Source organism: Chiloscyllium plagiosum, unplaced genomic scaffold (genome assembly GCF_037043375.1).
Source record: "Chiloscyllium plagiosum isolate Xiang-an unplaced genomic scaffold, Cpla_swu_hap1 HiC_scaffold_12, whole genome shotgun sequence".
In the NCBI taxonomy this organism is placed as follows: Eukaryota; Metazoa; Chordata; class Chondrichthyes; order Orectolobiformes; family Hemiscylliidae; genus Chiloscyllium; species Chiloscyllium plagiosum.
Genome location: NW_028270150.1, coordinates 88115678 through 88404035, shown reverse-complemented (window position 1 = coordinate 88404035; position 288358 = coordinate 88115678). Strand labels below are relative to the sequence as shown.

The 288358-nt window shown below is 40.6% G+C and overlaps 5 protein-coding genes and 1 long non-coding RNA gene across 8 annotated transcripts in view; 4 read left to right on the top strand and 2 right to left on the bottom strand.

Annotated features, from left to right (window-relative positions):
* Positions 1-45316: 45316 nt before the first annotated feature.
* On the bottom strand, positions 45317-134578 carry LOC122554937 (succinate--CoA ligase [ADP-forming] subunit beta, mitochondrial-like). 2 transcript variants are annotated; one of them, XM_043700376.2, is made up of 11 exons: positions 134456-134578; positions 131181-131364; positions 98493-98592; positions 91649-91811; positions 81204-81332; positions 78719-78857; positions 76208-76369; positions 64384-64526; positions 50789-50909; positions 46815-46903; positions 45317-46308 (listed from the first exon to the last, which is right to left on the bottom strand). In XM_043700376.2, the coding sequence occupies exons 1-11, from the start codon at positions 134558-134560 to the stop codon at positions 46234-46236; spliced, it is 1410 nt and encodes a 469-aa protein (XP_043556311.2). In that variant the 5' UTR covers positions 134561-134578; the 3' UTR covers positions 45317-46233. The 2 variants fall into 2 exon arrangements, with proteins under 2 accessions (XP_043556311.2, XP_043556312.1); XM_043700377.2 differs by lacking the exon at positions 134456-134578 and adding an exon at positions 127981-128087 and having other exon boundaries at positions 131181-131317.
* LOC148148563 (uncharacterized) lies at positions 134437-135082 on the top strand. The gene is made up of 2 exons (XR_015758937.1): positions 134437-134781; positions 134933-135082. It is a non-coding gene; the product is annotated as an uncharacterized LOC148148563 (long non-coding RNA).
* A 6031-nt stretch (positions 135083-141113) lies between these two features.
* On the top strand, positions 141114-145200 carry nudt15 (nudix (nucleoside diphosphate linked moiety X)-type motif 15). The gene is made up of 3 exons (XM_043700382.2): positions 141114-141317; positions 142496-142692; positions 144777-145200. The coding sequence occupies exons 1-3, from the start codon at positions 141160-141162 to the stop codon at positions 144902-144904; spliced, it is 483 nt and encodes a 160-aa protein (XP_043556317.1). The 5' UTR covers positions 141114-141159; the 3' UTR covers positions 144905-145200.
* A 3969-nt stretch (positions 145201-149169) lies between these two features.
* med4 (mediator complex subunit 4) lies at positions 149170-171236 on the bottom strand. Of its 2 annotated transcripts, none has more exons than XM_043700381.2 (7): positions 171096-171236; positions 167008-167074; positions 162705-162875; positions 160286-160343; positions 158697-158783; positions 157641-157772; positions 149170-151912 (listed from the first exon to the last, which is right to left on the bottom strand). In XM_043700381.2, exons 1-7 carry the CDS (start codon positions 171164-171166, stop codon positions 151740-151742), a joined length of 759 nt encoding a protein of 252 aa, XP_043556316.1. In that variant the 5' UTR covers positions 171167-171236; the 3' UTR covers positions 149170-151739. The 2 variants fall into 2 exon arrangements, with proteins under 2 accessions (XP_043556316.1, XP_043556315.1); XM_043700380.2 differs by lacking the exon at positions 171096-171236 and adding an exon at positions 170897-171042.
* A 6551-nt stretch (positions 171237-177787) lies between these two features.
* On the top strand, positions 177788-202913 carry LOC122554938 (integral membrane protein 2B). Its single transcript, XM_043700379.2, has 6 exons — positions 177788-177961; positions 184819-184956; positions 194853-195062; positions 195368-195478; positions 201419-201569; positions 202345-202913. The coding sequence occupies exons 1-6, from the start codon at positions 177875-177877 to the stop codon at positions 202431-202433; spliced, it is 786 nt and encodes a 261-aa protein (XP_043556314.1). The 5' UTR covers positions 177788-177874; the 3' UTR covers positions 202434-202913.
* Positions 202914-215202: 12289 nt separating this feature from the next.
* The window catches only part of rb1 (retinoblastoma 1), a 197664-nt gene continuing 124508 nt past the window's right edge, over positions 215203-288358 (top strand). The window contains exons 1-16 of the mRNA XM_043700386.2: positions 215203-215345; positions 218412-218538; positions 232308-232411; positions 234654-234788; positions 243203-243241; positions 243321-243385; positions 256016-256126; positions 260965-261113; positions 267967-268044; positions 269789-269898; positions 271150-271227; positions 275610-275697; positions 277652-277768; positions 277873-277929; positions 282165-282196; positions 282295-282377. Of these exons, the coding sequence (XP_043556321.2) occupies positions 215281-215345; positions 218412-218538; positions 232308-232411; positions 234654-234788; positions 243203-243241; positions 243321-243385; positions 256016-256126; positions 260965-261113; positions 267967-268044; positions 269789-269898; positions 271150-271227; positions 275610-275697; positions 277652-277768; positions 277873-277929; positions 282165-282196; positions 282295-282377 (1438 nt within the window). The 5' untranslated portion in view covers positions 215203-215280. The remainder of the gene's footprint in view (positions 215346-218411; positions 218539-232307; positions 232412-234653; positions 234789-243202; positions 243242-243320; positions 243386-256015; positions 256127-260964; positions 261114-267966; positions 268045-269788; positions 269899-271149; positions 271228-275609; positions 275698-277651; positions 277769-277872; positions 277930-282164; positions 282197-282294; positions 282378-288358) is intronic.

Sequence of the window (288358 nt, the reverse complement as noted above, 5' to 3'; positions counted from 1 at the left end):
TGAGAGGTACTGTACAGACAGCAGCTTTCTGTGAGGGGTACTGTACAGACAGCAGCTTTCTGTGAGGGGTACTGTACAGACAGCAGCTTTCTATGAGGGGTACTGTACAAACAGCAGCTTTCTGTGAGGGGTACTGTACACACAGCAGCTTTCTATGAGAGGTACTGTACAGACAGCAGCTTTCTATGAGGGGTACTGTACAGGCAGCAGCTTTCTGTGAGAGGTACTGTACAGACAGCAGCTTTCTGTGAGAGGTACTGTACAGACAGCAGCTTTCTGTGAGGGGTAGTGTACAGACAGCAGCTTTCTGTGAGGGGGTACTGTAAAGGCAGCAGCTTTCTATGAGAGGTACTGTACAGACAGCAGCTTTCTGTGAGGGGTACTGTACAGACAGCAGCTTTCTGTGAGGGGTACTGTACAGACAGCAGCTTTCTGTGAGAGGTACTGTACAGACAGCAGCTTTCTGTGAGGGGTAGTGTACAGACAGCAGCTTTCTGTGAGGGGGTACTGTAAAGGCAGCAGCTTTCTATGAGAGGTACTGTACAGACAGCAGCTTTCTGTGAGGGGTACTGTACAGACAGCAGCTTTCTGTGAGGGGTACTGTACAGACAGCACCTTTCTGTGCGGGGTACGGTACACACAGCAGCTTTCTGTGAGGGGTACTGTACAGACAGCAGCTTTCTTACATTTTTTTTAAATGTGCTGTGTTAAATTTATTTTTGTTTCTCTTATAAATATGATTTCAACCTTCATTCAGACTGTGGTATGCTTTGTGTTAGACTTTTGGGTGATTTCTGTGCGATCATGAATGATATTTATTACTGATCTGTCCGTAACCCCACTTTTCCCATAGGCCCTGTTATTTCTATTCAGCGATTTTCTATTAAGCGAGGCTTCAATGGAATGCACCAACGGTGTTAAAGGTGAACTACCTGTACATTCAGTATCTGACCAGTGATCCTGCATGGTGACAAGTGGTTGATGATATGCAGTATCGACATGTCAGCCATTGCTTCACAGGACTTGACTGTCATTCATTACAACGCCGTATGAGTCGCAGGGCGGTAGGATAGTGAAGGCGGCGTTTGGTATGCTTTCCTTTATTGGTCAGAGTATTGAGTACAGGAGTTGCGAGGTCATGTTGCGGCTGTACAGGACCATTGGTTAGGCCACTGTTGGAATATTGCATGCAGTTCTGGTCTCCTTCCTATCGGAAAGATGTTGTGAAACTTGAAAGGGTTCAGAAAAGATTTACAAGGATGTTGCCAGGGTTGGAAGATCTGAGCTACAGGGAGAGGCTGAACAGGCTGGGGCTGTTTTCCCTGGAGCGTCGGAGGCTGAGGGGTGACCTTATAGAGGTTTACAAAATTATGAGGGGCATGGATAGGGTAAATAGGCAAAGTCTTTTCCCTGGGGTCAGGGAGCCCAGAACTAGAGGGCATAGGTTTAGGTGAGAGAGGAAAGATATAAAAGAGACCTACGGGGCAACGTTTTCACACAGAAGGTGCTGCATGTATGGAATGAGTTGCTAGAGGAAGTGGTGGAGGCTGGTACAATTACAACATTTAAGAGGCATTTGGATGGGTATATGAATAGGAAAGATTTGGAGGGATATGGGCCGGGTGCTGGCAAGTGGGACTAGAGTGGGTTGGGATATCTGGTCGGCATGGACGGGTTGGACTGAATGGTGTGTTTCCATGCTGTACATCTCTATGATTCTATGACTGTCTGACCTAGGCTGGACCCAATATTATTATATCTTTCTATGAAACCATACGACAATTTTACACTTTGTCGTGGCTCATGTTGAGATAATTGTCTGTCTGCTCGCCGATCGTGCTCTTATACTGTTTTCACCCTGTTTCCTAAAAGTTTACTTTGCAGACGTGGTTAGTTAATGAGAGTTAGTACAGAACAATCAAGTGGACCCATCTTCCAAACATGAGAGCTGCTAGTGAGGGTAGGCCATTGTCTTGAGGAGAGAACACAGAGCTGAAAGGTTCATTTCCAGACGTATCATTACCTTACTAGGTAACATCTTCAGTGGACTTTATGCAAAGCAATGCTGAAACTTCCTGCTTGCTATTTATATATTTGGGTTTCTTTGGGTTGGTGATGTTATTTCCTGTGGTGAAGTCACTTCCTGTTCCTTTTCTTGGGGGTGGCAGATGGGGTCTAACTCGATGAGTTTGTTGATAGAGTTCTGGTTGTAATGCCATGCTTCTAGGAATTCTCGTGCATGTCTCTGTTTAGCTTGTCCTAGGATGGATGTGTTGTCCCAGTCGAAGTGGTGTCCTTCCTCATCTGTGTGTAAGGATACTAGTGAGAGTAGGTCATGTCTTTTTGTGGCTAGTTGGTGTTCATGTATCCTGGTGGCTAGTTTTCTGCCTGTTTGTCCAGTATATTTTTTGTTACAGTCCTTGCAAGGTATTTTGTAAATGACATTAGTTTTGCTTGTTGTCTGTATAGGGTCTTTCAAGTTCATTAGCTGCTGTTTTAGTGTGTTGGTAGGTTTGTGGGCTACCATGATGCCAAGGGGTCTGAGTAGTCTGGCAGTCATTTCCGAGATATCTTTGATGTAGGGGAGAGTGGCTAGGGTTTCTGGACGTGTTTTGTCTGCTTGTTTGGGTTTGTTGCTGAGAACTCGGCAGACTGTATTCATTGGGTACCCATTCCTTTTGAACACAGTATAGGTGATTTTCCTCTGCTCTGCGTAGCTCCTCTGTGCTGCAGTGTGTGTTGGCTCGTTAAAATAATTTTCTGATGCAGCTCCATTTGAGAGTGTTGGGACGATTGCTTCTGTCATTCAATATTTGTTCCATATGTGTTGTTTTTCTGTAGACACTGGTTTGAAGCTCCCCATTGGCTGTTCACTCTACGGTGACATCTAGGAATGGCAGTCTGTTGTTGTTTTTCTCCTCTTTTGTGAATGTTATGCCAGTAAGGGTATTATTGATGGTCTTGAAGGTTTCCTCTAACTGGTTTCGTTTAGTAGCGGACCCAGAGTTTGGGTTGGATGGTTGGCAGCTGTTTGCTCCATTGCTAAAGAAAACATAACTGAATTGTGGTCACTATTACCAAAGTGCTCACCTACTTCCAAATCTAACACCTGGCCGGGTTCATTACCCAATACCAAATCCAATGTGGCCTCACCCCCTTGTTGGCCTGTTTACATACTGTGTCAGGAAACCATCCTGCACACATTGGGCAAAAACTGACCCAGCTAACATATACGAGCTATTGTATTCCCAGTCAATGTTTGGAAAGTGAAAATCCCCCATAACAACTACCCTGATACCCTCGCTCTTATCCAGAATATAGCAAGAAAACCAGTTGCAATCTTGCACTATGGCTCAGAAGGAATTGTGTGTGGAATCCAAGGTTCCCTCACTTGTGGAGGATGATGAAGTTGACATGATCTTGATCAGCTGTTCGATACCTTTGTTGATGCTGAGCCAATAGATGGGCTCACACGTGACTTTTACATAGAAACCCGACAGTGAGGGGACAGACCCAACAAGTCCACACCGATCCTCTGAAGAGGATTCCACCCAGACTTATTCCCTATTATTATACAGTTACCCCTGACTAATGCACCTAACCTACACATCCCTGGACACTATGGGCAATTTAGCTTGGCCAGTTCACCTAACCTGCACACCTTTGTGACTGTGGGAGGAAACTGGAGCACCCGGAGGAAACCCTCACAAATATGGGAGGAATGCGCAAACTCCACACAGACAGTCACCCGAGGCTGGAATTGAACCTGGGTCCCTGGCGCTGTGAGGTAGCAGTGCTAACCACTGAGCCACTGTGCTGCCCAATTTGCTTCGTTCTCTGTGCTGAAGTAACTTGTATATGTGGTCTGGCATGTCTTGAGATAGAGCTCATGGAGTTATCACTTGTTTACCTTTAAAACATGACATTTCATGAGACTTCTACTTTGTTTGTGAATGAACATACTTGCTTGGATCCACTCAGGCCACCTGCTTATGATGGGTTTTTTTTTTAAACTGTTGCTGTTGATTGTCATCTGAGGTAGTTTGTTAAATCTGCTCTCCTTGACTGTGACCACCTTGCATGAGATCAATGTTGAGACTATCTTCGAGATCAGCTTCTATTATACCCTCTTCCAGGTCCAAAGAAGTAACTTTACTTTTCGCAGTTTTGAAAGGTGGTGGAGAGTATCAGAAATGGTTATTTGCGAAGTTGGTTTGCAAATCCTTCTGATTTGTACCCTGCATCGTCATGGGTAGTCCTTGAAGTCATGGCGGTGTGCATGAATGGCTTTCAACAGATTATTTTTAATGGTGTGCAGTTACTACGAACAATGAAATACTTGTCAAATAGGTATGAACGAAAGCATAAAACTGGTGCGAGAATCTCTTTCAATATTGGTATAGCTAGCCTGAGCTGTCATTTGGGATCCTAGAACCAAATGCAATAGGCTTGACATAGCCATTCTGTGAGGCCTTTCTGATGTGCATCTACTTCCACTGTGGTTGGTTTGGAGGGTTCATAACATTGAGGTATGCTCTTGCTGGAATGTGAAGTGTTTTTGAGAGACTGAAAAGTATCCTGGTGATCTTATAGTGCTTTTGCAGACAAGATCTCAAAGTGGAGAGATTTGCTTGTAAAATTCAGAATCTATGGGGACAAACAGTTGAAGGAGCTGAAACTTATATCTGAGTCATTTTTTTGTCTTGCAGTGTAGGTACCTTCTGTTTGTCTTCTTTTATTTATTCTCTCATGAGAAATGGGCATTGCTGATGGGCCAGCAATTACTGCCCATCCCCAGTTGGCCTTCAGAAGGAAGCTGCTTTCTTGAACCGCTGCAGTCCATGTACTGGAGTTGCTTTCGATTTGGGTCAATTGTCAGATGTGGCACTGCATTGCCTTTGAAGTGGCCGACAGCATCAAACCCGTCTGGGTGAAAATTAGTCAGGGCCTCATGAGGCTCAATGTTGAGGCCTTGATGTAGCAGGTTTTGTTACCTCAAGGATTATAGCAACCTGTGGATGCTGGCAGACCAGTAATGGCTGGCCCAGCTACTTCAGTGATGTAAAGGGTTTCTGCTATCCTTTCTGAAGAGCCATGTTGACATTTAAAGGGGATAATGCTGATGCATGCGATCAGATCCGTCATACGCACTTAGGTTATTTTGTGTGGACTGCACCACATTGTTCCAGTTTCCTGAGTAAATACTCATGCATGCTAACCAGGCCTGATGTGTTGGGTAGGGAGCTGGAACATGGAGGGGTTCAGGCCCTAACATTATTAAACTCAATATTGAGTCCGAAGGCTGCAGGGCCCCCGGGGGAAATGAGATGTTGTTCTTCCAGCTTACGCTGAACATTGCTAGAGCACTGCAGCAAGCCTGAGGCAGACATGTTCCCTTCTCACGTGGTTGAAGATGCCCTCCAACGCATCTCACCCACATCCCGCACCTCCACCCTTGAAGTCCACCCCTCCAACCGTAACAAGGACAGAACGCCCCTGGTGCTCACCTTCCACCCTACCAACCTTCGCATAAACCAAATCATCCACCGACATTTCCGTCACCTCCAAACAGACACCACCACCAGGAATATATTTCTCTCCCCACCCCTTTCTGCCTTCCGCAAAGACCGTTCCCTGTGTGACTACCTGGTCAGGACCACCCCCTCCAACAACCCACCCTCCCATCCTGGCACCCTCCCCTGCCACCACAGGAATTGCAAAACCTGTGCCCACACCTCCTTCCTCACCTCCATCCAAGGCCCTAAAGGAGTCTTCCACATCCATCAAAGTTTCACCTCCACATCCACCAATATCATTTATTGTATCCATTGCTCCCGATGCGGTCTCCTCTACATTGGGGAGACTGGACGCCTCCTTGCAGAGCATTTCAGGGAACATTTCCGGACACCCGCACCAATCAACCACACCGTCCCGTGGCCCAACATTTCAACTCCCCCTCCCACTCTGTCGAGGACATGCAGGTCCTGGGCCTTCTCCATCGCCACTCCCTCACCACCCGACGCTTGGAGGAAGAACACCTCATCTTCCGCCTCGGAACACTTCAACCCCAGGGCATCAATGTGGACTTCACCAGTTTCCTCATTTCCCCTCCCCTCACCTTACCTCAGTTCCAACCTTCCAGCTCAGCACCGTCCTCATGACCTGTCCCAACTGCCAATCTCCTTTCCCACCTATCGGCTCCACCCTCCTCTCTGACCTATCACCTTCATCCCCACCCGCATTCACCTATTGTACTCTTTGCTACCTTCTGCCCAGCTTCTTCTACTGGCTAACCATGCCCTGTGTGCCGTCTCCAGTGCAGAACATGAATTTACACCATCCCACTCACCAGTCAACCTTTCCCTGACCTAATCTGGATCTATTCCCCACCCCCTTTCCTTGCTATAGTCTCCCTCACCCATGCCCAGAACACACTGCATCCAAGCCTTTCCCAGTTATATGGGCCTGATGACCCCGTATTTCCCTCCTCCAGGGCTGATCCTTCTCTGCGGCCCCCGGATTCCTGCCAGAACTTAGGGCAGCACGGTGGCTCAGTGGTTGGCACTGCTGCCTCATAGCGCCAGGGACCTGGGCAACTGTCTGTGTGGAGTTTGCTCATTCTCCCCGTGTCTGTGCCGGTTTCCTCCGGGTGCTCTGGTTTCCTCCCACAATCACAAAGATGTGCAAGTTGATAAATTACCCATAGTGTTAGGTGAAGGGGTAAATGTAGGGTTGCTCTTTGGAGGGTCAGTGTGGACTTGTTGGGCCGAAGGGCCTGTTTCCACACTGTAAGTAATCTAATCTAATTAATAACTTCCTTCCCACAGGATCTGTTCGGCCTCCCCTCGAACCCAAACCCCACCTCCATTCCTTCTCTGCAGGACCTGATCCCACCTTTCCATCTGGGATCTGACCACCTCTCTCCTCTCCGCCCCCCCCCCCGACTAGACTCAGTATCTCTCACCCACCCGACCTATCCTAAACACTGCTTCACTTATCTGCCCCATTGCCAATTTGCACCGGGCCCACCTGACCTCCTACCCCATACCCACCTGGCACCCCACTCATTTGACACCCTACTGTCTAGGGTTCTGACCCTTTACACTTCAGAATACAGCAGTTGACTGCAGTGCAAAGGGAGTGTGATTGATTGTGGTAATGCTTTACAGGTTTTTAAAGTGATCCAAGTCAAACATTAAATCCAAGGAAGTGACTGTGATTTGGAGGATAGAGTTGATAAAATGTGGCACTGGTAAAAGCCCAGCAAGTCAGGCAGCATCCGAGGAGCAGGAGAGTCAATACTTCTCCCCCACTGACACCTCAGTCACCTGCCCTGCCTTATTTCCCAAGAGCATGTCAGGTTTTGCACCTTCTCTAGTAGGTACATCCACATACTGAATCAGAAACGTTTCTTGTACACACAGAACAAATCCCTCTCCATCTAAACCCTTAATACTACGGCAGTCCCATTCTATGTTTGGGAAGTTAAAATCCCCTACCATAACCATCCTATTATTCTTCCAGATAACTGAGATTTCCTTACAAATTTGTTTCTCAATTTCCCACTGACTATTGGGGGTGCGTGTAGTAAAATTCCAACGAAGTGATCATCCCTTTCCTATTTCTCAGTTCCACCCAAATCACTTCCCTGGGTTTATTCCCAGGAATATTCTCCCTAAGTACAGCTGTAATGTTATCCCTTATCAAAAGCCCCACTTCCCCATCTCTCTTACCCCCCTTTCTATCCTTCCTGTAGCAGTTGGATCCTGGAACATTAAGAACAGCCCTGCCCAAAAATTCAACTCTCCTGCTCCTCAGATGCTGTCTGACCTGCTGTGCTTTTCCAGCGCCACACTTTATCAACCCTGACTCCCTAGCATCTGCAGTCCTCACTTACTCCTACATGGAGAATAGAACATACTCAACTTGAGTATGTTCTGGCTTTTCCAGACAATCTAAGGCAGTGATGAGCTAGCCTCTGTGAGGGCACAGACAATGAACAAGAAAAAGGGCATTCATACCAGCTAACAGGAACGGGTTGAGCTGGGAGGGACAGAGACATGCTGTCATCCTCGATGTTCACAGCAGTGCAGGGTGCCAGGGATCCCATCACAGGAGTGTGCATGACCCTGAGCACAATCTCCTTTACTGTGGGACTCAGAAGATGCAGGTGTCTAGGCACCATCGCCAACAACACCCATACGGCCCACCTCCCCGTCAGTTCAATTCCACTTTCTTCCAAGACCTGTATGTCAGTGATTGGTGTTGCAATGTGTTCGGGTCGGATGATATGTGGAGCCAGTGGGAGCTGGGTATGAGGTTGGAAGGTGAGAGAGTGTGTGAGCTGGAGCACCTGGACGTGTGCTTCCAAGTCCTGAGTGCCCAGGGCTGCTGTTGGGTGACTGATGTGGGAACGACGCATTGAGCAGAGTGACGGCTTCGTGATGTGAGGGATACGAAATCCTATGAAGATGTATTCTCCGACCTTGACATTTGAGGCTCTTAAACTTTTCGTGACACTGCTGTACTTCCAGATCCTTAGTTGCTGAATGCCAGAATTCCCTTCATCACGGAATCATCAAATACCCACTGTGTGGAAACAGGCTATTCGTCCCAACAGGTCCACACTCACTTGCATTCTGTGAAATGCATTCCACCCAGACACATTCCCCCATGCTATCCCCTTAAGCCTGCATTTCCCAAGGGCTAATCCACCTAGCCTGCACATCCCTGGACACTCTGGGCCGGTCTCCCTGACCTTCACATCTTTGGGCTGTGGGCTCCCCACAGACACGGGGAGAACGTGCAAGCTCCACACAGAGAGTCGCCCGAGGCTGGAATTGAACCCAATGGTCCCTGGCGCTGTGAGGCAGCTGTGCTAACCACAGAGTCTTACCCGAAGTTCTGCTCCCATTCTCTCTGGAAGGTGTTCCTAGACGGTGTCCTGATCACAAGCAAAAATGTGGCATCCCTCCTCCTGTCTACCACCATGACCACACCGTCCAGCATCTCATCCGTGTACCTCGAATCTCAGTGCTCCATTTGTGTAGCACCTACATGCAGCCAGTGCCAGCAGTTGTTACTATTATTGGGTGAATCGCCAGCCAATCAGCTTCTGCCACATAACCTGGTCAGCCTCATTGAGCAGGATCAGGCCCCATGGAAATCTGGGCCTGCATGGCAGCATCACGTACGCTGATTGGTGGAACGATCTCCACATCATGTGAGCAAAGCACAAGATTGGTTCATTCATCTGTCTGATCCCAGACCCTGAAACAACTACCCTACTGAGGCCTACTTGCAGCATGACACTCCCAGCAAGAAAACAGAAACACTTTAGAAATCCCGTCAATAAGTTAGATATCAGTGCCAACACCTGAGAGTTCCTGACTTGTGACCAATCAAAGTGGAGGAGGTATTTATTTGGGAAAGCACCAAACACATAGGGAAATGTCATTCAGAAACTTGCGGATGTGAAGCAGAGGCACAGATAGATCACACAAACATCAAACAATCCATCAATCAGACCAATCCCATGTCTACCTACCCCATGTCTGCCACAGTTGACAAATCGCTGATTGAATTTTCAGCCATTTCAGAGCCCACGCAACTGGCGTGGAAGCAAGTCATGTTTAATAGGTTGATAGCCAAGTGGTGAATTAGGCAGCAGAAGACTTGCAAAGAAATTTTGCAAGGGTTTTATTGTAAATCTGTGGTGTAGTTAAGCACAAACGCCAGCTTCCACCGTTCCCTTCTGGATTCTTCCCTTGTCAAGAAACAGATTTCTCACTGGGGAAGAGCCCAGCTCTTTCGAATTAAAATAACCCACCACCATTTAATCAAATCACCCAGTATCAAATTGGAAACACTGACCATAACAAAAAATTCCAAAAAGGGGTGAAAACAAGATGGGCAAGAGGATTGGATCCAAATGAAAATAGTATTGGGCAGGGAGATGACGCGTCCCAGCGTCTACAGCACCCAACTACTTCCAAAAGCTGGATGGGGACCAGTGGACACTGTGCATTCCCTCTCCAAGGACACCCAGGCACAGGCTCCACAAAACAACCAAATGAGATGACCTAGGAGCCCGTCAGTCACCTTGACCTATAATTGTACAGGACTGCAACATCCTGATGTATAGGCTAGACCAGGTAAGGACGATAGATTTGCCTCCCTAAAGAACACGAGGGAATCGGTGGGTATTTAAGATCTCATAGCCGTGACTAATGTGACTGATTTCAGGTTTATTAATTGAATTCAAATTCCACCAGCCTGATGGAAATCTTTGGTTATGTCCTACTCGGAGGACTGTGAGCAGATCTAGGCACCACACCTTAGGAAGGATATATTTGTCTTGGAGGGAGTACAACATAGTTTTACAAGAATGATACCTGGACTTGAGATTATGTTATGAGGAGAGATTATACAAATTAGGCCTGTTTCTCTAGAATATAGAAGGTTCAGGGGTGATCTGATCAATAACTTCAGAATGTCAACAGGAAAAGACAATGTAGATAAATTATTTCCACTGGTTGGAAATAGCTCAGGGGCATATTCTTAGAATTAGAAATACACCAATCAGGAGAGATGTTAGGGAGCACTTCAACACACATCATAATCATAATGGTTTTGGTGGAAGAAAAGAACTTAACTTTTAAATACAAGGTCCAATTAGTATTGCCTGCTCTCAGACAACTTTGAAGCCATTCTGTTTGACCCTTAAAGGGGTCTGTATCTTTAATATTGACATCATTGATCCTGAGTAACTGCTTAAGACCAGAAGAGGGTGGTATGTTCTGCTTTTTCAGAAAACATCTTTTGAAATAACTAATATTCAAATGGAAAATGCCTTCCTTTGCCAGCCAGGGGATGGTCTCTGCCTACCTGTGGGATAAAAGATCAGGTTGTTTACTCTGCTGATCATTTAAGGGTAAGTGATGTGTTGTCACAGTACTTGGCAGTTTCTGACTATGTGAAGCCCAGAGGAGATGTAAAGTGACAAGTTTCGAGTAGTATAGTGTTCGAGAAGCTCCACTCTGTCAAGTTTGATAGATAGCTCCGTATCTGGAGGCCTGTTAGGTTTGTGATGCAATAGTTAAGCAGATGTTTAATCTACTTGTTTGAACCGTGTGTCTCAGTCACTGTGATAAGATGAAAGTCCTTGAGGATTCAAGCAGCAGCCTTATGGATTTCTAAGGCATCATGGCATTGGAAAGAAATTCCAAAATGCTTGCTCACAGAAAACTCACAGCACAGAAGGAGATGCTACTCAATCCATCAGTGTTGTTGTAGGAAGATTTGAAAGGGTTGATGCTGAGGACTGTATTGAACACCGCTTAATAAGGTGCCATGTTGGGCTTGAGCAGAAAAGCATTGGATATCAAAGTAGTTAGAAATTACATCAAGTTCTCCCTCATGGTCTCAGTAACAATGTCTATCATACCCATATAATTTGTACCTACTTGCTGTCATGCAATAAACTACATCTCGTTTGAGATATTACGACAAGGTAAGAAGCAACAGATCAGCTCCTCCCTTTTTAAACCTGTCATGGTTAGTTGCAACAAACATGAGACATGTTTTTAGGTCTGCAGCTGTATCACACTTTGATTAAAATGCAGTACTAGGCAAATTGGAAGAGTCGATTACAAAATTGAAAGAAAATAATTCTGCTGTATACTAACCCTGACAAAACTAATACAACATTCATCAGACACACACACACACACAGGAGTTTGAAATGTTTTTAGAACCATTGAGTGTTAAAGAGTCACAGAGATGTCAGCACAGAAACACACCTTTACGTCCAACTCATCCACCCTGACCAGACATCCGAAATTAATATGGTCCCATTTGCCGTATTTGGCCCATATCCCTCTGAACCTTTCCTATTCATGTACGCATCCGGGTGCCTTTTAAATGTTGCAATTGTACCAGCCTCCACCACTTCCTCTGGCGGCTCATTCCATACACATACCAACATCTGCGTGAAAACGTTGCCCCTTAGATCTCTTTTAAATGTTACTCTTCTTACCTTAAACCTATGCCCTCTAGGTTTGGACTGCCCTACCGTTTAGAAAAAGACCTTGTTTATTTACCCTATCCATGCCCCTCATGATTTTATAAACCTCTATAAGGTCACCTCTCAGCCTCCGAAGCTCCAGGGAAAATAAAGCCAGCCAATCAGCCTCTCCCTCTAGCTCAAACTCTCCAACCCCAGCAACATCTTTGTGAACCCTTCCAGTTAATATCCTTCCTATAACAGGGAGATCAGAATTGAAAGTAATATTCCTAAAGTGGCCAAATCAATGTCCTGTACAGCCACAACATGACAATGACTCCTATAAAGTATGATTAGATTACCTACCCTACAGTGTGGAAACAGGCCATTCAGCCCAAGTCCACACCAGCCCTCCGAAGAATAAACCTCCCAGACCCATTCCCCTACATTTATCCCTAACTAATGCACTGAACACTATGGGCAATTTAGCACAGCCAATTCACTTGACCTGCACGTCTTTGGATTGTAGGAGGAAACCAGAGCACCCACACAGACACAGGGAGAATGTACAAACTCCACACAGACAGTGCTCCAAGGCTGGAATTGAATCTGGGTCCCTGGCGCTGTGAGGCAACAGTGCTAACCACTGAGCCACCGTGCCACCCCCAACAATAAGTCATAAAGCTGTACAGCACGGAAACAGATCCTTCAGCCCAACCCATCCATGTTGACTGGATATCCTAACCTGATCAAATCCCATTTGCCAGCATTTGGCCCATATCCCTCTAAACCCTTCCTATTCATAAACCCATCCAGATGCCTTTTAAATGTTGCCATTGTACCAGCCTCCACCACTTCCTCTGGCAGCTCATTCCATACACGTACTACCTTCTGCGTGAAAATGTTGCCCCTTAGGTCCCTTTTATATCTTTCCCCTCTCACCCTGAACTTACACCCTCTAGTTCTGGACTCCCCCACTCCAGTGAAAAGACCTTGTCTATTTATCCTATCTATGCCCTTCATGATTTTATAAATCGCTATAAGTCACCCCTTAGCCTCCGACACTCCAGGGAGTGATAACTTTTTGAACAGTAAAGGAATTAAGGGATACGGTGAATGGGCGGGTGAGTGGAGCTGAGGCCAGGAAAAGGTCAGCCATGATCTTATTGAATGGTGGAGCAGGCTCGAAGGGCCAGACGGCCTAGTCCTGCTCCTAGTTCTTATGTTCTTATTAAGTGTATAAATCCTGCCCTCATTTGCCTTACCAAAATGCAACACCTTACATTTATCTAACTTAAACTCCATCTCCATTCCTCGGCCCATCAGTCCATCTGATTAAGGTTCTGTTCTACTCTGAGATAACCTTCTTCGCTGTCCATTACACCACCAATTTTGGTGTCTTAGCGTCATAGAGTCCGAAAGCACAGAGACAGGCCCTTTGGCCCAACTGGTCCATGCTGAGCAAAATGTCCATCCACGTTAACCCCATTTCCCTGCACTTGGCCCATATCTTTCCAACCCTTTCCTATCCATGTATTTGTCCAAATGTCTTTTAAATGTTGTTAATGTACCTGCCTCAACTTCCACTGGCAGCTCATGCCATTTGCGTACCACCCTCTGTGTAAAAAAGTTGTCCGTCAGGTTCCCTTTTAGTCATTCTTCTCTAACCTTAAACTGATGCCCTCTGGTCCTTGATTCCCCAAATCTGGGAAAAAGAGAGTGCATTCACCCTACCCATGCCTCTCATGATCTTATACATGATCATGATCTTCGAGACCATCCCCACCCCCCCAGTCCCCTACGCTCTAAAGAAAAAAGTCTTAACTATAACCCAGTCCTGGCAACATTCTTGTAAATTTCTTCTGCACATTTTCCAATTTAATAACATCTTTCCTGTAGCAAGGTGACCAAAACTGAACCCAATACTCCAAGTGCAGCCTCACCAATGTCCTGTACAACCACAATATAATGTCCCAACTTTGATACTCAGCGCCCTGACTGAGAAAGGCCAGTGTGCCAAAAGCCTTCTTCACTGCCCTGTTTACCTGTAACTCTACCTTCTGAGCACCATGCACCTGAACACCAAGGTCCCTCTGTTCCACTACACTCCTTAAGGCCCTACCATTCACCATGAAACTCCTGCCTTGATTTGACTTTTCAAAATGCAAGACCTCACACTTATCTATATTAAACTCCATTTGCCATTTCTCGGCCCACTTCCCCAGCTAATCAAGGTCCTGCTGCAATTTCTGATAACCTTCCTCACTCTCCACGATACCGCCTATTTTAGTGTCATCAGCAAACTTACTAATCAGGCCTTGTACATTCTCATCCAAATCGTTGATATAGATAACAAACAACACCAACCCCTGAGGCACTCCACTAGTCACAGGCCTCCAGTCTGACAAGCATCTTTCCACTATTACCCTCTACTTCCTACAACCAAGCCAATTGTGTATCCAATTGGCCAGCTCTCCCGGGATTCCAGAGCAGCCTACCGTGTGGAACCTTATCAAAGGCCTTACAGAAATCCATGCTGCATACTTACTAATCATTCCTCTTATATTCACATCCAAATCATTTGTATGAATGACAAAAAGCGATCTGAGAAACAACCATCCCCCACTACACTCTGTCTCCTATCTTCAAGCCAATTTTGTATCCAAATGGCCACCTCTCCCTGGATTTCATGCAATCTAAACTTGCTGACAAGTCTACCATGAGGAACCTTGTCGAAAGCCTTGTTAAAGTCTATTTAAACAACATCCATTGTTCTCCCTCCATCAATCGTCTTCAAGAAAACTCAACCAAGTTAGTAATCAAGCTTTGGTTAAAACTAAAACCATAGCTATTTAATGAATGTCTTGAGTCCTCAGCAGGAGAAAATTTGGAGAGTGTTTGAGTTCTCGTTGAATGGATATTACTCCTTTTTGATTTATTGTCAGTACTAGCTTCCAAGATAAAGAAGAAACAGGGAGGGAGAAGATATTTTATTCCTCCTCTCATACTTTCACATCTTGTGTCACATCACTCAATGCACAGTTCACTCTGTACAGCTCCAGCACCAGGTTTCACAGGTAATTAATGCTGAAAGTCTCCAGATTTACACAGGGCAGCCTCGGTGCCCTTTATGGCTTCCAGAAATGTCAACTGTAAGTTCAAGTGATAGCATTCTTGCCTCAGAGGTAGAGGGTTGTGGGTTTAAATCCACTCCAGAGACTCAAGTGAGAAATACAAGGCTTCTCGCGTTTTTGTCCAACATCATGTAAAGGCCAGATGGCTTCCTTCGTTCTAACATTTCTTTGTCCACTATATTATGGCACCAGGGATATAAGCAACCATTAATTGGTCAGGAGAACTGATTGAACCCTAACCCACCAACCTAATATAAGGAACAGCTGAAGGATGGGTCAGGACATAGTATAATGAGATATGAATGTGCTAATGATATAAATACCAATCTTTTAATAACAGATTAGAGCGCAGCATGACAGCTGTCCACAGAGAAACATGGAATGGAGCAGGAGTGAAACACTGTACTAAAGAGCTGTAATCCATAACATATCTAAGTGTAAATAAAGCAGATTACAGAGCTGAAGAGCACAAGAGAACCTTACTCTGGGAAAAGGGGAAACTAAGAATGCTCGGACTCAGAATTGTAACACCCTAGTAAATTGGAGCAGGCTCTAAGAAGATGCATAGACTGCTGTTATGCCAGAGGCAAAAGTGAGGAGCGCAGATGCTGGAGATTAGAGTCGAGAGGGTGGTGCTGGAAAAGCACAGAGGTCAGGCAGCATCCGAGGAGCAGGAGAATCGAAGTTTCAGGCAAAAGCCCTTCATCAGGAATGAGGCTGTGAGCCGAGGGAGTGGAGAGATAAGTGGGAGGGGGTGGGGCTGGGAGGAAGGTAGCTAAGAGTACAATAGGTAGATGGAGGTGGGGGTAATGGTGCTAGGTCAGAGAGGAGGGTGGAGTGGATAGGTGGGAAGGAAGATGGACATGGAGGACAGGTCATGAGGGTGGTGCTGAGCTGGAAGGTTGGATCTGGGATAAGATGGGGGGGGGGGGAGTGAGGGAACTGGTGGATCCACATTGATCCTGTGTGGTTGGAGGGTCCCAAGGCGGAAGTTGAGGCGGCCTTCCTCCAGGTGTTGGGTGGTTAGGGACTGGAGATGGAGGAGGCCCAGGACCTGCATGTCCTTGATAGAGTGGGGTGGGGGGATGGAAGTAAAGTGCTGATGTGCCAGAGATGTAAGAGAGAACAGAATTCGTGAAGGGTCAAAGAGCCCAGCATATGGTAACCACATGTTAAACAGGTAACAACATTCTCCTAAAGCAGGGAAAGATGTCGATTAACTGCCGATGTTATTTTAGGTACATGCCCCCTTTCTGCCTCCAAACACACTGGTGAAGGGGCAGGTGGCAGAACTCTCCCTATGAAGATGAACTGGTGAATTATAAATAGGAACAATAAATGTAGTTTACTATTTTGTAAATGGCCATACATGAATACTTATGGCACAGCAAGAGGCAGCAGCTTTCAGAATTTAAGATTGGTACTGCAGGCAGAAATGTCACTGGGCTAGTAATCCAGAACTGTAGGCTAATGTATTGGGAACCCGAGTTCAAATCCTATTATGTATCTATGATATGGAGGAGCTGGTGTTCGACTGGGGTAGGAAAGTTAAAAATCACACAACGCCAGGTTATAGTCCAACTGGTTTATTTGGAAGTACAAGCTCTTGGGGCACTGCTCCTTCATCAGGTAGCTAGATGTGTGACGTATCTAGTCAATGATGTCCACATCCCTTGAATGATTTTAAAAATACTATGTATCATCATTGAATGTTATAGCAGGTTGGCTTTCAAAGACTTGGCCTTAGCACCTTTAGGATTACATGTTAACTTCTGAAACAGGGTGAGACCTGGAAGCTCCCTCCAAACTAATGCCTATTTCACTCTCAAAGTCAGCCACCAAGCTTGGACATCACTTGTTTCTGAATTTGAATGTGAAAATGAGAAACGGATCTAATATGCTGTTTCAAGTACTAAAGAAAGGAAATGTTATTTTAAATTTAAGAGGAGTATTACAGGTTCTTTAAATGTGATACCGGCAATTGTTATGCATCTAGGAAGGAAGTTGCTGATGGGATCGGGGTATTATTGAACATTGACAAAATGTGTCCATGCTTTGGGATTATTTTCAACTGATAAAATTGACTAGTCCGCGATATAAATTGAGTTATTTTGGTCAATGAAAATTCCTCCAAAGTAGTCAATAAACAAACAAATAAAATGTGTTAATAGCTGTGATCAAGTAGGAAAATTTCATTTGTGATTTTTTTTTTAAAGTTCAGCATTGTATTAGACAGTAATGTTTCTCCAGGGCTCCTGAATAAGGCAGAGAAGTAATAAATGGCAGTTAGTGTAAAGTCGAATGAGGGGAAGTGTTTGCGGATGTAAGATTGAAATTAGAAAATTACATATTCCTTAAGCATATTAGAATCATAGAATCCCTACAGTGTGGAAACAGACCCTTCAGCCCAACAAATCCACACCGACCCTCCGAAGAGTAACCCACCCAGACCCATTCCCCTACATTTTCCTCTGACTAATGCACCTAGCCTACACATCACTGCACTATGAGCAATTTAGCATGGCCAACTCACATAAACTGCACATCTTTGGATTGTGGGAGGAAACCCACACAGACAATGTGCAAATTCCACGCAGACAGTCGCCCGAGGCTGGAATCAAACCCGGGTCCTGGACGCTGTGAGGCAGCAGTGCTAACCACTGAACCACCGTGCCGCCCAAATGGCATCTTGCTGAAAATAATTTTCTTTGATGAACTGGAATGAGACACTTGATGGCAATTCACTAAAAGCTGTCAATGTAGTTCAAATATATATTCTGGTGAAAGTTAGGAAAGTGAAACTGTGAATACCAAGTTAACGGGATTATCTTGACGTTACTTGCACCCTTCCCATTTTTTCTAAACAAAATATTTGATACTCTAGTCTAAGGCATCAGGACCAACCAAGGGGAGATAAGATTTCAGGGGACTCCCTGATCTTTTGGTAGTGTGTATCAGTATGTATTTTGAAGATTGAGATTCAGACATTTTCCATTACTTGATGATAACATGATATGAAATCTATAATGTCGTTCAGGAGAGTGAGACACCCAGATAAATCTTTAAAGCATTGACACAAATGCCATAGATTAAAACTAGTAAACAATCAAGATAGAGTTGAACACATTGATATCACAGAATCACAGAAGTCTAATGTCACAAGATGCTATTCAGCCCCTGCGCCTGTACCAGCGCTTCAAATGAGCATAATTATCTAGTGTCTAGATTAGAGTGGTGCTGGAAAAGCACAGAAGGTCAGACAGCATCTGAGGAGCAGGAAAATCGACGTTTCAGGCAAAAGCCTTTCATCAGGAATGGAGGCAGAGTACCTGCAGGGTGGAGAGATAAATGAGAAGTGGGTGGGGGGTGGGGAGAAAGTAGCAAAGAGTACAATAGGTGAATGGGGGAGGGGATGGAGGTGATAGGTCAGAGAGGAGGGTGGAGTGGATAGGTGGAAAGGAAGATAGACGGGTAGGACAAGTCATGGGGACAGTGCTGAGCTAGAGATTTGGAACTAGAGTGAGATGGGGGAATGGGAAATGAGGAAACTGGTGAAGTCCATATTGATGCCCTGGGTTTGAAGTGTTCCGAGGCGAAAGATGAGGCGTTCTTCCTCCAGGTGTCTGGTGGTGAGGGAGCGGCGGCATGTCCTCGGCAGAGTGGGAGGGGGAGTTGAAATGTTGGGCCACAGGGCGGTGTGGTTGATTGGTGCGGGTGTCCCGGAGATGTTCCCTAAAGCGCTCTGCTAGAAGGCGTCCAGTTTCCCAAATTTAGAGGAGACCGCATCGGGAGCAATGGATACAATAAATGATATTGGTGGATGTGCAGGTAAAACTTTGAAGGATGTAGAAGGCTCCTTTGGGGCCTTGAATGGAGGTGAGGGGGGAGGTGTAGGCGCAGGTTTTGCAATTCCTGCGGTGGCAGAGGAGGGTGCCAGGACGGGAGGGTGGGTTGTTGGGGGGGCATGGACCTGACCAGGTAGTCATGGAGGGAACGGTCTTTGCGGAAAGTGGAGAGGGGTGGGGAGGGAAATATATCCCTGGTGGTGGGGTCCGTTTGGGGGCGGCGGAAATGTCGGCGGATGATTTGGTTTATGCGAAGGTTGGTAGGGTGGAAGGTGAGCACCAGGGGCGTTCTGTCCTTGTTACGGTTGGAGGGGTGGGTTCTGAGGGCGGAGGTGCGGGATGTGGACGAGATGCATTGGAGGGCATCTTTAGCCACGTGGGAGGGGAAATTGTGGTCTGTAAAGAAGGAGACCATCTGGTGTACTTAATTATCTCGTGCCAGTCACTTTCTTTTCCTCCACACACTTGCACACTATTTGTTTCCAATATTGCTCCAATGCTGTCTTGACTGTCTCAATAAAAATTTGCCACGTCCACACTTCCAGGCAGTGCATTCTATACAATAATTACTTGCTAACAGAAAATAAGTTCTTGAATCTCTTTTTTTTTTGCAAATCGCTATAAATCTGTTATTCTTGTTCCTTTTACACACGGGAACAGATCCTCCCTATCTACTCTCTCCAGCACACTCACAATTTTGAAAACCAGTGCCAAATTTCCTTTTAGCTACCTTCTGTTCAAGGAGAACAGACCCAACTTCTTCAACCTATCATCATAATTGCAGTTTCTCATCCCTGGAACCGTTCCCGTAAATCACTTTTGCATGCTTTCCAATGCTTTCACACTCTTTCTATAATGTAGAGGAGCCAGTGTTGGACTGAGGTGGACAAAGTTAAAACTCACACAATACCAGTTTATAGTCCAACTAGCTTTTGAAGCACTTCAAAAGCTATGCTTCCAAATAAACATATTGGACTATTACCTGATGTTGTGTGATTTTTAACTTTTTCTATAATGTAGCAGCCATATCTGGACATAATATTCCAGCTGAGGTCTAACAATATTCCTGTACAAGCTCAACATTACAACTCCATGCCCCTATTATTAAATCCCCAAGAACACTGTATGCTTCACCTACTGTCCTCTCCATCTGTCCTGCTTCAATCAACTGTGCACATACACATCCAAGTCACTTTGCTTCTGTATTTCCTTCAAAATTGTACCTCTTATTTTATATTGTCTTTCAATTTTCTTCCGACTGAAATGCATTACCTCATGCTTCTCTGAATTGAAATTCATCTGCCCAGTACACTAACATGTTTTGAGTTCTGCACTATCCTCCTCAGTTACCAACGCTTGCAAGTTTGAGTCACCTGTAAACTTTGAAATTGTCTCTTCACACCAAGATCTGGATCATTAATATATAACAGTGGGCGGCATGGTGGCACAGTGGTTAGCACTGCTGCCTCACAGCGTCAGAGACCCGGGTTCAATTCCCGCCTCAGGCGACTGACTGTGTGGAGTTTGCACGTTCTCCCCGTGTCTGCGTGGGTTTACTCCGGGTGCTCTGGTTTCCTCCCACAGTCCAAAGATGTGCAGGTCAGGTGAATTGGCCATGCTAAATTGCCCGTAGGTAAGGGGTAAATGTAGGGGTATGGGTGGGTTGCGCTTCGGCGGGTCGGTGTAGACTTGTTGGGCCGAAGGGCCTGTTTCCACACTGTAATGTAATGTAATGTAATCTAATCTAATCTAAACAGCAAAACAAAGGTTTTGATAATGATCCCTGAGAAACTCCACTATCTCCCTCAAGCCTGAAAGATATTCATTGACCTCCACTCTGTTCCAATGTTGCTATTGACTCTTTTACTCCAGGACTGATAACATTCCTCACAAGTCTGTTGTATGGCACTGTATAAAATACCTTCCCAGAAGTTCATATACACCACATCAACACCCTTAATGAGCCTTTCGTTACTTCTTGAAAAAACTCCAGCAAGTCAGTTATAAATAATTTCCCTTTAGGAATCCATGCTGATTCTTCCTAATCAACCCACCTTTTTGTCCATGTGACTATTAACTCTATCTCAATGAATGGTTTCGAGAATAATCCCCCCCACCCCCGCCACCCACCCACCCCCCACCCCCCCCAACATTGAAACTAAACTGGTTAGAGGAATTAAAATGAATCAGTTATATTCAACTTGTCCTGGGAAGTTGAGGGCGAGAGGAAATTCCACTTAACAAAGAAACAGTCAAAAGATGCATCTGGGTAAAGGGTGAGCTAAGGAAGTGGAGTGTGGGGGATTGGCATCAGTGTATGGTTGCACCTGATTCCATGAGACTTCTTGGGGTCTGGAGTCAATGTTGAGGACTCTGTCAGTCAACCCTGCAAAGTCCTCCTGACTAACTGAACAGCTGGGAGAGGACATGTTGGTTGATGTTGATGGAGGAATCTAGGCCTTTAGCCTGGACTTGTAGTCAATGACGGGACTCTGGGCACCATCCCACCAACACAGCTATGCGGGCAGCTAATCCTGGCCACTCATGCCAACATTTTCCTTTTGGAAACCCATGGATGACCCTGGTGCATGCAGAAAGGGGAAGGGAAGAAACGACTGGTGGTGGTATCATACCTGAGGTGGCAAAAATGGTGGAGTACAATTTGCTCAAAGTGATGGCTGTTGGTATGGAAGATAAAGAGAAAATAAATTTTATTGGAGTTCGAGGAGAGGGATCAGGGATGACAGTCCAAATACGGGAAATGAAAAAGCCACCTACCTGCTCCGCACTATTTAAGTAAACATTAATGTGTAACAATATGCACAGCGATTAACAGAGTGATCATTAACTGTTGCCGATGCTCAAAGTTGCTCCTGGGAATAAACATAAGTAGAACATATAAATTGGGTTAATTTGTTTGATGTCTTAAGTGCTTTCTAAGTGGGAATTAATTGGTCTTGTGCTGAATTACCCAGACATGGCTCTAATTGCACACTGTGTTAACTGCACCACAATAAAAGCTTCTATTCAAGGAGCTGAGCTCCAGCTGGGAGCAGAACAGGAGGGGTTTCAGGCATCCACTTGTTACAGATTGGGAGCTGTCTTCCAGAAATAAAATTCCGACTGCCAGCTCAAGTAACTAAATATAAACATGTACCTATACAGGTAATAAAGCTGCTGTGCCTCTGATAGTCTGAGAATGGACTATGTTGTGATTGCCTTGTGAGGTCAGAGTTACAACTAATTGTGCTTTGTTGCAGAGCAACTAGAACTGAATTGGGCAACCACTTCTTCCAAGGCTTTGGGATTATTGTGTTTAACTAATTAACTTGATTGGTATTCAAATTGCTAATTGCCACTCTACAGGTTTCCTTATACATTTCATTTATTGGAAATAACAATTTTTCAAAGATGTCACAGGCCAGTTTGTGTTCTGTTTCGGACATTGGGACCAATTCTGGGGAAGATGGGATTTGTATAAACCGAATGGGTTACACACCAGCTGGATCAGGACCAGAATCCCTGCAGAAGTGTTCAGCAGTACTGTGGGGACAGTTTAAACTGGAGTGATAGTGAGACAAGAGTCTGACTGGGGATAGGGTCTAGATTAGTGTGGTACTGGAAAAGCACAGCAGGTCAGGCAGCATCCGAGGAGCAGGAAAATCAACGTTTCAGGCAAAAGCCCTTCTGAATGGGGATAGATGAGTGCGGGAAACAAAAATGAAATTAAAGACAGGAAGTAAGCAAAGGTGGAAGGCAGACAAAAGGGTATCAGTAAATAGGGCTGAATTACAAAAGGAATGTGTAAAAATATCAAAATGCAAGCTTAAAGGTACGATATCTGAACACACATAACATTCACGATGAAGTGGATGAATTAACAGCATAAATAGATGTAAATGGTTATGATATGGTTTTTGGTCAACATTAATATGTAGCAATATGATTTGACGGGTGCAAGTTACCTTCTCACCTAGCTTTGAGCCATCAGCAACTTAGTTATCATACACTTGGTCCTTTCAAGTCATAAATAGCTGAGGCCCCAGTGCAGCTTTCGGTGACACTGCACTACTGCTTACCAACTCAGAGACCCATTTATGCCTAATGTATCTTGTTAGCTAACCAAACCATCTCTCCATGCTAATCTGTTACCTCCTGACTAATGCACTGTTACTGCAATACAATCAGCTTTCCCCCCCATGGATTCCCAGAGCATTCTCATGCAGTCTTAGCTGGCTAACATCGTGACTATAGATACCAGTATTCAAGCGATTCCCATTCCCTTTCCTGGGTTAACAGATGAGATCTATTCTCTGTGTGGGAGGTTAGAAATGTAGTTTCTGCAGGTGGAGGGGGGTTGGGGTGTTGCAGGGGTGGGACATTATACAAATGGTCATGGAATTCTTGTAGCATGTAGCATACTTAACGCTAAGACTTTAATGAATATAAAGGGTCTTTTAAAGAAAATAGTTTTAAGCGAGGAAATACCGTTAAAGTGTTGAAGTTGACCACAAAAGGAAGCAGCAGGGGTATTTCACAATAAAGCTTATAGTATGATAAGAGAAACTGGATAAAAGAACAAGCTGTAACAAACAAGGAACAAAGAATGCAGACATACAAGGACAGCAGGATGGCCAGATAAGAAAATAACTTCGAGAGAAAAACACAAGTGAGGTAATCGGCTTATGATAGGATGGGAAAAGGGAGGCGTGATTCCGCAACTTGTAAATGAATAAGATTGCTTACATGCTCTGTTTTCGTGTTCATCTCTGCTTGATTGCAGAAGCGTCCGGTACTTGCAAGGCTGTAATAAATTGTTCTTGTTTCCAAGGCTTTGTCTCAGGCTGATTTATGAGTGAGTTCTGTTTCTCACATCTACAATTAATTTAAGAGCAAAGAAAGAATGGGACTCTATTTCATGGAACAAACGAGAGGGCTACAAGTTAATTGACCTTTGAGGAAGCTTGCTGAGGTCACAGATGAGGCAACCATTAGATCATCAGCCAATGGTGACTATTTCTGACAGATGAAGCACATATAGAAATGCTTGCTGAGCACAGCTGTCATTGAGGAAATAGGCGATTTGCACAATAATTTTCTTTCTTTATCACCATTCTCTTTCATTACAAGAGGAATGCAAAGGTGAAAGAGAAGAATGAGTGGGGATTTAGCTCCTTTTCTTCAATTGAGTCTTCCCAATATATTTGCAAACACCACCCACCCCCCCTTACTGATCTTAAAGACCTAAAAATATGCATTATGTTCTAAAACGTTGCCCAGTTGCATTGACCCATTGGAAGATTTAGCATTTGGCAATATGCAGAAATCATTGAGCAGAAACTTGAGAAAATAACTTCTGATAATCAACACAACCTTGAGGGCAATCTGCATCTAGAGTACCAGTTGTGCCTAAAGTGAAGATTGTACCAGAGTTGCTTTGATGAGGAATATGTAGAAGTGTGCTTCTTTCTATCCATACCATTTTCAGGAGTAAATTCAACTTGTTAATCATAAATAATTAAACTACGTGTTAAAAGTTCCCTGCACAATCACAACTGCAGATTAATCAGAACAGCTCCTGTTTCATCTATCTTTTTCCAACAGCAAAAATCAAAGCCAGACTCACTTTAAAGGCAAGTCACTAAAATCTGCCAGCAAGGTGGAATAAAACTGAAGGGAAAACGCTGCACCCGGCAGCCAATTGATTATATTCAATGTGCAATCGTTGCTATTAAGGAGCAACTTTATTTTTAGGAAAGATATATCTAATGACTGAAACATGTTTCCACAGCCAAAAATTATTTTACTTGATTTTAAGATTGCAGAGGAGGCAGGTGAAAGGAATTATTTTTGGCTGTTTTTGCGAACAAAGAGCTAACCATCACTCTACCTTCTCCACCAGCAGCCCATTCCCTCCCCTCTGGACCCATCAATGTCTGGTTTCAAGGTCACGTCTGTTCTGTGCATGTGTACACACTGCGGACATTTGCAGATGATGCAATGTTGTACAGGATCTGGAACTGTGTGCATGTGCGTTGCTATGTGAGCACATACGGTTAGTCACCCCCAACGTTCAGGTGTCCCCGAAAGCTGCCATTAGTTTATATCGTTGTGGGGTTTAAACTTTGTACCCTCCAGTCCAACACTGGCACCTCCAAATCATTGTCTTTTTTAATATATTATACATTCAAGTACTTGAACTCAATGATACAGATTAATGACTTCCTACTGTCAAGAGCAAGCATAAACTTCCGAGTGTCTGTCAGATTGGCTACTTGGGAGTGATAGGCTGTGGTCAAAATGGTTTCCTTAAAGACTTAGGAAGGGTTGTGACCCAGCTACTTAGAATGCTGGGATCCACTGATCACCTGAATCTAAAATATCAAATGGGTCTTTTAGATCATGTTTAATATTTAAGTCAAGTTCTTATTAATGTTTATTCAACTTAAGTTGCTGAGATCCTGACATATTTATACAGTACAGGATTTCTCCACCACTGAAGCAACACTAATACAACCAGCCCTTTCCAAACCTGCAGTCACCCAATTTAAACAAGAAAATGCATTTGGAATGATGTGAACAGTTTTAGGCCAGTATCTAAGGAATGATGGGCTGGCATTGGAGGGTGTCCAGAGGAATTGGTAACAATGATCCTGGGGATGAAGGGCTTGTCATATGAGGAGTGGTTGAGGACTCTGAGCCTGTACTTGGAGTTTAGAGGGATGATGGGTTTATGAATAGGAAGGGTTTGGAGGGATATGGGCCGGGTGCTGGCAGGTGGGACTAGATTGGGTTGGGATATCTGGTCGGCATGGACGGGTTGGACCGAAGGGTCTGTTTCCATGCTGTACATCTCTATAACTCTATGACTCTATGAGGTGATATATAAATAAGTGTAACAAATGAGACCAGGTGGCCTGGGCTTGGTTTTTAAACCAAAGATCTGGAGGTTTTTTTAATTCCCTGATATAATACCTTTACCTTTGGACTTCCCCACCTGACAAAAAAGACTCTTGTTGCTCCTTTAATATCATTGATAATAGAACATTTGGCTAATAGAACATTTCTCCTGCCTTCCTGAGACTTACTTTGAGCATCAGAAGCTGAGGGGCCACCTATGGAGGTTTGTAAAATCATGAGGGGCATGGATAGGAAAAATAGACAAGGACCCGATACCCAGCATGAGCAAAACTAATGTAGTGTACAAAATCCCATGCAAGGACTGCACAAAACACTACATAGGACAAACAGGAAGACAGCTAACGATCCGCATCCACGAACATCAACTAGCCACGAAACGACACGACCAGCTATCCTTAGTAGCCACACACGCAGACGACAAGCAACATGAATTCGACTGGGACAACACTACCATTATAGGGCAAGCCAAACAAAGAACAGCCAGGGAATTCCTAGAAGCATGGCACTCATCCACAAACTCCATCAACAAACACATCGACCTGGACTCAATATACCGGCCACTACAGCGGACAGCTGAAACTGACAACCGGAAGCAGCAGGGACAGGCCACTATAAATGCCGGAGGAAACACCACAGAAGCGCTTCACAGGAGGCTCCCAAGCACTGAGGATGTCACCTAGACAGGGGACGAAACGTTTGCAATAAAAACTTCCAGCTCGGCGAACAGAACCACAGCAACGAGCACCCGAGCTACAAATCTTCTCACAAACTTTCCCACATAGGAGGTTAGTGAGCAAAATTAGGGTGCATGGTATTGGGGACAAAGTACTAACTTGGATTGAAAGTTGGTTGGCTGACAGGAAACAAACAGTAGTGATAAATGGCTCAATTTCGGAATGGCAGGCAGTGACCAGTGGAGTACCGCAGGGATCAGTGCTGGGACTGCAGCTTTTACAATATATGTTAATGATGTAGAAGATGGCATTAGTAATAACATTAGCAAATTTGCTGATGATACAAAGCTGGGTGGCAGGGTGAAATGTGAGGAGGATGTTAGGAGATTACAGGGTGACTTGGACAGGTTAGGTGAGTGGTCAGATGCATGGCAGATGCAGTTTAATGTGGATAAATGTATGGTTATCCACTTTGGTGGCAAGAACAGGAAGGCAGATTACTACCTAAATGGAATCAATTTAGGTAAAGGGGCAGTACAAAGAGATCTGGGTGTTCTTGTACACCAGTCGATGAAGGTAAGCATGCAGGTACAGCAGATAGTGAAGAAGGCTAATAGTATGCTGGCCTTCATAACAAGAGGGATTGAGTATAGAAGCAAAGAGGTTCTTCTGCAGCTGTGAGACCACACCTGGAGTACTGTGTGCAGTTCTGGTCTCCAAATTTGAGGAAAGACATTCTGGCTATTGAGGGAGTGCAGTGTAGGTTCATGAGGTCAATTCCTGGAATGGTGGGACTACCTTATGCTGAAAGACTGGAGCGACTGGGCTTGTATACCCTTGAGTTTAGGGGACTGAGAGGGGATCTGATTGAGACATATAAGATTATTAAAAGATTGGACACTCTGGAGGCAGGAAACATGTTTCCGCTGATGGGTGAGTGCCGAACCAGAGGACACAGCTTAAAAATACGGGGTAGACCATTTAGGACAGAAATGAGGAGAAATTTCTTCACCCAGAGAGTGGTGGCTGTGTGGAATGCTCTGCCCCAGAGGGCAGTGGAGGCCCATTCTCTGGATTCATTTAAGAAAGAGTTGGATAGAGCTCTCAAGGATAATGGAATCAAGGGTTATGGAGATAAGGCAGGAACAGGATTCTGATTAAGGATGATCAGCCATGATCATATTGAATGGTGGTGCAGGCTCGAAGGGCAGAATGGCCTACTCCTGCCCTATTGTCTATTGTCTATTGTCACATTTGTTTGTAGGTGATTGAATGTTTGTGCTTTGTTCTCTGGAGCTGGAGATCCAGGACTGTTTTGACTCTGATTTCTATTATGGAAATTTAACATGATTTCTTTGAAGGTTAAGAATTTTGCAGTGATCATTAAATAAAATATTAACTCCTGTTCTTTTTACAGGTCATGACTGCCTTACTATCAGTTTCTAACTAATCTCCTTTATCCTTACATAAAAGCCAACCTTATTCAATTTCAAATCAGCTTAATATGGAGGAAAAGTGAGGACTGCAGATGCTGGAGATCAGAGCTGAAAAATGTGTTGCTGGAAAAGCGCAGCAGGTCAGGCAGCATCCAAGGAGCAGGAGAATCGATGTTTTGGGCATAAGCCCTTCTTCAGGTGTGAGGAGGGTGTGCCAAGCAGGCTAAGATAACAGGTAGGGAGGAGAGACTTGGGGGAGGGATGTCGGGAATGCGATAGGTGGAAGGAGGTTAAGGTAAGGGTGATAGGCCGGAGAGGGGGTGGGGGCAGAGAGGTCGGGAAGAAGATTGCAGGTCAAGAAGGCGGTGCTGAGTCTGAGGGTTGGACTGCGATAAGGTGGGGGGAGGGGAAATGAGGAAACTGGAGAAATCTGCATTCATCCCTTGTGGTTGGAGGGTTCCTAGGCGGAAGATGAGGTGCTCTTCCTCCAGGCATCGTGTTGCCATGGTCTGGCGATGGAGGAGGCCAAGGACCTGCATGTCCTTGGTGGAGTGGGAGGGGGAGTTGAAGTGTTTCCTCCTTAATACGGAGGAAAACAACATCATAACCTTTTTTTGTGTGTTATAGACTCACTTGTTTCCACTTAATTTTAAGATTGATGTGTTTCATTGGTGATTATGATGTGCCAGCCGTAGCTTTATTCAGAAAGTCTCCTCCGTCAATGACAGTTGAAGTTTCAGTTAAAAAAAATCCTATGGTGACCTTGGATTCGGCCATTATTCATGCATTAGAAGTTTTTTTTAACTTGAATAGACAAATCCTTTTAAGGCAGCTCCGGTTATTTCACGACCTATAGCATTGTAATTGAGCAATGACTGGTCAGGACTACTTAAGAAAACTAACTTTGGATTTAAATTAAAGGACTAAAACCAGGTAATTATAGTGAATTTCAAAGTTGGGAACTGTATGCATTTTGCATTTTAAGTATTAAATACTGAATAAATGAATTTATAATATATAAATATGTTTACAAGTAAGATTCCAGGAACAGGCTTTAAAGTTAGACAAGCATAAATTGGTTAAATGAGGTTAAAATGAAAATAAAGCCACGGAGATCAACTCCTGAAGAGAAGAGAATGATGCAATGATGCAATAAGAAGCATAAAGCAGAAGAGTACAGTTTTTAAAATGTTTTCGTCACTTGTTGCGTTTCCATCCTGAATTACAGATAATGATTATTTTATTTATATAATATATAATTAATAATTAATATTTATAATAAATCAATTGTATTAGCCTGAATCAATATTAATTGGCAGCATTCCTTCACACATTCTCAGTGACCTGTCATATTGATTCATAGCTAATTTAAAACATAGCAGCGTTAATTCATTGTTAATGGAAAGCCACATTACTGGCCAGAGTGTGTGCAGGCAGGGGCAGCCTTATTGGTGGAGGAAAGTCGGAAACTTACTTTGGGGGGAGCCTTAATAGTCAGCACCCCTCATCAGGTACGGACCACACTAAATCAGAAAGCAGGGCGGTGGCTCAGACTCTAGGATTTTGAAATATGAGGCAATTTTAATAGAGAAAGATGACCTCGCGTTAGTCACAGATAGTTGCTTAAACCCGGCACATTCCTGTGGCGGGGAGAGGGGGAGGCCTCTGGTAACCCAGAACACGACTGCCTTGATATTATTGAATATCAGACAAAAGTGCGGATGGACCTAAGGGACGTTCTGTTGCATGTGAGAGCTCGGTTGTTTATCCCAGATGATTGAGGGTAAAAGGCACAGTGGATATGCTGTAGGAGATGGGATAGAGGGAAACGTTATTGAGGCTGAAAGACTGCCTAACGGCTGGTCAGCCCAAACTTGTGAACTCTATGCCTAAGAAAGAGCTCTCAGAGCCTTAGAAGACAAGGAAGGAATGGTGTACACAGACTCCAAATATGCATTTGGAATGGTGCACACCTTTGGAAAATTTGGCAAGAAAGTGGACTAATAAATAGTTGAGGGAAAGAAGTGGCACATGAGGAATAGATAGAACAAGTACTAGAATCTCTGTTATTCCCGAGGGAAATAGCGATAGTTCATATAAATGGACACCAAAAGGGGAATGATCCGGAAGTAAGAGGAAATAGACTGGCCAATGAGGCAGCTAAAGAAGTGGCCCTGAATCCACAAGGAGCTATGATATACTCCCTAATACCTGTAATTCTGGATCCTCAGGGTACCCTGTTGTTTACTGCAAAGGAAGAGGAGGAACTAAAAGATTTAGGGGCCGCTAAGACAGTGGTTGGGCGTTGGATGTTACCTGACGGGAGGGCGATGTTGAATAAAATGATGATGCGAGAGATTATGGCAGTCCTACATCAGGGGAGTCACTGGGGAGTGCAAGCAATGTGTGATTTAGTCTTAAGGAAATATGGATGTAAAGGGATGTATACGATAACCAAACAGATATGTGATGGATGTATAACATACAGGAAGGTAAACAAGAAGGTGCTAAGGAAACAAGTCCCAGGAGGGAGAGAACCTGGGCTAAAACCATTCCAGAGCATCCAGGTAGATTATACCGAATTACCCAGAGTGCGAAGACTGAGATATATGTTGGTAATAGTTGATCATTTATCAGGATGGGTGGAGGCAGATATGTTCCCAGATATGGGATAGTGGAGTGTATCGATTCAAATCAGGGAACTCACTTTAATTCCAAGGTACTCCAGGGAACGATGAAGGGGTTAGGAATCTCCTGGGAGTTCCACACCCCTTGGTACCCACCCTCATCAGGAAAGGTTGAGAGAATGAACCAGACACTCAAGAGGCAGTTATCTAAATTAATAATAGAAACCAGACTCCCTTGGACTAAGTGTTTACCTATAACCCTCTTGCAAGTGCGGACGGCCCCAAGGAAAGATTTGGGGTTGTCCTCAGTGTTGCGTCAGCAAAAGTAATAAGACCCAGCTATCAAGGGGGATGGGTTGCACACCAACAACAGGCCACAGACAGATATGGTAAGCCAATTAGATTAGCAGCTGCACAGAGCAATACAACTATCAGATATGAAGTAAAAGGGGAGTACCAAGAGACTCAACCGAACTGTATAAATTGTAATTAAACCTCCTGATCGATGTGCCTACTTTATGGTCACCCGGCTTGCAAGATCGTATGAATAAAGACTGTTTCAGAATTTGACTCGGACTGACATTATTGAACAGCAAGCTTCGTTTCTCACAATAGCTTGCTTGATTTGAGGTGCTTATCCTTCAGTTTCAAGGTTGTCTCTGCCAGGTTGACGATGACCAAGGCATCTTGAGTTAATACTTGGAATTGAATCTGAAAGATTTCATACTCTGTCTGAGAATCCTCAATGTTTTCATAATGAGTGCTGCTGTCAACAGGGTTGGGGGATTTGAGCTATAGGGAGAGGCTGAATAAGCTAGGGCTGTTTTCCCTGGAGCGTTGGAGGCTGAGGGGTGACCTTATAGAGGTTTATAAAATCAGGAGGGTCATGGATACTTAAATAGACATGGTCTTTTCCCCATGGTAGGGGAGTCCAAAACTAGAGGGCATGGGTTTAAAGTGAGACAGGTAAGGTTTAAAAGGGACCCAAGGGGCAACGTTTTCATGCAGAGGTTGGTGCATGTATGGAATGAGCTGCCAGAGGGAATGGTGGAGGTGGGTACAATTAGAACATTTAAAAGGCATCTGGATGGGTACATGGAAATGAAGGGCTTAGAGGGACATGGACCAAATGCTGGCAAATGGAACCACATTTATGTAGGATATCTGGTCAGCATGGACAAGTTGGATTGAAGGGTCTTTGTCTGTGCTATGCATCTTTATAACTCCAAGTGCATCAGGGTAACTGAACTGAGTGCAGAATACAATTTTGAGATGGTACACATTGCTGCTACTGAGCGTTAGTATGGATGTGGTGACAATCAAGCCACCTACTTTGTCCTGGATTGTGTCAAGCTTCTTGAGTGTTGTTGGAGCTGCACTCATTCAGCCAAAAAAAGTGGGGAGTATTCCTTCACACTCCTGACTTGGAGATGACGAACAGGGGATTCAGGAGGTGAGTTATCCAGTGCAGGATTCCGAATCTTTGACCTGATCTTGTGGCTGCAATATTTATGACTTGTCACTAAAAGGATATAAATAATATCCTATACATAATTCTCAGTCAAGAATTTGAAGGGAGGAACTGGAAAAAAAATTGCAACTGACAGAGAATGGTAATCACCAAACAAGCTATTAGAACTACTGTTTGCCAAGTTCCTGAAACCTGATGGTTTTCCTCCTATGGTCTTAAAAGAAGAGGCTAGTGAGATAGATTTATTTTTTTTAAATTCTCTAGATTCAGGAAAGGTTCAATTAGATTGGAAAGTAACTAATGTCACTGCTTTAGTTGAAAAGGAAGGGAGACAGAAAGCAGGAACCTATAGGCTAGTCTGCTTAACATCTGCCATAGGGGAAATATTAAAAGCTGTTATTAAAAATGTTACTGCATTGACACTTAGAAAAATTCTGAGTAATCATGCAATATCAACATGGATATGAGAGAGGGAAATTACTTTGAAGTGATTGGTTGAAGATATTTGAAGAAGCAACATGTGGATAAACGGGAAGAAATGGGTGCACCATTCTGAGGTTCTCTAGAAGGCATTTGATAAAGTGCCACATTAAAGGTTATTCTGGAAAATAATAGCTCATGGTGTAGGAGTTAACATATTAAGATGGATAGAACATTAGCTAACAGAAAACTGGAGAACGTGCATAAGTGGATTATGTTTCTGGTTGTGTCACAGGGATTAATCCTGGGCCCTCAGCTCTGTACAATTTATTTCAATTGTTTGGATGAAGTGATCAGAGGTGATTACACTAAGTTAGGTAGAAACGAAGACACAAGGAGGCTACAACTCAGGTGGGCAAACACCTAGCAAATAGAGTATGGTGTGAGCAAATACGAAACTGTCCATTTCAGCGGGAAGAATAAAAATGAAACATGCTATCTAAATTGTGAGACATTGCATAGTTCTGAGATGAAGAGGCATCTGGCATTCCAAATGCATAAATAACAAAAGGTTAGTATGCAGGCGCAGCAAGTAATCAGGAAAACTGATAGAATTCTGTTGCTTATTGCAAGAGGAACTCATACAAAATTAATGAGGTTATGATTCAGTTAAACAAAGCATTGATAAGACCACATCTAGAATTATGCATATTATATTGGCTTCCCTATTTAGTGAAGGATGTAACTGCACTGAAGGCAGTTCAGGGAGACATTACTGGACTAATACCTAGAGTGGGTGAGACCAGAAGGAAGGATGGACAGGGTAGCTTGTACCCACTAGAGTTTAGAAGATTAAGAGATGACTTGAATGAAACATACACGATCCTGAAGGGACCTAACAGAAGAGATGTGGAAAAGATGTTTCTTCTGATGGGAGAATCTATAATTAGAGGCCACTGTTTAAACATAAGGAATAGCCCATTTAAAGTAGAAGTAGGAGAAATGATTTTCACTCGGAAGGATCTGGAATGCTCATCCTCAAGAAGCAGTCAAGGCAGATTATTTGCATATATTAAGGTCCTTAATATACAAAGGAGTGAAAAGGTATCAAGGGTGGGCAGGAATGTGCAGTTGAGGTTACAATCAGGTCAGTTATAATCTTATTGAATGAGAGAGCAGGTTGGAAGGATGAAGTGACCTACACCTGCTCAGAGTTTGAATGTAAGCAATTGGAGAAAAATGCATTGAAGTGACTTGCGGTTGGACTCCATTTTCTCTTCCAAAATACTCACAAGCAAAGACAACAGCACACACTTCTTCTCAATCTGAAAACAGCTTCATTTAGTTTGCAACAATGAATCGGATACAAGTGCGACTGGTTGTTTTTGCTGCACTAGGGCTGCTCCAACTCTGGTCTTGCTGACATCAAACTGCAATATGATTTCATCATTGACATTATAGAAACTCCATTGACTTGCAGATCAACAACATCAGCTTCCACTCTGGCATCATTACTGTCTCATGCTGTCTGCACTGATAGTCCCCCAGAATTGAGGAAATGCCAAATGGCATATGCAACCATTTGTACCTCCCAAATAGTCCAGAATGTAGTTAGAAGATTGATATTACATCTTGTTTCACTTGCCCAGATTTACCAGCTCAAGTCTGGGCATCCATGAGATGTGGTGCTGGAAAAGCACAACAGGTCAGGCAACATCCGAGGAGCAGGAAAATCGACGTTTCGGGCAAAAGCCCTTCATGAGGAATCCGAAGAGCTTATGGCCCAAAACATTGATTCTCCTGCTCCTCGGATGCTGTCTGATCCATGAGGTGTTGTCAGCAGCAACTGAATTGTACAAAAATGCAGTCTGAAATCTCACGGCCCAGCATTCCCACATTCGACCATCATTATCAATACTGGCTCAATTAACAGTGCAGGAAGGCAAGCCAGTAGCAGCAGCACCAGGCATACCCAGACATGAGGTATCGGTGGGGGGGGGGGGGGCAGCACATTAGTGCAAAAGGCAAAGCTGAACCATTCACAAGAATTTTCAGCCAGAAGTGTTGAGCAGATGATCCATCTTGACCTCCTCGCGAGGTAACCCGCATCACACATGCCAGTCTTCAGCCAATTCAGTATCTTCCAAGTGATATCAAGAAATGGCTGAAGGCACTGGACACTGTGAAGGCCATGGACTCTGACAACATTCTGGCAATTGTACTGAAGAGTTGTCTTCCAGACTTGCCACATTTCCAGCCACACTTTGATTCGACTCAAACACTGACAATTACCTGGCAATGTGGGAAGTTGCCCAGGTATGTCCTGTAAACATATCTACATTCAAAGGAGGTAGGCAAAGCAACTGATCACCAACCAACAAAGGTAAAAATCACAATCTGGTGGACACAAGTGCTATTTTTCTCTAATTATTAAAATATGTAAAACAGTGGCAAAAACAACTGATTTACTAGCTTTATAACTGTGATGTTTCTTCCCAAAGTGTGCAATCTGTCATGTTGCACTTTTATTTAAGTGATTTGAGAGAAAAGAGAAACAACATTTTACAAACCCATCCAATAACTTTTACATGCTAATGGCTGCCTATCCACAGAGGTGCAAATTCATCCTTTACTCCATTCCTTAAATTTATTTCATTTTGCTAAGCTGTCAATCTTGATTTTTCTAGTCCTCCTTGCTCAGACCCTGGTTGTCAGTAGCTCTATGCTGTAAGAAGATTAAAGATTTGTCTGTCCTGGACAGTCATAAAAAAAAAATCACAATGAACTAATGGGCCAAAGGCTGATAATCCCCTGGACCTGACTGGTTGCTTCCTTGATTTTTTAAAATGAGTAGCTTAGAGATTGTGGATGCACTGTGAGTAATTTTCTAAGAATCCTTAGATTTGGAAAAAGTCTTCGGGGATTGGAAAACTATCAATGTAACATTTTTATTCAACAAGGTAAGGAGACATAAAAAAGGTGACTATACGCCAGTAAGCTTAACATGTGTCATTGGGAAATGTTAAAGTCTGTTATAAAGGATGCAATGGCAGAGCATTTAGAAACGCATGATTAAATCAAGTCAGCATTGGCTTTGTTAAGGGGAAACATACCTACCAAATTTAATATAATTTTTTGAGACAGTAACAAGAAGGATAAAAAAGGGGAACTTGCGAATAAAATTGGATTTCCAAAAGGCATTCGATGAAGTATCACACATAAGACTACTTGACAAGAGCCCATGGGGTTGGGGTAGTATATTAGCATAGACGGAGCATTGGCTAAATAAGTGAAGACAGGGTTGGGATAACAAAGGGATTTTGCAAGATGTCAATTTCTAACAATTGGAGTGCCACAGGTACGAGTGCTGGGATCATAATGATTTACAACATGCATAAATAATGTGGATGAGGGAAGTGAATATATTGTCAGCAAGTTTGTAGATGACACTAAAATAGGTGGGAAATCAAGTTGAATGACACAGAGTGTACAGAGGGATATATACAGGTTAAGTGAGTTGGCAAAAACTTGGCAGACAGAATATAATGTGATAAAATGTGAGCTTATGCACTGGCAGGAGGAATATAGGAGCTGAATTTTATTTAAATATAGGAGGAATACAGAATGCTACAAAAGAGAGGGATTTGGGGGTACTTGTGAATTGAATCACAGAGAGCTAGCATCCAAGTTCAGCAGGTAATTGGGAAGGCAAATGGAATGTTGACCCTTATTTTAAAGAGAATGGAGTCAGAAAATAGGGAGGTCTTGCTAAATCTGTACAAGGCATGAGTCAGACAATGCCCTGGATTACTGTGAACGGTTTTGGGTCCATACCTAAGGAAAGATACACAGGCATTGGAGGCAGTCTGGAGATGATTAATAAGGCTGATGCCAGGTTGGGAGGGCTTTTCTAATGAGGAGAGGTTGAATAGTCATAGAGTCATAGAAATGCACAGAATGGAAACAGACCCTTTGGTTCAACTCATCCGTGCCAACCAGATCCTAACCTAATCTAATCCCATTTCCCAGCACTTGGCCCATATCCCTCTAAATTTTCCCTATTCATGTACCCATCTACATGTCATTTAAATATTGTAATTGTACCAGCCTCCACCACTTCCTCTGGCAGCTCATTCCACACATGCACCACCATTTGCATGAAAAGGTTGCCCCATAGGTCCCTTTTAACTTTTTCCGCTCTCACCATAAATCTATGCCCTCTAGTTTTGGACTCCCTCACCCCAGGGAACAGACCTTGTCTATTTACCCAATCCATGTCCCACATGATTTATAAACCTCTATAACCTCACCCCTCAGCCTCTGACGCTCCAAGGGAAACAGCCCCAGCTTATTCAGCCTCTCCCTGTAGTTCAAATCCTCCAACCCTGGCAACATCCTTGAAAATCTTTTCTGAACCCTTTAAAGTTTTACAACATCCTTTCGCCAAGAGGGAGACCAGAATTGCACGCAATATTCCAAAAGTAGCCTAACCAATGTCCTGCACAAACGCAACATGACCTCCCAACTCCTTTTCTCGAAGCCCTGACCAATAAAGGAAAATATACCAAACATCATCTTCACTAGCTCTGACTCCACTTTCAAGGAACTATGAACCAGTGCTCCAAGGTCTCTTTATTCAGCAACACTCCCCTCTCCTAAACACCTCAAAGAGCCACCAGGTGAAATTTTCAGGCCAACATGTAAAGGGGCTAATAACATAACGATCTGTTTCAAGGGAGAGTTTGCAATCCAGGGTTATACGACTCTAATGGCAACTTGAAGTGGGTAAGAGCAGGGCTGATTACCACTCCATAGAAGGGTCCCAGTTCTTTTTTTGTTGCTTTCCTGGACCCTGGGAGAGTTTTTTAACTACTGCAATCATCACCAGCTCCTATTCACCAGCACTTTAACGACTGCACTCCCACCTCCGCCTCTCACAAATCAGTAAACTGCTGCCATGCCGATGATGGGAATCTATAACGAGAATAGAAAATGTTGACACAACTCAGCAGGGTCACTGGGTTCAAACATTAGCCCTGTTTCCCTCTGTACAGATGCTACCAGACCTGCTGAGTTTCTCCAGCACTTTGTTTCTGAACTGCTGCTAGGCGCCTGTTTTGTTTATTAGCTGCATTCAAGTGAGGCCTGAACTTCCTTTGTTACTCATTTTGACACCATACAAGTTAACTCCAATCTCCAACGCAGTAAAGTTTTGATCAGGTGTTTCCCTGCTCCAAACGCTCTCGGTTCTTCTGAGGATCCAAAAGAAGAGTAGGACAATATTTGTCTTTAGATTCTTGGAACAAGGTTTGCAGATTGAGCAGGCAAGTGATTGAGTTCAAGATTATGACAAGATTTTAGTTTGATTTATTATTGTCACGTACCTAGGTACAGTGAAGAGTTTTGTTTTTTGTGCAGTACAGACAGATCATACCATACAAAGTACAAAGTTTGATAGATTATTTGGAAAGCAGAAATGCCAGAAAGCCTTTTACCACTCATTACCCCCAACCACCAATCAGAGAGCTGACATTCATATAGACCTTCAAGACTCAGAATTGTCTTAATGGCTTCACAGCCAAATAGAACCTTTCCCTTTGATGTTCTGTTTCTTGCAGGAGGATGTGTGTTTTTAACAATAGAAAACAGCATACATGATTATACAATGGTCTTGAATTGGGCAGAATAAATTTGCTCACATTTACTTATAATGCTGTTTGTATGTTCATATGCATGTTGTACCATACCCTCAGTGTTTGTTTTGTGTACCCATTTTCATATTGATATTATCTTACATAAGAATTAAGCTCATTAAAACAGTGTGCCCAATAGCCTTATGTTTTGGAAGATACAGAAAAGAGACAAATGTTGAAGCAAGAGGAAGATTCAGATGCAAAGAAAAAATGTTGTGTTGTTCTTAGAGACGTTATCAAACAAAGAACAGAACAGCATAGAAGCCGGCCCTTTGACCCACCACGACTGCGCCAAGACATGATGCCTTTCTGAACTAAAAACCTTTTGCTTCTACACTGTCCATATCCCCCTATTGCCTGCCTATTCATATCAGTCAAGATTACTTTTGCTATCGTACTTGCCTCCACCATTCCTCTTGGAGTGCACCCAGGCACCAAGCACCCTTTGTGAAAAAAAATCTTGCCTCTCCCATCTCCTTTAAACTTGCCACCCCCATCTTTTACTTCAAACCTATGTCCCCTAGTAATTGACATTTCTACATGACTATCCTTTCACTATCCTTTCTATCGATGCCTCTCATAATTTTGTAAACTTCTATCAGGTTGCTTCTCCTTCTCTGATGTTCAAGCGAAAACAAATCAAATTCGTCTGATCTCTCCTCATTGCTAGTACCTCCAAACCAGGCAACATCCTGGTAAACCATTTCTGTATCCTCTCCACTTCCTTCTTCTGGTGTGATGACCAGAACTGTATACATTATTTCAAATGTAGTCAAACTAAAATTCTGTACAGCTACAACATGACTTGCCAATTTTTATACGCTATACCCTGAACAATGAAGGCAAGCATGCTATATGTTTTCTTGACCATCTTGTCCACTTGTGTTGCCACTTTGAGGGAACTATGGGCCTGTTTGTCTGGATCCCTCTATGTTAATGCTACTAAGGGTTCTGCCATTGATTGTATACTTCCCATCTGTATTAGATCTTCCAAAATGCATCACCTCGTATTTGTCCATTTCAAACTCCATATCTTACTTCTCTGTTCAAGTCTCCAGCTATTCAGTGTCCTGCTATATCCTCTGGCAATCCTCACCATGTGCAGCCTGCCCAATCGTTGCGTCATTCACAAACTTACTAATCAGGCCACCTCCATTCCCTTCCAAATTCGTTATAGATATATCTATCTATTACAAACAACAGAGATCCCAGCATTCATCCCTAAGGAACACCATTAGCCACAGATCTCCAATATGAAAAACACCCTTCTATTGCTACACCAGTTAGTTCTGTATCCATCATACCAGCTCATCACGGATCCCACGTGACTTCACGTTTTGTTTCAGCTTGCTGTGACAGACCATATCATACATCTTGCTAAAGTCCACATAGACAATAGCTACTGCCCTACCCGCTATCATCTTCATCACTTCCTCAATCAAGATTCTCAATCATGACCTTCCCTGCATAAAGCCACGTTGCTTATCACTAATAATTCCATATCTGTTCCAAATGTGAGTAAATCCTTTCCCTAAGAATCATCTTCAATAATTTCCCTACCACTGAAGTAAGTTTCACAAGCCTATAATTTCCCAGATTATCCCTGTCGGTCATTTTAAACAAAGGAACAGTGTTGGCTGTTGCCCAGTCCTCTGACACCTTTCCTGCGACTAAAGAGGATACAAAAAAACCATACAACATCCCAGAAATTTCCTTTTCTGCCTCCCTTAGCATTCTGGGATAGATCCCATCAGGTCCTGGGGACTTGCTTTTTAAAAACAACCAATACCTCCACTTTTTCATGCTGAATGCCCCAGAATATCAGCATAACCCTCTCAAAACTCACCATCCACCATGTCCTTCTCCTTTGTAAATACTAATGCAAAGTACTCATTAAGAACCTCACCCAATTCCTCTGGTTCCACATACAAGTTCCCGCCTTTATTCGTACATGGACTACCCTTTCTCTCGCTACCCCATGTGGAAAATAATGCCTTGGGATTTTCTTCAATCCTGTTTACCGAAGACATTTTATGGCCCCGTTTAGCCTTCCTAATTTTCTTGTTTGAGCTCTTTCCTGCGATCGTTGTATTCTTTGAGGGCTCTCTGTCTACAGTTTCCTTTTTGTCTAAGCTTTCAATTTCTTGTCAACCAAGGTTCCCAAATCTTACCATCCTTACCCTTCATTTTCACAGGAACATACTAATCCTCAACTCTGACCAATATTGTGATAGTTAGCCTTTCTCTAGTTTAGTACTTCCATCCATGGACTACTCTTATCCTTATCCATAAGTAACTTAAAACTTAGAATTATGGTCACTGTTTCCAAATGCTCCCCCCACTAAAACTTCAATCAGCAGGTTGGGCTCGTTCCCCAGTACCAGATCTAGCACGGCCCCTTCCCTAGTTGGCCTATTTACATATTGTTTCAAAAATACATCCTGGGCAAATCAAACATTCGCCCTCATCCAAACCTCTGGCACTAAGCAAATCCCAGTTAATATTGGGGAAATTAAAATCACCCACCACAACAACCCTTTTTTTTAAAACACGTTTCCATAATCTGTCTACATATCTGTTCCTCTATCACCAGCTGGCTGCTGGGAGGCCTGTAGTACAATCCCAAAGTGATTCCACCCTTCTTATTTCTGACCTCTACCTTATGGCCTTGCTGAATGAGCCTTCTTTGGTGTCCTCCCTCAGTACAGCTGTAATATTCTCCCTTATCAGCAACACAATCCACTCTATCCCACCTGAAATCCTAGAATGTTGAGCTGCCAGTCTTGTCCTTCTCTCTATAATAGCTACTATATCATAGTCATATGTATTAATCCAAATTCTAAGTTTATCTGTCTTACCTCTCATACTCCTCACATTAAAACAAATACACTTCAGACTGCCAGGACCACTGTGCTCAGTATCCTCCCCCGTCTGTTCTTTCTCTTAGCCTTTCTGGCAGTAATCTAAGACTCTTCCTTGGTCATTGTACTTGCTGACACACTGGTTCCTGTCCCCTGCCACACTAATTTAAACCATTCTCAGTAGCACTAGCAAACACCCTTCCCATAATATTAGTGCCCTTCCACTTCACATGAAACCTGTCATTTTTGTACAGGTCCCACCTGCTCTGGAAGACATCCCATATACCATCCTCCCTCAACAGCTCTTTAGCCACTTATTTAACTGTACTGTTTTCTTATTCCTAGCCGTACCAGCATGTAGCACTTAAAGTAATCTCAACATTACAACTCTAGATGTCCTGCTTTTCAACTTCCGCCCGGAACTCTCTTTGCAGGACTCGTCTCTGTCTATTTCGCTAGTACCAATACTTGCATTTATCCTCCCCTTTTAGAATATCCTGTGACTACTCAAAGACACCCTTGAATCTGGCAGGAGAGAGGCAACACACCAACCTGGAGTCCTGCTTGTGGCCACAGAAACACCAATTGTGCTCCTGACTATACAGTTCCCTGTCACTACTGCTCACCTACAGTTCAAGCCTCTCTGTTTTACAGTAGTGTCAGTCGTGGTGTCAGTGATCTGGCTACTGCTGCTTTCCACTGAGGCCAAACCACCAATAATATCCAAAACAATGTCCCTATTTGAGGGAAATGGATAAGGGGCCTCCTATGCTGCCTAGCCTTGCTTAATGCTCTTCTTGGTGGTACCTAACTCTTCCGAGTTGCCCTTACTGGTGGAGTGATCAGCTTGCTAAATGTGGTAACTGTGACATTCTCAGCCATATGGATGCTCCATGTTGAGTTCATCCACAACTCCAGGCATTCCATGTGGCAAATCAGGAGCTGCAGCTGAACATACTTCCTGCATATGTAGTCCTCATGGACACTAGAAGTTTCCTGATTTCCCAAATATTGCAGGAGCAGCATTCCATGGGGCTGTGTCCTCTTGCCACTGTGAACCTTTGGAGAAATCTGGTTAATTTACTCTGTTTCCTCATTTCTCCTCTCCCCACCTTGTCTCAGTCAAATCCCTCGAACTCAGCACCGCCTTCCTAACCTACAATCTTCTTCCTGACCTCTCCGCCCCCACCCCACTCCGGCCTATCACCCTCACCTTGACCTCCTTCCACCTATCGCATTTCCAAAACCCCTCCCCCAAGTCCCTCCTCCCTACCTTTTATCTTAGCCTGATGGACACACTTTCCTCATTCCTGAAGGGCTCATGCCCGAAACGTCGATTCTCCTGCTCCTTGGATTCTGCCTGACCTGCTGCGCTTTTCCAGCAACACATTTTCAGCTCTGATCTCCAGCATCGGCAGTCCTCACTTTCTCCTAGTAAATTAACCTCATCAACTACAGATAATAATCCATGAACTGATTACTGAACCTAATCCACTAGTCACCAAACTCAGGTCTCTCAATGTGGCTCTATTCCTAGCAGACTGCATTACAAAAAGTGAGTATTTTATCTCACTCCAGACAAGACTCACTCAGTCTGCAAACCAGGTTCCTGAGCAGCCAAACCTTTGTCACTTTTTAAGTTGTGACGTCACCTCCAGAGCTCTGCCTCTAGATTCAGCTCCACATTCATTCCGACTGACCCTGCTCCTCAGGTATTTATACTGCTGTTCACCCGGAGGTTCACTCTCCTTTGTTGTTACTGCTGTTGCTACTCAGATTGACCTTTGTTCCAGGCCCTGCTCCTCAGGTATTCACCCTGTTGCTATTCACCCCCAATTTCACTCTCCTTTGCTCTTTTGCTGTTGCTGTCTCTGTTGAGATTGACTAAGTCAAGTACCAATGGGAACAATGAGAAACAAGACTGAAAGCCACAGAAGAAGTCACATAAGTAAGGAGAAAGCAGATCAGTTTCCTTTCATTTTTTTGGTACATCATTCTGAAATTTAAAAAACTTGAATCCTTTCTCTCACCTTGAATAAACATGAAAGATCTAACAGCATTGTTTAACAATTTGCATTGGTATGACATGTATAATGTGATAAAAATCCCCAAACTAAAATTGCTCTCATACAGAATAACATTTTAGAAATTTTATATTAATCAAAGTTTGAAACTGTCAACAGAAAGATGTATTGAGATGGGAAAGGGCAACGCCATGGAAATATTGAAAGTCAAGGATGAAACTTTTACATTTGAGGGATTGGGTGAGTGAGAACAAGTACAAATCATTGGAGAAGGCAGTGATAAATGACCACAGCTTGATATAGGATGGGATACACACAGTAGAGCTTCAGATGAAACGTAGGAGGTAGGGATGGTTACAGACACACACACGAGGAGTAGGCCACACAAAACTGCTCCTCATTCAATAAAATCTGACTATTCCACATTATCGAACATTGATATTCTTTCATCCCGTGCTCTTCAGAAGATCAATGCAGACTCAATGGGCCAAATAGCCCTCTCTGTACTGTAGGGATTCTATGAACTTTCTCACATCCACCCTGTTAAGACCCCTCAGGATCTTATGCTCTAATAAAGTCACCTCTTACCCATCTAAGTTTCAGAAAGTATAACTTAGCCCTCAAAAGACAAGCCAGGTGTTACTCCAATAAATCGTCTCTCAACAACTCCAATGTGACATCCTCCCTTAAATGAACAGGCCAATACGATACACAGTACTCCAGAACTAATGCACTGTACAATTGAAGCATAACCTCCATATTTTTGTACTAATTTCTCTCACTGTAAACATTAGCATTCAATTAGCTTTCCTAATAACATGCTGTACTGACCTAATGTTCATAACTGGATGTGGCAGAATTGCAGGGTTAGATCCATTAGTTGTGAACTTACCCTTATGTAGAATCACAGAACCACTAGTGTGGAAGCAGGCCATTTGGCCCATCAAATCCATACTGAACGACTAAAGAGCATCCCACCCAAATCTGTGCCCCTCCCACCCTATAAATGCAACCCTGCATTTCCCATGACTATCGATGGACACAATGGGCAATTTAGCATGGCCAATCCACCTAACTTGCACATCTTTGGTCTGCAGGAGGAAATCAGAGCACCCAGAAGAAACCCATGCAAACACAAAGAGAATGTGGTCAACACTTGCTGCCAATGCATGTTGTGCTTCATGAAGTAGGACAATCAGTACATCTCAGAACTTTGGATTCTCTCACTATTCAGATAATGAGCTTCTTTTTATCCTTCCTTTCAAAACGGACAATTTCACATTTTCCCACATTATTCTCAGTTATCATTTCTATATCCCTTGATAGGTTCCTTATGTCCTCTTCAAAGCTTTTCCGCCTGCCTTTGTCTCATCAGGAAAGTTAAAAACTAACCTTCAGTCCTTTCATGCAAATCATTTTATACAATGTATAAAACGTTGAGATACCAGCATTAATCAAGGTGACACACCTTATGTTGCTAATTGGAAAAGTGACATGTTTTTGTCTACTCTCTAGTTTCCTGTTAGGCAATCAATCTTCTATCCATACCAATATGTTAGTCTCTATACCATTTTATTTTCCACAATAACTCTTGATATGGCACCTTATCAGATGCCTTCTGGAAATGCAAGTACGATCACTGGTTTCCCTTTATCTAGTTTATGCTACTTCCTCAAAGAACTCCAATAAATTGGTTGTGTGTGATTTTTTTCTTTCACAAAACCATGTTTACTCTACCTGATTACCTTAATTAAAAGGTGTTAGGGCACAGCAGTTTAAGTTTCTGTCTGTTGCAGGGAAAATGATATTCAGCTAACTGGCCTATAGATTCCTGCTTTCCATCTCCTTCTGTTTAGGATTAAAGGAGTTACATTCCAATGGAACCTTTCCCTATTCTAAGGCATTTTGGAAAATTAGAACCAATGCTATTAGAACTATCTCACTAGAAACATCTTTTAAGTCCATCAGGAGGCCTTCAGTCTTGTTTCTCGTTGGAGACAAAATAGCCGGCAGCTCCAACAGTTTGTCAGTACCACTTCCCTAGTGACTGTAATTTTCTTGCGTTCCTCCCTCCCTTCAATTTCTTAATTTATGTATTATTCTGAAATATAATGTCTGAGATAAAGTATACATTGAATTTTTTGTACATTTCCAGTCTGAATAAGTTAGTAATAATGCAAATGAAAAAGTCCACTTGCCAAGCAAGTTCTCACTTGAAGTATACTTTATTACTGACTACAACAAGATTTTCAATATACATATTTAAATGTTTCAACTACAGCCTATGAGGCTTAAACATATTACAGAATCACCTTGCAACATACGCAAGGGTAGAATTTAATGTGCGTGTTTCTTTTAATTGAACTAATTTTTGATTTGTGGTTTACCATGTCAAATAAAATATAGCAGCAAACACCTCTGAACAAAAAACTTTGTTGTAGAAAGGACTCGGATCCCTACTATCAGTATGATTAACTTGTTTATTATTTCACAAGTTTGCATTAATTGCTTTATGGAAATGGAGTGTCTTGGTTATGCTTTTACGAATTGCTATTGAAACAAGTGTTACAGCAGAGGAATGTGCAAAGGTTAGAGGATTGACCATTCCAATAAAGTAATTAATGAGTTAGCAACTGGTCTGTAAAATGCATTCCCATAAAACATCCAGTGCATTTCAAATGAAAGCATAGACATACTTAGTGGTGTAACAAACTGAAAAATACAAAGTTCTTTGTTGAAAGCCAGGTTACAATAATTATCAGACAAATTGAAATTAATCACTCGTCATACAATATGCTAAAGGATCTACTAACTGAACACATCAGTGCTCAAGAGGATTTGAACAGCCACTCAACATACATTCAAACATTAAATAATTGATAGGTAATAATTTAAAAAAAGCTGGATTACATCCAAACCCTGTCTTTTCCTCGATATTTGAAGAACCAACATTTAACAATATATCTATGAACGCCATGCTAACAGGTCAACATTACATTTTGTGCAGTATTGTAACATGAGTAACAGTGTCTCTTCAAAAAAAAAAGAAAACGGGCAAAAAACCATTTTAAGAGTATATCACAACTGTGAATATCAAACAAAATCATTTCTTCAAAGCATGTCTTAAATCGGCAGCTGGAAATTGACATCCACCTGAGCCTCCTTTGCCAATGACACAATTTCTGAAAGTTTTACAACCTGGAAGCACATAAAGAGTATGAGCATCTAATGAGTAAGGCAAAAGCACAGTGGCAAAATTACTTGAATCGAAAAGAACAATTCTCACATGGAAATCGGTGAGAGTTTGCCTCCAGCAGGTAGTTTTACCAGATACAGCAATGTTTATCTACTATAACAATAAGCTAGACATGGATATCATGTTATTGAAGAATCCAACGCACATTGATTAGAAATATCTATTACTGGGAAGCTTTACATTGCTTAGGTACAGTCGGTTCTGCTATAACTCATGTTTCTTCAATGCGAATTAGGTTTAACATGATTGAAGAATTTACACTTATTTGTAGAATCCGAACTTTCATTTCCTGTATTGGCTCGAAGGTGATTCCAGCCCCATTAGTTTAAATGGCACAGCTACTGCATGATTTTCTTCATTGCACAAGAACGAAACTATCGCCAAAATGGATACATTTCACTAATTTCTGAGCGTAGCATGCAAGCTTTCCAAGCAACCTCTTGCTTACCATTTTCGCAGCTTCATCCAAGTCATCACAACCCAGGATCTTGAGACTACTGGCAGCAATCAGTGCTTTAGCATCATCAACTTTTGAACCTGTGGGTGTAAAACAACAGACACTGAGAATTCAGCAAACTCATCTGAGCTTCCTCCAAGAAAAAAAACAACACATGCAATTATATTATGCTTTTCACTGGATCCCAAAGTACTTAATAGCCAAAGTATTTTGAGCTATGATCACTGTTGTAATGGAGAGAACACAGCAGCCAATTTGTACACCGCAAGCTGCTAAGGACCAGACAATCTGATTTTAATTAAGTTTGCTAATGAGTCAATAACAATCAAGGTACCTCATGGAGTTTGTGTTCTTTCTTGAAATGCTGCCATGTGATTTTTTTTATATCCATGGGAAAGCAGCCTGGCATTGGTTTGACATTACATGTGAAGCACTCACTGCATTAAAGCACCATCCTAAACTTTGTGCTCATGAGCTTCCAAAGTGGGACAAAGCCATAGCTTGCTGATACAAGAGGTGACATCTAAAGGCAGTGGCTGCAGTCATAAGTAGGAAGACATTGATCCAGTTATCAGGCAGACCAGCAACGTGGGAAGATCGGGTGATTCAGAGCTCTAGATACTGATCATTGTAATGTATGCTGGAAATGCCCATACATAGACATGAATGGCTTGATTTTCATGTCTGCAAACTTTTAAAAATGGTAGAGATCTGGTCATGGAAGTCATACCATTTCTGACAGATCCTGTTTTTCTGCAGTAGGGGTAAAGGGTCTAATTCACACAGGAGGGAAACCAGAACTCAGCAGGACCACTAAGTACTGCGTTAAAACAGACTATATTTTGGATGCAGCATGGGAATAGATGTAAATGCTTTAGAAGGGTGGATAAGATCTGTTTAATTGTCCATGATCTGAGGTTTTTAAAATACCCTAGCTACACTTCAAGTTATAAAAACATCATCTGGTACACTGCCTTAACTAACATGTCAAGTGGTGTAGCATCTGGTTGAGCAATTTCAATAGTTACCTGTTGACATTTCCTCATGGGTGTTTTGTAAATTGTTGGCTGACTCATCGGGAGTTCTTAGTTTGCAATGATACAGCTTTCAATAGATTATAGAGGTCTATTGAAGGATTAGCCATCTTTGATTGGGTTATGTGGGGAATTGCTTGCTTTTCCAAGAAACTAAACACTCCATCATACAGTCGTAGAGTCATGCAGCACGGAAAAAGACCCTTCAGTCCAACTCATCCATGCCAAGTTTCCCAAACTAAATGAGTCCCATTTGCTTGCATTTGGCCCATATCCTTTTAAACCTTTCCTATTTATGTACTTGTGCAGACGTCATTTAAATGTTGTATTTGTACCTGCGGCTATCACATCCTCTGCCAATTCATTCCACATACGAGTCAGCCTCTATGGGAAATTAAAAGCTACGAATGGGCTCATATAGGATGTTGTTAAAATCAAGTCTGTGTAGTGCAACCTGTATTAAATAGTTCAAACTTTGTTTTGTTTTATCTCTTCATAAGCTCTAGGTCTATCATTCATGAAGATTAAGTTAGTTAGCATTGTGGGGAGGTGGAAATTAGAAAGTTTGGGGATATTTGGAAGGTATGAATTTACATATGGGCAATAGGGGATCATGGGATGGGGAGGGAGGGAGTGCATAGATAAATGGCATAATGGTTGCTTTGGGGTATAGGGTCCATGCGGAGATACACAGAGGCATCCAGAGGTGGTGAGCAATTAGGGCCACTGGAATCATGTGGGGAGGCATAAGCTGATGAACTGGCCTGGTGCATATAGGAGGTGAGAGCTTGAGGTCTTAAAACTGTACAACATACTTCCAGTAAAATAAAATACAGCTGCTAGAGATCTAAAAATAAATAACAGTCATATTGGATTCAAAATGTTAACCAGCCGACCTCAACACTGTGTCCCCTGTGTGGTTGTCAATGTTGTATTTTGGATTCAAAATACCCAACTTCATCCCACCTCCCCACAAGGTGGAACAAAGGGGATGGTAATCGAGGCCTTTTTCTAAGGCAGGTGAGCAATTTGGGAAATTTTCTTGTAAAACCCAGCGCTAAGTAAAAAGTGATTTTTTGAGAGAGCTATTAGTCAACTAGTTGCTGACTTTGTTGACATGTTGCAACCTCATACATGAAAAACTGAATTGTCATTTGGACATGTTGTTGTTGGGCAGCAGTCAAAAACTGCAGCTTAAGATGAGACAGTAAATCTTTTGCAGGAGAAAGTGGGTGAGTTGGGCAAATGTAGATCTATTAGAAAATGAATTTTTTCGATTTGTGAGGGGAGGAGGAGGAATAAGTTCAAACCTACAGAAGGCAGTAAAACTATAATTTGAAATTATGCAGAAATAACAATAGAACTAAGGGACAAAAATAAAGAATGAGTAAAGGGGGAAAAGCAGTAAACTTCCAAGATTCAAAATTTTTGATTGAAAAGGATTCTTGGAAAGCAGAAAATGTCTCATAGAAATTAAAAATATAACACACAAACTCTGTGGTTCTGCTCAGGTGAAATATTTTACGTTCACCTCTGTGCTTTTGGAGAAATTAACACAGTAACCGAAGACAAAACAGCCTGTTTGACTGACACCCATCAACCACTTTAAATGTTCAATGCCTTCACCACTGGTGCACAGCACGGAGTGCGCCACCATGTTTAATTAGATTGCGATTTTTTGATGATATCATTGATAAGGGTTGATGGGCACAATACAGCTGATATGGTTGTGCATGGATTTCCCAAAGATATTTGGCAAAGTGCCACATACCAGGCTTTTTAGTCAATTTAAAACCACTGCAATAAAAGTGACATTGGCAGCAGAGATATAAAATGGACTGGATATAGGAGAAAGGGAGTGGTGGTGAACAGGTGGTTCTTGGAGAGCAAAGTGGTATATAGAGGTGATCCCCAGTATTAGACCACTGTTTTTCTTGATTGATCTTAAATAACTTGACTTTTGTATGCACAATTTCAAAATACGCAAATGACAAAACGTGGGAATCAATTGTGTGGTGACTTCAAAAGGCTGGTGGAAATGATGCAAAATGTGGCAATCTCACAGCTTCAGAGTGTGCAGAAGCCAAGTTCAATGGTTTTTAAAAGGGGAAAAAAAAATAGGGAAGTGGTAATAGCCAAGTTGCTCTTGCAAAGAAAAGACAAGCCGAAGGACTGCACCTGTGATGTGATCATAGAATGTTTCTACCTACAAGATGAATTGCAGCAGCTCGCCCAGGCTCCTGCAATAACATCTTTCAAAAAAGCAATGTCTACCACTGTGAAGAGCAAGAGTGGTAGAGGCTATCATCTTTAAGTCCCCCTCTAAGTCACATACTATTCTGACATGAAACTGAGAATCACCAGCCCTTCTCTGTGAATGAGTCAAAATTCTAAAACTTCCTGCCTAACAGCACTGTGGGTGTACCTATATAGGCTGCAAAGTAGCTTGCCCCTGCTTCCTCAGGAGCAGTTAGTGATGGGTAATAAACGTCATTGATGCTTATGTTGAGAATGAATTTCAAAAGTTTACTTCTTTGAAAAAGCTTTTAGCCATCTGCCATGTTATCTGTACCTGTCTCATCCAGTAATTTTGCTTTATATTGCTCTGGTAAAGCACTTTGAAATGGATGCTTCATTATCTTATAGGCACTACATAAACACAAATAGTTGCTGTTGATAATAGCACTCCACTAAACAGCAATTACAAACTGCAAAGGAACTACCACCTGCAACATCCAGCAATGATTAAGGCTGAGGGACACACTGTGGGGAAAAATGATTAAAGTTAAATATACTGGGAGTGCATTTACTATATGAACATCTAATGGTAGTCAATCATTGATGCATCAGTGCAGTGCAGCTCTCCTAGTTAGAGAGAGGTTAAGTGGAAAGCCTTTCCATAGTTCAACTGATGGAAGCCATCATGCTCACCTTGCAATCTCACAACTATTGGAATCTTCAAATCCAAGCTCTCCACAGCCAGAATAATACCTTTAGCAATTACATCACAGCGCATGATGCCACCAAATATATTTACTAGAACAGCAAGTACCTAGAAAAAAAAAGGGTCCTTTTTAAAGTAACAATATAGCTGCCTTCAGAAAACAGCAAAACACGATTATTCAATCAAAACTACGTTTTTATCTACTTTTCTTAGTAAGATCAATTACACAGCATGAATTGGCAACACCTTCCAGCACCAAGGCTTGTCTTCTTGTATATAGCATATTAGAAGTAAGGACACTTAGTCCCCAAGAGGGCAAAATCTCTTACTGGGAGCACAAAATTGTACAACTACCTCTATAAAAACAGTTGAAAATAGAAGTGAGGATGACCTGTTTGAGACTATTATTCAATTCTAATTTACTAAGTTTCAAGCTGTAATTGCTGTATTCATCTTGTCCACATTGTGTAAATAAATCATGTCATTTTCTGTGATATTTAAGTTCCGCTGCTTGACCAGAGAGTTTGCAGTATATTTTATTTTAAATTCAGATTTATAGAACTTACTCATTGTAGGGACTAATTTTCATTTCAAGTAAGATAAACATAAATAAATACAGAAGTTTCTAGAACGAGCAGGGCAAACCATGATGCCAAATGTAAATTCAGAGCAAAATCAAAAATTTGGCTCATTGTGTTATCGTCAAACCTGCCACTGGTCATTCAAAACAGAACAAAATTTTAATGTTTTGGAGCAAACAGTCAACATTTACCCTTCACAGCCTAGAACTGAATTTCACAATTTTACACTGAATGCATTACACAGAAACTAGCCATCCTGCCCAAATGCTGGAGTTTACACATCATGTAGCACTGTCTCATTCACTTTCATCTAACTGTAATAATTTCTTTCCATTTCCTTTGCTCCCAGTGTTTACCTAGCAGTCCCCCAAACTCATCTGTGCTACTCGTGTCAATGACTCCTTGTGGTAACAAATTTCATACTTTAACCACTCTTTGGATAAACATGTTTCTCCCAAATTCCTTAATGAATTTGTTACTGACCACCTTTATTTATGGATCCTAATTTTGCTTGCAAAAAATGGAAACATCATCTCTATGTCCAGTCAATCAAATCCCTTCATCATTTTAAAGATATCCAGCAATCGGTTTGTTTGCAAACACAAACTGCTTCAAGTTCAGGGAAACATAATTTACATTTTAAACACTGTGAAAGGAAAAAAAACATGTGATACTAATGTTCACATGAGGCACAAATCATCAAATCTAACTAATAGTGTGAGAAGACCACCCTGAATGAGTGGCTGAATATTTTCACTAAGTTGGGATCAAAAATACGTCCAACTTGACTCAGTCCATTGATGAAGTGTAAATGTGTTTTCTCAAAATGTTTATTCCACAGTACCATTTGTATTAGTATTAAGCGCAAAATATAAAATATTGAGATGTTACATCTGTTGAACTCTTAAAACAGTGCACAAGGGAAACCTGATCATCTCCCTTACTGCTGAGAATTTCCATCTGCTTCAAATATTTGACTATTGAAGCTGCAGAAAAGGTGACAGATCCATTACTTACAATCAATTAAAGATAGGAAGCTTTTATTGAAACCGCACATAGCAGACTTCACCCAGGAAAAAAAGCACGAAACAATAGGAATTACGAATAATGCCTCAAATAGTGAGTATTGTCTGGGGAAAGCCACTAAAAGAACCTATAAAGCTACAAAGATCAGGACTCATTTGTAAATCTGTTAAGAAAATACGAATCATTTAATGAAGTTGCAGGCAGCAGGATTCACACAGTAAAGCAATAAGGAACCAGCACGTGTTTATTAAGGCTGTCATTAGAGGGATTCATCTGGAGAAGCCACAAAAAAAGTGAAAAGCATCCATTTTACTTGAAAGTAGGAATCATCCACTTTACTTGCACAGGAATCCATTTTGATTGCAAAAGCATGAGTAAAGCTTCAGTACAGAAGTACACTCTTAACAGCATTGATACATGGCAGAATTAACAGCTTTCAAAGCAAGAATAAATAAATATTTGGAAGACATAGCAGCAGAAATAATAATACCAAGATGATTTAGTTTTAGAAATAGGCCAAATAGAACATAGAATGGAGCATTCTGGAGAAAACAATTCTCAAGAAATAGAATTGCTTCCAAACTTTATATTAAGTTAGAGTCACAAGTAAAAACAGTTAATTTTGATGAAGCTCTGTAAGCCTTTGCAAAATATCTTAGAACATAGAACAGTACAGCACAGAACAGGCCCTTCAGCCCACGATGTTGTGCCGACCACTGATCCTCATGTACGCACCCTCAAATTTCTGTGACCATATGCATGTCCAGGAGCCTCTTAAATGTCCCCAATGACCCTGCCTCCACAACTGCTGCTGGCAACGCATTCCATGCTCTCACAACTCTGTGTAAAGATACCGCCTCTGACATCCCTCTATACTTTCCTCCAACCAGCTTAAAACTATGACCCCTCGTGTTAGTCATTTCTGCCCTGGGAAATAGTTTCTGGCTATCGACTCTATCTATGACTCTCATTATCTTGTATACCTCAATTAGGTCCCCTCTTCTCCTCCTTTTCTCCAATGAAAAAAGTCCGAGCTCAGTCAACCTCTCCTCATAAGATAAGCCCTCCAGTCCAGGCAGCATCCTGGTAAACCTCTGAACCCTCTCCAAAGCACCCACATCTTTCTTATAATAGGGCGACCAGAACTTGACGCAGTATTCCAAGTGCAGTCTAACCAAAGTTTTATAGAGCTTCAACAAGATCTCACGACTCTTAAACTCAGTCCCCCTGTTAATGAAAGCCAAAACACCATATGCTTTCTTAACTCTGTCCACTTGAGTGGCCATTTTAAGGGATCTATGTACCTGCACACCAAGAACCCTCTGTTCCTCCACACTCCCAAGAATCCTATCCTTAATTCTGTACTCAGTTTTCAAATTCGACCTTCCAAAATGCATCACCTCGCATTTATCCAGGTTGAACTCCATTTGCCACCTCTCAGCCCATCTCTGCATCCTGTCAATGTCCTGCTGCAGCCTACAACAGCCCTCTATACTGTCAACGACACCTCCAACCTTTGTGTCATCTGCAAACTTGCTGACCCATCCTTCAATTCCCTCATTCAAGTCATTAATAAAAATTACAAACAATAGAGGCCCATGGACAGAGCCCTGTGGAACACCACTCACCACTGACTTCCAGGCAGAACATTTTCCTTCTACTACCACTCACTGTCTTCTGTTGGCCAGCCAATTCTGTATCCAGACAGCTATGTTCCCCTGAATCCCATTCCTCCTGACCTTCTGAATAAGTCTACCATGGGGAACCTTATCAAATGCCTTGCTGAAGTCCACATACACCCCATCCACAGCTCGACCCTCATCAACTTTTCTAGTCACATCCTCAAAGAACTCGATAAGGTTTGTGAGGCATGACCTTCCCCTCATAAAGCCATGTTGACTGCATTTAATCAAGCCATGCTCTTCCAGATGGTCATAAATCCTATCCCTCAGAATCCTTTCTAACACCTTGCAGACAACAGACACGAGACTTACAGGTCTGTAATTGCCAGGGATTTCCCTGTTTCCTTTCTTGAAGAGAGGAATTACATTTGCCTCTCTCCAGTCCTCAGGTACAACTCCAGTGGAGAGCGAGGATGAAAAGATCTTCGCAAGTGGCGAAGCAATTGCATTTCTCGTTTCCCAAAGCAGCCGAGGACAAATCTGGTCCGGGCATGGCAACTTGTCAATCTTAATGTTTGACAAAATTTTCAGCACATCAGCTTCCTCTATCTCTATCCATTTCAGCATGCACACCTGCTTTTCAAAGGTTTCATTCACTACAAAGTTTGTTTCTTTCGTAAAGACAGAAGCAAAAAACTCATTTAGGGCTTCCCCTACTTCCTCAGACTCCACACACCTTAATGTAAGAATAAATAAAATTCTTGAAAAAGTAAGATTTAATAGAAGTATTTAGTATTTAATAGAAGTATTACCCTGGATAGAAGTATCCAGGGTAATCCAAGGTTGATTTCATTTACAATCTCTAAGATTAGTGGAAAAATATGAGTTTGGAGATTTAAAGTCAGAATTCTTAAAAGATAAATTGTTACTGGAATTGTTCATGAGATTTGTCAAATTTATTTGTCAAAAGGAGAACTGACTCTACAGAAACCCTTCAGATAGTGAGTGAAGCAGAAAACTGAAAGCAACACAGATTGATCCTAAAAGATCATCTTCTTGCAGGAGATCAGCAGAATCTATTTAGCTCCTAAAGTACAAAACCACCAAAGACATGCATGAGAAGCCACTTCAGAGATTAGAACAGACAGCAGATAGTCAAAGATGTTGCCAGCATTATGGAAAAAGGAAACCTCACAGCATCAGCAATGACCACTTATTAAAAAATGCTTTACCTGCAAGAACAGATTTCTTTCTGAAAATGTAGCATAATATGATACAGTCACAGCAGCAAGGTGACAAAAAGCTCTCATAATTACATTATTAATATAGAGCAGTTTACAATAGTAGCCAAAGGTAATCATAAGGAAAACTGTCATTCATACAGCGCAGAAGAGGTCCTTCAACCAAACAAGTTTACACCAGTATAACTACTACTAAATATGAGCGAATCCCAATTTCTTGCACTTGCCCCATATCCTTGAATGTTATGATACTTGATATTTGAAGTATTCATCCAAACACTTTTTTTAAAAAAAAAAGGTTATAAAGGTTTGTAGCCTCCACTATCTTCCCAGGCAGTGCATTCCAGATTCCCACCACCTGCTGAGTGAAAAAGTTGTTTTCCCAAATCTCCTCTGAATTTCCTGCCCCCAACCCTAAAATTACACCTCTCCTAATTAATCCCTCAAGCAAGGGGAACAGCTGCTTTCTATTCACCCTGTCCATACCCCTCAATCTTATACATCTCAATCATGTCCACCCTCAGACTCCTCTGCTCTAAAGAAAACAATTCAAGCCTATGTAATCTCTCCTGATAACTCAATTTCTCCATCACAGGCAACATCCTGGTGAACCTCTTCTGTATGCCCTCTACTCCTATCACATCCTTTCTGTAATGAGGTGACCAGAACTACAACAATACTCCAATTATGGTCTGACCAACACTCTGTACGTTGTCTCCTTGCTCTTATATTTTATGCTACAACTGATGAAAGCAATTGTCCTATTTGCAGCCTTAAGTATTCTATTCATATGCTCTAATGACTTCAGGGATCTGTGAATAATAACCCTGAGATGCCTCTGTTCCTCTAAACTATCCAGTGTCCTGCCATTCATTAAATACTCATTCATCTTATTTCTTCTTCCAAAGTACATCACCTCGCACTTATCAGAGTTAAATAACACCTGCCAGACCATCGATATCTGGTCTGCCCATCGGACCAAACCATCGATATCTTCCTGCAACCTACAAGCATCGTCTTCATGATTTACCATTCTATCAATCTTAGAGTTACCTGCAAATTTACTTAACATTCCCGCTACATTTTCATTTATATCACATATGTATACAAGTAGTAAGGGTTCCACTACTAATCCTCATGGTGCGTCACAAGGTATCAGCCTCCAGTTACTAAAACAGCCTTCACCACTACCCTGTGTCCTATTACTAAGCCAATTTCTGACCCATCTTGCCAAACTTCCCTAAATTCCACGTGCTTTCACCTTCTCGGTCAGTCTCTCATGTGGGACTTTGTCAAAAGCTTTGCTAAAATCCATAAACTGCATCAACTGAACTGCCCTCACCCACACACCTGATCACATTTTCAAAAAATTCTAACAAATATGTTAGGTATGACCTCCCTCTGATAAAGCCATGCTCACTATCCTTAATTAGCCCATGCCTTTCCAAGTGGGTATTAATTCACTGTTTCACACTTTCTTCAATAGCTGCCCCACCACTAATGAGAGACTCAACGATCTATAATTTCCTATTCATTTCTCTCACCCTTCTTAAAAAGTGAAATCATGTTGGCCATCCTGCAGGCCTCTGGCACTTTCTGTGACCCGTGAGGAATTAAAAATTCGTGTCAGAGTCCCTGCAATTTCTTGCCTTGCCACCAGAGATTTAATTCATTCAAGCCAGGGCATTTGCTTTTAAGCCCAAGAGAGCATTCAATACCTTCCCATACTGTGCAAATTCCTCAAAGTCCCGCTTCTGAATTCTGCACTTGTGTTCTCCTCTTCCAGAGTGAAGAGGAAAGAGAAGTATTCATTCAACACTCTTCCAATATCCTGCGGCATCACACAATGGTTTTCCCCTTCCTCCTCAATGGGCCCTATTATTTTCTTGATTAACCTCTTCCCTTTAATGCATTTACAAAATGTCTTCGGATTCTCCCTAATTCTGTTCACAAGTCCTTTTTCATGGTTTCATATTGTTTCCTTAAGTTCCCTCCTGCATTTCCTGTATTCCTCTAGGGACACAGCTGAATTGCTTCCTTTGGTCTTGCAAAAAGTCCTAACTTTCCTCTTTATCCAGTCCTGAATTGTCCTAGACATCCAGTATATTCTGAACATATTGGTCCTACATTTCCCTCTAAAAGATACATGTTGGAGCTGTATTCTCCCCATCTCCTTTCTGAAATGTCCCCCATTCCTTCCCTGTCGTCTTATCCACAAGGAACTGTTCCCACTCTACCATGACCAATTCCTTCAATAAAATCTTCCTTCCCCAAATCCAATTTTGCAGGCCATCTTTTTCTTTGTCCAGAACAAATTTGAACTGTAATGTGTTGTGGTCCTATTGCCTAAATGTAATCCCATTGCCACATCAAACATTTGTCCAGCTTCTATTCCCAGAATCAGATCCAGCACTGCGCCATCCCTTGTTGGTCCTTCTGCATATTGATACAAAAAACTGCCCTGGATACATTTCAAGGAATCCACCCCCTCTAAACCCTTAACCAATATGACAATCCCAATTTACGTTGGGAAAGTTGAAATTCCCTAATACAATTTACTCTTACACCTTTCTGTGAACTGTCTACATATCTTCTCTTCTATTTCCCGCTGACCCTTTGGGAGCTTATAAAGTAGGTGCCCCCTTAACATTCCTAAGTTCTACTCTTAAAGCCTCATTTGAGAACCTTTCCAAGATATCTATCCTTACTGCAGTAATTGATTCCTTCATAACGAGTGTTACATCACCACCCTTTTTACTCTTTGGTCTTGCCTAAAAATTCTCTACCCAAGAATGTTGAATTACCAGTCCAGCTCTTCCCTCAAACACATATCTGTGATGGCAACATTATAATGTGTCAATCCATGCCATTAACTCATCTGTCTTACCTATTACACTCCTTGCATTAAAGTAAACACCATCCAGCCTTGCCATAATCTTTTGACACTCAACATAGCTAAACTCACTGTGACTTGCTTGCTTTGCTGTTGCATGATGCATCCCTGTTTCATAGATATGGTGTGTCCCTGTCCCCATCCTCCTGCCAGATTCTGACCTGGATTTCTGACAAGATATTTCTGACAAGAGTGTGGGCATCTTACTAATTTTAACCTTGATATAGTATTGAATATCATGATATTGTCAAAATATACAGCCTGTGTTTCAAAAAGTATGTTTATGAGTAAAAAAAAGTTACATAAATAGATGTCTGCCTTTTAATTCTGCCCATATCTTGCTAATATATTATCAGGACATGGAGTGGAAATCATTACAGTTGTTTAATAGATTATTCCATTTATGATTAATTCCTTTTAAAAAGAAAATCTGGTTTGTTTGCCTGATACTCCTTTTCCATTTTTGAAAATCCAGTTCCATCTGTTCCCTCAGTCCTAATGTATTGTACAAATATTGAATTATTGTATTTGATGGCTCAGCAAAGCAGACTTATCCTAGTACATTATTCAAATATATTTAGGACATTGCTTTTTATGTAAACAAATAAAGAATATAAAGATTCAAACATTTGAATTGAAAATCTGCAGATAATGGAAAGATTAAAGGATTAGAATCAGATTCAGTGCTATGAAAATGTGCTTCAACTAAAATTTTGCAATAGATTTAACCTATCTACAATTAACTGATAACCCAGATAAAATAGATTCCTAAAAGCAAAATCCATCAAAAATATCTCAAGATAAACAATAACCATGAAATACTGCATTACAATAGTACAGTTAATAGACTTTTCTGTTTTCACTTTTTTTGAGGAGGATGTAGAATGATTTCCTTTAAAAAAAAACAGGATAAAGAACTTCAATGAATGAGCATTCACACCGAGAACCTCATGTCCAGTATATGATCAGTAAGCGAAGTGAAATAGTGTCTTACAATGAAACAGCATTACACACTGATTTTGTTTTGGAGTCTGCTGCTAAGTTAGAGCTATGCTAATACGGCCTGTCTTTTTGCAGGGCACAAAATCCAACAGTAAACACGGTCGAGAAACAGTCAGTTCAATGGCTGTTTGGTGAGGAAAAATTAATGCTCGTCTTCTCTACTGTACTTCCAAATGCCTGAAGATCAACAGCTGCTAAGACTTTTAGGAGGGTTGCAGTTTAAAACAGTCCTGCTGCTGGTGTGTCTGCATTGAATGTAATCTACAACTAAAGAAAATACAAGTATATTACATGTGTACCTCAAATGATACAAGCTAATGTCAATGTACTTCATGACAAGGTGCTTCGGTTTTGCTTTCCACAAAACATAAGAATTAGGAGCAGGAGGCAGCAATTCAGTCCCTTCAGCCTGCACAGCTATTCAATAAAATCATGTCTGATCTCATCTCACCTCAACTCCACTTTACTGTCTCTCTCCATAAACCTTCAAATTATTATTGGTTAAAGATCTATCTATGTCCTCCTTAAATTTACTCAGTTTCCCCACATCCACTCTGGTGTAGTGAAGTTCATAGATTCAGGACCTTTTGAGATTTATAAATCCTCATCTCTGATTTAAATCTGCTACGCCTTATCCTTAAGTTATAACCTTTAAGATTTACCCTCAAGTAGCTATTCCCAGTCTACTTTGGCCAGATCCTGCCTTATTTTAACAAAGTCTGCCTAACCGCTCAATCCAAAACCTCTTTTGGCAGCCATCATTTTCCTTTTTCATAACAAACAAAAAGTATGGTGCTGTGGGCACTATCACTAAAATGCTCTCCCACTAACACCTCGAACAACCGTCCAGCTAAGCTCCCCAGAATTAGGTTCTTGTAGGGGCATCCACATGTGTTCAATGAGGAACTGCAGCGAGTACAGGTCCAACATGTCCTCTTGAAATAGAGGAGCAACAAGACCAGAGAGCCCTAGGTGTCTAGGAACATTCAGAACCGTATAAAAAGGAAAATATGTGAGCAAATCAATGGAGGCTATGATGCAGTAGAATGTCCAGGTTTGGGGAGGTGGGAGGTGCTTCAGAAAGCAATGAGGAGAGCAAAGAGGGGCATGAAAAAGCACTAGCAGGCAAAATTAGGGATCATTGGAAAATATTCTACACATATATCAAGGAGAAGGAAATAATCAGAAAAAGAGTCAGGCTCCATTAGGACCAACGGGGAAATCTGGGTGTAGAGCCAAGGGACACTGGTAAAGTGTCAAACAAGTATTTGACATCTGTCTTTACTCGGGAGGAGGAGGATTAAGATAAAGATAGAGGAATCAGGAAGATGGACTGTGAGGTTCTTGAGAAGACTAATATCAAAGAGTGAGGAGGTATTGAGATTTTTGTTTAATTGTGGACAAATCTCCAGATCCACATCAGCTGTAAGCCAGGCTGCTGTGGGAGGCGACAGATGTTATCACCAGGGCTCTGATCCATATTTTTAATTCCTCTCTGGCCACAGAAGAGATGGCAGAGGACTGCAGGACAGCTAACGTGGTTCAACCTTTCAAGAAAGATAGCAGGGATAAACCAGACAATTACAGACAGCGAGTGTTAAATCAGCGCTAGGGAAACTATTGGAGAAAATCCTGAATGAGTGAAGTAATCTCCATTTAGTGAGGCAAGGTTTGATCACAGTTAATCAGCTTGGCTTTGACGGAGGCCATGCCTAACAAATCTGATTGAATTTTTTGAGATGACCACACATGTCAACAAGGGTAGTGCAGTTATGGCCATTTATATGGATTTCAGCGAAGCCTCTGACAAGGTCACATATGATAAAATCACTTGGAATCCAGGATAACCTGGCAAATTGCATCCAAAATTGGTTCAGTGGCTGCAGCCAGAGGGTGGTGGTAAAAGGCAGTTTGAGAAGCTGGAGGTCAGTATACAGTATACTGCAGGGATCAGTGCTGGTCCCATACTGTTTGCGATAAATATAAACAATGTAGTTGAAAAGGTAGGAGAGCATGATAAGTAAGTTTGTAGATGGTGCAGAGATTGGCTGGGAGGTTGACAGGGAGGAAAAGATATTAGGCTACAGGAAGCTATAAACAGTTTGGTCAGATGGAATTTAACCCTGATGAATCTGAAGTGATTCACTTTGGAAGAAGTGACAAGACAAGGGAGAACTCAATCAATGATAGGACACTAAAAAGCTCAGAAGAACAGAGGGTTCTTGGGGTACTTGCCCACAAATCCCTGAAAGTGGCAGAGAGGTTAGTAGAGTAGTTAAAGCAACGTGTGGGACATTTGCCTTCGTCATGGATTATTCAAGCAGGAAGCTTAAATTGCAGACGTACAGAACTTTGATTAAGCCACAGCTGGAGTACTGTATGTTGCCCAGGTCACCACACTAGAGGAAGGATGTGTTCGCACTGGAGGTGGTACAAAGGAAGTTGCCTCAGGTAGAGTAGTTTAGCTATAAAGATATGCTGGATAAGCACAGGTTCTTTTCTTTGGAGCAGAGAAGGGAATTGACAAAAGATGTGTCGGATTATGAAGGGCGTGGACTGGGTGGATAAGAGGTTACCTTTAGTTGAAGGATCAATAACAAAGGGGCACACTTTTAAGTTGGATCGCAGGAGTTTAGGGGGTATTTGAGGATCTTCTTGCACACAAAGGATGGTGGGATCTAGAATGCACTTAAGTGGGGTTATATCCGAAACACTGACTTCTCCACCTCCTGATGCTGCATGGTTTGCTGGGTTCTTCTAGCCTCCTGCTTGTCTACCTTTGATCCCAACATCTGCAGTTATTTTATACCTAAGAGCAGGAAACCTCACAACCTTTAACATGTACTTGGATGAGCACTTGAAATATCATAACTATGGGCCAAGTGCTGGAAAGTGGGGCTAGTGTAGATTTCAACTAAATTTTGTAATGTATAATTCCGTGTCCTGAAGCTTAGAACAAGAAATGATTGCATTCAAGCATAAAAAACATCTTTCAGGGATCAAAAGGGTGGATGTTGGAAGGATATCTGCCTTACTGGGAAACAGGAGACAGTCTCAATGTAAAGGGTACACCTAAATGCAGTTTTCTTAAATAACTGCAGGTTAGAGATATAACTGAGAAAATCTGAACAAAGCCTAGTGAAGCACTTTTTGAATTTTGGTCACTGCTGCACTATGTAGAAACCCGGCAACTAATTTGGCAAAGCAAGATTCCACAAACATCAACAAGATAATTCCTTAAAATAAAACAAAGTACTGTGGATGAGGGAGATCTGAAACAAACAAAACATTAATTGCTGGAGAAACTCAGCTGATCTGGCAGTATCTGTGGGAAGGAAGCAAAGTTAACATTTCGAGTTCAGTGAGACTTCATCAGAAGATAATACCCTGTTTTTGATGATGTTGGTTGAACTTTCACTATTAGTATATGCAAGGCTCAAAGAGGAAAATTTAGTGTCACTACCCCAAGATATATGAAAAGATAAAACTATAAGTATTCCATTAGCTTGCAGTTAAAGATGGGGAAAAAAATTCAACTGGCTTCCATGTATATATTTGTTGGGATACGTAAATTTTTGCAAAGCAATGCTTTCAGCAACAAAGTAAAAAATCACATAACACCAGATTATAGTCCAACAGGTTTATTTCAAAGTACAAGCTTTCAGAGCTCCTTCATCAGGTAGTTAGTAGGGCAGCATCATAGAACACAGAATTTATAGTAACCGGTCAAACTGTCATACAACTGATGCAATGTATTGAACACACCTGTTAAGTCTTCAATTACTTAGAATAGGAATGTAGGTTTTGATTAATTGCTATGTAAATCCCAGAATTTCTTTCAAGTCATAGCTCAGAGATGACTTAAGGTTTTATTGGTATAAAAAAAACTCCCCAATGAAGGAGCTGTGCTCCAAACGCTTGTACTTCCGAATAAACCTGTTGGACCATAACCTGTTATTGTGTGACTTTTAACTTTGTCCACCCCAGTCCAACACCAGCACCGCCACATCATTCAGCAACAACAAATATTGCAACACGGAGAACAGATGCAACTGTGTTGACCTTGGGGCAGAGGCTTTTTAAAAAAATATTTATTGAGGAATTTTACTCTGCTGCATTTGTTGCTATTGGTGTAATTCTTAGTCACTGAAGTATATCTACTCCAGTGGTGATATCACCGGAAGAATCAACCTGACAGAATAGTGGGCAAAATAAAGCCTATTCGATTGATGCATATCCATTTAATCTCTTGTCAGCTACAGCTACTGCATGCTGGATGTCTGACGTTATCTACAAAATCAAACTTGAGTATCTGCCTAAAATGAGGGAATGGGTTGCAGACGGTTATGTGAAATCCAACTCAGGCTGATTCTGCATTCCTCTTAACACAGATTGAAAACGGAACTTGACACCTTCCTGCTCTCAGGTACTAAATGCTTATTATGTAATGGATAAAACTGATAAGAATGTCTTCATCCTCTCACTCCTTTTCATACAATCCAGAGAACTGCAACATTGGTGCTCTCTCCTCCTTTCTTTATATAAAAAGAGTGCTGCACTTAACATGCAATTCAATAAAATCTGAAATTTCTGATCAGAAAGATTAGGCTGTATTTAAAACTAATTGCTCAGAGCACCCGGCTTTTACTTAATAAAGTTGAAAGCGGAGTTGACTTTAAAAATGAACCAATTTATGGTATAAAAAGCACACAGCGTAATCTGGCCTAACACCAACATTTTGACACTGAAGTTGCAGATTTCACAACGTACCCCATAGATGTTCCTGTCTGCTGCACTTTACTTGAACAAACCTGCAACTGGTTATAAAGCAGCTTGAACTTCGTAATATTCCAGATTCCAGCAGGGAGTGGAATAAATGTATAAAATAAGTCTCATGCATCCATAACTACGAGTACTGACAGTGTAAAGTCACTGAGCAAAGTGCATGGAAAAAAAAAGAACTGCTTAGATGACTAAAGTTAAAGATCACAGAACACCAGGTTACACACCAACAGGTGTATGTGGAACCACTAGCTTGCAAACCACCTGAAGAACCAACGCTTTGAAAGCTCGTGCTTCTAAATAAACCTGTTGGACTATAACCTGGTATTATGTGATTTTTAACTTTGTACACCCCAGTCCAACACTGGCCCCTCCAAACCATAGATGACTAAAGGAATGGAAGAGCAATTAAAATCATAATTCAACACCACTCACTTTTTTGTTTGAGGTTATAAGTTTAAAGGCTTCATTTACTTGCTGAGCTGTTGCTCCACCACCTACATCGAGAAAGTTGGCAGGATTTCCTCCATGAAGCTTTATGATATCCATTGTAGCCATAGCTAGCCCTGCACCATTAACTGAAAAATAAAATACTCATTGCTAATATAACTAAGACTTTTAATAAATCAAAATAAGCTTGTGAAATAGCAAGAAACATGAAATAGATTGTAAAAGCTTCTACAGATTTTTGCAAAAAAATTATTCATGAAATGTGGGCTTCACTGGTTGGGCCTGCACCTTTTACCCATTCCTTGTTGCTCTTGAAGATGGGACTGAACTGCTCTTGAACTGATGTAGCTTTTCTGGTGTAGCTCCACCCACAATGCTATTACTGAAGGAACAGAGATACATTTCCAAATCAGGATGATGAATATCTTAGAAGGGAACTTGCAAGTGATTGTGTTTCCATGTTTCTTTCTGCCCTTGGTCCTTCCAGGGGGTAGTGGTTGTGGGTTTGAAAACTGCTATCTGAGGAGCCTGGTGTTGTTACAATGCAACTTGTATATGGTACATTGCTGCCACAATGTGATTAGAAATGGATAAGAGGTGCTGGCCCAGCCAGAAAAGCCCACGTCCAATGAATGAATAAAAAAATTAACAAAGACAAATATTGGTCTATTATGGGCAAAGACAGGATACTTTATAATAAGAAACAGAAATGGCTGACAAGCTAAATAATTTGTACTGCCTTCACAGAGGAAAACATAAGAAGCCGCCATGTAATAATTCGGATCAAAGGATCGAGAGTGTGAGAGAAACTGAAATAAATTAGTGAAAAAAAAGACAGGAGAAATTATTGGGACCAAATGATTTTCATACTAGAGCATCGAAAGGGACAGCGGATGGATTAGTGATTATCTTTCAAACTTGTACTAATTCTGCATCAATGCATTGTTTAAGAACAGAAAAGAAGAAAAAGGGGAAACAACAGACTTGTTAGACTGAAGCTGTTATAAAGAATGTGATTCCAGGATATTTAGAAAGAGTTTTGAGCTAGACAAAGCCAATATGGGTTTATGAAGGGGAAATAATATTGAACAAACCAACATGAGTTATTTCAATGTTACTGACAGAGTTGTTGAAGCGGGAACTAGTGGACATCATGTATTTGGATTTTTGGTAGACTTTTGATTAACCTCGGTATGTGAGTTTGTGAAAAAGATGGAAGTGCATGGGATTAGTGGTAACATACTAATATGATTTTAAGGTTAGTTAGCAAGGCTAACTCAATGTATGCAATGCAGGTTTGCTAGACAGATTCTTGGGACTGTGGGTCCTATGAGGAGGCTTGGCCTGGATTTTTCAGGTTTAGAAGAATGAGAGATGTCAAAGTTACAAAGAATGTTTAAAGGGTGTTCAAACTAAATACAGAAAGGAGCTTTCCCCTGGTTTAAACCAGAGTGCAGTTTCAGGAAAAAGGCAAACATTGCAGGTAGATAGGATAGGGAAGAAGGCATTTGGTATACTTTCCTTTATTGGTCAGAGTATTGAGTACAGGAGTTAGGAGGTCATGTGGCTGTACAGGACATTGGTTAGGCCACTGTTGGAATATTGCATGCAGTTCTGGTCTCTTTCCTACTGGAAAGGTGTTGTGAAATTTGAAAGGGTTCAGAAAAGATTTACAAGGATGTTGCCAGGGTTGGAGGATTTGAGCTATGTGGAGAGGCTGAACAGGCTGGGGCTGTTCTCCCTGGAGCGTCAGAGGCTGAGGGGTGACCTTATAGAGGTTTACAAAATGATGAGGGGCATGGATAGGATAAATAGACAAAGTCTTTTCCCTGGGGTCGGGGAGTCCAGAACTAGAGGTTTAGGGTGAGGGGGGAAAGATATGAGAGAGACTTTAGGGGCAACATTTTCACAGAGGGTGGTACGTGTATGGAATGAGTTGCCAGAGGAAGTGATGGAGGCTGGTACAATCACAACATTTAAGAGACATTTGAATGGGTATATGAATAGGAAGGGTTTGGAGGGATATGGGCCGGGTGCTGGCAGGTGGGACGAGATTGGGTTGGGATATCTGGTCGGTGTGGACGGGTTGAACTGAAGGGTCTGTTCATCTGTATGACTGAGATGAGGTGGAACTACTTCACTCACAATTTCATACCTCAGAAGGCTGTGGAAGCTCAGTCAATAACTAAGTTCAAAATAGAAATCAAAAGATTTCTAGTTACTTATGACATCAAGAGATGTGGGGATAATGCCGATAATAGAGGTTGATAATCAGCCATGATCTACAGTTATGGGTTAGGCTCTCAGAGAGTTCAATGGTCTACTCCAGCTCTTACAGTTTCTAGTGGTACTAATGTTCAGCAGTTAGGTTATTTTTAACTGTTTTTTAATTTTCCATCTGGAATACAATAAATCCTGCAGTACTTAATAGCTATCTGGAAGATTGGCATGTGCTGCTTCAGAAAAGAGCACAGAAACTGGAGTGTGAACTCTTTTTGGATTTAATTTCATTGATGTTTTATTTGCCATCAAGACTTCCTCAAAGGTATGATGTTACATCATTGCACGCAGTTTCAATATGTCATAACTAGTATCAGGTCTAGTCTGAATGCACAACTAGGTAAGAATCCTGATTGGGCAATTAAACTGGTGTGTTTCTTTCCTGGAAGCAAAATCAACTTTATTTGAGAACCTGGCCCAATATATTGGAATGAAATTAACACTTCAATTAACTTAAATTCCAGAAGCATGTTGCTAAAATAGCTAAGACAAACTTCAAGATCACTTAGCCAGCAGTAACATCCTGATCAACAAAAATATTGTTGAAAGTCTGACCTTTAGTCTGCTTTTAGTCTTATATTCCGGCAGGGGGCACCTTTTCTGTGTGTATCTATCTGTTTGAAAGGCTATTTGCCCCTTGATTTCCAGCTATTCAACTATTTTGGTTTGGCACAGTTACCAACTTATCTGCGGATTTGTTTATAACCACAAACTTTACAATTGTAAGGGTTTTCACTTCTCGTGATATTCCCAATCCATGCCACAGTCCTTTGTTCTCAACAAACTACAACTTCTACTCACACTCCTACTTCATTCTGGACAATCGCAAATAGATCTGCCCCTGCTCTGACCAGAATTCCATTTGCAAGTTTGCAATCTTTTCCCAGGGCTATGTTTGCTTCCAAGTCCACCTTCAGAATTCATAATGCGTTTTCTGGCCTTCCATATCTTTCCACATCCCTCATTTTGCCAATCCATGGATCTTTCCTCATATTCTTCATGTTGCACACTTAGCTCATATTTGTGTTTCCCTGCTCTCCTAATAATAATGCATTCCTCTACTTATTGGTTAGCATATACATTATTTTTAGTTGTTGACCTCTGGCAAAAAGCTTTGTCCTGAATTTCTGTATCATCTTATCCATTCAGTCAGCCTGTCACCTGCCATAATCTGATCCTTATTATTGTCCAACATATGCATATGGTGCCAGTCATTCTTTACATCTGCCCACAGACTTTCCATAGGGTTAAAGTGATAATTTGTTGTTAGTGGGGCATTCAAAAGACACTGGAAAAGCACAGGTCAGGCAGCATCAGAGGAGCAGGAGAATCGACGTTTCGGGCAAAAACCCAGTCAGGAATGAGACTGGTGGCTCAGCGGTTAACACTGGTGCCTCAAAGTGCCAGGGGTCTGCGTTCGAAACCAGCGTTAGGTGACTGTGTGTAGTTTGCACATTCTCCCAATGTCCGCAAAAAAAAACAGCTTCATTCTTGATGAAGGGCTTTTGCCCGAAACGTTGATTCTCCTGCACCACGAATGCTGCCTGACCTCTGTTTTTCCAGCACCAAACTTAGTTGTTGACCTCTGGCAAAAAGCTTTGTCCTGAATTTCTGTATCATCTTTCTGTATCATGCTCTGATCTCCAGCATCTGCAGTCATCACTTTCTCTATTCAAAAAGCATCTTCAACCTGCATGAACAGGGCAAACAAATCTCTATCTTCTTAACCAGGTTGATGATTTATTAATGAGGCATATAGTCTGAACCATGAAATGTATGATAGGAAAAGAGAACCCCATGTCAATTCAGGTGTAGAAGTGAAATAGAAACATATAGAGAATCAGGAGTAGGTCATTCAGCCCTTTGAGCCTGCTCTGCTATTCAATACAATCAAGGCTGATCATCCAACTCAGCACATGTTCCTGCCTTCTCCCCATATCCGTTGATTCCTTTAGCTTTAAGAAACATATCCATCTCCTTCTTGAAAATATTCAATGTTTTAGTCTCAACCATTTCTTGTGGCATGGAATTCCACAGGCTCACCAGTCTCTGGGTGAAGAAATTGCTCATCTCAGTCTAAATAGCTTTTTTCCTTAGACTATGGCCCCTGGCTGTTGACTCCCCAGTCATTAAAAGTATTTATGAGATCCCGCCTCTTTCTTCTAAGAAAGTGAATTTAGTCCTAGCTGATTCAGTCCTGCATCCCAGTAATTAGTCTGGTAAACATCCTATGCACTCCCTCAATAGCCATTAAACCCTTTCTCGGACCAGGAGACCAAAACTACACAGAATACTTCATATGTGATCTCACCAAGATCTTGTACAGCTGCAGCAAGACATCCCTCCTCCTATACTCAAATCCTCTCACTATGTAGGCCAATATACCATGTATCTACTTCAGCAGCTGCTGCACCTGCACGCTTACTTTCTGTGACTGGTGTTGCACCTCCCATTTTCAAACTATCACCATTCAGATTATAATCTTCCAGCCTGATGTTGCTACCAAAGTGGATAACCTCACACATTCATTTTATACTGCACTTGCCATGTATTTGCTCACTTACTTACCTTGTTGAAATCACCCTGAAGTTTCTGTCATTCTCCTCACAGTATACCCTTCCATCCACTTTGGTCTTATCTGCAAACCTGGACATTTGATACACAGCTTCTTCATCCAAATCAATAATATGTATTGTGAAAGCTCAAGTCCAAGCACTGATTGATCACTTTGGTACCTCACCAGTCACTGGCTGCCACTTGGAAAAACGTACATTTATTCCTCTTCATTTCCTGGCTGCCAACCAGTTCTCAATCCATTTCAGGACTTTCAATCCCATACACTTTAATTTTGCACATCAATCTCTTATGTGGGATCTTATCAAAAGCTCTCTGAAAATGCAAGTAAACAACTACTGGCTCCACTCTTCTAATTACATCCTCAGTACTTTTGAGGGGGTCAATGTAAAACCCCTACTGTTCTATCCCTTACTGTTTCTAAGCTCAACCCATACAGATTGTACTTCACCAGAGCTGATAACCTTCCTCACAATCACATTACTTTACTTTTCCTTTTTTTTTTTAAAATCAGCAGTGCTACTCCATCTCCTTTTCCTTGTCTAAGCTTTCTAAAAACTGAAAACCCGAGATATTCAACTTCATCCCTAGTCACCCTGCAGTTACATCTCTGTAATCCCCACCATATCTAACTTATCTAGATCTAATTACATGATTAATACATTTAAGTTTTGCAAATACTCCACACATGAAAATCCATAGTGTGATAATGCTACTCCTTTAACAAGGCTAGGTTGTCCTTGGGAGTTTTTTTCTCCCTCAAGAGGGGTCATAAATGCAGAGGTTCCGGGGTGTCTGATTTGAATGGATTTTAGGGCCATTTGATTATTGATAATGCCACTGGCAAGAGGCTTTCAAGTTAAAAAAAAACACTTGCACAATGAAAGGGGAGCGGCCAGTTCTCCCAGCTCAGCTTGTCTCTCATTTGTTTTGGGTTCAGAGCTGCTGGTCAGTTATTAACAGGGAATTCAAAAGAAACAGCAACATGGAAAAAAAGGTGTTCCATACTGAATCCCTCTGACATCTCTCTCCTGTAAGACAAGTGTTTGATTTTCCCTTCTTTGCCAAGGGGTGTTTCTGGGGATTGTTGCAAGAGTTTGGAACAGCATCATTAAGTTAGGATAATCTGTTGGGTTTTCAGATAGGTTAAGTTATTCTATATTTGGTTCTCTTTGTATTTCATTCAGTGAGCTTGCAAATGAATTCTGTTTTGTTTAAAGCCAAAGGGCTTTGACCAGCTGCATCACTCCTGGAATATCCATATTACACTTGCTCAAAACAACTAGAAGAGAGTGTGTCTGGGCTACCTTCTTGAAAATATTTTGAGGGGGTTTGGTCCGTAACAGGTTGGGGGGGTTTGTCCAGCATTTGTTCCATAGTTCCGATTCGAGATGAGGGTTGCTGGACTCTAAGGCAGTGAGTGGCAGGTGTTTGTGTCTTCTGTTTTGGGTGTTGATTTTGGTTGTTTGAACGGTGCTTGTCATAGCAATGGTGATTTCAGTCACTAAGAGTCTACTGGGGATGGAAGAAGTGACCTTGGGGGTTTTACAAAAGGTGATTAAGGCCAAGTTGCTGGAATTAGCAGAGAAGCTGGCGTTGGAGCTGCCTCCTTCCGTGAGGAAAGGAGGATAATTACAGCAATAGCTCGGAATTTACATTTGCTGGAAACACCATCAGAATCTTTAGACTGACTAAAATTCAATTGAAAATGAAGCAGCTTAAGTTAGCGGGAAAAGAAAAGGGCAAAAAAAATGAAACTATTTGAATTACGATTAAAAGCAGAGGAAAGAGAAAAAGAATGAATCACTTTGGCAGAAGAGAGAGAGAGAGAGAGAGAGAGAGAGAGAGAGAGAGAGAGAGAGAGAGAGAGAGAGAGAGAGAGAGAGAGAGAGAGAGAGAGAGAGGAAGTTTGAATTTAATAAGTTGCAACATTACTTCAGGAAGTGAATTTTTGAGAACTCATGTAGAAAAGCAAAAAGTTAAAACGGCAAGATTAGCAGCTGAAATGGCTGATAATTATGAGTTGATCCATAAACCAAAGTTTGGCTTTCAACATCAGTTTCAATCAATGAGGGATAGAAATTGGGGGAGGGGGGGGAAGCGAAACCCTCACATGGAAAGGGAAAGGTCGATCTCGGTGAAGAATCAAAGGATAAACTTACCACAGGGTTAAAAAAACCCTTGAAGGGGAAAGAGAAGTTAAACAGCTCTGGTGTGCTCACTGCAATAAAGTACACCACATGAAATCACAGTATAGGTGGGTTAGGGAAAGCACTGGAAGTCATATGTCAGAAAATAGGATAAGCCAGTGAACTGGCTTCACAAACTTCACAACAGAATTATCCAAGGAAGTTATGGACAGCTGAGGAATAAAACAATTCCAATCTACTACATACCATCCAGTGTCACAGGAAGAACTAGAAAAAAGTGGCATCAGACATTAAAGACCATGTTGAGGCTTATAGTCAAAACTATCCAGGTGATTGGGATAAGGGAATTCCGTCTGTACTTTTTTCCATTAGAGATGCACCAAATTAATCAACCAAATTCAGTCCCATTTGAATTAGGTTTTGGGCATGATGTGAGAGGACTGCTAAAACTGATTAAGGAAAATTGTTAAGTCAGGATTCAGAGATCAAAGTTTTGGATTGTGTATCAGATTTTACGGTACGATTAAATAGAACGGGGGAAATTGGCTAGACAGCATTTAAAAATACCATAGCATACAATGAAACGAGAAGCAGACAAGAAATTAAAAACTCACAATTTTGCTATCAGCAATTAAGTGTTGGTGTTACTTCCAGTGATAGGTGAATCTTTAAAAGCAAGGGTTAGAGATCGAGTGAGGTGAACTATTTGATAAGGACTCCAGACAGAAAGAAATTTGTGTCATGCGAATATGCTCAGAAGGTATTTTGATAGGTAAGGAAAGCAAAAGGAGACTGTGTTACTGGTCACAACATAGAGTGAAGAACCAAGTTCAATTGGACAATGAGGAAGTTGTCAAAAATTGGGATAAATTATTGAGTTACCTTCCAGAGAAAAATCAAAATTACATGGAAGAATTATTACTATCGCTTGGGGAAGAAATGTATAAATAAGCTGGGAAGTACCAAACTAATTATGCATGATGTAGATATTGGTTCCAATTAAGCAACATCCTTACAGGCATAACCCTCAAGTTGGCACAGATTCAAAAGGAAATTGAACACATGCTCCAAGACGACATAATTGAAGTGAGTTACAGTGATCAGAGCTCACCCATAGTAATGGTGCCTAAACCAGATGGTACCCAACGGTTATGTGCAGACTATTGCAAAGACTGATGCATATCAGATTCTGCATTTGGAAGACTGTTCTGAAAAGATGGGACAAGCAACTTATATTTCTAAGTTGGACTTGTTCAAAGGATACTGGCAGGTACCTTTGTCCGAAAGAGCAAAGAAAATTTCGGATTTTGTAATGCTGAATGGACTGTATCTGTTTAAAGTCACACCATTTGGTATCAGAAATGCACCAGCCACATTTCAGAGACTAACCAATTAGGTAATTTCTTGATTACCAAATTGTATCATATATATAGATGACTTGGTGATAATTGTTCAATCTACTTCAGAAAGCAGGCTTGGTGAAAAATCTGGCTAAAAGTGAATTTGCCAAAGCCCAAGTCACCTTCCTGGGCCATGTTATTGGACATGGACAAATGGCCCCATGGGATGCAAAAACAAAGGTAATTGGGGCGTTTCCCATATCCTTGACAAAAAGTGCAGTACTACTGTTCCTGGGATGGAGTGGATTTTATCAGAAATTCGTACCAAATTTTAGCAGTGTGCCTGCTCCACTCACTGAATTACTAAAGAAAGGCAGTGGAGAGTGGACCGTCAGAAAGCATTTGACAGCCTGAAACTTGTTAACCACTGCCCCAGTGTTTGCCACACCTAATTATGCAAAGCCATTCAATACGGCTACCAATGCGAGCGATTTGGGTGTTGATGCTATGCTTTTACAGGAAGATGTCGAGCAGATGGAAAGACTTCTCAGTTTTTTTCTCCAGGAAATTGAACATTCATCAGCAAAAGTATTCAACAGTTGAGAAGGATACTTTGAGTTTGCTGTTGATGTTAACAACATTTCAATGTTTATGTTACCAGTAATGTATCTGAGACAATCATATACACTGATCATAACCCATTGTGGAGAAATTCCAGACTGTTTAGATGAAGCCTGTTGTTACAGCCATTCAATTTAAAAATTGTGCATGTTGCAGGATGAGAAAACATGATTGCTGACACATTATCGAGACTTGGATGAGAAACGAAGGCTGAGTAAAATACACTGTAATTGACTATAAACATGCACTCTAAAGTCTATGTAATGTATCTGGGTATTGTAATGTACTAACAACTTAAGATTGTTAGGTGTTAAAATGAAGCCATCTTTGGATATTGATTGTTCATTATTTTTAAGTGGGAGTACGATGATGCTGCTCCTTTAACGAGGTTAGATTGTCCTTGGGATTTTTCAGAGGGGTCGTAAACGCAGAGGTTCCAGGGTGTCAGGTTTGATTGGGTTTTAGGGCCAACTTGATTAGAGCTACCAGATACTGCCTCAGGAAAAAGGCTTTCAAATTAAAAAAAACACTCGTACCGTGAAAGGTAAGTGGCCAGTTCTCCCAGCTCAGCTTGTCTCTGGTTTGGTTTTGAGCAGTCTTGCTGTTCAGAGCTGCTGGTCAGTTGTTAGCTGGGAATCCAAAAGAAACAGCTACATTGAAGGTGTTCCATGCTAAATCCCTCTGACATCTCTCTCTCTCTGCAAGTCCGTGTGTTTGATTTTACCATTTTGTGCCAAGGGGTGTTTATGGGGATTGTTGCAGGAATTTGGAACAGCATCATTAAATTAGGATAATCTGTTGGGTGTTTGGATAGATCAAGTTATTCTATATTCAGTTCTCTTGTTTGTTTCTCATTCGGTAATCTTGCAAATGAATTTTGTTTTGTTTAAAGACGAGGGGTTCTGACCAGCTGCATCACTCCTGGAATATCCATATTACACTTGCTCAAAACAACTAGAAAAGTTAGGGTCTGAGCTACCTTCGTGAAAATGTTTTGAGCGGGTCTGGCCTAGTCCATAACAATTGCCTTAAGACTTGCCTTTTCAGCATCCTGAGAACATAGAACAATGCAGTGCAGATCAGGCTCTTCAGCCCTCAATGTTGCACCAACCTGTGAACTAATCTAATCCCATCCCCCCCCACACTATCCCAATGTCATCCATAGGACTATTTAAAACACTCACTTATATAGCTGAGGGGAAAAAAAAATAATCCTTCCTTTCTCAGAAACTTCTGCTGTCCGATGTCAGATGTAAAGATTTAAATTAGTGTCTCATCTTTCCCGGCAGGCTCCTGGTCCAACCGCCCGCTCTTCCTGCTGCTGAAAACAGAAATGGAGGGCTCCAATGTTCAAGGTAGTGTTTTAAAGATTTAAATTAGTGACTCAACTTTTCCAGCAGGCCCCTGGTCCAAGCTCCCCTTTTCCTGCTCCCATTTACTGTGGGCCTGCTCAATCCTAGCCCTTGAATTTCCTGCCTATCATCTTTTACATTTCGCCATTATGTCTTTTGCTTTCTTCCTTATTTCCCTCAAATCTGTCTCCCTTTGCAAGTTCCCATCCCCCTGCCATCTTAGTTTAAACCCCCTGACCACAGTCATAGATACATCCCCAGATTCTGGTGTCACCTCCCCCATAACCAGTCCAGATACCCCAGTAATCTGAAACCCTCCCTCTTGCACCATTTCTCCAACCATGTGTTCATCTGATATATCCTGCTTATTCTACACTGACTACCACGTGGCACTTATAAGTTCCCTTGTTTCTGACTGCAGGGGACCTATATTCATCTTTACTGATCTTTTTCCTTCCCCATACCTAGAAACTTTTACTATCATTTTGTATGATTCCTACAAGCTTACTCTGGTACTCTACTTTCCTCCTCTTAATCAGTTTTTTTTGGTCTGCTTTTGTTGGAGTTTAATATTGCTTCCAAACCTCAGGTTTGAGCCAATTTGTTTGCTTCTTCCTTTTTAATAATTTAATACTTTCCCTAACTTCTCTTATTAACCACATTTCCCATTTTATTTTTGTGCAAGAGTGGGATTAATAACTTTCACAGTTCATCCAAGTGCTCTCTAATCCATTTTTGTTATTACCTATCTATATCATCCAGTTAAGGGATTAGGAGGGAAAGAGTGATTGGACTAAAGACTACAAAATGGAACAAAAATCACAAACTGAAATCTAAAGATTTAACTTTCAGCTAAATAGAGGTGATTTCAAAATATCTAACACTTATCAATGTTATTAAAAGTATGTTTTAACTGGTACTGCAAAGCCCTAACATTTTTGCGGCTAATTTGATTCACATCTACGACACAATTACAGGTACATCACACCATTTAATGCTTTTGAATGGCACTAAGCCATGATGACAATACTATTTTTGTGAAATTAATGGACAGTACTGCATCTTGGACAGCAACTTCCAGCTGTAACTGCACAAGTCTGCTTGATTTGTGCTTTAATTATAGAGAGAAATTATCATCATCGTCTGGGCTGTTAAATCAACTCCTCTTTTCATCAGGGAACTGATTTATCAATCAATCAGTGTTGGTTCTCTCCTTTCTCTCAAAGTCCTCCATCAACAGCAGCCGTTAACAAAAATTATAATGCACAATTTGAGACTGCATTTATTTGGATTTAGTTAAATATTGATCAAGGTACATACCATTAGATTGCTGAAGGAAACTTATCATTTGCATGCACAAACAAGGTGAACTAAAAACTTAAACATAAAATGGGTATAATAATAAAATAGATTCTAAAACATCATTTGGAGAGAACAGTTTTCCTTCGATCCTATTAACTGACCAGTGACATATTCAAGCCTCATCTCTTACCCAAACAACCAATGTTTCCATCCAATCCAATATAATTGAGATCAAAATCAGCTGCTTGCTTGTCTTGTTCATCCTCTTGACTCCAGTCCTGCTGGGCAAAAATATCCTTCTGTCGATAGGCGGCATTAGAATCAAAGTTTATCTTTGCATCCATGCACAACACTGCAAACAAAAGAAAACGGTGTCTAAAAATGCATTATTAATAGATAAGTAATTTTAATAAATGGTTGTCAACAGTTAATAATTGCTTGCATTGTAGAGTTGTCAACTGCCAAATGATAACCAATTAGTCAGGCCAACCCATAAAAATTTAATGAGGTCCAATGACGCAAGAGCATCATGGGAGCAGCATTAGCTCTCATGCAGATGAAAGCAGTGGGAAAACACTCCAATCATTTTACTGTCAAGTTAAAGGGACAGTTATGTGTTGAGTGTACTTGTGGTCATTACCAGTGCTCATTAGCATCCAATAATATTTTCCTCAATATTATTTGAACTGTAGTAAGTAGAAACAGTGGGTGCAACCAGGATACTTGGCCTTTTTAACTTTTTTTTTAAAAAAAGGGACATGTGGAAACATGCATGCTGTATTGTAGGAAAAGGAGGCATTTGAAAAAATGCATTTAAATCAATTTGTTTTTCTAAAACATCAATATCACACAAAAAATAAAGTACACTGCAAAAATAACTAAGGTTACATATGGTGTTGTGAATATTTTGCTATAAATGTGTCCACAGCTAATGAATATAAAAGATATGAATCATTAATTGTGATTTACTATCAAGGTAGAGACAGATTCAAGTTACAGGAGATTGTTTCCCAATCTCTGACAGCTTCTTTAATAGATGATCATTTAAATGTGCAGAAACGATTGATACAAAGACTTTATTGAATTTGGTAGTAAAGGCATTGATTCTTGGCTCATGATATCACTTTGCTGGAGGCTAACATGTTTTCTGCTCTTCCATTCTAAATGGATGAAGTTATTGACTGTGTGCAATACAAATGCAGAACTAACCAGAGTGACTGTCCATCTAATTACATGTTTAGAAAACCTCAGCACACTAACTCCTAAAATATGTGTTCTTTTAAGTCTCTGAAAATCCAGTCAATATGACATTGGTCCAGTTTTTCCCTCTAAATTTGCACTATTATGTCATGAGAACAGTTTCACTTGGAAAAATTCCATAAAATGAAGTTTCTTAAGCCATGCCATAACTTTTCCAGATTTTTACAGTGCTCCACTATTTCTTTCACGGAAACACTGGAAAAAAATTCAGAAATAATCAGTTTAAAGGACCAGTTTAAAGTTCCACCACAGAACACACCAGATGGCCTCCTTCTTTAGAGACTGCAATTTCCCTTCCCACGTGGTTAAAGATGCCCTCCAATGCATCTGGTCCACATCCCGCACCTCCGCCCTCAGACCCCACCCCTCCAACCATAACAAGGACAGAATGCCTCTGGTGCTCACCTTCCACCCTTCGCATAAACCAAATCATCTGCCAACATTTCCGCCACCTCCAAAACAGACCCCACCACCAGGGATATATTTCCCTCCCCACGCCTTTCCGCCTTCCGCAAAGACTATTCCCTCCGTGACTACCTGTCAGGTGCACGCCCCCCTACAAACCACCCTCCCATCCTGGCACTTTCCCCTGCCACCGCAGGAATTGCAATAGCTGCGCCCACACCTCCTCCCTCACCTCCATCCAAGGCCCCAAAGGAGCCTTCCACATCCAAAGTTTTACCTGCACATCCACCAATATCATTTATTGTATCCGTTGCTCCCGATGCGGTCTCCTCTACGTTGGGGAGACTGGAAGCCTCCTAGCAGAGTGCTTTAGGGAACATCTGCGGGACACCCGCACCAATCAACCACACTGCCCTGTGGCCCAACATTTCAACTCCCCTTCCCACTCTACCGAGGACATGGAGGTTCTGGGCCTCCTTCACCACTGCTCCCTTACCACCAGACACCTGGAGGAAGAACGCCTCATCTTCCGCCTCGGAACACTTCAGCCCCAGAGCATCAATGTGGACTTCATCAGTTTCCTCATTTCCCCTTTCCCCCACCTCACCCCAGTTCTAAACTTCCAGCTCAGCACTGTCCCCATGACTTGTCCTACCTGCCTATCTTCTTTTTCACCTATCCACTCCACCCTCTCGCCCCCGACCTATCACCTTCATCCCCTCCCCCGCTCACCTATTGTACTCTATGCTACTTTCTCCCTACCCCCACCCTCCTCTCACTTATCTCTCCACCCTTCAGGCTCTCTGCCTGTATTCCTGAAGGGCTTTAGCCCGAAACGTCGATTTTACTGCTCCTCGGATACTACCTGAACTGCTGTGCTTTTCCAGCACCACTAATCCAGAATCTGGTTTCCAGCATCTGCAGTCATTGTTTTTACCTAGTTTAAAAAGGACCAACCAAGCCTTCTTGGCATAAACATCCTATTAGTAAATATTATCAGGCAAATTTGAAATAGAAATAAACATTTGTACATTACCGATCCCAGAGGCATCTTCCACCATGGGATTTATCTCAAGCATACTGGCATCATATCTGATAAACAGCTCATACAATTTGATCATATTCTCTGCTGCATCTTCTATCACATTATTTGGAAACCCCATTTTCTGTGCAAGCTGGAAAAATGATGTTCAAGTGAAACTAACATTGAAATAATAAATATTTTAAAACAGTTTTTGCCAAAAGATGGAACAGCTATCTAGGTCTGTATAGTTTTTTTTAAAAACTTTAAAATGACTCAAATTCGAGGGCAGAAAGCTCAAGTTCTAAAGTAACAATTCAGAAAATACTGAAAAAGCACAGGATACTTTATAACAAAGTAAAGGGTTCTTGTGGTGCAGTTGTATAATGAACCTCTGGGCCATTTGGCCCAGGTTCAAATCCCACCTGCTCCAGAGGTGGAAACTAACACCTCTGAACAGATTGAACAGTAACTAACTAAATAGTCCTAAATTGTTTGTTGAATTGCTTCGGAGATAAGATTTACCTCTGAACCAGAAAGTCACGTGCTCAAATTTCATATGAGATTTTGTCACATAACTATTTTAGCGTAGTCCTGTGAGATTACATCTTTCCATGAAGTTAAAACAAAAGTCTTATCCATCCTCTCAGATAGATGTAAAAATCTTCACAGCATTAATCTAAGAATAGCAGGAATGTTCTCTTGGTGTCGTGATGAGCATTTATTCCTTGATCATTAGACGAAGAAAATGATTATCTGGTCTTTTAGTGTCATTCATGAGACCTTGCCCTGCACAAAACCACCAGCAGGGTTTACAAAATTACAACATGGACTATGCTTCAAAGCTTATTTCACTGACTGTGAAGCACTTTAAAATGTCCAGGGCTATGAAAGGAGCTATTAGAAATACAAGGGCTATTCTTGAAATATAATCAACATTGAGATGACATTGTACCCAAGTGCTGTAAAGGATTATCCTTGCATCGGTTCTTGCAATTTCTGCAAACGCGAGATTTCCTTCCACTCGGCAATTGAGTATTGCACGTCACAGAAGATGTAAAGATCTCAGAAAGGGTATGGAGAAGTGGCCAAAAGAAAATTTTCAAAATGGAGTTGTTTTGGTAAAAGCTGGTTAGTTAATAATGAGAGGACATACCGTATATACTCGACTAATAGTCGATCTCATGTAGAAGTCAAACCCTTATTTTTGGTCAAATAACCTGGACTTTTCCATGCATCTTGTATAAAAGTCAAAGTTAGCTCTTCACAGATAACAAATCAACATTTAATGAGTCAGTGTGCCAGCCGTCACATCCCGCTCCAGCTTTCCAGTCTGCCAGTTGTTTTGCTCTGTCCTAGTCTTCCAGTCCGCTGGCTATTGTGCGGGTTTTCAGAATTATTATAATGTTTTCTTTTCTTTATTTGTTTAGAGATCAGTTGGCTGTCTGCTAATGGCACAGTATGAATTTTGACGGGCATGAAGTTTAGCCCCTCAAAAATAGTATCCATGTAATAGTTGACCCCATAAATCTAGTCTTAAAAAGTTGTCAAAAAGTTTGACTATTACTCTAGTATACACGGTACATTTAAAATTACTGATAAAAAAAAATTCACCCCGCTATTTGAAACAGAACAGCATGTTTCTTTGCTCCAATACAATACCATCAATGTCAAGTTCTTCATTAACCTAGTGGTGCAATTTGATGCCAACATCAATAATGAATAATTTCACAGGATCATAAAGAAAGCACCCCATCCATTCCCCACTCTCTCTTCCTCTGCATTCTGTAACCCACCAGTGGAGGGCTGTAATGTTCTGCAGCTCTGCCAACAAAATATAAACTCAGATTATTTTCGGTTTGTTAGGTTTTTTAGTTAATTATCTTCTAGGGTCCTTATCCGTAGAGGAGAATATCCAAATTCTGGAATGTTCTACCTTGTAAACTGTAAATGAGTTAGGTGCCTATTACATAGGCAGATTGCTGACAAATCAAATTCAGGAGAGAGAGATCTAATGGCAAGCAAATTGAAATGGGGTAGGGAGCTGTTGGCAGCTCAGCAGTATCCAAGATACTGTTGGAGCTGCGTTACCAACTCTGGTTGACAGTGTTCCTGGAGATTTAGTAGCAACAGTAGACCATTAAAACTGGGCTATCTGATTTTTATAAATCTAATTTAGATCATTATAATACTGACTACATTTCAAAAACATTTGATTATATTAATCCAAAATTGCACCTCAAAACCACAAACATTTGCAAATTGGAAACAGTGACTGGCCTTCAAAACACCTAGTCCATTTACACCATAAAACTTCAAAGTAACAGGTAACAGTGGCAGGAGAAGCTGCTTGCCATCTATCTCAACATAGACAGTTTGAAATTCCCAATGAAATGTCTTTCTTTGGAGAGATCACTGTATAATGAAATGTGTTGTAATCTAATTAGTGGTTCCAAAATTCAAATAAATTCAGTTTTAGATTTGGAATTCAGTGTAATACCTTGACAGCTTGCTCTTTTTTGACGCCTTCCATTATATCAATGGGTTCCTTAACAATTGCTTCAGGGTTTTCAGCTGCTACATCCTCAATATTAACTCCGCCCTCTGAACTGCCTATTAATACTGGCCCCTAAAAAGAGAAAAAAGTGACATACGATATTTTCAACACTAAGTGAAAACAACTGCACAATCAATCACTTTAGAAGTGATTTAAAATACAGAAGTACATTTGGACTAGACACAAAGCAGCACTCAAGATACATCACTGCATGATCCCAAAGTCAAACAAAAAAAAATAAAGAACTGCAGATGTTGAAAATATGAAACAGAAACAAATAGCTGGAGAAACTCAGGTTTAGCAGCATCTGCGGAGAGAAAGCAGAGTAAACCTTCAGAATTGAATTCTGAAGGGTCAATGAATCCGTAATGTTGACTCTGACTTTGGGGAAACCTGACACAATTGGCAGCATCTATGGAGAGAAAGCAAAGAGTTTGGCAATTAACTGCTGGTCAAAATAGATTTATTTATTCACTCCCTTTATGCAGCATTCAAGAGAAGATCAGGACATGGGCAGCAGCGAAGACCCATATTTATTGCCCACTTCCAGTTGCTCTAATGATCAGTTGTCTTGATCCACTGCAGTTCGTGTGGTTATTGTCTCATAGGTACCTGTTTTTTTGGTAACAATAGGCCAGTTAGCCTAATGTGTGTTACTGAAAATATGTTGGAGTATATTATGAAAGATGTAATAGCAGAGTACTTGGAAATACAGAAGTGATCAAGTACAGTCAGCATGGCTTCATGAAGGAGAAATTATGCCTAACAAATTTACTAGAATTCTTTAAGGAAAAAAGAAGCAGGATAGAAAAAGAAGAAGAAGAAGTGAATGTAATAGATTTGGATGTTCAGAAGGTATTTGATAAGGTACCACCCATTAGTCTACTTAATAAGATAAGAATCAATGGGATTGTAGTAGTATATTAGCATGGAGAGAGGATTGGCTAACTAATTGAAGATAGAAAGTTGGAAATAAGAGGGACATTTTCAGAATGGTAATCTGTAACTCGTGCTGTACGTCAGGGATCAACACGGAGGTCAAAGTTATTTACAATATATATTAATGACTTAGATAAGGAAACTGAATGTATTATAGTCAGCTTTGTGAATGACAAAAAACAAAGGTGGGAAGCAGAGCAGTGAGGACAAGAGTCTCCAGAGGGATATAGACCGGACAAGCAAGTGGGCAAAAACTTGGCATATGGAAATGTAATGTAACAAAATGAATTTGAATTTACGCTGATACCAGATATGGAGGGACTGTCTTATGAGGAGGGGTTAAGTAGATTGGGCCTGTACTCATTGGAAGAGAGAAGGATGAAGAGTGACATTATTGAAACATACAGGATTATCTGGGGTCTTGATAGGGTAGAAGCACAAAGGCTATTTCCTCTTGTTGGACAGTCTATGACCAGAGGGAATAATTTCAGAGTAAGGGGTCACACATTTAAAATAGAGATGAGGAGGAATTTCTTCCCTCAGGTGAAACTGTAAATCCCTTTACCACAGAACGATAGAGCTGGGGCAAGGCTGAGATAGACAGATTTTTAATCAGTAAGGGAATCAAGGGGTATAGGGAAAAGGCAGAAAAGTGGAGTTCAGAATTATCAAATCAGCCATCTCACTGAATGGCAGAGTGCACACAATGGGCTGAATGGCCTCCTTCTGTTCCTGTCTGGTAAGGTATTTCCTTCTCTATAGGATATTTGTGAATCTGTTAGGTTTATAGCCACAATCCATTAATTTCTTGATTAGTTTTACGGCCACAAGCATTTTAATTTCTAGACTTCAAAAAGAAAACTGAATTTGAATTCTTAAAAGTACCATAAGAATACAGCAGTACACTATGGATTAGTTTTGTTCCATACAAGATTATCCAGATTTATGTATAATTAGTGGTTGTTTTAGTGGAACAATTGCAACAATAATGAAATATGTGGGTTATTCAAATGGAACGCATAATAATTCTTTGGTTTCGGATGTACCTTGTGCTATTTGTACACACAAAAGAATGTATAAAAATCAGTGGAGAGTAATTAGCCAGCCATTTTGTTTAAAATACTTCTTTCACAGCCATGACTTTCTAAACAGGGGGTGCCAGCAAGAATACGCTATAAATTAATAGTCTCAACCAAAATTACTCAGAGCTAATTGTCACTGCCAAGGAAACTGATTATTTTTAAATATTCCTTCCTTCTTTCGTTCCTGTTTCAGAATTCAACCTATCTGTGTTTTTGCTTCTCTTTAACACTGAGTTTGCCTCGCCTAATTTTCAGTTCTGGTTTTGCTGTTTGACTCACGATGCTATGTTGTTTGCCACGTTCACTCTTAGTTCCCAGTCGTCCAGTAGAAGCTTGCATTTTCATCAGTTTGCAAAAAAAGTGAAAAAACTCAACGTGTAATGGCAAGTCTAACATCAAGTCACAGTCATGGAGCCAATTAGTCCAGGCCGAACACAATCCCAAACTAAACTAGTCCCGTCTGCATGCTCCTGGCCCATATCTTTCCAAAACTTTCTTATTCATGTACTTATCTAAATGTCTTTTAAATGTTGTAACTGTGTTTGGATTTACCATGTCCTCGGGAAGTTCATTCCACGTGCAAATCATCCTGTGTAAAAAATTTGCCCCTCGTGATTTTTTTTTTAAAATCTCTCTCCACTTAAAAATATGCCCCCTAGTTTGGAACAACTGGCAGATCCTGTTGGGATGACCTGCTCCAGCAAATTATGGTCCAATGACTGTACAAAGTATTGTCACAACTCAATTCAAGAGTGAACAATCAAAATAGATCAAGATCCAAATTTGTTTCACAAACACTTAATTAACTTTAAGTTTCTTCTTAAGCTAGGACTGCTGATGGCTCCATCTAAATGTTTCTTCTTAAGCTAAACCATAAAAACAGCAAGTGTCAGCAATATGGATTAAATTTGTTCAGGGTCTCTTGACTATTTAAAAAAAAAACAAAGTACTGCAGATGCTGGCAATCAAACAAAATCAGAAATTAGTGGAAAAACTCAGCAGCATCTGTGGAGAGAAAGCAAAGTTAATGTTTCAGGTCCAGTGATCTTTCTTCAGAACTGATGGCAGTTAGAAAAAGATTGGTATGTGTGCTAGAGAAGAGCTGAGGGAGGAAGGAAAGACAAAATGATAGGTGCAGATATACGAGGGAACCAAGGTCGAGTGAGCAAGCAGAATTAAAGTAAAATCAGTATTAGTAAGAAAATGGTATTGGGAAAATTAATGGATTTAAAGACTGAAAAGTCATAAGGCCTGATAATCTACTCAGCAAAGTAGATTTGGATGAGAGCATAAGAGGTACAGTTAGTAAGTTTGCAGATGACAACAAAATTGGAGGTGTAGCGGACAGTGAAGAGGGTTACCTCAGATTACAACCAGATGGGCCTATGGGCTGAGAAATGGCAGATAGAGTTTAATTCAGATAAATGTGAGGTGCTGCATTTTGGGAAAACAAATCTTAGCAGGACTTATACACTTAATGGTAAGGTCCTAGGGAGTGCTGCTGAACAAAGAGACCTTGGAGTGCAGGTTCATAGCTCCTTGAAAGTGGAGTGGCAGGTAGATAGGATAGTGAAGGCAGTGTTTGGTATGCTTTCCTTTATTGGTCAGTGTATTAAGTACAGGAGTTGGGAGGTCATGTTGCGGCTGTACAGGACATTGGTTAGGCCACTGTTGGAATATTGCGTGCAATTCTGGTCTCCTTCCTATCGGAAAGATATTGTGAAACGTGAAAGAGTTCAGAAAAGATTTACAAGGATGTTGCCAGGGTTCGGGAATTTGAGCTATAGGGAGAGCTGAACATGCTAGGGATGTTTTCCCTGGAGCGTCAGAGGCTGAGGGGTGACCTTATAGATGTTTACAAAATTTTGAGGGGCATAGATAGGATAAATAGACAAAGTCTTTTCCCTGGGGTCGGGGAGTTCAGAGCTAGAGGGCATAGGTTTAGGGTGAGAGGGGAAAGATATAAAAGAGACCCAGGGGCAACGTTTCCACGCAGAGGGTGGGGCGTGTATGGAATGAGCTGCCAGAGAAAGTGGTGGAGGCTGGTACGATTGCAACATTTAAGAGGCATTTGAATGGGTATATGAATAGGAAGGGTTTGGAGGGATATGGGTCGGGTGCTGGCAGGTGGGACTAGATTGGGTTGGGATATCTGGTCAGCATGGATGGGTTGGACCAAAGGGTCTGTTTCCATGCTGTACATCTCTATGACTCTAAATACTAAAGGAGGTGGACCTGGAAATATTTGATCCATTGATGGTCACCTTCCAAATTCTTAAATATCTCTTGAACAGTTCCTACAGATTAGAGGTAGCAAATGTAAAGTAGCATTTAAAAAAGGGAACAAATAACACCAGCTACCTAACATCAGTAGTGGGGAACATTTTAGAGTCTAATGTAAAAGTCGTGATAACAGAACATTTAGAAATTAGCACAGGTTTATGAAAGGCAAACTATGCTTAACAAATCCACTGGAGATATTTTGAAGATATAACCAGTAGGATAGATAAGGGAGAACCAGTAGACATGGTGTATTTGGATTTTCAGAAGCTTTTTGATAAAGATTTTCATCAGAGTTTGGTGAGCAAATTTAAAGCCCAACGGAGAGGGGGTACATATTGGCATAAATCAAAGCTAGGATGAGTATTAGTTAAATTGTGGCATATCAGGAAATGTGGATGTACAAAGTGATGTGGGTGTTCTTATACACCAGTCAATGAAAAGTAGACAGCAAGTGCAGCAAGCAACTAGGAAGGAAAAGGCTTCCTGGCCTTCATTGCAAGAAAATTCGAGTACATACAAAGAGATCTTGCTTCAATTGTAGAGAGACCTGGTGGGATTGCACCTGGAGCATTGTGTACAGTTTTGTCATAAGGGAGTTTGATAAAGATTCAACAGACTGATTCCTGAGATTGTCTCATGAAGAGAAATTAAGGAAGCTGGGTAATTATTATTGAGTTTTGAAGAATGAGAGCCAAATCTCACAAATACTAAAACTTCTTACAGGGATGGAAAAGGAGATGCAGAAAGAATAGTGGTATTGGTGGTGGGTGAGGGGTAGGGGTGTCTGGAACCAAAGGACCGAACCTCAAAATCAGAGGTAAACCTATTAATACTGAAGTGAGGAGAACCTTCTTCACTTAGACAGTGGGTGATCTTTGAATTCTCAGAACTGTAGCAGCTCAGTTATAGAATGTATTCAAGATACAGATTGATAGACTTCCAATAATAAAGACATTAAGGGATACAGATATAGTGCCAGAAACTGATGTTGGGATAGAAAATCAGTCATGATCTAAATGAATGGGACAGCGGATGTTAGGGGCTTAAAGGCCGACTCCTGTTTCTATTTCCTATGTCCTAATGTTCTTTCAAGGTTCTCCCTGTCCACCCACCTGAACTTGAGCATGATTCACTCTTACAAGGAACAGAGGGTGGAAGACAGCATGCCAACTAGTGAGGAACATGTTAAACATCAAATTAACAGTCCAACTAGAACTAAGTTATCCTAAAATCTGGTGTGCAAATTGCAATTTTTGTCAGGAAAAATTCTGTCAGGCAACCGAATTCTAATCACATGAGACTGTTTGCATTTGCCTCATCAGGACCAGAAAACAAGTCACTACTCTCTGAACAAAGAACTTCAAATAGCATTACCCTGGAGTTAAGATGTTAGCCCTAGAGCAATCTTAATTTTAATAATCTTTTCCCCTTTTTAGTGGACTCTTTTTATGACTGCTGTATTCAAGAGTTAAGTTGCTTGTAATGTCACAGGACGATGCATGCAGGAAGATTGCTTCACATTTCCAAGTACCAATTGTACACTTCATGGTTAAAGTACTGTGCTGCTATCTAGTGGTAAATGATGGGAAAACTTCCACCAACTTGAACTTTATTTTGGTCTCTCAGTGTCAACAATGCCATTTTTGAGCGATAATTGGCAAAATGCAATCCAATGGCACTGTTGACTCAAGAGCAAGTCAACGGCAGGGCATTCTACAGAAAGTAACCCAACCTATGACTTCCCATCTATGAAGTACAGTCAATACTCTCCACTTGACTGAAGGGGTGCAGGTCCAACAATCAAAAGCTTGGCATCATCCAGAAAAACAGCTCACTTGTTTCACCTCCCAACTACCACTTGAAATATTCAATCTCTCTATCACTAGTGCACTTTGTCTGCAATGGTGTAACATTCATAAGTTGTAACTTGCTGAGGTTTCTTCAATAGCTTTGTTCAAAACTACAACCTCTTTAGCCTGCAAGAATCAAGATATAAGGTGCCTGAGAATAACACAATCTACTGGTTCCCTTCAGGTTGCACACTATCCTATTTTGGAAATAATATTGTGGCTTGATCATAGTTGCAGATTCGAAATCTTGGAATTCCACACCTAACAGCACTGTGGGTGTACCTATAATGTAAAGACTGCAAAAAAGTTCAAGGAGTCAACTATCAAACTCTATAGGGGGGGTGGCAATCAGGAAGCTACAGTAAATGCAGGTGTTGCAAGCAATACCCACATCCTGTGTATAGATCTTTCTAGAAAAAAAATCAAATTTTACACAAAAATATTCTCTTCTCTAACTAATACACACTTCACTGCACCAAATCTAAATCTCCACTTGTGAAGATATGAGACCCCAAGCAGGACCTCTTGACTTCGAGATTGGTCAAAAGAATCTACGGAATGCGGTCTGTATAAAGCAAGGTTATTTGTTTAATAAAGTAAGGCAGCCTGACGCAATTCTGCCCAGAAACAGATGTTAAAGATTCTGTGCTCCATGGCAAAATTGAGCCGTTATAGTTGAACAATAAGCAGTTTTAATAGGTTTTTTAAGAGACAATACAGCCTTAATTACAAGAAAAAAACAATCAACTGTAATAAGATAACATGATTGACAGCAGGCTAATCCAATGATATTTCCTGGGGAACGGTTTTACATAGATTGTCATCTTATGCTAGCAGGTTAGTTCGAGTGGTCATTAATGGTTCATAATTCATTTTATGAAAACTCCATAGTTTGCCTTATCTTCTATTACAGCTAATTCAGCAAAGCAGCAGTACAGGTTCACAAAGTCAAATCATAACTTGCAGCCATTTTGTTGTGTTATTTTAAATTGAAAAGCCATTTTGTTGTTAATAAAAACCTACATATATTTGTTGCTTCTGACAACAGCCAGGATTCAAATTTTGAATCCTCACTTAAGTTTACCTGACCAATCTCTTTCAACGTGAGTTGTGCCCTGTAAATTATTTTCTTCTGGCACCCATCTCATTACTTTACCCCAATGGTCACAGCTTGAACTCCATATTGGAAAACTGTCAGTTCAAATCCCAGTTCAGGAATTTGAACACATCAGCTAGGCTAGTACTTCAATGTCGCATTGTTAGCAGTGTTGAATCTCAGTTGCAACATTAAACTAAGGCACCCATTCAGCTGACCATAAAAGATCCTTTAGCATTAATTGAATAAGAGAACAGAAATTCAGATCCTGTCTTTAAAACTGCTAGAAAGAAATTAACTGGTGGTTTGTGTTGACTGTTTGCAGGAACAGGCTGTGGCCTGTGTCTACATGACAACAATGACTACAATTCAAAAGATAATCACTTACTATAACATCCTTTCAAACAGCATGGTGGCTCAGTGGTTAGCACTGCTGCCTCACAGCACCAGGGTCCCAGGTTCGATTCCCGCCTCAGGCGACTGACTGTGTGGAGTTTGCACGTTCTCCCCGTGTCTGCGTGGGTTTCCTCCGGGTGCCCCGGTTTCCTCCCACAATCCAAAGATGTGCAGGTCAGGTGAATTGGCCGTGCTCAATTGTCCATAGTGTTAGATGCATTAGTCAGAAGGGAATGGGTTTGAGTGGGTTACTCTTCAGAGGGTTGGTGTGGACTAGTTGGGCCAAAGGGCCTGTTTCCACACCATAGGGAATCTAATCCTCAGAACATGAACAGCATATAAAATGGAAATTATTTTCCGACCTATGCTCCAATTTGAACCCTGTTCCCCACCTCACTACTCTGATCTCCCAAACCAAATTCCCCTCACTCTGCAGTCCAAACCTCAAATTACCCACAAGAAATGTCACACTGATTGTAATGGCATTCTTTGAACTCTGGACAAAAAGTCCATTACAGAAAGCTTCAGTAATAATAGCAGAATGATATTTAAAATCCAATTTAATGCGTCCAATGCTGGGGTCTACTGCAACCAACCTTTTAGAAAAGGACAAGTGGAACATAATCATCAAAGAGACTGAGCAAGAAATGCAGTCACAAGCTTGTATGATGCCAATATGAACAGGGTTTTCTAATCACACTTACTGCAGACTTGAAATATGGACTCGAACCCTAGCACACAAGGAATTGATCCCTTGCCAGTTCCTAATTTCATGTTATTTAAATTTTAAACAGTGAAATCAAATATATAAACTGATATATATATATATATATATATATATATATATAACATGGTTACAGAAGCAACTGGATCAAATACATAATTCCCCAACAAAATAAAATAATCCAGCTCAAAGGCTTTAGAACCACTGAACATTTGGCCCATTATGTTTGTGCTAGCACATCAAACTTCAACTCTAACATTACCCATTTCTTTGACCTTTCATATGCTCTCACTCTTACAGACTGCTACAATCCCCTGCTAAAAAATGTTGTCTCTGACTCATCAGGCACTTGGTCATTAGACACTTATCATACCAATAAACTGAAAACTTCCTACAAGTTTTCCCCTTCATTATTTTAGTGAGAAAGTAATGTCTATGTCCTCACTTACAGTACACGAAATGATTATAGTCATTCAAAATCTGCCATTAAAATCTTAATTTTGAAAACGGTTATGACAACAGATAAAACTTTTTTGACAATGACAGGAACCCAATTTTCCAATCTTGATTCATAGCACATGAATTTTCCTAGATAGTATCATGATGATGGATTAGAACCCTGATGTACCATGGACATGGCTCATTTTTATTCTCAAAAGACACATTTTGGAGTTAAGTCTGCTCTGGCAAAAAAAAAGATTGCAGATGCAAATTCAATTGATGTCTGACAAAGTCCTGACTGCAACCCATGCAATGTTACGCTTGTAGAGTAACAAGGAAACTTCAAACGAATAGAAAAAGGTAACAGGCAGAGATAACTGTGGGGGCTGCTGCTGCCTTCAGCAGCAATCACCTTTTGAAGATTATCAAAATTTTGTCCTTCCAGGAATATGTAAGATAAAGGGGTTAAAAACCAACTGCAGCACTAGCCTGTCCATGTGAGTGGCATGGCATCCTAGAGTGTGGACTCGTATGTTGGAAGTGTCATAACCCTGAGAATAACCATTTAAACACAAAACAAGTAAAACAAGAAAAAAAAAATACTCTTTCTCAAGCAGCCACTACTGAAAGCAATCAAGGGGGTTTCAACCAACTTAAAAAGCCAAGAATTTCAAAATTGATTATTCAACAATTGATTATTCAGCAGTACCAGTAACATCCACCGCAATAGCCAGAATGTTAAACTATCTACTCTTCATGAATAATTCAGAGACTGATTAGTGTTCTTTTATAAAACTTTTAAACTTTTATCTTTCTAGATCCAGCCCTTATTTCTAAGTTGTATGGGTCTTGCTTTACTATTTCTTCCTGTGTTCAGTAATTAATAAATACTAAATTAAACGTGGTACATACATCCTAAATAAGGATTTACAAAAAAAAATACCCATTTAATAACATCTTGGCCCACACCCAATCTGTACACCTAGTAAAATAGGGATTCAATTTGACTCAGGTGTATGATTTGAAGGATGGAGACTTTACCTAGAAAGTATCATTGTTCTTCTTCAATCCAAATGTCAAAGTAGTATAGATTTAATAAGAGACTGCTAATGTATAACACCCGGACTTTTCCGTCCTCCTCTGCACTGCTCCTCAAAATCTTCACCTTTCAGTAAGCTTATAATAGCTCCTTATAAAGTTCAGTCAATGCTAATTACACTTTGAAACACCTTAGATCATATTACTATGGCAAAGGTGCTAAATAAATACAAGGTGTTGCCATTCCGATTGTTTGAGGATATAGATATAATTAAGACTACCAATAAAGGGTCACATGTACATTTTTAAAAAATATTGCATTAGCATAGGTAATCTATGCTAATACATTTCAATGATGAACAAAATGCATAAGACTTTAAACTTAACTGTTTCTACCAAGATACTTATTTTAGGGACTCTTCATGACAGTTTAAGGATGTAACAAGAATGAGTTTTTTTTGTTTGATCAACAGTACGCAAAAATGAACTACCCACCCAGGAAAACAAATTTTTCACATCGATCTTGTCTTTTTACTCACCTGAAATGTTCTTTCCAGTGTTATTGCAAAGTAATACTCTCTTCTGGGGTACCTTCGCTCACAAATGAACACTTGGTTGCATATTCTTCCTTTCTCACCTGTCTGTTTAGTAAATAATTTCTTTCCAATCATTCTTGAAGAAATATCCCGGGCTTCCTCTGGACTGTAAATCAAATAAGTTGTTAACCAATGAACTTTTTATTTCAAATCTTGCAGAAATATTTCACAAAATGAAACTGAAAACATGAATGAGGTATCATCAGACCTACTCAGTATGAGACTGAAACCATTAGAAGCTAACTTTTAAAGATACAGAACATAAAGCCACGATTTTATTTTTCTCCTTATGTACCTGAAACTGAGGTTTGATATTTACATGAAGGCAAAGAACAGAACTTGGAATCTCAGATGCAGATGGCTTGACAAATGTAATGGTAGTCCCTTTCTAGTGATTTTAACCAGGTAAATCTTATTGACTGTGAGGTCTTGATTGGGGCTGTTAACCTGGGCCAATCAGGGAGCCCTGGCTGACATATAAACAAAGGAGGTAAAAACAATGACAGCAGATGCTAGAAACCAGATTCTGGATGCTCCTCGGATGCTGCCTGAACTGCTGTGCTTTTCCAGCACCACTCTAATCCAGAATATAAATAGAGGATTCAGAGAGACTCCTTACTTCAGGGCCTGACTTCAAGCTGGCTGGTTACTGCCAGTGTACTGTGCACGTGTAAATAAAGGGTAACTTGGTGACAGGATACTCACCTCTATGCAGTTATTTCATTCCTCCTTATCATTTTCTTATTCTACTTCCTATTTGGCATTCAACTATTTGGCTTACATGATTGATTCCGGAGATTAAGCTTAACTTGAGGTTGGGGCTAGTCAATAAAGCATAGAAGAATGAGAGATGACTTTATTTAAACACAATTTCCTGAGAGGATTTAGAGTGAATGATGAGAGGATGTTTTCCCTTGTAAGGAAGCCTAGAACTTAGGAACACAGTTTAAAAATCAAACATTTCTCACTTAAGACTGCGATGAGGGGAATATTTTCTCGCTTAGGAGGGCTGTTAGTCTGTAGAATTATCTTCCTTTGAAAGCAATGGAGTTTGAGTTATTCAATATATTCAAGGCTGACTTAGATTTTTGATTGAGAAAGGAGTCAATAGTTAGGTGGGGGTGGAAGAAAAAGTGTGCTCAATCAGATCATCCATCTACTGGTTCTTCTCTTTCCACTGTTTGGGTCTTCCTCAAAAAACTCTAATAAATTAATGAGGCATGATTTCCCCTTCATGACGCCAAGGCTTTATTAGATTATAATTTTCCAAATGTACTACTATTACTTCCTCAATAATATGGCAGCAAACTGAAAATAAGTGGTGGCGATGGAGATTTTATGATTCCTTTCTAGCCCAATTGCTGGAAATTGGGGTTCCTTTCAAACCTCTGCTCACTCAGCACTCCATGTTTGCTATTTCCCATGTATCATGAAACCTCATTTAACTGTGTCACATTAGAAACTAGTCTTACACAAGTATTAAAAAAATCATCCAGTGCTATCATCCTTGAGTAGCTATCCATGGCCACTGTCCAGTAAGATTTAGACAATTGATTGACTCAAAATTTTTGCCCTAGAAATAAGATATTGCAATAAATGCTCAGGGGCAGACATAAGGTCCTTTAAGAGCTGTTTCCTCAGCTGCGAGATGGACAAGCAGAAGAGGAGAAAGATCCCTAACACCGTGGCTAGAGAGCAAGATGCTGCCCCCACAACCTTAATGAAACTAAGACATCCATGTCAACAGTCTGTTTGTCCTCCATCTCCAATTGTATACTTCTTTATCTAATTAACTAATGTACCATATTTAAACTGCTGCATCTTAACAATATCAATAAACTATCAGAAAATTGCTACAAACCGCCAACTATCTATATTTGATAACTGTGATCATGAACCCCTTAAATCAACACCATATGCAAGATGTCCAATATTCGTAGCAGTGTGGTTGACTCTTAATCGCACTCTGGACAATTAGGGATGAGCAATAAATACTGACCTAGCCAGCAATGCCCACATCCCATGAATTAATTTGAAAAACATGGGAGGAAATGTTGCTAGGAAACAAAATGGAGCAGATGCGAGAAGCCAGCAAGAGAAAACATTTGGAAAATAATGATCACAGTAAGGTTTAAGATGACTGCACAATTTATATCCCTCTCAAAGATGAATGTCATATACTGGATAAACAGTATATAAACAGCAATGACGAGGGAATGAGGATACAGTTAAAGAGTTAAACCGGAGAAAGATATTGACAGAGGCTGAACAACAATCACTAATATTTAAAGCAGTGATTGAATAAAATTCAGACAAACATATTCCAGTAGAGTAGAAAAACGGATTAACAAGAATTACACCATGGATAAGTAAAGTAAATAAAATTGAAAGTAGACTTCATAGTGACATACAGTGTTTAGACTAAATACTATTAAGATAGTTAAAATATTTTGAGGGAGAAGGCATGTGGAGGAGAAAGAGATAATTAGTATTGGAGCCTCACATAAATGCCATTGGCTTGGTTGAATGGCATTTTATTAACTGTAGATTCTACACATTCCATCTAACCAGGAAAAACAACTCTTTAAATATGTAGACTTAGAAAGCATATGGTCCAATAATCTGACTCAGCCTCTGACTTCTTATGGAGTATCTTGCCATTACAATCAGTGTGACATTTCTTGTGGGTAGTTTGAGGTTTGGACTGCAGAGAAAAGGGAATTTGGTTTGGGAGATCAGAGTAGTGAGGTGAGGAACAGAGTGCAAACTGGAGCATATGTCAGAAAATAATTTCCATTTATATGTTGTTCATGCTCTGATGATGTCCGAAAGGATATTATAGTAAGTGATTATCTTTTGAATTGTAGTCATTGTTGTCATGTTGACACAGGCCACAGCCCATTTCCACGAACAGTTAACAATGGAGTTTGACGACTTAATCTATTTCTAGCAGTCTTAATGGCAGGATTTGAATTTCTGTACTCTTATTCAATTATTCACCCTTCTACACTCCACTTTGTTATGCCTCAGTCAATTAGACAATAAGTTCTGGAAATATTTTCCTAAATTCCCTTGCACCTCATTTGGCAAAATTATTTGGTTTGTGTTTTAGGTAATTCCTTTTCATTCTTTTATACCTTGCCTTAGGAAGCACTTCCAAACAATTTCTGCATTAGTGATTGAATATAAATAAAAGTTGTTCCAACTTGAACTGACTAAGTAAATGTAATTCATTAATATATGTGTTTTTAGAAAGCTTTCACATTTGTGATCAACAAGGTAGTTAGCACTCTCAGAATAACAGTGTTGCAACTGGATTAAAAAGCTGGAGTAAAGAGGAATGAATCAAGGTACTTCACATTGTAGAAGGCAGTTAGTATCTGAAGGGATTAGCTGAGATCACAAGATTTGTTCTGCTGATCAAGATATAAAGGATTATTCCTGGGGGAGCTAACCAGTGGGTCTCAACCCATCTGTTTCTGGTACTGTCCTTGTTACCAGTATGGTGAGAGAATATGTTACTAACTGTAAATTGAACTTATTCTTAAGTTGAGCCTGATGTCTCAAGACCATAAGAAATAGGAACAAGAGTGGGTCACCCAGCTTCTTGAGCCTTCTCCACCATTCAATAGGATCATGGCAGATCTGACACTCCTCACATCCATATTCCTGCCCTTTACCCATAATCCATAATTCCTGTACAAGAGACAACCATGTACCTTAGATGGTAAAAACAATAACTGCAGATGCCGGAAACCAGATTCTGGATCAGTGGTGCTGGAAGAGCACAGCAATTCAGGCAGCAATCGAGGAGCTTCGAAATCGACGTTTCGGGCAAAAGCCCTTCATCAGGAATAAAGGCAGAGAGCCTGAAGCGTGGAGAGATAAGCTAGAGGAGGGTGGGGGTGGGGATAGAGTAGCATAGAGTACAATAGGTGAGTGGGGGAGGAGATGAAGGTGATAGGTCAGGGAGGAGAGGGTGGTTTGGACAGGTGGAAAAGGAGCTGGGCAGGTCAGACAAGTCAAGGGGACAGTTTTGCTGGAGGTTAGAAACTAGGATGAGGTGGGGGAAGGGGAAATGAGGAAGCTGTTGAAATCCACATTGATGCCCTGGGGTTGAAGTGTTCCGAAGATGAGGTGTTCTTCTTCCATGCGTCTGGTGGTGAGGGAGCGGCGGTGAAGGAGGCCCAGGACCTCCATGTCTTCGGCAGAGTGGGAGGGGAAGTTGAAATGTTGAGCCACGGGGCGGTTTGGTTGATTGGTGCGGGTGTCTCGGAGATGTTCCCTAAAGCGCTCTGCTAGGAGGCGCCCAGTCTCCCCAATGTAGAGGAGACTGCATCGGGAGCAACGGATGCAATAAATGATATTAGTGGATGTGCAGGTAAAACTTTGATGGACGTGGAAGGCTCCTTTAGGGCCTTGGATGGAGGTGAGGGAGGAGGTGTGGGCACAGGTTTTACAGTTCCTGCGGTGGCAGGGGAAAGTGCCAGGATGGGAGGGTGGGTCGTGGGGGGGGCGTGGACCTGACCAGGTAGTCACGGAGGGAACGGTCTTTGCGGAATGCGGAGAGGGGTGGGGAGGGAAATATATCCCTGGTGGTGGGGTCTGTTTGGAGGTGGCGGAAATGTCGGCGGATGATTTGGTTTATGCGAAGGTTGGTAGGGTGGAAGGTGAGCACCAGGGGCGTTCTGCCCCTGATATTTTTTACAAACCCACCGACTCCCACAGCTACGTGGATTACACCTCTTCCCACCCTACCTCTTGCAAAAATGCCATCCCGTATTCCCAGTTCCTCCGCCTCCGCCGTATCTGCTCCCAGGAGGAGCAGTTCCACCATAGAACACACCAGATGGCCTCCTTCTTTAGAGACCGCAATTTCCCTTCCCACGTGGTTAAAGATGCCCTCCAACGCATCTCGTCCACATCCCGCACCTCCGCCCTCAGACCCAATCCCTCCAACCGCAACAAGGGCAGAACGCCCCTGGTGCTCACCTTCCACCCTACCAACCTTCGCATAAACCAAATCATCCGCCGACATTTCCGCCACCTCCAAACAGACCCCACCACCAGGGATATATTTCCCTCCCCACCCCTCTCCGCATTCCGCAAAGACCGTTCCCTCCGTGACTACCTGGTCAGGTCCACGCCCCCCTACGACCCACCCTCCCATTCTGGCACTTTCCCCTGCCACCGCAGGAACTGTAAAACCTGTGCCCACACCTCCTCCCTCACCTCCATCCAAGGCCCTAAAGGAGCCTTCCACATCCAAAGTTTTACCTGCACATCCACTAATATCATTTATTGTATCCGTTGCTCCCGATGCGGTCTCCTCTACATTGGGGAGACTGGGCGCCTCCTAGCAGAGCGCTTTAGGGAACATCTCCGAGACACCCGCACCAATCAACCAAACCGCCCCGTGGCTCAACATTTCAACTACCCCTCCCACTCTGCCGAGGACATGGAGGTCCTGGGCCTCCTTCACCGCCGCTCCCTCACCACCAGACGCCTGGAGGAAGAACGCCTCATCTTCCGCCTCGGAACACTTCAACCCCAGGGCATCAATGTGGATTTCAACAGCTTCCTCATTTCCCCTTCCCCCACCTCATCCTAGTTTCTAACCTCCAGCAAAACTGTCCCCATGACTTGTCCGGACTTGTCCGACCTGCCCAGCTCCTTTTCCACCTATCCACTCCACCCTCTCCTCCCTGACCTATCACCTTCATCCCCTCCCCCACTCACCTATTGTACTCTATGCTACTTTCTCCCCACCCCCACCCTCCTCTAGCTTATCTCTCCACGCTTCAGGCTCTCTGCCTTTATTCCTGATGAAGGGCTTTTGCCCGAAACGTCAATTTCGAAGCTCCTCGGATGCTGCCTGAATTGCTGTGCTCTTCCAGCATCATTGATCCAGAATCATGTACCTTAGATGTAATGTAACTAGCTATTATGTAATAAACTTATTTACCATTTCCCCCCACACCTGTAGTCTGGTTTAATACAAGCGATAGGAATGAGTGGCTACAAATCTATTCAAAATGGTGAAAGCAGTGAGAACTTTGCTTATCAAAAGACTTCAATAATCAATCTTATGAATGATCATTTTAATTTACAGCAATGGTGAACCAAGGTATTATAAAGGTCTGTAATTACACGGATAGCATTAATGTAAAAGGCAAGTTTATGAATTAACAATGCAACCAAAGGATGCATCTCTCAGTCAGGAGTGATAGAATTATGTATTCAATATGTCTGCACATAAAATAGTTAGTATAGCAACAAGGAAATCAATCACACTGGGGCAAGTTATCTGATCAAGAAACAAATTATAATTGTTAAATTTATGAAACTAATCAGCATAGTGCTTAATTTCAATAAAAAAAGACAAATAAAGTGCTAAGATTTTAGTATTGTTTGAGTCAAACTAATAGCATCAGACTTTATTTAAAATTATACAATTAAAAGTGTAATTATTGTAACTTTATATGAATGTCTAGATAGATCATCAGCTGCACACAGATTTTGAAATAAACTGCTTTGAGGATTATGCATTGGTTACACAACAGCCTCTCAATCAGTATATTCCAGCTGCACTGGACCACTCCTGATTTCACAGAAATCAAAATTCTTTAAATGGGCTTGGACATGCCTTCATTGTTTTCAATCAAATATATTTTGTACAATCATTCCTCCAGTGTTCATGGCAGGAAGAAACACATTATTTTATAAGCATCCAAAACTTGTGTGTTTCAGGGAGGGATTAAAAAATGGTTTATCTTATAATACTTACGAATAAACAATTCTGACTCCTCCTTTCAGTCCATTTTCAAATATCCCTTTTCCTCTGCCACCAGCCAACACTTGTGCTTTTACAACAAGGTCCTTTGAACCTGTAGTGCAGAACAAACATTATAGTGTGCAGACCTCCAGCAGTTTGCCAGTATTTATCAACTACTTGTATGTCCAACAGAGAGTGCTAACACACATCAAAATATACAACGATCATTCATCAAGAGTGGGTAAAAAGCTTGCCTGATCTTTCCTAACAGTTTTAAAACAAAATACAGAGTTATACTATTTCAGGACGACATGGGCACAAATGCACAACACTAACATAAGTGAAACAAGCAGTCGTTACAGTCTATGAACAGCATCAACCTGGAGTTCCAGAGATATCAGGTAATCTAATGCCTCTTCTTGGAAAACTGGAAAACTGCAAAACCCAAGCACCAATCCAACATCATCTCACAAACCACAACTTCTTTATAATGCATGATTCTAATCCCGATATACTCTCTTTGTGGACAGAATCCTTAATGTAGTTATAACCAGGTGAGGATGGGTCACACCAACTCCCCTTATCTTTTAAAACCTCTTGGTTAGTTGCAAGAAATCATTTTTCTTTTCTTTTTAAAAGCACATAGTTCAATTAAACTTAACGAACTGGATCAAAAAGGAAAGACAGCCAATTGCAAGGTTGAGTAAAAGGAAGTGGCATTTTATTACCAAAAAACACAACAACAAATGTACATACACAAATACAAGTACTGAACTTACAAAAATAAAGAGTTGAAAAGGTGTACTTGATACAGACAGGAAAGTAAAGTCAATTGCAATTTTGCTTAAAAACAGGACACAGAAGTTATGCTGCAGCTGTACATTTTGTTAATTAACAGCATTAAGGCTCTTAAGTTAGTTTTCATTCATGATCTCACTGAATGAAAGAACTGGCTGGCAGGACGCAATTACCTCCCCCGTTCCTGTTTCTATAATTTAAACACAATTTGTGTCTTCAAAGAGGCTATGATTTAGATAAAAGTAAAGACATTTCCATGACAAAGAATGGAAGAGCACCCAAACTCAGTCTCCCTGGATGACCTTATGGCATAGGAGCAGGTGTAGACCTTCAGTCCATTGAGTCTGCTCCACCATTCAATGAGATCATGGCTGATCTGCTAATGCTTAACTGCACTTTCCTGCCTTTTCCCCATAACCCTTGATTCCCTTACTCATTAAAAGTCTATCTCCGCCATGAAGATTCTTAACAACCCAGCTTCTTCAGCATCGGCATTAAAGACTTCCACAGATTCTAACTAATGACAGTATAAATGAGAGAGAAAACAAAGGCTAATAGCAATTGTAAGGTTAACACTGAACCAACTGAACATAGGAAGTACAGAGGAGAACTTAAAAACTGTAATTAGAATGACAAAGAAAGAGTATATGTCGAGATTAGTAGCTTCAGGAAATGAAGCTTTTAATAAGCACATTAACAGTAAAACAGTAGTCAAAGAGCGGAACTGTTATCGACATAAAAATCTGCTTGTATAGGTTCAGGGCAATGCACAAATACTAAGTGAGTACTTTGTATCCATCACTAGAGAAGAGGGTGCTGCTAACATAACAGTAAAGGAGGAGGTCATAGCTAACTTGGCTAATATATAAAATAGTAAAAGGATCCTTAAAGCTGAAAAATTAGCCAATGCGTCCTAAGACAGTGAGGGAAACAACAGCAGAACCTCAAGCCACAATTTTCCTTAGATGAATGAGTATTTCCAGAGAAGTGAATGATCATAAATGTTATAACCTGTTCAAAAATTTAAAGGGTTAATCAGATGAAGGTACTTCCCTAGTGCTGTCACATGGGATCTTCCAAGATTTTGGCCCAGCGATGAAGGCAGGCAACATTTTTGCAAGTTGAACTGGTGCATCTCCCCAGAGGGAAAATTATAGGTGATGCTGCTTCCGTGCTGCTACATTTTTCTAGGTGGTAGAATCACAGGTTTAGGAGACATTGTTGAAGAAGCTTTGGTGAGTAGTTGAAATACATCTTGGAAATTGCACAGTCATTGATGGGAGTGAATGTATAAGGGAGTGCCAATCCTAGAAGTTGTCAGTACATATCCCTTAATACATTTGCTGAATGAAAATTGATCTGTTTCAGATTTAAAATTATCAGCATACATTGGAACTTCCTTCCCCAACTGGCAAACAATCACCACTGTTTGGGTCTTGAAGTATTTTCTAACATTTCTGCTGAATAGTTGGGTCCAAATCCTCAGATTGCTCCCTTGTTCCAAGATCCCCAACCAGTGGAAATAGTTATCTTTATCTACCTGGTCTTTTCCTGTTAATATCTTGAAGACTTCAATCAGATCACCCTAATCAGATCACTTGTAAATTGTAGAGAAAACAGGCCTAATTTGTATAATCTCTCCTCATAACATAACTTCTGAAGTCCAGGTATCATTCTTGAAAAGCTACACTGTACTCCCTCCAAAGCCAATCTCTCCTTCCTAAGGTATGGTACCTAGATCTGCTCACAATACTCCAAGTGGTATCTAACCAGGGTTTTGTATAACTGCAGCATAACATCTGCATCCTCGTACTCCAGTTGTCTAGTTATAAAGGTCAGCATTCCATTAGCTTTCTTGATTATTTCTTGCACCTGTTGGTGATTTTTAAATATCCAGAAGGATTAGGCTTGGTGGCTTGTGGAGAGAATATTGACACTTTCAGATATAACCATCCTCCACTCATTTGTTCACTGTACAGTTGCTGAGTATCTCAGGTCTTTTAGTTAGCGTCATGGAGATGTACAGCACGGAAACAGACCCTTCAGCTCAACTTGTCCATGCCGACCAGATATTCTATCCTAATCTAGTCCCATTTGCCAGCACTTGACCCATATCCCTCTAAACCCTTCCTATTCAGATACTCATCCAGATGCCTTTCAAATGTTGTAATTGTACCAGCCTCCACCATATCGTTTTGCAGCTCATTCTATATATGAACCATCTCCTGCATGAAAAGTTGCAACTTATGTCCCTTTTAAATCTTTCCCCTCTCACCCTAAACCTATGCCCTCTAGTTCTGGACTCTTCCATCCCAGGGAAAAGATCTTGTCTATGTATCCTATCCATGCCCCTCATGATTCTAGAAGGCCATCCCTCAACCTCCCAAGCCCCAACCTATTCAGCCTCTCCTTAGATCTCAAACCCTCCACCTCTGCTGCTTATTAGTCTCTCAGTGTTGAAAGATCAGTGACTAGCTGCCTGCTGTGCTGTCTGGTAAAACTGATTTTCCAAATGAATGCAAAACTCCTAAATATTGAAGATGCCATTCATAGAAGCACATTAATTCTTACACTGTAAAAGTTCAATTCAATTCTCATTCTAAAAGCAAAAGACATTGATAGAAAAATACAGTTTGGTGTCAACAGCATCTTTGCTATGCCAAAACACATCAAGGCATATAAAATTTCAGAACCTTTATGCACTATAGATATATGCCATTAACCTCAGAATACTCTTAATTTGTGGCTGGATGTTTTAAAAAAAAAATCACTTCAGTCTCTAAATACATCTACCAAATGTGTCTGTGATCTCTTGTATTTGAAAGAGGCAAGCCCAATTTCAAACCTTTCTATTTTTATTCCTTAATAACAGCAAAGTAGAATTTGTATTACATTATTTTTAAGTTGAAACATTCTTCCTTTAATTTGAACTCCAAAATCACATCACAGTGCTTTGTTATCTTACTAGGTTTTTGCATAAATTTGCCGTTATCCACAGCAAAGAAAAACCTTTTATCGATTGCTGATCTTAATATTTTGTTAACTCGAACTCCCAAATCAACTATATCATCCCACTTCCCCATCCTGAAGGCTCCTTGATCCTAAGCCCAAGCACCTTCCCACCTCAGTCTCCAACTTGCAACCTCCTTCTTAGCTCTCCTGCCCAACACTACCCCACCTCCGCTTCCCCTCTTGTGACCTCCTCCTTCTTCATAGATTCCACCTTTGCAGCCTCATCCTTGTTCATTCATTATCCTTCCCCCCATCCCTTCATACATCATTCTCCTGCCTCCCACTCCCTCTCTCATAACCTCCTCCAAAAAATTTCCCTAATATCTCAACTTCAGCATTGACTTATCCAACTCCACAGTTCCTCCAATCACAGGCTGTTTCTCTCCTACACGTACTGCTAATATGTTGTTTAGTACCTTGCAACTTTTCTCTGAATGTTTCCCCATGTGAATGAATTTTCTCCGAGTTTTGGGGACTTTTGCTGACTTGTTCTTTAAAAACATGAGCACCAAGTGTTCAAATCCAAAAATCTGATTAGTGAAGTAATCATATCTACTTAGAAATGCAGAATACAAGCATACACCTCCTAACCCCAACAAATTTAGATTTGTGCCTATTTATAGGGGCTCAAGTAAATTTCATAGGTAATGCTCATCATTTGCACTTATGATTAACAGGTTCTCAATCTTCTTAAATTGAAAGCAACATCAATAATACACAATTCTTGTCTGTGGGTACTATTTTTGTTTAAAGTTGTGTTACATGCCCCCCTCCTATCGGAAGGATGTTGTGAAACTTGAAAAGGGTTCATAAAAGATTTAAAAGGATGTTGCCAGGGTTCGAGTATTCGAGCTATAGGGAGAGGCTGAATAGGCTGGGGCTGTTTTCCCTGGAGCATCGGTGACTGAGGGATGACCTTATAGAGGTTTATAAAATCATGAGGGGCATGGATAGGATAAATAGGCAAGGTCTTTTCCCGAGGGTGGAGGAGTCCAGAGCTGGAGGGCATAAGTTTAGGGTGAGAGGGGCAAGAACACTCTGTCTCTTAAGTATGAGACTATCTTCATAATTCAAAATTAACCAGAGTGACAGTAACACATTCATTAAGATCACAGATTTAAAGTTATTCCAGTTCTACTCTGTTCAATTGAATTTTCTACATTTTAAAGCCCCACAAAGCTGACTACATTTCCTAACTTCTGCAGTACAGTCACAAAAGGAAATATCAACTTGTATCATGAAGATGCCTAAAAGCTTTTGTTTAGAATACCAATAAAATATCAGTTTTAGTTGAATACATCCCATTTTCAGCAAAATAGATGTCATTGAAAAATACCACAGCCAAAAGCATCATTCAGGCCACAGATACAGTTCTCATTCTGCATCTGTTCTATGTTTTGCAAGTAAATGTATTTCTGAAGCCAGCCCATGTGTCACCTCGCAGAAAGGCAGCTCGTTGCAGAAAAATATTCTCATGAATATGTGGCCAAAACAGTTATTAAGATTCAAAGTTTGTGAGAAGATTTGTAGCTCGGGTGCTCGTTGTTGTGGCTCTGTTCGCCGAGCTGGGAATTTGTGTTGCAGACGTTTTGTCCCCTGTCTAGGTGACATCCTCAGTGCTTGGGAGCCTCCTGTGAAGCGCTTCTGTGATGTTTCCTCCAGCATTTATAGTGGTTTGTCTCTGCCCCTTCCAGTTGTCAGTTCCAGCTGTCCATTGCAGTGGTCGGTATATTGCAAAAAGAACACCTATACAATGTATTCGCCAAAAACGGATACCCGCGCAATTTCATCAACAGATGCCTAAGGGAAAGGCAATGGATGAGGACATGTCGTAATCCAAAGGACTAGCCACACTACCATACATCAAGAGCATTTCCGAACTGACAGCCAGACTACTGCGACCACTAGGACTCATAACAGCACACAAACCAACAGCCACTCTCAGACAACATCTCACCAGAACGAAGGAGCCGATACCCAGCATGAGCAAAACCAATGTAGTGTACAAAATCCCATGCAAGGACTGCACAAAACACTACACAGGACAAACAAGAAGACAGCTAACAATCTGCATCCATGAGCACCAACTAGCCACGAAATGACACGACCAGCTATCCTTAGTATCCTTAGATGACAAGCAACATGAATTTGACTGGGACAACACTACTATTATAGGACAAGCCAAACAGAGAACAGCCAGGGAATTCATAGAGGCATGGCACTCACCCACAGATTCAATCAATAAGCACATCGACCTGGACCCAATATACCGACCACTGCAGCGGACAGCTGGAACTGACAACCGGAAGCGGCAGATTCAAGCCACTATAAATGCCAGAGGAAAGATCACAGAAGCGCTTCACAGGAGGCTCCCAAGCACCGAGGATGTCATCTAGACAGGGGCCGAAACATCTGTAACACAAATTCCCAGCTCGGCGAACAGAACCACAACAGTTATTAAGATTACTTCCTCAGCTCAGAGAGTGCAGTATAAATTCTAAATCACCCAATCCCTTTTAAACCCCTAACAACTAGCTTCGCCTTGTCCATAACTCACATCAAAAGGACTCTCCCAAGCAAATCCATCCATGTGACAAAGCTAGCTGCTGCTCATCTGGTACCTCAAATTCCAAACCGTATAACCATCTAAACCTCTTTTTGTGTTTCCTCTCAACTTCAACTTTATCAGTAGCACCAGATTTTCATGATCATGAAGACATCTGCTCTTAGTTCCATTCAGTTGTGTCAAAATGGATGTTAGGTTGAGCTCAAAAGAATAATGTGCTGATGTGATGGCCAAGGGACAGCTACACTGTCTCAGAAAATTAAAATCTTTCAGCTGATCCTATGATCAAGAAACTCTATAGCATTATATGGAAGCCTTGCCTTATGAAAGCAAATTCTTTAAGAGTATAGAAATTAATAAACCAGGCAGAAAGAGTATTTGATGAGTTGATCTTCTTCAATAAAATTGGGAATCCTTGGTTTAGGATATCAGTTAATACTAAAAGTTCAAAGCACATACTGCTAAGACACTGACTTCAAATTTTTCACTCATTGACAGTTAAGTGACATATTATCATTAAGTCAATTAAAAGTCACAGTACATTTCATTAATAGTGGGCAGCACAGTGGCTAAGTGGTTAGCACTGCTGCCTCACAGTACCAGGCACTGGGGCTCAATTCCAGCCTCGGGAGACTTGTCTGTGTGGAGTTTGCATATTCTTCCCGTGTCTGTGAGGGTTTCCTCTGGGTGCTCCAGTTTCCTCCCACAGTTCAGATGTGCAGGTCAGGTGAAGTGGTCATGCTAAACTGCCCACATTGTTAGGTGCATTAGTCAGAGGGAAATAGGTTTGGGTGGGTTACTCTTCGGAGGGTTGGTGTGGACTTGCTGGGCTGAAGGACCTGTTCCCACACTGTAGGGAATCTAATCTAATCATACAATTGCATCCTTTCTTAATTTAATTTTTACTTCTTTTATTTTCCAAACATGGTGCTTTCTTTAGTACCCTTGTTTGCAATCCTGATAACCTTAATCGTTATGTTCAAAGTGCTGGTAAATAACTGGCAATTGGAAAGTTGCCTTTAGACTGGCACTGTTTTTAGATGATATGCTGTTTTGTGAGTCACTCAAAATATTTCTAACTAAGTTTCTCCCAGAAAGCACTGAGCCATTCAATCAAATACAAGGGCCCTGAGAGTTTCAATAAGTATATATTTTGTTGGCATTTCTACTTGATTGAAGAAAACTTATTAATTTCCTCTGGTTCAGTCCATCTTCAAAGGATTCTGAATACATGTTACTAGCTAAAGTTTATGATTAGTGCTTCTAGTCCATTTTTATATGGCAGCAGCAGCATATTACAGTTTATTAAAATTCTTCTAATTTGGGGGATGATTACAGAGTATGTAATTCCTCAAAGTCTGCTCCTTAACATGGAGACTATTTTTTCACTGCTTAATGAATAAATCTGTCCATTGATCATAGCCCAAGCCAAAGCTGAAGGAGTCTTTATTTTAAGATTTTTTGAACAGGGATTCAGATGATGACTACTGTTGGGTGCCCTATTTACCCAGATACTGGTCATTCTGGTCCAAAGATCAGCTTATGAGAACAGCTGTTAAAATGGTGAGATAAAAGGAGTTCTATTAAAAGTAAACTAAGTTACAGGATGATGAAAGGTCATTAGTTTGAAAACGTAACTGTTTTACTTAAAACAGTGACGTTCCCTTGGCCTGCTTAGAATTTATACCATATTCTGATTTTATTTCAGATTTCCAGCATCCACAGTCTTTTTTTTTAAACTGATTGCTTTGGTCACATTAAATTCTCACGTTTAAAGTTTTGGGCAGCACGGTGGCACAGTGGTTAGCACTGCTGCCTCACAGCGCCAGAGACCCGGGTTCAATTCCCGCCTCAGGCAACTGACTGTGTGGAGTTTGCACGTTCTTCCAGTGTCTGCGTGGGTTTCCTCCAGGTGCTCCGGTTTCCTCCCACAGTCCAAAGATGTGCAGGTCAGGTGAATTGGCCATGCTAAATTGCCCGTAGTGTTAGGTAAGGGGTAAATGTAGGGGTATGGGTGGGTTGCGCTTCGGCAGGGCGGTGAGGACTTGTTGGGCCGAAGGGCCTGTTTGCACACTGTAAGTAATCTAATCTAATTCTAAGTATGTCTTAAACGATATGCCAAACCTTATGTTCTTGCCACATTAGTGGGTCTTTCATTTTCTAGGTAGCTCAACAATGATCTTGAATCAAATGCACTCAACAATGAAAGGCACCCAGCTGGAAACTTTTTATACAATTTAAAGGATTGATTCAGGATCTAGTACATTTCTAACATTTGCTTTCATAATAGAACTCAGTTTTCATAACTTTGGAAAAATATTTCAGCAGGAGAAAGTGAGGACTACAGATGCTGGAGATCAGAGTCAAGAGCGCGTTGCTGGGAAAGTACAGCATCAGAGGTGCAGGAGAAACAACATTTCGGGCATATGCCCTTTATTAGAAATATTTCAGTAGCTTACTAAAAAATACAGTTATTTACATTAAACAATTCTAGAAATAAGGAGAAACCCTGTACTTGTAAATAATGACAAGGCAGCCCTGAAAGTAAACTTTACTCCTTTTTTATTCGCTGGTAATGACAATCTATCTGAAAGTGTGATGGAACACGATCAATAGTACCACATTTACTCGATTATTCATCAAATGCTTTGGACTGTTTAAGGTTAAATTTATGCAGTCGGCTAATACATGGATACTACTTTTGAGTGGCTGAAATTCATACTCTATCATTAGCAGAAACGAAACTGATCTCTAAATGAATAAAGAAAAAAAATGAATTACAGCAATTCTGAAGACAGTGAGTGGAATGGACCGGAGTGGAGCAGGATGACTGGCAGACTGGAAAGCCAGAACTGAGCACAACAACTGACACACTGACTCAAAGGTTGATCAGTTACCTGTGAAGAACTAGGATCGACTTTTATATGAGATAAATGGAAAATTCCAGATTTGTTTGGCCAAAATAGGCGGTCGATTTTTACATGAGATCGACTACTACTCATAATATACAATAACTTTTAAAAGGGGATTGGATACTTCAAAACGTAAATAAACAGTTGGACTATAGGGGAAGGACTGCAACTAATCAGATAGTTCTTTCAATGAACTGGCAAAGGCATTATGGACCAATCGCTTCCCTCTGTGCTATATGACTATGATATTGATATATTTTCCCCAACATTTTTGGTGAATTTTCTTTTCCCCAACACTTTTCAAAATGTATAAAATTCCATGGCAGTTTCATATTGGCCATTATTGAAAATTCAGTACAATACATGTTCTTTCCAAACAATCGTTCACAGGATCCACCAGCTTCTTTACTTGCAGAACGTTGAAGACTTTACATACAGATTAGTGCTTATGGTTACAATGCATTTTAAAACATAAGAAACAGGCTTGTGGTTACAACACATTTTAAGAACATAAGAATTAGGAGCAGAAGTAGAACGTTCAGCACGTAGATTCCACTCTGTTAATCAATTACATCATGGTTGATTTTTGACTTTAACACAATTTTCCTACACAATCTCCATCATCTTTGATGTTTTTAGTTTAATCGATCTCAGTACTGAATGCACTAAACAATGGAGCCTCAACAGCCCTATAGAGGGGTAGATTCCAAAGACATCACCCTCATTTCTACCGAAAATTATCTGTCTCGTATTCTGAAACTGGTTCTAGATACTGCAGGGAGAGGAAGTATTCATTCCATACCTGTTGTTCCTGTAGGATTTTTGTATGTTTGAATGTTTTAAAATATCTCCAGGATGGACAGATGTTGCAGCATGGGCCTGATTAAGGCATTCCACTACAATGTAGCCAGACCCATTCTTTGCAACATCAGGGCTGATAGATCCTCAACACATGATGACACTTGATGATCACACACAGAGGATCTACACTCAGGTTGCTGCAGTCACACACTGAAGGTGGTCATCAGGACAGAGTATGTGTCCTCACGTTACTTAGAAATCTGTACGTCATGTCCCTGCAGACAGAGTCCATTTGTAATCTCCAAATGGTCAGAATTGCACAGCATGGAAACAGACTCTCCTATCCAACTTGTCCATACCAACTAGATATCCTAATTAAATCCATTCCTATTTGCCTGCATTTGGCCCATATCCTTCTAAACCCTTCCTATTCATATACCCATCCAGATGTCATTTAAAATGTTGTAGTTGAACCAGCTTCTATCACTTCCTCTAACAGCTCATTCCATACACCCACTACCCTTTGTGAGAAAGTTACCTCTTAGATCCCTTTTAAATCTTTCCCCTCTCACCTTAAACCTATGCCCTCTAGTTTTGGACTCACCCACTCTGGGGAAAATACCTTGTCTATGTACTCTACCCATGCCCCTCATAATTTTATAAACGTCTGTAAGACCACCCCTCAGCCTCCTATACTCCAGCCTATTCAGCCTCTCCATATGGCTCAAACCCTCCAAACCCAGCAACATCCTTGTAAATCTTTTCTGCATCTTTTCAAGTTTAACAACATCTTTCCTATAACTGGGAGACCAGAATGGAATGCAGTATTCCAAAAGCAGAAAAAGACTCCTGAGATCTCCATAGTGCAATAAATTAGGTATAGGTCACATCTAATCTATTTACAACACTAGAGCACAGTGTACATGATGACCAGGATATCACCTGCAAAGGAGAGAGAGTGTCATTCCCACATATAAGATTCTTGTTTTACCAGGGCTACAATGCTACTTCCAGGTTTTGATAAACACACGTTGGCAAGTGCTACGGTTCACATTCCCATGATCTTGCACTGCTTACCTAACTCTTTAAAATTCCGATGTGATAGAGACTGGAGATTTGTACACTGCTCTGAACAAAAAGGTACAACCATTGAGATGTCTTTTCCAAAAAAATCAAAATGAAATCAATCATAGAGTACTGAAGACATAAGGGTACTTACCTATATATTAAAACATTAGTCCATTCAGTAAACTTCATGTAGTAAATAAAATGAGCAATTATATAAATTACAAGGTTAAAGATCGATTGATGCAAATATAAAATAATGGTTTTGGGTTTAGTCACATACAACTTGAGGGAACTTGACAAAATTACTAAACTGCATTTAGGCTTGAACACCTCAACTGATTCATGGAAACGGAGACAGATGAAAATTTTGTAAATGTGATTGAAACTTCTGACAAGCTAAGAAAGAAATCTATTCAAGAAATTCAGTTGATTTTATCCTTGATGAATGTTAAACTTTCTCAGGTAAGTGACATCAGTAATAGGGCAAAACCTTATCTGGATCACTGTTGATTTACAGCACAATCAGAGCAGTACTTAGAGAGGATATTCTTGAGGCATTGTCCAATGGGGCTGTATGGGTAGAATCGAGAAAAAAAAGGGGGTGATCACTTAGATGGGATTATACTATAGGTTGCATAATAGTCAGCAGGAAATTGAGAAGATACAATAAATTCTCTGTATCCGCGAAATCACAAATACCAAATTCGCCTATCCGTGCCAAAAAATCAGTAACAACAAAATTCAGTATTCGCAGACAAACATCGCACATTTGACAAAGATCGCATATTTGACAGTACAGGAGTATAAAGAGGTGGGCCGAGAAACGGCAGATGGAATTTAATTCATGTTGCATTTAGGTAAGCCAAACAACAGCAGGGCTTACACAGTTAATGGTAATGTCCCACTGAACAGAGACCTAGGAGTGCAAGTACATAGTTCCTTGAAAGTGGTATCACAGGTAGACAGGATGAAGGAAATGGCTTTTGGCACCCTTGCTTTCATTGGTCAGAGCATGAAGTACTGAAACTGGGACGTCATGTTACGGCTCTACAAGAGATTGGTAAGGCCACAATTGGAGTACTGCATACAATTCTGGCAGCCCTGCTCTAGGAAGGACATTATTAAACTGGAAAGGGTACAAAAAGAATTTACAAAGTATGCTACTGAGACTAGAAGGTTCGATCTATAAAGAGAGGCTGATTAGGGTGCACTTTTTTCCCCTGGAGCATAGAAAGCTGAGTGATGACGTTATAGAGGTTTATAATATCATGAGGGGCATAGATAAGGTGAATAGCCAAGGTCTTTTCTCCACGGTAGGGGAATCCAAAACTACACAGAGTGGTGCATGTATGGAACAAGTTGCCAGAGCAAGTGGTAGAGCCTGGTACAATTACAATATTAAAAAGACATTTGGACAGGTACAAAGGTTTAGAGAGATATGGGTCAAATGCAGGCAAATGGGATTAGCTCAGTTTAGGAAACCTGGCCGGTACACACAAGTTAGGCTGAAGTGCCCGTTTCCATACTGGGTGAGTCTAAGTCTACACCCAATAAGCGATATAATCCATTTTTTCTCAATTTATTGAGCTACTGAACTATTTCAACAGTAATGCATCATATGACTTGAGCTTATACAAGAATTTCAATGCAAGTATTCAAAAGTGCTTCATGATATGTAAGGCTTCAAAAAAAATGACTTCAATTTACACTGAACCTATCAAAGCTTCAGGACTTTCCAAGGTGTCTTACAGCCAGTAACACAAATTTAAATACACAACTGAAATGCAGGTAATCCATTCAAAATAGTGTCATGGATTTTTTCTTCAAGAACATCCACCTGAAAAAGGCAAAAAAAAATGAAAAAGGAAGAATTTGCATTTTAAGATTCTTGGATAAGCAGTTTTGTTTTCTTACCAATAAAAATAGTATTCCATAAATAATTTTGATAACAGTTGGCATGAGTCACACACCTACCAAACATTTTATCACAATGAAAAGAGCAAAGCAGTGTTTAGCAGAATCTAAACTAAAATCAATACCTTGTAACTCAGAGGATTTGCTGTCTGCATCATGACTTTGAACAAATGCTGACTGGATTCCTACCTTATGTTAAACAAGAAAAACAGCAGAAAAAAAAAAGTAAAGTCATACAGGTGAAAGGAAAATTAAACAGAACTTGAAGTCTACAGTAGGTAATGCAATATTTCAGCCAAAGTAAAAGGATTACCCTATCACCCTATTTCCCCATTTACAAACATCACTGAAAATAACTAAATCAGTTCATGCATTTCAATAGTAGGGGAATTGTTCCTCTGTGCTCAATTATTTGTCCCTTAACCAACATAAATGGAGAGGAAAGTGATGCTATCTAGAATGGGAGTTTGAACTAGAATTTCTGCATTTCTTAAAATAACTCAGCCAGTAAACATGGGCTGATGGTGTGTAGTAAACACAAAAGGCAACCTTCAGATTCAAAACAACAACCTTCACTCAAGGTAATCTTTAACGGCATTAACATAGCTCTAGCATACAAGACGAATTCCCCCAGTTGGGCTCAATGTTGGGGTGATTGAATAAGACAAGATTTTCTTTTCAAGAAAGCATCAACTTCCAATACTTGAAACATTCATCAATCCAAGACATGTGCATTCAAATCTCAGCTGTTCATAATATTGAAAGACAGGAAGACAGTAAAGAGAAACAGGCAATTATGGATTTGCAAGCCTACCTCATAACGAAAATAACCATCATGCTCATCACATTGTTAGAAAGCTTTTCATGCTCTCAGGACATCCAAAAAGGTTTTACATCTCAATAGGTTTTATTGAAGTATAGTCACTTCTTTCATACAAAGCAGTTTGTATCTACCAAAATAATATAATATATTCACACAATATATTTTTATTGACATTGGTTGAGAGTTATATTGATCAGGACAATGGGAAGAGTTCCCTTTGTGGTCTTCAAAATAGTGCAATAGGATATTTCCTTATATACCTGAGGAAGGAGGTCAGACCTTGCTTTCAAATCTCATCCAACAAACAGTTCTTCCAACAATGCAGCATGACCTTCAAACCACTATCCTCTAACCCTCCACCAAAACTACACTCCTCCACACATTCTCTCTCCCCCCCCCCCCCCCCGCCAAGTGGCTCCCAAGTTGAGCCAGAGGAAAAATTGCTATCAGCAATGGTGGCAGTGGTGCTGTAAATATAAATGAAAGGAATAAAGAAAAAGAGAAAAAAAAGTGCTATGATCCAAGCTGAGGTTACAACCAGACTAGTCAAATTCCTGGCTGAAATAATACCCGATCAAATTGTGCTTTTTCTAAAATTTAACCTGATGGTCTTTCACTGAAACATAGCATGCAATGCTACTGTTTTGTTTTTCTTATAATAAATGATAAAATAGAACAAACCAAGTTATTTACATAGAATGGTATTAAATTGAATAATATCTATTTTCAACACCATTACTTTACAAAGTAAGTTCCCTTTTCTATTACATCTACAGGTTTAAATTAAAAACAGTTAAGTGTAAGCCTTGAGATAATTCAACCAAGTTTAAACTTTCTTAGCTTCAAGTAACCTCTTCAGAGTTCAAAGCGATGTTCCCTTGAGGCTACATGTGCACGCAGCCACTCCAACATTTTGCTCACAGTGACCAGCATGCTGACACGGATTGCAGCACTCAGTTCTGGTTCTGGAAGTCATTGCTAAGTATGATTCACAGAAGTCCATGTAGAAGTTTAAAAACATTACAGGAATGACTGCTTCTAAACAAACAAACAAACACTGTCTGGAATTTTCAAAACATTTACACTATTTTCTAACTGTTGTGAATTAACTGCTTCCTCCAGGAGAAACAGTTCTTATATCTGACCTGTCAGATCTCCTGTGAACTGAGAATCAAAGCTTTAAATTCTATGAGTTTTTCCAAGTTAGAAACAAAACAATTATTAATCCTTCTAAACAAAAGGCAAACCAATGCTTTGCTCTTTTTTATCATAAAACTCTCACATACAAGCAAACTTCAACTTTTCGCTTCGTGAGTGCCCATAGCCAGCCATTCTGATATACACCAGTTTAAAATGAAGGCTACAAAAAAAAACGAGTTTTAATTATTAAACCACACCTCATGCACATATCAAACCCCAAATCACTCACTAAATCAAAATCCAAATTATAATATAAATGATATAATACATGTAAATCACAGACATAACATCACAAAATTAGTGAAGTTTTCATATAGATGTACATTGGTGAGATTACATCTGTGGCACTGTGCAAGGATTTAATCTCCTTCATTGAATAACCTGCTTTAGAAGTAGTTCAATTTTTCAACTCATCATCATGGGATGTAAAAGGTTGAACAGGTTAGGCCTATATCCATTGGAATTTGGATGAGAGATGATCTTATCAAAATATAAGGTCTCGAGGGGACTGGATAGGGTGATACCTTTTGGATGTTTCCATTTGTGAGGGAAACCAAAACTAAAAAGGGAAATCTCTTATTCTTAAACTGAAATGAGCAGAAATCTTCTGGGGGGGTTTTAATATCTAGAATTCTCTTCCCCAAAAGGTAGTGGAGACTGTGTTATTAAATTTATTTGAGACGGTGTTAGATAGATTTATAGTAGATAAGGGGCTCGAGGCTTATAAGGTCAAATCAACGGCACACCCATGGGCTCACCCATCTCTGGACTCATAGCAGAAGCGGTAATGCAAAGATTAGAACAAACAGTCTTACTGCAAATTCAACCCAAACTCTGGGTCAGATATGTGTATGACACCTTTGTAATCATTAAAAACACAGAAATAGAGAACACACACCGGATCATCAACGCCACACTCACAGGAATCCGATTCACTAGAGAGGAAGAAAAGGACAACCAACTCCCATTCCTAGACGTGATGGTACAAAGAACACCGAATGGAGAATTCACCACAAAGGTATACAGGAAAGCCACACACACAGACCAAGTCCTGAACTACAAAAGCAACCACTCCAACACACACAAAAGAAGTTGCATCAAGACACTATTCAAAAGGGCCATAACACACTGCAGTACACCAGAACTGCAAAAAGAGGAAGAAGAACACCTATACAATGTATTCGCCAAAAACGGATACCCGCGCAACTTCATCAACAGATGCCTAAGGGAAAGACAACGGAACGAGGACATGCCGCAACCCAAAGGACTAGCCACACTACCATACATCAAGAGCATTTCCGAACTGACAGCCAGACTACTACGACTACTAGGACTCATAACAGCACACAAACCAACAGCCACTCTCAGACAACAACTCACCAGGACGAAGGAGCCGATACCCAGCATGAGCAAAACCAATGTAGTGTACAAAATCCCATGCAAGGACTACACAAAACACTACATAGGACAAACAGGAAGACAGCTAACAATCTGCATCCATGAACACCAACTAGCCACGAAATGACACGACCAGCTATCCTTAGTAGCCACACACGCAGTTGACAAGCAACATGAATTCGACTGGGACAACACTACTATTATAGGGCAAGCCAAACAGAGAACAGCCAGGGAATTCATAGAGGCATGGCACTCACCCACAGATTCAATCAACAAGCACATCGACCTGGACCCAATATACCGACCACTGCAACGGACAGCTGGAACTGATAACCGGAAGCGGCAGATTCAAACCACTATAAATGCTGGAGGAAACATCACAGAAGCGCTTCACAGGAGGCTCCCAAGCACTGAGGATGTCACCTAGACAGGGGACGAAACGTCTGCAACACAAATTCCCAGCTCAGCGAACAGAACCACAACGACGAGCACCCGAGCTACAAATCTTCTCACAAACTTTGAACCTTATAAAGGTCCAGGCAGGAAAATGGACACAAGACCAGATTAGCCACAATCCTATGTTTTAATTTCAGCAGGCTCCAAGAGCCAAGAATACTAATCGTATGTCCTACATTTCAATATTACTAGACTCTAAAGTCACAAGCCCTGGCCAATGTTCTGGGGATACAAATACAACTCCCACCACAATAGCTGGTGGAAATTAAATTCAATTATTAAAATCTAGAATTGAAAGCCAGTTTCAGTAATGGTGACCACAAAATTATTACTCATTCTTGTGAAAATCAATCTGTTTCACCACTGTCCTTTGGAGTAAGAAAACCTACAATGAAACCATCCACCTACATTTAACTCTAGGCCTACAGCAATATGGTTAACATTTAACTGCCCTCTGAAATGGCCTAGGAATCTGCCAAATCCAATGACAATTGAGCAACAAATACTGGCCTTGTTAGCAACTCTCAGCTCATGAACTAAATTTAGAAATACCCCTATACCCCACTGAGTGTGGAGCAAAGAGTCATTATAACAGGCTCTGAAAGCTGCTAGCTTAGCTTTCCCTGATTCATGACAAAAATAATTTCCACAGGTCAATCCGGTCACAATTTATAAGTGTATTTTAAACAGATTGATCGTTAAAATGAAGTTATGCAGGGAAATGTGATAACTGCTAAAGTTTCCATTCTTTAAAAGTTGCCGTTCCATCCTACCACAAATTTAATTTCCAAAACTATAAAAAAGACCTCCAAAACAGTGAAGGCACTGAAAAATAAATAGTGTTTTCCTCATTGTTGTGCATCTATGGCATTAAATTCTAGGTGATAGATGCAGTGGATTTTTGAATGAAGTTGACTGAACTACTGTGTGAACTTGTCAATCATCTAGATAACTTACTCGCAACGTTTTGGCACAAGTATACTATGCAAAGAAAGAATCAGCCTTTCAAACTAATGGAATGGAATAAGCTAGAGGTATGAGCAATGTAGCCTATGACAGGATGCAGACAGAATCAGCCAACAAGTGCAGAGAGGCCCAGTTCAATGTCAGATCATTTCCAGTCTATCTTTTATGCTTTTCACAATTGGTCTGGTAAGATGCTCACTAAGCAGCAGCAAGATGAAAATTGACAGGGATTTATGCTGGTTAAACGCCTTGTTAACACGATAACTCACCTCATTAATAATCATCCTTCCATCTTACTAAACTCACCAAACAAGCTTGATATCTGGAAAATTCAGCAAAAAAACTAGAATCTTTACCTGGTAGATTCAACTCAGCACATACTCCGAACAAGCGCCATCTGGGACACCGAGCGACAACTGCTCAGGGCACAAGCCATGACCAGGAGTTGCAGAGAAAATCAGCTATGGATAGTGGCATCCAGCATCTGCCAACCATCATGGTACCTCCCTGATACACTTGTAGAACACAAGTGGTGTAGATGTGCATAGCAGCAACTAGCATTGAAAAAGCTGCTTCTCTTTACACACATGGACAGGGATCTAGCTCACAGAATGGACCAGGCTGCATCTCAAGGCTGCTTCTTTGCTGTATTAATGCTCACTCATTTTGCACCTGTTTGCCTACTTGCACCATCCATGCTTTGCCTTACCTTGGCATATCTATTTGCGCATTAGTGCTTCAGCCTAAGCCAAAGGATTTCATCTCAGCTTTGCATGCGCCAGCTTGACTTTAGCATGTTTTTTGTTTAGTGCACTCACACAGAAAGGCTGCTTGCCAAGCTTGAAATGATTTTATTAGGTGGTGGGAGTGAACATTGCCATCTTCGTGTTTTGTACAGCACAGTGCAACACATCTACCATGTGTCAGCAAACATACTGCACCATTCATTCCACAAAATGAATGTGGCAGAAACAGGTACGGGTTAGTCCTCAGTCAAGAAAGCAGTCACAATTTGGGGTGCCAGTACCGTCAGTTATGGGCAACACCCATATTCAGTCTATTGGTTTTGTTGCAGCCAGTCACCCATTTGCGACGCTCAAAATCCATGGATCTGTACCAGGGCAATTTGGACAACATTCTGTGGTCTGTCTGTACAGCTGTCAGGAAAATTGCATATCATTAGTCAGGGCATTGGGTCATCCTTGGGCTTATCATCAGAGTCGGTTGCAGTTCAGCATTGAATACATTCCTAGTTGCAGGGGATAAGGGTGGTGATGGGGATATCTCAAGTTGAATGGGGGGAATTTGGAACAGCTTTGGAGGGCAAGGAAGGCTATGGAAGGGGTGGAAATGTGTTGCTGGAAAAGCGCAGCAGGTCAGGCAGCATCCAGGGAACAGGAGAATCGACGTTTCGGGCATAAGCCCTTCTTCAGGAATGGGGAAAGTTTGTCCAGCAGGCTAAGATAAAAGGTAGGGAGGAGGGACTTGGGGGAGGGGCGTCGGAAATGTGATAGGTGGAAAGAGGTCAAGGTGAGGGTGATAGGTCAGACTGGGGTGGGGGCGGAGAGGTCGGGAAGAAGATCTCAGGTTAGGAAGGCGGTGCTGAATTTGATGGATTTGACTGAGACAGGGTGGGGGGAGGGGAAATGAGGAAACTGGTGAAATCCGCGTTCATCCCTTGTGGTTGGAGGGTTCCTAGCCGGAAGATGAGGCGTTCTTCCTCCAACCGTCGTTTTGTTGTGGTCTGACGATGGAGGAGTCCAAAGACCTGCATATCCTTGGTGGAGTGGGAGGGGGAATTGAAATGTTGAGCTACAGGGTGGTTGGGTTGGTTGGTCCGGGTGTCCCAGAGGTGTTCTCTGAAACGCTCCGCAAGTAGCCGGCCTGTCTCCCCAATATAGAGGAGGCCACATCGGGTGCAGAGGATGCAATAGATGATATGTGTGGAGGTGCAGATGAATCTGTGGCGGATATGGAAGTTTCCTTTGGGGCCTTGGAGGGAGGTGAGGGGGGAGGTGTGGGCGCAAGTCTTGCACCTCCTGCGGTTGCAGGGGAAGGTGCCGGGAGTGGAGGTTGGGTTGGTGGGGGGTGTGGATCTGACAAGGGAGTCACGGAGGGAGTGGTCTTTACGGAATGCTGATAGGGGAGGGGAGGGAAATATATCCTTGGTGGTGGGGTCCGTTTGGAGGTAGCGGAAATGACGGCGGATGATGCGCTGTACATGGAGATTGGTGGGGTGGTAGGTGAGGACCAGTGGGGTTCTGTCCTGGTGGCGGTTGGAGGGGCGAGGTTCAAGGGCGGAGGATCGGGAAGTGGAAGAGATGCGGTGGAGGGCATCGTCGACCACGTCGGGGGGGACATCTGGGTTGTGCGTTTTTGGAACTGGTCCTCCTGGGAGCAGATGCGGCGGAGTCGAAGGAATTGGGAGAATGGGATGGCGTTTGTGATTCATTGTGTAATTTCGTGAATAAATTTTTGTCTGATTTAAAATCTGGGGGCAGGATGGGAGGAGGTGTAGTCCAGGTAGCTGTGGTAGTCGGTCGGTTTGTAGTAGATGTCCGTGTTGATTCGGTCGCCTGAGATGGAAATAGAAAGGTCGAGGAAGGGGAGGGAGGAATCGGAGACTGTCCAGGTGAATTTGAGGTCGGGGTGGAAGGTGTTGGTGAAGTGGATGAACTGTTCAACTTCCTCGTGGGAGCACGAGGCGGCGCCGATACAGTCATCGATGTAGCGGAGGAAAAGGTGGGGGGTGGGGCCAGTGTAGTTGCGAAAGATGGATTGTTCCACATATCCTACGAAGAGGCAGGCATAGCTGGGGCCCATGCGGGTGCCCATGGCTACTCCTTTCGTTTGGAGGAAGTGGGAGGATTGGAAGGAAAAGTTGTTCAGGGTGAGGACCAGTTCAGTCAGTCGAAGAAGGGTGTCAGTGGAAGGGTACTGGTCGGTACGGCGGGAAAGAAAGAAGCGGAGGGCTTTGAGTCCTTCGTGATGGGGGATGGAGGCGTACACCCCTGCCCACCCTTGCCCCTATGGAAGGGGTGGGCAGGTTATGAACTGTGACCACCACCATGGCCTCCTTAGGTGGGCATCAGCAAGGAATTATACTGGAGTCCAGGGAGCAGGCAGGACAGTTTAATATTAAGTTCAAGGTGGTGGGTCTCCACATTGGGGAATGTGTTAAATGGGTTGAATGGTATTGCGAGGTAATAGAGGACATGAAGATCCTGAGAATGTACTTAGTGAGCAGGCAGGGTCTGGTGCTGACAGTGTCCAGCGCAATTGATGTTGCCAGTCCTCACTTTCCTTTCTCTCAAGGTGAAGTACTACTAGTAAATGACTGAAGCAGTACCTAGAGTGGGCAGAATAAGTGTCAGTTTGATGGTCAACACCGCATGATATGCATTGGCTGGACGTCACAACATTGTAATTACCAAAACAAGAAATTGCCATTTGCAACACGCAACTAGATTAGATTTACAGTCATTGCATCGCCTATATGCATTCAGTTAGAGGGTGCCTCAGGGTCAGATGCACATTAAAGGCAATTAGTTATGTGCCATTGGTGCTTACACATTGAATCTGGACATATCAATAATATTGAAGTTGTCAGCAAAGACATTATAAAAGTTAGTGCTGGCTGAAGGCAAACCGCTATTAGTGCAACCTCCAATGGTCCTGTGTAAGCCATACAAATCCGAGTCACCCTCTGTCTCATAAGCATCACAGTAACGTGCTGAATTAAATTTCCGATTCAGTGATTGATGTGGATGTAGATTGGAAGGACGGATATTACAGTGCAGGCAACCAATTTTTGTTGGCATGTGGTGGTCATTCAGCCAGCACAATACCTTTAGCAGGTCACTGAAAATATTCCTCAAATCCCCTCTCAATCTCCTGCCCTTCACTTTAAAATTACATGCCCTTGTTATTGACACTTCAACTGAGGGGAACAGTTGCAGTAATCAATGGGGACAGGGTTGCTTAGATGAAATGTAGTGAGGGAGAATTAATGTCTGTGGCCTGGTGGTTACACAGCAACTAGGGTGTGTTATGAACTAGGCCAGGCCACTCGAAACTTTCTTAAGCGAGCAGCCCAGACCATAACTTTGCAAAATGTACAGTGAAAATTACCCAGAGTAAGTTAGCGAGGTTGACTACCAGATTTTAAATCAGACAAAAATTTATTCACGAAATTACACAATGAATCACAAAGAACAGAATAAAGAACCCCTACAGAACTCAGTCCATCCAAACGAGACTTAATTATGCTGTTCCGAATATACGCAGCAGTCCCACGAATCAATCTCCCTTAAAACACAGTAAAGGAAAAACGGAACAGATGCTTACAGATTGACGTTAGAAGGGGGGAGGCAGTTTCCACACAGCTTACTGTTGAACTCCCAACTAGTTCCGGTCTGAACTGCCCAGCTAGAGAGCTGACCACTCCCCTTCTATTATACACGTCACTTCTAAAACATGACCACTTTGGCCTAAAATCTCATCTGTTTACATATAAACAAAAGGCCTCTCAAAATCCTTTTCATCTTTATATCAAACTAGTCTAATTGGAGGCTGGCCCATTTACGACCCTTCTGAAAAAGATCAAGTACCTTGAGAAAAGGAACAGCTGTTAGAAAAAAGGAACCAGCTTTGTGACAGATGAGAGAATCGGGTTGTATGTATGAGCAAGGGTCAGCCATGTTGCCCTTTTGCCACGAGCACCATGGCTTCATGATTGTTGCGCTGTGACATTACAAGTGTGGGGCAATGCCAGATTGCTAACCCTTGTCCAGATGCATAGCAGCCTATCAAAGCTGCCACAGGGTTATTGGTCTTTTTTGTTGTGAGAAGCGTATGTGGCAAGAAAGGGCAGAAAGTGGACATGAGAGATGATACAGAGGCGGGGCAGGGCAAGAGTCAGAGATGTACAGCATGGAAACAGACCCTTAGGTCCAACTCATCCATACTGACCAGATATACCAACCCAATCTAGTCCCACCTGCCAGCACCAGGCCCATATCCATCCAAACCCTTCCTATTCATATACACATCCAGATGCCTTTTAAATGTTGCAATTGTACCAGCCTCCAACACTTCCTCTGGCAGCTCATTCCATACGCATATCACCCTCTGCATGAAAAAGTTGCCTCTTAGGTCTCTTTTATATCTTTCCCCCCTCACCCTAAATCTATGCCCTCTAATTCTGGACTCCCCTACCCCAGGGAAGAGACCTTGACCTATTTATCCTATCCATGCCCCTCATGATTTTATAAATCTCTATAAGGTCACCCCTCAGCCTCAGACACACCAGGGAAAACAGCCCCAGCCTATTCAATCTCTCCCCATAGTTCAAATCATCCAACCCTGGCAACATACATCTAAATATCTTGAAACAGCAACTGCTTCTCAACTGGAGAGAGAATGGAAGCAGCATCCAGGACTGCTGCGCTGAACCAGTCTACTGACAACTAACAATATTGTAAAAGAGAAATAGAAGAGCGTCCACTCATTGCAGGATCTATTGTCCTCCTGTTGGAAGTTAGTGACATCATGGTAATATCACTAGATTACTAACCTCAGGCTAATGTTGTTATGAAGCCTTGGTTTCGAAATTCCACTATGGCAGATGGCGAGATTTAATAAAATTCAATAAAAAGTTAGTATAGTGGTGACCATACCATTGTCAATTCTTATAAAAACTCATTTGGTTCACTAATGTCCTTTGGGGAAGGAAATTTACTATCCTTACCTGTTCTGGGCCAAACATGGTTCCAAATCCACAGCACTGCTGTTGACTCTTAACTGCAATTGGGAATCAGCAATAAATGCTGACTGGCCATCAAAGCCCACATCCCATGAACACAAGAAAAGTCTATCTATGAAGGTAATTTCTAATTATGTGACAACAGAATTCAATGCAGCTGCTGAATCCATGTTCAAGTTTTCACCAATTTCACTTAAACAGAATGTTCAAGCAATTGTTGAGACTAACTTAATTTTCATATTTATACATAGCTTTAAGGATAAAACATATGTATTTTAGCTAATAAATTTGTCATTTTTAAACTTATGCAATTTTCAGAAATAATTATGAAATAAACTCATTTTCAATCTTGTTTAAAGCAAGACTGTTCTACTTGTTAAATTGAAACATTCAATTAAAACAAGGCTACAAATTGAGACAACTCCTTCAGACATGCCTGGTGTGCAGCCATGACACCTTCAAAAGTCTCTTCTGATTTGTTCTGCCAAATGTGCTAGCGCCTTAACAGGTCACGTCTGCATAAGTCATACAACATGCAAACAGTTACCAGTCAGTCAAACCTGTCCATGGCACCCATGTTCCCAAATGAAACTAGACCCACCTGCCTGCATTTAGTCCATATCCTTCCAATCCTATCCATGTAATTTGCCAAATGTCTTTTAAATGTTGTAACTGTACCTGCATCCACCACTACACTTGGACTTCAGTCTGCACGAGTTACTCTACGTAAAAAAGTTGCCCCTCGTGTCCTTTTAAAAATTTTCTCCTCTCACTTTAGAGTTTTGAAATCCCACAGCCTAGATAAAAGACCCTTGCTATTCACCTTATCTATACTCATTACTATTTTATAAACCTCTAAGGCTGCCCCTCAACTTACTACGCTCCAGTGAAAGAAGTCCCAGCCTATCCAGCCTATGCTTTTTATAACTCAAGTCCTCCAATTCCAGCAAATTCCCAGTAAATCTTTTCTGAACACTCTCCAATTTAATAATATCCTTCCTAAAGCAGGGTGACAAGAACTGCACAGAGTCCTCCAGAAGAGGCCTTGCCTACATCCTGTCCAATCTCAACTTTACTTCCCAACTCCTCCTCCTCAAATATCTGAGCAAAGGCGACAATTGTGCGAAACATCTTCTTAACCACCGTATCTGTCTGTGATGCAAATTGTAAAGAATTATGTACCTAAAACCTCTAGGTATCTCTTTTCTACAACACTATTAACTGTATGATTAACTGTATAAATCCTGCCCTTGTCTGTTTCACCAAAATGCAAGAGCTCGTATTTATCCAAATTAAACTCCATCTGCAATGCTTCAGCCTATTGACCCAACTGATCATTATTTATCGCTTTGTAACCTTAAGGGGAAAACGTTTGCTATGAAACAAATGACTAATGAGCATCAAAATCGCTATCCGGCCAAAATTTACCAGGGTCAGAATCTACTGAAAATCCATCCATTATCATCATCCAGAGGAGAATTAACATGCATCCTTAAATTGAACATTCGATCTAGGGTTTCATATCTGTTTCAAATCAAACTTTTCATCTGACATCTGTCAAACTTTTAGAAACCCAGAAGACTCTAACCATTGAACATCTGAAGAACATAATATAACCTTCCAAAATGTCAACAACAACAGACCAATCTACCTACACCTCATTATACCTGGGAAATAAAGCAATAATTTCAGCCACTTTCTCTGACCGGACAGGCTAGTAATCAAGTTGAAAATATAGCCACACAATTCCATGTGGAATGAAGCCTTCTCTGAAACAACTGAACAAGCTGTTCTCCCAAACACTTACAGACACTTAGAAGCCAACCAAACACTAAAGCCAGTGAGTAAGCTCATTGGTACAGTCTTATAAATAAAGGCACCATAGATCCAGAAGACCATGGGATGCTTTCTCATTAGAGAGTGGTGGCGCCTCATGACGAGAGGAAGGCTTAGATAGAGATCTCCATGGTAACTTCAGCTGGTGTGGGAATTGAACCAGACATCCAACCAATTGAGCTGGCAACCCTCAGTGAGTTAGGCTCAAATCATTGGAATTAACTATCCATATGCCCATTGGAGACTGAACAAGCTATAGCAATCATACCTCATGTCCATGCATTGCAAACGAAGAACAAATGAAATTTTATGTAGTAACTATTTAAACTAACCCAGAAAGCCACATATGAAAGGCAGGCCAGGAGAGAAATAACCCTGCACCCACAAGTAAAACTTATTTGAAGAATAATTTCCCTAACTGAGGTTCTTGTGAGCCGTTCATAATTTCTAGTCAAAAGCAATACCCAAATGTGGTCTCCCAAAATGCCAAAATTTAAGCTATATTGCCACATTGAATAATTATAATGGTATAATTACGATTTAATCTAAGTATCTAAGGTTGATCTATGAAAACAAATCAAATAAACTCCAGATTAGAATGTTGTGGCCCAATAGTAATGCCCCTATCTCTGGACCAGAAGGTAAATGTGCAAGTCCCACCTCAGGATGTGATGGCCATAGAATTGCATTATATAATATTTAAAAAAAATTGATTGACAAAACTCCAGGAAGTTAAAAAATTTTGCACGAGAAATATTTGTATGGTCTATTACACTTGATCCCCTGTCAAGCCATGCATTAACATCAAGAAAAGAGTGGTTAGAGGTAGCAAGTATCTCACTTATGATTCCAAGCAGCTGATTATGGCCACTAGTGTGCACACTCCAGGTTCTTGTCTAAACAGTCATGTAAGACTAAATGCGGGGCCATAGCATCAGCTGACATGGACGAAGGGGTGACACCCCATCAAGTTCAAGATGACTGGGAACACAGCGTGCTGATGATCGTAACTAGTAAGTAGGACAATGGCAACAACATACCAGCAAGGTGTGTGACAGACGCAGTACTGTCATATGTTTAGTAACACAGGTGGTGAGAAGTCACCTGTGAAGAGTCTGAGATCTCACAGTATAAGCTTCACAGTTAGTCATGACATACAGGACAGCAGATCTCCTAATTTGAATAGCTATAGCAGGACAGAAGTTATAAATTGAATCTGATATACAGTTCCTCTAGGCTGCACAGCGACTCCAAGGCAATTGGCATGTAAATGCATTGACTTTCAGTTGCAGAGGTCACGACCTCACACAGACCTCTGAGATCCATGTACCAAAAAGAATATTTGAGGGAGCACTGCTTGTGCATCTTGGTGAGTGATCAAAACAAAATTTTGCCACAAAATTGAGAATTACTGCCCATAGAGTCCTGCTAAAACCCCTACTTGTCACTTTAAGTCAATTTTTATTTTAAAAATTCACAAAATTATAAAATTTCAACTTCATAATAAGTCTAGCACATTCAAAAGTGTACAAAAATAACTTCATTGTAGCAGAAATCTGTTGGAAACAACACAGGTCAGTTGGATTTGTAAAACACAGCATATTTCACAGCCTGAGGTCATCGCAAATCACAGAGTCATAGAGATGCACAGCACGGAAAGAGACCCTTTGGTCCAATCCGTCCATGCCGACCAGATATCCCAACCCAATCTAGTCCCACCTGCCAGCACCCAGCTTATATCCCTCCAAACCATTCTATTCATATACCCATCCAGATGCCTCTTAAATGTTGCAATCATACTAACCTCCACCACTTCCTCTGGCAGCTCATTCAATAAACCTATCACCCTCTGCACGAAAAGGTTGCCCCTTAGGTTTGTTTTATATCTTTCACCTCTCACCCTTAACCTATGCCCTCTACTTCTGGACTCCCTGACCCCAAGGAAAAGACTTTGTCTATTTATCCTATCCATGCCCCTCATGATTTTATAAGTCACTATAAAGTCATCCCTCAGCCTTCAACGCTCCAGGGAAAACAGCCCCAGCCTATTCAACCACTCCCTATAGCTCAAATCCTCCAACTCTGGCAAGATCCTCATCAATCTTTTCTGAACTTTTTCAAGTATCACAACATCGTTGCGATAGGAAGGAGACCAGAATTGCATGCAATATTCCAACAATGGCCTAACCAATGTCCTGTACAGCCGTAACATGACCTCCCAACTTCTGTACTCAATACTCTGACCAATAAAGGAAAACATACCAAATACCTCCTTCATTATCCTATATACTTGACAGCCCACTTTCAAGGAGCTATGAAGCTGCACTCCAAAGTCTCTTTGTTCAGCAACATTCCCTAGGACCTTACCATTAAGTGTATAAGTCCTGCTAGGATTTGCTTTCCCAAAATGCAGCACCTCACATTTATCTGAATTAAACTCCATCTGCCACTTCTCAGTCCATTGGCCCATCTGATCAAGATCCTGTTGTAATCTGAGGTAACCTTCTTCACTGTCCACTACACCTCCAATTTTGATGTCATCTACAAACTTACTAACTATACTTTTAATGCTCACATCCAAATCATTCATATAAATGAAGAAAAGTAACCGACCCAGCACCGATCCTTGTGGCACTCCACTGGTCACAGGTCTCTAGTCTGAAAAACGTACCACCACCTCTGTCTTTTACCTTTGAGCCAATTCTGTATCCAAATGGCTAGTTCTGCGTGTATTCTATGAGATCTAACCTTTCTAACCAGTCTCCCATGGGGAGCTTTGTCAAACACCTTACTAAAGTCCATACAGATCATATCTACTTCTCTGCCCTCATCAATCCTCTTTGTTATTTCTTCAAAAAACCCAATCAGGTTTGTGAGACATGATTCCCCATGCACAAAGCCATGCACGGAAACAGACCCTTTGGTCCAACTCGTCCATGCCGACCAGATATCCCAACCCAATCGAGTTCCACCTGCCAGCAGCCAGTTTATATCCCTCCAAACCCATCCTATTCATATACCCATCCAGATGCCTCTTAAATGTTGCAATCATACTAACCTCCACCACGTCCTCAGGCAGCTCATTCAATAAACGTATCACCCTCTGCGTGAAATGGTTGCCCCTTAGGTCTCTTTTATATCTTTCCCCTCTCACCCTTAACCTATGCCCTCTACTTCTGGACTCCCTTTCCTAGCCTTTCCAAATACACAGGACTCCCTCCAACAACTTGTCCACCACAGACATCAGGCTCACTGGTCTATAGTTCCCTGGCTTGTCCTTACCACCTTTCTTAAATAGTGTCACCAAGTTAGCCAACCTCCAGCCTTCTGGCACCTCACCTGTGACTATCGATGGTACAAATATCTTAGCAAGGGGACCTTTCAATCACTTCCCTCGTTTCCCACAGAGTTCTAGGGTACACCTGATCAGGTCCTGGGGATTTATCCACTGTTGTGTTTCAGGAATCCAGTACTTCCTCCTCTGTAATATAGACATTTTTCAAGATGTCACCATCTATTTCCCCACATTCTATATCTTCCATGTCCTTTACCAGAGTAAATACTAATGCAAAATACTCGTTTAGTATCTCTCCCATCTCCTGCGGCTCCACACAAAGACCGTCTTGCTGATCTTTGAGGGACCCTATTCCCTCCCTAGTTACTCTTTTGTCCTTAATGTATTTGTGAAAACCCCAAGGATTCTCCTTACCTCTATTTGCCAAAGCTATGTCATGGCCCCTTTTTGACCTCCTGATTTCCCCCTTCAGTATATTCCTACTACCTTTATACTCTTCTCAGGATTCACTCGATCTATCCTGTCTATACCTGACATATGCTTCCTTCTTTTTCTTAACTAAACCCTCAATTTATTTCGTCATCCAGCATTCCCTATACCTACCAGCCTTTCCTTTCACAAACAACTGAAGTGGAGTCACTTGCAATGGAAGGAAACAAGGGAGCAAGATCCCTCAAGTGACATCACTGACCAAATAAATGATATTTCTCTTGATGTTCGTTGATAGAGGAATGTTGCCTTGACACCTGCAAGACTTCCCTGCTCTTCAAGTAGTAGAACGAGATCTTGTACATCCTCCTGAGGAAGCAGACAGGGCTTCAGTTTAACATCTCATTTGAAAGATAGCACCTATTCAGTACTGCATACTTCTTAGCTAAGATTATGTTTGCCAGTCTCAGCAATGGATGCCAATCTTCTGACTCAACAAAAAATTACTACCATGAAGCAAAGCTTTTTTCTGTCAGGTGTCAGCCAAGCTCTAACTTTTTAAGATGCTTACCCTTCACTGCAATAAAATCAAACAAGTTAGACAGTGCACAATATCACTGGGACAGTTGTTAACATACAAAGTGCATATTAATCTAAAAACTATATTTTAAAATCACACTTTCTGCTCATTGGGATAGATGAATGGCCTGTAATATCAACAGCAAAGAAAATGCAAGATCATTCACACCAACTGCATGATTTTATTATCACAGCTGCAACAGTACAACAGGCAAATTGTTCACAAGTTCAAAATAATAAAGACTAGAATTTATCCTTTATTAAAATTAGTAATTTATTCTACATGTCAAAAACATATCAAACATGTTGTGGAGTAGAAAGCTGATCTATTTTACCTAAAATCTAATAAAGCAGATAAGAGTTTTCATCCATATCATAACTTCTCACATCTTCAAAAAAATGCCAAAGCACTCTATAATCAATGGATTACACTTGAAATGTTACACATCTAATTTTAGCCCAGCAGGCTTCCACAAACAGTATATATAAAATGCGGTGGCAAGATATTAGATAAGGGCAGAATACTGGCTTGAACATCAAGTTAAGAACTTCAATTTTTTGTGGATAAAATCCATTTCCTCTGGTTTGGGAGTCATTGATAATGTATAAAAAAGGGTTAGCAGAAAACTATGTTGTATATTGATGAAAAGAGAAACGTTCATCAAAACTTTTCTTCTTCCGTTCATCAGGACAAACTTTGGAAGCTAAATTTCTAATTATCACAGGAATTTATAGAACAGGAGAAAACGGTGCTGAGAAAAAAAAAAAGTGGGAACTATAGACTCTCCAAGCTACTCCACAGTTCAAAAAGAAGAAGTGCGAGATTTAAAAATATGCCTTTTATTTGCATAGAACAGATCCCTGCGTATGAAAGTATATTGTTCCTATGGAAAAAAAGTGAACTATGTTACAAGCTTGATTGATTTTTATTAAACTGATTATTAGCGCAGCTATTAGGCCACTCACACTGCACTCAAATTCACAGACTATGTTGTTTAATTGCATTGTTTTGGACTGATGGCAGCATCCTATTTTTGGAAATTACTGTTCAAGTGGCCAGTATGTAGTAAAAGCATGAAATGGTTTACTTAATCTGAGATTCTTGACCTTTCCAGGATATTAAAGTATACAGAGTACTTCTTGGATCCAAAGGCCTTTGGCCCATTTGCTTGGCAAAATAGGGTACTAGCTATTTATTCACCTCAGTAAGCTTGGCACAGAAAGACAGCACATTAAAGTAATCTTGCAGAACACTGTCTATGTGATCTTCTCCACATCAGGGAAATGAAGCGCAGATTTGGTGACCAATTCCCCGAAAACTTATGATCCAATTGCTTGCCATGTTTTCACACTACCTTGTTTTCTGGCCAATATCTCTGTCTCAGGTTGGCTGCAGTGCTCCAGCAAAACTCAGCGCAAGCTTGAAGACCAACATCTCATTTTCCACTTGGGAAACCTGCAGCCTTCTGGACTTAATATTGAGTTCAACAATTTTAGGATGTTAGCACCCTTCCCCTTGCTTTCCGCCATCTCCACAGACCAGGCCTTGTCTACCACACAAATACATTGTCAGCCACAAATAGTCCCCATTAGCAGCTATTCATGCCCCAAGACTGGTTAGGCCTCTGTTGGAATATTGCGTGCAATTCTGGTCTCCTTCCTATCAGAAAGATGTTGCGAAACTTGAAAGGGTTCAGAAAAGATTTACAAGGACGTTGTCAGGGTTGGAGGATTTCAGGTATAGGGAGAGGCTGAACAGGCTGGGGCTGAGGGGTGACCTTATAGAGGTTTACAAAATCATGAGGGGCACGGATAGGATAAATAGACAAGGTCTTTTCCCCGGGCTCGAGGAGTCCAGGACTAGAGGGCATAGGTTTAGGGTGAGGGGGGAAAGATATAAAAGAGACCTAAGGGGCAACTTTTTCACGCAGAGGGTGGTACGTGTATGGAATGAGCTGCCAGAGGATGTGGTGGAGGCTGGTACAATTGCAACATTTAAAAAGGCATCTGGATGGGTATATGAATAGGAAGGGTTTGGAGGGATATGGGCTGGATGTTGGCAGGTGGGACTAGATTGGGTTGGGATATCTGGTCGGCATGGACAGTTGGACCGAACAGTCTGTTTCCATGCTGTACATCTCTATGACTCCAACCACTCTTTTGTCTGTTTAATTGTTTCTCGCTTTCTTTGGGCTCTATCCTCATCTATTGTTAACTCTCTCCTCTTCCCCTCACTCCATCTTCTGTTTAACAAAATGTTTTTTTCCAAGCTACCATCAGTTCTTAAGGGGTCACTAAGCCCAAAATGTTAACTTTGATTTCTCTCTCAGACCTGCTGAGATTTTACAACAATCTGTTTTTGTTTCAGATTTCCAGCATCTGCAGTTTTTCATTTTTTTGTCTGATGATAACATTGTTTGTCTTTCACTCTAGTTTAAAGGAACTTGATGTAATCCGGAACTTACCATATAAAGTAACTTGTGAAACAGATATTCCTTATCAAAAGAAAACTGCAGGATCTACAAAGGTCAGGCAGTATCTTTACAGATAATGGGCATGCCAATATTTTTGGCATTTAGATTTCACTAAAACTGGTAACTAAAGGTTAAGAAAGCATCATAGGAAGATTGGGAACAAAGATAAGCTGTGATTAAGGTATTAGTCTTCTTCTCTTACTTCTCTATCTTCTCAAACTGAAATGCTTATTTATCATTAAATTTCAGTTAGTTACTGATAGCTCACCCCAAAACACAAACTACAAGATTATTCATTTTCCCTCACAATATTGACCTTACAGCTGTTGTCAGACTTCATTCACATTTGAGGTAAACATGAATCTAATTCACAAGCAATAAAGCAATTTCAATTTAATTGCCATCATACCAATTGCTTTGGCAGCAGAATATGCTTCATCTGGTGTAGAAACAGCTTTCCCATTGGGTACAGAGATGCCAGCATCCTTTAGCAATCCAATACTTATGTACTCTTGCAAGGAAAGGTTTCTCTGCTGTCGCTGAATGTTTTGCATACCATGGACTGAAAGTAAGCCAGAAGACATGCCAAACACCTAAAGAATTTAAAACAAACAATCATAACTTGCATTAAATTTTAAAATAAAAATTCAAATTGAAGATACATTATTGGGAAATGGTGTCGTAGCGGACGGAACTAATAATCTAAAAGCCCAGGCTAATGCTCTGCTGGTCACTCTACGATAGCTCATGGAATTTAAAATTCAGTCAATAATTGTGAAATATAAAAATAGTCTCAATAATGCCCATTAGAATTACTGAATGCTCTGGAAACCTAGCTGATTCACAAAAAAGTTCTTTAGGAAAGGGAAAATGCCAGAGACCCACAGCTTAATCCTTAACTGCCTGCTGAAATCATCTAGCAAGCCACTCAAATCAAAGGGAATTATACAGATGGGCAACAAATGCTGGCCTTACTTGCAGCTCCTACACCCCATAAAAGAATAAAGACAGCATTATATTAATAACTGGATCAATGTTTCATTAAATGAGGATAGCCTAAAGCCCAAAGGACTGTGAAGGTCATTGCAGCAGTCTAACCTAACTACTACTTGCATTAAAAAGAAATTTAACAACTCGTCTGTTGTTCTTTCAAGACAAAGCATTTGCAAGAAGAACTGCCTCCATTATGTGCCATGCTATTCAGAGTTTTAAAAAAAAAAAGAGAACCTCATCAGGTACTAGCATTAACTAGCTGATGGACTTCCAATACCACTTTTCACAAGGCTGCAGTGGACTCAACATTAATAACCTAGGGAAACGTTGACCATCTATTACTTTCAACTACTCTGGCTATATTCTTTTGATGTGCAAATAAATCCTAATCCTGGATGGCACTGGAATTATACAAGCAAATACTCGACAGCAAAAATAAATCTCTAATTTCATCTTTGTAACAATAAAAATATAAAATATTAAATCTTGAAGTCAAAACTTTGGAATATATGGTGTAGTTATTTTTCCTGTTAAGTTAAATCACAAATTGATATATTACATGCACACCTTTTGAGGAATAGCAATTCATTCAAAGATTTGAATTTAGAACTGAATTTTTTTTTTAAAAAATGCTAGGAAAACTCAGGTCTGGTAGCACCTGTGGAGTGTGAAACAGCTTTCAAGTTTCAAAGTGATGATGTTTTGCCAAAATGTGAGTTCAGATGATTGGGAACCAACCTGAAATTTTTCTTTAAACTTTATTCTGGTCATAATTGTGAAATCCAAAGTTCATATCATTATTCCATTTAAACTGAAAACAACTTCAGAAGTCCAGGTGTATGCAGAAATCCACAATTTGCTATGTGAATACTTCAGCTTGATTAGTTGCCTACCTGCCTGCTAACATCACCACTGCACATAAAGTCAACCCTATGACTTGGCACAAGATTTAATGTGCCATGATAAACTACCAAGCCCATCACACAGACCACAGGATCTTTCTCAGTTTCTTTCTTAGACTTCAGCAGCCTTCATTTAGTGCTGAATGCACAATCTGGGTTGCTCACTCCATTTTTCTCCAGAGATGCTGCCAGACTACTAAGTAGTTCCAGTATTTTTGGATTTCATATTTCTAATATTCACAATATTTTGCTCTGATATCTGGAAAATATATTCAAACTCTTCCAGACCTAAGTTTCTCCAGCAATCTGTTTTTGCTTTCGATCTTCAGCACCCACAATTCTTTATTTTGCCTTACTTAAGATATCCATTTGGCCCACCCAGTTTGTAACAGTGTTCAGGCTCCACTCCTTTCTTTTCTCATCGAAATCTACATTGTAATCCTCTATTGGGGCAGCACAGTGGCTCAGCAGTTATCACTCACCCAGGTTAGAGTCCAGCCTCAGGCGACTGTGTGGAGTTTGCACATTCTCTCAGTGTCTGCATGGATTTCCTCCCACCATCCAAAGATGTACAGGTTAAGTGAATTGGCCATGCTAAATTGCCCAAAGTGTTCTGGGATGTGTAGGTTAGGTGCATTAGTCAGGGGTAAGTGTGGGATAATGGGGTAGGGGAATGGGTCTGGGTGGGTTGCTCTTCGGAGGCTGGGTGTGGACTTGTTGGGTCGATGGGTCTGTTTCCACACTGTAGGGATTCTATTTTATCCTCTCCTCTTCATGTTTGTTTGACTTTTCCTGCAACCATTTGTGCTACTCATTTCAATAATTCTATATAGTTGTGACTGCCACATTGTCACTATCCCAAGTGAGGTCATTTCTTATAAATTCATGATAGGATTTCTTAGTGACTTAGTGCAGGCTTCCAGTTATTCATCCCCACAAGAGAAAACATTTCTCACATATTCATTCATATCAAAATATTTATAAGAGACTTGAATAGGGAAGAAGTTTAGGAAAGGAATTCAAAATCTTCAGGCCTACACAACCGAAGCAATGATCAGTAATGGTGCAGCAAAGCAATTGAGATAGGGGATGCAGAAGAGATGAGTTCAAAAGAACAATTCTCAAGAGAGTTGTACACTGGATAAGGTTATAGAAAGGACGTTGAGGGATTTTCATCACAAAGCTGTGATGATTAAGCTCGTGGTGAAACAAAAGCCAATTCACATCAGCAAACGGTTATGATTGATCAACAAAGGAGTGAGAGAGTTCAGATACCAGATTTTGCCTAAATTCAAGTTCAGAGGGTGGAAGCTAAGAGTTGGCATATCAGAATAGTCATTTGAGTAAACAACGGGACTTTGAAATCGTAAATAATGTCATTGCCACTTTGCTTAAACCCACTTGCCAAATTTATTTGCAGCAGACGAGTTAAGCCATCACACCCTGGCTGAGAGGCATTTACTGTAGTTTCACAAACAGGTCTGGGAAGTCTGCGAGCACCGCAAACCTTTGAAGCATGCAAACCTGAACTTGAGCACCAGCTGGGCTGGGTAGCAATGCCAGCGGGAGCACGGGATGGACAAGGTCATTCACAGAAACCCCGAGGGTCACGGTGACACTTGGGGCGGGGTCAGCGCTGTCACGTGCACCCTCTTCGGAACGATCGCCAGCGCCGACCTCCCCAGCTCACCGCCCCCTCCCGCTCCGGGCCGGGCCGACCAGCTGGCATACTCCCACAGATCAACACCTCCTTCCCTTTAATCCACCACTTTCACTTCCCATGACTCACCATGTCCCCTCCACAGGGCTGACAGACACTAACACCGCGGCGGAGGCGGCCGCAGCAACAGCGGCCTCGCCGAGCCGCAAACAACAGGCATCCCACCGCCGCCATGGTCGGCTCTTTCTCCAACGTCGGGAATGCGCAGGCGTGGGACCAATAGGACCTGGGGCCCCAAATCAACCAATCAGAATCCGCGGCCGAGGCAAGGCGAGGGATTCAATGACAATGACAGCTCGGCCTGGTCCAGTTTGGGATGGCTCTGATGCTGGTGACCTGAAATAAAGGCTGAAAATGATGGAAGTCATCGAAAGGCCTGGCAAATAGAGAAAGAGGTTTAGACATTTCAGAAATAGGATGTCTCAGTGTCCAGATTTTCTCCAGATTTGTAGTTCTTGTTGTTTGGCGTATTTAATTAACTTTGCTCGAGGCTGTTGACTCCCCAGAGGCCAGTATCCCATCACTAAGTCACCTTTTATTTTACAGGTGGAGAGTCCTTGTCACTGATCCAACTTCCTCAGAGTCAACTCCAAGAGTATCAGGATGTCTAGCACTCCTGCATTTGATTTGAAGATGCCAGTGTTGGACTAGGATATACAAAAGCACTAGCTTCCAAATAAACCTGTTGGACTATAACCTAATGTTGTGATTTTTAACTTTGTACTCCTGTATATATTCTGTCAGCCAGGGCTCCCTGATTGGATCAGATAAACATTCCAAATCAGTGAATTCATATTCTACGACATTCACCTGGCTGATGTTGTTACAGTTACTACAACCCTCCCTGCCTGAGTCTGAGAACATAAGGCTGTTTTATTTTGTAGCTTTTCCTGCAGTGTTTTAGCACCAGAGCAGGTTGCCCCACCTCTGCCTCTGATGCAGGTTGCACGTAACACACAGTAGCTCGCCTCTTGCATCCGGAGCATCTCGGAAGAAATTAATTTTCCTCTTCAGGCAGTCGAGGAGCTGGGCACATTTTGCTCCTGTGCCATTTGTGATTTTGCAGCTTTTATATAGTTCACATGCTTGTTCAGGACCATTCCACTTCACCAACGTTATTCATCATCAGACCTAACCTCGAATTCACCATGCCTATTGCCCATGCAGGGCCATTCCCATGTTTCCTAAACCAAACTGCTCACTGAAGTAATCTGTCTGTCTTGCTTAATGGAATCCTCGGTTTTGCCTCCGGGCAAAGGCTACGACAACGGATGAATGGGCACCGCACAACAAACAACAGACAGGTGGGTTCCCTCCCAGTTGGGGAACACTTCAGTGGTCCAGGACACTCAGCCTCGGACCTTCAGGTGACCATCCTCCAAGGTGGACTTCGGGACAGGCAGCAGAGAAAAGTGGCCGAGCAGAGGCTGATAGCTAAGTTTGGGTACCCATAGGGAGGGCCTCAACCGGGTCCTTGGGTTCATGTCACATTACAGGTGACCACCATTGCACTATACACACACACAGATACTCCTACACACACACAGGCACTCCTATACACACATACACATGGGCACACATACACACAGACACGCACACAGACACCCACACACACCCTTACAGACACACACACTCCCACATGCACCCCCTCACAGACTTAAGACACTCTGCACTCACTACACATACACACATACACTTTTTCACACTCACAACCCCCAACCCAGACATACACACACATATACACAGACAAAGACCCACATGCACACATATATTTTGTGGGGTGAATTTGTACTTGCAGGGTTACTTTGTACTTTGCTCAAAAACTGCATGCATTCATGTAGAACTCTGAGCTCAAAAACTGCATGAATTTATGTAAAACTCCGTTATCTCACTTTTTAGATTAGAATCAATCTAAACATCATGGTATAGACAGAGAACACAGGGGGCCAAAACCTTCAACATATTGTCTAGCTATCACCATTGTTAACAGCTAACCTAAGAATGCAAATTTTTAATGAAAAAGGTTTTGTGATTTACACATGAAAGAAGTGAAACTATCACTTTATTCTAACAGATGAAAGGCTTAACAGACAATCAATTTTTCAATGTATAATTTCAGTTACATCACACTGTAAATTTTTGCTATAAATTCTATGCGTTAGGATTGAGCCCTCCACTACCACCTGATGATGGAGCGTCGCTCCGAAAGCTAGTATGCTTCCAATTAAACCTGTTGGACTATAACCTGGTGTTGTGTGATTTTTAACTTTGTCTTCTTTAGGTAGACATAGGAGGTGTTTGTGCTCTGTTATTATTACAAAAGATATTGGTGGAACGTCCTGATTCCAATTTTGACTGACAAATCTTCTTTCTCCACCTCGGCGTATTTATGATCTATATTAACCTAAGTCTTGGATGCATAGACTATTGTTCTTTCCTCTCCCCATTGGGCCACCTATGTGCTAATGTTATCCCAATGCCCTATGGGAGGCATTGCATGTCAATACCTGATCTTGCTTTGGATCACAGTGTGCCAACACCCCAGAGGAAGATAGCTGTTTCTTCACTTCCCTAAAGGTTATGACTTAGCTCAGGAACCATTTCCAAAGCTGACCCTTTAAAGAGTTGGTGCACAGGTGCCAGGATGGAAGCCAGGTTATCTATGAACTTTCCATAACAGTTCACTAACCCAAGAAAAGTCCTCAGCTCCACTACTGATGTGAATAGTGGGGCATTTTGATCACCCTCATTTTATCTTCTAACGAGTGTAACCCAATCTTGTTGACTCTTAAGCCCAAGTAGGTCACTTGGAGTGCCTGGAACACACATCTTTCCCTTTCAAGGCATATGCTCGCCTGGGAGAAATATCTAAGGACTATGTCCAAGTTCTCTAAGTGCTCCTTATTGGTCTTCCCTGTGATTAGCATAGCACATAGGTAAATGTTCTCCATCATCCACTGAAAAATTGCACAGACTGAAGATATCCCAAATGACAGCCTCATGTATTGGTACAAAACCTTATGGGTATTTATTACAACATACTTCTGAGAATCCTCATCTAACCACAATTGCAAGTATGCATGGCTCATGTCCAGCTTCATGAAGGATAGCCTCCCTGCGAGGTTTATGTATAAATCCTCTAAGCAAGGGATCCAGCTGTGGGAAGTGTTTGTTTAAAATCCCCACAAAGGCGATTTCACAATCAACGCAAGTAGTGCTGACCATTCTGCAAACTGGACTGATTTGATGATTCCTTCACTTTCCAGCCTTCTGATTTCGACCTCTATTTTTGTGAGTAAGGCAAATGGCACTGGGTGGGTCTTGCAGAATTGTGAAATGGCTTCCTGGTCAACATGCAAAGTGGCCTTGGCTCTTTTGATAGTCCCTCAACCAGCCTGAAAATCCTCTGGGTATTTAATTACTCAGGCAGCCATTTTCTATTCAAAAAATGATGAGCAAATCTAGGTAAATCTTACTCAGCCAATTTTGCCCAATTGAGCCTGGGCCTGAGCCTTTTACTACAATCAGTGGTAACAGAACCATCTGTTTCTCATAAGAGACAGGAGCCAAAGTTGTACGCTTAATCCGTGAAGGATCCTTGTTATAGCTTCTCATTCTAGCCAAGGTCTTGTGCAAATTTACAGGTTGGAATCCAAATCAAATTTTGTTAAAGACTTGTTCTGCGATCGCTGAAATGGCTGTATCAGTATGAACCTCCATTAAGGCAAAATGACCATTTAACCAGACATTTATTTTGTTTGCTTCTGATTTTTCTGAACAGTTTAACTTTTTAAAAACACATATAGGTGGACTATCCAGGATGTGCACTCTCCTGGATACTGGCCTATGTGTTCTCTTACTCAATTTAGGTCATAAGACACAGGAGCAGAAATTAGGCCATTCAGCCAATCGGGTCTGCTCTGCCATTCAATCAAGGCTGATAAGTTTCTCAATTCCATTCTCCTGATTTCTCCCCATAACCCTTGATCCCCTTCATACTCAAGAATCTATCTCTCTCATTCTTAAATATACTCAATGACCTGGCCTCCACAGCCTCCTGTGGTAATGAATTCCATAAATTCACCACCCTCTGGCTGAAGAAGTTTCTCTTTATCTCCAATCTAAAAGGTCTTTCCTTGACTCTCAGGCTATGCCCTCAGGTCCTAGTCTCTCTTACCAATGGAAACAACTTCCCAACGTCTACTCTGTCCAAGTCATTCAGTATTCTATATGTTTCAATTAGATCACCCCTCATCCTTCTAAAACCATTGAGTATAAATCTAGAGTTCTAGATACGTTCCTCATAAGTTAAACTTTGCATTCCTGGGACCATTTTCACGAATCTCCTCTGAACATTCCCCAGGACCAGGACATCCTTCCTGGGATATTCAGCCCAAAACTGCGCTCAATACCCCAAATGTGATCTGACCAGAGTTTTATAGAACATCAGAAGTACAGCCCTGCGTTTATATTCAAGTCCTCTCAAAACAAATGCCATTATTGCCTTCCTAACCACCGATTCAACTTGCAGGTTTACCTTGAGAGAATCTTGGACTAGAACACCCAAGTCTCTTTGTACTTCAGACTTCTGAATTTCCTCCCCATTTAGAATATAGTCTATGACTCTATTCTTACTACCAAAGCGCATGATCTCACATTTTTCCATGTAGTATTTCATCTGTCACTTCTTTGCCCACTTTCCTAACCTGTCCAAATTCTTCTGCAGTCTCCCCACCGCTTCAGTGCTGTCCCTCTACCTATCTTTGTATCATCTGCAAACATAACTGGAGTGCCCTCAGTTCCTTCATCCAGATCGTTAATGTATAAAGTGAAAAGTTGCGGTCCCAACACTGAGCATTGCGGAACACCATAGTCACCAGCTACCATCCTGAGAAAGACCCTTTTATCCACACTGTCTGCTTTCTGCCAGACAGCCAAACTTCTATCTATGCTAACACGTAGCCTCTGACACCATGGGCCGCTATCTAACTCAGTGGCCTCCCGTGTGGCACCTTGTCAAAGGCCTTCTTGAATTCCAGGTAGATAACATCCGTTGGCTCTCCTTGGTCTAACCTGCTCCTTACTTCCTCAAAGTCAACATGGAATTCTTTGCTGTCTCAGATCCACATACTGGCAGCAACTATAATGGCTTGCCAACCTGGATCCTGAAGAGATTTTAACAGTTTGGCCGAGGCTTGACTTTGTTTTAGGGTTTTGCTGGGTACTGAACTAAAGTCCTTCTGTTCAGGATATGTCCTGAGTGAAGCTATGCAATTACCTTCACTGAAATGGTGTTCCCAACTTCAGTCGGTCTGTCAAGGGTGTGCACTTCCATCGGAATATCCTGCAACTTACATGCTCCTTTTGCCACATTTTCCAATGATAATTTGTAGTAGTAGTCCCTGTTTGAAGTACTGTTGGGCTTCAGCTAGTAGGTGATTTTGCATGGCTGCATCATTAATCCCACATATCAAACAGTCTCTCAGCATACCATTAAAGGTTAAACCAAAGTCATATGTTTCTGTCAGTCATCATACCCTAGTCAAAAATCCCAGTACGGATTTCCCCTGGTTCTCAAATTTCCATGTAAAACCAATAGCATCACAGAATTAGAGGAGGCTCGGGGTTGTAATATTCCTTAACTAAATCAATCAACACTTGAAAGGTTTTAGAATCTGATGCCTCAGAAAGTTAGGCTTGAATTAGCCAAAAGAGCTGTGGGTCGGTAAGCTCTCAGGAGAATTACTCATTGTTTTTCCTCTGCCCCAATGTCATTAGTTTTAAAAAAAACACATTTTTTCCACACACTGGGCTGAGTCTTTGATGGCAGGAAGAAACGATTCAAGCTTCCCAAATAATGACATGATGCCAGACATGCAGAAGCGGGCCAGTTGGATAGAAGTGGAGGTTTCTGGTCACTGTAGGGGCCTGTTGCAGGCCAGATCATGATCCAATTTTGACAATTTCCCACTGGGAAAGTGACCAGTTTTCTGAAGGGAGTGAATTCAAGTGGTGCTCCCTCCTGGGAGTCTTCTGAACCTGGCCAGTCTCCCAGATTTGGTTGGGCAAAGGTTCTGTTGCTCTGCCATTGAAGGGCACGATGTAGGCAGGGCTGTGACCCTGTCAGAATGATAACCCACCTGAGGAAGTGGACTATTTTCAGATGGGAATGAGCCCAGGCTGTGCTTCCTCCAGGGAAACTTCCAAGCCTGCAAGTGAATTTTTCTCAGAGCTCACTGTCTTCCCTTATCGCCACTGAAATAACTGCAGAGTATCCCGTCACCAAGTTAACCTTCATTTACACATGGAGAGTCAGTAACACTGATCCAGTTCCCTCAGAGCCAGCTATCAGAGTGACCAGAACCTCTGGTACTCCCGTTTGTATCTACCAGCCAGGGCACCCTGGTTGGGAACTGGTATTCTGAGTCCACCTGGCTGATCTGGTTACAACCACTACGGTGACTAGCAGACAAAATGAAAATTATAAATATACAGTTTTATAAAGCACAAAAAAACGTATTCTATATTTTATTAGATCCTGGGTTGCATTCAACACAAAAAGGAAGTGATCTTGAGTTCGACAAGGCTGGGGGCATCAGTGATTGGAGTGAGTGGCTAGGAGTGGGCTAGTTGGGCCGAACGGTCGATTCTCGCGAGCGACCCCGAGTCTCGCGCATTTCCAGCCGCCGCGCCTTCGGCAGCCGCGCACGCGCACGCGCACGAACCCACCTCCCCGCCGCGGCAGTTGTTTCAACGGTCGGCACTGACTTGGGATGGCCAGCTCGGAATGTCCCCCGGTCCGTCGACCGGCAGTTGGAGTGGGGGTTGTGGTGACCTGTCGCGAGAGGCCGGGCTGTGTCCTGCTCGGGAAAAGGAAAGGCTCAGTCGGAGCAGGTACTTACCAGCTGCCCGGGGGCCACCTGGAGTTCGGGTACAAGTCTCCTCCGATTAATGCTTTTGTAACAAGTGCGCGATGCGCTGTGTGTGGGGGCGCACCGATTTTTATTTTCTTGTCGGTATCGTAATTGGTTTCCTTTTCAGAAATGACTAACACTTCGTTGTATTCTGACTTAAGGTGTATCCAAAATGCGGCGTCTACTAGTCGCTGGAATCGGTCATTGAAACTCTGATGATTGGTCTTGACCGTTTGCTAATCTTCCCTCGCAGCAATCACATGCAAGGGAGATTGTGTCCATCCCTGAGCACCCGAACGTGCCCCCATCTGGAATGGTATTGAGTGTTGCCAACCTTGTAATCGCCCTCTCTTTTTGTTCTGTCCTCTATAACTGCAGCTACTGCATCCTATTTCTGGAGATGATAGATGCAAAATGTTCATTTGGTGCCACAAGAGATCTCCTTCTAGGCCTACCCTTCCTTTTTATTATCCTTTTGCTATTTATATTTGGGATTACAGAATTGAGGGAGTTTGCACAGTCTGTGTATACTGTTGTAGTGCATCGTAATGATTTAACCATTCATACTTTTTTATTTAGCAATGAATAATTAAGAATGGGGAGGCAAGGAGGATAGAATTCATTGCCTAATTATGGCACTGTATATTCGGCAGTCAGCTCAAGAATGACCCTGGAGCTATGATGAAGTGATCTCAGTATGTTTCATAGTAGTAGAATACTAATTGAAGAATGTCATAGATGCAAATAAACTTAAGGGTTGGGGAAGCTCCGTGCTTCCGAAGAAGACCCATTTGGGACTTGAGCTATTAACTGTTTCTCTCTTCACCAATGTTAACAATGGACTTCTGCAACACTTCGTTTTCATTTCAAATCTCCACTGTATTTTGCTTTTATTATCGATACAAATATTGGAACACCAACATGCTATATCTTTCAGTTTAATTTTTCTTGACTTACAGGGGCAGTAGGGGAAACGAGTGCAGTTTGACCAAAAGAAAATTAATGTGCATGGAAACAGTGGGCTGATTGGCCTCCATCTGTGCTGCAAATCTTTCAACATAAATGAAAATTTGAAATTATTCCTGGGGCCTCTTTGTTCATACCATGCAACAACTTATTTTTTAAACAGTATTTGTAAGTTTGGAAAGTTTGAGAACTTGTATCAACATGACTTATTTTTAAACTTTTTAAATAGAGAAAGCTGGGAAGACTGTGCTAAGCGGGAAGTTCTGGAAGAGTCAGGGCTTCACATGAAGAATATGTGCTTTGCTGCAGTTGTCAATGGTATCAAATTAGAAGAAAATTATCACTACGTCACAATTTTCATGCAAGGAGAAGTCAATACAGATTATGATTCAGAGCCAAAGAACCTAGAACCTCAGAAAAATGAAGGTAAATTTGTAATATTAAGTTTTGAGATTTTACAAGTAACTAAAGCAAGATTGTAAATCCAATCACAGCCTTGGACCATCTTATCTCTTCATTATTATTTCTTTCATTTAAAAAAGAGAGAATACGACCTGCTTTATAATGAAATCATTCTCTGTTGTGAGGCACTGCCAAAGAACAATGATACGCTGTATTAACTTCTGACTTCAAGATAAAAGTAATTCTCCAGAACACATCTTTACAGCAATTCTAGCCTCAGTATTAATTTTAAAGTTACTTATAACATTAGAGTGAGTCGCTGACATATTTCTAAAGCATGTCATAATTCAGAACAAGCAGAAAATTTTGCTGGAGTATTTTCTCCCATTGCATTAATCGTTCTGTGCAGTAATGCTTCATTTGTAAACTCGCCAAAGGAAGCAGTTTAAATTAAACTGTGAAAATATTTTCATGTGTAGTAATGATATAAAGATATATTTATGTTGATTCTTCCCACACTGATTTGCACATTAATCTGTCTGGAACTTGGAGTTGAGTTGAATGCTTCATTTTTTTAAAAGAAATTCCTCATGGGACATGGGCAACACTGACTGGGCCACTATTTATTGCTCATCCCTATTTGCCCTTCAGAAGATGGTGGTGAAACTGCCTTCTTGAAACGGTGCTGTCATGTGCTGTAGGTAAACACACAATGCCCATATGGAGGGAATTCAGAACTTTGACCCAGCAACAGTAAAGGAATGGCAATATATTTGTAAGTCAGGATTATGAATGGTTTGAAGGGAAACTTGGTATTCCCATGTATCTACTGCCCTTGATCTTCTAGATGGAAGTGGTCATGGGTTTGGAAGATGCTGTAAAGATCTTCGGTGAATTTCCGCAATGCATCTTGTAGATGGTACACGCTGCTCTACTGAGTGCGTTGGTTATGGAGGGAATGGATGCTTATGGAGGTGAAGCCAGTCAAGCAGTTTGCTTTATTCTGGATGGTGTCGAGCTCTTTGAGTGTTATTGGACCTGCACCAGGCAAGTGGGGAGTTATTACCATCACATTCCTGAATTTTGCCTTGTAGATGGTGGACAGGCTTTGGGGAATCAGGTGAGTTACTCACTACAGTATTCCTTGTGTCTGATCTGCTGTTGTAGCCATTATGTTGATATGGTGAGTCCAGTTAGGTTTCTGGTCAATGATAACCCCGAGGATGTTGATGGTGGGGATTCAGTGATGGTAACACAATTGAATGTCAATTTTCATGTATTCTGAGTATTCTCAAAGTGAGGGTTGAGTCACAAGCTGATTCTTTGGGAAGTTGAGCTCCTCTGCAACATTTGTTGACTCTTGTCTCCCTTCTCTCATGGGTCTCCTCCTCTACCGCCATCACTCAAGTCTCAAGCTAGGTCACAGTGGGAAAATATTTGGGAAGCATGGGTATGTTCGTTTTTCCAATATTTTGTGTTGCACAAACACATTGCTAGGATTTAGGCATACAAAACTGACTCAAAAGATGAATGTATGATTAGTTAAATGCAATATTGTCCTAAATGTTGTTCTACTTTGTTTTTATTGCATCACACCATGAGGGTTTTATGCAGCAAAAAGTGTGGTGAAATAGAATGTGATATGATTTTGTTTGAAGCAGCAATTTCTGTCAGTTCAACTACAAATATCTTATCAGTTACTTGTTTCACCAAGTAATGATTATCTTGAGTGACTCTTTGGGATCAAGATGGTTTCAGAATGACTCATCCAACAACTGGAGTATGGAATCACATACATTTTTCCACTGGAGACTTGATAACTCTTAAATAATGGAGCAATATTTGCAATTTTCAATCTATAGAGATTACCCTACTCACATTGGCCAGATTGGAATCGTATAAATGGGTGTAGAGGTTGCGATAGTTTGAATTTGAAACTTAGAGTTTCTGCTTATTCGTGGACATAAAGAATCTTGTATCAGTTGTTTCAGCATCAAATCTGAAAACCATAGAACTTGGGCTTTCGTAATACCTTTCATCGAGTCTTTCCCATCCAATTAAGTACCTGTTTAGAACATAAGTTTCACATGAGCCTGTCTTTATTCTAGGTTGGGAGTGGACCAAGTGGGAAGACTTACCACCAGCAGATGAGCTATTTTGTCCTTTAGCACGTGTAAGACAAGTTTATCATCCTTTTGAAGAAAAACCTAAAAATGCTGCTGCAAATCACTATTAAATGGCAATCATTCTCATAATTGTCTATAGTTAAATACATTGTTCCAAGATGTGTAGAATCACAAATTATGGTTTTGAATTGGAAGATCAGTACAACTGATTTTAATTATGAAGGTATATGTTAACAAATATAATAAACAGTCATTTGAACTAGGCCTATGTGCATCTCCCACATTTAAATAGTATACATAAAAATGATATTAAATAAGTAAATACAAACTATTGAGATGTATTTTTATGTTAAAAATATATACCAAAAAAATTGCTTGGAGAAAATAAATTGTATTTGAAATTCTCCACCTGTGATGTTTAGTTATGTAGCAGTTGATGCCATGTTTGTGGTTTATGTTCTATAAACTCCCAACATATTCTTTGTATAACATGTGTTTTTTGCTGGTACTTTCTTTGAAAATAATGGGAATTAAGGGGAGGTATTTGCCAATCTAATTTATTCCTTTGATTTTGTCCATTATGAATACTCACTCATTGGCACTACTGCCCTGATTCTTTGCACACCCTTCAGTAATATATAAGGTTACATTCTGAACCATATTTTAGTTTAGTTCTATTCCCCTCCATTATCAAGAAAAGCCCTACTAATTATGCATTCCCCTGAAAGTCCACTCATTTTGGTTGTCTGTAGCCACTCAATTAACATTAGTTTGAATTTGTGCCTCAAATTTAAATTTTTACCAGCGCATTCACAAATGGTCTGGCATGTCATGGAGCAGTTTTTAGTATTTGTTTCTGGATTGGAAGAGCTTTCCATTTTACAGAAAGAACTAGCTTTCTCTTGATTTAATGAGCCCTGCAACAGTGTACATTCGGCAACATCTGGAGTTCTTGTTGCATTTTTGCTTTATCATCATGTCATAGCATCAGGAACACAGTCTTGCCTCATGCAAGGAAGGCTGTAGAATTAGTTCTTGTTAGAATTAAAATACAATGTGATTGTTATTTTGGTTCCTTGTGAAACATTTGCATGAATAACAAAGCTGAAGAAGTCCTTCCATGACTGAGTAGGTAAATACACCAAATTTTCTAACATCAAACCATTGGGAGTCCCAGATACACTTATTGTATAACTGAAGTTGAAACCAATGTAAGCCAAGACTGCAACTTCTATCTGCTAAATTGACACGGGAGCAATTACCATTTAGCATATGTATATTGTAATGGTAAATTGGAGAATATTAAAAATACTTGACAAATGAGCATTATGTGGCTGAATGTATGCATTTGTAAAAGTTATGTATGCATTTGTATTCTTTACCCTACTACATTGAAACTGTGGCTCTCTCCTGCTTTTAGTATTGAACTTGCAATGTGATTTACAGTAAAATTACAGTCGAATTGCTGGGAGCTTGCCCACAAATTCACTTCAAGCAAAATTTTGGAAAGCTGAGTTCTTAAGTAACCTGATCTACCTACAAATGAAAAAGTGACACATTTATCCCAGCTTGGGCAATCAAGGACTAGAGGGCATCAGTTTAAGGTTAGAGGGTAAAGAATAAAAGGGAATCTGAGGGGCAACTTTTTTTACACAGAGGGTGGTACACATATGCCAACGGAAGTAGTTGAGGGAGGTACATTAACAACATTTACAAGGCATTTGAACAAATACATGGATAAGAAAGGTTTAAAAGCATATGGGTCAAGTGCAGGGAAATGGGTTAGCTTGGAGAGACCTTCTGGTCGGCATGGACCAGTTTGGGCCACGGCCTGTCACCATGCTATCGGACTCCATGACTCTAAACGTGAACAATGTCTTCATTTTTCAATTTGTTCACAACTTGCCCTTGTACAGTAAAAATCATTGAAAAATGTTGAAGTTAGCTCTGGAAAAACTCAAAGGTTACTACTTAGTGGTCTGTCTTTTTTAGAGTCTGCCCTGTCATTAATGTGGTCAAACGTATTTTCATGTTACAACACAAGATCCCACACTATCTCTCACGCTTCAGCTAAAGAAACAGCAGATCGAACACTCATCAATAATCTTCCTTTTCTTCCATTGATACATCTTGTCTAATTTCCTCATCCATGCTCCAAAATCAGGCAGTCATCCAGGTGGCTTTGTAGCCTCATATTGCATGGGTAATGACTTAAAAGGTGCAGAGTGGCTTCTCGTACTTCAGTCACATGAAACTGTAGCTTTTCAGTGGCATCTAGATTGGTGCAGACCATACCATTGACATGTTTCTTGATTCACTTTCCACCATTAAACGTTCAATTTTTAAAAAGAAATCTGGTAAAATCATGGTATACATTTCATATTATACATTCCTTGGTGCAATCTCAGAGGACATGAGATGACTTTGTACTCATCACAGCAAGTTTATCCATGAGTTTTCACTCTGGCCCAACTCTACTTCAATTGGTTGGCATAGTTTACTGACAAGTGTGAGAGTGTGGCTAATCCAGAGTTACTAGTCAAGAAGTTCGGTTTCTCATGGGCATCCTTCTGTTGGATTTTCTATTGTGCCAGCAGAAATGGCTGATAACAAAATTCCAGGTGTGAAGTTATTGGAATTTGACTTAATGCAATTTCTCTATATATACTCAGTACAATGCATGAAGCATGTGTTAATTTTTTAGGTGCAGAGGGATCTGGATATCGTCGTGCATGAATCACAAAGTTAATACACCATTACAGCAGGTAGTAAGGATGGCAAATAGAACTTTGCTCCATATTGTAAAACAATGAGTTATGTGGTACCATTATTCAAGAAGAGTGGTAGGGCTAACCCAAAGAACTACAGGCCAGCGAGTCTAGCATCAGTGGAAGGGAAATTATTGGATAAATAGCTGAGACAGAATCAATCTCCGCTTGAAAAAGCAAGGATTAATTAAGGTTACTCAGCACAGCTTTGTCAGGGTGAATCATGTCTAATAGAATTTGAATTTTTTGAGGTGATGACTTGGTATGTCAATGAGGATAGAGTAGATGATAGCTTCTGGACCGTCTGCCAGACCATGTCAAAAAGCATACTGAAGTCTAAGAGCCACAGAATCCAGAGAAGTTTGGATCCAAAATTAGCTTAGTGGCAGGAAGCATAAGGTAATGGTTGAAGATGGAAACCACAGCGTTTGTGCTGGGTCCCTTGGTAAACAGCAAGGAGGAAAGCCTTGGATGATATAGACTGCTTAGCCAGATGGGCTGAACAGTGGCACTAGGAATTTAATCCTGAAAAGTGAGGAGTGATGCATTATGCATTAACAAGGCAAAGGAGCAGAAAATGAATGGAAGGATCCTAGAAAATGTAAAGGATCAGAGGGACTTTGGTCTGCATATCCATTATACTTGAAGGAAGCAGGACAGGTTGATAAGGTGGTGAAGGCAGTATATAGGATGGTTGTATTCAATGCTTTGACTAATAAAGGCAAGAGCAAGGAGGTTATGTTGGAGTTGTACATAACAATACTAAGCCCAGAGCTGGAGTACTGTGTACACACTGCAAGAAGAGTGTGATTGTTCAAGAGGATGCAGAAGAGATTCACCAGGATGTTGCTTGAGTTGGAGCGATTCAGCTATGAAGAAAGACTAAATAAGCTGAAGTTGTATTCCTTGGAGAGAAGGCTGAAGGGAAATCTGATTCAGGTGTACAAAGTTCTGAGGGGCATGAATAGGATGGATATAGAGGAACTATTGCCTTAGAATGGTCAATACCAGGGTGCACAGTTTTAAATTACAGAACTGGAGGTTTAGAATGGATTTGAGAAGAACAAATTTTGACCAGAGGGTTGGAAGTATTTGAAATTCACTGCCTTAAAGGTAGTAGAGATGAGATCAAGATTTAAGAACTATTTAGATAAGCATTTGAAATGTTATAGCATATAAGACCACAGGCCACGTACTGGAAAATAGGATTACAATAGATGGTTGTTTGATGGCCAGCTCAAACACAATAGGCCAAACAGTCTCTTTCTGTCCTGTTAAACCTCTGACTCTTAATATTTAACCCAAACCTCTGTAAATATTCTGTTTGCCAAGTCTTGTTCACTACTTTTGCTCTCACTCTCCTAATAGCTCACATTTGAAATACAAGTCCATATGTTCTTATTTCACCATGGCCTCGTTCCTCTCCCAAATCCACAACCTCCTTCAGCCTAACATTCCTTTGTGAATTCTTCATTCCTTTAATCTCGCATTTTATACATTAATGGCATCCTTTACCCAACCAATAACTGCTGTGTCTTCAGTTGTCTAAACTTAAGTGCCAATCTCACCAGTACATACATGAAGACTAATTTGCTGACAATAGAAAATAGTTTTCTAAAATTTATTTACATTTATTGCATCATTATACTATGAAATATACATCTCCAAAACAATGTTTACAACTAATTTTGTTTTGATATCACAATGTAATAGTTGCTCTAGTTGTCTTTTAACAAAGATTTTTTGGGGCTTGCCAAGTCAACAGTGTCAACTTTTGAGAAGATAGGAATTTGAAGGTAGGTATTTTAAGTATCCACTGGCAATAATTATTGACATTCAGGCAACTCACCAAGATACAAAGTGCAATCCCATCAACCTATCTTAATAATGCTTTTACACAACCTCAGAACAAGAATTTCTGTTGTTAACGGATGCAAATAATTCTACTGTTCTCATTGCAATTGCAGGGGCTGGACTCATTGCACATGTAGTTAGTGCATGTGACATTAATGTCAGGGATGCTGCAAGTGGCTTCTTGCTAAAACTATTTCCAAATTCAGTGTATAACCGCAAAACATTGACGAGAATAAATTAACACAGATACATATGGTTCCTGACTTATGAATGTGCAACTTAAAGAATGAAATTCCATTTTACCATTAGAGGGACTGTGAAGTTTCATTCAAACTTGTGAACATTTGCTTGTATTGTACTGCATTGCATTCCAACTGGTGTATAAATTGACTTATGAATTTACTTAAATGGAACCAACAGCTAGAATAATAAACAAGTACAGCATAGGAACAGGCCTTTCAGCCCACCATGTGTGTGCTGACCATTATGTTATTCGAAACAAATCCCACACGCCTGCACATGATCCATATTCCTTTATTTCCTGCTTGTTCTTATGCCTGTCTAAACACCTCAAACTTTGTTAACGTATCTTCTTGGTGGTGCTTCTATCACCTTCCCTGGCAGCGCGTTCCAAGTACCTACCACACTCTGCATTTAAAAACTTTACTCACACATCTCCTTTAGCTTTCCCCTCTCACCTTAAACCTACATCCCTTGTATTTGACAATTCCACCTTGAGAAAAAGATACTTAACTATCTACCCTTTTCATGCCTTTAATTTTATATACATATATCTGGTAACCCCTCAGCCTCTGATGTTCTTGTGAAAGCAATCCTTTTGTCCAACCTCTCCTGATAGCTAATACACTCCAATTCAGGCAGCATCCTGGCAAACATTCCCTCCAAAGCCTCCACATCCTTCCTATAGTATGGTTACCAGAATTACCTAACTAAAATCTTACATAGCTGCAATATGACTTGCCAACTTTTATACTCAAAACCCTAACCAATGAAAGCGAGCATGCCATACACCACCTTTACCACCTATCTACTTGTGTTACCACTTTCGGAGAGCTATGGACTTACACCGCAACATTCCTCTATAAACTAATGCTTCTAAGGATCCTGCCATTATTTACTGTACACTTTTGTATTTGACTTTCTAAAATGCATCACCTCACCCTTTTCTGGACATGTGGACCAGGAACTAAACTTTATCTGCCATTTCTCTGCTCAACTTTCCAATCGAACTTCATCCTGCTGTATCCTTTGATAACCTCCTCGTTATTCACAAGTCCACCAACTTTCGTATTGTCTGAAAACTTTAAAATCAGACCTCCTAAGTTTTCATCCAAATCATTTATATTATATACATTACAAAAAGGTGTCAGCACAGATCCTTGTGGAATACCACTGGTCACAGATCTCCACTCAAACAACAACCTTCTGTCTTCTATGACCAAGCCAATTTTGTATCCAACTTCATGTGACTTAATCTTCTGGACTAGCGTACCATGCTGACTATCTCTAATAAGTCCAAATAAGATAAGGATAAGTAAGATTACACTTATTGCATTCCAACTTGCATACACTCATGGACTGCCTGCAAAAGCAAACAGCGATTCACTCAATTTCTTAACCTTTAACATTCCAAGTAAAACAAAATGCACGACCAGAGTTCATTTAACATGTCCTGGCAATTAAATCTCCTCTTTTCAGTTTCACTTATCATGGCAATCAAGTTTTTTTTGTTTTGTTTTCTTGGCTTGCACCTGACACTAGCTGTTAGATAGGATGACAACAAAGCGGATGGCAAGCGAGGTAATGAGAGTGAAGTGAGGATCGGGATGAGAGGCAGCAATCAATGGACACAATGACATCAGCAATGCCAACTTCCTGATCCAGTGAACAGGTGAGAGATACAGTGAATCAGAATACTCCATTGGAAGACTGACGCAGTAATCAGGGAGAATGACTTATTTCTACTTGTGCATAATGTTAAACATTAAGGTCAAATAATAAATCAATCATTTGGGTTTCTGTGTTTATTCTGCAGACTTTCATACCTGGTTCCTATTATTTGGTATTATCACCATCTATTAAAATACAATCAAGGATATTCACATTGGACAATGAGCTTAAAAAAAGAAAATTTTCCTGTGTTGAAGTTTTACCCATGTTCATCAAAGTACACTTTCTTGATGTGTTCCTACCAGATCAGCATCAACAGTATTGGGCGGAAAGGAGAAGAGCAGTGGAAAGAAATGAATTTCCAACGCTAGAAGTCCAAACATTGAACAGAAAAAGACATGTTCTCTTGGTTTCAATCAGAGTCACTACTACTGCTCGAAGAATCAGTTGACATAACTTCCACATCATCTTCATTCTCTTTATTATGTCCAGGAGGCTCCAGCATAAAATCATTGCTGTGGTTTGGAGGCAATAGGTTGAGAGACATGTCATTTGACTGCCATGGGTATTGTGGTGCAAGTACATCTGAAATACAGAAAGTTTTCATGAAATACAACTGTGTTTTAATCTGTAACGAGACAGGTTCGTAAAATTTTATTCAAGATAATTATGAAACTTATAATGTTGTCTCCACTGTTACTGGTTCAGTGTGCTTTCTCATTTTAACTCCTGTTCTTGGAAAATAATTAGTAGTAGTCCAAAAGATCATTTACAGAACATATTTTTTTACTGATCAAACCAATGTCTCTTGCTGCTCACCTGCCAAAGGAAAACACCAATGGTCTCAAACCCTTAATATGGTATACCCTTCCCTACTTATATACATTTAGCTTTATGACACTATTTTAAATTCTTGATGTCAAATTATGTTCCCTTTTAAAAAGGATATGAAAGTATAGAACTTTAAAGAATGTCTTAAAAAGCACAAATCCCATCAAAAAAACACAAGTTATGCTTCTCTGACTTGAAATACTTGTATTATGATCCCAGCTGATGTTACTATAGGACAAATCAAATCCTCGACTGAAATCTGGCTTTATAGATCATATTTTGTTTTAGGTTTTAACTAGGTAGTTTTTCACCGAAACACAAGCATTCAATGCTGCAAATTTGGTTCGAACAATAAAAACAAGTCTGTTATACAAAAGACATTAAGATAAAACAGAATAAACCAAATTATTTACATAAAGCACAACTCAAGATTTCAAAACACACTGCAAAATACAATGTCATTAATCCCAAAAGCATTCATTTGCTCAGAGAGAATTTCCCTCTCCAATGTATCTCTAAAGGGCTTAATTTAACTGTGGCTTCAATTCCCTATTTTAGTTTTTTCCTTGATTCTTCATACATCTTGGCTTAGATTTTCAAGTTTCACATAAGCACGTCAGGGTTTTAAGCAAATACTTCTGGTCTGGAACTTTAAATTTTGACGTAATTTATTTCTTAATAGTTCTAAACTATTATCCTTCTTTGAAAGCAACTTTTTACTCATCCGCTTAAGGCAAGATTTCTGCAAATCAGTCAAACAAAGTAAAAAGGGATTTATTGAAACTATAGATGTTTCTTCTAAAAGGCAGAGTGTTAAATGTTGTCCACATGGACTTTAGCAAGAGCTTCGACAAAGTTCCACGTGGTGGATTGAATACTAAGTTTAGATCATATGGGATCCAAGGAGAGCAAGCCAATTGGACACAACATTGCTTAACAGTAGGATACAGAAGGTGGTGGTACAGGGTTGTTGTTCTGACTGGAGGCTTGTGACTAGTGGTGTGCCACAAGGATCAGTACTCATTTATATAAATAATTTGGATGAGAATGTAGGAGGCATGGTTAGTAAGTCTGCAAATGACACCAAAATTTGTGGTATATTGGACAGTGAAGAAGGTTATCTAAGAGTACACCGGGACCTCAATGAACTGGGTCAGTAGGTCGAGGAATGGCAGATGGAATTTAATTCAGATAAATACCAAGTGTTGTAGATTGGTATGACAAATCAGGGCAGGACTTACATAATTAATGGTAGGGCCCTGTTGAGTGGTGTCACAGGTTGACGGGGCGATGAAGGTGGCATTTTGCACGCTTGCCTTCATCGATCAGAACATTGAATACAGGAGTTGGGATATCATGTTATGGCTGTGCAAGAGATTGGTGAGACCATATTTGGAGCACTACATACAATTCTGATCATCCTGCTATATGAAGGATATTATCAAACTGGAAAAAGTGCAAAAAAGATTTAATAAGGACTCTGCCATGTCTGAACTGTGTGTGTTATAAGAAGAGGCTCAAAAGACTGGGAATTTCTTTCTCTGGAGCGTAGCAGGCTGAGGGGTGACTTTATAGAGGTTTATAAAATCGTGAGGGACATAGATAAGAGTCAAAGTCATAGAGATGTACAGCACAGAAACAGACCCTTTGGTCCAACCTGTCCATGCCAACCAGATATCCCAACCCAATCTAGTCCCACCTGCCAGCACCCGGCCCATATCCCTCCAAACCCTTCCTATTCATATACACATCCAAATGCCTCTTAAATGTTGCAATTGTACCAGCCTCCACCACTTCCTCTGGCAGTTTATTCCATACACGTACCACTCTCTGTGAAAAGGTTGCCCCATAGGTCTCTTTTATATCTTTCCCCTCTCACCCTAAACCTATGCCCTCTAGTTCTGGACTCCCCAACCCCAGGGAAAAGACTTTGCCTATCTACCCTGTCCATGCCCCTCATAATTTTGTAAACCTCTATAAGGACAGCCCTCAGCCTCCACGCTCCAGGGAAAACAGCCCCAGACTGTTAGGCCTCTCCCTATAACTCAAATCCTCCAACCCTGGCAACATCCTTGTAAATCGTTTCTGAACCCTTTCAAGTTTCACAACATCTTTCCGATAGGAAGGAGACCAGAACTGCATGCAATATTCCAACACTGGCCTAACCAATGTCCTGTACAGCTTCAACATGACCTCCCAACTCCTGTACTCAGTGCTCTGATCAATAAACGAAAGCATACCATACGCCTTCTTCACTATTCTATCTACCTGCAACTTCACTTTCAAGGAGCTATGAACCTGCACTCTGAGGTCTCTTTGTTCAGCAACACTCCCTAGGACCTTACCATTAAGTGTATAAGTCCTGCTAAGATTTGCTTTCCCAAAAATGCAGCACCTCGCATTTATCTGAATTAAACTCCATCTGCCACTTCTCAACTCATTGGCCCATCTGGTCAAGATCCTGTTGTAATCTGAAGTAACCCTCTTCACTGTCCACTACACCTCCAATTTTGGTGTCATCTGCAAAATTATTAACTGTACCTCTTAGGCTCGCATCCAAATCATTTATGTAAATGACAAAAAGTAGAGGACCCAGCACCAATTCTTGTGGCATTCCACTGGTCACAGGCCTCCAGTCTGAAAAACAACCCTCCACCACCACTCTCGGTCTTCTACCTTTGAGCCAGTTCTGTATCCAAATGGCTAGTTCTCCCTGTCTTCCGTGAGATCTAACCTTGCTAACCAGTCTCCCATGGTTAACTTGTCGAACGCCTTACTGAAGTCCATACAGATCACATCTACTGGTCTGCCCTCATCAATCTTCCTTGTTACTTCCTCAAAAAACTCAATCAAGTTTGTGAGACATGATTTCCCATGCATAAAGCCATGTTGACTATCCCTAATCAGTCCTTACCTTTCCAAATACATGTACACCCTGTCTTTCAGGATTCCCTCCAACAACATGCCTACCACCGACGTCAGGCTCACTGGTCTATAGTTCCCTAGCTTGTCCTTACCACCCTTCTTAAACAGTGGCACGACGTTAGCCAACCTCCAGTCTTCCGGCACCTCACCTGTGACTATTGATGATACAAATGTCTCAGTAAGAGGCCCCGCAATCACTTCTCTAGCTTCCCACAGAGTTCTAGGGTACAACTGGTCAGGTCCTGGGGATTTATCCACCTTTAACCGTTTCAAGACATCCAGCACTTCCTCCTCTGTAATATGGACATTTTGCAAGATGTCATCATCTATTTCTCGACAGTCTATATCTTCCATATCTTTTTCCACAGTAAATACTGATGCAAAATACTCATTCAGTATCTCCCCCATTTTCTGTGGCTCCACACAAAGGCCGCCTTGCTGATCTTTGAGGGACCCTATTCTCTCCCTAGTTATCCTTTTGTCCTTAATATATTTGTAAAAACTCTTTGGATTCTCCTTAATTCTATTTGCCAAAGCTATCTCATGTCCCCTTTTTGCCCTCCTGACTTCCCTCTTAAGTATATTCTTACTTCCTTTATACTCTTCTAAGGATACACTCGATCTATTCTGTCCATACCTTACATATGCTTCCTTCTTTTTCTTAACCAAACCCTCAATTTCTTTAGTCATCCAGCATTCCCTATACCTACCAGCCTTTCCTTTCACCCTAACAGGAATATACTTTCTCTGGATTCTCATTATCTCATTTCTGAAGGCTTCCCATTTTCCAGCCGTTCCCTTACCTGCGAGCATCTGTCCCCAATCAGCTTTCGAAAGTTCTTGCCTAATACCATCAAAATTGGCCTTTCTCCAATTTAGAACTTCAACTTTTAGATCTGGTCTATCCTTTCCATCTTTGCACCTTCTCTAGTAGGTACATCTACATACTGAATCAAAAATTTGTCTTGTACACACTTAACAAATGCCCCTCCATCTAAACCCTTAACACTATGGCAGTCCCAGTCTATGTTTGGAAAGTTAAAATCCCCTACCATAACCACCCTATTATTCTTACAAATAGCTGAGATCTCCTTACAAGTTTGTTTCTCAATTTCCCTCTGATTATTATGGGGTCTATAATACAATCCCAATAAGGTTATCATCCCTTTCTTATTTCTCAGTTCCACCCAAATAACTTCCCTGGATGTATTTCTAGGAATATCCTCCCTCAGCACAGCTGTAATGCTATCCCTTATTAAAAATGCCACTCCCCCTCTTCTTTTGCCTCCCTTTCTATCCTTCCTGTAGCATTTGTATCCTGCCATTGAAATAATGCAGTTAATTTATTAGTCCTACCTTGTCCCTGCCTGTCATAGATGCTGCTGGCTTGACTAGCATTTATTGCCTGTCTGTCACTAGTTGCCTTTGAGAAGGTGGCATTTCCCTAAAGTTGGGGAGTCCAAAATTAGAAGACATAGGTTTAAGATGAGAGGGGAAAGATTTGAAAGGCACTTGAGGCCAACACTTTCACACAGAGGTTTGTGCATAAATGGAATGAGCTGCCAGAGAAAGTAGTAGAAGTGAGTACAACAACAACAACAATATTTAAAAGGCATTTGGACAGATACAAAGGATAGAAAAGGTTTAGAGGGATATGGGCCAAATGCAGGCAATCGGGACTAGTTCAGTTTAGGAAATTTGGTAGACATGGACGAATTGGGCCCAAGAGTTTGTTTCTGTGCTGTATGATTCTATTCCATGCTGTACACCTCTATGACTATGACTCTAAATCATATACCTCAAATCAATGTAAATACCAAAATATCCATAGTATTATATTGATTATGCACATTGCAAAACTGCATGTTGTGTGTGTAAATCAGGAACTACTTCAAATATCAAATGTACAAATGGTTTCATATGATCCGATCTCTGGAACATTATTACAATTAGAGGGGACAGAAACACAAGTAATTCAAGAGGAGTTGATTACTTTGATAACAAGAGGTTTGGATGAAAGGAGATTGCAGATTTATATAGTCTGATTAAATAGCCCACATGACCATCCTTAGTTATTTACTGTTGTGATCAATAACATGCATGAATGAGTACTCAAATCTTTGGTTAGTCTCTAATACCTAACCGGCCAATCATACAAACATTGAAATGAGCGCTTACAGCTAATCACAATGGACAGCAGAGCCAATCCTGTTCCTATGATCATGCAAATGTAATTTCTACTGTACAACAATTAGAATCCAAAGTGGATTTCCCCTTTTTAACTCCTAGTTCTACCACCACACCAGCTGTGATTAGTAAATGTAGCATTGAGTGGAAAAATAAACCACTCATGACAATCTTTAGCAACCAAATCAGGATAAGATGAAATCTGCCAAAAACCTTTAATCATTGATCAAGAAGTGACACAAAGTAAGTTCACTAGGAAGATCTAATGGCCTAAGCTCACTTCATAGTCAATACCACCAGATGAGTTTCCTACATTGAGTTATAGTTTCTTTTGTCTTTTTTTTTTAAGTAAACTGTCAACAGCTTTTACCTGGTAATCTGCCTGCAGCCAATGCATCCCCAGGTAAATGTCCATTCACCCCATTGGTAGAAAGGTTGCTTTGCTGTCCCAAAAGTCCACTCCTCATTTCCAGATCAGTAGGGTAAGGTCTCCGGGGGTCACCTATATCAAAAGCATAATGCTAAGAATTAATCATATCCAAGTCTTCAAAGTTCATTCTCAGCTGTGGGGTGATGTCTTTATCTCTGGTACCAGGCAGGCAACCTTCACAGTTTTCAATTATGGCTGCAGGGCATACTACAATTGGAAGGAGAAAGTGAGGACTGCAGATGCTGGAGATCAGAGCTGAAAATGTGTTGCTGGAAAAGCGCAGCAGGTCAGGCAGCATCCAAGGAACAGGAGAATCGACATTTCGGGCATAAGCCCTTCTTCAGGATACTACAATTGGAAGCACAGTAACAAGTCTAATTGTTACTGTGAAGTAATCTTCCTGTTCCTGTCCCATTACACAAAACATATTGATAGTAACTTGCCTTAAACAGAATAATTCATTAGAAATTAGAACGCTCTTGATTTTTTAAAAAATCATTTACATATATCATAATGATGGTAAGAAATCACAAAGTACTTCCCACTTTCTCTGAGAAATCCAGCAACTCAGTACTTTAACAACAGATAATCAAAGGAATACACCATTATAGAACATGTCAGAATTGATTTGGTAAGTAAATCTGGGAAATCTACATTCATCTATTCTCAAGTTGGTAACTAATTGTTTTGACGATGATCTTAAATAAAGTAAATGTTTGCAAAATTATTTATTTTTCTAAGCACAGATGGATGAAGTGGATAGCAGACCAAAAACAGTCATGCAAGCAGAATCCACTATAGCTTTTAAAGGAATACAAGTGGATAAATATTTGAAAAACAAAACTTTGAAAAGGCTATGGAGAAATAGCAGCAAAATGGGAATAAATGGACAACCCATTCAGAGATTAGTGGTACAGGTAAAATGACCTCCTAGCTGCAAATGCATCTAGAATATCTCTTTATTAAAATAATGAGCAATAATATTTAAAATGGTACCTGGAACCCATGTCAATGGGGCTGCTACAGCATTACTAGCACTTATCCGATGTGCATATTTAATAAGCTCTTCAGATGAGATGGCACCTGCAAAGAAAACAGAATCATAACTCCTTACTGATCTGATCTTCAAAAAAAACAGTAAAAATATAGCTACCTAACCAGATAAAAAATGTTGAACTTTGAAAAAAACGTATTTACTCACACAAAAAGACAGAACACTAACCCTAACTCTATTGCAGGTCACATTTCAGGAAGGCGCCAGACATCCAAAGCACAATTGATGATGAGTATTATATTATAGTCATCGTGTAGTGAATATATACACACACATTTAGATTAGATTAGATTCCCCTACAGTGTGGAAACAGGCCCTTCGGCTCAACAAGTCCACACCGACCCTCCGAACAGTAACCATGCAGACCCATTTCCCTCTGACTAATGCGCCTAACACTATGGGCAATTTCTCACGGCCAATTCACCTAACCTGCACATCTTTGGACTGTGGGAGGAAACCGAAGCACCCAGAGGAAACCGACATAGACATGCGGAGAATGTGCAAACTCCTCATAGACAGTCGCCCGAGGCTGGAATCAAACTTGGGTCCATGGCACTGTGAGGCAGCATTGTTAACCACTGAGCGACCGTGCCACCCCTAAAAAGTACAACTAGTCCTACATAAAACTTTAGGAGAATTACAAAAAGCTTGCTACCAAGGATGTTTTAATTGTATTCTCCAATGTAAAAACAAAAGGGGGTATGTTATCAGAAACCCTTATGTAACAGGATTTCACAAACAGCAGCTTCAAAAACTCACAATGCCTCTCCTTCTAGAAGGACAAGGGTAACATATGCATGGGAATATCTTTTCAAGTTCCCCTCCAAGCCACTCATCATCCTGACTTGGAACTATAATCAGTGTTCCATCACTGTCACAGAGTTAAAATCCTGGAACTCACTTCCTTTCATGGCAAGATCTACAGCTGTTTAAAAAAGCAGCTTATCACCACCTTCTGGAGGGGAATTATTTATCACCTATTCCTACTGACTAAGCCAGTGATGCCCACATTCCCATTAATTTAGTTTTAAAACAAGAGAAGAACTTAAGAGATATCAGAAAATGAATAAGGGTACAAACTAATCCAAAAACATACAATAGAATGTTTATGATCTGGAACGAAATAGTTTTAAGATACGGTGTAGTATATTTAAAGCAGATGAGTCGAAATTACTTCTCTCAAACGTTTTGTGAATCTGTGACATCCACCACACCAGATTGCATTGGATCTTGAGATATTAAATAAATTTAAAGTAGATTGACAGATTTGTAAGTAGTAATGGGTTGAAGGGTTATGGAGAACGGATAGAAAAGTGGAATGGAGGCCGAAATGAAATGAGGCTGATTTTATTAAATGGCAAAGCAGGCTCAAGGGGTGAACAACCTAATCCTACTCCTATTTCTTATATTCTATGTTTTTATTATAACAACTTCATTCAGAAATAAGTCTTGTTATTAGACCTTCGTTAATTGTCTCTGCAGTTCAGTAGCTGCAACAGTTCAAAGTTTCTTTCCAGTTGAAAATGTCTACCTTTCCTTGCTTTCTCTATCGATTTTAATTTCTCTTTGGCTTGATACACAGCAGTTGCCTGAAAAGAATGAACACAATTAGTACTTCATTTAACAGGTAGAAATTTACTTTGTCTAAGTATCAACTAAAAGTGCAGATCTAAATGTGGCTTTTCCAGAACAACTATTAAACTGGTTAAGCAGCCCCATTAATTGAGAAGCCTTAGGAAAGGGCATCTTTAAAAAATTAAGTTAAGCTTGCATATTAAATAGGTTCCAAGCAAATTTCTGAAAAATAAAATTAAGATGCAATGAAGCTCAAAATAGTATCCATATAATAGTCATGGGCTCAAGTGAATTCTATGGCATCTTGGAAAATAATTCCACTGAAGACTTTAAATGAGCTTAAGTAATTAGTCTGATAATAAAGACAAGCATTCAACTTATGGTACTGTCCTATGTATCTGGAAAAAATGATAGATTGAAAGTAAGGAGGAACAAGGTATGTCTCATGATGATATGTAGTACAGCCAAAAGAATCAGACTTTCGTAATTGATAGCTTGTTGAATGAAAAAAAAAGTTCTGATGTTCAAAAAGTCAGCCATCAATACTAATGGGCAATAGAAGCCAAAAGTTTATCTGAAGGGGCTAATCAGTGGAGAATGGAACTGTTGCATGTACAGTAGTTGGAAAATATAACTGATTAAATGTCCAGGATAAGAGGAGGTTAGGCTTCTGAATTAGATACATGAAGGACAAAAATGGATAGCATAAAAATGCAGAGCAAGCTGAGACAGTGACTGTGGGCAAGAACATGTTTTGAAAAAAGTAGACTAATTGAAAATCCCTCCCAAGCTGGGGGCTGATCGCTTATTAATGACTGAACTTCAGGATTTCAACCAAAAACTAACTGATATGGACTATATCCTCTTACCATCTGCATCAAATTCTTAGCATAGATAGCCATGATAATGGAGTTGATAATTTACAGTTACCAAAATTTTATGAACATTTTGCATGGTTTCTTTCACACACATTCTTCTGCAATACAATATACTTGCTGACATCAAATATCCAAATAATCTGCACTGACAGCGTATTCTCACTAATTATTCACAAATGTATAGGGATATGCAATATTAAGCTGATTATTAAAATTAAAATTCTATGTTTAACACTTTTTCTTACACTATATATATATTCTCACATCTTCATTTTTATATATTACTTACTCTGTTTAAATATATTTATGAGAAACATCACTGCTAGTGCACACACTAATGGGGTCAGCAAACCTTTCTTATATTCTTAGTGGAGTCTTCCAAGCATATGTACAAGGTAGGACCATTACATTTTTTTGAATTTATGTATGATTTAGACTTGGTTGTATTCAGCACAATTTCAGAATTTGCAGATGGCATAAAACTTGAAAATACTGTGAACTGTGAGGAAATTGGTGAAAAAAGTTGACACAGCCAGGCTGATGGAATGCGTGGATATGCAGCAGGGGAAATTTAATTTATAGAAGTGTGATGTGGTGCATTTTGGTAGGAAAGAAAAAGAGCTGCACTATGTAGGAGCAGAGGGACTTCAGGAGTTATATGTCCACAAAGTGTTGAAGGTGGCAGAGCAGATTGCAAAAGAAAGGAGCTTATGATGACTTTTTAAAAAAAGAGTAGATAGTAATTCAGCCTTGGTAGAGTATTGCATCTAATTCTGAGTGCCACGTGTTATGAAGGATGTGAAGGCATCAAACTGGGTGCAGAAAATATTTACGAGAATGGTTCTAGGGATGAGACACTTCACTTCCTGGTTAAAGTGGATAGGCTCAAGTTGTTGTTCTTAGAGAAGATAAGGTGAGAGCAGATGTGACAGAGGTGTTCACAACGATAAGGGGTCTAAACATTAGATATAGCGAAACCGTTCCCAATGGTCAAAGGGTGAGAAACCAAATGACACCTATTTGAAGTGTTTGGCAAAAGAACCAGAAGTGACATCAAAAAGTGTTTGAAATCTATAATTCACTGATTGATGGGGGCATGGAGGGAGATTCATCTGGGTTTTTCAAGGGGAAATTGGATAAGCACAAAGTGAAAAAATTTATAAAGTTACAGGCTAAGTTTTGGTTAAATTGGTCTTGAAGGGAGCTTTGATTTGAGGACCGAATATCTTCCAACTGTGTTGTAACCAGTTCTGTAGCTCAATGAAACCAAGTCAACAAGAATAAAGAGATTTATGAAGTAGAAAAAAAAAGTGTTCCACTTTTACATTTTGGGAACTTGATTAGATTCATTGACAACATCTGACTGAAACCTTAGAAAAGTAAAGTGAAAAAAAGGGAAACTTCAATTATCTGCCAATCCCCAATATTCAATGGTAAAATCTGCTCCAGATTTTAAGATCTGTGAAAATTGTACATTTCCAAGTAGCTGTAACTCACTAATATGTGTTCAGCCTCTTTGAGCTGTTTCTGTAACTGCTGGATGTCACCATCTCTTTTTTCGACCTCTTTCTCCAGAAGATGCATTTCCTCTTGAATCTTGCCTTGTTCTATTGCTACTCTTACTATTTCTTGGAATTCTCCATCTTTCTGAATCAACAGATCCAGGATCTGAAAAACAAATACTACATTTTAAGAAGTTATTTAAACTAATACTACAATTGACTGGCATTATTCAAATACTTGAACTAACTGGTTTTGAAAGTTGGTGGTAGAATGCTGTTCTGAGATTCTTTATGCCATTATTTTCATACTTACTGGATTTTAGTATTATAAGAAATAGGAACTAGAATAAGCCATTCAGGGGTCCATTGAACTTGCTCACTGTTTAATAAGATCATGATTCATCGGTTTGTAACTTCCTTCCTGCTGCCCCTCTCTGTTTTAGATCAAAATTAGCCTTGAATATATTTGATGATCCAGCCTCCACTATATCAGTGGAAGAGAATTCCAAAGACTAACGTTCCCTCTAAGAGAAGAAGAAATTTCCTTCATCTCCGTCTTAAATAGGTGACCCCTTATTTTTAAATGGCATCCAGTTTTACATACCCCAATGAGCAGAAACATATACTCATCATGTGCCATAATAAGCTGTAGCTGGAAACAATAATAATACGGAAACATTGGAAGCAATTATGCCAAGCAATGCATTTACACTTACATCATTACACTAAGTAACAGTCACCAATTTGTTAGTCAATCTGGACATAAGTTTTCTTCTTAGAAAGACTGTTTTATTTGTGCCTCAACAAGAATACTCAATGTCAGCTGCTGTATTAAAACAAATGAATAGACATGACATACGCAAATAATTTGTGCAGTCCAGGGTCAAATATCTTTTCATTTTAGAGAACTCCTCTTCAGATTTGAGGGCTACTTTTTGTATGCGGAGGCTCTCCTTAAATTCACACTAACACCATTATTAGGTGAAACAGTCTTATAGTAACATTGCCTTTGGCATTTGTGTTGATATATGGGATATCTGCACTTGCACAGAAGCATAACTGGAAGAATTCAAAATATAAAACAGAATAGAATGAGTAGAATAGAATCCCTACAGTGTGGATGCAGACCATTCAGCCCAACTGGTCCACACAGATCCTCTGAACAGCATCCCACCCAGGGCCATCCCCCTACCCAATTCCTGAACATCCCTGAACATTATGGGCAATTTTGCATGGTCAATCCACCTAACTTGCACATCTTTGGACTGTGGGAGAAAACCAGTGCACTTGGCAGAAACCCATGCACACACGGGAGAATGTGCAAACCCAACGCAGACAGTTGCCCAAGGGTGGAATCGAACCCAGGTTCCTGGCGCTGTGAGGTAGCAGTACTAACCATCGAGCCACTTAATATTCATCACTGCTCCACTAAACTTGAAGCCACAACTTTTAATAAGAGCATTAATTTCGAACACTACAGTATTTAAATTGAAACAAGTGACTGTATACAAGACAATGTAAGACTTCATGGCACATGTGTATCTTTATGAAATAAAGCTTCAAATATTAACTAATTGAGCATAATCAACAAAGCAATATCCAAACATTTGACTCTTCATTTGGTAAGAAGTCTAAGACTCTCTCGTGTTTGCAGTACTTCTCCCCCATCTCCACTTTTGCAGTCCCTTTCTCTTCATTTTCTGACTTTGAAGTCCCTCTCCTCAATCCCTTTGCACCAATCTTCAGTCTCTGGGCTCTGGCCTTGCTTCCCACCCCTCTCAGGCTACACTGTCTTTGGCCTTGCAGTCCTACATCGACTAGTACTTCCTTCCACTTTCCCTGACCACCTAATTGTGGCCCTACTTGCTCAGGCCTGTAGCCATGTTTTCTCTGGTTTTGATCACATTAGCATCCCTAAATTGGCACTGCTCCGGCCTGAACAGAATTTGTTTCCACCACCACTCACCACAACATTCCTCCTCCAATCACATTTTGCTTTTCTCAGGTTTGCTGCTGAGGGATTCATGGTGAATCCCTCAGCAGCAAGCTCAAGAAAGCGAACTTAACCTGTGATTCAAGGAGCAGCTCTTCATCAATTCTAACTATTCCACTACAGCAATGACTTTTCCCAGAAGAGTTGCTCTAATGATTGAACTTTCATAGGTGACTTGGCTGTTTTCCAGGAAGGATCCAGTGACCATCCTGAGTATTTCAAGCACTGGTACAGTCCTTAATCAAAACAAGTTTTTATTTCTACCTTACCCATTATTTATTAGCATGCTCTGACAATTCAAAGAATGAAGAAGTATCAGGAAATTTCAATAAATAAGATTCCCAGCATCCAAAGCTAGTAGTGGTATTTGCATTTTTAGAAAACTTCCAGTAAAGATCCAATAAAGGAAATTAGTAAACAAAATTAAAGCACATAGAATTGTGGATAATTTATTGCTATAGATTGAGAATTGTTTACATGCAGGAAATAGGAATATATGTGTGAGTCTCAGAATGACAGGCTGTTTCAGTGAGTGAGTTGGAAGAATCAGAGTGAACAGTTGTGTCATAGCAACCTGATAGGTATGTGGGACCAAACGTAAAATTTCAAAATTTATTGACACCATAAAATGAGGTTGGAATGTAGGTGAAAGGCCTACAACATGGTAGATAGAATAAAACATGAACACGCGTGAAGTTATCAATTTTGATTTGATTTATTATTGTTACATATACCAAGATACAATGAAAAGTATCATTTTGTATCCAGACAAATCAAACATTTAAAATTTTGATTGATAAAACAGAAAGGTGAGGTATTTCTTAAATGATGAGAGTTTGGGAAGAGTTGCTGTCAAAAGGTGTCTTTGTTCATGATTTACAAAAACTGGGGTACAAGTACATCAAATGATTAGGAAGGAAAATAGCATGTTAGTCTCCTTGAATACAGGAGTAAAGTTGTCTGACTGTAATTATATGGAACCCTGGTGAGATTACACCTGCAGTACAGTGTAGAGTTTTGTTTAGTCTCCTTATCAAAGGATGTGTTTGACAGAGGGAGTGCAACAGAGATTTACTTGACAATTCGCTTGCCTGACAGAAGTGTCTTATGAGAGGTAATTAAAGAAATTGGAATTTTATTTGCTACAGTTTCAAAGAATGATAGGTAATTGTATTGAAACTTAGAAAATTCTTACAGGATGTGACATGGGAGATGTTGAGGAATATTTCTCCTAGCTGGTGAGTCTGGAAACAAGGACATATTCTCAGAATAAAGGGAATGCCACCAAGAACAAGATTAAAAATAATTTATTAACTTAGAGGGCTGTGAACCTCTTGAATTCTCTAACCCAAAGTCTGTGGAAGCTCAATTTTTGAGCATATTCAAGACACAAATCAACAGATTTCTGGATATGAATAACATCAGGGATGTAAGGATAATGGACAAAGTGGAACAGTGATAAACAATTTGTTTCAGTGGTAGAACAGGTTTCTCAGGCCAACTGGCCTAACCTTGCTCCTACTTCCTTTGTTCCACTAATGTAGGAAATGAGGAGAGTTGATTATATTTTTGGTAAAAAAAATCAAGCAAAACACATTTTAATTAAATACAAGCCAATCACGGAAACATGCGATACTTAAGAAATTAAAACTCATATAATTCAAAACATCCGCAGGTTTGAGTCCAGTTATCAATGACCTAATCCGCTGATATGGGAGATGGTCTCTGAATGAAACCTTAGCATGCTGGGGATAAAATAGTATTTAAATAAGATCATTTATTTTCATGGTCTGACATATTATAGATTGTGGCAGTGTGAGAATTGGGTGGGAGGGGGGTTGCAGAGGAGTCAGGAATGTTAACGCCTCTGTGGATAAAGCCATTTCCTCATTGGCAATGGATGTATTTATTAATGACTCCACTTACTCTCATCCAAAGTGATAATAAATAGGCAGTTTTACAAAATGGGATTTAATATAGTACTTCGGATACAGAAAAACTCCACCCTGCCAACAGAGGCAACAACAATTGGACACAAACCGGCAGCTACAGTGTGGGTTGAATGAACAGCAACTGTTCCTACAGTGATGGGAGTGTCAGTGTCTTAGAAATAATTCAAGATTAAATGCTTTGCCTAAGGTAGGCATCTTTCATTCCTTAATAAAACGTAAACTGCTGGAAAAGCTCAGCAGGTCTGGCACCATCTGTGGAGAGGAATCAGAGTTAACCTTTCCTCAGAACTTCTGGTTTTGTTTCTGATTTAAAACATCCTCAGTTCTTTTGGGTTTTATCTTTCATTCCTCACCTGATTTTCCTCTCCTGCTTGTGCAATTTTCTGGTTTCTGGATAATGCAAGCAGCTCAATTAATTCCCTAAGGACAAAAAGGAATAATATTAGAAAGGAAATAAACTTATGACTCCTGGTCTTGGAGAAAAACACCTTTCACTAACCAGGCCATACATATTCATATTACTTTATGCATTCATCAAGCTGAAATGATGTCAGCACTGCAAAAGATAACACTTTTTTTTACAACCAACAATAACATGAAGTACTCCCGGGTTAAATATGGCGTAGTCAGAAGTAAAGAAAGTGTTCCTCTAAGTCTGTTCTGAATTAACACGGCAACAATTTGAAACAGCATATTCTACTGCACCAATCTAATATTTTGTAGGTCAGTCAACATTATTGACTGGCTCAATTAATAGATTTTTTTTTGTCACATCATAAGTACTTTAGTGTTGTGTTCTCACATCCAGGAATAACTGTAAAAAATTCTTAAACTTACTTCAGGCAAAATCTTTACGACCAGCAGAGACCAGAGACATTCATTGTTGTACCTGCTTCCTCTATAAAATCTATTTTGTCTCATCAACAACGAGGCTTCCAGTGCTTTATTTATAATGCTGCATCATAGCCTGTTGCTCATGTGCACTTGACACAAACTAACAGTGGTTCCTACTGACAAATGTGAATATCAAGCGAAATGTTGTAAATATGAGCGGTAATTCGAATTGTGAGAGGTACCTCAGGGTGCCACACTATCACGTTGAAAGAAACTGATTAGATTAGATTACTTACAGTGTGGAAACAGGCCCTTCGGCCCAACAAGTCCACACCGCCCCGCCGAAGCGCAATCCACCCATACCCCTACATTTACCCCTTACCTAACACTACGGGCAATTTAGTATGGCCAATTCACCTGACCTGCACATCTTTGGACTGTGGGAGGAAACCGGAGCACCCGGAGGAAACCCACGCAGACACGGGGAGAACGTGCAAACTCCACACAGTCAGTCGCCTGAGGCGGGAAGTGAACCCAGGTCTCTGGCGCTGTGAGGCAGCATCTTATGTACATTTCATGTAAAATCAAGAGGAAAACTGAAATGTCACGTAATGTACTTTTATGTATTTCTTAGATACAATATAGTTTAGATAAAGATGTCAAGTGAGACACGCTATTAATTTCCCTCCCACCTCCACTCCCAACCCCAAATGACAAACCGTTTGATGAAGCTTAAAGCCCAGGTTCAAACAAAGTGAATGATCAGCTGGATAAGGCATGGATGGAGAGCACCAGTGTGATGATCATTACTTTTGTGAAAAATGCAGAGCTAGGCACGTTCATGAAAACAGAAATGCTATGCCTCAATATTGTTTGTCATAAGTAATGTCCAAAGGTAACATTTCTCTCTTGGCAAAAAGAAACAGTGAGCAAAGATGAAATATTATGGTTATTCAAATATCGTTTTTTTTAAAAGCAGAAAAAAATGACATACTAAAAAGGAAAGAGAATGACCTAGTGCATATATTCACCATGTCAGGTTTCAGCTAATTTAGTGTAAATGCTGTCCTATGTCTAAGGTTTTTGATTGCTTCAATTCTTTCAAGGCATTCAATCAAGCTGCCAATAAAACGAAGGACTTAAGTAGAAATGCAATTGCCCCTCAATATTTAGCCATAATGTGAAAAATACCTCAACTTTTAAAAAGTTAATAGCTGTTAATAGTTCACGTCACCCTTGAATCATTTTAAAAATCTGCCTAATACTGTCTACAAACATCTGTGTTAATAGTGAAGACGATGGTTGTAGCTTACAGGAAGATATAGATGGGTTGGTCAGATGGATGGACCAGTGGCAAATGGTATTTAACTGCACTTTGGAAGAAGAAACAAGAATATTTAATGATACTGGGTATCTTAGAACAGCAGAGAGGTCTTGGTTTAATTATTTACAGGCCCTTGAGGTCAGCAGAACAATGAATAGGATAGTTAAGAAGGCATATGGGACACTTGCTTTCTTCAGTTGTGGCATGAAGTATAATAGCAAGGACGTAATGTTGGAGTTGCACAGAGCGTTGGTCAGGCTAAAACTGGAGTACTTTGTGCAGCTGTGATCACCTTGTCAGAGGAAGGATGTGATATCACTAGAGGGGGTACAGAGAAGGTTCACCAGGAGGTCGCCTGGGATGGAGAAATTGAGAGATTATGTAGGCTTGAATTGTTTTCTTTAGAGCAAGAAGTCTGAGAGGGGTCATGATTGAAGTGTATAAGATTATGAGGGTTATGGACAGATGAATAGAGAGCAACCCCTTGGTTGAGGGGTCAATCACAAGAAAGCATTGTTTTAGAGTAGGGGGCAGGAGATTCAGAGGGAACTTGGGAAACTCAGCAACTGGTAGGAGTCTGAAATGCACTGACTGGGATGGTAGTGGAGACTAGAAACCTTAGGACCTTTAAAAAATATTTGGATGAGTACTTCAAACATTCAAGGATATAGGACAAATTTTTATGCAGAGGGTGGTACGCATATGGAATGAGCTGCCAGCGGAAGTGGTTGAGGCAAGTACATTAACAGCATTTAAACAAATGGACAAATACATGGACAAATACATGGATAGGAAAGAATTTGAAAGATATGAGCCAAGTGCAGGGAAATGGAGTTAGCGTGGACAGACATTTTGATTGGCATGGACCAGTTTTGGCCAAAGAGCCTGTCTCTGTGCTGTTGGACTCTATGATTCCAAGTGTAGGAAATTGGAATTTGTGTACTTTTACTTGTAGTTATATGAGTGCAGACTCAATGGGCCAAAGGGCCTTTTCTGCACTGTATATGAATCTCACAAATGGGGATAGAATTTCAACAGAATTTTACAAATTCCCATTGGAGGTTAGAGTAGCAAATCAATAGGACAACCAAAGAAACAACACTGTATAAGTCAAATGAATTATTGGGGATGCAAGTGGCATTTATTATCCCTAACAAAAACAGAAGTTGCTGGAAAAGCTCAGCAGGTCTGGCAGCATCTGTGAAGAGAAATCAGAGTTAACATTTCTAATCCGATGACCCTTCCTCAGAACTGACGGTAGCTTGGAAAATGTTGATTTATATGCAGAAGATAGGGTGGGTAAAGGGCAAATGATAGGTGGGGCTAGAGCCCAAAGAGAGACAAGAATAGTTGGACAGACAAAGGAGTACATAACAATCTGGCTAGGAGGGTGAATAGCTGTTAATGGAAACTGTTAGTGGCTAATGATACATAGTATGAATGGCAGACTATGGGATGACAAGGCCTGATGTGTGAAGGAGGGGGCGAGGACATGGGAGAGGTCAGGCCCTGAATATTGAACGTGATATTGAGTCCAGAGATCTGCAGGGTCCCTAAGCGGAAAATGAGATGTTGTTCTTCCAGCTTGTGCTCTGATTTCTCTGCACAGATGCTGACAGACCTGCTGAGTTTTTCCAGCAACTTCTGTTTTTGATTCTGATTTACAGCATCCGCAGTTCTTTCGGTTTTTATTTATTATGCCACTCTGAGACTTGCCCTCGTGATTAGTGAGTATCTTGATACACCCGCTTAGAAGGACAGTTAGACGAATCAACCGTATGAATGCATGACTGGAATCACAGAAACAAGTTCCCACCTTTAAATGTATAAACTGAACTAATTGGATTTTTACAACAATCAGGTCCACGGTCATTTTTACTGACACCAATGTTTAATTTATTTTGAAATTAATACAGAATCTTACACTGGTTTGGTGGGATTCGAATCATTATCTGGATTATTCTGAAATGCCAGCTTTCCATCTTTTGACATCCAGGGCTCCTAAACTCCCATTTCATTCCTCGCTTTTCCTTTGCTTTGCCTTACATTCCCACCCCAACAAATGTTTTCTCCCATCCCATCACCTTTTATCCAGATTCGGTGCTCTAGAGATTCCTTCCACATCCCTCTTCCAATGTTTGTCAGAAATAGCTGACATTTTCTCTCATTCAGAGGTCACCGGACGTTGGAGCCCAGAGTCGGAAATCCCTTCTAAATAAAAGAAATAGACACAATCCACTCCTCGGGACGCAAAAAAAACCATTTTAAAGCTCGGCCTCTTACCGACACAGCACTTCCAGATCATCCAGCAGGGCCAACAGCTTCTCCTTGGTACTTCTTTCCGACGCCGCCATTACCGCCAGCTGCCGCTGCCACTGCGCCTGCGCGTTTACCAGTCTCAACTCAGGCTGCGTGAGCTTCCGATGGTGCGAACTTTGCTGGTGTTCACAGTCGAGATGGCAGTGCAGAAATAGAGTAATTCACAGTTTGGACTATTATCGTGAATATATGTTAATTAATATTGCCTAATTTGCAGATTAATCTCTTTCTGTTTTATTTACCTTTGCGCACAATTCCATATGGTTCTACTAAAATTAGAGATATTATTAGTTTTATTGTCACACGTACTCATGATTACAGTGAAAAGTTTACAAGTCGCCACTTAGATACAAAGGTGCTTAGTTATAGATTATTAAGTACAAATTCTTAAGGGGTAAAATAAAATGTCCAGCATTACAAATCATAGGAATAATTAGAAAAATAAATAAATGCATTCCTATTCCAACACCTATGTTTCTTAGTTGGAATAGTGTTGTATTCTGGTTTGGATAGTTTGTGGCCGCCAGTATGCTAAATCCAGGAATGGTCTGTCCTAGGGACCTTAATTCTGATTTCTCTCCACAGATGCTACCATACTTGCTGAGCATTTCCAGAAATTTCTGTTTTTATTTCTGATTTACAGCATCCGCAGTTATTTCAGTTTTTACTTGCTAAATTTAGGGCCTGTCTAATTATCAGTAGTAGAGGATAGAACCACTGTGTGAGCATGTTTCCTCTAATCTGGGTAGTTGCGTAGTCACACCGAGGGTCCGAACAGACCTATCAGTGTGCCGTACAATTTCTAGGACTGATTTCAGGCTCTGCTGCGCACGGACCTCGAAGGTCAGTGCAGAAGAAAACAAAATTAAAGGAAATCAAAATTGTGAGTCCAAACAAAAGAGCACTTGTTTTACCTAACAAGGTAGTTTTTTATTCGCATGATAGCAATAGTTACAGTTTAGATTACTTTGTTCCACAGAATTACTTAGGACTATCAGAAGCTGTGCAGACCAGTTAGCCTCTCTCAGGAACTCAGATGTGTGACATTATCTAATTGGTGGACACCAGTTCAACATAAACATTAACTCCTTCTGAGCCATCATTTTTAAAATACTTCTAACCCCAAGTTGTTATCCCCCACAGTTAATCAGTTATGCAATCTTGCAATTAACTATGATACATTTATTATTACCCATCTCCCCAAACCTCTGACTTCACAAATTCAGGTCTAGATAGTTCACAATTTCCCCAGAACCCTCCACTCTCTTCAGACTTGGGAGATGAGAGGTAGATTGCTTGAAGACTGACCTCATTGATTCTGAACATTGACATCGAATGAAGGAACAGCTCTCCAAAAGCTTGTAATTTCAAATAAACCTGTTGGACTATAACCTAATGTGACTTCTGACCTTGCCCACCACAGTCCAACAATGGCACGTCCACATCTATAAATCAGATTGAGGATCTCTTATCTCTTGTATATTGTTCACTTGGACGTCATTCCTGGTACACTGTTGTTGGTGTATTATCTTCTCTGAGGAACCATTAATTTTCTGAATTTCCTTTACAGAAGAATTCTGCTGCTAACTCAGGTGAGATCATCTGGAAAACCTTTAATCTCAGGAATATCTCTTCTGGAAGACATCTGTTCTGTTGAAACATACTTTTCTCTCTTTGTAAGATCTTGGATTTCCTGTAAGAGACAACATGCTTTAGTTTTTGGAAAAATAGATTGAAATAGAAGTTGGACTGCCGTAACTGAAAAACAAGGAAAGTTTTGCAACTTGAAAATCAATTGTTGAATATTATTGGGTTGTGCAATTCATTGGGAGAAAGTGAGGGCTGCAGATGCTGGAGATCAGAGCTGAAAATGTGTTGCTGGAAAAGCGCAGCAGGTCAGGCAGCATCCAAGGAGCAGGAGAATCGATGTTTCGGGCATGAGCCCTTCTTCAGGAATGCGCTTTTCCAGCAACACGTTTTCAGCTCTTGTGCAATTCATTGTTGATTTTTGTAGGAAAAATTCAAAACTGAATGATTTTGAGAATCTTTCAAATTAAGGAAATTCTGCCTGAAAACGGTGGTCATGATTTGGAGGTGCCGGTGTTGAACTGAGGTGTACAAAGTTAAAAATCACTCAACAGCAGGTTATAGTCCAACAGGTTTAATTTGAAGCACCAGCTTTCGGAGCGCTGCTCCTTCATCAAGTAGTTGTGGAGTATACAGTTATAAGACACAATTTATAGCAAAGGTTTACTGTGTGATGTAACTGAAATTATACATTGAAAAATACCTTGATTGTTTGTTAAGTCTCTCATCTGTTAGAATGACCATGTTAGATTCAATTCTTTCATATGTAAATCACAAAACATTTTTAAAAAAATTACATTCTCAGGTGAACTTTAACAATTGATGTCAGCCCAGATAATGTGTTGAAGGTGTTAGCCCCCTGTGTGCTGCTGTCTGTGCCATAATGTTTAGACTGATTCTAATCTAAATTGCTCAGGAAGAGCAATTAGCGCCTATTACTGTAGCAATGGACTTCCGCGTAGACATTGAAACTGACAATGTCTGCAGTGAAACTAACAACAACTGTGTTGAAATTAACAAAGGCTGCACTGGAATTGACAATGGCTGTATCCAAACTATCACTGACTCTGCAATGATTGCCATAAACCAAATCATGTTACAAAGACAATAATCTCAGCACTGACCTATTGTATCACAAGGAGAAAGTGAGGTCTGCAGATGCTGGAGATCAGAGCCGGAGATGTGTTGCTGGAAAAGCGCAGCAGGTCAGGCAGCATCCAGGGAACAGGAGAATCGACGTTTCGGGCATAAGCCCTCATTCCTGAAGAAGGGCTTATGCCCGAAACGTCGATTCTCCTGTTCCCTGGATGCTGCCTGACCTGCTGCGCTTTTCCAGCAACACATCTCCGGCTATTGTATCACAAGATGTATAAAGATATGTGCTCCAGGTTCAGAGAGGAATTGCAGCTGACCACTGTGCTGTTGGTGTCTTTCTCTCCCCGGAGCTCCGATATTTCCTTGTACAATAAACTCTGTCATTGAACCCTAACACAGATGCCGAGACTAGTGATTTTCCCTATAACAGCAGAATAAATATTAAATTCCTTCTAAACAATTAAATTATACTACAGGTAGGAAGACTGTCTGGATTCATTCTCATCAACCTAGTGGTAGCCAGAGAAACACTTATTATGACTTATCTTCCTGCTTCCACACTGGAACCCAAAGAATTTAACCTTGACCCCTTTCTATTTCTTACCTCCATGCTATCCCTTGGTGGTATCATCTGAAAACATGTCAGTTTCAAAATGCACACTGACTTCTGGTTCCACTTCATTACCACCTCTCTCGACTCCTTCAGTGTTTTTGCTATATCATCGAGTGGGCAGAAACTTATTTCAACTAAATATTGGGAAGTCCAAGGTCATAGACTTCAATCATCAATATCAACTCTGTTTTGTAGTCATCTTCTTGGAGATTGAATTTTTTTTTGCAACTTTGACACCCTGAACTGAGCTTCAGCATCACTAATGTGGCCATTTGCACTTCCATAACATAATCATCTCTGCATCTCCGTAGCTTATCTGAAATCTTGCTCACACCATTATTATCAGTAAACCTGATTACTTTAATTCATTTTCTGGCTGATCTCTCAGCTTCCTCTCTACATAAAATTTTGCTTATCCAAAAGCTCTACTGTCCACATCCTAGCTCCCTTCCTTATTTTCAAATTGCTCCTTAGCTTTCTACATTTCATGTCAATAGCCTCCTGTAAATCTAGCGTCATCTTTTCTCTTCTAATCAACCTGTTAAGAGACATTATTAGACATCTACAGAGCTTGTGGGACTTTAAACAAAACACTGGAGAGTACAGTGGTTCAGACAGTATCCATGGAGAGAAAGCAAGCTAAGATTAGATTAGATTAGATTACTTACAGTGTGGAAACAGGCCCTTCGGCCCAACAAGTCCACACCGACCCGCCGAAGCGCAACCCACCCATACCCCTACAACCTAACACTACGGGCAATTTAGCACGGCCAATTCACCTGACCCGCACATCTTTGTGATGTGGGAGGAAACCGGAGCACCCGGAGGAAACCCACGCAGACACGGGGAGAATGTGCAAACTCCACACAGTCAGTCGCCTGAGTCGGGAATTGAACCCGGGTCTCTGGCGCTGTGAGGCAGCAGTGCTAACCACTGTGCCACCGTGCTGCCTAAGGTTTCAAGTGTAGATGACTCATGGGAGCTGAAGTGAAGTGTGAAGCCGGCGGGGGTGGGGGAGAGGGGGTGCAGCATTTATGCAATAGTGGATGGGGTTGACAGCCATGGCTAACAAAGGAAGTCAGGAAATGTATCATAGAAAAAGAGAGAGCCTATAAAGTGGCCAAGAGCACTGCAAAATCAGAAGATTGGGAAGACTGCAAAACCAAACAAAGGACAACAAAGAGAAAAGTAAGGAAAGAGAGGATCAAATATGAAGGTAGGCTAGCCGGTAATATTAGAAATGATAGTAAAAGTGTCTTTCAATACATAACAAACAAACAAGAAGCAAAAGTAGAAATTGGGCCACTCCAAATTCATGCAGGAAGGCTCATGATGGGAGATAAGGAAATAGCTGAAGAACTTAATAAATACTTTGTGTCAGCCTTCACAGTGGAAGACATGAGTACTATCCCAACAATTAAGGAAAGTCAAGGGGCAGAGTTGAGTATGGTAGCCATTACAAAAGAGAAAGTGCTAGAAAAGCTAAAAGGTCTAAAAATTGATAAATCTCCTGGCCCGAATGGGCTACGTCCTAGAGTTCTGAGGGAGGTGGCTGTGGAAATAGCAGAAGCATTTGTTGTGATCTTTCAAAAATCACTGGAGTCAGGGAAAGTCCCAGATGATTGGAAAATCGCTGTTGTAACCCCCTTGTTCAAGAAAGGATCAAGACAAAAGATGGAAAATTATAGGCCAATTAGCCTAACCTTAGTTGTAGGTAAAATTCTAGAATCCATCGCGAAGGATGAGATTTCTAAATTCTTGGAGGTGCCTCATCAGACTAGAATAAGTCAGCATGGATTTCGTAAGGGGAGGTCATGCCTGACAAATCTGTTAGAATTCTTTGAAGAGGTAACAAGTAGGTTAAACCAGGGAAATCCAGTGGATGTTATCTGCCTAGATTTCCAAAAGGCCTTTGATAACGTGCCTCACGGAGGCTGCTGAGTAAGGTGAGGGCCCATGATGTTCGAGGTGAGCTACTGGCACGGATTGAGGATTGGCTGTCTGACAGAAGGCAGAGTGTTGGGATAAAAGATTCTTTTTTGGAATGGTAGCTAGTGACAAGTGGTGTCCCACAGGGTTCAGTGTTGGGGCCGCAGCTGTTCACTTTATATATTAATGATCTGAATGGGGGTACTGGGTGCATTCTGGTGAAGTTCACCGATGATACGAAGGCAGGTAGTTCTGAGGAGGTGGGGAGGCTGCAGAAAGATTTAGACGGTTTAGGAGAGTGGTCCAAGAAATGGCTGACAAAATTCAATGTGAGCAAATGCGAGGTCTTGCACTTTGGAAAAATGAATATAAGCATAGACTATTTTCTAAACAGTGAGAAAATTCAGAAAGCCAAAGTACAAAGGGATCTGGGAGTGCTAGTCCAGGATTCTCTAAAGGTTGACTTGCAGGTTGAGTCCGTGGTTAAGAAAGCAAATGTAATGTTGTCATTTATCTCAAGAGGGTTGGAATGTAAAAGCAGCAAGCAATGTGCTACTGAGACTTTATAAAGCTCTAGTTATGCCCCAATAGGAATATTATGTCCAATTCTGGGCCCCATGCCTCAGGAAGGACATATTGGCACTGGAGCGTGTCCAGCAGAGATTCGCATGGATGATCCCTGGAATGGTAGGCCTAACATACGATGAATAGCTGAGGATCCTGCGATTGTATTCATTAGAGTTTAGAAGGTTGAGGGGTGATCTAATAGAAACTTACAAGATAATGCATAGCTTAGAAAGGGTGGATGCTGGGAATTTGTTTTCGTTGGGCAGGGAGACTAGGACCCATGGGCACAGCCTTAGAATTAGAGGGGGTCAATTTAGAATGGAAATGAGGAGACATTTCTTCACCCAGAGAGTGGTGGGCCTGTGGCATTCATTGCCACGGAGCGCAGTGGAGGCTGAGTCGTTAAATGTTTTCAAGGCAGAGATTAATGAATTCTTCATCTTGCAAGGAATTAAGGGCTGCGGGAGAGTGTAGGTAAGTGGATTGAAATGCCCATCAGCCATGATTAAATGGTGAGTGGTCTTAATGGGCCGAATGGCCTTACTTCCACTCTTATGGTCTTATTACCACTGCAGCACGAAAGCGCAGTTCCAGCGTCTTGCAGATTATCACCTTCACGTTCCAGGATCCCACATGCCCTTCGAGCCCCCACTGGACAAATGGGGAGGGGAAGGGGTGAACCTTTCTTTGGGCCGGGGCATGCCCTCTAGAGACACTGGGGGGGTGGGGGGTGTTGCTTCCCCCGCCCTGGTGGCGGGGCCATCCCCACCGCTGTAGGGGGCGGGGCGCGGAGCGGAGCGGAGCTCGGACCTTTTTCGCGAAGGCGGTCGGATTTGTGTTTGGGAACTGCGTCAGGCGGCTGATTTCCAGTCACGGCCCGCAGTGAAGTGGGCGGATTTCGCGTGGACCGAGCAGAGCTGCGAGATCTGTGCTGCTGGGCTTCGCTGGCGCCATGGTGAAAGTCTCCTTTAACTCGTCGTTGAGTCAGAAGGAGCCCAAGAAGGAAGAGAACAACGAGGCGCTCATCGTCCCCGACAAGGTGCGTTTCCCAGGGAAAGGGAGGGAGGGATGGATTGTCCGTTGTTTGCAGGCAATTCCCGGGCCTTGGAGGGAGAGTCCGGGCGGTGTTTTGGATCCGGGCTTTCGCTTTCCATTTTGTGAGCCGGAGTGTAGCCTTCGGAGGCCGGAAACTGTTCGCCTTTCGGTGCGCCACCCGCCCCTGGGGTCACCGTCCCCGTTCTCGTGTGTGCGGAGTCAGGACTTGGACCGTTCGCTGTAAAATGGCTGACGGTGTGGCTGGGCCTGGGCCTGGGCCTGTGCCTGTCCTGCCTTACCCTGACCCCGTCCCCCTCCTCCCTGTGGAGGAAGCAGCGGCGTCACCCGGGGGGGGAACTGCACGCACACTCGGCGATCACCAAGTGCCTTGTCTCCGGGGCAGCCAAGCTTCTGTTTTTGGTGTGAAGGAAATCCGATCTGGATGTGGCGAATGTTTCCTCAGTAGGCGGGGTGCTACTGGAGAGAGAGAGAGAGAGAGAGAGAAATCACTTAATCTCATGGCAGGAAATTGCTGAATGCGCTTACAACTTTCAGATTCAGCACCAATCTTCTATGTCACTGTTGGAATACTTTGGGATCGGGGAAAACAAGGACAGGACAGATTAGCAATTAAGATTTCTGATGAACTGAATTTTAAAAAAAGATCCAATTTGAAATGGATTAGCTGCGAAGACCATGAATTAGATCTCTTTAAGTGGCAGAAAATATAACAATGAAAAAGTTAAATTGCTGTTAGCTATCCAGTAAGCGCTTGCACTTCAAACCAAAAATGCGAACTCGACTCTTCCTCCTTTTCTGGTTGTTATTTCAACGAAGATATTTAAAGATTCTGCTTAGTTTCTAAAAGCAACCCCCTGCAAATTTCATTGCACCTTCGTAGATTTGGCAATCTTTTGATTTTTCATAATGCAGGAGGCACACAAAGAAAGTAGTCCCATAGAAGGACTCCTGGTTTTGTTTTTGATAGACTTTCCTCTTTTCATGATAGATACAGGCAATCTTGTCGACAATTGATCTTTGACTCTCAGATTGTTAAAGAGCAGGAATGTTAAGACAAAGGAACCTTGCTAAACCCCACAGTCCTGTTCCCATAACTTGAGCAATGCAAATGAACATAGCCTGTTCTCAAATACAGTACCTGTAAACTATCAAATGTGAAAAATATAGGTACTTGAAAATCTTTTTATTGATGTTTTCAAACATCTTTTGAGAATTGCAAGAAAAATTTAAGCTGCTTATCCCACCCCCAAACTGACTGTTTTTACTGACTTTCAGTTTAATGTGGAATATTCTTTCAGAGTACTTACAGCATGTCTCCTCAAGATATTTAGGAGTTAGAGGTGCTGGTGTTGGACTGAGGTGTACAAAGTTAATCACACAACACTAATTTATAGTCCAGTAGGTTTATTTGGAAGCACTAGCTTTCGGAGCACTACTCCTCATCAGCACTACTCCACAACTATCTGATGAGGAGCAATGCTTTGAAAGCTAGTGCTTCCAAGATATTTAGAGAGGCCATTGTAATACAAGGTGTGAATACCTCGCCACCATTCCAGCAATACAGGAATTCACATCTATCTGATAGCTTGACTTTAATAGCCTGTCTTTTCACAATTTAAGCTAGATTTAAAAACTGATTTCCAAAATAAAAATGGTTTTGTATGTATTTGGAATGCAATGGTGATCAAAGGTTTGTCAAATGATTTTTAAAAATGGCTTTTTGAATAAGGAGAGGTGGAAGCTTTATGGACGGAATCCCAGAATGAGAGATTTAGGTGTTCTTCTCGCTGATAGTCACTGGGTTTGCTGTACAGTTTGGAGTGTTTCCCTTTAGAATACTACTTCCAAGACACTACACACAATCACTGTGAAATCTTGGTACACGAGGTTTTAAGAAATATATTAAAGGAGGGTAGAGGGATGAAGAGTTTGGAGGACGGAATGACAGTGCTTATGACCTTGACACAGCCACAAAAAAGCAAGAGATTTAAGGTTGTAAATTTGCTCGCTGAGCTTGTAGGTTTGTTCTTGGATGTTTTGTCACCATGCTCGGTAACATTATCAGTGAGCCTCTGGTGAAGTGCTGGTGTTCTGCCCTGCTTTCTATTTATGTGGCTTGGTCTGTTAAGGTGAGTGATGTCATTTCTGGTTCTTTTTCTCAGAGGTTGTTAAATGGAGAAACCAGCACAGCAGATGCTGAAGATTAGTGTTGAGAGAGTGGTGCTGGGAAAGCATAATAGGTCAGGCAGCATTCAAGGAGCAGGAGAATCAACATTTCGAGCATAAGTCCTTCATCAGGAGTCCAAATTGATGTGATTATTGATGGAGTTCTGGTTTGAATGCTAGGCCTCTCAGAATTCCAGAGTATGTCTCACATGTAACACACAGGCGAAGGAGGATGCCACTTTGACTGGGACAACACATCCATCCTAGGACAGGCTAAACAGAGACACACATGGAAATTCCTAGAGGCCTGGCATTCAAACCGGAACTCCATCGATAAACTCACTGATTTACCCATTTACCAACCACTGAGGAAAAGAACTGGAAATGATATCACCCACCTTAACAGACCAAGCCACATAAGTAGAAAGTGGGACAGAACACCAGAGCTTCAAAGGCGGCTCACCTGATGTTACCTAGCATGGTGACAAAATGTCCGAGAACAAACCTACCAGCTCAGCGAGCAAACTTATAACATGAACCTCAACTTGAGCTACAAATCTTCTGAAAAATCACAAGCAAGTGATTAAATATGGGGATTCACGGGAATTCCCACTTTGAATGTCTTGGAGTTTTATGTAGCCAGAGGATATTATAGTAATGGGAAGGATTTGGTAGAAGTTGGATAAAGTTTAAAATAAACAACATAAGTTTATGTTTGGAGGGTCAGGAGACTATGTAAATCCACAAGGATAGGTGATTGGTCATATTCTAAAATACTTAAAAACTCACTGACTATGATATGCATTATATCGATGTCACATCAAGTCCCACTACCTGATGTACGTTTTGCTGTGTTTTGTGTCCAATAACTTGAAGCATGCTATTGACAATTTGCCAGAAATGTCGCTGACACTGTAATCTGGTCTCAGGATTATTAGTAACGCTATGGGAGTTTTGTGATGATAATTGGTAGGTTTTAGATTAGATTACTTAGTGTGGAAACAGGCCCTTCGGCCCAACAAGTCCACACCGACCTGCCGAAACGCAATCCACCCATACCCCTTACCTCACACTATGGGCAATTTAGCATGGCCAATTCACCTGACCTTTGGACTGTGGGACGAAACCAGAGCACCTGGAGGAAACCCACGCAGACACTGGGAGAATGTGCAAACTCCACAGTCAGTGGCCTGAGTTGGGAATTGAACCCGGGTCTCTAGCGCTGTGAGGCAGCAGTGCTAGCCACTGTGCCGCCCTTGGACTTTCATTTCCAAGTCCTGTCATACCACTGAATGATATTAGGGTAGTGTTGCATAATGAAGTGCTTCTGTTGAATGCTGTTAATTGGACATGAAACATAATCAGCAACAGCTGTATGAATTCCAGTTATAACATCAATCTTGAAGTTCTTTATGTTTATGTAACTAGACTGCACTGCAGAGATTTCTGCATCTTTGAAACCTGAGACAACACTTACATGTATTGTATAATTAAAATATTTGACAATATTTTACATATTCTAAAAATTGTGTTGGAGCGTACAGCCCAGACTTGCCCAGAACACTCTTTCATATGAGGAGGTACAAAGAAGTTTGAAAATTGAGAACATTTTCACTTAGAGCAAAAAGTATAAGGTGGATTTCATAAATTGTCTATTAACAACAATTGGGACCATGATCTATCTTGACTGTTCCATTCTCCCTAAATTCTGACAGGTGTACAATATTTGACATCCAACATTGGACGATCAGAAAATTCCTAAATATTTGGAAATCTGAAGCCATGAGAACATGTTCACCTCAAACTCTAGCTGGTGAATCCATCACTTTCTCTTTTCTAGTCTAAACCTTAGCCACACTAATAGTCATATTTGACCCTGGGGTTAGCTTTCAACCACATGATGTAATGTTGCCTGTGTCCAGCTCACCTTCAGTTATTTCTGACTCGAGATCTGACAGTTTTGTTTGCAAATTCCAGTCCAGCCTCCTTTGTCCTACTCTGTGTAAACTTGAGGTGTGTTTCCTGGATTCATTTAAAGAGTTGGATAGAGCTCTGAAGTGGAATCAAGGGTTATGGAGATAAGGCAGGAACAGGATACTGATTAAGGATGATCAGCCAAGATCATATTGAATGGTGGTGCAGGCTCGAAGGGCAGAATGGCCTACTCCTGCACCTATTGTCTATTAATGCCCACCAAATGTCCTTGCCATCAATCTGTGCTAACTCAGCTGATTCACAATGAATGCATCTTTTTAAAACACTTTTTTTTGTTTTCAAACCAGGCTGAGAAAAGGTCATTTCAACCTTTTCCTTTAGTTCAATCTCTCTAATCCTGGCATCATCCTTGTAAATCTTTTCTGAGCCCCTTCAAGTTTAACAACATCTTTCCTATAGACCTCCAAACGAACAACTTTGACTAAATTTTTGATCCATCTGCAATAATATTCCCTTATGTGGCATGGTCCATTCTGTTCCGTTGTGTATTTTGGGATGCTTGTGTTTAAAACTATGAATTAGTGATGCAGATTTTTTTGTTGGAAAATAAATACATTGCCTTTATACGTTTGGACCAAGGCTGTAAAATTAAATGATGCTTATTTCCATCTGTGCAATATTGGCAAGCTCACCCTGTCGTACTGTTTTCCCTCCTCAGTCGAAGCAAAACTATCAGGCACAGTATAGTTTTACCTCCTCCATGTTTATTCCGGGCCTTGGAGGGAGAGAGAATGATCGCCCGTGTGCACAAAGACATGAGTTCACTGTCTTTTCTGGAACAGCAGTTTATCAATGAATTAAATAGTCATTTTTACAGCAACATACATATTAATTGGGTGACCATTGGAATCAATTAGTATCAATAGCAGAGACCAAGCCCTTTACTGTTATAAGATGAATGTTTTTAACCTTGTTAACTGGATTCATACAGTGGATACTTTTCTTCTTGTTAGCTGACCTTGCATACTGAATGCTTCCAAAATTGTTAAATGGCTCTACATAATGAATGCTTTTCCACCTTGTTAACCTATTCCCCTTGACTCCAGCACCCCATTGTTAACTGTAAGTTCTTCTCTGATCTGAGTCATGCTCGGCTGAATCTCTTGTTTCACAAAACTCAGAACGGTTTCATTGCCTGCTTATACCCTATACATGCTCAACCCAGCCCAATTCACCTGACTAGAACCAAAATCCTCCTGAATGTTTCTCCCAATTCCAGGCTCTTTGTTGGTTTTCATTCCTTAAACCTGTTTTCTGAACTTCTCAGCTTGCTCTTTATTCATTCCATGATAATCTGTAGTCCTGAATTTAATTTTTTGCCTCCTGATATTGTTCTGCAGCCCCTGGCCTCTTAAACAATTCTAGCCATACATTCCTGTTCTGTGCACACACTTGCTGTTCAACTCCCTTGCTCCAATGTGAATTACTTCACTTTATTTAAAGCAATCTATTTACTAATCCCAGACTTTCAACTAAATTTTTGGTAATTTCCCTGCATTCTCATTTTGTCTTTGTGCCTGTTCCTTAACTTAGATATTCTGTGTGGAAATTGATCTATTGGGGCAAACTTCCCAATTATAAAGATGATTAATTGAGTTTAGATTAGATTCCCTACAGTGTGGTAACAGGTCCTTCGGTCCAACCAGTCCACACCGACCCTCCGAAGAGTAACCCACCCAGACCCATTTCCCTCTGACTAATGCATCTAACACTACGGGCAACTTAGCATGGCCAATTCACCTAACCTGCACATTTTTGGACTGTGGAAGGAAACCGGAGCACCCGGAGGAAACCCACGCACATACAGGGAGAACGTGCAAACTCCACACAGGCAGTCACCCGAGGCTGGGATCCTGGTGCTGTGAGGCTGCAGTGCTAGCTACCCATCGAACCCAAAAGTCTGTCCACTGGCTGACTGCAGCCCGTGCCTCCCCCCCCCCCCAGAGGTCAACCTGGTGTCGGGTAAAAATAGATTTTGAAAAGCAAACTTGCTTTTTTGTTAGGCCTCTTTTTAGACATGTTAACTGGGTGCTTGTCAGAAGACAATCATGACCTCAAATTGCTGAAAATGATTCAATAAATCAGAAGTTGCTGGAAATGCACAGCAGATTTGGAATCATCTGTGAAGAGGAATCAAAAGTTAACATTTTGGATCTGGTGACCCTTGCTCAGAGGACCCAAAGCATGAACTTTGTTATATAGCATCTGCAGTTCTTTCAGTTTTTATCACCCAAATAAAGCCTAGTTTCATGTCTACCACATGGGGAGAGATGCAATATTGTGCATAAACTATTATCTCAGTTTTCATTGAGCAGATTCCTTCTAGTGATTTAAACCAATGTGTTTAGTATCCAGACAATTTGAAGTCTTGTTTTGTACTTTGGAGTCGTGAATAAATCAATAATATTGAATTGGACATCTTTGAGTTCAATTCAGTACTGTTTCTCATCAAATATCCAATTTAATTTAAATGTTCCCAGATTTGTGGTTTAAACTATCTGATTAATTTACAATTAAACAATATACAATCAAAATGTATATCATTGGTAAAAGCAAGTCATATTCACTTCAGTTAAGGGCAACTGATACATTAAGAAATTGAGTTCTCTGCAGATTTACAACGTCATTAACACTTGTTTTGATACCATACTGAACCAGCCCTTTTCTCTTAATACACAGGATCCAGAGGATGTTGTTGTTGTTCCGTTTCGACGCCAGTCTCGTGTTTGGTGCTGGTGCATGTGTCTTGGACTAGCTCTCATGCTGTCTGGTGTGGTGGTTGGTGGTGCATATCTCTACAGATATTTTATCTTGCAGGTAGGAGCGTGCCAAATAAACTGATTTTAAATGTAAGCTGAAATAAAAGTACTGTAAGATGCAGTGATGACCGTATCCATGTATTAGTTACATTTACAATAGTGTAGAATCCCTGGAGTATGGAAATAGGCCCTTCGGCCCAACAAGTCCACACCAACCCTCTGAAGAGTAACCCACCCAGACCCATGCCCCAACTCTATTATTTTACACATGCCCCTGACTAATGCACCTAATCCACATATCCCTGAACACTATGGGCAATTTAGCATGGACGGTTCACCTGACCTGCACATCTTTGGATTGTGGGAGGAAACGGGAACACCTGGAGGAAACCAACGCAGACACTGGGAGAATGTGCAAACTCCATGCAGACAGTCAGAGATGTACAACATAGAAACAGACCCTTTGGTCGGTATTGATGAGTTGGACCAGATATCCCATCCTAAACTAGTCTCATTTGCCACCGTTTGGCCCATATCCTTCACAACCCTTCCTAATCATATACCCATCCAGATGCCTTTTAAATGCTGCAATTGTACTGCCATTTCCTCTGGTATTTCATACACTACCCTCTGCGTGAAAAAGTTGCCCCTTAGGGCCCTTTTGTATCTTTCCCCTTTGACCCTAAACCCTCGCCCTCTAGTTCTGGGCTCCCCACTCCCACCTCAGGGAAAAGACCTTGTCTATTTATCTTACCCATGCCCCTCATGATTTATAAACCTCTCAACCTCTGACTCTCCAGGGAAAACAGCCTCCAACCCTGGCAACATCCTTGGTAAATTTTTTCTGAGCCCTTTCAAGTTTCACAACATCCTTCCGATAGGAGGGAGACTAGAATTGCATGCAATATTCCAAAAGTGGCCTGACCAATGTCCTATACAGTTGCAACATGGCCTCCCAGCTCCTTCACGCAATGCTCTGATGAATAAAGGAAAGCATACCAAATACTTTCATCACTATCCTATCTGCCTGTGACTCCAGTTTCAAGGAGCTATGAACCTGCACTCCAAGGTCTCTTTGTTCAGCAATACTCCCTAGGACCTTACCATTAAGTGTATAAGTCCTGCTAAGATTTGTCTTCCCAAAATGCAGCAACTTGCTTTAGCTAAATTAAACTTCATCTGCCACTCCTCAGCCCATTAGCCCATCTGATCAAGATGCTGTTGTAACCTGAAGTAACCTCCTTTGCTGTCCACTACACCTCCAATTTTGGTGTAATCTGCAAACTTATTAACTGTACCTCTGCTCACATCCAAATCACTTATATAAATGATGAAAAGTAGTGAACCCAGCACCAAACCTTGTGGCACTCCACTGGTTTCAGGCCTCCAGTCTGAAAAACAACCCTTCCACCACCACCCTCTGTCTTCTACCTTTGAGCCAGTTGTGTATCCAAATGGCTAGTTCTCCCTGTATTCTGAGAGATCTAATCTTGCTCCCAGCGGGAACCTTGTCGAATGCCTTACTGAATTCTATATAGATCATATCTACCGCTTTGCCCTCATGAATTCTTTGTTACTTCAAAAAAAATCAGTCAAGTTCGTGAGACATGATTTCCCATGCGCAAAGCCATGTTGACTATCCCTAATCAGTCCTTGCCTTTCCAAATACATGTAAATTCTGTCCCTCAGGATTCCCTCCAACAACTTGTCCACCACTGACGTCAGGCTCACTGGTCTATAGTTTCCTGGCTTATACTTACCACCTTTCTTAAATAGTGGCACCACGTTAGTCAACTTCTAGCCTCTGGCACCTCACCTGTGACTATTGATGATACAAATATCTCAGCAAGGGGCCAAACAATCATTTCCTTAGCTTCCCACTAGGTTCTAGGGTATACCTGATCAGGTCCTGGGGATTTATTCACTTTTTTGTGTTTGAAGACATCCAGCATCACCACCTCTGTAATATAGACATTTTTCAAGATAGATCTATTTCCCTACATTCTACAGAAGATATCCATGTCCTTCTCCACAGTAAACACTGATGCAAATTACTCGTTTAGTATCTTCCCCACGTCCTGCGGCTCCACACAAAGGCTGTCTTGTTGATCTGTGAGGGGTCCAGTTCTCTCCCTAGTTACCCTTTTGTCCTTAATGTATTTGTAAAAACCCTTTGGATTCTCTTTAACCCTATTTGCCAAAACTATGTCATGTCCCCTTTTTGCCCTACTGATTTCCCAGTTAAGTATACTCCGACTGCCTTTGTACTCTTCTAAGGATTCACCTTATCTATCCTGTCTATACCTGACATGTGCTTTCGCCCAAGGTTGGAATCAAACCCATGTCCCTGGTGCTGTGAGGCAGCAGTGCTAACCACTAAGCTACTGTGCTGCACCTATTAAATATATTTAGCTCTTTTGTCCAGTAAAAACAATTTTTTCGGCAAAATAAACAGCAAAAACATTCACTACTGCATTGCTTAAAATAATTTCCTGTTATGCAATAACTGTGTACTAAATTCTATTTTTGTGCTGTGTAATTTAAAATTTAAATTCTTATACTATACCTTTTGTAGGAGGAGGGGAAAATTGAAACAGTACCATAGCGAATTATAGGATGAAATAACATGTCAAATTAAATTCAATGCAGTAAAGTTTACAATGTCATGCACTTTTGTCGGACAAAATGAGAGACAACACATTAAAATTTATACACTTTTTAATAAGTGCAAGGTCAGGTGGACAAAGGGTGTTTGTGTGCAACTAAATGAAGGCACAATAGTTGAATAAAGTTGATAAAACGTGGGGTCCTGAAGTTCATAATTAGAGGCATAGAGTTTAATACAAATAGCACACTATCTTAATCCCCAATAAAATGCAATTTTGGCAACAGCTGGAATGTTGTGGACAATTCTGGGCAAATGACATAGTCTTTCAAGCTTTTACATCTTTTTGTAAGAGATCTTTTGGAAGTAGGTCAACAGGAGTCCATAATGCATATGAGACAGGGGAGACTGGATTTACTACACTTGCATCAATTTAAATCCGGATTCTACCTGACAGTAAGTCCATTTGAAATTCAATACTTCGTGTCGTGTCATGTTAACAAACCCCCCCCCCCCCCCCCCCCGGCTGTACCACAGTCACATACAAATCATCATTATAGGCAGATGTTTGGTCTGCACATGATCATAGATTCTTAACTGATCTATAAACAAGCTTGATAACCATTCTGTTCAAGGGCAATTAGCGATAGTCACTGAATATGCCATAATGCCAGCGATGCCTGCTTTGCGTGAATAAAACTGAGTTAACAATGCAAAGATTATTTTTGTCAAAAAGGAATAATTTAATGATACAAAATGAAACAGAAAATGTATTCCATGCTTTGGACGCCTAGAAATTTGTTTTAGTTTCAGAAGCTCAGCGGGTCTAGCAGCATCAGTGAAGACAAAGCAGATTTAATGTTGAGTTCAGAAACCTGGATTTGTAGAGAGAAAGCAGAGTTAACTTTACAAATGCAGCCATACTGGAGTTTCTCCAGCAGTTTCAGATTTTTCTTTTAGATCTTTAGCATCTTTGTTTTGTTTTATTGTAAAGACTGTTTATTTTCTTTAAGTAAGAGACATTGAATATGTGTGGAAATCATGTAAGAGTTTTACTTTTAACACACCTTTCTCATCTTTCTATGCTATAACCTGTGTTTTCATCAACTCTGGACACATTTTTTCAGGAAGGATATTTATCTTGGGATAAGGTCTGAAAAGGATTTATAAGAATATTACAGTGATTGTGACACTTCAACTCTGTTGTGAAATTGGAGAAGCTGGGGTTCTTCCTTAAAGAAGATTGAAGGCAAATTTATATTCACCAATAGTTATGTTTAAAAGACAATTGGTTAAATACAGTATTTGAATGTAAACGATTGAATGTAAATGTTTGAATATGCATGATTAACAGGGTATGGAGAAGGTGTAACTGTTGTCTCAAGGGAGTAAGGTGATGCTGAATGGCCTCTAATGTTAGGCGTATTAGAGATAATGCCGGTAAGATAAGGGTGTGGTTTTTCATTCATGAGATGAGGGCATCGCTGGCTCGTCAGTATTTTTTGCCCAGAGGGCAGTTAAGAGTTAGCCACATTGCTGTCAGTCTGGAATCGCATCTAGGCTAGACCAGTTAAGGATGGTAGTTTCCTTCCCAAAAGGATGTTAGTGAACCAGATGGGTTTTTCTGACCATCAACCTGGTCATCATTAGACTCCTAATTCCAGATTTTTATTATTGAACCAAAATACCATCGTCAGTATTGGTTGGATTCAAACCCAAGTTCCCAAAATATTACACAGGTCAGTTGGGTTAACAATCTGGTGATTAATACCACTCGACAATCACCTCCCTGATATGATGAACATGTGAATTGTGGTATTGATGCCATTAGAGATTTGGTTGTTGGAGGGACAAGACCAGCAACTCAACATCCTGGGATGGAGCAATGTGGGACAGGGGGGTGTGCAAAAATGGAGGTGGTCTCGCATTTAGTTAGAATTAATTATTACAGTAAGGAGGGATTATAGTAGTGATGTTAAATAAAGACTTTGTGGATGGAGGTTAGGAATAAAAATGAGGCAGACTCACTGTCAAAAAGTGTGGTGCTGGAAAAGCACAGTCGGTTAGGCAGCATCATTCAAGGAGCAGGAGAGTGGGATTCCTGATGAAGAGCTTATGCTCAAAACGTTGACTCTCCTGCTCCTCAGATGCTATCTGACTGGCTGTGCTTTTCCAGCACCACACTTTTTGACTCCAGCATCTGCAATCCTCACTTTCTCCTGCATCTTCTAAGTAAAGATAGATGTGAAGCACTCATTTAATACTCTACCAATGTCCTCTAACTTCATGTACAGATTCTCTCTCTAGTCCTGATTGAGCCCAGCTCTTTCTCTGGTAATTCTGTTTCCCTGATATATTTGTAGAACATCTTGGGATTCTTCCTAATCTTGCTTGACAGATTTTGTTTTCCCCATGCTTCCTCTTTGTTCTTCCAAATACTTTGATTTGCCCCTTGAAGTTTTTATATTGCTTTAGGTCCTGAATGTTCCTAAACAGGTAGATGGTTTTTTTAGATTAGATTCCCCACAGTGTGGAAACGGGTCCTTTGGCCCAACCAGTCCACACTGACCCTCTGAAGAGTAACCCACCCAGACCCATTTCCCTTTGACTAATGCACCTAACACTATGAGCAATTTAGCATGGCCAATTCACCTGACGTGCACATCTTTGGACTGTGGGAGGAAACCGGAGCACCCGGAGGGAACTCATGCAGGCACTGGGAGAATGTGCAAACTCCAACAGTCACCCGAGGCTGGGATCGAACCTCGGACCCTGACACCAACCAGCCCAGAGCGATCCCTGAAAGTAATTAGGCAAGTTAATGTAGTTTAGGCATATAGGATACTTGCCTTTCTCGTCAGCAATAGATTATAAGAGTAAGAACATTAAGTTGGAGATGTACAGAACTTTGGTACAGAACATCTGTACAGCTCCAAAAAAAACTACAAATGCTGGAATCCAAGATAGACAAGCAACAGGCTTGAAGAACACAGAAGCCAGGCAGCATGGAGTAGTGTGTGCAGAATTGGTCACCACAGATGAGGAAGTGAGTGATTGCACTGGAGTGGGTGCAGAATAGATTTGCCAGGATGTTGTCTCCGATGGAACATTTCAGCTGTTAAGAAGACTGGGTGAGCTCAGGTTGTTTTCTTTAAGCAAAGAAGGTTGAGGAGGGATCTGTTGTGAGGGACATGGAAAGGGTGGATAGAAAGCAACTGTTCCCTCAGTTGAAATGTCAAGAACAAAGGGGCACACTTTAAGATGAAAGGCAGACATTTGGAGGGGATTTGAGGAAAACTTTTATTTTTCACCCAGAGGATGATGGGGTCTAGAATGCATTGTCTGAGAGGATAGTTGAGGCAGTAACCTCACAACCTTTCAAAAAGTATTAGGATGAGCACTTAAAATCTGAACATTCAAGGCTATGGGACTGGTACAGATAGTAGTGTATTTGGTGGACCAGACTTGATAGGTCACAAAGCCTTTTCTGTATTATATGATACTAACTACCATAGAGCTGGTGCAGTCAAGAAGGAGTCCATTGCTGCTTGTACCATTCTTTCTGGGAGGTAGAGGAACAGAAATAGGTCTCTGTTGCCCATCATAGATTCTGCTCTGCCATTCAATGAAATCATAGCTCATCTGATAATCCTGAACTTGCTTGTCTTTTTCCCCTTAATCCTTGATTCCCTATGTAACATGGGAGCAGATGTAAAAAGTCTTGAATTTCTACATGTTTTAATTGAAAAAAAATTCTGGACCCAAAACATTGGCTCTGCTTCCTCTCCACGGATGCTGCTAGATTTGCTGACTCTCTCCAGCATTTTGTTTTTGCTATGTGTTTTAATAATTGGGACGCAATTAAGGTATGATAAAGTTAATAAACACTTGAAACAAAAATTATGCAACAACAATTGAGACGACTTAGGAAAAAGGAAGCCAAATGACCATGAAGTAACTATTTTCAAAATTTTGGATTTGCTGCTTATTATAATGTACACCTGCTTGTAATGCAAAATTATTTATAATCGAGCCATAGAAGACAGTTGTCAGTGCATATGTAGGAATTTGTTTCACAAAAATGTGATCAGTTCTCTGGAGAAAAGCAACTGTTTTGTTCTGGTCTTTCTTTGAGAGACCCTAATGAGTTGTGAACTCCTGCACTTCGTGGAGATATCTGTAGGAGTATATGCAGCCATTGTCCTTTCACATGTACCCTTCATTGTGCCACAACTGCAAAGCATACTTAAGGCGCAAAAAGCTACAATAATTAAACAAGAGGTGAGGTGGTCAAGCCAAAGTACATGGCCTTTCTGTGGACATGGCAACCATAGATGCTAACCAAAGCTTTTAATATTTGTTCAGTAGTTCTTTAAATAACATGGAAAATGTAGATCATAAATTAATATTTAAATGACTATGTAGTGCCAGCTTAGTTTTGCCCACATTGCAGCTTGGGAGATAGCAGAATCATAGAAATGTGTAAAACAAAAGACCATTTGTGTTTGGGGGAGGAAAACAAATTATCCAGCCTATCTTGCTTCCCAGCTCTTTGTCCATAACGCAAAGTAGGTTGCAGTGCTTCAAACATAATGAATGGCGAACACTTTCAATGGTGAGCAATGTATCTACACCTTGGAATTACTTGTTCAGTTAAAAGGGTGGTTGCGTCGTTCAGAATTGCCAAACCATAAATGGTAAGCTGTTGAGTGTGGTGCTGGAAACGCACAACATGTCAGGCAGCATCCGAGGAGCAGCAGAATCGACGTTTCAGCATAAGCCCTTCATCAGGAATGAGGCTTGTGGGCCGGGGGGCTGAGAGATAAATGGGAGCAGGAAGGGGCTGGGGGGAAAGGTATCTGAGAATGCAGTAAGTGGATGAAGGTGGGGGTGAAGGTGATAGGTCAGAGAGGAGGGTGGAGTGGATAGATGGAAAAGGTGATGGACAGGTCAAGAGGGTGGTGCCGAGTTGGAGGCTTGGCACTGGGATAAGTTGGGGACAGGGTAAATGAGGAAACTAGTGAAATCCATGTTAATCCTGTGTGGTTGCAGGGTCCCAAGTTGGAAGATGAGGCATTCTTCTTCCAGGTGTCAGGTGGTTAAGGTTTGGCAATGGAGGAGGCCCTGGACCTGCATGACTTTGGTGGAGTGGGAGGGGGAGTTGAAGTGTTCAGCCACGAGGCGGTGAAGTTGGTTGGTACGGGTGTCCCGGAGATGTCCTCTGAAACGATCCGCAAGTTGGCGCCCTGCCTCCCTGATATAGAGGAGACCACATTGGGTGCAATAGATACAATAGATGACATGGTGGAGGTACAGGTAAATATCTGTTGGATGTGGAAAGATCTTTTGGGGTTTTGGATGGGGGGGGGGGAAGGTGTGGGTGCAGGTTTTGCACTTCCTGCAGTAGCAGTAGCAGGGGTAGGTGCCAGGAATGGGATGAGGGCTGGTGGGGAAGCAGATCTGACTAGAAGTCGCAGAGGGAATTGTCTCATTGGAATGCTGACAGGTGGGGAAGGAAATATATCCCTAGTGGTGGGGTCTGTTTGTAGGTGGTGGAATTTGGGGAGAATGATGTAATGTATACGGAAGTTGGTGGGGTGGAAGGTGAGGACTGGGGGTTCTGTCCTTGTTGCATTGGGAGGGGAAATCGCGGCCGAAGAAGGAGGCCATCTGGGATTTTCTGTGGTGGAATTGGTCATCCTGGGAACAGATCCGGCAGAGGAATTGGAAATGAGGGATGGAGTTTTTACAGACAGTATGGGAGGAGGTGTAGTCCAGGTAGCTGTGGGAGTCGGTTGGTTTTTTAGTAGATGTCTGTGGTTAATCAGTTGCAGATGATGGAGAGGTCTAGGGAGGGGAGGAAATGTTTGAGATGATCCAGATGAATTTGAGGTCGGGGTGAAAGGTGTTAGTGAAGTTGATGAACTGCGCAACCTCCTCATGGGAGCCTGAGGTGGCGCTGATACAGTCGTCTGTGTACCGGTGAAAAATGTGGGGGGTGCTGGTGTAGTTGTGGAAGATGGACTGTTTCACATACCCGACAAAGAGACAAGCATAGCTAGGGCCCATGCAGGTGCCCATGGCACCCCCTTTTGTTTGGAGGAAGTGGGAGGATCGGAAGGAGAAGTTGTTGAGGTTGAGGACCAGTTCAGCCAGATGGATGAGGATGTCAGTGGAAGGTTACTGGTTGGGATGGCATGAGAGGAAGAAACGGAGGCTTGGAGACATTTGTCATGGAGGATAAATGAGTACAGGGATTGGATGTCCATGATGAGGAAAAGGCGTAGGGGGCCAGGGAAACGGAAGTCTTGGACGAGGTGAAGGGCGTGGGTGATGTCATCCGCCTTCGCCAAACCCTAACCACCTGACGTCTGGATGAAGAACCCCATGTCTTCTGCCTTGGGACCCTGCAACCACATGGGATTCATGTGGATTTCACCAGATTCCTCATTTCCCGTCCCCACCTTATCCCAGTCCAAAGCCTCCAACTCAGCACCGCCCCTCTTGATCTGTCCATCGTCTTTCTCATCTATCCGCTCCACCCTCCTCTCTGACCTATCACATTCTCCCTCACCTTCATGTATTTATTGCATTCTCCGCTACAATCTCCCACCCCCCACCCATTTATCTCTCAGCCCCCAGCCCACAAGCCTCATTCCTGATGAAGGGCTTATGCCCGAAACGTCAATTATCCTGCTCCTTGGATGTTGCCTGATGTGCTGTGCTTTTCCAGCGCGCCACTCTTGACTCTGATCTGTAGTTCACTTTCTCCTCATAAATGGTAAGCTGTTTTAAGTTCTATTTAGACAACATTCATTTAATAGGCCCTATTTTCATGAATAGCAACTGGGGAGTTTTCACTTTGGGTCTAATCTGAAGTCACAAGTTCTGTAGGACCTAACTACTGCTTTTACATGAGTTATAGTGGTAAAACTTGATTTGTACAATATTTCTTCATTTGAAGTTTTACTTTCCAATGATGTGACCTGTATTAATTGAGGACTTGATTGATATAAGCAGTTGAAAATTCTATTCACTTTCATTTTAGCTTGATTATATAGCTGCTATGTGAATTCCAAATGCAGGTGGTTTCTATTTGGACTCTGCTGGCATCTCCTCCCTTAATCAGTACAGTTTGACAACACTAAGAATACCCTTTCCAAAGTTCATTTCTTAAGCTTCTGTGTTAATCTCCTGAGATCATTTGCAGGTTTTTCGAATTCCAATCAAAGTTGACTTGATTATTGTTTTCCTTAGTACTGTCTCGTTTCTCTGGCAGAAAAAAAATCAACCTGTCCTCAAAAGTTTATCAAACATAAACATTTGTTTCTCATGGTAATTTCTTCCAGGAAGGTGAAGCCTTCTTTTGTGGCCTAAAGTACATTGATCCTGAAGATTATCTTGTCCAAGATGTTGATGTTGCTCCACAATTGGCTCCATACCAATCGATTAAAGAAAACATCAGGATCCTCAAGGATGATGGAGTTGAATTGATCAATGTACTTGTCCCTGAATTTGCTGATGGCGATCCAGCAGATATTGTTCATGATTTCCACAGGGTCTGTATTAACTGCCATGCTTTTCATATCAATTTGAATTTTGGGGTTCATTTAACAATTTTTTTTCTCTTATAAATTTGCTTTATGACATACTTTACAAAATAATTAAAACTGAATTATCAGTGTCTGTATAAATTATATGTATGCAAAAAAAGGAGTAAAATTGTCCAAATGTGAAAAAGTAGGAGATTTTACTTTAATGAGACACTATTTTTCAGTCAACTCGTACTCCTAATTTAATCTGTTTAGCATAATATTGAAACCAGGTGAAACTGGCTTAAGGGCCCTCAAATTTTCTTTCCTAGGGTCTCACAGCATATTTGGATCTCAGTTTGAACAAATGCTACATGATTCCACTGAATTCAACTATTGTCATGCCACCCCGGAACTTGTTTGAATTGCTAATCAATGTCAAGGTATGTAAAGCCCAAAATTGAGGTACTGACTTTCTGGATTGAAAATCCATAGAGAAGCATTGACACATTGATTCTCTGTCTAATGCAGGTCTTTTGAAGGTGTAATGTTTGGAGAATGTTTCTGATTTCCTGTCTGGTAGATGGTACAGTAATCCATCACGTAGTTCTTGAATTTGACCCTTGCTTAAAATGGCCTTGACTTGGTTCTTTGGAATTATCATTAGTCAAATTTGTAGAATAACAAGAGAAAAAGTGAAATTCTAAAGATACAGTGAATGCAGAAATATATTGTTGAAGCCTCAATAGTTGTGCTATTGTGCTGTTAAGCCAAAAGAAAGATATTTTTTGTGATAGTGGGACTTGTGGTTGTGGGCCTGTACTGTAACAGTTTAGCTGTTTAATGGTATTTAAAAGTCTCTTAATTCAGTATCTCAATTTAGGTATCAAGGTGGTTGCAATTCTGAGGAAATATTTCGGTTGACTTTGCTATCCACTTATTATTCTCCATTCCTTAGTTATTGAACTTGTCTTCTCTCCTCCACTTTTATTCTAGTCAATGGGTTTTATGCTATGCACCTGATGTTGTGTTTTGTGTTAGAGTACAGGAATTTTTTGGGAAATTAAGTTCCTTACATTTCAGTTACTAAATAAAGGAGAGCAGGAGAAGATTAGGCACGTTGGAAAGTAGAAAATAAGTGACACTATCTCCCCCTCCAACCATACCTCCACCACCACAAGAGAAACTGACTTGGGATGTTTATTACCTTGTGGTAAAAGAGCAACTCCATGCAAGGTGATTTCTCGTCATGCAAGTTGATAGGCTGTTATTAACTGAAATGGTGAAATTCAGCTTGTATATTGCCTATTGGTTAAACTGTAAATAACTTGATGCCAATATATTTGAAGGAGGAATTTGCTAATTATTTTCTCTTTGCGTTTTATATAGAATGCTCCTTTTTATATCCCGAGGATGCTGCTTGTTGAGACGTACTTGTAATATCAGCTAAATGAGTTACATTTATGTAAATTTGCTTAGGATTAAAATAAAATTAGATGTATAGAGCAGTTTTTAATTTCTGTGGAAGTAGAATCAGACTCTTTCTTTCTGTAGGATTTTTAAATGAAATTACTGCTCTAAATTAGTTTGTGATAAGGAATCTTCCTCTTCATTTTATAGATGCTCTTGAAAGCAATTTGATTTATTGTCCTATGTATCTTAAGTACAATCAAAATTGCAAGCAGATCATACATACAAGGAAATAGATCATGGGGTGTTTGGATAGAGTAAGGCATACAAGGTTACGGATACACAAGAAGTGTGCAAAGGCAAGATCGGCATTAGATTTGAAATTGGAAGTCCATTCACCAGTCTAATAACAGCAGGGAGAATTTGTATTTGAATCCGTAGGTACATATGTTCAAGCTTCTGTATCTGCTGTCGGAAAGAAAAGGTTGGAAGAGATTATAACCAGAGTGAGAGGGGTCTTTGAAGTCTTTCTGCAGCAACGGGAAGTATAGATGGAGGTCATGGAAGCGAGTTTATGAAGTTGAAGGAGTGTACTGTACCTTTTGAGAATGAAAGCTGGCAAGCACTTGTCATGTGACTGACTCGCAGTCAGTGTGCTGGAAAATTGAAAAAATGTAACATTTGACTGTAACCTAGATACCTCAGTTGTTTTCACAGCCATTCGAATTTAACCAGTTTACATTATGCCCGAAGATACTAAAACCCCATCGAATTTGGATTTTACTGTTTTTGACAACATTGAACTAATGAGATGATCCGATGTTTGGGGTATAAAGAAAGCAAGCATTTTGGACAGTTGGCCAGAAAGAGCACCAACTGTCATTGAAAGACTGCTATTCACCACATTCTCTGTCAAAGGTACCTTTTTTACATGAAACATCTTGGCAGCAGAAGACCAAAGATGACCCAGGGAGATCTACAAACAGAGGAAGATTGACATCAGAGATGATGGCCGCTATCTAGTTTTGAAAATTAAGTTGCTGTAAATTTAATAGGGGCTTTATTGGATCAGTTTTCAGAGTGGGAGGTAGAGAACAAATCTTTGAGGAGGGAGGGTTAGAGTTGTAAATAAATGTTGTGTTTTCACTTTGAGTTAAATAATCGTTTTTTTTTTGTTAAATAGTGGAATTTGGGTAGTTCTGTCACTCATACTTTAACGGATTATGAGGCGAGGTGAGCTTTTGTGTGTTTGGTTTAATTAGCAGAAGGGTTTACCACTGTTGTAACAGGATGTTGGCTTTCATGATTGTCTGGGCTGCCTACATACTTTCCTGTAGTTCCGGTCCTGGGCAGAGCAGTTGGCTGTACCAAGCTGTTAAGCACCCAGTTAGAATGCTTTCTAAAGTGCATCTGTAAAGGTTGCTGAGGGTTCTTGTGGACGTACAGAATTTCCTAAGCCTCCTGAAGAAGAAGAGGCATTTTTGTACTGCCTTGACTGTCACATCTGCTTTGGAGGTCAGGGGCAGATTGTTGATAATCAATTATTGTCACTCCAAGGAACTTGACAGTCTCTGCCTTCTCCACTGATGTACGTAAGGGCATATCCTCCATCTTTCTTCCTGAAGTTAATGATCAGTTCTTTTGTTTGGTGGACGTTGAGAGAGAGTGTGTTTTAATTTTGCCATGACACCAAGCACTTTTATCTCCTTCCTGTATTTTGACTCATTATTGTTTGATATCCGGCTTACAATGGTGGTATCGACAGCAAACTTGTAGTTGGGATTTGTGTGAAATTTGGCCCCACAGTCATGTGTGCGGGGAGAACAGTAGGGTGCTGAAATCCTTGTGGGGCACCAGTGTTGAGTATTTTTGTGGAAGGTGTGCTATTGTCTGTCTTCACTGGTTGCAGTCTGTGGGCCCGAGAGCTGAAGATCCAGTTGCAGAGGTCGGAGCTGAGACCTAAGTCTTGGAGTTTTGAGATGGTTGGGATTATAGTGTTGAAGGCAGAGCTGTAGTCGATAATAGGACTCTGTGGGTATTCTTATTGTCCAGGTATTCTAGGGCTGAGTATAGAGGTAGGGAAATGGCATCTTCTATGGACCTGCTTTGCTGGTAGGCAGATTGCAAGGGTCAAGGTAGGCCTGGAGGCTAGAGTTGATGTGAGTTACGACTAACGTGTGGAAGCACTTCATGATTATGAAGGTTAAAACCATCAGGCGGTAGTCATTGAGGCACATTACATGTGTTTTCTTCAGTATTGGGATGATGGTGTCCTTTTTGAAGCAGATGGGGACTTCAGATTGTAGCAAGGAGAGGTTAAAGATGTTAGTGAATACTTCTGTCAGCTGGTCCACACAGGATCTGAATGCGTGGCTGGGGACTCCATCTGGGCCAGTTGCTTTCCTCAGGCTTACTACCGAGAAGGCTGATCTGATGTCTGCAGGAATGACGGAGGGAGCAGGTATATCTGGGGCTGTCAGGGCAGGTGACATCACACTATTGGCGTTCTACTCTAACTGAGCATAAAAAGCATTGAACGTATCAGGGAGGGCTATGTTTTTGTCTGCTATTTTGTTCTGCTTCATTTGTATTCCATTATGTTCTCTAAATGGACTATAAATTGACATCCTAATTGGACTCTTGGCTTAATAATGTGTTGCTGGAAAAGCGCAGCAGGTCAGGCAGCATCAAAGGAACAGGAGAATCGACGTTTCGGGCATAAGCCCTTCTTCAGGAATGGCTTTCTTTCAGGCTTATGCCCGAAACGTCGATTCTCCTGTTCCTTTGCTGCCTGACCTCCTGCGCTTTTCCAGCAACACATTTTTAAGCTCTGATCTCCAGCATCTGCACTTTCTCCTATCCTAATTGGACTCCCAATGGAATTGGGAATTTGTGTACACATGAACACAAAGCTCTGTTGTGTGATGAAATTTTAATTTATCATTCATGTAGATTTGGTTTAATTTTTAAATGCGGTTTTTCTTACTGATTTATTCACAAATTACTAGACGATTCCAATTAAATATGCCAGTGTAGATAATTGATATATAATTTCTTTCAAGACTGTCTTCAGGGATCTTTACAGTAGTGTTATGAAGATGTGGGTGCACTGTACCTTTTTAAAGTTAACAGCTAGCAGAACTACCTGATAACACGAAATGTTCTGAACAAAATATTTTGGTCCAGCAACTACTGTAGCTGGTTGCCTAGAGACAAAAACAAATTTGAATTAGGCCAATCAGTTTAAATTGTAACCTAGAAAAACCAAACTCCAATCAAGTTTGAATTTAGTGTATTGACAATATTAAAAGCCAATGATCCAATCGATGCTTTGGGGGTATAAGACAGGGAAAAATTTAACCATTTGGTGTCAAGTCACCAGCATGTACAGACTCTTCGAAAAATAGCTCTCGATCAGTGACTGGTGAAACAGAAATTCCTAAGAAAAGAAGACAGAGGAAGATCTAAAGAGAAGATTTGACAGTTGGATGGTTTTGAAATTTGAATTTTGCTAAATCTTAATCAGGGGTTTTATTGGATGAATATTATAGAAGGTAAGCTAAAAGATAGGTTGGAGGAAGGAGTTGTAAATAGCTGTTAATTATTCTTTGTTATACTTTAAGAAATAAAGTTGTTACTTTTTACTTTGTTCTTGGCTTCTCGAATTTTCAGATTACTGCACAGGATAAATCTTTTCTGTGTTGCTATTTTAAATTGAGCAGGAGGGTTTACCCCGTGACATGGCAGTGGCAGTCGTGCAAACTGTCTAGGTTTGGATCATCATGTTGTACTGTCAATTCAGTGTAGTTTCTTAGAACTATACATTCTAAGGCCAACTAGAGAGCGAGCTGTTAATGTTTTTGAATTAATGATCTCGTCATAAAGAGCCCTCGAGGCAAGAATGATCATAATATGATAAACTTTCACAGTCACTTTGAGTGGGAGAAAGCCATTTGGCCCATCAGGTCCACAGTGACCCTCTGAAGAGCATCCCACCTAGTTTTAAAACAGTATGATGGAGAAGTGACAAACTTGATTTCCTATATCTCATTAATCCTTCTTAAAAACAAAAGACATTTTCATCCTGCACTTACCAGGATAATTTGCAGGGGAGACCAAAATGAAGGGGAAATATCATTTATACTGTGTCTTGGCAAGTGGACTCTGGTAAAGGTGTTTCCACTGAGAATGCACCAGTTAATGATGACTGACAGGTTTGTAGTTAACTTTAATTTTCAACCAGGCAGGTTGATTCTGAGAAATAGATATAACCAGTTTTGTGAGGAAACAGTCATAGAACATAGACATGTTTTTTGCAGACAGAAAGAACAAGGTCTTGTGTATTAATGCTTTTCAGTACATGGAAGTGTGCCACAGTGAGCAGACTGACGACTAAATAATGTATTCCATGAGAGGGAGAGATTCAGAAGAATTCACCATCATTACTTATTAAGAAATGTGAGGATAGTATCAAATTAAAGGAAATGCAATCTGTAGCGTAAGCATTTGAAAGCATTATAGGCTGGACAAAGTATAACACCCTTTGCTGTGTGAAAGAGACTGAGGTAAGCAGCATAGCTTTAGTCAAGATAGCTTTACAGAATTAAACTATATGTAAGAAACATTTTAATGTTAAAACGTACTGAACACTGTGATCTTTCCTAATCAAAAGCACAACTGAGAGTGGTATGTCAGAAGATTTCGCAGACATTAGAAACCAGCAAATGAATGACTAAAAATGAAAGTGAAATTTAATGACCACTAGCTATAAACCCTTAAAAGCAGAACAGTTTAAAAAGTCAAATTGACAAGTATTGTTGGAGTGTGGCATGGAGATGAGAAGGAATTTTTCTCGATATCATTAAACTTTGAACTCAACTGACCAGAACTGGATAGTGAAGAGATGTAAACAAACAATCTTAAATACTTTACAAGTGATTGCTAACAACTTAAGCATGTACTTAATTAAACAGGCTGGTACCTACTTGCCCCAATCTTACTTGATCCATGAAGAGATGGTGGTTACTGATTACATTGAAAATGTGGACGAGCTTGGATACTTTATTGCTCGCCTTTGTCGTGGGAAGGAGACCTTCAAGCTTCAACGCAGAGAGCTTGGTAAAGGTAATTTATAAAATGTAGAATATCTTAATTGTACTTTTTTTTTTAAACAGTTCTAAAACTGGTCTAATCTAATCTGGACTTGATTCCTGGTGGATAATGTATTAATTTTTTTATATTAGTTGTGAACTTTATAAATCACATCTGTTCCTGGCTGGGAGGTGGGTGAATAGCAATCAGTATAGATCCTGAATTCCTTCGAAAGATCTCCTCTTATAAAGTGACTGTTGCGAGAGACAAAAGTAAAGAATGATTATCATCCCTTCATAGACTGAATAACCTACAATGATCTCCATAGCTCGGCTTGTGTGTAGGATGATCATTTTGATTGAGGTATGGCAAAGTTACTAACAGGCTGAAGATAACATGGGTGAGGAGGAGAAAGCAAACAGTTGTTTTTTCTTATGACTAATCTGCAGCAAAAATACTGGTGTCGCGTGGGCATGTTCTGTTTTTGATAATGTAATATGGTCCTGTCTAGTGCTTTGAGAATATATATTGGATTGACTAATTTAAAAATGTTGTATTGACTGACTTGCAGCAATATTGCTCAAAATATAATGCTGTGCAGTTGCATTATCACAGATGAACCGAAGATAGTTTAAAAGCACAAATTGATGCATGACTGGCACTATTAATCAGGTTCTCCAGCAAATTTTGTAAGTTTCAGTAGAAAGTGAAAGAGTATGCATGCATCCAGAAGGAGAAAACTTAGCTACACTTTTGAGCCAGTATGTTGCAAATAGGACTTTGCTTAATTTTCTTCTCTCCCTCCTAGGTATCGAAAAGCGAGATGTAAAGAAATGTTTCTCGATTCTCCATTTTGAAAGCCGGGTTGCAGTTGAAACTCACATTTGTGAGCAGTAATGACAGAAGACAACCAATGCAGGCTCAGAGCTGAGCCCAGAAAATCACTTCCTTTTTTTCTGGTGTGCAATGCATTTATCTTTTTTAAAACATAGTGATGAAACAGGGTTTATTTTGTACATCTGCAATTTTCATCTCAGCTTAACTACTATTGGAAATGTAAGGTGCAGGCAGATTTCTAAAGGTGCAATAGTAGATTGTGAGAAAAGGCTAGCCATCAAGATTTTTATTAATTCTAATAGTAGACTATGTACTAGACTGGAATTTAATCCACCACAATTAACACTTTCTTTGCATAGGTGGGAAGAAAACTGGAGACTATCCCATCTTGTTCTTTTCCATTTCAAATACCTGCGTATTAATCTATATACACTGGGGTAGGGGTGGGAAAGAAAAAAAATGTTATGATAAACCCATACTGATTTAGTGTATATAACCGGTATACGGTATAATGTAACAAAATAAAATCTTTTAAACTTGTTCTGTGGGATGTTTAACAACTTGTATTTGCATAATATCTTAATGTATGGAGAAGCATCTCAGGGCGCTTCACATTGTAATCCGTCAAAACACAGACTGAGCCAAAGGAGATATTGGGAAAGACAACCCGCGCTTGTTTGGAGGTAGATTTTTTTAAAAAAAAAGGCATTCTACTGTATAAGATTGAGATTCTCCCAAAGCTGGGCAGTAATATTCTTTGTGATTCGTTGATCAGCGCTATACACAGGTTTAGTGGTATTCTTGCTAAACTATTAAACCAGAAACCCAGGTAATTTTTGAGGACCTGATTTTGAATCCCCCCATGGCAAATAGTGGAATTTTAATTCAGTGAAAGTCTGTAATGAAGTCTTTTTGATGACCATTGTCGGAAAAACTCATCTAGCTCACGAATGTCTTTTAGCGAAAGAAACTGCTGTCCTTACCTAGTCTGCTGTGACCCCAGATTAACAGAAATGTAGTTGACTCTTGACTGCTAATCTAGCCGGTGTGCCCATATCCCATAAATCAGCATTAGAAAGAAATACTACATTGAGCAATTTATTTACTAACCAGCAGGTGCTTGAGCTAAATGGAAGAACTGACGCTGATTCACTGGTGATGGTTGGACAAAAGAGATATAGAGAATATCTTCACATACTCTTCTTGTCTGTAGACAGAAAGTATGAGAAAAGCAGCCTGAGACCATTCAAGGTGTTATCAATGCTTGGGAAAAGCGTGTGAGATTGCAAACACAGAGGATTTAATTGGAGGTGATCTGAGTTTACAGAGAATTCGTGGGATGAAGGAGAATGGGACTTGGAAACTAGGATTTAATTTTACTGTTTATCGTGTGACTGCTTTTGGAAGGTCAGCAATACATTTTGAATAAGTTGATGGGGGCAGGTATTTTGTAAAAGCATGCTTTTAAGGCGAATAATTTGGCTAACTAATGGGAAGTGAGGATACCCACCATCGACAAGACAAGATAGCATGATGGTGAAATACTCACTTACCTATTTGCCACCAGCCCTAATAACACTGAAGAAACTCAACAGCAATCAGGACAAAGCACGCCCCTTGATTGGCACCACACCCACAAGCATCCAGTCCCTCCACCACTGATACTCAGCATCGTTGCATATGATCTACAAAATGTAGTGCAGAAATTCAAAGATCTTCAGACAGCATCTTCGAAACCCATGGCCACGTCCACCTAGAGGGATAAGGACAGAAATTCATGGGAATACTTTTAATTTCCCCTCCAAGCCACTCACCGCCCTATCTTTATTCCTTCACTGTCGCTGGTTTGGAATCCTGGTCATACTTCTCTGATGGCATTGTGGGTTCATCTAAAGCAGATGGACTGCAGTGGTTCCAAAAGGCAGCTCACCTACACCATCTCAGGGCCAAGTAGGAATGGGTAATAAATGCCAGCTAGCAAGCATGCCCATGAGAATTTTTAAATCAAGCTGAGTTGAACACGGCAATGAGGATTTGCATGATCTTGTTCAGATGGTCTTTTCCATTTTGTTCTCATTTGTTCTTACTTTCATCTTGACAACCAGGCCCCCTAGGTGTTCCGTAGTGATTTTGTTTTTCATGTCAACTTGTATTTGATTACAGTGTGATCTGCTGTACTGTGGGAAGAGCAGTTTGCGATTGTACAGCTTACAAGTGTAACCATATTTTTCTGATTTCTGGTCACTTTAAATTTTCAGTACTTTGTTTGAATTTTGTTTTCCTCTCCATATTTTAGTTGGCTCCTATATATTGCAACCTTGTTTTCATTATATATTTTACTACTTTAGTCACGTTTGTTTGATTCCTTTGCACTGTCACCCAGAGTACTGACAAAAGCTCAAACATTTCTGAATGCAGTTTATACATTTATCATCTCAACTTGATTTGAGTAGAGGAAACATTCCCCTCAATAAGTATACCGTTCTGGATACTGTTGGGAGGGATCACTTACCAAGGGAAAGCAGTGGGGCACCTGCTGCTCAGAAGGGAAGGGGGAAGAGGAGCAGAACAGTTGTCATTGGGGACTCTATAGTTAGGTTCTGTGGGGACGAGAGAGACTCACAGTTGGTGTGTTGCCTCCCGGGTGCCAGGGTCCTGATGTCTCTGATCATGTTTTTGGGATCCTTCGGTGGGAGGGAGAGCAGCCCCCAAGTCATGGTCCACATTGGCACTAACGACATAGGTCGGGAGAGAGATGGGGACTTGAGGCAGAAATTCAGGGAGCTAGGATGGAAGCTTAGAGCTAGGACAAACAGGATTGTTTTCTCTGGTTTGCTGCCCGTGCCACGTGCTAGTGAGGTGAGGAATAGGGAGAGAAAGGAGTTGAACACATGGCTACAAGGATGGTGCAAGAGGGAGGGTTTCGCGTTTTGGATAATTGGAGCTCTTTCTGGGGTAGGTGGGACCTCTACAAGCAGGATGGACTTTGTCTAAACCAGAGGGGTACCAATATCCTGGGTGGGAAAATTCGCTAAAGCTATTAAGGTGGATTTAAACTAATACAGCAGGGGGATGGGAACCAAAATTGTAGGGCAGGTACAGAAGAGGATGAGAGTAGGGAGTTCCCAAATCAAGTATCTGACACTGCCCTATAGTGTAGAAAGAAGCTATTCTGTATTACAAGGTCAAGTTATTTGTCTACAACAAATGTTACATAAGATTGGACAATAAAAGCTACTGGCTGTTTTCTCTGAGTTTTCAACTGGAGATGGGAGCTGTAGTAAGAATAAAAGTGATAATTATGGATGTAGGTTTGCTCGCTGAACTGAAAGGTTCAAGAACAAGCAAAACTAATGTTATTTACAAAATACTGTGCAAGGTCTGTAGCAAACACTAAATTGGACAAACTGGCAGAAAACTACCCCCCAGGATACATGAACCTCAACTAGCCACAAAATGACATGACCCCCTCTCACTAGTATCCTTACATACAGATGACAAAGAACGCCACTTCGACTGGGACAACACATCCATTCTATGACAAGCCAAACAGAGACATACACGAGAATTCCTTGAAGCATAACATTCCAACCGGAACTCAATCAACCATCACATCAAGTTAGAACACATCTACCATCCCCTGAAAAAAAGAACAGGAAATGACATCACCAACCCAAATATAGAAAGCAGGAATTATCAACAGTGCTTCGTCCAGAGGCCCATTGAAGATGTCACCTAGTAGGGTGATGAAACATCTGGAAATGAACCCTCCAGCTCCGCGAGCAAACCTACATCCAGAACCTCAACCTCAACTACAAATCTTCTCAAAACTCGCTAAGTGATAATTATGCTTTCTGGTAAAGCTCACTTTGATGTCATAAAACATAGGGACTCACTTAAAGCTAAAGACAGTTCTATATGAGCCCTCCATCAAGTCAATCTGCAGGATTAGATTGACCTTTAATAATTGTTAACTGTTTAGAGGATGGCATGGTGAACACATGTTTAGAAATGAGAATCCATTTTTGCTCTGACTTAACAATAGAAGTCTTTTTCTTGGAGATGTCTGGAGAAGTAGGTTTAAAAGGAACAACTTCAAAGGTACTAAACTGCTTTTGGTTGTTATCTTCCCAAGACCTGGTTAGGTTTGAAATCCTGCATACTGAAGTGCACATGAAGAATAATGTGGATTGCTGACTAGTCAGCTTATTGAGTTATAAGCAAATAAACGGTGAAATACTATTCAGAGATGAGTGAGATAATCACAAGCTGCCAAAATCTCAGCTGATTATGATGATAAATGAGTAGCTAAGGTCACTGGAGATGGTTGGGAATGAGTACTAAGGGGGAAGACCAGGTGCATGGCAGATCTGGGAAGTGAAATGAGAGATGAAGCTCATTGAGAAATTCCTGATAGTAATAAGTAGTTTCTGTAATCAAATTTCAAAGAAATGCATCTTTGTCTTAGTATGTCTGTTCACTCTTCACTTGCAGAATCCTTTGAAATATATCTCAGCCTTTTCTCAAATTGTGTGAAAATTAATTTTAAATAATTCTACAGTAGGACAATTTTTGCCCTTTGAAAATATTCTCAAATTTGGAAAGACTAATTTGTCGTTATGCAAGCCAATTTGTTTGTAACAGTAAATGGAGCACTTTGTTCATTATGCTATGGGTTTTGTATATGCCTTTCCCTATTGATGAAAACTTTTGTTTGAAGTAAAGAAATAAATTTTCTATGATTGCTTTCTTTTTAGTTCAAAATAATTCTAAAGAAATATAGTTTTTGCCTGCAGCAGAAGACATAGTTCCACAGAAAATTGTATTGGTATGCTGAAATATATACACAAATTTTGCATGTGGCCTTGTGGGGAAAAAAAAACACAGATTTAATTTGGAATATCTGTAGCAATAGTGTCATCTTCAGACTTTAACCGTTGGAAAATGTAATCCAGTACTTTATGAAATATGGATAACGGAACACGATGGAATTCCGCGGAATTTTTCTTTATTATGAACTTTGAGCCCAGAATATTTGTTAGAGATCAGAGAATAGGAGACTAAATATTTGATCAGCTTAATTAGTTTTTGTATTGGTGGACTTTTCATCTGCATACTGAGCTGATTTGTGTGGATGAAGAATTTCTGGATAAGAATGATCAAGTTTGCAGTTGTAATGATGCTGAAACTTGCAATTTAGTCTGAACTTTTTGAGTTCTTTTATGCACTGTTCTTGCTATTAAAACTATTGAATGATGAATCTTCCTCACGTCCTGCTTTCTGTAAGGACTCTATTCCTGTTATAGACTCTATTGTTTCTATTCCAATGAAGTAACCTTCCAGATTGGTGCTTCTGATTCATCAATTGAGGATTTTCCCCCAGCAAGGTTGATTGAAGGATCTAATCTGTCAGTTTAATTTGTGTATCTCTGCTCTCACTCCTTCGCCTCAACCTCACACTTTGCATTTTATCAGCCTGCATGTTCAACACTATTCATCCTCTGCCATTTCCTCCAGCTTCGTGACATAAACACCAAACAAATAATCTGCAGTGTTCCACTTCGATGCTTCAAGTTTTTCGTCAGAGGTTGACCAACTGCTTTTGATTTATGTGCTTCTGATTACTTTGGATCTGGTTTACAACTTAACATTCAATAATATTGAATACTTTGTATCCATTTGTATTTAATATAGCAACAGTGTTACTGCATGTATATTATCAATAAGAGTTTCTACTTAAAGCAGTATCAACCAAATATATTTTAAGGCTTAAACAGTTAAAAGCAATACTAGCAGATGTGATTTGCAGTACAATGAATCAAAGGGAAAATGTATTTTGCTACCTGCGATCATGGTTGATTGGAATCTGAACTGTCCAGTATTATTGAATGAAAGTTGTCTTTATAGACCATAGATTTTACTTTTGTAATTTGTTTACCATGGTGGTCAATTACTAAACATAAAAAAAGGCTGCCAATGTACTTGTAATGTCATTATTATAAGGAGGAGGACAGCAGAGCATGTGCCACGATGAGGGAGCACTCAAGGAGCTGCTTACTGGATCTTGACAGTGTGCTGAAGAAACCAAAACAAAATAAGGAATATGTAAGGCATTACAATCTTTTATCCAGCATTGATCTTTTACAGTCACAGAACTCTTGACAGAGGGGATAGAAAAGGATATGAGCAATTTGAATGCTGCAGAATTGAATTGATGACATTCAGATGAATGCACAATGATAGCTGCCTCCATTTCAGCAGTAGTAAGGCTTCAAATATGTGGATCATTGAGATACCTCCAGGAGGGACCTGGAGGGGCACCAATTTCCTGGGTAGGAGGTTTGTTAGAGCTCTTTGGGAGACTTTAAACTAGATTTTTTTTTGGGGGGGGGGGGTGCGGTTGGTGGCTGGTGGCCTCCTACGGATCAGATGATGGAGTAGCTGGTGAACAGGCAAACAGAATGTGCTGAGTCGTGAGAAAGGATAGACAGTTGATAGGGCAAAGTTGCAGTCGGTGTGAGGGGTTGAATTGTCTATTTTAACACAAGAATGTCAGGAATAAGGGTGATGAACTTACAGCATGGATCAATACTTAGAGTCACGAAGTTATGGCCATTATGGAGATTTGGATATCACAGGCAGGAATGGTTGTTGGATGTTCCGGGGTTTAGATGTTTCAAAAGGAATAGGGAGCAAGGTAAAAGAGGTGGGGGAGTGGCATTGTTATTCAGGGATAATATCACAGCTGCAACAGGGGAGGTCCTTGAGATGTCTACTGAGTCAGTATGGATGGAAGTCAGAAATAGCAAAGGAGCAGTCACTTTATTGGGAGTTTTCTGTTGAACCCCAATAACAACAGAGACACAGGAGCAAATTGGAAGGTAGATTTTCTAAAGGTGCAGAAGTAATAGGGTTGTCAATTTCCCTGATTTGATTGGAACCTCCTTAATTCAAATAATTTGGATGGAGCAGATTTGGTCAGGTGTGTCCAAGAAGGATTACAGACTCGCTCCATGATAGTGTCCTCCCTTTGAGTCCCTTAGATTGGTGCTGAGCAATGAACCAGATCAGATGTCAGATTTCTTGGTGGGAAAGCGTTTCGGTGATCATGATCACAATTCCTTGCTGTTTACTTTCCCCACACCGTCTGCTCCGATCCCTCTTCATGACTATAGTATTTAATTGGGGAGGGGGAATTACAATGCTTTTAGGCAGGAACTGTGTAGCATAAATTGGGAACATATTCAGGGAAACGCATGACAGAAATGTGGAGGTTGTTTAGGGAGGACTTGCTCTGAGTGCTGAATAGGTTTGTCCCAGTGAGGCAAGGAAGGGATGATGGAACCTTGGATGACAAGAGATGAGGAACATCTCGTCAAGAGGAAGAAGAAAGTTTGTTTAAGGCTGAGGAAGCAAGGATTGGACAGGGTGTGAGAGGGTTACAAGGTAGCCAGGAAGGAACTGAAGAATGGACTTAGCAGAGCTAGAAGGGAGCATGAAAAAGCCTAGGTGGGAAGGATTAAGGAAAACCCCAAGGCATTCTACACCTATGTGAGGAACAAGAGGGCCAGAGTGAGGGTAGGGCCGATGAGAGATAGTGGACGGAACTTGTGCCTGGAGTCGGAGGAGATGGGGTGGTCCTTAATGAATACGTTGCTTCAGTATTCATGAGTGAGAGTGACCTTGTCATTTGGGAGAACAGCGTGAATCAGGCTAATATGCTCCAACAGGTTGATGTTAAGGAAGAGGATGTATTGGAAATTTTGAAAAACAGGGTAGAAATGTCCATGAGCCAGATTGGATCTCCCTAAGATTACTATGGGAAGTGAGTGAAGACATTGCCACACCTTTGGCAATGATCTTTGCGTCCTCACTTGACTAGTTTGATCTTAGATTAGAATAAAGGTCAGCACAACATCGAGGGCTGAAGGGCCTGTACTGTTCCATGATAGTGTCCTCCCTTTGAGTCAGGAGACCTGCTTCATATGAACGGGTTGATTAGAAAATAACCGAAAATAAAGCACACCTAAGTCATTGCCGTGGCGCAATGGACAATATATATAAACAAATCCAGGGAAAGGGAGCATAGTTTCCATCAATGCTGTTAATGTCTTGAGAGGTGGACAGAGTTGGGGAATATAGTCCTTTATTTCCCCCTCAACTACATCTTGGTTTAGTGCCTTCCAACTCTGCCTATCTTTCCCTGACTTTTGATGCCTTACATGACCTGTAATGAGTTCTGCACATAAATATCTAATTGGGTAAATGATATGATGAGTGGTGGCTGTTGATAATTTTTTTTAAACAAAAAGCAGACCCTCAAAGGGAAAGCTGTTTGGTTGTGTGAGATAACACTTCTACATATATTTTTAAAGACCTAGCACATGTTGTCCACTAATGCTCTCAATGCCTTCATAGAGAGGTGAGCATTGCAGGGGAGTGGGGGTGGTGGAATACAGTGCTTTATTTCCCTCTCCTCAATTCCATTTTGATTTAGCCCTTTCCCAATCTCCCTACCCCTCCCTTACTTTCAATGGCTTGTATTGTCTATAATGGGCTTTGCACAAAACAATCCAATTGGGTACATGGATGTTTTACTAGTGACAGTTATTAGTTAAAAACAACATACAAAAAAAGTCATGGTGCTTCGATTGGTGGGGGGGGGGGAGGGGGAAGAAGGGGTGTGACATTTGATTATGTATAATAACACTTTCAAATATGAAGTGGGTTTGGGGGGGGTGCGGGGGAGAGATGCAAGGAAGCAGACCCAGGGATCCATCAGCAAAACTCAGTCCTGGGTTTCAAATAGCCTATGCCACAAGCAATAGCTCTATTTCGGTGTTTAACAATAAACAATTTTCCTTTTCAGATAATTTTCCTGAGTTATCACAATTCTACCCTGGCTACTTGAGCCTGCTAAATAGCACTGTCACTGGTGAAAGCCTTTTTCTCTCCCATTATACTCTTTCTGAAAGAAGGCTGGATACACTCTGACGACCTGAAAGGTTCTATCTGTCTCCCTATGTTTTAAGATACCTTGTTGCTCACCAATAGCCCATTCTCTCCCGTCCCACCTTGTTTTCTAAAGCATAAAATTATTCATGGTGAGCACATAAATTAATTTCCAGACAACCTGGCAATACCCTAGAACTCTTCTTGAACTACACAATATGGAAATATAAAATCAAACTTAGCTACATGTGCTTCTGTCCATTTTAAAACTCATAAAAGCATAAAATTATTCATGGTGAGCACATAAATTAATTTCCAGACAACCTGGCAATACCCTAGAACTCTTCTTGAACTACACAATATGGAAATATAAAATCAAACTTAGCTACATGTGATTCTGTCCATTTTAAAACTCAAGTTTATAAATAACACTGCAAGGGCATTGGATACACACAAACACTCACTGTCAACTGACCATTTTGAGAGGTTAGAAATACCAGAGACTCTTCCTTTGGCTTGGTACTCATGTATGTACTCAAGCACAAATGGTTTAGATAAAGCAAATCGCTGTAAAAACTCAGCTGAATAAATCTGTGGAGAGAGCGCAGAATTAATGTTTCAAATCCAATACTTCAGAAGTGAACAAAAAACAATACAGCACAGGAACAGGCCCAACAGCTGTCCAAGCCTGTACTGATACATTTTGCCCTTCCATACTAAAACTATCTTCACTTACAGGATCTGTATCCCTCTATTCCTTTCATATTCATTCAGGTGCTTCTTGAATACTGCTATCTCCTCTGGCAGCAATTTCCAGGCAGTCACTACCCTGTGTGAAAAAGTGAAAGCAACCAGGAAAAGGTAGGGGGAGGAGAGAGTGGCTAGGTGGTGATGGAGCTCAGAAGGGAATAAAAGTATTGACAAAGGGATTGTTGATCATAAGCAAGGGTAGAAGAGAAGCTGATAATGAAGACTTTGAGTACCTGTAGTTGAAATTGGGCTGACTGTGCAGAAAGCAGCCCATTTTGTGACAGGACCTGGGAAAAGATTAAAAAGATAAGGAAACAGCTGTTTGTCTCTGAAATTGTTAAACTGAATGCTGAAAACTGTAAGGCTCTTCAGTGGAAGATGAAGTATTGTTTCTCAAGCTTGTGTTGAGCTTCATAGGAGCACCGCAGAAGGCCTGAGACAGAAATATTGGCAAGCACCCAGTCTGTTTCATCTGCCCAATGTAGAAGAAACTACACTGTAAACAACATATACAGGTACAGTAAACTAGATTGAAGTACTGACATGGCGGGGAAATTGGTTGAGTGGCAGGGGATTGAAAGTGTGAAGATCATGAGTCTTCCAAACACATGACCATTTATGGCAAATTTCCCTCCCAAGTCATTCACCATCCCAACTTGGAAATATATTGCCATTCCTTCACTGTCTCTGGGTCAAAATCCTTGAATTCCCTCCCTTAAGGTATTATGGGTCGACCTTCAGCCTGTGGACTGCCACCCTCTCAAGGGCAACTAGGAACAGCCATAAAATGCTGGCGAGGGTCTAGGTTAGAGTGGTGCTGGAAAAGCACAGCAGGTCAGGCAGCAGCCGAGGAGCAGGAAAATTGACATTTTGGGCAAAAGCCCTTCATCAGGAATAACTGCTGGCCAGCCAGCGATGCCTATGTCCCACGAGTGAATTAACAAAAAGTACTCAAATTGGCAGGATGCGCCTGGTGGTGATCTATAAGGATCTATATTCGGGCCTCAATTATTCACATTATCTATGAACAACTTGGATCATGACATAAAAAGTTATGTATCCAAACTTGCTGATTACACAAAGTTAGATTGCATTGTACTCAGTGTAGATGATAGCATAAAATCACAAAAGGATATTGATAGACGAAGTAGGTAAAACTGGGGCGTGGAATTTAATATACGTACAGTTTGTTTTGTTAGTCACAGTTCATCAACGCGTATTCGCTGAAACGGCATTGACTAATTGGGGATGCTGTTTTTACACTGTGAATTTTTATACACGATTACAGGAGCAACACTAAGCACTTGTTAAAGCATGATTTTTCATGACACAGGATTGCATGAGAACACAACCATTGGGTTATAGGAGATCTGACTAAGTGTGAAATTATCCATTGTGGATCGAAAAAGGATAGATAAGGTACTCTCTAGATGGAATGAAGTTAAATACAACGGATATGCAAAGAGACTTGAGGGTTCTTTAAAATGACATGGACAGATGTACAAAATAATCAAGTGAACTGAATGTTGGTCTTGATATTGAGAAGACTGGATGCAGCAGTTATGCTGCTGTCATGGAAATCCTTGGTTACACCCCACTTGAAGTACTATGAGCATATCTGAGAACCACACCTTAGGAAGGATATCCAAACCTTTGGATTACAATGTTGGTTTACAAGAATGATATCTGGACTTCAGTGGTTGTTATGATGGGAGATTTAACAAATTCTCCAGTTTCCTCATTTCCCCTCCCCCCACCTTGTCTCAGTCAAATCCCTCGAACTCAGCACCACCTTCCTAACCTGCAATCATCTTCCTGACCTCTCCGCCCCCACCCCACTCCGGCCTATCACCCTCACCTTGACCTCCCTCCACCTATCGCATTTCCAAAGCCCCTCCCCACTACCTTTTATCTTAGCCTGCTGGACACACTTTCCTTATTCCTGAAGAAGGGCTCATGCCCGAAACGTCGATTCTCCTGTTTCTTGGATGCTACCTGACCTGCTGCGCTGTTCCAGCAACACATTTTCAGCTCTGATCTCCAGCATCTGCAGCCCTCACTTTCTCCTCGAAGATTTAACAAATTAGCCCTATTTTCTCTATAATTTAGAAGGTTATGGAGTGATCTGATAAAAAAAATCAGAACAAGGCAAGATATTAACAGGAAAAGATAAAGTAAACTTTCCACACATGGAAGAATCTAGAGGACATAGTCTGACAATTAGGTCCAAACCATTCAGGAGAGATGTTAGGAAGCACTTCTACAAAGGGTGGTAGTTGTTTGGAACTCTCTTCTACATACAGCAATGGATGCTGGATGTGTTGTTAATTTTAAATCTGAGATGGATTTTTTTATTTGTTAAGGAATATGGAGTTAGGACACAGACAAGCCACAATCTCATTGAATGGTGATACAGGCTTGAGGGGCTGAATGGTCTACTCCTGTTCCCACGAGCGAAATGCGGGTAAATTGTCTCCTCACCTAAAGGTGTGACTGGGGCCGTTAGATAATGAAGGGCTAAACAGGTAAGTGTTGCACCTTCCGCAATTGCATTGGAAGCGGTCTTTGGGGTGGGTAATGGGAGTGGAAAGGGTGTCCCAGAGGAGTGGGCCATACAGAATGCGGACAAGGGAGAGAGGATTATGTGTCTGGTAGTAGCATCCTGCTGGAGGTGGGGAAAATTCCGGTTTATGATTCTGGGGCGCTGGAAAGTGACGATGGGTCCGATCGGATCTTCACCTGCACTCGACGACTTGGAAACACGTTAATGACATTAACATGAATCAGTGCAGGGGGCGGGACCATTTGGAACGGCTCAGCCTGTGTCATCCTTCAAAATCGTCTCTAATTGACGGCGGAATGTCATCGCCCGGGGATGAGGGTGGTCAACATTTGGAAGGACAGGATAATGGAGCCGGATAACGCTGTAACTCGTAATGCCGGCTCGGCAAATAACTCACCCTTAAAAAGGACCGGGGGGGGGGGGAGGAAGAGGATAGGACTTGTGCTGGGTTGGCGGCGCTGCTAAGGAAGTGACGCACAAATCGGAAGCGGCGTGTTGTTTGGCGCGGTCTCCGGGCTGTGGCGGCGGTTGTTGGCTTGGAATCTTGCGTCCTTTTAAACGTTGGAAAGCGGCGACCTCGAGCTCGAGTTTCAACGGTTGTTGCCCCCCCCCCCGCCCACCTATCCCATTGTTCACCGCGTCATGCCCCCCAAGCCGTTGAAGAGAACGGCCGCTGGTGGCTCTGAGGAGAGCCTCTCTCCGGCCAGGTAAGAATTGGGGAGGGAGGGGGGTAACGGACGGGAGCAGGGCAACAGCTGTTGCTCTCATCGGCTTAGCTTCCACCCCGATAAACCGCGGCCAAGGTGCGGGATAGTTAGCCGCAAAGTGGTTTTCGAGAACACGTAACAGTCCTCCTCCTCCCCACCCTAGCATCTCTCTGTCTCTCCGCCGATGTTCCGTTTCGTGGCCCTTCACAGGGCTAACCGGCCTGGTTCCTTCATTGTGCAAAGAGCCCGGGAACTTTCAAGTGCGATTGCAGTAACCTGGTCCAGAACCCCGCTGCTGTCAGCACTAATTCTGTGACAGCGAATCTGCAAAAGTCCGCTTTCTACTGTTGTGGCATAATCCTCCGTTGGTTGCTTTAGGGTAACCTTTCAAAACAAGGCGTTCATCACATAAAAGTATGACCCTAGAAGCCAGTAGGAGAAGCCTTCAAATGAGGGGTAATCGGAATATAGTATACTATATCATTCGTTAGCAACAGCTTTTTGACTCTCGGCTTACCTTAAAGGATTTCGATTTATATGTTGCCTTTCACGACATCGGAACACTGATGAATTTCTTTTGAGAGAAGGTAGTCACTGTGACAGTGTAGGGTTTGTGACAGCCAATTAATTGCACGCAGGCTGCTCCCTCAAACAGCAATGTGATAGATGTTGACTCGGTGAGAGAGGCTGAACTGGCTCCCCTCTTTTTCACACCTTGATTTCTTTTACATGCTACTCCATCATACTTACATTACAACATTGAAAGGTGGTTCAGCATTAAGGAGCTAATTCCAAGGTTTGCGTGAGTGAAGGAAAGAGCAATTTTGCTACTTGCTAAATCTGACAAAGCAATAAAACAATATCATACGTGTTCAGGTTTTACATTTTAAAAAAGGGGAAAGTGCTAAGTACAGACAAGAAAATAATATGCTGTTTAAAAGGTATTATGAGAGGTTTTAAACCGAGACCATGGTTGTTTAATTGATGGCTTCTATGCTCAGTGGCAGCAAAATTTGCAGATATCTTTGAGTTCTGTTTCTGCAATTAGCTACTCTCCAAGAGGCTGGGAGAAATATGGGAAAGAGAGAGAGCAAGTCTTCCAGCTCTACTGTAAAAATCCATCATTTCTCTCTGCTTTGTCCAAAAGTTGTTGCCAGAAATATGTGGCATTTTTATTCCTGCAGCTGGCTTCATCTTTCTCCCATGATAAATGCTTTAAGGGCAAGTGTTTTGTCCCAGTGTATAGAACTTCCAGAAAGGTACTGATGAAAGATAATCAACCTGAAACGTTGACTCTTTTTCTCTCTCTGTAGATGCTGCCTGATCTGCTAAGTATTTACAGCATTTTCTGTTTGTATCAACTTCACAACCATTGCACTGTTTCCTGACACTCAACCAACTTTAGAATCATGCTGCCACTGCACTTTTTATTCTTAAGTTTTGGCTTTGCTGGTGCATACTTCTTGAAAGTCCATATGGACCACATGGACTGTATTACCCTTATAAACCCTATTACCAAATAATAAATGTGGTAAAAACTATTTGCTTTTCAAAAATGTTTGATCTCCATTTTTAACACTTGTTCAAATAACTTCATTTTCTTCTGGATTGTTGTTCCTGAAAGTTTTACCACTGCAGGGTGAAATACCCCATCCTGTAATTGTTGGATTTGTCCTTGATCATTAGATTTGTTTGCCAGGTAGAGTTGTCATAATGTCAGATATTTCAAATTCAGTGACTTCCTTTACTTGTATTTTGTAGTTAGATTTATTGTATCTGCAATGATAGCACTGTGGCTTTGGTAGTTACCATTCATTTGGAAATTATAGAGGTGATCATTAAGTCTCTAATGTTATTCAGCAAGTCTGTTTGATGCCTTGAACTCTTTAGGTCTTTCAAGTTCTTGTGCTCCCCTTGCAAACCAAATTTAAATCCTGAATTGCTGTAATTCTAAAATTTGTATTTTTTAACTTTTTAAAAAAAAGTTCAGCTATTTTATGTATTGCATTCCTCTTGAAAAGACTTTTCATATGCAAGTCAACATCCTTTATGACCAGGGAATGTTGGCTTACATTGCATTGCCTAGTGTTAGTGGTTAAGTTGGGAAGTGAGAGCCATGATCTGTGCCACAAGATGCAAACACTTTTCTCTCGTCACTGATTCCATTTCTCCTACCTAGTCAATAGTCAATGAACCAGGGTAGTTTGTTACTTTGGCCTACTTGACTTCAGCTAAACTCCCCACCTCTTGCTTTCTACCCTCCCTAAATTTGAGTTAGTCAAAAACTCTGTTCACTATACAAATCCTGTTCACCAACACTCTCTCTTTCTTTCTCTCTCGTATGCTGTTAAGCTAAAGATGGTTGGAAATTTTGAACTCTAGCTTTTCTGAAGAGTTTTTCAATATCTTCTCCTGTTGTGTCCACTGCGAACAGCAGTGCAGCACCCTGACCTCTCTCTCTATACAATTGACACACATCAAGGATCTGGACAGTTAATTTTCCATTCCAAATGGAGTAATTTGAAACCTGTGGTTACACAAATGCAGGTCACACTGACACTAGAGAAACAGCAATACATAACTAGCATTGCTACACTGTGAAATTAGTTGTCTATGATCCAAGCTATTCAGTAAAGGCTGCTCAACATCACAATATACTATGAAATTAATGATCTGATGGTGACTCTGTAACCACTTCAATTGTTGGAAAAAGCAATCTGGTTCACTAATGTCCTTCAGGGAAGGAAGTGGTCATGCTTCCCTGGTCAGGCCTACATGTGACTCCAGATCCACAGCAATATCATTGACTCTTCTGGGCAATTAGAGAGGGACAGTGAATGCTGGTACAACCAGTGATGCCCACACTGAATACAAAATAAAATTTGCAATTACAAATAATCAATTGTTTTAGAATTCATGTACCATTTGTGCTGAAGAATGACACCTGAACTTTAAATTCATAAAGTTAATTGTTACTGATGGCTGAGTGCCACAGAAATTGAAGACTCCTCTTTGTAATGTGATTTGATATTTGTTTTTCACAGTCTCTTATTCTTATTTTTTTAGACATGACCACAAAGAAGCAAACTTTGTCTTACTGTGCCAAAGCCTTAAAGTAGGCGAAAATGTGAAGGAGAGGGCTTGGAAGATTTGGGAGTCAGTATCAGTGCTTTTAAATGATAGTATTGTATTGGTAAGTATCTTAATGTGTTGTTAACTTTGGATTCTACCTTTACAGATTGATTAAAAAACCAACATCTGGTTTCTACATCGTTGTAGTAAAAATATGTACGGGGATTACTTTGGTAATGGTGGAAACTAATCATCTACTGAATGGGAAGTTCCATTTCTTATTAACTGTAAATTAATTTTTTTAATTTGATGGTCTTTTTCCACTTTACTTCCAGTTTTCATTTCACCACATGGCCTTCTGTCCTCCAATGCTAGTTTCCTGTGCATTAAGATGATTGATTCTAATCCATTTTAATGACTGCTTCCAAAAGCTAGAGACCGGAACATGCCTGGCAACTGATCACATTTGTTGTTTGAAAGCATTGTCTTAAGGCTACATATAAAGCAGTACATGCACTTATATTTCTAGAAACTTGTTTGCAATGAACTTCTTGGGAATAGTGATGTTAATCTAGACCTGTTCTCAATACTTCAAGTTAATAGATAATTGAAGAGCCTACTTAAGTTTGCTTTATATATAAATTACTCTGCTGCCTTTTTTTTTTTGAGAAGAAAGCTCACATTGTCTAATTCTTCAGATTATCTTTTTTATTCTTTATTAGCTTAAAAATGTGTTGCTGAAAAAGCGCAGCAGGTCAGGCAGCATCAAAGGAACAGGAGAATCGACGTTTCGGGCATAAGCCCTCGAAACATCGATTCTCCTGTTCCTTTGATGCTGCCTGACCTGCTGCGCTTTTTCAGCAACACATTTTTAAGCTCTGATCTCCATCTGCAGTCCTCCCTTTCTCCTATTTTATTTTTATTAGTCTTGGACCGTAGAATACACAATAATAAAAACTTTGTATCCAGGACAATAGCTATTTTTCCTGAAACGTTATTATGGTGAAATGAAATGATTTGCCAGCACACAGATCAAGTGGCTTAACTTTGGTAAGCTACATGAGCAGCTCTGTCTTCATTCTATATTAAAACACTTGAAAAAAGATTAAAATTCTTATAATCCCCATCCCTCTGTTTTACAATAATGGCAGTTGACTTGGCCCACTATCCAATTCTTACTTCCCTGGTTACTTCACTGCTTTCCTACATTACTGTTCAAAATAGTTAATTGTCTATAAAGTGTTTTTCTAACTTTCTGAAATGAAAGATGCCACCTGTATTCAGATTCTTTAACCCCTTTTGTTTCACTACTTTCTCAAGCATTTTAAATTCTTCTTGAAAGCTGTATTACTAATCCATCTTTTGATCACTTATCCTAATGCTGTCATCACTCCTTAGCATCCATTTTCTTGTTTGCACAATTCCCTAGCACATTTTCAATGATAAGGCATGGAAACACGTGTTGATATGTTGAGACTCATTAACTTAAGTTTAAAGCACATTAGCCTGTTAATGGCTGATAACTCTGTGGCAAGTCAAGTGAATATTTTATGCCTTTCAGGACTAAGTAGCATTTGGCATTGAGACCAAAGTACATGCATTGTCCTGCTTGCTGCTGTCACTTGTTTGCTGGCTGCCCTTCTTACTGTTCCTGTTGTCAGTTCCACTACCAGCATTCCTGGTTGCCAACTTTTCATAGACGGGGCCACAAATGAAATGGTACTGACTGCCCTTTCTAAACATTAGCTCTTATTAGTGTGCTTTATGGTAGTTTGAAAGATTAAGGGATATCTCCGGCTAGGAAATCCTATACTGAAGTTGTATATAACGTTTGCTTCTGCTGATGAACTGTGTCTCATAGATGTGCACTTCTGAGTATCAGATCTAGTTTTTGTCTGTACTCCTTATTGTGGTGCTCATGCTATATGATGGATGTCCACACAAAGGTGAGACTTTGTCTTCATAAATGCATTATTGCTGATCATGACTTCAGTATGATCATGAATAGACATTGCTGAGACATTGAAATGTATATTTTCTTTAAATTCTTCAAAGACCATAAGGATCAGTCCTGGGTACTCTTTTGTTTGTCATTTATACAAATGATTTGGAAGAGAATATAGAAGGCATGGTTAGTAAGTATGCAGATGACACCAAAATTGTAGACAGTGAAGAAAGTTTTCTAAGATTACAAAGGGATCTTGATTTAAATGGGTCAATGGGCTGAAAAATGGCAGATGGAGTTCAATCTGAATAAATGGAAAATATTGCATTTTGGTACACCAAGCAACCGTAGTGCATTTTCAATTATTGGTAGCAACACTTGGGCAGTATTGTAGAACAGAGGGACCTTTGGGTTCAGATGCATAATTCTCTGAAGTTTGCTTCATATATAGATGTTTGGCATGTTTGCCTTCACTGTTCCTTTTTTTTAGTATTAGAGTTGGGAAGTCATGTTGAGGTTATTTAGGACATTGGTGAGGCCTCTTATGAAATATTCTACCTAGTCTGGTCATCCAGTTATAGCGTCGGTGTCCTACAGGATGGAGACTGCCCATTTGGCCCAAACTGGTCTACGCTGACCAAAATGTCCATCCACACTAACCCCATTTCTCTGCACTTGGCCCATATCCTTCTAATCCTTTCCTATCCATGTATTTGTTGTCCAAATGCTTTTTAAATGTTGCTAATGTACCCGCCTCAACCATTTCTGCTGGCAGTGCATTCCATATGCGTACCACTCTTTAAAAAAATAAATTGCCCCTTACGTTCCCATTTATTCTTTCCCCTCTAACCTTAAACTGATGCCCTCTAGTCTTCGAATCCCCAACCCTGGGAAAAAGACTGAGTGCGTTCACCCTATCCATGCCTCTCATGATCTTATACACTTCTACAAGATCCCCACCTTAGTTTCCTACGCTCTGAAGAAAAAAGTCCTAGTTTGTCCAACCTCTCACTATAACTCTGACTGTTGGGACCTGGCAACATCCTTGTAAATTTCGTCTGCACCATTTCCACTTTAATAGCATCCTTCCGATAGCAAGGTGACCAAAACTGAACAGAATACTCCAAGTGAGCCTCACCAAAGGCCTGTACAACTGCAACATAACTTCCCAACGTTAATACTCCGTGCCCTGACTGATCAAGGCCAGTGTGCCAAAGGTCTCCTTCACTGCCCGTCTCAATGTGGCTCCATTTTCAGAGAACTGTGCACTCGAACTCCAAGGTTCCTCTGATCCAGTATGCTCAAGGCCCTACCACTCTCAATCAAACTCCTGTGTTGATTTAACTTCCAAAGTACAAGATCTCACACTTATCTATATTAAACTTCATTTGCCATTTCTTGACCCTCTTCCCCAGCTGATCGAGGTCCTGCTGCAATTTCCGACAATCTTCCTCGTTGTCCAGGGTACTACCTATTTTAATGACACCTGCAAACTTAATAAGCACGTCTTGTACATTCTCATCCAAATCGTTGATATACATAACAAGCAGTAATGGGCCCAGCACTGACCCCTGAGGCACTTTACTAGTCACAGACCTCCAGTCCGACAGCATCCTTCTAATATTACCCTCTGCTTTTTACCATCAAGCCAATTTTGTATCCAATTGGCCAGCTCCTCCTGGATTCCACGCAACCTAATTTTGCTGAGCAGCCTACTGTGTGGAACCTTATCAAGGCCTTAATGAAATCCATCTCGACTATGTCTGCTGCCATGCCCTTGTCAACCCTCCTGGTCACTTTATCAAAGAACTCTAACAAATTTGTGAGGTCCAATCTCCCACTCACAAAGCCATGCTGACTATTCCTAATCAAACTCTGTCTTTCCAAATACATGTATATCTTATATGTCAGAGTCTTCTCAAGTAACTTACCTACCACAGATGTTTGGCTTAGTGGTCTACAGTTCCCAGGTTTTTCTTCGCATTCCTTCTTGAATGAAGGCACAACATTCACTACATTTCAGTCTTCTGGGACCCCACCGTGGCTAATGATGCAAAAATATCAGCCAGTGCTCTACAATTTCTTCTCTAGCCTCTTGCAGTGTTCTGGTCAAGTGGTTTATCCACCTTCATACATCCTAATTGATCCAACACCACCTCCACTGTGATATGGACTGTCCCCAAGATATGACCAGTAACTTCCCCAAAATTCCCAAGTTTTCTTTTCCACAGTATAAACAGAGGAGAATATTTATTGAGGACACGCCCATCTCCTGTGGTTATACACCTACATGTCCTCTTTGGTCCTTCTTTGTCTTTTCCTTTAATATACTTAAAGAACCTCTTTGGCTGAGAAAATTAGGGTGAATCCAATGCTATCTTGTGCTCCGTTTTCGCCCTCCTGGTTTCCTTCTTCAGCAAACTCCTACATCCCCTATATACCTCAAGGGATTCCCTTGATCCCAGCTACCTGTACCTGAGCCACACCTTTTTTTTTGGTCAAAGCCTCAATATCTCTTGTCATCCAAGTTTCCCTATGCCTGCCCAACCTTACCTTTCACTCTCATAGGAACATATATACCTTGAACTCTAGCTGTCTCACCTTTAAAGGCCTCCCACTTGCCAGGGCCACTTTTGCCTGCAAGCAAACTACTTCAATCAACCCCTGCAAGCTCCTGTCTAATTCCATCAAAATTTGCCTTGACATAACTTAGAACTTGAACCTGTGGACTAGTTTTGTCCCTCTCCATAACTATTTTAGAGTAAATATAACTATGGTCACTGGTCCCAAAGTACTCTCCACTGTCACCTCCATCACCTGTCCCGTCCTTTTTTTCCAAGAGTAGGTTGAATTTTGCCCCTTCCTGAGTAGCACCCTCTGTATTCAACTTGAGGAAACTTTCCTAAATGCACTTAACAACAAATTCCACCCCATCTAAACCTTAATGACTGGGACTGCCTTCGCAATCATAAAGTCCCCTACTATTACCCTATTGCTCCTGCAAGCCTCCCCAGTCTCCCTGCATATTTGTTCCTCTCATTCCCATTGACTAGTTGGGGGCCTATAGTACAACCCCAATAATGTCACTGTCCACTACTTATATCTTAGCTCCACCCACAAAGCCTCACTGGAAGCGTATTATCAAGCTGGAGAGGGTTCAGAAGAGATTTACCAGGATGTTGCCAGTTATGAATGGTTTGAATTATACACAGGCTGGATAAGCTGGGACATTTTTGACTGGAGCATAGGAGGTTGAGAGGCAATCAGATAGGAGTTTATAAAAATAATCAAGGGTATAGATAGGGTTAATGGTAGGTGTCTTTTCCCTAGGATGGGGGATTTCAAGATTGGCAGGCACATTTTTAAGGTGAGAGGAGAGAGATTTTAAAAAAGACATGAACAAACCTTTTACACAGGGTGGTTTGCATGTGAAATAAACTTCCTGAGAAGGTAGTGGATGTGTGCACAGTTACAATATTTTAAGTGAAATTTGGATAAGTACAAGATTAGGAAGGAATTGGAGGGATATGGCTAGGAGCAGGCAGGTGGGGCTGGTTTAGTTTGAGATTATGATCAGCATGGACTGGTTGGACTAAAGGATCTGTTTCTGTGCTGGATCACTCTGTGACCACAGCTCTGTGAAAATAGCCAAGAAATCTATTATCTCTGCACACATCTCTTTTTAGAATCCTATGTGTGGAGCATCAGGTCCTGGTGATTTGTCAGATTTTAGTCACTTAAGTTTCTCTGTTAGGTTTTCTTTGCTGATATTAATTACCTTCATTTACTCATATCTATAAGCCCCTAGGTTAGGGGAAGGCAGTGACATAGTTGTAATGTCACTGGGCTTATCACAGAGGCCCAGGCTAATGCACTGCAATTAACAACTGGTAGAATTTAAAATTCAATTAATCTGGAGTTGAAAGCTAGACCACAGTAATAGTGACTATCAAACCATTGTTGATGGTTGTAAAAACTCATTTGATTCACACATATCCTTAGGGAAGGAAATCTGCTGAACTTAGTTGGTCTGGCATACATATGACTCCAGGTTTACAGCAGTGTGATTGACTGTCTTAACTGCCCACTGAAATGGCCAAGCAAGCCATTCAGTTCTTAGACATTGGGGATAGGCAGCAAATGTGGGCCATGCCAGTGACCCTCACATGCCATGAAAGAATAAATTAAAAGTTGCCTTCCACTTCTCAAATGTGACTCTGTATCTTCTTCTGTGAAGACAGACACACAATATTTGTTAAATGTGTCTGCCATTTTCTTATTCCTGAACAAAATTCCTCCTGCCTTTACCCCTAAAAGGTCAGCACTTAAATTTAGCAAGTTTCTTCCTTTTCATATACTTTTTAAAAATTTGAATCTGTTTTTACTTTCCTGTCTAGTTTGTTTACATTCCATTGTTTTCCATCAAAACTTTTGAAAGCCCTTTGATTAAGACTCAGGCAGTGCTCAGACTACAAAGTATTCTTTGCAATGTTATAAACCTCCTATTAATCTAATGCTGTCCATAACTTTCCAAGTAAGTCACAAATGGATCTTCCTTTCTGACTTTTAATTTCTGTTGAAAATTTTGAAACAATTCTTTTAAATTTTCAACTGTTATATCTTTATTCGAAAAACTGAAGCTAATCCCTAACTGTTTAACTTTGCATCTTAATGTCTGTAGTGGGAGATTTAAGCTTGTTAATTTGACACAATATTAATAGTCAGTTGAGTAATTAAGGAAGCCAATACATATTTGCCAAAGTTAAATCTTCCTGGTCCAAATGCTGGAGTTTTTGATGGGCTAATGAAGAGACATTATGAAGATACTGAACTTGTTGTGGTTACATGAACCTTCAACTGGTATTTGTCAAAAGTGCTAGCTAGCAGATTTCTTTGCACAATAAGAGCTCACAGAATTGAAGAGACAGTGGATATGAAATGTGCTGTGTTGATCTTCAAGGTGGAGGAAGGTTGGTAGTGGAATTACTTCAAGATTAAGATCAGAGCACCTACTCTTACTGAAATACATTCGTGATCTTGACTTGGATCTTGTTGCACAAGACTCAATCTGCAGATGACATGAAATATGCAAGTATTGTGAACTTTGAGGAGGACAGAAAAGTTGGTGGAATGGGTGAACAAATAATAGTTTAAACACTTCGCAGCTTTTCTCCAGTAGATTTCATCTTGGTAGGAAGGCTGCAGAGAGACAACAAAAAAAGGTACATTTCTAGAGGTGGTGCAAGAGCAGAGAGAATGTGTGTATGTAATTCATTGAAGGTGGCAGGACAGACTGAGTGAGCAGTTGTGAAAGTATACAGAGTTCTGGGCTACTTAAACAAGGGCTGAAAATGTGTTGCTGGAAAAGCGCAGCAGGTCAGGCAGCATCCAAGGAACAGGAGAATCGACGTTTCGGGCATAAGCCCTTCTTCAGGCTTATGTCCGAAACGTCGATTCTCCTGTTCCTTGGATGCTGCCTGACCTGCTGCGCTTTTCCAGCAACACATTTTCAGCTCTGATCTGCAGCCCTCACTTTCTCCTACTTAAACAAGGGGTAACAGTCAATAGCAAGAAGGTTATAGGTTAAAACCTGGTTCAGATATAAAGACTGGTTCAGGCACAATTGCTATCTTGGGTCCTGTTCTAGGTCCCACACTTGAGGAAAGATGTGCAGGCATTGCAAAGGGTGTAATAAAGATTTTCGAGACGGATCTGCACTGCAGTCAGGGTGATTAGTTGATTTGTGAAGCTGGAACTGCTGTTGGAGAAAATTAAAGTGAGAGGAAACTTGTTAGAGGTGCTCAAAATCATATGATGTTTGGATTGCGAAGATGGAGAGAAACTTTCTCTGTGTCCTCTGGTTCTTAACAGATTTAAAGTAAATGGCAAAAGAAGCAACAATGGTATGGGGAAAACCTTTTTGACACAGCAAGTGGTTAGGATATGGAGTACACTGCCTATGGTGGAGGAAAGACGACTTGAGGCCTTCAAAAAGGAATTGAATCATTTTCGGGAAAGAAAAAATGTGCGAGGCTAAAGGGAAATGCAGGGGACTTGCACTGGATGAATTGCTCTTGCAAAGGGCCAGCATGAATATGAAGAACCGAACGACAACCTCCTTTGCTGTAACAATTTTATGACCAAATTTGTAGTAGATGTGAAGAATTGATAAACTTCAATAAACAGCTGACCAAGTATTGCTGGAATAAAAAGGCACATTTGGTCAAAGCTTTTTACCTTGTGCTCGTCAGGACAATTTGCAAGAAATATTCATGTAAAGAGAAAACAGCATTTATATTTTTTCTCTTTTTATTCCTTTTTTTTTCTCCTTTTAAACCCCCACACTACCGCCTAACTGCGGTAGTGCTTATTTTTCCCCAGCACCCATGGTGTGTGTGCGCAGGTGAGAGACACAAGGTGCATGAATCTTTATTCAATTTCCACCACCAGGAAGATAGGAAAACACCTGAGTGGCCAGTGACATGCAGTGCCCTTCACAAAAGGGCAATGCTGTGTGATCAAACAGTGAAGGGGAGGGCAGGGATTAAATCAAAATAGAGTTGGAGGGGGGGGAGAAAACAGCATTTATACTGCATGAGAAGAGAGTGCTGATTGGTTAAAAAATTCATTGATTTATTGTTGTCACATGGACAGAGATACAGTGAAAAATGTTGTTTTGTGTGACATACAGACAGATAGTAATATACAAAGTGCACCAGGGTAACGCAACAGTGTAGAATACAGTTTTATAGCCGCAGAGAGAGACCAATCAGAATTAACATTTGAGAGGCTTGTTAAAGTCTGACAAATGCAGGGAAGCAAGTGTTCTTAAATCTTTTTGTATGTATCCAAACTTTTATATCTTCTGCTCAATGAAAGAGAATGGAGGAGTGCGTAACTGGGGTGGGAACAGTCTTTGATTATGTTAGTTGCATTCCCGAGAGAGCCTGAAATACAGATGGAGTCATTGGATGGAAGGCGAGTTTGCATGATGCTGAAAAGTGTTGCTGGAAAAGCGCAGCAGGTCAGGCAGCATCCAAGGAGCAGGAGAATCGACGTTTCGGGCATGAGCCCTTCTTCAGGAAGGCTCATGCCCGAAAAGTCGATTCTCCTCCTTGGATGCTGCCTGACCTGCTGCGCTTTTCCAGCAACACACTTTTCAGCTCTGATCTCCAGCATCTGCAGTCCTTGCTTTCTCCTAGTTTGCATGATGGACTAGGTTGCATTCACGAATCTCTGTAGCTTCTTGCGGTCTTGGGAAGAGCAGTTGCAATACTATGCTATGATGCATCTGATAGGATGCTTTCTTGTGGTGCATCTATAAAAATTGGTAAGAGTCCTTTAGTCATGCTGAATTTCCTTAACCTCCTGAGGAAGCATGTTGCTGTGCTTTCTTGACCATAGTGTCAATGTGGGTGGACCAGGACAGGTTGTTAGTGATCATAACTCCAAGGAACTTGAGCCCCCTGATCATCTCTACCTCAGCATTGATGTAGACAAAGACATGCCATTCACCACACTTCCTGAATCCAATGATGAGCTCCTTTTGATTTGCTGATGGTGGAGAGATTGTTGTCTTTACACCATGTTGCTCAAACTCTTTCCTGTATTCTGTCTTGTCATTGTTTCAGATCTGACCTACAGTGGTGGTGTCTTCAGCAAACTTGCAAATGGAATTGGGGTGGAATTTGGCCACACAATCAAAGAAGTATGGAGATGTACAGTACGTAAACAGACTCTTTGGTGCAACTTGTTCATGCTGACCAAATATCTTAAATTAGCTAGTCCCGTTTGCCAGCATTTGGCCCATATCCCTGTAAACTCTTCCTATTCATATACCCATCCAGATGCCTTTTCAATGTTGTAATTGTCCTCACTTCCACCACTGCCTCTGGCTGTTCGTTCCATTCACTCACCACCCTTTGTGTGGAAAAAGTTGCCTCTTGGGTCCCTTTTAAATCTTTCCCCTCTCACCTTAGACCTGTACCCTCTGGCGAAAATAGCTCCAGCTGATTCAGCTTCTCCCTTTTAGCCCAAACCCTCCAAAGCTGGCAATATCCTTTTACATCTTGTCTGAACCCTGTCAAGTTTCCTCTAGCAGTTGAGTGCGTAAGGAATATAGTGTGGGCCTGAATGCACAGCCTTGTGGGGCACCAGTGTTGAGGATTATGGTGGAGAATAGTCACCTATTCTTACTGATTGCGGTCTATGGGTCAGGAAATCAAGAATCTGGTTACACAGGGGAGAGCTGATACCTAGGTCTTGGTGTTTAGAGATGAGTTTGTTTGGAATTATGGTGTTGGAGGCAGAACTGTAGTCGAAAGTATCCTTGTTAACCAGAGGTTCGAAGGATGAGTCTAGGCCAGGGTAATGGTGTCTGCTGTGGACCTTTTGGATTGGTAGGCGAATTGCAAAGGATCTAGGCAGTTTGGTAGGCTGGAGCTATCGCTAATCTCTCAAAGCACTTCATAATTATGGAGGTTAGAGCCACTGGACAGGAGTCACTGAGATACACTGCATGATTTTTCTTTGGCAGCTGTATGATAGTTTTCTTGAAACCGGTTCGGGACTTCAAATCTTAGTAAGGAGAAATTAAAGATGTCTGTGAATACTCCTGCCAGCTGGTCCACATAGGATCTGAACGCACTGTCAGGGACTCCATCCAGGATACTTGCTTTTTATGGGTTCACTCTCAAGGAGCCCAATCTAACATCTGCGGCAGTGACTGTGGGTACAGTTGCATCTAAGGCTGGTGGGATAGGTGACATCATTTCACTAACCTTCTGTTCATAGCGAGCTTGTTGGGTAGGGATGTACTGATTCTGTTCAACTTCGCTTTAAGTCACAGTTGTCTGTGTGGTTCGTCTGAGTCTCGAATGAACTCTGTTGTTAAGAATGATGATTGACAGTTAACTGTCAAGTATTGGTTAAATTTTAAACCAGACAAATTTACGCTTGTCAAGGCATAGTCATGAGAAATTAACCAGAAAGTGGCTACCTATCAGTTTTATTGAATTGGTGCAGATATATGGGCATGTTTGTCTGCAAAGAACAAGACCCTGTGTATAATACATATAGCTTCCGGAGCATGCAAGTGCACCACAGAGCCCAACTGACCTCACCCACACCTATAAAACTCAAAATTACATCTAATCATACAGTTCTGCAGTTGGACTGCATTTGCTAAATAACCCTGAATGCACAAAGGCTCGCAGTATGGTGTGCATATGTGTACTGTTTTGTAGAATATTATAACTATCGACTGACTTCGGAGGGATTTTTGTCTTTTCTTTAACTTGTTATCTTTAACTTCTTATAAACTGAAACTTGGCATCAACTAATCATCGCTTCTTTTCATTCCTGTCAATATCTGACTTGCTGCCTTGTGAGTCTCCGCCATTCATTTGCTGAACAGTACAAACAAGTAAAATAACACTTAATCTTTAAAAGAATCTCCCTACTTTCACATTTTTGGTGAGAGACGTTTCAAGTCCTCTATTTCGAAAGCACGATAGTGCAAGTACTTGTAGTCTGATATATTCACACTGTCTCTGACTCACCTGAATCCAAAATGGTTTAACCATAGATTTGCTTTATCCCTTATCCCAGTACCTCAATGAACGCCTTGCTGAGCAAGACACTTTAAGATCTACTGTCACCTTTTGGCTCTGTGCTCATTCCTTTGGCCAGATGTCCTTTATCCTCTGCCTACCCTGCCCAATGTGGGCCTTCCACTTGTCTGCAGCATTCTTCTTCCATCTGGTACCCTCTTGCTGCTTGCATTCTCTTGATCTTTTTATCAAGGCTTGCGAGAATGATTTTGGCATTGTCAACTTATCTGCTGCCTTCACTCCTTTAAGTATTTTCTCTGAACTTGCTGACTGTGTTGGCTCTGTCGCTTTCCTTGAATTAAAATAGGTTGTTGTGGATATCCATACGGGTACTTGTCATGCCTGCCTTTTTTGTCAGATGTGGATCAAATATTTTCTTCTAGACTTCCTCAGGCACCCCCTGTCACCCCCCTTTTGCAATGCATTGACCTTCTGTCAGTTCCATCACTGACTCTCCCTTTCCTTGAGTTCCCTGCCTCATTTCTGCAAATAGACTAACAGCATATATTCATTATAAACCCAATGATTCTTGCATCTTCCTCTAAATGCATCCTGCATTCTTTTAGATCGCTGTGTTCTTCCACCTTCTCTAATACAACTGACCTAGTGATACAAACTTCCACACCAGTGTTTTTGATGTGTCTCATTTCTGGACAACCTACATGCATCACCCATTTCCCACACTCCCTTCTGTTTTCATGCCTTCCTTCTAGAACCAGGATAAGTTTCTTTTCGCACTCACTTTTCACTCTGAATGATTCATCCTTCATTGTTTCTGACACTGCTGCTGTGGTTCCAATGCTAAACACGCCTGTCCCTTCAAACTTTCCATCTTTCCATGAGATCATTTCCTCCCTGACACTCTTATCCACCCCTCAATCAGCATCAATACCCATTCCCCTTCCATGCAAGGGTAAAAGATGCAGTCCGTACACCTGTTTTGTGTCCTTCACATCACCATCTAATGGCCAAATACTCCACCGGGGTGAAACTGCAGTTTGTATGCTGCTTTCGGTTTCAGTCCCTATATTCGGTCCTCTCGATATTATGTTCTACATGAAGTTTAAAAATCTCACCACACTAGGTTATAGTCCAGCAGGTCTATTTGGAAGCATTAGCTTTCGGAGCACCGCTCATTTATCAGGTGGTTGTGGAGAATAAGATCATAGGACAGAAAATTTATAGCAAAAGTTTACAGTGTGATGTAACTGAAATTACATATTTGAAAAAAGGTCTGGATTGTTTGTTAGGTCTCATCTTTTAGAATGGACATGTTTGTTTTGGTTCTTTCATATGTTAATTCCAGAATTTTCTTCAAGTTACATTCTCAAGTGAACTTTAACAATGGGTGCCATGTTGGCCCAGGTAATGCTTTGAAGGTATGAGCTGCCCTGTGTGAGGCTGTCTGTGCCCAAATGTTCAGACTGATTCTAATCTAAAAAAGGGCTTTACAGAATCTTACATGGATTTAAGCAGTTATTGAGCAAAATAATGCAAGTACAAGTTCACCCCACAAACTGTGTGTGTGTGTGTCCCGGTCGGGGCCGCCCCCATGGGTTCCGGACCTGGCTATCCGCCCCTGGACCCTACAACCACCTGATGAATGAGCGGTGCCCCGAACGCTGATGCTTCCAAACAAACCTGTTGGACTATGACCTGGTGTTGTGATTCTTATCTTTGTACACCCCCATCTAACACTGGTACATCCAAATCATCATGATGTACACGAGAGACCAAATGCAGATTGATTGGCTTTTGTAAAATATCTGCATTTAGTCTCGAGCTTCTGAGGAACTACACCTAGTCTTTTGAGGCATTTTCAGGCTCAACACATCGTTCAGCAATTTCAGTCTGCAGTCTTTATCTCCATTCTGATTGTTTTCTTTGGAAAATTTGGACTTAATCTTGCATTTTTTCCTGTATCATTTGCATTGGGGGCAGTTTGCAAAGCACTCTGGACACACAATTTGTTTCTTTGCTTCTTCCATTTCCATTTCCTTAGACTTCATTCAACCAATTTGTTTTCTTGTTATTTAATATGTTGTTGTTTTCTATATTCCACTATCCCAAATCTTTCCTTTAGTTCTGTATCTACCCTTTTCTATGCCTCCTGTATGTTTCCACCTTTTTAACGGCCATCAATCCGAAACATTAACTTGTTGTATTTCTATGTTTTTTGTTTGTTATGCTGTAATCAATTTCAAACCAAATGGCACTTGTTATTTGATTTTTATTTATTCATTGAGGTGCTCTGTTCTCATTTATGTTCATGTTCATGTTTATTTTTATTTTTGTTAATATTTTCAATAAGTTAAGTTGGATGCTCTCTTCTAGGCTGCCACACGAAAGTATTTGGGTATCTGCATCTTCATTGCAGCTGTAGACTTGAATGCAGTTTCCTTCACTCTGACAGATTTGCAGAAAACATTAGATCTGAAGTAGGTTTATGAATTCACATTTTTATTATTTTCCATTGAAGCTGTCATTCATTCACTAAAATAATTTTTATTTTTGAAATTCAGGAGTCTTCTAGTTTAAACAAATCATTGCCATGAAATTGAACTTTTTGGAAGAATTGCTTAACCTTTTTGGGTATGTTTTGATATCTGGCATTGCAGCATTGAATTCATCCTGCAGTATTTTATGCAGTGTAACTACATTTTGTGTGTACTGTGTTCAGGACACTGTTAGAGTATCAGTTTTCGGTCAGAAGTCACATGACACCACCTTATAGTCCAACAGGTTTATTTGAAATCACAAGTTTTTGGAGAGCTGCTTCTTCATCAGGACTTTACCTGATGAAGAAGCAGTGATCCGAAAGCTTGTGATTTCAAATAAACCTGTTGGACTATAACCTGGTGTTGTGATTTCTGACTTTGTCCACCTCAGTCCAACACCAGCACGTCCACCTCATATCAGTTTAGGTGCAGTAATTAGGTCTGTATAGTTATCAGTTGAAGTTTTTGAACTTCTATGTTTAGGCTGCGAGTTTGTATTAACTGGCAATAGAAGGCCTTGTAATGAGTTGTGGAAACTTAGGGAAAGACAATGTAATAGACCAAATAGGCAAACAGATGTGCAGTTGATGAGCTCAATTTTTGAAAGTAAAAATCAAAAGTGAATTAATGCTCTATTAAGTTCCTAACATATGATTAAAAATTGGATCTGTACTTGCGCTGTCCTCAATTGTCAATTTTAGATTTTTTTTTAGAATAATTAGATTCCCTACAGTGTGGAAACAGGCTCTTTGGCCCAACAAGTCCACACCAACCCTATGAAGAGTAACCCACCCAGACCCATTTCCCTCTGGCTAATGCACCTAACACTATGGGCAATTTAGCATGGCCAATTCACCTAACCTGCACATCTTTAGACTGTGGGAGGAAACCGGAGCACCCGGAGAAAACCCACGCAAACACGGGGAGAATGTGCAAACTCCGCATAGACAGGCGCCCAAGGATGCAATTGAACCCAGGTCCCTGGTGCTGTGAGACAGCAGTGAGCCACTGTGCTGCCCCATATTGAATTAAAAGCCAGTTACATCACTAAGGGAAGAAATATCAGTAAGCGTATATTCCTAGTGGCATGCTCAAGTGTATAGGATTCAGGTTGGATGTCAATAAATCTTGTTTGGGAAATGCAGTGGACAAAAAAAACAGAGGAAACTCGTGTTTTAGGAAGGAATGAGTTTATAATGAAGGGAAGAAAAGCAGAATAGTACTGTGTTAATTCAAGAAAGGGAATTAATAAATACAATACTAAGACATTTTGCACACACGTCTGATAAATGCAAATCATGTAGCAGTATCTACCTATTGTATCTACCACCATCCATGTATGATCAGGAATGTGAAATTTTAATCTACCCTGAGAGCACCTATAGTCCTACTCATTTAAATCTGAAACCTGCTCCCTGCAGGTAGAGAAAGTACCCTGCGAAATGAATGAGCATTTAAAGAAAAAATTCTGACATTCAAATGTAAGCATTAATTTAAACATTTTTAAGTGAATTTGATTCAGGTAAAGCTTATTCAGTAACAAGCACAGGCAAAGTTGGAGAAATTGAGCAGATATGGTAACGTATGGTAGAAAGGGAAACTAAGTTAGCGTTTGGAGTCTGGTATGACTAGGGTCGTGCTGGATTCAAAATATTAAGACAATTTCATTTTCCACGGATGCTACCAGACCTACTGAGTTTGTCTAGTATTTTCTTTGTTTCAAATTTCCAGCATCCATGGTATTTTGCTTTTGTTCTCTTTATAAATAATTGTTTAAATAATTTTAAGAGTAGACCCATTGAAATAGGCTAGTCAACAGTCATGAAGACACTGAAGTAATTTGATTTTGTGTGCAGTGTGTGATCAACTGTGATCTAGAATAGTAGTCTTGGTTTGATGGGCTGTATGGTCTAATCCTCCTGTTTCTTTTGTATGTTTATGGAGTCTTTTTTATTGCTGATAAGTTAAATGTGTATTATGTCAAATGTATTAGTTTACTATAGTTTTTGCAAAGTCGTTTCATTTGAATTACTGAATACTTTTGAAATATTTTGGTTTGAAAAAGCACTATTTAATAGAAGTCTACTTCAAATAAGTGATAACATAATGTAGCCGGTGTTGATAAAAATGTTCTTTGACAATTTTTTTTTTCTCTCTCTCTCTCTCTCTTTCCTTCCTGAAGTGTGACTGAGTTTTTGCAGTTGCTGAAGAAAATGGATGTGAACTTGGACACTGTTAGCACTAAAGTAAATTCACTGGTATTGAAACTGGAGAAGAAGTGCCTTGTTTTCACTGCACTCTTTGAAAAATTTAAAAGGTAACTTCTAAAGAAAAAATGTTGTTATTATTAAGCTTCTAAGCTCACAATAACAAGGAGTACAGAACAATATATCAGGAGCTGTACCATACACATACAAAAATGAGATCAACCTGGTGCAGCTCCAACACAGGACTGCTTGCATGCCAAACAGTGGAAACAGCAAATGATAGAGCAGAGTGATTTCTCAACCAACTAGTCAGATCAAAGCTCTGCAGTCCTTTCCCATCCATTCAGGATTGATGATGAACAATAAACGAGTGAATGGTGGAGTTTGGCAAAGGATATATGTGGAACCGAATAATAATGACACAAAAGATGAGGCTGAAGTATTTACAGCTAAGTTAACTAAGTTGGTTTCAGTGCAATCACAACACTTGTATCTGCTTGACAATATAGAAAATTGCCCAAGTATGTCCTTTCCACAAGATGCAGAACAAATCCATCTCTATCAATAGCCATCCGATTTTTGTCTAATTTTGATCATCACCAAAGTAATGCAGGGTGATATTGACAGTGTTGTCAAGCAGCATAAACTCTGCAAAAGCCTGCCCATTGCTCAGTTTGGGACCACATGGCTTCTGACTGTTTTAATATGGGTTCATTGGTTCAGGCCAGATATTTCTTCAACAACATTGATTAAAGTATACACATAATATTGCTGCAGGCATCTCTGCCTTAACCTGCTCTAGTTCTAATCTTCTAGTAGGGTATGTGTCTGTCATGGGTCTGCTGAAGTCACAGTTGTAAACTGTGTTCCTCAGATGCTGATTTGCATATTTAGTAACTTCTGTCCCTAGAACCCCACCTCCACACCCCGTACATTGTTAGTTAACATTATCATTTGACAGTAATTTCTTAATGCTATTATCAAAAGCAATAAGTACTCCCTCTATCCCTCTCCCACCAAAAAAATCTCACTAGTCAGCTCTCTGATTCAACCAATTGGAATAGCTTCTCAATTCTCCCTGATCTTGAATAAAGTGGAATTGAAGATTGGAGGTTGACCTTGAATCATGTTTTCATCAGCTAAAATGGAAAGAACAAAATTAGTAACACTGTATGGTATTGAAAAGATTTGTTAGCTCTGGAGGGAAGAGTCAGTATTAAGGTTGTTGGGTGCTCATTGAGAAGATACCATTCCACTTGACTGAACTTTGATCAATCTTATCTTTTTTGTGAAAATGTCATCTGAAACTGAAGTATAACTGGGTAGTGAAGCTGGGAACTGGGAAGCTGCACCATTGGACAAGAACTAATGGATATTGCTATTCCTCGTCTTCGACAGCAATGATATATTTTGAGATTCTTGAACCGTATTGTCATGTTTAGGATGAAGAGATGAATGAATCAATCATCTGGAAGAATGCAGACTATTGATTCATGTTTCATAGATATGGGCACGAACTATGGGTTATTGTTGAAAATCATTTCTGACATTGTTCCTTGCAATGGAAAATCTGCTGTTTGGATTGCGTCTGGGGTTGCTGTAAATCATTCTGGATTAAGAAGGTAAATTGAAATGGACTTTACCTTCAAATTCTGATATTGCTAAAGTATTCCTAAAAGGTTAGGTGAGTTCAGAGAACCTTTTGGAATCTCATTGAAAAATAGAACATATTCTCTTGCTGATGTTTTGAGGGACATTTGTGCTTATGCAGAGTTTATTGTTCCAAGTGATCGTGTGCAGTCTACAAGATCTCATCAGGCTTGAGCTGTGTGTCTGCTGGTTAGAAGATTATTATGACTGCCTTTTACATTTGAGAATATTGATAGTTCCATCGCATCTTTGGTAGCCTCCATGTAGTGAGTTTTCATGAGCACCGTGTCAAATAAGCGTGAATCTCTATGGGAGGAGGTGAATTCTGCTCCTGGACTAGGAGAAAATCAGAGGGCATCTTCATGGACTGCATCAATTACTGGAAGCTGATGGACTGCAAACATTCTTGAAAAGCTGAAATTGGGCCTGACTGTGGTATGACCTCTCGGTGTGTCTCCTTGACAGGGTTCCCCATAAGGTGTGTCTCCGAGCTAGGAACTTCTAAAGAAAAAAGGCTCATCTTCAAGTATGACAGGATTAGGAATATCATAAACCTGAATCAAAATCTTGGCAAAGCTTAGATACTTTTTGGGGGAAGTCTTCTTGGTCTGAAACTTGTTTGGAAAAGCTGGAGCAAAACACTGTCCAGTCTTCATACAAAGGCTCACATTCATGGAGGGACTGGGCAATTCCTCGCAAAATGGAATGTAGCCATTAACTTGGCATTGACTGTCTTGTACCAGCTGCAGATGAGCTACTTGTACACAGGCCTTCAACTCAACACTGGTTCTGATTTCTGTAAGACATAAATATGTTCATTAATAACATAACCATTGTAGATAACTGTTGCTATAAAACAATCTTTAACTAAAACAACCTCTAACCTGCATCCAGATGTTTTAAGGCAAACCATTTCAAGCTATTCTAAAGTGCTAGATGACAAAATAACACTTTGCCATGAGTTGAGACAAAGTTTGTCTGAAAGCTCTTGACCTTTTAAGGTGACTGACCAGAAATCCTGGTCTGGGTGGTCAACTTGTGTAGGATTAATGGTTTCCACTTAACAATGGATATGTGTATTTTAACAAGAGGAAAACTTGGAAAATTGATGGATTCTCTGTCATTCAGGAGTTCATCTATTTGACTTGCTTTTCAGAGATGAGATTGTATTTCAAAACTTTTCCAAATAACGAATTCTACGACAGTGAAAATGTTGAATGCCCACAGTTGAACAATCTTGTCATATGTGTTGCTTGCATTTCAAAGCAGTGAGTTCCTGCATTTTCCTCTGACTGGCAGCTGCCTTGTTGAGTAGGGCTAACATATTTGGGCAGAGTCCAAACTAATGTGTTTGGGCTGACTGAGTTATCCAGGTTCATATTCCTGTTTCATACTCTTTGCTTGGCTTGCATATGTAGGATTGTCTGCCTATCTAACAGTTGTCTTCAGACTGCAAAATTCAGTTTGTCATCAAAAGACCCTGACTGTCTCTGATAAGCGCATCCTTCAAAATGCTATAGCTGCAAGAACTGTCCACACTATGTAAGTCACTAAGTCAATAAGACTGCTGATCTCCCTTGTCCTCTGGGACCACTGATTGAATGGGTGAGAATAAGCTTTGAATGCTACTAGGACTGACGAAACATTTACTGCCGTTTCGTCAACAGTACCATACCTGATGAGGACATCTTTCTCGTATGCAGCAGGCTGCGTTATGGATATGCTGATATGAAGCAGTTTCAGTCAAAGAGTTGAGACTTTATTGATGTGTGAAGTGCACCTTCCACAGCTCTCATCAATATACCTGCATAGTCATACAGCAACGTTCAAATCCATGACTACTTCCATCTAGAAGGATAAGGGCAACAGATATGTGAAAACATCACCACTTACAAGTTTCTCTCCAAGCCACTTACCATCCTGACTTGGAAATACGTCGCCATCCCTTCAATGTTGCTCAGTCAAAATGCTGGAATTCCCTCCTTAGGCACACTGTGGGTAAACCTTCAAAAAATAGACTCCAGGGATTCAAGAAGGCAGCTCAGCACCACCTGCACAAGGGCAGCTAGGAACAAGCAATAAATGCTGGCCAGCCAGAGATGTCCACGTCTCATGAGTGAATTAAAAAACTTAACTTGGTTGACTGCATCTCCCCAATGTAGAGGAAACCACATTGTGAGCAGCAAACACTGAAATTAAATTGAATTACATTGAATGGCTGCGAAATTGTTTAAGTGACAGGTGGCAGTAAGGATAATGGGTTTTCCAAACTCACAACCACTTCCTGCAAGTTCACCTCCAAGTCACTCACTATCCTGACTTGGAAATATTACCATTCCTTCAGTGTCTCTGGGTCAAAATCTGAAATTCCCTCCCTAAGGGCACTACAGCAGTTCAAGAAGGTAGCCCACTGCTAGGGATGGGCAGTAAATGCTGGCCAGCTAGTGACGTCCACATCTCACAAATGAATTTTTAAAAAATGTAGTTGATTGCAGTCTTGTATGAAATGAGCCAAACGTGTATTCTTGCGTTAGACATGCACAACTTATGTTTATTGTGAACTAGATTTTAAAATGTTGAAAATATACAAAAATGTCCTATTTTCATTGCATATTAACACCTAATTTATCTAAGCATGCAAAAATGCAACACAACTTGAGAGAAATACGGGCATTATGATAGGTCGAGAAGCAAAATCACTGATTTGAGCCCAGATGTTTTGATTCTTACTGAGGCAGCTGATTTTCAATCCAGCTTGGTATATTTCTTTTCTCTTGGAATCACTAATGTGGAAAATCCAAAGCCATGTACAAAGGAACCTCGATTATACAGCATTCAACTATCCGAACATTGGATTATCTGGCAAGATCGCAAGGTCCTGATGCTTGCCTAAACTGTTATTCGGCATTCGATTATCTGGAATATGATTAGCCAAACGAAATACTGCCTGCCTGAGTCCTTCAGCTAATTGAGGTTCTTCTGTAATAGAAAGACTGGACAGTTGTGGAGAAAGTTGTTCGCTCCAGCAGGTTGTGTGTTCTCTGCCCAGATCCTAATTCTAGCATTTACCCAAAAAGTTTTATCACATGACCTCTCTCTACATTGGTTGTATATTCCAAAGAATAGAGTTCCAGCATGTCTCTCATAGCTCCTTGTTAGTCATTGTTTCATAGCTGAGATGATGATTTTGAAAGAAAGTCCAACTATTAACTCCCAAATGATCTATGCTCATCTTAATGGGGGAGAAAGGAATTAATCACACTTCTAGGAGTGTCTTTGACTTGTTTGTGGTCTCTATAAATTTTGTGTTGCCATGGAACGTGACTTCATAGCTGTAAATTAGCAGCTACTTCAAGTCAGTATTCATTGTTTGCAAAAGTTTAGGGAAACATTTACTTATGACCTGAAATGACAAATATTCTGTTTTGCATATTATCATAATACTGTGCTCCAAAAATACTTCATTGGCTGTAAAGTGCTGTCCTGTGGTTATGAAGAGAGCTTTGAAATGCAAATAGTTTCAGAAAGATTGAGGAATTCAAGTAAGCATTGGCAAATGGCACGACATACAGAAATGCAATTTGTTACGGGGAATAAATGATAGTGTAGTGGTAGAGTTATTTGACCAGTAACCCAGAGGCCCAGGTCGATATCCTAGAACCCTGAATTCAGTCCCACTATGGCAGGTGATAAAATTCAAATCAAAATTGATAAATCTGGAATGTCTGAAAAATTTTTTTTGTAAAAATTCTAGTTCACCAAGTCCCTTTTTGGGGGGAAAAGGTATCTGCCAACCTCATCTGGTCTGCCTTACCTGACTCTTGATCTGAATTAGGTATGCTCCAAAGTGGCAGCATTACTATTCCAGCCAAGTACATAGAGCAGTATAACACAGTACAGGACCTCGGCCCTCGATGTTGTGCTGACCTTTTTATTCTACTCTAAGATCAAACTAAGCTACATACTTTTCATTTTACAATCATCCATGTGCCTATCCAAGAGTTGCTAACTGTCCTTAATGTCTACTACCACTGCTGGCCATTGCATGCACCCAACACTGTGTAAAGAACCTACCTCTGAAATCTCCGCTAAGCCTTCATCCAATCACCTTTAAAATGATGTCCCCTCATGATAGCCATTTCTGCCCTGGGGAAAAAGTCTCTGGCTACCCACTCTCTTTCTGCCTCTCATCATCTTGTCACCCCCTTCGGTCTAATGAGAACAGCCTTAGCTCCCTCAACCTTTCTTCATAAGACATGCCCTCCAGTCCAGGCAGCAAGCTGGTAAATTTCCTCTACACCCTCTCTCAAGCTTCCACGTCTTCGTATAATGAGGCAACCAGAACACCACACCCCCGGCCTCCCCAACCCAGTCCAACACTGCTCCCTGACCCCAACCCCGTCTAACTCTGCCCCCTCAGCCACTCCCAACCCTGTCCAGCACTGCCCCCTGCCTGCCCCACCCCCCCAAAACCCCGTCTGGCACTGCCCCCTGCCTGCCCCACCCCTCCCCAAACTCCGGCCGGCACTGCCCCCAACCCCGTCCGGCACTGCCCTGCCCCCCCAACCCTGTCTGACACTGTCCCCTGCCTGCTTCCCCCCCCCCCCCCCCCCAACCCTGTCCGGCACTGCCCCCCCAACCCTGTCTGACACTGCCCCCGCCTACCCCCCCCCCCAACCCCCCCCCGACACCACCCACCCCTGTCCAACATCATCCCCTGCCCCCCTCTTCAGTGCAGCCAGACTGTGCAGCAATAACAAGACTGCTGCTGCTGCCTTTGTGGGATAAATCTCCTAATAGCATGCACACGCACACAAACCTTTTGACAGGTTCCACCTCTGCCCTGTACAGGACACTGTTAGAGAGATTATCTGGGGAAGGGGCATTTGGGGTACACCCCTTTGTAGAACTCCAGGGAAAGTGTCAGGGGAAAGAGAGGGAGGGTGGTTCGTCATTTGGAGATGGTGCCTGTTTCATCACTGTAAACAAAAGACACAATCACCATTGGAAACGTGTTTGATTTAATATTTCTATTGGCACCTCGGATAATCGAGGTTCCTCTTTATTCCAAAGTGGTGGTCTAACCAGGGCTTTATAGAGCTGCAGCGTAATCTTGCTGCTCTTAAACTCAATCCCCCTGCTAATAAAAGCCAATACACTATATGTTTTCTTAGCAACCCTATCAACTTAGGTGGTGACTTTAAGGGATCTGTGGGCTAGGACCCCAAGATCCCTCTGTTCCTCCACACCTCCAAGAATCCTCCCTTTAACCCTGTAGGCTGCATTCAAATTCGACCTTCCAAAATGAATCACTTCACGCTTTTCCAGGTTGAACTCCATCTACCACTTCTCAGCCCAGCTTTGCATCCTGTCGATGTCCCAGTGCAACCTACAAGAGCCCCTGTACACTATCCATAAGTCCACCAACTTTTGTGTCATCGCAAATTTGCTAACCCACCCCTCTAATTTCTCATCCAAGTGGTCTACAAAAGTTACAAAGAGTAAAGGTCCCACGACAGTTCCCTATGGAATACCACTGGTCACCGAACTCCAGGCTGAATACTTTCCATCTACTAGCACCCTCTGTCTTTTCTGGGCTGATCAAGTCTGTATCCAGACAGCGAAATTTCCCTGTATCCCATGTCTCCTTACTTTCTGAATGAGCCGACATTGGGGAACCTTATCAAAAGCCTTGCTAAAATCCATCTACACCACATCCACTGCTCTACCTTCAATGTGATTTGTCACATCCTCAAAGATTTCAATAGGCCTGTGAGGCATGACCTGCCCCTCACAAGTAGCCCTATACTTTCTGTCATCAAGGACCAGACTTGATTGGTAAGGGGAGAAGACAGGAGAATAAAGTTGAGAAACATATCAGCATGATCGAATGGCAGAGCAGACTTCATGGGCCAAATGACCTAATTCTGCTTCTGTGTCTTATGGTCTAGTCTGTGAAAAAGCTCAATTAATTTTGGCACTAGTCCCCTGGATGTTAGTAAGGAAGACTTTGCAGGGCTGTTTCTGACGTCGTTCTTTCTGGTGCCTAGGTCAGTATCAGGTTTTTCATTTCTTTCTGAGACTTCATAACGATTGATACAACTGAGTGGCGTGCTGTGCCATTTCAGAGGACAGTTGAGAGTCAACCACATTGCTGTGGGTCTGGAGTCACATGTAGGCCAGACCAGGTGAAGATCGCAGATTTTCTTACCTAAAGAACTTTAGTAAGACGATAATTGACAATAGTTTCATGGTCATTAATAGATTCATCCAGATTTTTAAAAATTCAATTCAAATTCCACTATCTGCCTGGTGGGGTTTGAACCCTGGTCCTCCGAATGTAGAGTTTCAGGATTAATTATTGAGCAGTATTGCCTTTCCAATTGAATTGGAATATCAGATCCTCGTAAATCAAACCTCTCGGAACCAACTGTGGAAAAGAGAGGAGTCATTTCACCAGGCCTGGTGAGCTGGTCATAGCAGTTGTCATTGTTGTAATGTAGGAAACAAAGCAGCTAGTTTGCACACGAGACCACCACAAACAGTCAAGACTTTAATTGACTTTACTGGTCATTCTTAAAATGTTAATTAAGGTTTTGTTTCAAATATGTAACAGAAATGAGCATGTTGACCCTTCATAATAAAGAATATTTTGGATGAAGATTTCACATATGACTCTTTGACTATTATTTTTGTTTGTTTCATCTATTCTTTGGTAGAAATGAGAAGGTCCTGCTGCAACTATACATTTAATTCACAATGTGCATTTTTGCAGCTCTCCATAGAATTTTGTAAATGTGTGAAAAGTGTGCTTCAGCAGTTGTGAATGACATTCCCTAAAAATGTAACAAAAGCTGTTATTTTAAATTTGCAGGATATGTGAAAAGATATTTGTGGAGGCACCAGATATCCAGTAAGTTTTCAATTATCTTTTTTTTCAGAACTTTTTGAATAATGTCATCATGCTTGACTTTGTTTCATTTCTTAACCAGGGCATCATCTGAAACTAATAAACCAGTGGTGAAAATCTGCTGGATCACATTTCTACTGGCAACAGGTCTGTTCTTTTTTTTTAAAAAGTTATTTTGAAACATGTATGCCTTGAAAGCTGGCTTTTAGAGTTGTCTAAATTAGTCCCATGATCCCCAAGTGATTCTTGCATTCTCTCTTGACTTTTATTTGTTATTATCCTGGATTAATGGAAATTTATTGGAATTTTGTTTTCAGTACCCTTTCCTTATAAATGCTGAGAAGACACCACTGAGGGCCTCAGTCCTTGCCCTGTCCTTTTAAGACTAAGTAACTGCTTGCACCATCTTCTTTAATGCTAATTTCTCAAGGATGTCAAAAATTGCAGACAGATAATTGCTGCATTACTTAACAAGTCTTTCTAAACCTCCAGATTCATGAAATTTAAAAAGACAAATTCAGTTATTTATGAAACATGTTTACCTGATATCAGAAGTGCGATTACTAGACAACATAAAGCAACAGATCCAATCAAGGACAGCTTAGAGCCTGAATGTTTTGATCATAATTGAGCAAGGATACATGGCAAGCTTTGAATAAAGTGTTTGAGATGTTTGATTGAAATATAATTGAAAGATTGTTCGATGTTCAACATTGCGGTGGTTCTTGTAAGATTCTCTACTGGCCTAATTAAAATTTATGTCCTCATGTATTGAAAACATCTTTAAGGTGCTCTTATTTTAATCCCATTTCAAGATTATTATGTAAACACATTTTAATCAAGTGTGTTGGTAAGAATTGAAGGTTTACATTAATTGTAAGATCATAAGAACTAGAAGAAGGAGTTTGCAATTCAGTCCTTTGGAGCCTGCTGCATCATTCATAATAATTATGGCTGATCTCATCTCAGTCTTGACTTCACTTCCTGCCCATTCCCCACAATCCTATGACCCAATACTAATTAAAAACCTATCTCCAACTTAAATGTATTTCGTGTGCCAGAATCTAGCACACTCTGGGGTAGCGAATTCCACAGACGTATGGAGAGATGTAGTTTCTATAGAAGAAAATGAAGTTGACACTGGTCCTTTTATTTTCATGAGAAATATATATTTTATGATGGTTTACCAGAGTAGCAGTAAACAGATGAGATGAAAAAACTAGTCAGTGGTGCACAAGCTTTGAAGCAAGTCTTGGAAATAGAAGCAGTTCTTACCTTGTCTTTTAAGGTCTAGTTGACGTTTTCAAGAATGTCTTATAGCCTTGTAAATAGTGCAAGAAGCAAAGCAGTTAGCAATTAATGAATGTGTATTTTGTAACATTTCTGAAGATATATGTGGAAATTAAAGGAAAAATGTAGGATAAAATGGAAGTTTTGTCGACTAGGCATAATGTTCATATACTATTAGTCTGTTCTCAATATTAAGTACTGATCCAAACCTGGCCTGAACAGTAATGTGCTAATAAGACTATTCAAAAGTCAATCACTTGGATGATGATTCACAGCTGACTACAGAATAGAATTGAAGCTTGGAGATAGCCTGTGTTCGGACTGGGAAATTGTAAATGAGTGAAATTTAAGGGGATGTGAACAATTAATGGCAATTAGAATAAGAAAGTAAATTTCTTGTTATTTCAGATAGATGCAGATAGGAGACGGCCAGAAACTAATGGCCAGAAATAAAGAGAAAGGAACTGTAGGGTATGGACACATAGGACCGATAGATCAAATAGAACCTCTCGTTTTCAAAGCTTACCTCCCCCCCCCCCCCCCGTTTTTTTTCCCCAGGTTTGATAAAGAAGACCCATACTTTTATTGATCCTCTACAAAGTGGAGTGTATGCATCATGTCTGTAGGTATAGTTGAAACATATTTGTTGGTGAACACTGAAGAATTCCAAACTGACATCCCACTCATTTGGTTCTCCTCATTTCTACAAACTGATCAAAAGAGATTTCTATTGGCACTAATTATGGCTTGTGGGATAGGGTAGAAAATCTGCAGAACAATTGTCATGAAGGCCTAGAAGAATCCTTGAGACAGCTGCACATAAATATAGTGATGTGGGATCAGCATGATTTTATTACTGATTCTGTGAATTTGCCTTTAAATGTAACTTAGGATCCAGCAACCCTTAATTCCTTAGCCATGGTGGCCTCACAGCACTAGGATCTCGGCTTCGATTTCACCCTCCAATGTGTTTGCACATTATCCCTCTACCTGCGAGGGTAAGAAGGGAATTGAGAAACAAATATTTAGGGTGATCTCAGGTATACATAAGCATCATAAGGTTGTAATAATGGGGGATTTTAATTTTCCATACATTGACTGAGGCTAACATAGTATTAAAGGTTTGGATGGTGAAGAATTTGTAAATGTGTTCAAGAAAATTTTCTTTATCAATATGTGGATGCTTCTACGAGAGAAGGAACAAAATTAGACATTCTTTTGGGCAGTAAGGCAGGTTAGGTGTGACTGAAATAAAAGTGGGGGAACACTTGGGGTCTATCGATCATAATACTATTAATTTCAGAATAGTTATGGAAAAGGACAAGCCTTCCAAAAAAGTGAAATTTTTGAATTGGAGTAAGAAAGATGTTAATGGTATGATTCAAGAACCTTCAAAAGGTGATTGGAGTAGACTGATCGCAAGTAAAAAGACGTGTGAGGCATTCAAGCGTATGATGAGAGTTCAGAGGTATTTTGTTCCTGTTAGGGTGAAGGATAAGGCTGTTAAGATTAAGGAACAATGGATGAATAAAGATATTGAGGTTCTAGTCAAGAATAAAAGAGAATCTTATTAGATATAAGCAACTTGGTTCAATTGAATCTCTTAATCAACATAAAGAATGTCAGGGCAAAGAAACGATTTAAGATATCATTGGCAGATAAGTTTAAGGATAATCCAAAGAGATTCTGCAAGTACTTTAAGAGCGAGAGGGTGGAGATCCAAGATGGCGGCGGTCTGAGAGGTCTACGGTGTTGGGCTCTGTGCCATACTCTGGGCACTGTGGACCTTTACACCCCACCCTCGCTAATCACCCCAGGAGAAAATTGATAATATAGACTTGTTGAATATCTATAGAGCTTTTAAATCTGTGATTTGAAAGCTCTAAGATCAGAATGAAGTAGAATAAAGAAAAATGGGTGAAAGGAGTACAGCAGGCAGAGCACTCCCCTACTATGTCAGGGGTGCCCGTAGCCATTGCTCGAACTCCCGTGGCAGCCCCTTTGGATTCAACGGGGCAGCAGAATTTACTGAGTTTGCTGAGCTCCCAGAAAAAATTGAGGCAACACTAGAGCCAAACTCTGTCATGCTGAAGAAGCATGAACAGGAGATCCAAACACCAGCTGGACAAGTAGAAGTGGTCAAGCAGAGGACTGCAGCATCAGAGACAGTGGCGGAGGACTCGGGAGAATGGATCCGAAGTTTGGAAGGCCAGGTTCGGGTCCTTCAAAAACAAGTGGGTGACCTTGAAAAGCAGGAGAAAAAACCTATGGCATGTGGGTCACCCGGAGCCCAAGGAAGGTGAGGATTCCTGGAGAAGTGGCTCCTGATGGTCCTGGGAGTAGAGTCGGGCCTGGTGAGTGTGGAGCGGGCCCAGCGGATCACATTGTGCAGGTCTGGGTCGGATCTGCATCCGTCTCTTTTCTCCACCCCCCCCTCCCCCCACCGCATCCTGATGCGATTCCAGCACTATAAAGAAAAGCAGTTAATGATTGAAACAGCCAGAAGATTGGGAAGAGATCCACAGGCTTTAATATACAAAAGCTGAAGAATAATGTTTTTTCAAGACTTCTCTGGAGCCATAATTAAGAAGAGAAAGGCATTTGATGAAGTCAAGAAGAAATTAAGGGTCCTAAACATTCAATATTCCTTGAGGTACCTGGCGGTGTTGTGTTTCGCTCATGGACTATCATTCCGATTCGGCAGAAAAGGCAAAAGACTTTGTGAATTCTTTGTAATAAAGGACTCTGGTCAGTCGGGGTGGGGAGGGTCACAGTTATGGACAAATGGTTTAGTTTTTCTTTACTTTCTCTGACTCCTTTTTTTTCTCTCTCCCTTTTTGTGGTTATCGGTCTTACAGATTCTGTACTGCCTTGGTGTAAAACCTGATTTATTTAACATTTCAATCGGTTGGTTATTATATGGAGGTTTTTTTTGTTGCTGTTCTTTTCTGGATTGGGGGTGGCTATATCTGTAGTTAAGATGTATGGAGAGCAGGTGTGGATGGGGGAATGGTGAGTGTCCATTGTTAACTCTCAGGAATGTAAATAACATGTTCTCTTTGTCTGTGAATTTCCTGGGACTGGGGTGCAGCCTCAGCTGGGAGGAGCCAGAATGGTTGCAAAGGGGGCGATCTCTAGGGAATTGGGGTTTATTTGGGTTTTTGTTTAAGTTAAATGTAGTGGTTAGTTTTTTCGTTATAGTTGTTTTCATAGGAGCAGTTTTTAGATTTAATAGAGTTAATGTTTATTTCGCTCACTGCACCTCAGATAAACTTGCTCCTCATGGGAAACCACGGGATGCCCTGGACTACCATGGCTAGTGATCTGTTTATATGGTACAGCTGGAATGTGAAAAGGGAGCCATTCCCCTATTAAAAGAAAGAAGGTGCTTTCAAGCCTTAAGAAGGAAAGAGTTGACATCGCCCTGCTACAGGAGACGCATTTAAATCATGAGGAACATCTGAAACTGCAGCAGGGGGGGTTTAGGATCAGGTATTCTTCTCCTCCTTTTAGCTCTAAAAGTAGGGGAGTGGCTATACTGATCAGAAAGAACCTCCCATTCCAGGTAACTGTGAAAATTAAGGACGAACATGGATGGTTCATCATTCTTAAAGCTCTAATACACAGAAAAGAGTATAGCGTCTTGAATATTTTTTTCCCTGGCACACCCTCTTAAATTTCTAATTGCTAAATTAATTAATCTTGGGGTGTGCTGTCTGATCATAGGAGAGAATTTTAACTGCTTTATAGATGTCAGGGGAGACAGGATGCCAAGGGACCTGGGGGGCACACCCACACAATCTAGACAGTTGGTGGACTTGTGTGAGGAGTTGGGAATTGGTGGATGTGTGAAGGTGTCTCTACCCTAATGGAAGAGACTTTACTTTCTATTCCAACCTACACAAGTGCTACATGCGACTGGATTGTTCTTTATGCCGTTGGTCTTTCGGACAGAATATTGGCTTGCAAAATTGGGAATATAACTATCTCGGACCAGTGTGCCAGTGTATTTAGATGTTAAAATCAAGGGTGGCGGAATAGATGCATGGCATTGGCTTATGGACCCATTCCTGTTCAGGGATAGCAAATTTACTGAGTACATTACAAGAGAGTTCAGGGCCTTCTGGGATATCAACTCTGGTGCAGCCAATAATCCGTCAGTACTTTGGGAGACCACTAAGGTATATTTACGAGGCCTAACCGTTTCATATTCAAAACTAGAAAGGGGCAGAGAGGGGAGCAGCAATTGATGCTGGAGGCCTGGCTGAAGGTAGCTGAAGAAGTGTGTTATAATAGGCCTTCAGTGGTCAAGCTGCAGCAGGTCACAGCTCTCTGGGCTGCTCTTGACTCAGTTCACACACAAGTGGCAAAAAAAAATCTCCTTTGCTAAAGAAAGGTTATTTGAATTTGGAGATTAGTAGATATCTGGCTAGAAAGAAAAATGCTTCTCAATCCTTTATATTTATCAGAGAGAGGGCTGGCACAGTTAACTGTGAGTTGAAGAAGATCAATGCTATATTTTGGGAATACTTTGCAGAGTTATACCGGTCGGAGGGCGGCGAGGGTGCAGCGAGAATGCAGTCCTTCTTTGAGAACCTGGACCTCCCCAGTATAAACGCGGAACAGGCCTCCCTGTTAAATGATCCTTTGACGATTCAAGCAGTGCAGGAAGCAACAAAGCATCTCCAGGGTGGCAAAGCACCGGGGCCAGATGGATTCCTGAGTCAGTTTTATAAGGAATTCATAAATGTGTTGGCGGAGCCACTTTTGGGGATGTACAGTCATTCATATACTCAGGATTGTCTCCTGCCTCCTCATAGGGAGGCTAATATCTCCCTCATTTTAAAGAAAGGGAAAGACCCCGAAGAATGTGCTTCATACAGACCAATTTAATTGTTGAATGTGAACTTTAAAATTCTGTCAAAGGTGCTGGCCCTGAAGTTGGAAAAGGTATTGCCTGATATTATAAAAGAAGATCAGATGAGTTCAGCAATATCAGGAGGGTACTGAACATAGTGCAAGTATGCCAGCAAAGATTGATCCCGGGCTAGGTGGTTTCCCTAGACACAGAAAAGGCGTTTGACCGGGTAGAATGGCCATACCTGTTTCCCAGAACATTTTGGGTTGGGGGGATCCTTTGCTAGGTGCATGGCAGTGTTGTATAATGATCCTAAGGCAGCAGTAATTACAAAAGATACTAGGTCAGATAACTTTAGTATTGGGAGTGTGTCCTCTCTCACTGCTGTTATTTACCTTGGTAATTGAGCTTTTAGTTGAGGCTATCAGGAGGGACCCGGAAATACTGGCACCAAGGGTCGGAATGGGAGAGCATAAGATCACCCTATATGCCGACCTTGTCCTTTTGTTTTTGGCCGATCTGGAGAAATCTGTACCCCGATTGATACAAAAAAGTTAATTTATTTAGCCGTTTTTCGAGATACAAGATCAACTTCACAAAATCGGAAGCCATGCGGTGGGGGGATTAGTGAAGGTGCCTGATCCGCAGGATGGAATGCAGTTCCTGTTTAGATGTACGTCAAAAGGTTTTTAGTATTTGGGAATTTTTATTACCCCTGCCTTCTGCCAGCTCTATAAAGCTAACTGTGCACAATTTACTGGAGAGGATAAAACCGAATCTGCAGCAATGGGAGGGATTACCATTTTCATGGTTAGGCCGAACAGCCCTGATTTAAAATGAATGTTCTTCCTCGTTTGTTGTACCTTATGAGAATGCTAGAATGTAACAACCCAGACGAGTATTACAGAGGCTTCATGGTTGCCTTGGGTCCTTCATTTGGTGTCACAGGTACCCCCTAATTAAATTTATTAAATTGCAACTCCCGCAGGGTGTTGGGGTGGACCTTCCGGACTTAAAAAGATATCAAATAAGCGCCCTGTTAGCATATGTGGGTGACTGGGTATGGGGGGGTGGGGTGGATTTGGGGTCAATTTGGCTTTACATTCAAGCCTCACAGTCGAAATGTCCCCTAGTTAATTTATTATTCATGGACAAGATGAAATCGTGACCGAGCAGTGGAAGACCCTATTGTTTTGAAAGTTTGGAGGATAGTGAAGCAGGACGAGGGCAACTGGCTTCAGACCTCGCCGTTTACCCCATTGGCAGGAGCCCCAGTATTTAAACTTGGGGCAATGGACTTGGGCTTTATGGCATAGGAGAATAAGGGAATCTTTTATTTGGGAGACTTAGTCGAGGGGGAGGTCTTGATGTTGTTTAGCCAACTAAATCAGGAATATGGATTGTCTAACAGGGACCTCTTCCGGTATTTTCAGATAAGGGATTATATACAGAGGAGGATCACGCTCCTAGCTCAGCCTTACATTTCAGACAGGGCGAAAAGAGTGCTCTGGTGCATGGACACTCTTTCAGTTAATACTTTGTATCATTCACAGAAATGCCTTAGGAGATATGGAGAGACTCTGTGGTCGATGGAATCTGGAAATAGGAGAGGATATTCATTGCGAACATGGGAAGATATATGGGAAAGTGTAAAGAAAATCTTTATGTAACAAAGCGCAGGCCATGCAATTCAAGATTTTACACAGGGCTCATATGGCGCCAGAGAGGTGAGCTAAGTTTGAGAGGAGTGTCTCCAGGATGTCCCAAATGTAAAATTAGTACAGGCGCTCTCACTCCCTGCTTTTGGTTATGTTAGAAGATTCGGAGATACTGGAGTGCCATAGTTAGGGGGCTGAAGGAAATTCTGGGAATTGAAGTCAAGGTGGATCCAATATTTCTTTTCCTGGGGTTGCCAAACTTGCCCTGTCTGGGGAAACACTGAAGTAGAACATTCTAATGAATTGGACGTCGGAAAAACCCGAAGGTCTTATGAGAGAGTGCAGGCTGGTGATGGAGCATCTCCCCCCAAGACTATCTTACAAATATGGTGCACCACAAAACTAAGCAGTTTTATAAGATGTGGCGGCCCTTTTTAAATTATATAGATGCACACTTATTGGCAATATTAACTAGGGCCATGATATAGCCATGGGAGTTGGATTGGGCAGCCCATGGGACTCTGGGAGGGGGAAGCTGGGAAAATATGGGTACAATGACTGATGCTCACAGGGATGGGAGCTTTAGCAGAAGTGTGGTGAGTGAAATAGAATAATGTGATGTAATTTAATTTAACCTGAATTCAACTTAATTTAACTTTAAGTTTAATTGTTGTTTAATTTAAGTAGATAGGTTTGTTCTGGTAGAATAGTAAGTATTAATAATACTGTTATATGACACTTGTACTACCTCTATCCTTTGTTTTTTTTATATATAGTTGTTTTTGTAAAAGGTTTGAAAAAGATTTTAATAAAAGTCCTTAAAGAGCAAGAGGGTAACTAGGGAGAGGGTAGGGTCTCTTAAAGATCAAGGAGGTCGTCTTTGTGTTGAACCCCAGGAGATGGGAGAGGTACTAAATGAAATATTTGACGTCAGTTTTTACTGTGGAGAAAGAAACGGAGTCTAAAGAATACAGAGGAATAAATTTTGTTTTAAAATCGTTCACATTACAGAAAAGGAAGTTCATGCTGTCTGAGAGAATACAAAGGTGGATAAATCTCTGGGATCTTGTCTAATGTATCCCACAACATTGTGGGAAATAGGATTTATGGATATTTCAAGAGGCAAAAATTGTTTAAGGGTAGTCACCATAGTTTTGTATGAGAGGAAAATTGTATCTCAAACTTGATTGAGTTTTTTGAGGAAGTTTTCAAAAAGATTGATGATGAGAGCAGCAGATGTTGTTTATTTGGATCTTAGTAAAGCCTTTATCAAGGTTCAGCATGGTCGACTAATTACTAAAGTTAGATCACATGGGATTCAGGGTGAGCGTGCCAATTGGATGCATAATTGGCTTAACTGCAGGAGACCGAGTAATGGTGCTGGATTGCTTTTCGGACCGGAGGTCTGTGACAAGTGGTGTTCCACAGGGATTGGTTCTGGGTCCTCTTTTGTTTGTCATTTATGTAAATTATTTGGATGAGAATATAGCAGGTATGGTTAGTACGTTTGCAGATGACACCAAAATTGATAACTTTTTGTAAACCGTGAAGGTGGTTTTCTAAGATTACAAAGGAATCTTGATTAAATTGGTCAATGGGCTGAAAAATGGCAGATGGAGTCCAATCTGGATAAATGTGAAGTATAGTATTTTGGTACAACACACCAGGGTAGGGCTTATACACTTAATGGTAGGGCCTTGGGTAATGTTGCAGAACAGAGGGACGTGGGGTGGAGGTATGCATTTCTTTTATAGCTTGCGTCACATATCGACAGGATGGTAAAAAAGACATTTGGCACGCTTGTCTTCATTGCTTGGTCATTTTGATTTATAGGAGTTGGGGTGTTATGTTGAGGTTGTACAGGACATTAGTGAGGCCTCTTCTAGAATACTGTTCAGTCTTGGTCACCCAGTTATAAGAAGGATATTATTAAACTGGAGAGGGTTTAGAAGAGATTTACCAGGATGTTGCCAGGTATGGAAGATTTTGGTTATTAAGAGAGGTTGGATAGGCTGGGATATTTTCTCTAGAGCGTAGGAGGTGTGAAGCGATCTGATGGAAGTTTATAAAATAATGAGCGATATAGATAGAGTTAATGGTAGTTGTCTTTTCCCAAGGATGGGAGATTTCAAGATGAGGAGGCACATTTATAAGGTGAGGATAGAAATTTTAAAAAGCCATGGGGCAAATTTTTTACACAGTGGTTCATGTATAGAATGAACTTCCTGAAAAGTAATTATGGGTACAATTTCAATGTTTAAAAGACATTTGTATAGAGACATGTATAGGAAATGTTTGGAGGGATATGGCCAGGAGCAGACAGATGGGACTAGTTTAGTTTGGGATTGTGTTCAACATGGACTGAAGGATCTATTTCCATGCTATATGACTCTACGTGCAAGTTAGGTGGATTGGCCAGGGAAATGCAGGGATGGGAGGGAATTGTGGGTCTGGGTGAGAGTATTTGGAGGGTCGATGTGGACTCGATGGTCTGAGTAGGGACTCTATGATTCTAATAATGAACTGAATCAAATGGCCAGACTTTGTTTCTTTTCATTACCCCGTGAAATTGAAACCCCTTTTGGGAATCTTCACATGAGCAATTTAATGAAGAAATCAAAAGTTGTTGCTATTGGAACAGACAGGAAGGGTGTCATGTGGCACGGCTTGAACCCAAGATCACAACTGAGGCCATCTTCATGTATATGGAACTTGGCTATCAGTTTCTGTTTCGTGCATCTGCATTCTTGTGCTACGTTTGACCCTACCATACTGTTCTGTATAAAGTCTTCCTTACTGTACTATTCTGACACCATCATCTTGGTAATGTGGTGTGATCTTGCTGCCTTTATTATTTTGTACAATTTTGGATTATTTGTTACTTTGGTTAGACCCTCAGTGTGCGGCTCTTATACCTAGCATGTTATTCCAATCATTGGATTTATCTCCAGTATCACCTTATTTTAATTTTTTTGCAATTATCTCTGTGCTTCAGTTAAGCAATAGGTCATCCCTTCACATGTTACTCAGCTGTTAACACTTTACACACACCATCTGACACTACTGATCACCTGCAGAGACCTATTATTTGGCCTTTCGACACTCCACTCACACCATTTATATGATCTTTTGATCTCTCTAATTCTGAAGTCTGTGCCTGGGTGTGCTCTTCACTTCACCTGATGAAGGGGCAGTGCTCTGAAAGCTTGTGATTTCAAATAAACCTGTTGGACTATAACCTAGTGTCATATGACTTTTGACATTGTCCACCCCAGTCCATATCAAGGTTTTTGGGCTCATTTTTTGAAAATGTTTCAATTTATATCCTAAAGTATTCACTGAAATGAATATTTTCCTTTGTTTCATTAATAACCACTGAGTGTCTCACCAGAATGAAATTTTGGACACCTCAGTTGTATTAAAATCTTACAAAATATGTGTTGCATTCAAATAGTTTCCTTTTCATGTAAAGAAATGCAGTGTGAAAAAACTATTTTCTGGTATTCATTTCATTTGATGAATATAAAGTGATTTCAGGAAATTTGAGCTGTAGGTTTTCCAAGTTCAGTGGAAGCTTTGAATTTGTTATAAAGTACAGTGATGTTCTTCAAAATTGTTAACTTAGTGCACGTTCACTGAGTAGTGATGAATGCTGGATGAGTCTCCCAATTATTAGCATAAAGAACAACCACTAGCTCTCAATTTGTGATTATGAACAGAAATTGTATATTTTAGTATTTTTAATTCAAAGTTTGCGAGAAGGTTTGTAGCTCGGGTGCTCGTTGTTGTGGTTCTGTTCGCCGAGCTGGGAATTTGTGTTGCAGACTTTTCGTCACTTGTCTATGGGACATCCTCAGTGCTTGGGAGCCTCCTGTGAAGCGCTTCTGTGTTGTTTCCTCTGGCATTTATAGTGGTTTGTCTCTGCCGCTTCCGGTTGTCAGTTCCAGTTGTCCGCTGCAGTTGCCGGTATATTGGGTCCAGGTTGATGTGTTTGTTGATAGAATCTGTGGATGAGTGCCATGCCTTTAGGAATTCCCTGGCTGTTCTCTGTTTGGCTTGTCCTATAATAGTAGTGTTGTCCAAGTCGAACTCCTGTTGCTTGTCATCTGCGTGTGTGGCGACTAAGGATAGCTGGTCGTGTCGTTTCGTGGCTAGTTGATGTTCATGGATACGGATCGTTAGCTGTGTACAAAATCCCATGCAAGGACTGCACAAAACACTACATAGGACAAACAGGAAGACAGCTAACGATCCATATCCATGAACGCCTACCAGCCACGAAACGACACGACCAGCTATCCTTAGTAGCCACACATGCAGATGACAAGCAACAGGAGTTCGACTTGGACAACACTACTATTATAGGACAAGCCAAACAGAGAACAGCCAGGGAATTCCTAAAGGCATGGCATTCATCCACAGATTCTATCAACAAACACATTGACCTGGACCCAATATACCGGCCACTGCAGCGGACAGCTGGAACTAACAACCGGAAGCGGCAGAGAGACACTACTATAAATGCCGGAGGAAACAACACAGAAGCGCTTCACAGGGGGCTCCCAAGCACTGAGGATGTCCCCTAGACAGGGGACGAAACATCTGCAACACAAATTCCCAGCTTGGCGAACAGAACCACAACAGCATTTTTAATCTGTTTTTGAAAGAGATGTAAAATCCATAGGCAATTATCTAAGCTTAGATATTACTGAAAAATTTCTGGAAACTGTAGGTTTTTGTTTTGCTTGAAGGATAAAGATACTTGTCATTTACTTTTTATATTAAAAAAAATCACAGAATGTACTTTAAGTTTCACACTGATGCACTACATAAAATTTTGGTTTAGTATCTAGAGAGAAAATGGTTTTGTAAGCAAAGATATATTGTTCTTAAGTTGTACATTTACAGTTCAAATGAATTGCAATAAATCACACTAATGTTGTGCCTTTGGTACTTGCATTCTGCTTTCAGGAAAGCTGCTACAGATGGAAGATGACCTTGTGCTCTCTTTCCAGTTGTTACTTTGTGTCTTGGAGTACTTTATCAAGATCTCACCCCCTACAATGATTAAGGAACCTTACAGTAGGTTTTAAAAATAACAACAACATTTGGTTTCCATTGTTGTTCTTGAAAATTTAACCATTCATTAGTTCCTGGAAAATTTAATTTTGGAAATGAAATGAAGTTCCATGTTTATTACATACCGCTATTATTTATTCTGTCTTAAACTTACTTTTGTTAAACCTAAATATTGTGCAGATAGTTAATGGAGTTAAATTATAATCCAAAAGTTACCCAGATGGCAGTGAATTGCTAAATTGAGTAACGATATCTTGAATGAGGTTGTCAGAGGGTGCCTGTGAAGCCATGTCCTATCAATCGTCATACTTTTGGCTGACCAGGGGACAGGAAATGGTGATAAAATTAAAAGGAACAAGAAATGAAGCTTCCAACCACTAAAGAATCAAGCTTTACAATTCTATAATCTCTCAACTTTTAAATCAAGTATTGTAATTAGCTGACTATTTACCAATGTAAGTAATAACAATTTAAGAAAAAAGCTTGGGTACAGCTAATGTTGAGATTAAAATAGGGAAAAAGGTTAAGAACTGTTATTAATAAAAAGAATGTTTTTGACATATAAGTTACATGAAGGAAGGCATAGCTAATAGAACCTTTTTTATTACTTATGTGTATGATATTCCTCATCTTTAGAGGTTTAGTGAAGCTGTATGGCACTGGTTGTCAACAGCAAGAGAATTGTTCAAATATGTTCAGTCATTACGGGGTTTATGAGCAAGCAGCTGGGTTTTATTATGAATTTGGATTCTCCTTTTATTCTTTTGTGCTAATTTAAATCATGTAAACATTCATCACAGACCTGGCAATACTTATATTTTTGACTACTTTAAATTATTGATCTCAGGATGTACTAAACATTGCAGACTTGTACAGGGCTCGAATGTTTTACTATAAAAGAAGTTGTAAACTTGCTTATTCCAGCTAAATGAATACTTGAATAGGCAAGTCACAAATAATATAACTTATGAAAGTCCTTTTGAACTAGTCTTGCAACCAACTTGGTATTCCATATTTTCAGAAAGTCCAGGTTCATTGAATGAAAGTTATGTACCAGCAAGTGACATTTGGTTTTGAAACTTTTATTTACAAGTTGTGTTTTTGGGCGTCAAGCCCTCAACTTAATTATGTTGGTTCTTAGATTGCTTAACTCCAAAGATTACTCTAATACTGTGACTAAATTTATTTGTTAGATTTAAGGCTGCAGGAAGTTTTTAATTTCGTACAGAGGTGCAATGAAGCTTGCATTTTGAGAACCCAGTGTACTTTGGGCCAATGATTTAAGACAGTTGTTCATTTTCGGTAATCACATTTAAAATTAATACATTAATAGGTAGTTAATGGCACGTAACTTCACAGGTGCAAGTAAAAGCATGTTCCATGCAAGTTATTGGCTTACAGAAGTTGCCTCAGAAATCTATAAAGAAGGATTAGTGCATTAACTTGCTGTCTTATTAAACTGTTTTATTATCAGACCATGTTATGTTCCTTGATTTCATCCACACTATGCTTTGAATTATTCACAGCACCCAGACAAGGAAAATTGGGAGTGAGAATTCCCCTGCTGATTTGTTATCTATTGTCCCATTTCTTCAAATGGTGGAAGTGTTCCCTCTACGCTTTGCACTTGTTATCGACCCTTTTCTCCAAAACAGTTTTAGAATGTCATATGTTCTTGATGGCACACCTAGTTGTTCTTCAAAATTATTTAAATTAAATGCTAAAGGAAGTTCTTTAAAAAGCTTTCTATTGTTTGGAACAGTATTTTTAAATTTGGAATGAGGGTGTCGCTGGCTAAGCCAGCATTTATTGACCATGTTTAATTACTCGGGGAGTGGTTAATTTCCTTCATTAGTAATTTTTTTACAATGTGATAGTGTATAAATAGTTGCCATTCAGACAAATTCTATTCCAGATTCTTTTTTATTGAACTCAAATTTCACCATGGTGGGATTTGAACCATTGTCCCCAGAATGCACATCTAATTACTAGTAAAGTGAATTTCCAATTTGCATTATCAATACTCCATATGAATACATCTCTCTCTAGTAGTTCCTTGAGGTGAAAAGGAATGATTTGAAAGTATTTTAATTTGTAAATGTGATGTGTCTGTTGCTCCCTAGGCTAGTATTGTTGCCCATTTCTAATTTCTCCCCAAAGAAGATGGTGGTGAGCTGCAGCTCATCACTCAGCTCTGAACAGGAAACACTCTCAGCTTTCCCAACTGCCGTAGGTGTAGTGGAAGGATTTATATATTGATAATCAGTTTGTTTGACCACATTATGGACAAGCCTTCCACAGTCATCACGTACTACAGTCTGACTAAACTAAGAGATTTTGGCTCCGAGACACTGACACAGTCAACTGAGCCACAAGATATCTTAGAGCTGTTTGACTGATTGCAGTTACAGAAGCTACAATTACCATTGTAATTGTAAGTTTAAACTTGAGAAAGCTATGAAGTCTCAGCTGAGATATGTGAAAGAATCCGTCTTAATTACTATTTGATTATCACTACTTTTTTTTAAACTTTCTGATTAGTGATATCCTGTAATCCAGGGATGCCATCACTTTCAAGTGTGGAAAGGGTTAAAATAAAACAGACAATTTGGGCAAGACAGGCAGGTTCAAAACAAAATACATGTGGACCAGCACTGACCATAACTTGTTCCATGTAAGAAATAGGTGTTGAGCAATTCGTCACTTGGCAAACTGCAGCTTGTTCTAGTTTAAGCAAAAAGGAAGCAGGAAACCACATTTAACTTGTGGTGGGCAAATGACCCCATCTTAAGCGTGGGGTAACCAAAGCGGCATGTGATTGGTCTATTGTGTTGCTAAGACTTGAACATTACTATGTAATTGGTCAATAAGAAGAAACTGATGCATGATTGATACAGATTTGTGTATTAAAAATGTGAGTGTAACTGCCAAAAGGCAGAATGTCTAGGCAAGGGCGACCTTTGACCCTTTAAGGATGAGTCCCTTGCACTGCAAGTAATAAAGATGCTGTGTGTGTATGTATGTGTAAAAAAAAACTGTCATCTGACTGGTTCTTGTGTCATAGAAACATTATTAGTGCTACATTTATTATTTGCAATAATCAAGTGTTTTAAGAATGTCTCAGCAAATCTGGAATTGATGTGCCTTCTGTTCACTGCTGAGCAGCAATGAAAGCACAAGTGAGTCAGCCCCCTTTTATTCTGTCTCTTCTATCAAACGTGAGATGTTTCCCCTTCTGAGATACCAGACCACAAAATAATTCTGTGCTGCCAGACCTCTCGTTATCCCACTACAATTCTGTCATACCTTTCATGATACATAACTCAGTAAAGCCCAGGATGTTCCCAGTCAAATTTAACCATTTGGAAAAAAAGTTAATGTTGACTTTTTTTAAAATGGAATTATTTTCTTGGAAATTTAAAAGAATAGATAGCTAAATGAAATATGACCAATATAATAAGTGAAAAAGTACTGTAAAAATTGACCATAAGTAAACAGGAAATACTGCGCATGTTGAAAATCTGAGCTAAAAGCGAAGTGTTGGGAAAAGCTTAGGTCTGACAGCATCAAAAGAGAGAAATTTATTGTTTTAGCAGAACGTCTGTTCTCAGGTGCGCATGCTTATGTGTGCGGTTTTACAATGGCTGATGCCCACCCCAATTAAATGTCCATCTGTTTGTCTCTAATTCTTTTGTGCCACTTTAAACTGAGGAATAGGTAGTGAATGCTTGTTGTCGTCCACTTTCTGGTAGGGTCCTATTGCTTTAATTGTTGCTCCCATTGTTGCTGGCCTAGTCTGATTTTTGTGCATGTGGTGTTCCACCAGGTAAACGTAGCCTTATTTCCGGCCATGTTGCCCTCTGGTTGTCACCACTTGCAGCTTAGGTAGTGAGAAACATTGCACCACAAATCTATAAGAAAATCTGGTGTTTTTTGACTATGGAAAGAGTTACAAGACCATAAGATATAGGACAGAATTAGGTAATTTGGCCCACTATGTTTGTCAGTGCCATTCTCCTGCCTTCTCCATGTAACGCTTGATCCCCGTACTAATCAAGAACCTATCTGTCTCTGTCTTAAGTGTAATCAATGACTTGGCATCATTGTCTTCCATGGCAATGAGTTCCACAAGATAAAGAGAAAGCTATTTTTCAGACTGGAAGACAATAAACTCAATTCAGATTCATTAGGAGAGCTGTGATACGTTACAGTGAAATGCAAGCAAAGCACTTGAAATGCCATGATTTTAGTTAATTGAGATCATTGTACGATATGGGGCATTATAGTATGTTCTTCATTTTGTATCATGTTAAGTAAACATACTGATTGCACTCAATATATGTAAAAATTTTTTTTTGAAAGATACATTTATACCTTTTGTTGCTTTACTGTGTATGTGTGTATATTTGTCTGAATGTGTGTAAATATCTATACTGTATAAAACAAATTTCATTGTGATCACCTGTTTCTGAAGATTGTAATTAGAAATGGTGATCAATTAAAAGTAAAATTCTAAATGAAACTGCATTTAGCAGTTTCTCCTACAATCCTGGTTTAAAAATCCTGCACAGCTATTACAATATAGCATTTTAAAGTGTGTGGAATTTACATTCCAAGCTCCACTACTGGAATTGAATTATGGCAGTCTCAGCCATATGTAACAATTGCGTCTCTTGGTGACTTGATTGCAGTATTTATTTTTTGTATGTTTTATGTGTTGCCATTCATTTGTGTATGTAAAATAGCAGGTAAAATGTAAGAAATAAGTTGTACAGGAAAGCTGTGCTTATGATGTACAGGTAGATTTGTGTAATTTACTGAAACAACTACTTTTCTTACAGGAGCTGCTGCGAACAGTGTAATTTCCAGTGGCCTGTCACGATCTTCTAGACGAAGTCAGACCAGAATTTCACAAACAGCCAATTCAGTTGAAGTAGACGCCAGAGTTATGGAAATCCTTTGTAAGGAAAATGAGTGCAATGTGGAAGAGGCAAGTTGATAGTGTATAAAAATTGGGAATAGAATGAAAAATCAAAAGATGTGCAAAATGGAATGGTAGTGTTCTAAATTTCTTCCATAAGTGAAGAATACTTCATAACCCATATGTTGTATGCCAGTAAACTAATTGACAAAGGCAGTGACATCAGTCTGCTCTCAATCATCAGTGAATTCACTAAAGGTGTCATCAACAGTGCTATCAAGCAGCACCTGCTTAGCAACAACCTGCTCACTGATGTCCAGTTTGGGTTCCACCAGGGCCACTCAGCTCCTGACCTAATTACAGCCTTGGTTCAAACATGGACCAAAGAGTTGAATTCCAGATGTGAGTTGAGATTGACAGCCCTTGACATGAAGGCAGCACTTAACCAAGTATGGCAAAAAGGAGTCAGAGTTAGAAACAGACCCTTTGGTTCAACTCTTCCTTGCCAACCAAATATCCTAAACTGATATAGTCCTATTTGTCAGCATTTGGCTCATATCCCTCTTAACCCTTCCTATATGTGTAACCATCCAAATGCCTTTTAAACTTTGTAGTTGTACCTGCTTCCACCATTTCTTCTGGCAGGTCATTCCATACACACACAACCCTCTATGTGAAAAGGTTGCCCCTTAGGTCCCTTTTAAATCTGTCCCCCTTCACCCTAAACGTATGCCCTCTAGTTTTGGACTTCCCTACTCTGGGAAAAACACCGTGGCTATTTATCTCATCCATACCCCTCATGATTTTATAAACTTCTATAAGGTCACCCCTCAGCCTCCGACATTCATGGGGAAAAAAGCTCGAGCCTCTTCAGCCCCTCCCTATAGCTCAAATGTTCCAGTCCTGGCAACGTCCTTGTAATTCTTTGTTGCATCCTTTCAAGTTTGACACCATCTTTCCTATGGCAGGATAAAAGAATTCAATTGAATGCAGTATTCTAGGACAGGCCTGGACAGCTGCAACATGACATCCCAACTCCTATGCCCAGTGCATTGACCAGCATGCCAAACTCCTCCTTCACCACCCTGTCTACCTGCGACTCTACTTTTAAGGAACTGTGCACCTACATCCCTCATCCCTTGGTTTGACTCCCCAAGACACGACCATTAAGTGTATGAGTCCTGCCCTGATTTGCCTTACAAAAATGCAACACCCCACATTTATCTAAATTAAACTCCATCTGCCGCTCCTTAGCCCATCAAACCATCTGAGATAACAACCTTCCCTATCCATTACATCACCAATTTTGGTGTTATCTGCAAATTTAGATTAGATTAGATTAGATTAGATTACTTACAGTGTGGAAACAGGCCCTCCGGCCCAACAAGTCCACACCGCCCCGCCGAAGCGCAACCCACCCATACCCCTACATCTACCCCTTTACCTAACACTACGGGCAATTTAGCATGGCGAATTCACCTGACCTGCACATCTTTGGACTGTGGGAGGAAACCGGAGCACCCGGAGGAAACCCATGCAGACACGGGGAGAACGTGCAAACTCCACACAGTCAGTCGCCTGAGGCGGGAATTGAACCTGGGTCTCTGGCGCTGTGAGGCAGCAGTGCTAACCACTGTGCCACCATGCCCGCCCACCATTTACTAACCATGCCTCTTATCTTCACATGCAAATCATTTATAAAAATGATGAAATGCAGTGGACGCAGCACCAGGCCTTGCAGTCTGCTATTGGTCACAGGCCTCCAGTCTGAAAAATAATCCTTCACCACCACCCTCTGTCTCCTACCTCCTAACAAAACTGAAATCAGTGAATATTAGGGAGCAAACTCTCTGCTGGTTGGAGTGATACTGGGACATTGAAAGATGGTTGTGGTTGTTGAAGGTCAGATCTCCACTCCAGGACATCTCTGCAGGAGTTCCTCAGGGTATTGTCCTAGGCCAAACATCTTCAGATGCTTCATTTGAATGACCTTCCTTCCATCAGATCAGAAGCGGTGATTTCACTGGTATGCAATCAATCAATCAAAACTCCTATGATTCTGAAGCAGTTCATGTTCAAATGCGGCAAGATTTGGACAGCATCGAGACTTGGGTTGACGAGCGTCAAGTAACATGCATACCACATACCAGGCAATGACCATCTCCAGTAAGAGACAATCTAACTACTGACCTTGACATTCAATAGCATTGCCCTCACTGAATGCCCAACAGTCAACTTCCTGGGATTTGCCATTGACCAGTAACTCAGATGGACTCAACATATAAATACAGTGGCTACAAGAGCAGATCACAGGCCAGGAATTCTGCAGCGGGTTACTCGCCTTCTGACTCCCCAAAAAGTGTCTACCAAGGCAGAATTCAGGAATGTGAATATCTCCTTACTTGCCTGGAGGAGTGCAGCTCCAACAACACCTCAAGGAGCTCATCCATGACAAAGTTTCTGCTTGATTGGCAGCACAACCACAAGCATACTGATGTTCAGTGGCAGCGGTGTATACTATCTACAAGATGCACTGCAGAAATTCACCAAGATCCTTGGACACAGCACTTTCCAAAACCACAACCATTTCCATTTAGAAGGGCAAAGGCAGCAGATACATGAGGAAATGTCTGCCTACAATTTCTCCTTCAAGCTGCTCAGTATCCTGACTTGGAAGTAGATCACATTACCTTCACTGATGCTGATTTTGATTTTATTATTGTCATATGTGCTGAGATAGTGAAAAGTATTGTTTTGCGTGCTATCCAGACAAATCATACATTGTATAAGTACATCAGCAGCACAGAACAGAATGCAGAATATAGTTTTTAGATTAGATTACATTACAGTGTGGAAACAGGCCCTTCGGCCCAACAAGTCCACACCGATCCGCCGAAGCGAAACCGACTCATACCCCTACATTTACCCCTTACCTAACACTACGGGCAATTTAGTATGGCCAATTCACCTGACCCTGCACATCTTTGTGACTGTGGGAGGAAACCGGAGCACCCGGAGGAAACCCACGCAGACAGCTACAGAAAGTGCAACTCTAAAATGAGAGGTCTGTCCCTAAGTCTGATAACAGTGGGGAAGAAGTTGTTCTTGAATCTGTTAGTGCATGTTTTCAAATCTATGTATCCTCTGCCTGATGGAAGAGTGCATAACTGGAGCGGGGAGGGGTCTTTGATTATGTTGGTTATTTCCCAAGTTAGCCGGAAGTATAGACTGAGTCTGTGGAAGGAAGGCTGGTTTGCGTGATGGACTGAGCTATGTTCACAACTCTGTAATTTTTCGCAGAGCAGTTGCCATACCAAGCAGTGATGCACTGGATAGGATGTTTTTTATGATGTGTATATAAAAATTGGTAAAAGTCATTGTGGACATTTAGAATTTCTTTAGCCTTCTGAGGAAGTAGAGGCATTGGTGTGCTTTCTTGACTGTAGTGTTGACTTGGATGGACCAGGACAGATTATTGGTGATATTTACTTCTAGGAATTTTGAGCTCTTGACCATGTTCACCTCTGCACTATTGATACAGACAGGGATCCTGAAATTCCCTCCCTAACGGAATTGTGAATCTATCTGCAGAGCATGAGCTGCAGCAGTTCAAGTAGGCAGCTTACCACCACCTTCTTAAGGGCAATTAAAGACTGCCAGTAAATGTTGGCCAGCCAGCGATGTCTATGTCCCACGAGATAGTTTTTTTAAAAAAAAATCCGTATTGATTTCATAACACGTACAATGTAATCAAAGTTTTTGATGGAAATGAACAGTATAGCCAACCTAAAATGTCTCTATAGTATTAACTATAGGCCTAGGCAAAAGTATTGGCATAACTGCTATTCTGAATCACCTTGAGTATTACTAGATATGGTTAATGGGGATGAAAGGCTATGTTGATGATGGGGGAGGAAGTGACTGGGGTGTGTGTTCTCATGGGAGGTACTCCAGTCTTGAGGGTAGTTTGTGACCTGGTAGACTTCCCCTGGCCTGTGAAAGTGTAAGTATTGATGGTAGAATATTAGAATCTTGTCTTCCAAACATTATTTTTAATTCTTCTGTAAGCTGGGAAGTTACATTGACTATCCCTCACTTCGTTCATTGATATAGGTTAACCTATCAAAATGGCTACATTTTAGTATCAAGTGAGTTCTAGTCTTTTAAGTTCTGGCTAAAAATATTGACACAAATCTAAGTACACCAAATAATAATGGAGACACTTGTTTGTTGCTCACCCCTACTTCAGGAATAATTTTCTTTGGCCAAAGTTACCAATCGCTCAAAGATCTCCCACTTAATCAAATTACTGAACTAACTGTTTCATTTTGACAATGCATATCATCTTCTTCATTTAAATAAAATAAAGAACTGTGGATGCTGCAGATCTGAAACAAAAACAAATTTCTGGAGAATCTCGGCAGGTCTTGTAACATTATAGAAGCTGGTGGCAGACAGTATAACTGGGGTGGGAGGGGTCTTTGATTGTTTTGGTTGTTTACTCAAGGCAGTGGGAAGTATAGATGGAGTCAGTAGATGAAAGGTTGATTTGTGTGATGAACTGGGTTGTGTTCACGACTCTTTGTAGTTTCTTGTGGTCTTGGGAAGAGCAGTTGCCAAACCACTCTGTGATACAACCAAATAGGATGCTTAATATGGCGCATCTATAAAAATTGGTAAGAGCCCTAGTGGACACGCTGAATTTCCTTAGCCTCATGAGGAAGTAGAAACGGTTGTTGGCCATTCTTGACCGTCGTTTTGATGTGGATGGTCCAGGACAGGTTTTTTGGTGATCATCACTGACAGAAACTTGACACTCTCCACCATCTCCACCTCAGGAGCTTTGATGCCGAAAGAGGCATACCCTCCACTGTTTTTCATCCAGTCGATACCAACTCCTTTGTTATGCTGATGTTGATAGAAACATTGTTGTTTTTACACCATGCTGCTAAGCACTCAATCTCTTTCCTGTATTCTGTCTCGTCATTGTTTGAGATCTGACCTACAGTGGTGATATCGTTGCTGAAGTTGCAAATGGAGTTGGGGTGGAATTTGGCCGCACAGTCATGTGTATAAGGAGTACCTAATATTTATCGTACCTGTCTGAGAGAGAGAACTGTCAACACAATGTTCTTCCTATTGTCTACAGATCTAAATCTCTCTCAATTTCTTAACAGTCAAACAGTCTGAGCCTTTTTTTGCTGTCCCCATAGCAAGCAAGCCATCTAGGCTTGTCGATCAAGAATTCAAGTAGGTCATATGACCCCCTTCTCTACTTTGTTCTTAAACAGTTCCAAATCATAAATTTATGAATCTTAATTTATAAATTTCATGTATATTTTTCAGTGATGAAATTGAAGCACTAAAGCACTTTAATTTGTCAAAATATTGAAAAACTTAAAAGTTCTAAAACATAATTTAAATTCAGTGTAATTCACAATCTTATGATAGCAGATAATTTTAAAATTTAGACCTGGTCCTTTTAAAAAGTATTTTTGCTAGGCAATCCTGTCTTGACCAGTGTGCAGATGTAAATTTTTTTGACCTTGACTCCAGTCTCAAATTTCACCTCTATTTTTTAAAATTAACTCAGCATGGTTTTTATATTGAGAATCTGTCATTCCATAAGAAATACAGGTCATATTCATTCTTCTTGTACAAAATTCTCTCACATCTGAACGCTGGCAGCCCCATCATGTCTTGCCAACAATTGTCTCTTGCTAATGTTGATCCTTCTCAAGCTTTTGTGAACAAATTAGAGTGGAACCACACTTTTCCTCCCCTTTTTCCTGTTCCTTTGTTGGAATAACAATACATATTTTTTGTGAGGGACACAGTAAAGGTAAGCAATTTAGTAATGGGATGATAGCCAATACCAATTTGAGCTGATCATAATTATTCCTCATTTGCCACTATTCTCATTTAAATTAGTTTAGATAAATAAAATCTATCCATCTAATGATCTGATCTCTAATTCCTTGTCTTTCTTATTGATTTTTGCTGTCTAAATTTAATATAAAATTAATTGATTTAAGTTGCCTTTTATATAAAACTTGGAGGGCCCATGTGCCGCCAGGCTCTGATTTGTGAGTTGATGCACCTTTGGCAGCCCAGTTTAGTCATGGAGTTCTAGAGCACAAAAAAAATGTCCCTTCGACTCATCGAGTCTAACTGGCCAGAAAGCCATGTCTTGATGGTGCCTCATCCTAATATGTCTGCCATTTTTCTAGTGAGGTTTCTCTGATGCAGGTACAGTTATAATGTTTAAAAGACATTTGGATACATTTTTGAATAAGAAAGGTTTGGAGGGAAATGGGCCAAGTGCAGACTAGTTTAGTTTGGGAACATGGTCGGCATGGGTTGGTTCGGCCAAAGGATCTATTCCATGCTGTATGACTCTGTGTAACTCAGTATTCCTAGGAAGCCCAATATAGAATTACCTTTTTAGAAGAAAGGTTTGTCCTTGGATGTTAAAGTGAAATTACTAGTATTTGAGTCAATTGGGTAAAATACGCAGTATAATTTGTTACTTCATTTTCTTAAACTGACTTAATGTTATCAGTTCAAAAAATATAAAGGAAACTCCAAATTCTTGCATTCAGAAGTTCCTGACAGCAAACTATTTTTGCTTACTCAATTAATCCCTTAGCACAGAGCACTCTCAAACCACTTCCATATATTAATAGTATGTCATGCAGTGTCAGGATTTATCTTGGATGTCATTACCTGAAGAGGGCAGTAGAAACTAAATAACAACAGAATTCACAATCTTGGTGAGAAGAACACACTTCTCGGATCATGAAAGTAAAGTCATTTTTTTTCCTGTAAGAAATATGGTTTAACATGTTAAGAGTAGCTAAATGAATGTTTATGACCACATTTTCAGATGTTTGACTATGAACCTTGTGTTTCATTTGTCTAGGTGAAAAATATCTATTTGAAGAGCTTTCTTCCTTTTTTGGATAATCTTAAAATACCCTGTTCTGGTGGGTTTCCTGAGGTAAGCAAGATGACACATATTTATGCTTCGTCATAGAGATGTACAGCTTGGAAACGGACCCTTCGGTCCAACTTGTCCATGCCGACCAGGTATCCCAACCCAATCTAGTCCCACCTGTCAGCACCTGGCCCATATCCCTCCAAACCCTTCCTATTCATATACCCATCCAGATGCCTTTTAAGTGTTGCAATTGTACCAGCCCCCACCACTTCCTATGGCAGCTCATTCCATATACTTACCACCCTCTGCGTGAAACAGTTGCCCAATAGGTCTATTTAATATCTTTCCCCCTCACCAAAAACCTATGCCCTCTAGTTCTGGGTCTCCCCACCCCAGGGAAAATACCTTGTCTGTTTACCCTATCCATGCCCCTCGTGATTTTACAAACCTCTATAAGGTCACCCCTCAGCCTCTGATGTTCCAGGGAAAACAGCCCTAGTCTAATCAACCTCTCCCTATAGCTCAAATCCTTCAACCCTGGTAATATCCTTGTAAATCTTTTCTGAACCCTTTCAAGTTTCACAGCATCCTTCTGATAGGACTTGTTAATGAAAGTTATACATTTTGTCATGCAAACTAATGTGCTTGCAAACATTATGACAAGGAAAAATATATTGTAAGAACATCTTTATACTCGCAATCATATTCACGAACTAAACTTGGATTTAAGATTTTTGGGCATGCTTTGTGCGAGCACTTACACTCCTAACTCTGGTGGTAAGATGCCATGTGGTTGCCGGCTTTGGCCAATAGATGGCTGTAGAGAGTGTTTCAGCAGTCTTGCTCAAAGACATAACCCTTTTTGTATTTAAAAAAACACTTACATTCATCAGTTGAAAGCAGGCAGTTTGATTGTTTGATCTAATGTGTGTGTGTGTGTGTGTGAGAGAGACAGACAATTTAATATCTAACTTTGGGCTCACAATTGGCGAGTAACGTGTGCTATCAAATAAGATGAACTAAAGCATCTTCCTCTAACTTCCAAGGACTGCACCGTAGACCTCTTGTTGAGGGTTGGGTGTTGGAGGGCTGAATAGTCACACTGAACAGTAACTTAACTACACCAACAGTATCAGCACCATTGTTACTACAAGAGCAGGTCAGAGACTGGGTACTCTGGTAGTTGATTGATTTCCCAGCCCAACAGCTACACTACTCAAGTCATGAATATGATTAAATGTCCCTTAATCACCTGAATGGATATGACTATGAGAATACTTAGAAAGTTGAATATCCAGACAGGGTAGTTTTCTTGATTCATTCTCTCCCACCAGTTTCAATATCCATCTGTCCATAGTTGATGGTTTGTGTTAAGTAATGCAGAATGTTTATAACTTGCCAATATTTCTTGATTAACATCTTTTCTCACTGCAACTTTAATCATTAGGAAGGATGAGCAGTAACGTTGTGGCAATATTGTTACCTCCCATTAACTTTACAAGTCATTCACCATGGAGCAATATAATTGTTTCTTCTTCACTTTGGTTGCATAGGAGAGGTTCAAACATAAGCCCAACTGCTATCTGTTCAAGACAACTAGAGTCATAGAAATAGGCAGTAATAAATGTTGACAAGATCATCACATCCAGGAACAAATATGAAGAAGTTCTGCATCTTCAGATCAGTCTTTTTTAATTGTACTGAACTTGGAAAGCATTTGAAGCATTTCTAAACATGAGCTGCACTAATGCTAAGTATAATATTCTTTGCGGAATTTTTTTCGGCTGTTGTGACATTTGTATAGATTGAGTCACTTTCAAGACAATATGAAGAGCTTTACCATAAGAACAAAGATTTTGATGGAAGATTGTTCCTTGAGCAAGACAAAACTCTGCAAATAGATCCAGACCAAAGGTAATATGCTTGTCCGGAAAAAAATACCTATTCTGTATTTGCTGTTGATGAAGAAACTTGCTCCTGTCTTACTTTCTACTGCCTTGCTCAGCAATGATTGATAAAGTCTCAGGATAGCTTTTCGAGGATTAACTTTTTTAGTTAGCAAGCTTCTTTTCAAGAGAGTGCATCATGTCTATTTAATATTTGCCTTCAATGAGCTACCTGTAATAGAAGAATCAGTGGCAATGTATCTGTGCCCTGCTATTTAATTGCACTGTTAGTCTGATCATTCAGTGTGCAGCCAGCTTGATCCCAACTCATTAGTCTAAGCCAAACTTATTTTTAAAACCTTTTTCATTGTTGAAAAATTGTAGACTTAGCCCTCTGAGCATTTTTTCCCCCTGTGGTGAATTAGATACTTCCTGAAAAGATAAGGAGACTTGTGTTCAGCTCATCAAGGCAAGATAAAGTTTTGTTCAAATTTGGTGCACAGCTCTGACTTTCAGAAAGGAAATTTTAAAAAGTACTGGAGCAGATTTTAGTAACTTACAACAATAGAAATGTATTAACAAATTTAGAAATAAATAATCTATATAATATCTAATAATTGAGATATTCAGCGAAATCACATGAAACAATCTCTTATTGAAACTTGTTTGGGCTTAGTTTCAGTGATATGTCTTTCTTTAATATGCAATTTAAATACCCGGCAGAAATATAGACTTATTATTGGCACCAATAATGTAGGAATTATCTAAAATGGTTATTTTTGGTAACTTGCATTCAGTTAACATTTGAATGGCATGAGGTAATGTTATTTTATCAAAAAATAATTTCATCTCTTTGCAATTAAAGAACACTTAAATGTACTTGAAAACACGATTGTTAGAGTACTTGACAGCATAAGCGTGGAAAGGTTGTGTCCCGCAATGGGAGAGTCGAGAATCAGTGAGCATAACCTCAGAATAGGATGTCACCAATAAAGGACGGGTGAAGAGGATTTTCCTCCGAGTTATGAATCTGTGGAACTATTTGCCACAGAGGGCCAGAGAAGCTATGTTGTTCAGGATGTTCAAGGCTGCGGTAGACAGATTTTTAATCTGAAGACCAAGTATTTGGTAGGGAAAAGACAGGGATGTGGAGTTGAGGATTACCAACTCAATCATGATCTCATTGAATGGTGAAGAAGAGTGGCCTGAATGTGCTGTTTCTCTCCTGTATCTTGACATGCTTTGAGATTCTTTGATAATTAATACATTTTCTTTAAAGATGTGAACTTGAGAGAACGCCAAAGAAGTGGCAGACTGAAGACAGTCACACAGTCATTCCTCCCCAAACTCCTGTCAGGTATAAACTTTCTGCTCATGTTTATGTCAACATGCTTGACAAAAATGTGCCAGCTATTTTTTCATAATAAAATCTTAAGTTTTGAATGTGTTTTGGATTATAACTCAGTCAGAAATGAAAATGTAAGCATTTATAGTTGGTTGTTTTACACTTAAATGTCTTTTGTGTTGGTTTTCATCCTCACCTGTTTCTGCCCCTCACTTCTGACAAAAACACCCTCTGCTTGTTTGAGGATGAGGTTTAGGTCTGCCAAATCAAATGTGTCAAGCTGGTCTTCATTTCCTCTTTGTTTCTTTATTTCAATGCCATCTTAACTGGGATGTACATCATGAAAATGCCTCTACCTTCCTTTCTATGATTTTCTTATGCAAATAGGTGCTGATTTCTCCTTCTTGGTGCTTTTCTTTTCACTTACTATTCATAGAGTCGTAGAGATATATAGCACGGAAATGGACCCAACACATCCATGCAGCCCGGATATCCTTTATAAATCTCGTCCCATTTATGGAACATTGGCCCATATTCCTCTAAACCCTTCCTATTCATGTCCAGATGCCTTAAAATGTTGTAAACATATCCACATCCATCACTTCCCTGGCAGCTCATTCTATACATGCACTACCCTCTGCGTGAAAATGTTGTTCCTTAGGTTCTTTCTGTATCTTTAAAGTTTAATCAAGAGACAGACCTCAGTAAAAAAACATAATGAAAAAAGAATCCACTATATTATAGATTTTTTAACAAACTAGCCACTTAGTTGTTCCCCTGCTGTGATCTCCCCACACAGGTTTCTCCAAGGTCAGCTGTGAATTTTGCTGTTTGTTTATTTTTCTTAGATGAACTCCATGCCAGAGGTACACAAAATTAAATAGCAGAGGAAGTAGCTGTGAAGGTTCGCTGCTTGGTCAGACAGCAGCGTAGGTTTCTCTCTCCATTGATTCACTTCCCACCATGTGGTCACTGCCTTTGTCTCCCTTTCTTGTTTTTTCAAGTGCTGTTGTTTTGATGTTTTTTCGAAGTTCTAAAACAATGCAACAATTTATAAAATTCCTCGAATTTGAGGAAATCAACTCCAACACTGAAAATACTTCAAAAAAGGAGCAGCTCTTACAGTCAAAGTTTTTTTTCTGTCCTCCATCTTGGATTACATGGAATCCATTCATTTGTCATCTCTTTGAAACATAGCATTTTGCACTGTTTCATGGGGTCTTGATATTTATGATCTAGTTTAGCTGTTGTTTGAGTTTATCAGAATTTGAATATTGATGAAAAAATACATCTTTATTGAAGCTTTTCATCTTGCACTCATCAGGACATTTTGCAAGAATGCAAATTCCTTGGGAAATCAACATTTAAATTGCATGTAATACCTACAGTATAAATGTTGCTTTTCCTACTGAATTTTTATTGCAAAATTTCCAGATAAGTGTGAGACAAAAGCTTCAACAAAATGCGTTTTCTCAACAATACTTGAGCCCCGTCCAATCAAACAACTGTTAATCAGACTTTCTAGCAATGTGTTCTTATTTTTAGATGAGCCATCAAGATGCCCACCTCTTTACTGAGATGATTAAAGTGTAAATTTCTTGACCTACTATTACAACATCTATAGATTCAAATGAAAGTAGTCTAATTTGAAATGCTGAAGATGATTGGAAATGGCAAAGCATTGAATAAATCTGATTTTTATATTTCAGGCTACAAGCTGTTTGCGATGCATCTAATTTATACTGTAAATAGAGATTGAACTAAAAATATTTGATTTATGCTTGGAAATAACAAGATACTTCATGAAAAAATATTCTTTTTTTTGTCAGAAAAGCATTTTGAATAATGCCCTGATATTTTAAACCCAGACACAAAAAGATGCAGCCTCAAATTACACATTTTGAAAATAAGTTGTATGAGCTGTCCACAATTTGGATGATTGGAGACTTCAACGGCCCTTGTATGGCAGTAGCAGTTTTTCTATAAAATTATGCTTGAAGTTTCAAGTCTACATGTTTAACTAACTGTTCCCTTTGTGCACTCATCTGAATTTATGCATGCGCAGATAGCCATGGCTTGGTTCATCAGCCTGGCAGGTCAAGGATACAATTAACTGTATTCTCCCTTCAATTGTAAAAAATTGCAATTAGTATCAAATCAGAATTTAAACCACTTTCCTTTGGTGTAAGCCAATATATCCCCTCTGTTGTAGAAAATAACCAGTGGTTTCTGTTGGGTAATGTTTTTGTGACTCCTTATACTTTTGAGATTATTGTAACTAAATCTTGATTTTGGGTGACCCTTTAATAATTTATTCAAGAAACCCATTCAGGCATGAAACTGGAATCTTGGATTGTGTCCGAGAAGCAAATATTATGTTGGAATTTACATTACGTTTCACTATCATCTGTGATGTATAGATATTACTTGGACTCGATCTCTGAAACTTGAGTGACCTAATTATTAGTTGAAACTTTATTGCTGGAACAGCACAGCAGGTCAGGCAGCATCCAGGGAACAGGAGATTCGACGTTTCGGGCACAGGCCCTTCTTCAGGAATGAGCAGAGAGTGTTGCAATTAGTGTTGAACACTCTCTGCTCATTCCTGAAGAAGGGCCTGTGCCCGAAACGTCGAATCTCCTGTTCCCTGGATGCTGCCTGACCTGCTGTGCTGTTCCAGCAATAAAGTTTCAACTTTGATCTCCAGCATCTGCAGACCTCACTTTCTCCTCGAAGATTTTGACCTAATTATTACTCAACCAGATTTTCAAAGTCCATTTGGTCTATGTGGACTGACAATATCGTGGTGACCCATTTTGCCAATGTGAATGTTGAAACATTTTTAACTCTCCATGCTAGAATGAATTGCAAAAGTCAATCTGTGTTAGAACCATTGATTTATTTGTTTGGGTATGGACTTTGTGACAATTAGCTCTTAAGTTGTGACTTGTAAATTGATAATTCACTTGAAACTTAATCAGAATTGCAGTTATCCTAATACAGCAAGGATCAAAATTGGGAAATGTAGATTGAAGCAAGAAGAACTGTCATTCTATTTCATGCAAATATTTTGTTTTATAGTTTATTTCCTACAATTTTAGAATCATAATCTGCAATTCTGATGCACTTTGAAGTTGTGCAAATCCTTCATTTGTTTCAAAGTACTACTATGATATCAATATTCTGCAACCACCATTCTGCTCATCGGCATTCTTTCTTCACTTAACATTGCATCTGGCAGGCTAGTTATTGAAAGATATTGATAATTAGGCCAATTTCAATTCAACAATTGAATTAGTCTCAAGCCAGGTTTTTTGAGTAATTGCATCATTTGTACTTAGTTTATTTTCTGGTTTTGGAGAGTTTTGACTCTTTGAATTCTGTCTCTTCTATCCTTCAGTAAGGTTTAATCTCAGTACATGATAGATTGAACTCATTGAATTGTATGAGTTGTACTTCTCCTGTAGAAGCCTGATAGCACAAGAAGCTGTAAACCCCAGTTAGTAGTGATCAAAGCCCATCTAAGTTGGTTTGATTGAATTGTGTGGATGTTGTCAATTTTATTTATTTTTGGATCAGTGATTTTTGAGATTTCTGTTTAGAATGCCATGCCTCTAAGAATTCTTGTGTGTACTTTGGATCAGTTATGTTGTTTGCAGTTACCACAGATGCAGATCAATATGTAAGTGTGCTGATGGAGTTGAAGAACATTGTGTATTTCATGGACTACATTTACACAAGGGCTGTTACTGCAAACAGTGTTTGAATTTGTGAATCAAGAAGGAGCAATGCATTGTTCATGCAGAGTCCTTATTTTAAGAAAGTAAGCTTCCCTCTTCGGTGTTGCTTAGGCAGTGTAGGAAAGAAAAATCATATTATCATTCTGTTGAAAAATTTTAAGTAAATGTATTATTTTGTGACTTAATATTGTAGTTGTGTTCTATCAATTGCCATTTTCTGAAAAGAAAAGACACCATCAATGCACAAATAAAAAGTAATTTTTGCAATGCCATGATAGTGATGTTAAAATGAGCGTAAGATATTATTGCTTAATTTGTTATAAAAAGTCACTGTTAAATAATTTATTTTAAAATATACCAGTTTTTATGATTTTTACCACTTCAATGTTTCTATTGTATACACTTCTTTCTGTTTAATGTTTATGCAATGTATTCCATTAATGTAGTTGCTGTTGTAAATTATGTTTTTTATGTCATTAAATAGTTGTGGAAGAGCTCAGCTATGACAAATGTGTATTGGAAAATGAGATGAACAAATTAAGATGCCATTACATGTGTAGAATTGTTTGTTTTATGGTGTCAGTGTGATTTGAGTACATGCCAGGTATTTGTTCCTTAATTTTTGCTTAATTCATCCATTGCTTTCCCATGCAGGACCGCAATGAACACCATCCAGCAGTTACAGATGATTTTAAATACAGCTGATGACAAACCTTCAAATACACTTAAAGCATACTTTGATGTAAGTGGATTTTGTAGTGAGGATAAAAGACCTGAGGGGAACATTAGTTTGTTTTTAAACATCAAAGAAAGGTTGGTTCAAAAATAATCAACTACTAATGCTACCCTGAACTATCAAGAGGTGTTTTGACATTGCTGTGTGTTATGCTGTTTCTGTAGACTGCATATATTTATGGAAATTCATAAGCTGGAAAACTTATAGATGTCAAATATTTGAATTACTTTGTAACCTAATTGAAAACCGAAACTAATATAGTTAGTGTGCAGGGTTCTAGATGAAAAAGTTTTTAGTGTTAATTTTGCATTGAAAAAAAAATTAATTGGCAGTTTTTGCTGTTTTGTCATTAAAAATGTGTTGGACCTATAATGTATCTGTATCATGTATGTTGGAATCCTTCAAGGTGAATATTTTATTGCTAAATTATATTATAGATTATCAAGACTAAATTTCAATTTATGATTATGACATATCGGCTTCTTTCGTAATCTACTTGTATAACTCACTCCTCCGTGGTGTAAAACTGTGGAAGGTACTAATAAAGATGTCAGACAGCATCCAAATGTATGTTTCCTTAATATTTTTAATGTATTATTACTTCATGTTGCTGTCAATTGTAGATTCATAATTACATTACATTGTAGCTTTCAAGAAATGTGCCATGGTATCTTTCATTTGTCTCAGTAGTTTTTAGTCCAGATTATATTATAATGATGACAAATTGTTGGTCTTTGTCATCATTGCTATGAAGCTGACATTAATGTCTGCCTGTACACGTGCAGCTAAATGCTGAAATGTGGAGGTTGCTAAGAACAATTCCTTACCAAAATGGAAATTAATTGTAAATCACCAAATTAGCACTTAACTTTTTAATGCTGTTAATGGTTAAAACTTGAAAACGGGGGAAGCATACTTGCCTTCTTTGTCCTGCTCAACAAGTTTGCTCGCCTTGAGAACACATTTGAGTTTTTTTTCTATCTCCTCTTGGAAATTATCTGGATCTTTTCAAATTTGAAGTTTGTTTAATAATTGAACTTCTACATTTAATAATATGCGCTTGTTCCAGTCTTTGTTTTGTTTCCTATAAAAATTATGAAAAGTGATATAACCTGTCTTTTATTTCTTAGTTTGTCTAAAAACTGGTTTGTAAATCTGTAATTAGATTACTTACTTACAGTGTGGAAACAGGCCCTTCGGCCCAACAAGTCCAAACCGACCTGCCGAAGCGCAACCCACCCAGACCTATTCCCCTACCCTTACCCCTTCACCTAACACTATGGACAATTTAGCATGGCCAATTCACCTAACCTGCACATTTTTGGATTGTGGGAGGAAACCGGAGCACCCAGAGGAAACCCACGAAGACACTGGGAGAATGTGCAAACTCCACACAGTCAGTTGCCTGAGGAGGGAATTGAACCCGGGTCTCTGGCGCTGTGAGGCAGCAGTGCTAACCACTGTGCCACCGTGCCGCCCACCTCCTGGATATCACTCCTGGATGCCAGAAGTCCAGTATAGCTGGCATCAAAAGAAAATTACTATAGGAAAGATAAAATCCACACCATGTAACTTGCGAGATCCTGGTGGTGGCTTTCTTCAAAGTCAATAGCAAATGCAGTAGCTTTGCTGTTGACTTCAAAATTTGAATCATTATTTTATGTAAATTCTCTCATTTAAATTATAGGGGATTGTGCATTTAAGACATTTTAGTTCGGGAGAATTTTTAGTACTCTTTTATATTGGAATTTGCATCTTAAATAATGTTTATTTTTCTGCACTTTGTTCTCCCAATTACTTCAATCATTACCTTTTGGTAGTTTCTGTTAGGTACCTCTCATCTCATAGCTTTAATTCAGTGGAGGTTTGAAAAGTCCTGTTTTTAAAGGGGCTTCTTTATTATCTAGCTGTTGCTTTCCATTGCATAAATAATGATTTGAATGTCTTTATACTTCTCTAGAATTGTACAGTGAACCCGACTAATGATATTATTAGTAGAGTGGAGAATCTGGGTCATAAGTTTCGGGAAAGTTTTGCTCAGGCTGTTGGAGAAGGATGGGTTGAGATCGGCTCTCAGGTATTTTTTATTTTTGCTTGCTTTCAAAATGCCATAAATATTTATCTAATATGCCTTAAACAAATAATTTATTGTTCTGATCAAATTATTTTCTTTTCTTTCAGCGATATAAGCTTGGTGTACGTTTGTATTATAGGGTTATGGAATCTATGTTGAAATCGGTAAGTTTCAATTGCTATTAAAATAAGGAAATGAAAGAGATGAGAATCATTCCAGTGACCAGAATCTTGACTGGAGTGAAGCTGGGAATCTTTTTAAAGAAAATGAGCTGCAGCCAAATGGAAATATTTCCATTTGCTAATTTCCCATTAAGTTAAACACATCATTTCTTTGCTATGACTGGTCAGAATTCATGAATATATTTTGGACAGTGTTACGACACGCAAGCAAACCCCACTGTTAATTAAACCAAATGCCCAGAAAAGCTCTCCTCATCTCAATCTGTTAAAATATGAGTGACAGAGAACTTCTAAATTCCACTATTTAAATAAAATAACACTTCATTTTCTTACCTCTGATCATGAACACTAAACAACAACTATTCACAAATTCAAGGCCACCTTTTCTTAACTACTTACTATCTGACTCCAACTTTATAAAATATACACTGTTCCAATAAAACACTGATAAATGTTACATTAGCTTAATTTTAAGACGACACAGTCTTTGTCTTCCCATTTGTCTTCACTCTTCCAGCTGCTGATCACCCAGAGTCATCGTCCTTTTACTGTGAGTAGGTCTTACATGGAAAAGTACCTTTGATAGAGTGTTTTCTAATTTCTTTGAGAGCAAGGTGTTAGATGGGCAGTTAGCTCTCCGACTCTGTGGCAATTGCTCACTGTTCAATGGCAATTGCTCTCTGACCAATTTTGAAAATATCCGCATGTTGGCAAAGTAATGAATGCAAACTCAATTGAGTTTTAGTATCCTGGGGCATAATTTACACTGGCTAAATTTGAATTATTGTCAAAACAGCAACCAAAACTCGGGTATTCATTTCACAGCCAAATGTCACATATTTTCAATTTTCCAGTACACTCTGGGACTGCCATCTAGTCACATACACACAGGTGCTTGTAATCTCTCAGTTCAAAAAAGCATTCTCTCTCTCTTAAAGGTAGAGTACATGCCTTCAGCTTCATAACAACAGTATTGTAGATGTTGATATATTGCATGCACTGCAGCAATTCAAGAAGGCAGTTTGCTGCCATTGTTATAGATGCCAACAAGTGTTGACTTTTGCCAATGATACATGAACAAATAATATAACAATAAGTTATGATGGTCTTTTCTGGTGGTCTTTTCAATTCTAAACTAATTTGGCTGAGCTTTAAAGTGAAATGATTTGATAAGTATAGAATACTATGGTGGTTTTATTTCAAGATTATCTGATTAAAGTACCGACATAATCAATAATTTTGTTCTCCTCAGTTTTGCACCAATACATCTGGGATATGGTTTCATTGACCCTATTTACCTCCCACCAGATCATTCAAGTGACCATTATTGCTCTGTGTTTAACCTTAAATACTATGCTATTTAATTTTGGTAGGGAACATTTACATGCACAAATCTACAGGTATTGTTGGATAAGCAGGAGAGCAATGCAAAAAATATTTTTTCATTAGAAAATCAGAACATTAATAAAAAAATTTGAAATTAGGAGCAGTAGACCCTTTGGCCCTTAAAGCCTGCTCCACCATTCAAAATAATCATTGCTGATCATTCAACTCAGTTCCCTATTCCTGCTTGTCCCTCATGTACTTTGATCCATCTAGCCCTGTGAACTATATCTAACTTCACCTTCTTGAAAATATTGAATGTTTTCACCATTGCCACTTTATGTGGTAGATAATTCCACAGGCTCACCACTCTCTCTTGGTGAGGAACTTTCTCCACATCTCAGTCCTAAATGGCCTGCCCTGTGCCTTTAAACTGTGACCTCTGATTCTGATGTCTTCAGACATAAAGGACACCCATCCTATATTTATACTGTCTATTCCTGTTAGAAGTTTCTAAATCTCTATAAGATCACCACCTCATTCTGCTTATATCCAGTGATTATAGTCCTAACCAATTGAGTTTATCTTCATACATCAGTTCTGCCGCCCCAGTAATCAGTCTGGGAAACTTTCATTGCACTCTCTCTGCCGTCAGAATATCCTTCCTCGAGTAAGTAAACCAAAACTGCAGATACTACTCTAGGTGTGGTCTAGCCAAGGCCTTGTTCAATTGTAGATGTATGAGGCATCCCTGATCCTATAGTCAAATCCTCTTGCTGTGAAGGCCAATGTAAAATTTGCTGCCTTCACCGCCTGCTGCACCTGTACCTTACTTTCAGTGACCTGTGTACAAGGATACGCAGGTTTCATTGCACCTTACCTTTTCTGTTCTAACACCATTCGGATAATCTGCCTTCCTGGATTTGCTACCCAAGTGGATAACATGACATTTATCTGCATTATGCTTCATCTGTCATGCATTTGTCCACTTATTCAGCTTTTCCCAATTGCACTGAAGTATCTCTGCATCCTCCTTGCAGCTCACATTCCCACCTAGCTTTGCGTCTTATGCAAACTTGAAAATTTTACAGCTGTTTCACTCATCAAAATTATTTATATATATATATATATATATATGGATGGGGGGTGCAAGCACTGATCCCTGCAATACCCAATTAATCACTACCTACCACTTAGTCTACCAGCCAGTTTTCTATTCATGTTGGGTACACCACCCCCAATCCTATGCAGTTAAATTTTACAAGCTAATCTCTTAGGTGGGACTTTATGGAAAGCCACCTGAAAACCCAAAAGACCAGAGCGATCCACTAGCTCCCCCTTGTCAACTGTACTAGTTACATCCTTGAAAAAAATTCCAATAAATTTGTCAAGCATGGTTTCTCTTTGGTTAAATCCATGCTGTCTCTATCTGATCCCATCACTATTTTTCAATTGCTGTGCTATTAGATTTTTTTTCACAGTCTCTAACATTTTCTCCACTACCAATGTCAAACCAACCGATCAATAATTCCCTGTTTTTTTTCTCTGTCTATTTTAAATGGTGGAGTTACATTAGCTAGTCTCCAATCCATAGGAACTGTTCCAGAATCTATTAAATCTTGATAGCTGACCACCAATGTGTTCACTATATCTATGTTGATTTCCTTAAGTACTTTGGAATGTAGATTATATACCCTGGGGTTTTGTTGATCTTTATTCCCATCACTTTACTATTTGCCTGCAAATACGGTTTTCCTTCAGTACCTCCCTTTGGAGACTGTTTTCCCCAACATTTTTGGGATCTTATTTAGGTTCATTTTTTGTGAAGACAGAACCAAGGCATGTACTTAATATGCCTGTCCTATGTTCATTCTCCATTATTCATCATCCCCCTGTTTCTGACCGCAAGGTCCTGCATTTGTCTTCACTATTCTCTTTTTGATTGCATACTTACAGTCAATTAGTATGTTCCCTGCATGCTAATCTTGTTATCTCTTGCCCCTCTTCTTAATTAATCCTTTTGTCTTCCTTTGCTGAATTCTAAAGTGCTCCCAGTCCTCAGGCCTGCTTTTTTTTTGTCCAATTTGTATGCCCCTTCAATCTAATAATATCCACAATTTCCCTACTTAGCCATGGTTGGGCTGCCTTCCCCATTTTCTTTTTGGGCTCAACAGGAATGAACAATTGTTGCAGTTCATCTATGCACTCTTGAAATGTTTGTCATAGCCTAACCACTTCAAGTAACCCTTAAGTAATATTTCCCCAGTTTATCATGGCCAGCTTGTGCCTCATTCCATCAAAATTTGCCTGAATCAACAGTCCCACTCACCATCTTAATGAAGAATTCTATATTTTTGCCCAAGGAGCCTTGCTTAGCTAGATTGCCAGATAGTGGCATTGTGTTAGCTGTTAGATAATGTTAAACTTAGTTATATATCTATATAGCATCATTCAATAAAATTGTTCATTTTCTGCCAGAAATGTGCTGTAATTTGCAATAGGAGTGTTGCTTAATATTCTTTTATCATCTTGAGGGAAACTCTCTTATCTAGAACAAAAACCCTAAGAATGTTTAATTGTGTCATAGACTTTCTAATGTCCCTTCAACAACAAACAAGGTATCTGTTGCACATCTCTTCTGAAACATGCCACTGTAATATCGAACCAAGTACAATGTAGTGGTCAAACAGACAGGTTGAAGGTCCAGAGGAGGATTTTGTCAATTAAAGCAGGTTGATTTGTTCTTTTCTGTAAAGGCTTTCAAACTTCAGGTCTAGTTCTACACTGTTCAATTCAACTGCTTTGCCATGGGATTAATTGCTTTAGAAATGCTTTAGGAAAGCTGTGTTCTGTGCATTAGTTTGTTTAGTCACTGGTCTGTATTATATTTCCAGGAAGAAGAACGTCTCTCTGTCCAAAATTTTAGGTAAATTTATTTAGATTTCCTTCAGAAAACATGAAACCAATTCACTGTTTTTAAAAAAAGATCTATTTTCATATGATCTCTTCCCCTCTGTTTTGTAGCAAGTTGTTGAATGATGCTACATTTCATGGATCTCTACACGCCTGTGCTGTGGAGGTGGTCATGACCACATATGGAACTACTTGTAAGTACATAATGGTCTTTAAATTTTAAATATTTTATCAAAAGCTCTTTGGTTTGCAGTAGTACAATTTCATTACCATTTAACTCAAAATTTTCCATTTTGTTTGTGATCTCTAGGTTTGATAAGTCTTGGGGTTTTTTTTAACTTTTTGCTTTGTTTTTTTTAACAAGCCATGAAGTATTCCAGAGGAAGCAAAACTTGCCATTCCTGATAACTCAATTAAAATTAAAGCAGCAAACCTCAAGGCCACATTTGAATGTAATAATACATTTATTCGGATGTGTTATCACATACCTTAGAACAAGTGGGACTTAAACCCAAGTGTTCTGGCTCAGATCTAGGGATAATAACATTGTACCACTAGAGCCCTCCACATATGCTTAATATACACTGGGGTAAAATGACAATGCCTGTTGCTAATCATTGCATTGTGGAGTGTTATGGTGGTTTTCTTAGCAGTACTCATGACAGTTCTCACCCAGTTTGGGAGACAAAGTAGGTTTTATATGAAGCAGCCTTTGGGTAGAGAATTTTGAGCCAGCAGATTAAACTTGGAATATTTATGTCTGTATGTTATCCTTCAATTTTTTTTTGTACTGATAGCGGTTCACCAATAATGGTCAGCTGCAGGAATGGCAACCTTGTCTCATCATTCCTGTGTGAAATCTCCAAGACTAACCATTTATGTAACTTGTCTTCTAAAAATTTGAAGCTACAGTTTAAGTAATTAGCTGTGACAAAGGAAGGATGAGCTTCCCTGCTGGCATAAAATGAAGAAACTACAAATTATGGCCTAGATCTTCTCCTCTTCGAATTGTCATGAGACAAGACAGACAACGGCAGGAAGTTTAAACTTCCGATAGGGCAATTTCCCTAACCTCCAGAACCCTCAACAAAAGTCTCCAACCAAGAGTAAGTGTGGGAGACTTCAGGCTGTCCTGATATATTTAGCTGTGAGTAGTTAGTGGAAATGATAAAGGAAAGAAATTCTATTGCAACTCCTGTAGCCATACTTTCTAAACAGCCCTGATTAATAATCCAGTAAACCCTCACGACTGGCCTCCAACACTCAACACCACCCCCTTCAAAAAAACCTGATTACCCCTCCAATTATTGCCATTCTACCTCACCATGTTCCCATCTGCTGCTCTGCCCATTTTCCTCAACTGCCCTTTCTTGCACATTGACTTACCCACTCACCTTCGTCTCTCTGCTTTAGGAAAGATGGTGTAAAACTTGATGCAGAAAAGGTTTACAAGGATGTTGGCAGGGTTGGAGGGTTTGAGCTATAGGGAGAGGCTGAAGAGGCAGGGGCTATTTTCCCTGGAGCATCAGAGGCTGCAGGGTTACCTTAGAGGTATATAAATCATGACAGGCATGGATAGGGTAAATAGGTCAAAGTCTTTTCACCAGGGTTGGGAAGTCCAAATCTAGAGGGTTTAAAGTGAGAGGGGGAATATATAAAGGGGACCTAAGGGCAACTTTTTCACACAGGATGATGCATGTATGGAATGAACTGCCAGTGGAGGTGGTGGAAGCTGATACAATTACGGTATTTAAAAGCTATCTAGTTGGTATATGAATACGAAGGGTTTAGAGGGATTTGGGCCAAATGCTAACTAGATTAATTTAGGGACTAGAATAATTTAGAATATCTGATCGGCATGGATAAGTTGGAGTGAAGGGTCTCTTTCCATGCTGTATAACTATGACTCTGACCTGCTCATCCATTCACTCATCCATCCATTGATCCACTCACTAGCTCAGTTCTGAACCACTGATTCAGTAATATATTGATAATGTGATAGTGCACATTTAGGACAGCGAAGTGAGCATGGCTTGTCTTTGCATGAAGGCAAAAGTGAGGACTGCAGATGCTGGAGATCAGAGTCAGGATTAGAGTGGTGCTGGGAAAGCACAGCAGGTCAGGCAGCATCCGAGGAGCAGGAAAATCAACATTTTGAATAAAAGCCCTTCGTCAGGAAACAGGCTGGGAGCCTCCGGGGTGGAGAAATAAATGGGAGTGGGGTGGGGCTGGGGAGAAGGTAGCTAAGAGTTCAGGACATGGCTGAAGAGCTTCAGGGCAGAGGAGATGACCTGGTGAAGACATGATGTAGAATGAGAAATGTTCTGACTGGACTGCCCATTATCCAGTCATTTTCTATGGCAATGCCTCTACCAATCAGAGTCCACTTACAATCAATCTGCATTCTTTTCTCCTACAGGCTAAAATGTCCCCTTTACATTGTTATTTTTGCAAATGTTCTGAAGAATACAAGGCAAAAAGATTTGATGAAACTGTCCTTTTTCAGCAGTACTCAAGTTATAGCGTCATACATCATGGAAACAGACTCTTCAGTCCAACCAGTCCATGACGAACATAATCCCAAACTGAACCAGTCCCACCTGCCTGCTCCTGGCCCATATCCCTCTAGACCTTTCCTTTTCCTGTACTTATCCATGTGCCTTTTCAATCCCAATGTGTTCATTGCGAGGACATCAGAGCACCTTCTACCTTCCTTTCTCCCCCCTCTTGATTTCTTTTTCTGTGCTACCAGACAATTATTTGAATTTGTTTTGGCTGTGAAACTCATTTACTCATTTGCCCGAAACGTCGATTTCGCTGCTCTTTGGATGCTGCCTGAACTGCTGTGCTCTTCCAGCACCACTAATCCAGAATCTGGTTTCCAGCATCTGCAGTCATTATTTTTACCCCATAGTTGAAAATCACACAACACCAGGTTATAATCCAACAGGTTTAGTTGGAAACTTGTACTTTCAAATAAAACTGTTGGACCATAACCTGGTGTTATGTGATATTTAATTTTGCTCAAAGGAGAACAACTCTGAATTGTTCCAACCCAAGCAACATCCTGGTGATTCTGTTCAGCCCGTCTAGTGCAGTGACATCCTTCCTATAATGTACTGAGCAGAACTGCACGTGGTACTCCACCAGTGGCCTAACAGCTCTAACAGAACATTCTTGCTCTTGTATTCAGTGCCTTGATTAATAAAGGCAAATATCTCAAATGCTGCCATAACCACCCTATCTATCTGTCCTGTTGCCTTCAAGAAGTTTTGGTCAGGTACACCAAGATCCCTGTGATCTTCTGTACTTCCTGAGACCTACCGTTCGATGTGTAAACCCTTGCCTTGTCTTCCCAAAATATATCACTTTACAGTTGTCAGGATTAAATTCCATTTGCCATTGATTAGCCCATCTGACCAGGCATTCTTTATCAGTCTACACTTTAAGGCTTTCTCCTCATTATTTACCAACCATCAATTTTGGTGTCATCTGCCAACAAAGTGATTTTGTCTCCTATATTTGTGTCTAGATCATTAAGGTATAACCCAAAACAGCGAGGGACCTCGATGCAAACCCTGTGGTATACCACTGGGCACAGGCTTCCGGCCACGCAACATCCTTTGACCATTGCCCTCTGCTTTCTGCAGCTGAGCTGTGGCCATAACCATCCCTATACCAACCATTCAGGTTGTTGGTCCAGGATACATGGTGGCTAAGTGGCTAGCACTGCTGCCTCTCAGTGTCAGGTACCCAGGTTTGATTCCATCCTCAGTAAATATTTGTGTGGAGTTTGCACTTTCCTCCAGTGGGTGCTCCGATTTCCTCCCACAGTCCAAAGATGTGCAGGTTAGGTGAATTGTCCATAGTGTCCAGGAATGCGTAGGCTAGGTGGATTAGCCATGGGAAATACAGGTTTACATGGGGTAGGGGTCTGGATGGACTGCTTTTCAGAGGGTTGGTGTGGACTCAATGGTTCAAATGATCTGCTTCTGTACCAAAGGGATTCTGAGATTATCTATGGCAGTAACATTCTTATGGACTCCATTCAAGATGACAGATCAGCATAATATCAAAACAGAGGCTTGCTATTTACTGGGCCAGCATTTATTACCCATCCCTAATTGCCAAGAGGGCATTCAAAAGTTCCCATTGCTAAGGCATTTTCAACAACAGGTGGTGGTCTCTATTAGGCTGGCTTCTTTTTGAGTTTTATTGAATTTAAATTTCCCAAACTGCCAATGTGATATTTAACTCCAGTCCTCAGGTCAGTAAGGGATATAGGAAATTGGAATAGCATTTGAAGCTTAAGGTGACTCTTGTGGGCAAGGTAAGAGAGAGGGCATTTGCGGGCAATAGGATGAAATCTGTAGACTGATTAAGTGCAGAGCCAGGGCAGCAGAAAAGGTCCTTTCAAAAGGCTAGAGGAAATGATAAGCAGCCAAACAGTTGGTCTCTATCTCTGGTGCCAAATATATCATGATCGCTTTGCACTGGAGATCACCTGAAGTGTTACCTCTGTTTTTCTTTACACAAATGATGCCGGAATACCTGAGTATTTCTGTTTTTATTTCAAATTTGCAGCATCAGCAATGTTTTCTTTTTGGATTAGTGTAATAGCCGAAATCCTTAAAACATTTTTTTTGGTATGTTCACAAAAGGCTTAATGTCCTTCCTAAAGTGAGGCCCAGAATTGCACACATTATTCCAGCTAGGGCCAACTTTCGTTATAATATGAGTTTAACATAACGTCCTGGCTATATTTATAAAGCCCAGAATAATCAGTGCTTTCATGACTAATCAGTGAAGGGAAATTCTACCGCTTGTAGTATCTGATGTTTAAAGAAACCATCAAGCTGGAAGGAGGGAGGAGTTCTGGGGAGGTTATAGCACCACTCTTACGTATGAAGTGGTACATTTTGATGAGAAGAAAGGCGAGATGAAATATGAAATAGAATTTTAAAGGTGATAGAGGAACAGAAACTGTGGTGTGTTATGGACCACGCCCAACTCCCTGAAAATATTTTAAGAAGGTAGCCCAGACCCTAACTTTTCTAGTTGTTTTAAGCAGATGTAAGGTGTATATTCCAGGAGCAATACAAGTGTCAAACCACTCAGTATTAAACAAAACAGAATTTATTTACCGAGTGAAACATGAACAAAAGAGAATAGAATGAAGAATAATTTAACCTATCTGAAAACCCAACCAACTCTATCACAACTTAATGATGCAGTTCCAATTTCCAGCAATACCCCCATAAACACACCCCTTGGCAAAAATGTAAAATCAAACACAGGAGAGATGTCGGAGAGAGAATCAGTATGGAACCTCTCTTCACTCTAGCTAAATTCTAAACCAAACTAAAAAAAATCCCTAAACTGGGAGAACTAGTTTCTCCCCTTTCATTGTTTTAAAAGTGTTTTTAAAAAAAAATCTAAAAGCCCTTTTCCCTGATTGTTGGCTTAGGCAGTATCTGTTAGTCATAATCAAAGTGGCCTCTACTCAGACAGATCTGTAACTCTGCCTTTTACAACCCCTTTTGGAAAAAAAACTAAGGACAACATACTTTATTAAAGGAGCAACATCGTCACATGGGCACAACTATGAAGGTGACTGAACAGGTTAAGAAGAATACAGAATTATTTGTTTTTTTTTTAGTTGAGACATACTGTGTACAAGCAAGTTAGTTACGTTAATTTTTTAAACACTTTAGACTTCAACAGTATTGTTTTCATTTCTATATGTACCTGTTTATTGTAATTGGGGAAAAGAACCAGAGGGCTCCAAAGCAGTATTCTCAGATTACCTGTGTTGCACATGTTATTGAGCATGAAATGGGAGAATTGAGCAAGTGTTTGGAAAATTGATGCAGGAGTAAGGGCATCTGATCTCTGATGAAATGGGACTGGTTTTAAACAGGTGGGACCTGTACAAGATGACTGGGCTGTATCTTGGCAGGACCAGGATTAATATACTTGCAGTATCAAATTGGATCAAAATTCAAATTATAAAGCCTATATTAAAGGCATCTGTGTGCATGCAGAATTCACAAAAAGTTGATTTGAATACACGAATTGACGTAAATGGATTGATCTAATTCCTTTACAGTGACAAGGCTGCAGAGTGACTGAGATTGGAAAAGAAAGGCCGACGGAATGGATAGGTGGAAAGAAG

Bases quoted from the DNA above. Each gene is read 5' to 3' on its own strand.
- med4 (XM_043700380.2), bottom strand. From the start codon at position 170,970: ATGTCAGCTATTTCTGACAAACATTGGAAGAGGGATGTGGAAGGAATC. The intron at 160,344-162,704 runs GTGAGTTACAGC...CATTCTTTTCAG, and splicing joins AAGAGGCTGAACACATATTA to GCAACTGCTGTGTATCAAGC. The intron at 158,784-160,285 runs GTAGACATTTTC...TTTTCTTTGCAG, and splicing joins GATAGAGAAAGCAAGGAAAG to GTGCCATCTCATCTGAAGAG.
- nudt15 (XM_043700382.2), top strand. From the start codon at position 141,160: ATGGCCAGCTCGGAATGTCCCCCGGTCCGTCGACCGGCAGTTGGAGTG. The intron at 141,318-142,495 runs GTACAAGTCTCC...CTTTTTAAATAG, and splicing joins GGGGGCCACCTGGAGTTCGG to AGAAAGCTGGGAAGACTGTG. The intron at 142,693-144,776 runs GTAAATTTGTAA...TCTTTATTCTAG, and splicing joins AGAACCTCAGAAAAATGAAG to GTTGGGAGTGGACCAAGTGG.
- LOC122554938 (XM_043700379.2), top strand. From the start codon at position 177,875: ATGGTGAAAGTCTCCTTTAACTCGTCGTTGAGTCAGAAGGAGCCCAAG. The intron at 184,957-194,852 runs GTAGGAGCGTGC...AATTTCTTCCAG, and splicing joins ACAGATATTTTATCTTGCAG to GAAGGTGAAGCCTTCTTTTG. The intron at 195,479-201,418 runs GTATGTAAAGCC...TTAATTAAACAG, and splicing joins AATTGCTAATCAATGTCAAG to GCTGGTACCTACTTGCCCCA.
- LOC122554937 (XM_043700376.2), bottom strand. From the start codon at position 134,560: ATGGCGGCGGTGGGATGCCTGTTGTTTGCGGCTCGGCGAGGCCGCTGT. The intron at 91,812-98,492 runs GTAAGTATTATA...TTTGATTTACAG, and splicing joins GGAGTCAGAATTGTTTATTC to TCCAGAGGAAGCCCGGGATA. The intron at 50,910-64,383 runs GTGAGTGGTGTT...TTTTTTTTCTAG, and splicing joins TTATAACCTCAAACAAAAAA to GTACTTGCTGTTCTAGTAAA.